General features: G+C 45.6%; 4 protein-coding genes across 7 annotated transcripts; 1 reads left to right on the forward strand and 3 right to left on the reverse strand.

Annotated features, from left to right (window-relative positions):
- Window positions 1-22,491: 22,491 nt before the first annotated feature.
- Ube4b (ubiquitination factor E4B) lies at window positions 22,492-148,494 on the reverse strand. Of its 2 annotated transcripts, XM_052718752.1 has the most exons (28): window positions 147,752-148,494; window positions 108,497-108,683; window positions 96,207-96,342; window positions 93,191-93,278; window positions 91,551-91,695; window positions 89,097-89,325; window positions 87,929-88,666; window positions 76,252-76,393; window positions 75,086-75,186; window positions 72,868-72,982; window positions 69,386-69,469; window positions 64,917-64,973; window positions 63,852-63,968; window positions 63,673-63,771; window positions 62,869-62,982; window positions 61,251-61,449; window positions 58,835-58,973; window positions 50,850-50,949; window positions 49,236-49,363; window positions 48,407-48,505; window positions 46,128-46,363; window positions 39,734-39,860; window positions 38,164-38,308; window positions 31,669-31,803; window positions 28,648-28,839; window positions 25,485-25,659; window positions 24,355-24,501; window positions 22,492-23,818 (listed from the first exon to the last, which is right to left on the reverse strand). In XM_052718752.1, exons 1-28 carry the CDS (start codon window positions 147,773-147,775, stop codon window positions 23,757-23,759), a joined length of 4,260 nt encoding a protein of 1,419 aa, XP_052574712.1. In that variant the 5' UTR covers window positions 147,776-148,494; the 3' UTR covers window positions 22,492-23,756. The 2 variants fall into 2 exon arrangements, with proteins under 2 accessions (XP_052574712.1, XP_052574713.1); XM_052718753.1 differs by lacking the exon at window positions 87,929-88,666 and having other exon boundaries at window positions 147,752-148,490.
- An 18,036-nt stretch (window positions 148,495-166,530) lies between these two features.
- Window positions 166,531-173,290, reverse strand: Rbp7 (retinol binding protein 7). Its single transcript, XM_052718382.1, has 4 exons — window positions 173,203-173,290; window positions 171,524-171,702; window positions 170,974-171,075; window positions 166,531-166,766 (listed from the first exon to the last, which is right to left on the reverse strand). The coding sequence occupies exons 1-4, from the start codon at window positions 173,273-173,275 to the stop codon at window positions 166,716-166,718; spliced, it is 405 nt and encodes a 134-aa protein (XP_052574342.1). The 5' UTR covers window positions 173,276-173,290; the 3' UTR covers window positions 166,531-166,715.
- An 11,608-nt stretch (window positions 173,291-184,898) lies between these two features.
- Window positions 184,899-211,068, reverse strand: Nmnat1 (nicotinamide nucleotide adenylyltransferase 1). 3 transcript variants are annotated; one of them, XM_052716131.1, is made up of 5 exons: window positions 210,947-211,068; window positions 191,491-191,655; window positions 190,126-190,309; window positions 187,018-187,160; window positions 184,899-186,641 (listed from the first exon to the last, which is right to left on the reverse strand). In XM_052716131.1, the coding sequence occupies exons 2-5, from the start codon at window positions 191,603-191,605 to the stop codon at window positions 186,229-186,231; spliced, it is 855 nt and encodes a 284-aa protein (XP_052572091.1). In that variant the 5' UTR covers window positions 191,606-191,655; window positions 210,947-211,068; the 3' UTR covers window positions 184,899-186,228. The 3 variants fall into 3 exon arrangements, with proteins under 3 accessions (XP_052572091.1, XP_052572092.1, XP_052572090.1); XM_052716132.1 differs by lacking the exon at window positions 210,947-211,068 and adding an exon at window positions 210,765-210,940; XM_052716130.1 differs by lacking the exon at window positions 210,947-211,068 and adding an exon at window positions 210,419-210,705.
- A 47-nt stretch (window positions 211,069-211,115) lies between these two features.
- Window positions 211,116-222,592, forward strand: Lzic (leucine zipper and CTNNBIP1 domain containing). The gene is made up of 7 exons (XM_052716133.1): window positions 211,116-211,404; window positions 212,586-212,694; window positions 213,826-213,961; window positions 214,329-214,427; window positions 217,741-217,836; window positions 218,238-218,319; window positions 220,605-222,592. The coding sequence occupies exons 2-7, from the start codon at window positions 212,594-212,596 to the stop codon at window positions 220,661-220,663; spliced, it is 573 nt and encodes a 190-aa protein (XP_052572093.1). The 5' UTR covers window positions 211,116-211,404; window positions 212,586-212,593; the 3' UTR covers window positions 220,664-222,592.
- The last annotated feature ends 4,265 nt before the right edge of the window (window positions 222,593-226,857 follow it).

Genomic DNA, 226,857 nt, shown 5'->3' on the forward strand with positions numbered 1-226,857 from the left:
GATGCCGCCGAGCCCGGCGCGGTGGGAAGGGAACCACGCGCAGGCATGAGTGTATCCAGCAGAAAGCTTCCTGGCCTATTCTTGTCGAGCCCCAGCACAACACCTCCCACACGCCACCTTGGGAGAAAAGGAGGAATGAGTAATGGGAGAGCATGACTTAGTGGGCATTCAGCGTCTCCTTGGGAGACGGCGTGCTGGTGTGAGCAGAGGAACAAAACGCTTTGTATCGCGCCCAGTGAATGGACTGAGCGGCCCGTGAGAGATGGCCCTGAAGGGGCTTACCAGAACTCATGAGAACACAAAAGCTCTGCGAGCCGTGTGTTTTTAAAAAATCAGATTTGGGTTCAGCTCAAAGGAAAAGGCCCACAGCTGTTCATGAGCAGCTCAATTCAGTACTTAGTAGAAAATATCACAACGACAACCTGCCAATCACACTGCCTTTGAAGGTTGAATAACGTCTTTCGGATTTACTAGCAGAAACTGAAAGTAAGATAAGATTTTTTCTTTCTCACCCCTGACTTTAATACAGTATTTTTGGGTAGAAAAAGGCCTACACACTAAAACATGAAAATTAACCTTCTACACTAATGATTCTGAAAAATCACCATGCCACTGAAGTAGACTCCCCAGTTATTCTACGTTTATTGGACATTTCTCATTGTATTTATTTGTTTTGTTTTGTCGTCTCGCTTTGTAGTTCTGACTCTCCTAGAACTCACTATGTAGACAAGGCTGGCCTCCAACCCACAGAGATCTGTCTGCCTCTACTTCCCAACTGCTGAGATTAAAGACATCCCCCACAACAAATTAGAATTTATACTTCACTTTTCCACAAAAAGATTTGATGGAATTTATACTGAAACAAACAAGCAATAAAATTGCTTAAAATATTAGGAGGAATGATTTTGTGAGTTGAAGACCAGCCTGGGCTACATAGAGAAACCCTGTCTCCAACAAACAGGGCCAGTCAAGATGGATTTGTGAGTAAAGGTGCTTCTGATGAAGCCTAATAATCCAAATTCCATCTCTAGAATCCATGTAAAAGAGGAAGGAGAGAACCTACTCAACACATGGATACACACTTCACACACCACACCATAATAATAAATTAAAATTTTGCCGGGTGGTGGTGGCACATGCCTTTAATCCCGGCACTTGGGAGGCAGAGGCAGGCGGATCTCTGTGAGTTCGAGGCCAGCCTGGTCTACATAGTGAGTTCCAGGACAGGCACCAAAACTACACAGAGAAACCCTGTCTCAAAACACCAAAAAAAAAAAAATTAAAATAAAATAAAATTTTAACAGACAAAAATATTAATAAAATAAATAAAACAAGAAGTTGACCTGAAAGTGTAGCTAACTTGTGGAGCACTTGTTTAGCTAAATATGGGAGGCCCTGAGTTCAGTGCCTAGAATGAGGAAGAGGAAGAGATGAATCATAGAGTATAGAGAAGCGTTAATGGGTTTGCACCGGAGCACGAGGTTCTGATGTGCTCTCGCACAGTAGAAGGTCCATAGGTAGCAATAACACGCTGTGCACTTCAGAAAACTAGGAGAAAAAGCTTCAGAAGCTTTCAGTATGAAGAAGCAATGTTTGAGGAGGGGCTGGAGAGATGGCTCAGCAGTGAAGAGAGCTTCCTGCTCTTGAAGAGGACCTGAGTTCAGTTCCCACTAGCTGCATTTGGGCAACTCACAGTCATCTGTAACTTTAGCTCCATGGGGATCTGACATCTCTGGCCTCCAAGGGCACCTGCACTCAGATGCACATTCCAACACATAGATATAATGTTTTAAATTAAAAAATAAATCTTTTCACAGTGTTTGAAATAAATATGCTAAACCTGAATTAAACATTATTCAATGTGTATGTGTCCAAATACAATGTGGCATCCTTATTAATACATACGATTTTAATATCTTCATACATCATAAGGCTTTTTTAAGCAAATAAAAAGCTATGAAGAAAAGCCTGCTTGAGCCAGGAATGGTGGGCATGTCTATAATTCCAGCACTCAACAGACAGAGGTAGGAGAATCTCTGCAAATTGGGAGCCAGCCTATACTATAAATGGAATAAGCTAGCCAGGGGTACATAGTGAGACCCTATCCCAAAAACAAAGCAACCAATAAAAAAAAAAAAGGCTGCTTTAGCTGGAATAAGCAGAATCAGAGAAAGAGAGGTAATTTCAAAATCCTAGAGTCAGGGAAATATACTACCTCTGAGCATAGACCCATGCCTTAGCTTCCTGAAGGCCAAGACAAGACAGAAAGTGCAATGGCGTAAAAAACAGCTCTATCGAGTCATCGGAGACACCCACTTAACCCAAGTGCAGAGCTCTGAGTATACACACCCCTAGATGGTAGTGACTATGGTTTGAACACTCAATTGAGCTCACACTAAGAAGAATCTCAGTGGAGGTATGGGGCAGCAAAAATGGAACCACCAACAGAGGCAGACAAGGCTGCTTTGTGCAAGCTTTGGACCCTCTGACGAATGAAGCATTCCGCAGTCACTCAATTGCTCAGTTAACAGATTTCTGGTAAAAGATCCTTTCCAAAGTCACAAACTACTGTGAGAGCAAATGCACCACGGTCTGATGGGGCTACCCCTGGAATGCAAGGAAATAAAAGTACAAAGAAAGTGAGAGAAAAAAGTCCTTGGCCCACAGTTAGAGAGACTCTAACATTACAGATCAGGGCTCTGTCGTGTTGACACAGGACATACACGAGAATCGGAACAGAGGAGTCAGATCCACACAAGTCGTGCAAGACAACATGACAGCACCAGGGGTCCAAGTCAGTCGCTGGGCCAACGTCACCCTTTCCATGATACTGAAGGATGCTGAAATCATCACAACAGACTGTGACATAGCAGGGCATGGTGCTGCAGACTCACTCTGGAGGCTGAGCAAGAAGGACCAGGCGTTCAAGGCAATCCTTGAGTTTTAGGGCAACATAAGCTGCATGAGATTCCATCTCAAAGAGCAATAGCAATAAATGTGGAAAACGTGATTTTTTTTCTTTATACCATATAAAATAGAAATTCACATGGGTTAAAAACGTAAATAAAAATGCATCATAGTGCCAGGTGGTGGTGGCGCACGCCTTTAATCCCAGCACTCGGGAGGCAGAGCCAGGTGGATCTCTGTGAGTTCAAGGCCAGCCTGGTCTACAGGAAAGGCGCAAAGCTACACAGAGAAACCCTGTCTCGAAAAACAAAAAACAAAAAACAAACAAACAAAAAAAATGCAGCATAGTGGCTCAGGCCTTTAACCCCAGCACTCTGGGAGGCAGAGGCAGACAGAGAGAGCTCTGTGAGTTCTCTACATAGTGAGTTCCAGGATAACCAGAGCTACATAGAGAGCTAACCTTGTCTTGAAACAAACAAACAAACAAACAAAACCTAAATAAAAAAGTAACAAAAAGATTAAAAACCTAAATTAGAAAAGGCAAAGCTTTAAGTGTTTTACAAAGTGTCTTTATGACTTTGAAATAAAATATCTTGAGACCGAAGGCACTGACTGCAGAGGACTGGTGAATTCTTCTTCAATAAAAACACATTCGCACAACAAAAGATAAGCAGAACTGCAAGCCAGCGTCAGCCTGTAATTCCAGACTGTAGAGTTCAAGGTTGCCCCTGGCTACATAATTAGTTCCAGGTCAACCTGGGAGACAGGAAAAGTAAAAAGGAAGGGAGGGAGGGAGACAGGAGAGGAGAGAAGAGGAGGGGAGGGGAGGGAAAAGGGGGGAAGGGGAGGGGGGGAGAGGAGGAATGTCATATTGTTTAGGACATCTGCATCAAGTAGAAAAATACACAGGAAAGCCTAAGTCACCAAATTCAAGATGGGGTTACCCCAGGAGAGAGAAGAAAACACCATAGAAAGCTACACGTTAGAGAGAGAGAGAGAGAGAGACAGAGACAGAGAGACAGAGACAGAGAGACAGAGACAGAGAGACAGAGACAGAGAGACGGAGAGACAGAGAGAGAGACAGAGAGACAGAGACAGAGAGACAGAGAGACAGAGACAGAGAGACAGAGAGACAGAGACAGAGAGACAGAGAGAGGGAGACAGAGAGACAGAAAGAGAGAGAGAGAGAGAGAGAGAGAGAGAGAGAGAGAGAAAGCAGGTAAAGTACTTACCATACAAGCATAAAAATCAGAGTTTGAATTATATATGGTAGCTCATATATAATTCCAGATCTTGGAAAGGAGAGACAGGACACTCACAAAGCAAGCTAGCTAGCTAGGTTCTTAGTGACTAAGGTAGAGAGCATAAAGGGAGATCCTTGACCTCAGTCTTTGTCCTCCAAAGGCACGTGCCCACACATGTGTGAACACATACACACATGCACATATGCCACACACACACACATTAAAAAAAAAGACACGCCGGGCAGTGGTGGCGCACACCTTTAATCCCAGCACTCAGGAGGCAGAGGCAGGTGGATCTCTGTGAGTTCGAGGCCAGCCTGGTCTACAGAGCGAGATCCAGGAAAGGCGCAAAGCTACACAGAGAAACCTTGTCTCGAAAAACAAAAAACAAATAAACAAACAAAAAAAGACACATGAGCTGGCTAGATGGCTAGGTAGGTAAAGGCTGGACGACATGAGTTTGATCCCCATCCCCAGGCCCACATGGTGGAAGGAGAGAACTGTCTCCCATAAATTGTCTTCTGACCGCCACAGAAACACAGCACCTGCTCCCTCAGTAAATACATAAATGTAATTTTAAAACATTACATGAAGGCCAAGCACAGAGTTCATGCCTTTAAAGCCAGCACTGAGAAGGCCGAGGAAGAGCTCTGTGAGTTCAAGGTCAGCCCAATCTACATAGTGAGTTCCAGGCCAGCCAGAGCTACACAGTAAGACTCTGTCTCATAAAAAAATAAAATAAAAAAAGTTTTGTTTTGTTTTGTTTTTTTAAGTGGGGCTGGAGAAATGGCTCAGTGGTTAAGAACACTTGCTGCTCTGGAAGAGGACTGGGGTTCAGTCTCAGTACCCACAAGGTGATTCATAACCATCTGTAATTCCAGTTCCAGGAGATCTGACACTTTCTTCTGCCCTCCATGAACCACCAGGCATATCTGTGGTACAATTACACACATGTAGGCACTCACACATGGAAATAATTACATACATGTAGGCACTCACACATAGAATATAAATAAGTAAAACTTTTTTTTTTTTTTTTTTGGTTTTTCGAGACAGGGTTTCTCTGTGTAGCTTTGTGCCTCTCCTGGAACTCACTTGGTAGCCCAGGCTGGCCTCGAACTCACAGAGATCCGCCTGGCTCTGCCTCCCGAGTGCTGGGATTAAAGGCGTGCGCCACCACCGCCCGGCATAAGTAAACCTTTTAATGAAACAATCCTCCCAAGAAAAAAATTGGTTTCTTGTTTTTGTTTTGTTTTGTTTTGTTTTAGGTACATGGGTGAATTCAGTATATAGTCCTTGAACTTTTCCTATTTTTTGTTGTTGTTGTTGTTTTTGTTTTTCGAGACAAGATTTCTCTGTGTAGCTTTGGAGCCTGTCTTGGATCTCGCTCTGTAGACCAGGCTGGCTTCAAACTCACAGAGATCTGCCTGGCTCTGACTCCCTGAGTGCTGAGATTAAAGGCGTGCGCCACCACCGCCTGGCAAACTTTTATTATTTAAAAAAAAAAAAATAGTTCTTGGGCCTGGAAAGATGGCTCAGCAGTTAAGAGCACTAGCTGTTCTTCCAGAGGACCTGAGTTCAATTCCCAGCACCTACATGGAAGCTCACAGCTGTCTGTAACTCCAGTTCCAGGGGATCTGACACCTTCACACCAATGCACATACAATAAAGTTAAATAAATTATTTTTAAAACATAGTTCTTGGGTTGGAGGACATAGCTCAGTGGTGGAGCATTTGCCTAGAGAGTGCGAGGCTCTGGGTTAATAAAAACACCACAATAACTTATGAACTATATTTGTCCAGGAGCATCTGAGCTGTGATACCACACTAATCCTCTGAAGATTAGGACAGCCACTGGATTAGAGTGCTTGGGGACCATGGCAGCTGGGCCAAGCCTGAGAGTCGACGTGGGCGGGACACAGATGCCATGGCCCTCCTCTGACCTAGCTTTAAAGCACACTAGGCCGCCAGCCTATATTGTAAAAGTCTCCACATCTTGATCAAACATTTGGTAAAATGTGCTGGACATCCCCATCCCTTCCTGATTCGTGGAAGGGACACAGAGGTCCTTGCTGGGGCCACAAGAAGATCTGAGAGTTGACTGAAACAGGGACCGTGGAATTTCAGCTGTGGCATGGCTGTGAGCTGCTTTTATTCCAAATTGCCACGAGCTGACACTGTTACTGACAAAAACCATTTGAAAAGCCTATTTTTATGTTGGGGAGGAAAGATTCTCAGACCTCTGCTAGCTATGCAGGCGCCCAAGAGAAAGTGTTCTCCAGTCACTTTAACAAAGGTCAGGTAACACATGTTCACTCTTGGATCGTGTTGCATACTTATAAATAGGAACTAATATTTTTGGACCTAGGGAACTAGAAATCTCTACCCTGTAAAGTCCTCAAACTTTATTTTCCTGTACAAAGTCTTTATAACTATTATCTAATAACTATATATGCACATTTACAGATTGCATTAAACTCTGTATTTATGAGAAGCTTCTGAGCATCAATTAATGCCCCATTTTTCCAGTGAGTATTTTAACAACAGAATGTAATTTGGTTTGACTCATTAATATTAACATATGGTGACACCACACATGCCAAGGTTATTTGGAACCAGAAAATCAAAACCTGAACTAACCAGAACCAGTTAGTCTGCTCTCAGAAAATGAATGATGCACACAGCAAGCTTCCAGTGTGGGACTGCTTCTGTTGTTTTTTGTAATAGTATTTATTATTGGTGGTGGTGGTGGTGGTGGTGGTGGTGGTGGTGGTGGTGGTGGTGTGTGTGTGTGTGTGTGTGTGTGTGTGTGTGTGTGTACGCGTGTGTGTTGCATGTGGACATCAGAGGACTACTTTTGAGAGCAGGTTCCCTCCTTCCACCATGCTGAGGCAGGATCTCTTGGTTCTGTTGTGCTGTGTATGTGAAGCTTGCTGGCCCACAAACTTTGGAGGGATTCTACTGTCTCATTTCTCTCTCGCTATAGACGTGCCGGGGTTACTGATGCAGGCCACTGAGTGAGATTTTGTTGTGGGTTCAGAACCCACTGAGCCGGTTCACCATCTGCCCTTTCCAGTTGTCTTTTTTCCCTCCTTCCCTCTGTTCCCCCCTCCTTGCCTCCCTCCCTCCCTCTCTTCCTCCCTTCCTGCCTCACTTCCTACACAGAGTCTTACTATGTATCCCTGACTTCCTAGAACTCAGTACCCACTAGGTAGACCAGGCTGGCTATTAAAGGTGGGATTTGCTTGCTGGGATTAAAGGTGGTGAGCTTGGTTTTTTCCTAAGACAGGGTCTTGCTATGGAGCCTAGGCTAGCCTGGATCTCGCTGTGGAGTTGAAACTGGCCTGGAACTCTCAACAGAAGGCAATTTGTTTGTTTGTTTGTTTGTTTGTTTTTGCTTTTTGAGACAGGGTTTCTCTGTGTAGCCCTGGCTGTCCTGCAACTCACTCCATAGACCAAGCTGGCTAGTCTATAGAGATCTGCCTGCCTCTGCTGGGATTAAAGGTGTGCACCACCACCGCCCAGCAAACATTTATTTACTTGTGTATTCTATGTATATGAGTGCTCTATTGCCAGAAGAGGGCGTCAGATCTCATTACAGATGGTTGTGAGCCATCATGTGGTTGCTGGAATTTGAACTCAGGACCTCTGGAAGAGCAGCCAGTGCTCTTAACCACTGAGCCATCTCTCCAGCCCAAAAATATTTTTAAAATATATTAATTTTAAAATGTTATTATTATAATTGTGAAGGGGAAGGTGAAAGGTAGACATGTGATGTGTGTATGAGGGTGGGAGATGGTTCTCTTCTTCCACTATGGGTACCAGGAATGGAACTCAGTTTATCAGACTCACACAACAAACATTTTTACCATCTGAACCATTTCATTTGGCCCTACATGTTTCTCTTGTTGTTTGTTTCTTTTCCATTTACGAGACAAAGTCTCTCCTGTAGACCAGGCTGGTGCCAAACATGCTGTGAAGCTGAGGATGACTGCAAATTCTGATCCTCCTGTCTCTGTCTCCCAAATGCTGTAACTGCAGGTGTGAGCCCCTATGCCCAGTTGTTTTAGGCGGTGCTGGAGTGGCACACAAGACTCAGTGCATGTGAGGAAGGCACTGTTCCATGTAGGAGGGTGACTTTGAACTGCTGAACTTCCTGCCTCCACTTCCCAAGTGCTCAGATTACAAGGAGGTGCCGCCACGACCAGTTTATGTGGTACTCAGAATGGAACACAGGGCCTCCTGTGAGCAAGGCACACACTTTACCAGCCCAGCTACACCCCCACTTGGTAGAATCCAGAAAGAAGGAAAAGAACATGTCAAAATAGTTGTTATAACGCCGGGCGGTGGTGGCACACACCTTTAATCCCAGCACTCGGGAGGCAGAGCCAGGCGGATCTCTGTGAGTTCGAGGCCAGCCTGGTCTACAAAGTGAGTTCCAGGAAAGGCGCAAAGCTACACAGAGAAACCCTGTCTCGAAAAACCAAAAAAAAAAAAAAAAAAAAAAAATAGTTGTTATAAACACCCCACACACCCCCGCCACTCACCAGAGATCCTCAAGCATGCACCCAATGTCTACGTCTTCTTTATATTTTTACTTAGGGGCTAGAGATGATGGCTCAACAGTCAAGAGTGCTAGGTTAGACCCGTCCTCGGGCCTGATGGTGCAGGGCATGTAATGCATATCTTTAGTCCCAGCACTCAGAGGCAGGCAGACTGCTGTGAGTGTGAGGCCAGCCTGGTCTACATAGTGATTCCAGGCTTGTCAGGGCTACATAGTAAGTTCCAGGACAGCTTGGAACATGAGATACCTGTCTTAAAAAATAAACAAAATAGCCGGGCGGTGGTGGCGCACACCTTTAATCCCAGCACTCGGGAGGCAGAGCCAGGCGGATCTCTGTGAGTTCGAGGCCAGCCTGGTCTCCAAAGCGAGTTCCAGGAAAGGCGCAAAGCTACACAGAGAAACCCTGTCTCGAAAAACGAAAAAAAAAAAAAAAATAAAAAATAAAAGCAAATGGGGCTGGAGAGATGACTCAGCAGTTAAGAGCACTGGCTGCTCTTCCAGAGGTCCTGAGTTCAATTCCCAACACCTATATGGCAGCTCACAACTGTCTGTAACTCCAGGTCCAGGGGACCTGACACCCATGGAACACACCAATGCACATTAAATGAATAAAATACAAGCAAATTATAATAACAACAAAAAACCACCAACACCCCAGCAGTGGTGGTGGATGTCTTTAATCCCAGCACTTGGGAGGCAGAGGCAAGTGGATCTCTGAGTTCGAGGCCAACCTGGTCTACAAAGTGAGTTCTAGGACAGCAAGGGTTAAACAGAGAAAGCCTGTCTTGAAAAACAAAAACAAAAACAAAAACCCACCAACAAAAGAAACCCATTTATTTGAAACAAGGTCACACAGTAGTATCTCAGGGTGATCTTAAGCACAGGGCTCAGTGTTGGTTTATCAGCATTTCAACACCTCTTCTCCCTCTCCCTCCCTCCCTCCCTCCCTCCCTCCCTCCCTCCCTCCCTCCCTCCCTCTATCTTTCTCTGTGTCTCTGTCTGTCTGTCTGTCTGTCTTTCTCTCTCTCTCTCTCTCTCTCTCTCTCTCTCTCTCTCTCTCTCTCTGTGTGTGTCTCTGTCTCCCCCCCCCCCCCCACCTCTCTCTCTACTCCACTACAAAGCCCGGTCCCAGCCAGCCTGAAATTTTAGTTAGAGAAGTTAGAAGAAAATTGAAGATGAGAGAGTTTAATATTAGGGAAGCTAGAATTATTGTAAAGATTGACTTTAATTTTTTAAAATTTTATGTGTATGTCAAATCGGAATGTATGTGTGTGTGTACCATGTTCATGGAGTGCCCACAGAGACCAGAGCGGGGAATCAGAACCCTTGGGCTATTGTTACAGACAGATATAATCCGTCATATGACTGCTTGGAATCAAACCCAGGTCCTCTGGAAGAGCAACCAGTGCTTTTAACCTTGCAGCCATCTCTCCAGCCCCAACAGAGATTGACATTTTAAAAAGCATATACAGGGAGCTGGGGTGTGGTGGCTTCAAAGAAAATGGCTCCCATAGGTAGTGGTACTATTAAGAGGTGTGACTTTGGTGGAGTAGTGTAGCTTGAGTTTTCCTGCCTGGTCCACGGTCAGGGCAAATCTCTCTCACCTGCCAGTCCCACAGCTGCTCAGACCCAACTAAGTAAACACAGAGACTTATATTGGTTACAAACTGTATGGCCGTGGCAGGCTTCTTGCTAACTGTTCTTACAGCTTAAATTAATCCATTGCCATTAATCTATACCTTGCCACATGGCTCGTGGCTTACCGGCATCTTCACATGCTGTTTCTCATCATGGCGGCTGGCAGTGTCTCCCTCACTCAGCCTTCCACTTCCCAGCTTTATTCTCCTCCTTGTCCTGCCTACACTTCCTGCCTAGCCAATGGCCAATCAGTGTTTTATTTTTTGACTAATCAGCAACACATTTGCCATACAGACCATCCCACAGCAGAGTAGGTAGGGCCTTGTTGGAGGAAGTGTCTCTGTGGGGGCGGGCTTTGAGGTCTCCTATGCTCAAGCTTTGACCAGTATATACAGGCTCCTACTGCTGCCTGCAGATCAAAATGTAGAGCTCTCAGCTCCTTCTCTAGCACCATGTCTACCTGCAGACCGCCATGTCCCATCATGATGATAATGGACTGAACCTCTGAACTGTAAATTAAATTAAATGTTTTCTTTATAAGAGCTGCCATGATCGTGGTGTCTCTTCACAGCAATAGAAACCCTAAGACATGGGGATGTAGCTCAGCAGGTGATGGAGAGCTTGCCTGGCATTCACAAAGCCTAGGTTAATCCCCAACATGGAACAAAAGGGACATGGGAAGGCAGAGGCAGGAGGATCAGAGTTGAAGGTGACCCTGAGTGACTTAAAGGGTAATGAAGAGTCAAAAGCACATAGAAGGCCTCAAAAACAGCGTCTGGTGGCATGCAGGTCCAGATGACTTTCCTTATCTCAAAATCGAAATTAATGCAGAACATGAATGTCTGGTGCTGGCTAAAATAGTTAATATCATGCTACAGATGGGAAAAATAGTTAATATCACGCTACAGATAGAAACACAGTTATAAAAAAGTTTATTTCAAAAACTTGTTGAGGAAAGGGCAGAGTGATACCTTCAAGAAAGTAAGAGTCTATGGCTGGTGAGATGGCTTTGTGGGTAAAAGCATCTGTCACCAAGCCTAGTGACCTATCCATGGGACCCCACCTGGTGGAGGAGGGAAATAACACACACACACACACACACACACACACACACACACACTAGTACACTAGAGTGTGTACTAAATCAATAGGTAAAAAGACAAAACATAATTAAAGAGGCTAGTCCTCTAGATGACCTTGAAGAGAGAAAATGTTTGGCTTCCTGGGTCGTATTTTCTGATGACCCTAAAGGCAATAGCAAAATCTAATGGTGACCGTTTCTCCCTTTTCTTTCAGTGTTATGCAGTGAGTTCAAGGTGAATCTAAGACATGTAACATGACCCTGTCTCAGAAAAGGGAGGGAGAGAGGGAGGAAGGAGAGAAAGAAAGAATCAAGACCCAAACTCTAGGGCTGGAGAAGAGATGGTTCAGTGGTTAAGAGGACCCACGTTCGGTGTCTAGCACCCATGTTGGGTGCTATACCTATATTGGGTATACCTATACCCATGCTGGGTGCTATTACCTGTAATTGCAGCTCCAGGGGATCCAATGGCCACCCTCTTCTGGCCTCCAGGGACACCAGCACATAAGTGGCACTCACTCACACAGACATATACACATACACAAATAAAAATAATTTTTAAAAAAGAAAAAATCTTTGATGCTTTGGTAAAGACTAAATGAATGTTTGTTTGTTTTTGTTTTTGAAACAGAATCTTACTCTGTAGCCTTGGCTGGCCTGGAATTTACTATGTAGACCAACTTGGCCTTGAACTCAGAGATCTGCTTGCATGTTCGTAATTTCCAGTGATTTATTCAGGATTTCTTCTAATCAGCTATTGGCTCTCACATGCACCGTCAGCCTCTATAATCAGCGAGTCTTTCGATTTCCGTTGGTCCTGACTGGGCATCTCTCATCTCAGCCAGATAAGAGTGCTCTGAATAGATTCCCCTCTTCTGAATTGTAGTGTGTGCATTATTTTTCCCTAACAGGCATTTTTACTAATTAGGAACAACCTTGTATCAATTAACTTCACTCTTAAAGCCATGATTTGGGAACGAAATTGTTGTTTACTGGGCTTGTTGTGCCAGTGACAGATGGCCCTGGAACACGTGGGCAAGAGGCTGGGACTGAAATGGGCTCCCTGCAGCACCAGAGGGAGTTCAGCCACCAGCAGGGAGCCCTGCGACACCAGAACAGGGGCATGGGCTGTGGATACAGCTCAACAGTAAAGCGCTTGCCTAACCTGTGCAAGACCCTGGGTTCAAATCCCAGCACAGGTATATATGGGTGACAGAGGAGAGAGAGACAGATAGACAGACAGACAGACACACACACATATACACATGGACAGAGAGAGACAGAGACAGACACACAGAGAAAGATAGAGGGAGACAGAGAGAGAGAAAGATAAACAGACAGAGACAGAGAGAGGGAGACACACAGACAGAGACACAGAGAGAGAGAGAGAGAGAGAGAGAGACAGACAGACAGACAGACAAAGGGAGGGAGGGAGCCAGGGGGAGGGAGGAAGAGGAGATTCCTGTGCTCAGAGCACAATGCTTCCTGCTAAATCGCTGCAATATCCTAAGTGACCGTCTTCTCCACCAGTCCCAGGTTCCCAGCCTGCGGAGACGACAGTCCCGACAACTCCAGTCACTCAGTCCTCCAGCTCCGACATGGCTCCTGGGAACGGAATTTTATTCCTTTTGTCAAATTTACATTTTTATTTTGTGTTTGCATGTGTGTGGGCACACATAGCCTGTGTGTGAGAAGCAAAGGACACCTTCCACCATGTAGGGCCCTGGGGATTTCACCAGCTTGTCATGTTCGGGGACAGGCACTTCTACCCACTGGGCCATCTCACTGGCCCTAAAATGTTGTTTCTCTCACCAGGCTCTTTAGATACGTATATGACGTGTCAAGAGAAAGCGTCTGCTGGCTGAGGGAGAGGCATCTGGCCTGGGCTCCACTAGTCATCTCCATCACCATGACAGAGGACCTGAGATGGTCGCATTACAAAGTTCACGGTCTCAGAGATTTCAGCTAAGCTTCTCACACTATGCATGCCAGGCCCGGCTCAGTCCCCAACACCACACATCCAAACACAAAGGTACCTGAGAAACTGCATTGACTCTCCTGGTTGCCAAGAAAGTTAACCAATGGAGAAGTTGGGATGTAGGGTTGAATTCAACCTGATCTACAAATACAACTAGATTTGTTTGTTTTGACACAGAGTCTCACTATGTAGCCCAGGTTGGTCTGGAACTCACAATGCTTTGCTTTTCAGCAGCTCACTCCATGGTGGGAGGGAGTGTCCGGGGACATTGTTTACTTCATGGCTGTTGAGGGAGGCAGGGATATATAGTATTGGAATTTGAAAATATCACTTTATGAGAAAATTTTTTATGTGGAAAAACCTTTGAGACATGAGAAAATTAGATCAGAGATCCTCGTAGACCCTAAGTGCAATCGAGGGATCCTCAGAAGAAATGGGTGAAGCAGGTTGGACCACACACACAGATGTGAAGACAGACCTTGCAAGCAAAGGCTACAGAGATGAGGCCACAAAGGGATACAAGCAGCCATGGGAGCTGGAAGAGTCGAGGAGCAGACTTCTCTGAAGCTTGGGGAGGCAGTGTAACCCCGAAATACGTTCGCTCCAACCCAGTCATGCTGATTTGGGCCCTCTGGTGTGAACTGTCACAGAAGAGCTCGTGAACACACCTGCCCTTGCGAGCCTAACACCCTGAGCTGGATCCTTGGAATTTACATGGCAGAAGCAGAGAAATGACTCCCAAAAGTTGTCCTCTGGCATCCACATTTGCACCATGACACATGCATGCGTGCGCGCGCACACACACAGGCACACACACACACACAGACACAAACGGAACTACAAAAGAATAAACTATTATGTTAAGTATGTCTGTGGCAATCTGTTACAGCAGTCGTAGGAAATCAACACAAAGATCATTTCCTGAAGGTCACAATCAACTGTGGTTGTGGATCCAGGATTCAAACTCAGGGCACCAACTCATGCTCTTAAGCACAGCACTGGATTCATTCTACATAAAACAAACATAATACGAGCAGAAATTAACTATTAGCTACCAAAGAAGAAAGAAGTAAAACAGTCTCCCAACTCCATCAAGAGCAAGGTACCGAATTGATTCTCTTTTGTGTAAATACGGGAGTTGCACTTTAGAAGCCCATTCTCCCACTCACTAGAGAGCAGAATTAGGTGACCATCGCATCACCGCCAAGAACATGCGCACTTAAACAGGAAGATGCACTTTGTACAAAGAAGGCGGAGGATATGTTTAGTTCACAGCTGAAGAGCACACTTGGCAGCAATCTCAGGCTCTTGGGGCCATCAAAGAAACCGGAACTGCTTATCTTTTCAAACTGTTTGTTCCCTTCCTCGGGGATTCTGTCCTTAACTTTCTCAAATGGAAAATAAGGTCTGGGGCTTGAGAAGCACAACCTTGCCTTCTCTCGCCTCCTCCTTCTATGCCAGGCTCAGTCCCCAGCACCACACATACAAACACAAAGGTACCCAAGAAACTGCATTATCAAGAGAGTCAACCAATGGGAAAGTTGGGGTGTAGGGTTGAATTCAACCCTGATCTATAAATATAACTAGATCTGTTTGTTTTGACACAGGGTCTCACTGTGTAGCCCAGGCTGGTCTGGAACTCACAATCCTCCTTCCTCAGCCTCTCAAGAGCTGGGATTTCAGATGTGCATTGACATGTTTGGCTACTTGTTGGGTGGGTGGGTGTCCAGGGCCTCACTCTGTAATGTTAGTTTGTTTCTGAGACACAGTATCATGTAATCCAGGCTGGCCGCAAACTCTTTATGTGTCTGAGGATGACTTCTAGCTCCACCCACAGCTGGCATTACAGGTTTGCAACACTACACTGGCCCATGCCTAGCTTTTGATTGAATATGTTTTTGTTTATTTGTTTTTGAGACAGGGTTTCTCTGTACAGCTCTGCCCTGGAACTAGCTCACTCTGTATACCAGGCTTTGAACTCACTCACGGAGATCTGACTACCTCTGCCTCCCAAGTGCTGGGATTGAAGGCGTGTGCCACCACTGACTAACACATTTTTTTCTTAATATCTACGCCCCCCCATCTCTGTCTCTGTTACTCTCTCATCTGTCTCCCCCACCTCCTTCTCTCTCCTTTGCTGGCACCAAGATGGTACCCAAAACCTCATACATGCCTAGGCAGGCACATTCCTGCAGAGAAACACCACCTGCCCCTCATCCCTCATACGCATCAGTGTCTGTCCATTGCCTTTATTCTTCTTATCTCCCTTTCAACATTTTTTATTTTGCCATTTCAATATATTCCAAGTTTTAAGATAAAGGGTCACTATAGGAGGATGGTTCTACATTAAATATTATTTGTGGGGGCTGAAGAGATGGCTCAGAGGTTAAGAGCACTGACTGTTCTTCCAGAGGATCTGAGTTCAATTCCCAGCAACCACATGGTGGCTCACAACCATCTGTAATTTGATCTGGTGCCCTCTTCTGGCATGTAGGCAGAAGACTGTATACATAATAAGTAAACATTTAAAAAATATTATTTGCACTTTAGGATTCTGGACACAACAGAGAATTTGGACAGCTCTTCAGATGTGGTTTCCATGGCTTTCGTCAGGGAGGTATGCAAGGGCTTTTAAGACATCGTGTGGTGACTTGAATGAGAAAACCCTCCACCCCCACCCCCACAGGCTCTTATGTTTGAATGCTTAGTTCCCAGTTGGTGGAACTGTTTGGGAAGGATTATGAGGTGTGGTCTTTTGGAGGAGGTGTGTCCAGGACATTCCTCTTTCTGCCTCAGTACTTGTGGATCAGATGTGAGCTCTCAGCTACTGCTCCAATGCAATGCCTGCCCGATGCCATGCTCCCAGTCATGGGATGGTCATGGACTAACCCTGTGAAACTGTATGCAAATCTACAATTAAATGATTTCTTTATAAGTTGCCTTGTTCATGGTGTCTCTTCACAGCTATTGAAAAGTAACTGAGACACAGGATATTTCCAAAGGAGGGTGAAGCAATTAGTTCTGTATCATTCACATAAGCAGCTGACTCTGGGGTAGTAGTTAGAAATTAACTCCATGTATTTATTAATAGTGTGCTTTCTTTGTAAGACCTCAAGGTTTAAGAAAATTAAAAAGCCATTTCATCAACAATTCCCTTCCATCTCTGAGATATAAGAGGCAGAAAGGGAGAGAAATAAAATGCAAGAGGTTATGTAAACGTGTAGACAAGGAGGGGTTTGGATATGAGCCAAGTGCAGTTACATGTTACATATATTTGAAAATGTCATAATGAAACTCAGTATTTTGTATGCTAAAAATGTAATAATAACAATTACAGGTACCCTGCTGTGGGATGTCTTTATGTATACTGTGAATATGTATGGCTCCCATTGGATAATAAATACAGCTGTTTTGGCCTATGGCAAGAAAGCTTACAGCCAGGCAGGAAATCCAAGCAGAGATAAAGAGAGAAGAGTTGAGAGAGACACCAGCCACCACTAAAGGAACAACAAGGTGCCAACCGACTGGTAATGCCATGGCCACCTGGCAACATATAGATTAATAGAAATTAATTTAAGATGAAAGAGCTAGCTAGCCAGAAGCTTAAGCCATAGGCCACACAGTTTGTAAGTAATATAAGCTTTTGAGTAATTATTTCATAAGCGCTATGGGACTGCAGGTGGGAAAGATTTGTCCAGATTGCTGGGCAAGACAGGACCTAAGAAAATTCCATTTACAGTACCTGCCTGTAATTCCTAGGCTCCTAAGACAGAAACAGGGGATCTTGAAGCAAGCTAGCTAGCCAGACCATATTGGCAAGTTTTGGGTCCCACTGAGAGACCTTGCTTCAATAAATAAGATGGAGAGCAAGCTAATAAGATTTGTGCTGTCGGGCTGGAGAGATGACTCAGTGGTTAAGAGTACTGCTTACTCTTCCAAAGGTCCTGAGTTCAATTCCCAGCACCCACATGGTGGCTCACAACCATCTGTAATGAGATCTGGCGCCCTCTTCTGGCCTGCAGGGACACGTGCAGACAGAACACTGTATACATAATAAATAAATCCTTAAAAAAAAAAAAAAGATTTGTGCTGTCAACCTCAGGCCTCCACATACATATGTGCTTACACATAGGCACATGCACTCACATACACATGGAAACATGTATACATACATATACATGAATGTACACGATACATACAGACACATAGAAAAAGAAAAAAGAAGCTAGACATGGTAGTGTGCACTTTTAATCCCAGCATTCAGGGTGTAGAAGCAGGCAGATCTCTGTGAATTCAAGACCTGGCAAGATCCAGGACAGCTATGGCTACATAGTGAGGCACTATTGAGAGAGAGAGAGAGAGAGAGAGAGAGAGAGAGAGAGAGAGAGAGAGAGAGAGAGAACCAGAGACCAGGTAACCAGAGAAGCACTGACAATCAATCATCTTTGTCTCTTGTATCTGATGAACACACACACACACACAGAGACATGCATGCACGCACTCCTTCACCAAGAGTCTTAAGTTATAACCATGTTGAAATGCCTCTGTCTACCACAATGCAGTGTGCTTGCCATTCCTGCCCTGCCCTTGGTGACAAGTTCTCTAACATGCTTAGCTTTCAACAAAACAGCATAAATAATTTAAACCGCTATAAAGTGATACACAATACAAAAGGGTGGAAAATTTGGAGACCGTCTGCTGGAAACCAGCAGCGTCTCAAGTCCTCCACCTGCCCTGGGATTCCAGGGGGTTTGGAAATGACTGAAGCAAGGCTCCTGCCCGTGTTTCTTTATTCTTTATGACAGAATCCTCCAAAGAGTAGCCTAGAGCAGGCTGCCTGTGACTGCAGATCAAGGTTTTGGAGGTCACTGTGGGTCTGTTAGCTGAGGGCCAGATGTAAGGAGGCCTTCAAGCAATCTCCAGCCCCAGCTCCAATTTGACCACAAACACATAAATTCCCTCAGCGAGAACTTCCTGAACTCAGTGAACTCAAACCATGATTTAGGATGATAAAATCACAGTTCCTGGTTTAACTGATAAATTTTTGGTGACCTGTTTAAGAACAAGACTTAGGTCCTTAGAACGGGGCGATGAAACCCAATGACACTGGCTTGGGACCGAGAGGCAGACAAAGAAAGAGGTACACTGAAGCTTGTTTTGTTGACGTTTGAGTATTTTGAGACAGGGTCTCAGGTAGCTCCAGATGGCTCTGAATTCCTTATGTAGCAGAGACTGTCCTTGAATGCCTGATCCTTTGACCTCTACCTCCTGAGAGCTGAGATTCTAGACATAAGCTGTCCAGTGCTTAGCTTCTAATGTTGATATTATTTATTTTTCTAATTTTCTGAAGTGCAGCCCAGGCTGGTCTCCTCTTGAACTTGCTATGTAGCCAGAGATGACCCTGAAGTCCTCCTCCTCTTAATCCACCCCTGACGGGTTGGGCCGATGGGGGTCTGCTACCGTGTTCATCTCACACATCAATCAGAGAGCTTCAGTCATCCCAGAACACTCGGCCCCAAATGTACGTCTCCAGTCCAGACTGCCCCTGCACTGCAGACTGACGGCCACTTCCTTTTTCACTTTTCTTTCTGTTTTTTTGAGACAGGGTTTCTCTGTAGCCCTGGCTGTCCTGGAACTCGATCTGTAGACCAGACTGGCCTCGAACTCACAGAGATCCACCTGCCTCTGCCTCCTGAGTGCTGGGATTAAAGGCGTGTGCCACCACTGCCCAGCGAGTTTCTACTTTCTATGTCCAGCCTGAAATCCTTGCACTTCACCCCAAGCCTGCTCCACTCAGTGTCCCCATCACTGTACTTGAGTCCTTTGAAGTCACGTGGACTTTCTTCCTGACTCCAGTGCAATCCTCCAATCCATTCACAAATCTCAACTATATCACCAAACCCATCCCAGAATCCAGCCTCTCCCCCGGGGCCACGCCAACTGCTTTGTTCTGAGGCCTTCCCAGTTGGCCATCTCCTGGATTATTCTAAGAGCATCACAAATGCACAGCTTATCCTCTTGTCTTTTCTAATAATAGTTGCTGGAAGGGGAGGCTTGAGGTGTAGCTCAGTTGGTAGAGCACTAGGTTAGCATATGAGAAGCCAGGGACTGGAACCATAACAGCCCAGAAATGATGGTGTCAGTTTTCGACTCTAACACTTGGGAGATGGAGGCAGGAGGATAAGAAGTCAAGGTAATTCCCAGCTGAGCAGTGAGTTTGAGGCCAACATGGACTACATGAGACCATTTCAAACAAATATTAAACATTAACAACAAACAATCCGCCACATTTGGGTAGGTTACATTACCTATGATTTCATTTTAGAATAGGAAAAGCTTTGGCATTAACACCATGTTGGCTAGAAAAAAATAAACCAGAGGAGTTGGAGAGATGGCTCAGTGGCGAAGAAAGCTTATTGTTCTTCCAGGGGACTCTAGTTCAATTCCCAGCATCCATGTCAGGCGGCTCACAACTGCCTGTAACTCCAGATCCAGGGGACCCTATGCCCTTCTCTAGCTTCCATGGGCACCCACATGCATATGGTGCACATAAACTCACACAGACGCACACGCATACACATAAATAATACGTAAATAAATATGTGAAAATAATAAGGGAGACTGTTTGACCTGAGTGCTAAGATCTGGAAGTTCCGGATGGCCAGGCAGTGGTGGCACACACCTTTAATCCCAGCACTCAAGAGACAGAGCCAGGCAGATCTCTGTGAGTTCAAGGTCAGCCTGGTCTACAGAGCAAGATCCAGGACAGGCAACAAAACTACACAGAGAAACTCTGAGAGAAAAAACAACAGCAAATAAACCCAATAAACAAACAAACAAAAACAAAACTTAGCCAGAAGGTGCTCAAGTCACTTTAGGGACGAATCAAACCAGCAGGAAATTCACTATTCAGTGTGCCAAGGCCTAAGCAAACAAGGGGGCCAGGAATGTCGCTCAGCTGGGTGTCAAGTGCCTGCCTAGCATATATGTGTCCTGAGTAGGACCTCCAGCATCACCAGGAAGACAGGACAGAGGTGTTCTATCTACCGAACCCACACAACAGTGACTCACAAGATAAGCATGATTACTCTTCCTCCTTTTACTCAAGGGCTTTCCGTCTGCTAATAGGAACCAGGTTCTCCTTTTTGGACGATCTTCCTTTCAATCCAGACCTACTTTTGAAATATTTTGGATCACATAACCTATAATTAGCAGACTGAAGGCAAGCAATGAGTTTCCCTAAAACAACTACCCTAAGACTCCAAGAATAAAGAAAAAAACCAAACAGCGCTCCCTAGAGGCAGGGAGATTGGCTGCACCCTTGCCCCACCTCCTTTCCTAAAGACTGCTCTTGTAACCCTTCAGTTCCGAAAATGCAGAACAGCATAGATGGGACTAAAACAGCACCTCCTAGGGGTGGAGAGGAGACAAGTAATCTACAACTGTGAAACCAACACAGGGTAGGCCTGGTGCTAATAAACACAATAGGCTTGTGGATAATATGCCTTGTAAAAAGTAAACAGAACAGAATCACCTGAATGATGGTGGGATCATAGATAATTTTCTTTTGTTTATTTGTATTGTTTAACTGATTAACTTTTTTTTCTTTTTCACAATATTGGAGATTGGAGATTGATCCAGACCTTCACGCACGCTCGACAGATGTTTTTACCTCTGAGCTATATCCTAGCCCAAATTGTGTATGTGGGGTGTGTGTGTGTGTGTGCGCGCACGCACATGGGGGATAGTGAGTCCAATGTGCTCAAGAGAAGTAGACATTAAGGTAATGAATGGCATGGGCCCTAGAGCCAGGGTACCTGCCAGGGGACAATGGGCAAGGTACCTAATCTCTCTGCAGCTGGTATCCTGACTATTGAAAACAGAGCCAAACAAACCAGAAAAAAACAGGCAGTTCTATCTATCTGAGGCTGGCACTATAAATAGAGTCACAGTGCCTGGCGTGTGGGAAGTGCCACCTAAGTGCTTCCTGTGGGTGGGGTTATTACTGCCTGTGCTGGTACTAATGATTTTCAAAACTGGAATGCTAAAGGAACAGGTGGGACCTGCATAAGAACGTGGGCCCTAGAGATCTCTGAAGTAACATTAAGAGGCGAGCAGAGGGCAGGGTATGATAGCGCTGAGGCCCTTCAGACCAGCCAAGGGGCAGGAGAACCAAGGGCCACATCGACTGAGGGTGAGAAAGGTTTCATTTAAACACACCTTTTACACTAATTTGTTGTATGTATGGTGGGCGTGTGCTATGCCATGTGTGGGGGACAGAGGACAACTTGTAGGAGTCAATGCTCTCCTCCCAGCACAGGGAATCCAGGGATCAAACTCAGGTCACCGGGGTTGGCAGCAAGCAAACACCTCTATTCCCTGAACCGTCGGTTTTGTGTTAAAAACAGCAACTCCTGGGCTGGAGAGATGGCTCAGAGGTTAAGAGCACTGACTCCTCTTCCAGAGGTCCTGAGTTCAATTCCCAGCAACCACATGGTGGCTCACAACCATCTGTAATGAGATCTGGTGCCCTCTTCTGGCCTGCAGTCACACATGCTGTATACATAAAATAAATAAATAAATAAATCTAAAAGAAAAAAAAAAAAAACACAAAAAACAGCAAATCCTAACTGGCTCCAGAAAGGGCAGTTCTCCACATGCACCCCACTCGGTTCTTGTTTGCCCTCGTTCTTTCGTGTGTGTGTAAATGCTTTGACTGCATGTATGTATGTGCACCCTGTGTATGCCCAGTGCCCATGGGAACCAGAAGATGTCTGGTCCCTGGAACTGGAGTTCCAGGCAGTAGTGAGCTATAGGTGCTGGGAACTAAACCAGGGTCCCTCTAAAAGCCACAAATGCTCCTATAACTGCTGAGCCATTTCTTCAAACCCATAATTTTATTTATTTATTTTTTTAAGACAGGATTTCATTATGTAGCCTAGGTTAGCCTGGTTAGGCTGGTCTCAAACTCAGAGATTCTCCCGCCTCCTCCCTGGGAGTCCTGGGACTAAAGGTGTGCACCACCACGCCCAGCCTATCCCCACCCATTTCTTTTCCACAAAAAGACGACGCACAGAGCTCCGTCCGAATGGGCATCACCGTTTATTGGAGTTTGTGTTGGGAACTGAACAGAGCACATTGTCTGTGGAGAAGAGGAGTAAGGGAAAGAAAAGAAAGTATGTTTCTCAAGATTTCATTTCCTTAAAACACTTTATGGTTTCAAATCCTTTTCCACCCAAAGGAAATTCAAGAATTCAAGTATGTTGCGTAGGGAGCGGTAATACAAAGGGCTTCTGCTCACGTGCGCCTGTGTGGTGGCATTTGGCCAGGCACGGAAACAAGCAAACAGATTTCCGATTTCCACATTTCTTGTACCCTCTTTTTTTTTTTTTTTTTTTTGCTTTGGTAAGGCCAAACCCCAAAAGGACACAGCATACAAATGAACCCAGGGTTGAGGAATCTATTTATCCTCAGAGGATAATGGTATACGTTTGGAATTGTCACATAGGATTAGAAAAACAAAAAACAAAACACAACCCTCACCTCCCCAAACCCCACAAGTCACATGAGTCCTGATCACTTCAGCCATACCGCTGCTGCATCTGTTCCTAGGAATCTTAATCAAGGGCTTGGTAGAAGGGCCAGGGCAACAGGGCTCTCTTCATTTTGTTTATAATAAAAAAAAATTCAAAAGGGCTATTTCAAAAGAAAAAAAAAACTGAAATTCAAATTCTGAAAATATCTTGCCTTTTTTATTAATCATGTCATCTAACACCAATTAAAAAAACAAGTATGTGAATATGATATAAAAATACGATCCCAAGATTAACACTTTGTCGCAGGCACAGTTATCTCACAGAATACATGTTTGGAGGGCTGGGAAAGGAGTCTGGTTTTGTGTCTCTTTAAAAAACCCACAGCAGTGCAAGTAGGGTCAGGAAGGGGGAGGTTCTTTAGCAGCAAAATGTCCGAGTTCTCTAGTCACATTGAAAAAACAAAACAAAACGAAAGCTCAGGGGGATGCTGCCCAGACCCACTCGCCATCACTAAAGACTTCCGTTGCCACAGCCCCAGGGTGTGACAGGCGAAGGACGTGCTTTACTACGCAAGCAATCGTAAAACTCATCCCTCACTTGTGACTGTCTGTCACTTAAATATATGTACAGGAATCGGCTCCTCTTCTCATCATGTCCCTCAGACCTCTACTGTTTGGTCACTCGGGGTGGGCTCTCAGGATCTGGCCACATCTGGCTGCAGGGTTGAGCAGCAGCTTCGAGGTGGATGCTGCTTCGGCCTGGCTGGCTGGCGTGGCTGTTTCCAGCAGAGAAGTGTGACGGGGACGGCTTAGTGGTCACTGCTCTGCTTCTCTCTCATCCAAGCTTGAATCTGCTCCTTCAGCTCTGGCACTGAGGGAAAAAAGATAGGGATTAATGGCCTAGATGGACAGGCTCTTCAGCTTACAGTTCTGCGTGGAACTGAGTGGAAAGAGAAGGCTATCATTTCCTTTGCATGCTGAGGACCTTGGAAGAAACAGCCAGAGAGGAAGAAGGCATTTAGAGCAAGAGGAAGGCATTTAGAGCAAAAGAGAGCCAAGTGCTTTGTGTCTTTTCCATAAAAAGAGTTTAAACTGGGTACTTTCTGGATTCAATGTCCCTGTTTCTGATGGTGGTGCTGGGGACTGAACCTGGGGACGTACACATGCTAAGTGAGTTCTGTGGGTATATACCTAGCCAACTTCCCTTGTTCCCTTGAGACACATGGTGTCTCAATTAAGTGATCTAGGCTGGTCTTGATCAGACTACCCTGCCTCTTCCTCCTCTCCTCCTCCCAAGCAGCACGACTACAGGTATTAGGGCCCCAGGAGCTTGCCCTCCAGCCCCTCAGGGTCTGCTGCATTCCCCTGCATGGGCATCAGCACTGCAAGGAAGGCTGTGCCTCCTACCTGGTTCCAGCATGCTCTCAGTCAGCATCTGGCGGTTGAAGGGGTCGGTGGGGGAGTTCAGCAGATGCCGCAGGATGATGGAGCGGTCCATTATGGTGCCAGAGGGCAACCTCACAGGGTCGGTCATCAGGGTGTCCATCAGAGGGTCTGTGGAAACAGAGCAGAGCAGACTACTCCAGTGGTGGAGGCTAACACTGAAGAAGCAAGCGCACTATTCCTGCCAGTGAGAGACAACAGCCCCTCAGGTCCCTGCACGTGGGGGAAGCAGCTCATAATGAAAGCATGCACCTTGCTTTCTGTCACTGCTGCTGGGAAGAGAAAACAGCAAAGATGGACAGCCAGGCAGCAGGCCCCTGGGACAGGACCCTTTGCCTGAGAACCCAGACTCCTCCCTTTACAAAGGTAGAGACCTTTAAAGTCTTCATGGTTATCTGGTAAAATCACTAAGGATGTTCATCCTTTTAATTTACAATATGAGCTAAAAATTTGTATACGTAATTTTAGCCAACTATCCAGAAACACTTACAGCACACCATCAAACAATCAAAAAACCCCTGCTGTGGCTTCGATGAGGATGGCCCCCGTAGGCTCATGTTTGAATGCTTCGTCCTCAGTTAGTAGAACTGTTTGGAAAGGATTAGGATGTGTGGCCTTGTTGGAGGAGGTGTGTCACTGGGAATGGGAGCTGAGGTTTCAAAATCCCGTGTCAGGCCTAATTGCATTCTCTGGCTGGCTGTGCATCACGATTTAAGCTCTCAGCCCCATGCATGTCTGCCTGCCTGCCACATTGATCATGGACTAATGATCTGAAACTATAAAGTGAGCCCACCCCCCCCACCCCAATTAAATGCTTTCTTGGGGCCAGGCAGTGGTGGCGCACGCCTTTAATCCCTGCACTCAGGAGGCAGAGGCAGGAAGATCTCTGAGGCCAGCCTAGTCTACAGAGTGAGTTCCCTAACAGCCAGGGCAACACAGAGAAACCCTGTCTCGAAAAACCATAAAGGAAAAAAGAGTTGTCTTGGTCACGGCGTCCCTTCACAACAGTAGCACAGTGACTAAGACAGTCTCCTTGATATCACACACTTCGAATCACACCAAGGACGTGAGCGTGAGTGAGCACAGGGACTTGCCTCTAAACTCATCCGGGGCATCGCTGTAGTCAATTTCTGCGCGCGCATTCTTGGCCACTATTTCCTCCACCTTCTCAGCAAGAAGCTTAAACTTCTCTATTGCAATGGTGGATTTGATTCCTGCCTTCCGCATCTTTGAAATGACTTCTTCAAACAGTTCCTTGCTGTAGGATCTCTGCAGATGAGAAAAGGTCATGAGATGAGAATATATATACTTGGGAAGAAAAAAACCTTTAGAAAATGTCCAAGCGCGATCCATTTGCTCTTTTGCTCCTCAAGATTATAATTATAAATTCTGTATCCCAGTCTTCCTCTACACACTGTACCATGTGCAAGGATGTCCTGAATATAGTTACAATGCACAGAGAGAATGACATGCGCCAACGGTCCAGGGTCATCTATGGAGAAGGCTGCAGGACTCAGAAAAATGGAGATTTTTAGATTCTGGGAGCTAGAAAGCATTTCTTTTAAAATTTAGTTACTAAAAAGAGAAAGAAGCCTAGTTTATTTTGATCTTTGTGGGGCACTGTGCCCTGGAAGCCCATGAAACAAGATGAATTCGTTTTCTCACAGAACGGTGAGCACAGGTAAAACCAAACACATGCCACTGTCCCATCACTGCTCATATTTGGGGGGTTGCTTTGTTCTGTTCACTGTCAATTCTCTGGGCTCACCTCAGCCTGGCCTGGTGGCCATCCCATGTGTACTCCTTCCTATCACTCAAGGGGCTGGAACAGGAGGATGGGAAGGAAGTTTAAGGCCGACCTAGGCTAAATGGTGAGGCCCTATCTCAACAGATCACAGTAACAAACAACAACAACAAAAAGAAAAAAAAAAGAAAAACCAAACAATCACCAAGCACTCCAGCATACACCGATCACTGAATCCAACACTATGTAACGTCAGATTTTCTAGAGCATCGGACCAATCCAACAAGCAGGTGAGGGCCTAGGAGCCAATACAATTTGTAACAGAAGTTGAAAAGGTGGGCAATGCGTCCAGATAAACCTGGACATGAATTCAGGTCCTGTGACCTTCCAGCTGTGCAGTCTTAGGTAAATCCCTAAGCTGTCCAAGCCAGATGCCCGAGAGACTCAGCGGTAACACAGAAGGAGCTGGGTGCCAGGCAACCTGATGCCAACTTCCCCAGATGCCTTCCCCACTCCCCAGTGCAAGAGCAATGGGCCAGCTAGGCTGACCTGTAGGAGCTTCTGCTTCACTGTGAGGGCCTGTCCTGACCCTACTGCTCATCCTGTGAACTTCCGAGCAGGATCCACACTGATACCTACATATGGACTCAACTCATACTTGCGTTCCTCTCCAGTAATGGACCGAAACTCCTTAATCTCTCTCTCTCTCTTTCTTGAACTGACAGAGATCTATCTACCCCTGCCTCCTGAGGACTACATTTTTAAAACTTCCACTTCTAAATAACTACACATGCTTGCTTTCTCTGCATATCCACCATTACCATCACTCACCATACCTGTAATCCCAGCAATGGGGAGACAGCCAGCTACACAGAGAGACCATGTCTCAAAACAATAAAAGAAACAACAAAAAGCATTGACATATGTGAATTATAGTGTAATAAGATTATTTTAAATAAATAAACATATAAATAAACAAATAAAAGGTTGGGCTGGAGAGATGGCTCAGCAGTTAAGAGCATTGGTTGCTCTTCCAGAGGTCCTGAGTTCAATTTCCAGCATCCACATGGCTTACAACCATCTCTGGTGGGATCTGATGCCCTCTTCTGGCATAAAGTTGTTCATGCAAGTAGACATAGCTCTCATAGACATTAAAAAAAAAAAAAAAAAAAAAAAAAAAAAAGGCAGTGTGTGGTAGCACACACATCTGATTCCAGCACTCAGAAGGCTGACACTGGAGGATCTTGGGTTCAAGGCCAACCTGTCTCAAAAAACTTAAGAGAAGTATATACAATGCTTGTATTCTAGCATTACTCCTTTGGATTACATATAGGTAGAGAACTTTCTGGAATGTGTAAGGATGGGTAACATGCTATGAATCCTACTGGAATAGTTTCTGTGTACAAAGGTAGAGATTTGGGACCAACATAGCAGGTTCTGGGCCTTTAGATAGAAAGGGAGAGAATCTGGGTCCAAGACTGCTGCTGGCCACATCCCTACCTCTACACCACTGTGTGCTCCTCTGTGCCCTGCTTTCCTTATTTTAAAACAAAGAATTTAGCAGAAACTGTGTCAGAATTCTATGATTATTAAATGAATGAAAACATGAGAAGTGGTCAGAAGTGGAACACAGTTAATAAACATGTTGAAGATGATGTCAGGCATGGTGGCACAAATCAAAGTATTTGAGAGGCAGAGTTTGAGATCAGGAGTACAAGGCCAGCCTAGTCTCTATGAGACCTTATCTCAAAGACCTGGGAAAAACTAGAAGCAGGACCAGAGCTATGGAGGGAAGGAGCCCTTTCTTTCCTTGTTAAGAACTCCTTGTCTGGACTAAGGATTGAGCCAAGAGCTTTGCACATCCAGGTGTTCTATCACTGAAGTCCATTCCCAACTCAGTTTTATTTTCAGAGATGGTCTCGGTAAGTTCAGGTTAGCCTTGAACTTGTGGCCATCCTGCTTCTAGCCGCCTGGGTATCTGGGATACAGGCTTGTGCCACCAGGGGACAAGAGTGGCATCACAGAGAGAAGGTGTGGAGAATAGTATGACCTGTACTGGTGGCTGACCTGACCGACAAGTCTCCTGGGATGAAGGAGAGGGAGTCATGTGAACATCAGTAGACTTTTGCTGGAAGGCATGTACTCAAGGCAGCTCTAAAGCTGAGGACTTGGGAAGACCTGCATTTCCTGAGAAACACAAACAGGACTTGGAAACAATCTATTTGGGGTCTGAGAGATTAGGGGACCAACTGTGCTCTTTTCTCCCAGGGAAGCAGCCAATTCATCTCCTCCTGGACTAGATGTGTTCCTTTGCTTCATTCATGGTCACTCTACCAAAAACTTCTGAAACCGAAACTTAAAGTACCACTTTTTCCTGCATTTGAAGTGGGGAAAACTCAAGAGAGAGAGGTTAAGTGCACAGGGTCTGCTTGAAGGTGCAGCCAGAAGATCCAAACCGCACAGCGCAGTGACGGATATCAGGCCTCCCGTGAAAGGCCTCACTTAGCACTCACCTGGTCATCAGCAATGGCTTTAGCAAAGCGAGCACAGTCCAGCTGCAAGTAAATGTCCGTCAGCTGGTCCAGCAGCTTCTTTGGCTCAAAGCCGTACTTCTCTGGGTTTTCAACTTTCAGGTCCCGGCACTTGGGTCCACACAACTGCTGTAGGTTAAAGTTCAGCATGGCTGCTAATCGGGGTCCAAGTTCCTAGGAAATGAAAGGATAACAGGACAGTTCAAGCTGCTGAGAATGCTGGCGACCATCTCAGTGGAGGAACAGGAATCGGCTAGTTTAATCTTCAAAAGGCCCTTAAATGTGCTGAGCCACATAAGCTAAAGAAAGCCGCATGGCACCAAACACTGGTTTTCACCACCCTTTCTTTTTTTTTTTTTTTTTTTGGTTTTTCGAGACAGGGTTTCTCTGTGTAGCTTTGCGCCTTTCCTGGAACTCGCTTTGGAGACCAGGCTGGCCTCGAACTCACAGAGATCCGCCTGGCTCTGCCTCCCGAGTGCTGGGATTAAAGGCGTGCGCCACCACCGCCCGGCTTCTTTCTTTTTTTTTAAAAAAGAAGATTTATTTATTTATTATGCATACAGTGTTCTGCCTGCATGTATCCCTGTAGGCCAAAAGAGGGCATCAGATCTCATTATGGATGATTGTGAGCTGCCATGTGGGTGCTGGGAATTGAACTCAGGTCCTCTGGAAGAGCAGCCAGTGCTCTAAACTGCTGAGCCGTCTCTCCAGCTCCTCACCACCATTTCTTATCTGAAAACCCTCATAATGGAATGGTACAGACTGTATATGAATGAATGTCCACCAAAGTCTTCTGTAAAGATATACTTTTTTTTTGTTGTTTGTTTTTGTTTTGTTTTTTGAGACAGGGTTTCTCTGTGTAGCTTTGGAGCCTGTCCTGGAACTCGCTCTGTAGGACAGGCTGGTCTCAAACTCACAGAGATCCACCTGCCTCTGCCTCCTGAGTGCTGGGATTAAAGGTGTGCGCTACTACAGCCCGGCTACACACTTTTTAAAAAATAATTTAACTTCATTTTATGTGCATTAGTGCGAAGGTGTCAGATCCCCTGGAACTGGAGTTACAGACAGTTGTGAGCTGCCATGTGGGTGCTGGGAATTGAACCCGGAAGAACACCTGTGCTTTTATCTGCTAAGCCATCTCTCCAGCCCAAGACACACACTCTTAATTATAAGCATCCCTACAAATTCACCCAAGAGGTGAAGGAAGGAAAATCACTGGCAACCCTGCCATTCTGCAGCACGGAGCAGCACGTCCCGCACTTTCCCAGAAATCTCAAGTTGGTGATGGTCAAGTATATACCATCTGATTTATTACTGACCAGAGACACAGAAGGAGGTGATGTTTGTCAAGAGTTTTAAATCTAGTCAGTGATGACTTCAACAGCCAGAAAATAAGGACAAAATAGCATGCAAGACCCACAGGACGACTGTGTCTATGACATCTGGGCAGACACAGCTTCTGAGCTCAGAGAGAAGCTGCTGTGGATCAGAGAGTAAATATTGACCACCGAGAAAGACTCTTTAAATAACAGCGTTCTCGTGGAATGACTGGACTTACACAACCTGACGCTGCACAGCACCACAGAGTCTCCTGTTCTACAAAGCACAGCGACAGTCCTGTGTGGAGAAGCTGGGAACTGAGGAGCGGTTAGTTGCTGGGTTTTCTCTGCTATAGCAAATGCTCAAGCCACCAGTAAAGAAGGTAGAAATGCAGACTGAAGAGATGGCTCTGCTGTTAAGAACACTTCTCCTTCCAGAGGACACAAGTTCGGTTCCCAGAACTCACATCAGGGAGCTCCTAACTGCCGGTGACTCCAGCTCCAGGGACCCTGACACCCTTTTTTGATCTTCAGAGGCACTGGCAAACATGTGGCCTACCCCAACACACCCACATGTAAGTAAAAATAAATCTTAAAAAAAGAGAGAGAGAGAATAGAGTTGGCCAAACACTATCTGTGGCCAATTCCAGTCAGATTCTTCTTTTTGTAAACAAAGTTATATTTGGATTTGGTCATTCTCTTGTAAATAAAGCTTTATTGGAAAACAGCCAGGCTTGTTTATGTCCAGACTGTTAGCATGAGCACAGCTGAAAAGCTGCCCAAGACACACAGTCTACAACATCTTTAAAGGACTTACTCTCTGGCCATTGTAGGAAATGCTAGTAAATCCCTTTGGCACAGGGAAAGCAGGTATGTGGACGGTGAGCTGTCTTCTCCCCTGCTTCCCTGCTATTGTGCTGAAATCTGCTTATCAAGAGACAGGAAAAGACCCAGGTTTCAGGCCACTGTGCGATAAAGCCTCTGCTGGAGGCAACGCAGTGAATCATGGAATGGAGTGAAGAGGGGACATGGAGAACAGGAGGAAACACCTAGTAACGTAAAGCTCCACTCGTGTAGACAGCTGCTGCGCCCTTTGGCTTGCCCTCTACCCTGCCACACCACAGCATCACAGCTTCTCACCGGGGTAGGTCAGCAAGCAGGTCCCTCAGGGTATACTGCTTAGTTTTAACCTCAGAAACAGGACCCGGTCTTAGCAATCAGGTGGAATACTGAGACTGTCTTTAACCTACCACAGGCCTCAACCAGTTCTCATTGGCTTTCAGCTTCCTCAATGTTACAAAGCTACTTTAAAAGCAGCAGAGACCTCTTATCAATCATTCCACTTAATGTCCTCCAAATCGGAATTTGTTACCTTATACTTTTCTGATATATAAAATACAGAAATCAATAACAATAAAATTGCGCCACAAATCCATAATCCAGATGTGCTGTGTCAACAGAAAAAAGAAAGCCATCTTGAAGTGAGCATTTTAGACTACATGTCAAGGGGCTTCACTTCAGTTAGGTAGAGTACCATGCAATGTGTATCAATTGACATACCTGGGAACAAAATCAGGAAGAATTTCACTACTGATCGCTGTGGTTAAAAGGAGCAACTGTCCTGAGTTCTACGGGCTGCATGTGTCACCCCACAGACAACGTGAGCACCCCAGTTTCTACTCACTGGCCTGAGGAACGGCTTCTGGACTTGCTTGGTGAGGAGATGGAACATGTCCACGGTTTCAGTCGCCAGGGCAAGATAAGAACGTGAAACACGCTCATCCTGAGCAAGCTGAGACTGCCGGGCCTGCTGCTGATCCTAGGAAACACCGAACAGTTACCAAGGAGATCTCAGTACCATCTGTCTGCTCATAAAAACGCCAAGAGCAAAGCAGAAACTGGCTGGCTTACACCTGCAGAGGGTGACAAAGCCACAGCACCCTGGGAAGGAAGAAGTGACCACAGCAGCACTGTCCAGACAGCTCTCTAGGGTGTGGAGTCTGGTGGCCTTGGATCACACCCAGAACCTGACTCACGCTAAGCACAGGCTCCACCGCTGACCTACGCCACCAGCCCTGGCCCATTCCTGACCTCTCATGAGAACAGCCACATTCCAGGGAAGATGAGTCAGATTATCATAGTACCTGATACACACACTTTGCTATAGAGAGGGGTTCATTCCCCTTAAAAACAACTTTCACTTAGTCATCAACATTAAAAAAAAATATATGAGCCTAGGGTTGGAGAGATGGCTCAGCGGTTAAGAACACTGGCTGCTCTTGCAGATGACCCTGGTTTATTTCCCAGCACTCACACAGTGGCTTACAACCACCTGTAACTCTAGTTCCAAGGGATGTGAGACCTTCTGGCCTCCACAGGTACCAAGTATGCATGTGGTGCAAGCCGGCAAATACTCACACACCTAAGTGTCTGCAGATGGTTACTTTTTGAATTGTGACTCTCTGCACCATCAGGCTGACATTCCATACAACCACCAGCATGCTTACCTATGGCACCATACTTTTTCCTTCAATCTGCCAGACTGGGAAATAATGAACAGAGTTTGACTCATGGGGAAAAATCAGTAGTGCACTGAAGTCTTTGCATCCCACCCACCAGCTAAGACTTATTCATTTTTTTTTTTTTTTTTTTTTTGGTTTTTCGAGACAGGGTTTCTCTGTGTAGCTTTGCGCCTTTCCTGGAACTCACTTGGTAGACCAGGCTGGCCTCGAACTCACAGAGATCCGCCTGGCTCTGCCTCCCAAGTGCTGGGATTAAAGGCGTGCGCCACCACCGCCTGGCCTGACTTATTCATTTTTTGAGACAGGATCTCACGCAACACAGGCTGGCCACCAAAAAGCTCCACAGCTAAGGAAGGCTTTGAAGTTCTCATCCTGCTGCCTCAACTACTCTAGTGCTAGGATTATAGGTGCACACCACTACACTCTAGCTTACAGACTTGTGTGTGTATGTTAACGTGTGTAGGTAATGCATGTCGAGGCCAGAGGATAGATAACCTTAGGTCTTGTTTCTGGATTACCCCCAAAACACACTTAAAAAAAAAATAGTTTCTTTCACTGGTTTGGAACTTGCCAAGTAGACAAGACTAACTGGCCAGCAAGCCCCAAAGATCTCCCTGTCTCTTACCACCTCAGCAGTAGAATTACAATTGTGTCCCATCACACCCGGCTTCCAGGCCTCTTTCCCCCCAGGGGAGGGGCGGGGCACACAGCTGGACTAGCTGCTATAGGCCAACAAGCACCCTTGGGTCTGGTGCTACAATCCGTGCCTGGTAGAGACACTGCACTGAGGCTGGGGAACAGCCCACTTCTCCATCGTCTAGAATGAGCCTATTGAGAAAAGGCAGAGCCAGGAAGGGCGCAGGGACAGCCAGGCCTCAATGTCCGTCCTCAATGTGAGTCGCAGTGCCACAGCCTTCATTTGTAAATACTTTGTGGGCTCTTACGTAGGCTGGGGCAAAAGAGACAGACAAGGAAAATTAAGGGAACACTTATTCTGGAACCAGCTAGAAGCCTGAAACTTTAAGACAACTGATCACACAAAATCGTCTATAGAGACCAGTGCTCTAGACAAAAGACATCTCAAAGACAATCTAACAATAAAGTATTCTCGCTCAGGCCCAGAGTGTGGGCGGCCTTGAGTACAACTGTGTTAGCTCTCCTTTCTCATCCCTAAATCCAAGCAACAGACCTCACAAAACCACCTCAGCTACACTTACCTCAGGAAATTCTGTTTTTTTTTTTTTTTTTGGTTTTTTGAGACAGGGTTTCTGTGTGTGGCTTTGAGCCTTTCCTGGGACTCACTCTGTAGCCCAGGTTGGCCTTGAACTCACAGAGATCTGCCTGGCTCTGCCTCCCAAGTGCTGGGATTAAAGGCGTGCGCCACCACCACCTGGCTAGGAAATTCTGTTTTTAAACAAATAATTTATTTAACTTTTTATTTTTATGTGCATTGGTGTGAAGGTATCAGATCCCCTGGAACTGGAGTTATAGACTGGTATGAGCTGCCATGTAGGTGCTGGGAATTAAACCTGGGTCCTCTGGAAGAGCAGCCAGTACTCTTAACTACTGAGTCATCTCTCCAGCCCTGGAAACTCTCTCAAGATGAGAGAAATAAGCAAATCAATCCACCCTCCCACCCACCCACCCACCGGTCCATCCATGTGTCTACATGTACATTTTATTTATTTGTATAACGTGTGTGCTTTGCCTGCACGTATGTCAGTGTACCGTGGGTGCCTGGTGCCCATGGAGGCCAGAAGAGGGCGTCAGATCCCCTGGAACTGGAGTTACAGACCGATGTGAGCTGCCACGTGGGTGCTGGGAATCAAACTTGAGTCATCTCTCCAGCCATCGGTTAACATATTTTTATTTAAATTTTAAACATTAAACTATGCTTTGCCAATTACAGCACTGTAACTTAAGCTATAGAAATACACACACACACACACACACACACACACACACACACACACACACACACACACGAGAGGAAATTTCCATTTTAAAAACATCTAAAGTTAAAGGCTAGGCTCATAACCAAAAATATAAAAACAAGCCAGGTGGTGGTGGGCACGCCTTTAGTCCCAGCACTCAGGAGGCAGAGCCAGGTTGATCTCCATGAGCTTGAGGCCAATCTAGCCTACCGACTGAGATCCAGGACAGCCAGAGCTACACAGAGAAACTCTTGTCTCAAAACAAAAACAAAAACCCCTAACACAGCCATCGACCAGACACTCAGAAAGGCTGACAGTGATGGTGAAGAATTAGGGGGACTTTCGGGAAAGAGTGATGTTGGGGTCACAACAGTCTGGGTGAAGAGCACTATTGGAAGCACTAGAGGGAAGAGCAATTGTGAAGAGGAACAGCAGAGAGGCCAGTGTAGGAGTGGAGTGAGTGGAGATGAGGGTGTTAGCAGACATGGGTAGAAAAGTGCGTGCCCTGTAGGTTACAGGAGCGGAGTGAGAAGCGAGTCCAGAGGGGACATCCCTTTGCTGTGAGCACTAGCAAGGGTGGAGGCTGGGAGCCCCAGACTGTACTGCAATAATGATGGCAATACAGAATGGTGACCTTCCTGCCTCCATACCCTGAATACTGCAATTACAGGGGTATACAACTACACTCAGTTTATAGGCTGCTAGGGGTTCAAACCCTAGCAGAGCTTCATGCACTCGGGGCAAGCACTCTATCGATGAAAGCTTTAGTCCATGGAGATAAAAGACAGCCTCTAGATGGGGAGGAGGCATAGAAGAATCAAGGACAACCTGGCAATTGGTGGAATGAACCTACTGTTAATTACAGTCGTTGATTGTGACTCACAGAGCAGATTTAAAGGACAACACGGACAAGTAGGATTAAGACAGTTGTGGGACAGCCTGAAGGCAAAGCAAGCCAACACTGCTCAGAGGTCTGTGGGCAGAAGTGCTCTAAGTTGCAGAGCTCTATTTTGCAGTCTTTAAAGACAGATATTTAAAGTCCTGGAGAAGATGAGATCACCTGGCAGTGATGTCAAGTAGAGGCATCAGCAAATGTGCAGGAGTCTATTTGGCTCTGTCAGGAGTGGAGGGTAGGTATGTGGGGGCAGGGTATGACGAAGACAGAGGAAATAATGGGGAGACGTCACAGGTGTTAAATGAACACTGTCAGGCACAGGTTCTTGTTACAGAGATTGCTCCAACACCAGACATCAGAGTTTCAATATGCTTCAGCATCCTGCTGGTACCCCACTGAGAAACGTTTTCCAGGGGCAGGAGTGGAGAACACTTAGAAGAAGCAGAGGACTGAGCTCTGAAGCTACCATTGCTCAGAGGCTGGGGGATGAGGAAGTAGAAGGCAGCCAGCAACCTCAAGGGTCAAGGAAAAGTTGTTTGTGAAAAGACACCTTAGAGATGATTTGTGCCTTTAAAAAAAAATCCATTAAGAGAAGAATCAATAGTACTTGTTGTCTCAAATAAATGTACTGACTGCGACAAAGAGAATGGGCTTTAGGCCCAGAGCCCAACTTCTAAGAGATTAGCTGGTCTCCACTAAACAACATGGGAGAGCTTATAAGCTCTGAAGAGGAAGCAGAGTGAGGTGGGGCTGTGCAGGACACTTGCTAGGGACAGCCAGCCCTTCGGCAGGGCTCAGACAGAATGGGGAGTATTCCACTGGTCTTCCCAAACGTTGTGTGTCCTATACTAAGGATATAAGGATAGGCCATACTAAGGATAGGACACATGACGTGTGGGAAGACCAATGGCACACTAGAACACTGTGCACTGATGGCTGGGTCTGTCCTGCAGGTCACAGACCCAGCCCACCTTGGGCGTAAGGGCTGAGGCTCTTTTGGCTTTGCCATGTCTGGTTCCTCAGGATGGCTTGAATAGTCTGGAGACTGCCTGGAGGCTAGGGCTACAAGAATCCCCTAGAGCCACACCAGGAAGGCATGGGGCAGCAGACCCGTGTAGAGTCTACCTCAAGAGGGATGGAAGCAAAACAGCTGAAGAGTGTTTGGAAACGGGCCCGGAGCCCTGGGCAGAAGACACAGGCGGGACAGACAGATCCAGTGGAAAACTGCTTATCTCAACAGCATCAGAGGCAAGGGCTGTGGGGACACGGGTCCAGGGGCACCAGGCACTCACGGAGCCCTAGGCAGAAGCCTTTGGAAGGTACAAGATGTGAAATTCTCATCAAAGCTGCAGGAATACTTGTGATGAAAACCTTCACAGGCCAACCAAGAACCAGGGTCACACACTAGTGAGATGAGATGAGATGAGATGAGAGAGGGGGGTTTCCTTAAATGTCCTTCAGTGTCCTACAGTGAAGACACTTTTGACTCCACAACAGGACATCAACACCGTCACTGTGAGCTCAGGTCCCCACAGGTCTCTCAAAAGGGGCAGAACCCTGTGGAAAATGGCTTTGACTCTGAGCCAACCCAGCTATGGCATTCCCAGGAGTTGTCAGGGCCTACTAGGTGTCAGAAGAGGGCAGTGTATTGTTACTGGTACAGCATGAATTTCTCAAGAAACCTGGCAACTAGACCTTTTTCTAATAGCAACCAAATGTGAAAATCAAGATCAACAGAAAAAAAGTTCCAACAGAATCCTAGGAGTTTCTCAGAAGGCCATATGAACAAACCCAATTCACCCAGCAGAGAGAAGCCTAGAGATTTATTTCCTGGCTACCACATAAATCATAAGACTTAATATATACAATTAAACATTTCTCTAAGTAGCCCTTTCAATTAAAAGGCAGGGCAAATGTCCACGATGCATTGGGAATGGCTTCTCATTTCTTGGATTTAAGATTTTATTTTAAAAATATTTTGGTGGTTTTCAAATCCAGATTCGCCGGGCGGTGGTGGCGCACGCCTTTAATCCCAGCACTCGGGAGGCAGAGCCAGGCGGATCTCTGTGAGTTCGAGGCCAGCCTGGGCTACCAAGTGAGTCCCAGGAAAGGCGCAAAGCTACACAGAGAAACCCTGTCTCAAAAAAAAAAAAAAAAAAAAAAAAAAAAAAAAAATTCAAATCCAGATTCACCCTTTGAAATTATATATTGACACATATATAAATGCTTTTATTTTATGAATATGCGTGTGCCTGAGTTTATGTGCATCACAAGTGTGCAGGAGTCTCAGGAGGCCAGAAGGCATCAGACCATCAGAACTGACTTAAAGGCAGTTATGAAGTGCCTGATGAGGATGTTGGGAACTGAACCTGGGCCTTCTGGAAGAGCAGTAATGCTCTTAAGTGATGAGCCATCTCTCCAGTTCTTCACACCAGACTGTTTTGACAATGAGAATCTGGCTTTGAGGAGAAGCCTGACAGTCAGTCTTAGTACTAAGCAACATTCTTGCCTGAAACTCAGCAGAGAGTGAACTTTTTTCTGGGGGGCTGGGAGGGAGAACTGGGGATCAAATCTAGGACCTTAAGCAAGCTATGCAAGCATGCAACCACTGAGCCACATCCTCCACCCCAATTTTTAACTTCGGCTAAAAACCTTTAAGAAGTCGTTTCCTATCTCAAACCTGAAATGTTACTTCAGGGAAGCCTACGGGTAGCAAAGTCCTAGCAGTAAGTCAGCTCCCGCCTCTCCAGGCAGCCCTGGAAGTGCAGCCTTTGGGTCAGTCCCCAGGCAGACAACGCAGAGCTGTGGAAACACCAGGCCACCCTCACCCGAGGCAACTGGTCCCACTGTTCCTTGTTCTTCATCTCTTCCTGCACTTCATGGATCCGCTTCAGTGACTCCAGACTTTCGTCCAGCAGAAAGGTCGTGTCGTTTATCAGCATATTGATATAGCGAACGAACTGCTTTCCGGAACTGAAAGGCAATGAGACAGTGTGTGGTCACACAGCTGGCTGGTCACTGAGTGAGGTCACCTGTGAGACTGCAGCTCTTGGCACATACACCACATCAACTCTCCTCAGATTTTGCTATTCTTTTTGGTTGATGTTTTGTTTTGTTTCGAGAAGGGTCTATGTAGCCCAGGCTGATGTCAAACTACTTTCCTGCCTCAGCATCACAGAGGTTGGACAACAGACATGAGCCACCAAGTTCCAGCCCTATCCTTTTTAGTTCCTTGTGATAAGCTCATTCTAGTGGCATGCTGGACCAGCCTTGTATGGCTGGTATGAAGCAACTGCTAAATATTCCAGAATGTTCTGAGCTGATTTCCTTGGCAGTTTATATTTGGCAATAATTTATATAGTTACACTGTGGAAAAGTAGCAAACGCTGAAATTCCTCCTTTTGGAGAGGCTCATAGCACAGTACAGCACTGGCTCACTGCTCTGTGTTTTTAAGGAGACGACACACTCTTCCAGGCTGAGCTTGACACAGTCAGCATCAAGAATTACCCAAACACAGAAGGCCAGAAACACTGATAAAGTTACTCCTATCACAAAGAAGATTCACTAAGAAAAGTAAGAAAGGTAACTCATTCCACAGAAGCCAAAGCTTGGGGTCTAAGGAGACCCTGTCGACTGCACTGTAATGAAGGGACTTACTGGGAACCGGGATAGCCTGGCCTACCTGTTAACAAGAGCAGGTGGCCTCAGTCTCAGGAATGAGGGGACACTAGGACCATGGAGCACAAGCTGGGGGCCCGTCTGGAACCTAACTGATCATAAACGCAACTTAACTTAGTCTCCCTTGAAGAAGTACCCCACAAGTGGTGAAGCTGCTGTGTTATCAACTACTAGTTCAGTTAACACAGGACGGACTTGATAAAGATCTTATGCGGATGGAACAAAGCTTCTTTGAAGAATAATGCAAGGCTTCATTCAACGTTTACACTCATCTTTCTTCTTGTAAGTACTTATAAATAACTTAGAGGCATTACTACTGGCCAGGCTTAAGCTGGCCCTACAATTTCAAGCTGGCATATGAAGAGTAATGAATATGGCTTGGCACCTAAGCACACCAAATGAACATTAAGTGGCCACCTTAACCTAAGTGCTTCTAAATCTTGTTTCCTCAACATTTCTGGGTCAGTCTGATAGCTTCATTTAATAGCATATAATACAAAGAAAACACAAAAATCACTTTACATGTGCATTTTTCTAGAACATTCCCTCATGTAAGCCACTCCTAGCGTTGACAACTTTAAGTAAGCAGGCAATTAGTTAAGTGGCCACATCAAGCAGCTCCTTGTGGCTACTTGCAGGAGGCCGAAACCAAGGGTACAGCAGCTCCTGCCTGTGATTTTCCAAAGAGCAGGCTGTGCCATCAGGGGCCCAATACTCACTTGAACTCCTCCATGAAGGTGCCATGATGAGCTATGTTTTGCCAAAGGCTTTTAAAAATAGTGCTAATGTGATAGCGAATTGTGAACTTGTCATAGAACTCGCTGGTGGCTCCAGTATGCTCGACATCTAAGGAGGAAAGACAAAGAGACTCAGACAGATGTGCTTTCTGACGTTCCAGATGCAGTTCCCACAATGACAGCGACAGGAAGGACCACGGAGCTGGTAAAATGTTGTCTGTATCGCCCATGGAAGGCAAAGGAGAAATTATGACTTCATTCTCTCTCCCCTCATTAAAGTTTTCAAGACAGGGTTTCTCTTTATAGCCTTGGCTGTCCTGGAGTATACTGTAGGCTGGCCTCGAACTCACAGAGATCCACCTGACTCTGCCTCCTAAGTGCTGGGATTAAAGGTGTGCACCACCACCAACCAGCAACTGGCTTCTTTTTAAAAGACTGGGTGTTACTATGTTGTCCTGGACATCCTGGAAGTCACAGAGAGTCACTTCCCTCTGACTCCCAGAGTGCTGGGATTGAAGTGTACCTCACCCCCTATAACCCGATTTTAAAGACCAAAGTTTCATGATAAAAGTCTGCAGTGGATACAACATCTACAAGAATATGAGACAAAGCCAACATCTTTGGGACAGTATTAACCTTAATGATGATAAAAGCTCATTTATCACATCTCCAGCCCATTTTAAGCTGTTAGTTTAAGGAAATTCCATAGCAGTTCATGTGTGTATCTCTGAGCAGAAAACAATAGGCTACATTGTATATGTACCTACTACTTGTCTATTATTTTAAACACTTTTGTATCAGACATTTTCCAAGTCCATACTAAAGTAGAGAAATGCACAGTGACTACCCACACTCATGGCTCAGGTCATCAGCACCCCTGTAATATAAGATGGGTGAAAACTAAACCTGGTGATGCCGATGGCCAATATCAGCATGACGTTCCATATTCACTGCAGGCTTCAAAGGAGAAAAACTGTCATTGAAGACAGTCACAGCTTAACAAAGACAAAGGGAAATTAAAACGAGCTACCTTTTTTTAGCATAGCATACTGGCAGACATTAAAAAATAAGACTGGTCAGGCAGTAGTGGCGCACGCCTTTAATCCTAGCACTTGGGGGGGCAGAGGCAGGAGGATCTCTATGGCAGGATATTTGATGGCACTTTGACACTGAGACTGTGTTAATAACATTAGCCCTGAATCAGGGGGCAAAGCCAGTGACTCGCTGACCAGAACAGAGAAGCCAGGAAGACAGACAGAGAAGGCAGGAGCAGGGAGGGACTCAGACTTCCCATCGCGGAAATCCGGAAGTGTGGAGAGGTCTGCCGGCTGTTCCTCTATGGACTCTTTGACCTATCAGGTTTAGACCTGGAATTTGACTCCCAACTCTTTATTGGTAACAAAACAACTTAAATAAGAACAACAGAGCTCTGTGAGTTTGAGTCCAGCCTGGTCTACAGAGCGAGTTCTAGGGAAATTACACAGAGAGACTGTCTTGAATAAACAAAAAATATAAGGGAAAACAGGCATACTACACATGCTGGGGGTGAATAAACAGTGACAATATCTCTCTGAAAACAACTGAGTAGCAGGTGTGGTGGCACATGCCTATATTCCCTGCACTGAGAGGCAGGAAAATCAGGAGCCCATGGCCAGCCTCTGCTACACAGCAATTTGGATGCCAATCTGGGTACATGAGACTGTCTTGAGTGTAACAACCCTATCCTCAAACATTTGCACCTTGTAGCACAAAAATCAGTGTGCTTCTACTAGACTGCTGACGCCACTCCAGAAAATGCTCACAGCTGTTTACAAAGACCAACGCCAAGCACACCAAATACTGCATCTTTTTTAATTTTTACAATACTAGAGATGGAACCCAGGGCCTTGAGATGCTAGACAACTGTTCTACCACTGCACAGAAATAACTGTTTTTGACTAGAAAAAAAGTTAGTAATCCTGATAAAATAAAAGTCTGATAAAAACCAGAGACTATGAAAACAAATGTACAGCTTGGGCACAATGAGAGCTTTTTAAAAGTGACTGAGGGCCAGCAAGACGGTTCAGTAAGAAGAAGCGCTTGCCATCGCTGAAAACCTGAGTTCAAGCCTCAGGACCCACCCGCAGGAAGGATAAAAAAGGACCTGCAATTTGTCTTCTGACCTCTATTCATACAACACACACACACACACACACACACACACACACACACACACACACACACACACTAAAAAATACAACAGATTTGTCTTCTGACCTCTATTCATACAAACACACACACACACACACACACACACACACACACACACAATAAAAAATACAACAGATTTGTAGTAAAATATCGCACAGACTCTGAGCACATAGATGATGCGGGACTTTTAAAATTCTGCTTAGTACTGTCTTTTGCAGTGATGTGGGTTGAACCCAGAGACTGGTACAAATCATACAATCACTCTAAACATCACCCCTGCCTTTCTTCATATTTTCCAAAGCCTACAGTTTGGGGGTGAAAACCAGTTGTTTAATAATAAAGGAAAAAGACTAAGATATTCCTCCCATGCTAAGACCCGAAAGTACTTCCGTATATTCATTAAGCCGACTCTTCTCTGGGTGAACTGAGTGCCATTTTATTACGTCAATGTGTGAACGAAGGTGTCCGCAGTGACTCAAGCAAAACTTGCCAAGACAGAAAACTGGAGGCTGGCACAGCTCCGTCGCCATCTGAAGCCGCCCCATTCTGGGCTGCATCCCAGACACACCCCAAGCTAAGCCACTAGCGTTAGCTCACTGCCCACCAGTGTGTTTTCTTATTTTCTCCTAATGGTTCCTCAAAATCATCCCTACCTGTAGTAGAATATTTTAAGATATGCTATTTTTGTTTATATTCTATTTGTTCAACATTGTGAAGTTGTATTACTATGTCTGTGTAAAAAAATCTAATGGTTTAATAAAAAACTGGCCAATAGCAAGGCAGGAGAAAGGATAGGTGGGGCTAGCAGGCAGAGAGAATAAATAGAAGGAGAAATCTGGGAAGAGAGATCTAAGAGGGAGCAGCCAGAGGAGGAGGACTCCAAGCTACATGACAAGCCATGGAATAAGAGTAAGATTTACACAAGTTAGAGAATGGGAAAAACCCAGAGGCAAAAGATAGACGGATTAATTTAAGGAAAGCTGGCTAGAAACTAAGCCAAGCTAAGGCCGGGCATTCATAATTAAAAATAAACCTCCATATATGATTTATTCAAAAGCTGGATGGCTCTGCCCCCACCCACTCAAAAGCCAAACAACAACCAACAACACCTACCCAGGTTCTAATTCCCAAGTCTTAGCTCTAGATATCCTTAAATGGACTTGTCCCTTGCTAACCTCACGAACCCTGTCCTCTCTCAGCAAGGGTTTTTTTTTCAAGACAAGGTCTCACTATGTAGCCCTGGCTGTCCTGGAACTTTCTCTGTAGACTAGGCTGGCCTTGAACTCACAGAGATCCATCTGCCTCTGCCTCCTGAGTCTGGGATTAAAGGCATGTGCTACCATGCCCAGCTTGAGAAAGGCTTCTTGCTGCCTTCTTTCTAGATTCATTTCACTGCTTTCTTTTTCTGCCACTCTGTGGCTGAGATCTACCAATGCTCAGGCTTCTATTCATTTGCAGCTGAGATCTACTGATGCTCATGTTTGTATCACTTCCTCAGAGACCTTCCTCGGTCATCTTTCTTGAAGTACCCCATCTTCTCCCACACCTACTGTCTCCAACCCCTGCCACTCTCCCACGTCTGCCTCCCAGTGAGGGATGCTGGAGTCCTCCCCAGTAGTCCCAGCACAAAGACCTGCTGATCTAGTGATGGACTCTACACTGACTGCTGGCTTTGAGCGGCCAGTCAGCTCTGAGGAAGGAAAATCCTGGGAATAAGTAAGTCTAGCCCTATCCATAGCCTCCCTGTCCTCAGAATTCTTTCTTAAGGAAGACGGTTAGGAGATGTACCAAAAACTCTTCTTTTGATGTCTAATTTTATTTTTGAAACAAGATTGTATTTAAGTACTTCTTAAGTGAAACACTGCTCTGTGGCCTGAGAGGTGCTGGCTCCAGCAATCTATCTACAACTCTAAGTCCCATCTTAGAGGCGGCCTGTTCAGGGCAGGATCTAATGGGCAGATCTTGATGGGGTGGTGGACAGACCCATGGGGGGAGTATCTGTGAGGCACCTGCAGGGTCAAAGCTCTTGTAACCATGGAAGAACAGCAGAGGAGTCAGGCACACTTGTGCTAGAATCCAGCTGCTGGGCACCTGCCACTCACTAGCCACTAACCTTCAGCAAGCTTCTTGACCTTTCCAAGCTCAAGTTTCTTCATTTGTAAAATGGAGGTATTTATAGTACCCATCTCTTTGACAGCTATGTGGATCAAGTGAACAGTGACCACGAGTGGCAACTATTTTTAGGAAAGGTATCATCTATCCGTGACTATGAGGGGGCTCAGGCCAGAGGGCATCCTGCTCCATGACAAAGGAAAAGAGCAAATAATACCTACCCACATGCTTCTCAAGTGTGCTAACACACACACACACACACACACACACCCACACACACACACACACACACACCATGAAGCTACAGTAATATGCCCAGAACACTAACTGAATACTAATTCTATTTAACAAAAATTTATTTTTTAATATTAATACATATCTCCTGTGGAATGTGGTTATTTCTTGGCATTTTCTATACTTTTTCTTTTTGAGACAGGGTCTCACTATGTATCCCTGACTGGACTAGAACTCATTATATAGACCAGGCTGGCCTCCAACATGCAGTGTCCTCAATACACACAAGGCATCATTTGTACCTAAATATCCTGAGCTACCTCTGACCATGGCTATGAGATCAAAGGACTCAGACCCCCCAAAGGGACTTTTATGCATCAGTGCACTGGACTGTCTCCAAAGAAAGGATGTGAACAAAACCTCCAAGACAGTATGTGCCTACTTCATACTTAAGAGTGCCTGAGTAGGCTAAGAAGCAGCTCTTAACAGATGTAACAAAGCCACAGTGATAAAGGGAATGGCAGGCGAACGAGTTCCAGACGGGCAGAGGGCAACTCCTGACCCTGAATACTGGGCATCCTCTAACAGGCCACCCCGTCAACAGCAAGGACATGTGTTGTAAGTCACCTATTTCTGCAGAACACAGTGGGGTCTACTAAATGCCAGGCACCTACAGAGTGGCTAGAATGTGCCAGGTTTAATAGGAGATGGGAAGACAGGATACATTTGACACCCTGGGAAACACACAAACTGGGAAACTGATTCAATAGCATAGTCTTGTGTCTTTGTTAAGAGACAGATCAAACCAACAGTTTAAAAGCCAAATTTTATTTAATTATTATATTATTATTATTTTGCCTTTTGTTTGTTTGTTTGTTTTTGTTTTTTGAGAAAGGGTTTTTCCATGTAGCTTTGGAGCCTGTCCTGGAACTCACTCTATAGCCCAGGCTGGCCTCGAACTCACAGAGATCCACCTGCCTCTGACTCCTGAGTGCTGAGATTAAAGGCATGCACCACCACCGCCCGGCTTAGTTTGCTGTTTTGAGACAGGGTTTCTCTCTGTAGCCCTGGCTGTCCTGAAACTCGCTCTGTAGACCAGACTGTCCTTGAACTCACAGAGATCCTCCTGCCTCTGCCACCACACCTGGCTCCCAAAGCCAAGTTTTAAAGACAGTCAAAAGATGGAATGCCATCTGACCAGAGGAGGGGACTCTCCTTGAAGCACATTTGCCATGTTCTGTCACTTCCAAGTGTAACTGGACACAGGGAACAGCACGCACAAGTATTAGGGCTCAGGAATTGTGATAAACTAATGACCGAGGGAAGGCTCCCAGAGGACCCCAGAATCCTCATTTCACTGGCTTGGATGAGATCCAATATACTTTTTCTTGTTGCTTTGAGTAGCTTTAAGCTAACCTCAAACTTGCTATCAAGGATGACCTTGGACATTTATAAAAAACTCTCTATTTTACCCACACTTTGAAAACTCAATTACAGGATGGTGTTACATATCAAATGCTGTAAATTCAAAGGCAAATGATGCAGGTAATTTCACTCAGATGAAAACACCAACTTGGACTACTAACAACTAGTGGAGTCTGCTAAAGCATCAGAAGCCAGCACACGCAATAGCCAGTGTCATCTCTCTCTCAGATGCCTGAGAAGACATGCTCAGAACGGGCTGGTAAGTGATCTGCATAAGCGGATGTTGGAGTCTAGAAGGCAGGATTATTTATTTATCTATTTATGGATTTTAGGTCACAGGTTTAGGTTTAAGTTCACTCTGAAACAACCTTGTCTGTCATATAGCCACATGCCAGAAGGCACATCCGGAACCTACCTGTATAGAACTTCATAAGGGAAGGTACCAGCAATTTTGTAGAGAGAGGATGGTTCTCAATCATCTCAAAAAACTTCTGAGTTCGAGGCTGGACAGAAGGGTTGGTCATGAACATGACCTCTACCAGTTTGGCCACTAGGTACGGGTTTCGGATGTAATTCTGGTTGCACAGCATCACCACGAGGAACATCACGATGTCCTGAGTACAGGGCTCATAAAGCACCTGAGGAGAATATCTGAACAGAGGAAAGAACACTCTGTGAGTTGCCAGGAACCATGGGAAGGAAAGGAGGCAGACGGGGCACAGCGGGGGAGGGCAGGTACCAGGACCCTTTGGATGGTTCAAGTGATATGCACACTGGAACAACACAGATGCAAAGCCAAAAGTGTGTGCTGGCTGCAGCATGCTGTGCAAACCACGCTTTAGAAAGGAAGCCACAGCTTGAGCGGACTTCACAGAAAGGTCTTCACTACCCAAAGGGGGGTGGGGGTTACTTATTTATTTTTTAAAAGACAGAGTCTCAAACAGCTCCAACTGGCCTCAGATTGACTATATGGCTTAGGCTGGCTTTGAACTTGTTACCTTTGGCCTCCACCTCCCAAGTACTGAGATTAAGGAATTCATGACCAAGCCAGCTTTAAAAGGGTTTTCATGGAGTTAATGTCTAACCTGAAACTTCTAGGGCCAGCAAGATGCTGACACTGGTGTGGCCACCAGAGTCCTGTCTCCAGGACCCACACAGCAGTAGGAGAGGACCAATTCCCACAGAGAGAAGCTCGAGAGCATGCAAGGTCCCCATGCATACACAGGAATAAATACATGTCGTTTTAAAAAATAAATAAAATTTGTTTTAAGAAATAAAAAATTTTAAGTGTTTATATTATTATGTTTGGAATAAACGACTCAAGCTACTTAAATTCTAATACTGGATTTACTCAGCAACTAAACTATAACCTTTAATCACCCTTTAAATTTCTCGCCATTCAAAATCCATGTATCGGCCGGGCGGTGGTGGCGCACGCCTTTAATCCCAGCACTCGGGAGGCAGAGCCAGGCGGATCTCTGTGAGTTCGAGGCCAGCCTGGGCTACCAAGTGAGTCCCAGGAAAGGCGCAAAGCTACACAGAGAAACCCTGTCTCGAAAAACCAAAAAAAAAAAAAAAAAAAAAAAAAAAAAAAAAAAATCCATGTATCACTACTGACTGGGCCTGTCTGGGAACAGTTTCTCTGTTCTTTTGTTGTCTGAGGGACAGTCTACCACCTATACCTGCCTGGCCTGGAACTCACAATCCTCCTGCCTGAGCTTCTAGGTACTGGGATGTGTGTGACACTGTGCTCAGCTGGGACAGCTTTTATGATAGTAATTCGACTTGCTTTAATTTTGGATTTTTTGTTGTTACTGGGAAATACTTGCTATTTGCACTCTGGGCAATGAGTCTATGCTGCTTTTGCCTTTTGTTTGTTTTTTGTTTTGTTTTTTTTTAAGATTTATTTATTTATTATGTATACAGTGTTCTGCCTGCATGCCAGAAGAGGGCACCAGATTTCATTATAGATGGTTGTGAGCCACCTTATGGTTGCTGGGAATTGAACTCAGGATCTCTGAAGAGCAGTCGGTGCTCCTAATCTCTGAGCCATCTCTCCAGCCCCTGCTTTTGCTTTGCAAACAGACTTCAGACACACCCCTCTGCCACCCAGTACTGTCCCCAGGTTATGGTGATGTGTCCAACGCAAAAAGTGAAAGGTTTTATTTATTTGTTTTTGATTTTCTTTTGGTGGTTCTGGGGATCAAATCCAGGCCTTTAACATGCTAGGCAGGTAACCTTCCACTGAGGTCCTGCCAGTGAAAGCTTGAGACCCTGAAATTAGTATTTTAGGAAAATAAAAACAAAAATCCAAACAAAAAAGAAAACTCTCCCATTTTTTTACACTATCTCTAATTTTACAAATGGACACTTTTTTTTCTTTTAGTTCAAAACACAGCTGTGGTGTTTCTGGTTTTGATGTTCACTGGGGCATTTCTCAGGCACACACTCAACTATCAAACACCCAGCTCAGGTTTCACAAAGAGCTTGTCCCCTACACTGCTCTTCTGCTTCTGTGCTGGAGATTGTGTACTGGAATCGACTGCTGCTGAACAGGGTTTAATTCTCCAATTTTTTGAGCAGTATTCAGGTAAAGAAAGTCACACAAGCCCAGGCTTAAACGAAGGTTTGGAACACAGCTCAGAGCACCATGTACAGTGTACAAACAGAACACACAGCATGTAAAGTACTTACTGTACAATAAAAAATAAAAATTCAGCAACGTCTTCTACATAAAACTCAGGCAAAGCTGCAAATGCCTTAGGGATATCCGAACTTAAAGGCAGTGTTACACTGTAGAAGAGAAGAACAGCACAACTCACAAAACGAAATCATGGCATGTTGATTACGCAGGCTGTTATACGACTAAATACCTCATTTTGGAAAGAGAAGCCCTCACTGTGTAACACAACTGTGTAAAATGTACACAGGCGAACAACTGTGACCTCTGAAAGTAAGAGCAGGTGAGGGAGACGGGCACACTCCGTGTGGCAAGTGTTTGCTTCATCGGGATTTCTTACTAGAGTTAAGGTAGTAGTAAAATGGGAAGGAAGTTCATATTTGGTCATTTTGAGCAACTCAAAGGAGCCACACGCCACGCATGTATTTATATAACCTCCCCACTCTTAGGGGAGCAGGCCAAACCTCACCAACACCTGTGACCCAGGAGCTTCCTAATGAACATAAAACAGCTGTAACTTAAATAGCAGTGACTGTCAATGTCTGGCTCTCCTGGACTTGGTGCTTAGGAGGACTCAGTAGGCTGTTATCTCTAGCACTGTGCTTCTAATTTATAGATTTGCTTTTCTAGCCATTCAATGCTATAGCAAAGTTTTTTAAATGCCACCCATTAAAAACCACATGGGGAAATATTAATGTAGCTTCACAGTCTGTGATATAAATATATCTGGCAAATGAAAGGCAAGTCCTCAGGAGGGTAGGGTTTGGCTGCAGTTATGACTGAAGAACAATTAGGACGACACAGCAGACGCAGTGAGACATGGCGGAGGGAAGACACACTCACTCGGGATATGCAGGGTCCAGGATGCGGAGCAGCAGCTGAATGAGAAGGCCATAAAAATTCAGACATCTTCTCAGGAAGCTCTCGTCAAGTAAGCCAGCGTCAGCACAGGCCTTGCACCGTACCAGTTTCTGTGGAAGTAGGTGTGCCCCACCCATAGGTTAGTCTGGAGTCAAGGCCCCTCGGCGTGACTAGGGGGAGAGGCCCAGGAGCTAAGACACCAGGTTCGAGAGTCTCTAGAAGTTCCTTTCTAACTAGCTACAGGACACTGATCACTGTGTGAAGATCTGGTTTTTTCATGAAAAAAAACAACAGGTAGGTATGCCATGCAAACCACTGAGCACAGAGGACAGCACACAGTTAGTGCTTGAGGTTAGTCACTGATACCATTTTCCAGTAACTTGGATGGGGGATGGGGTTGACAAGGAGGCCCTCTGGGTGTCAGGAAAATTAGTGGAAAAAAGCCAGACAAACTGTATCTGAATTTCAACACCACTACTTATGTGCTACCCTTAAGCAAAAGGTCTGCCCACTAGGCTGCTATCCCTCAGAGGATACACACAGACACACATCATGATAGGGGATTCAAACAGCTTATTACAGATTACAGTTGAAACACAACTGCCAAATAAATATTAAGGGGGCTACAGATATGAAAGGGAACCCTGGTTTATTCTGCATCCTGTTGTTAAGACAGGGTCTCCCTCTGTAGCCCAGGCTGGCCTCGAACTCACTGCCACCCCCTTGTCCTGGGCTCCAAAGTGCTGGGGTTACAAGTGGAGCCACTATGCCGATCTCTATTTTGTATCTTTTTTTTTTTTTTTTATAATTTAAATTTATTTTATGTGCACTGGTGTGAAAGTGTCAGATCCCCTGGAACTGGAGTTACAGACAGTTGTGAGCTGCCATGTGAGTGCTGGGAATTGAACCCGGGTCCTCTGGAAGAACAGCCAGTGCTCTTAACCACTGAGCCATCTCTCCAGCCCCTCTATTTTGTATCTTAAAGCAGTCCAGTCTATTAGCAAATGAAAATCTGAAATCTTAGCTTGTCACAGAAATCAAAGAGATACTTTTCTCTATAATCCCACTTAGCACGAGCAGCTAGCATTCAGCTTTATAATCCAAACATAAGCACAGAAAATGTACACACATGCTTCTCTGCCTTCCCATGCAAGGTCAGCCAGTGTTTGTGTTTAGCTGAGTTTTACTAGCAGGGATATTTCCGTCTATAGTTAGGTTCTAAGTAACAGATGATTTTCATTCAGAAATGGAGGACAAGGAGATAAGTGAAAGAGATCTATTACCATAATGTGCTTTGTCAAATACCGCGACCATGTGTGGCTGCGTGTACTGGAGCATGCGTGTAACGGGGTGAAGTTACACTGCAAATGACAACATTTACTAAGAATTAACCGTATAAGCATATGTACATTCTCTACTGGGATATAAATAATTATACCCAGAAATATGCAAGTTATAAACAAGTTTTAAATTATCCTATTTTACCTTGAGGGAAAAGAACAATGAAGAAAAAATAGAGACATCAAGGTGCTTATTCTGGTGGAAAGATTACTATTATGAAGCTGGTCCACAATTATGTCAATTAACTGTACAAACCTTTAGCTGAGTTTTACAGCGCTTCAGCATTTCTCGGTGTCTGGTGGCCAGTGGGGAATCTTTCCACTGGCTTTCATTATTTTTCAAATCTTCCACGGTTCTGAAATTAACAAACAAAACACATTAACAATCAAATGAAAGAAAATACCCAAGTCCATTTTATCTACTCACTTTGACCATTTCACAAACTCTTTGACAGAATTTTTTTCACACTTAAGTATTTTAAAAAGTAGAGCAAGCCAGGCAGTGGTGGCACACGCCTTTAATCCCAGCCCTCGGGAGGCAGAGCCAGGAAGATCTCTGAGTTTGAGGCCAGCCTGGTCTACAGAGTGAGTTCCAGGAAAGGTGCAAAGCTACACAGAGAAACCCTGTCTCAAAAAAACACAAAAAAAAAAAAAAAAAAAGGAAAAAGAAAAATCAAAATAAAAAATAAAATAAAGCAGAGCATATGAGCCAGGCCTGGCGGTGCACGACTCCAATCCCAGCACTTGGGAGGCTCAGGCAGGTGGAGTTCAAGGCCAGCATGGTCTACACAGAGAGTTCCAAGACAGCCAGCGTTCCCTGGTGAGATCCTATCTCAGAACAAAATAAAATGAAAACTGGAGCGTATCCCACTACAGTAAGTTTTGGTTTAATTGACGGCATTTTTTCTTTCTGGTTGCTCATAAAATAATAATGTGTCTTTTTGGGGGAAGGAGTTTTTCAAGACAGGGTTTCTCTGTGTAGCCCTAGCTGTCCTCAAATTCAGAGATCTGCTATGTGTCTTAAAGAATGTTCTTCACAACACTTGGGAGGCAGAAGCAGGCAGATCTTTGTGAGTTCATGGCCATCCCAGTCTACATAGTGAGTTCCAGGCCAGAGCTACATGGTGAGACACTATCCACCGTACACTGTCTACATCCACTACCCCCTGGGCAAAAATGCAATTTAGATATGATGAAATCTTTGTTACCCTACTGCTCTGAGAGGTTAAAAAGAACTTTCTTATACAAATTCTAAGCTCTTCCGTCTTATCAACTGCCAGAGCAAATGGCATTTTGCCAATGGCACTTCCTTCTCTCTGTCGCTGGCCTTCCCTCTGCCTGGAATGGTCCTCTCTGTGGCTGCCTTGGTCCCTTCTAGGTGACTGCTTGAACATTTTCTATCGTGGAGGGAACATCGTTATTACCTAACACGCTGCCTATTTTAAACACTTGCTTACTTTGCAGGATTCCACAATTTCCTCATGATGTTGTGTAGAAAACCAGAGACTGTTAAATGTCTAACATCATAGTTCCCTGACTGCTACTCCAACGATTCTCACAGAAGGCAGAATCGCTTCTATTAGCGGCACCTGCAGGAGTCTTCTGGAAGCAGGGGGCAGAGGGGTTGGGCTGAAGCTGTGGTGGAGGTTCCACTGCTAGACTGAAGCAGTTTCCCCGTTAAAGTGTACTCTAAGAACATCACCAGGAGCCCTTTGTTGCTGTGCTAAAGAGTTCAGAAACAAAACACTCCACACCCCCTTTCTACTTATCTCAGAAAAACTGGGTTCTTTGGTCTAAGACTGGAACTCGAGTATGGTAGACAAAATAACGGCATCTTTTAAAAACGCCACATCCAGGGACTGGAGACATGGCTCAACGGTCAAGAACAAATGACGCTTTGGCAAAGGACGTGGGTTCAGTTCCCAGCATCTACAGGTGGCTCACAACCATCTCATACTCCAGTTCCAGAGGATCTGATGCCCTCTTCTGACCTCCATGGGCACAGTGGCGCACACACACATACATGCAAAACACTCATACACATAAAATAAATAAATTACATAAAGTCACCGTACTCTGATCTTGGGACAAACCCTGCAGCACATGGCTATGCTAAGTAGTTGTTGTTTTGTTGCTGTTGGGTTTTTTTTTTTTAGTCACGATGACAGAAGCCAGGGTAATCTGGAGAAAAGGAACTGAGAAAATATCTTTTTTTCACAGATTGGCCTGTGAGGATTTTCTTTATTACGATTGATGTGTGAGGGTCTACCCTATTGTGGGTGGTACCATCCTGGGCTGGTGGTCCTGGGTTCTATAAGAAAGCAGGCAGAGCAAGCCATGGGGAGCAAGCCAGTGAGCAGCATCCCTTAATGGCTTCCCCTTTAGTTTTTGCCTCCATGCCCCTGCCTTGAGTCCCAGCCCCGATTTCCCTTTGGGACGGGCTGTACTGTGTAAGCTAAAAAACCACGCTTTTGGTCATGCTTATCAGTGGCCCCACATGGCAAAAGGGACTGCGCAGATATAAGGTTATCCTAGATTATCTGGCTGGCCCAGAGTTATCACAAAGATCTTCCTAAGAGAAAGAGCAGGGAGGAGTAAATGGAGATGTGACAATGAGGCCAGACAAAAGGGTACCTAGAGACACTTTGTTACTGACTTTGAAAATGAGGTATATCTAGAAGCAAGAAAGTAGGAAGCCTCCAGAAAAAGTGAGGTAACACTCTCCACACTGAGTCTCCAAAAGGGATGCTACCCTGACTCTAGGATCCTGCCTTATAGAACATAAAGACACACTGTGTTAATGTTAGTCACTATGGGGAAGCCAGAGGAAATGAATGCCATGATGTACATGGTTATGGACACCACATAAAGGAACAGGCACAGGCCCTGGCCTGGATGTGAAGATTCAGTCATTGTTTGGGGATGGAATGTTGGCAGCCCTAGGCCAAGTGGCCCTTTGGCAAAGGATAAAGCGATAGCCTCTCACAAGGCTGGATAAGGATAGGGAAAGAAACAAGATAGCCTTGAGGTCTTGAAGGAAGGCAGTGAACCGTGAGTTCCTACGAAGTGGAGTGGTCTACCATTACCAACAAACAACATAGGCTAAGTTCATAACCTTCCAGTGCCTCCTATCTGGAAGTCAGGGTGAGGACTCAGACCCAAATGGGTCTGGGAGACTGTGATTATGCCATGGACCCATATCTTTAAATCCAAGGAGCTCACTGGCAGAGGTAGGTCTTGTAATGACCTTCCTGAGAAGATCACCCTGCAGGGTAAGGTGCAATGCTCTGCAATGCGACCCCTCCCACTCCCCACTATCCTTTAGCACCTCCAGAGCCACAAAAGTCAGAGCAATGACTGCCTTGGAGAGATCACAAGATCATAGCAGGAGGAGAAGTCTGAAGGTGACAAGATCTGCTCCATTAGCTTTGTACTATGGGGTCAGGAACCCAGAAAAAGAGCCCATGTGTAGCCAGCATTTGGAAGAAGACTGGCCAGGCTGCAGAGGCAGGACCTTCTGCAGGCTGCAGGGGAGGGCTGGAGGTTTCCTGCTCATTCTTCCTGCCAGGCTATGAGCAAGCTTTAACTCCTGACTCCAGATTAAACCTGATCTCTGCTTCTGTCACTACAATTTTTCCTCTACTATGACCTCTTTCCCTCCCTACAAAGCCCTGTGATAACAATTGCCCCTCCCAGATGATCCAGGATAATCTTGATCACTTTACCATGAGGGTGACATTCACAGGTTCTAGGCCTAGGACGAGAATCTCTTTGGAACGTCATGTGGGAATATATGTGCAGCTGTGTGTGGAATGGATTCTGAGGGTGCCTGATGAGCAAGCACATGAGGAAAACGCTAACATTTCTATGGGAACAAAGTTCATTGTCACAACTGCACCCAGCAGAGACTCTGGATTCAATGTCTGAATGGTGAGGAGGGGTTCCAATAATGAGCCCAACTATCTCAGCAAAATCTGGACTTGACAATGACCTGGCTCAGCTGCAAGGTATTCAAAACTAAGGAGCCTGGAATAATAATGCCAATTTGCCATATGAGATATTCTCATTCTCTCTCTCTCTCTCTCTCTCTCTCTCTCTCTCTCTCTCTCTCTCTCTCTCTCTCTCTCAAAATGATAAAACTGCATCTCCAAGTGGCATAATACTGTTAGCACCAAAGATGGCCGGTGGGGTCAGTGGGAGTCATGGGATCTCAGATGACAATCTATCCCAGGAGAGGAAATACACTTATCGATAATCACACCTCAACATTTACAAAAACCTCTCTTTGTGACTGATTTTTATTGTTCTTATCTTATTTGCTTATTCTGTGTGTGGGCAGAGGACACCTTGCAGAGGTCCGCTCTTTTCTTCCACCACTGTGGGTCCAGGCACTAGATGCAGAGTGTCAGCCTTGGTGACCAGTTTCTTCACCCACTGTGCCATCTGGTCAGCCTTCAGTGGCTGGTATTAAAAGCAGATAAAATTAGCCAGAGTGAGGAAAGCTTGAGAAAGAGATAACAAGTATGACTGGCCTCAAGAGCCCATAACCACACAGAGTGTATCCAATGCAATTCAGCTAGAAAACATAACAAGAGACAACCCATCCCAAAGTGTAACCATAAAATATTGTGAATTAAATAAAATATGTTAAGTCGGGCATGGCTTTAATCCCAACAACGTGTGTGGGTACTCAGAGGCAATAAGTTAGATTCTTTACCCACCCCACCCCCCCAACAAAAAAAAAGAAAAGAAAAAAAGGAGAATGTAGGCAGAGGTACTGGTGGGAGCCACATTTACCGCCCCAGCTCTGGGAAGTTGTTGGGTCCATGCTGCACTGAGCAGCCCACTGCCTGTTGCTCATAACCCCATTTTAGTGTTCAGTAGCGCAGCCTCTTAAAAGAGCTGCGTGTTAGCCACGAGCACGAAGGAAGCTGCCTCTTCAACGGGCTGCACTTCTTTCTGTTTGCCATTGGTATCAGGCCTTGCCTAACCTCTACCTATCCAGCGACTGGCCAGGCAGCTTCTTTATTACACCAGTCACAGTGACACATATTCATACAGTGTAAAGGAATATTCCAGTTTTGTCTGTCAGATATACTTCGGCCGGTAGGCCAAAGTTGGATGCCCCAACATTATAGAAGAACTTTGGGTGACTGTCCAGGCAGCCAGCTGTTTCTGTCATCTCTTAATTTTGGAAGTCGCTTGCTATGCACTTCCTGTTTACTCAGGAAATATTACATCCTTCTCAGGTCTTTGCTGGGGTTAAAGACTAGATAGTTACAATTTTAGTTCTCCCTAAATCATGGTAGAAAGTCAATTAGGTATGAAACACTGGACTCTTCAGGGGAGGACAGCTGATGTAGTGCTTTCTCTATTTTGCCAAATACAAATCAACTGGACATTGTAACTGGAATTCTTACTTGGCAACAGTTATTGTTGTATATAATTTTATTATGTTGAAGTTAAAACCTTCCTTTTTAATTAGACAAAAAGGGGGAAATGTGGAATATTTATACAGTGTGAATATGTCTCACTATGACTGAATTAATAAAGGGGCTGACTCGCCAATATCTAGACAGGTAGAAGTTAGGCAGGATCTGCAGAAAAAAAAAAAAAAGAGCTTGACGAGGAGGAGGAGTCTTTCAGAATAGGAAGGAGACATGGAGAGGAGATGAACTTTACTGAGAAACAGTATCGATCCACATGCAGAGCATGGGTAAGAAATAGAGGTTAATTTAAAATGTAAGAGTTAGCCGGGCGGTGGTGGCGCACGCCTTTAATCCCAGCACTCGGGAGGCAGAGCCAGGCGGATCTCTGTGAGTTCGAGGCCAGCCTGGTCTCCAAAGCGAGTTCCAGGAAAGGCGCAAAGCTACACAGAGAAACCCTGTCTCGAAAAACCAAAAAAAAAGTAAGAGTTAGCTAGTAACCAGCCTGAGCTATTGGCTAAGCATTTATAATTAATAACAAGTCTCTGAATGGTTATTTAAGAGCAGCTGCTGAGACACAGAGAAACTCCACCTACAAGAGAAAGAAAGAGAGAAAGAAATAGAGGGAAGGCGAGACACTGACTCATATAGCCAAGGAGACCTTGAACTTTGTCTCCACCTCAGAAGTGCTAGGATGCCAGAGAAGTATGCCACAATGCCCAGTGTCCTAGGATATGATATAGCATAATATTATTATGTTATAAATTATATTATTATAATTGTTCTATTTTGTTATTAGTTGTTAATCCCTTAGTGTACTTACTTTATCAAATTTTATCATAAGTATGTGTTCAAGAGGAAACAGTATAAATAATGAGGTATAGTAGAATATTATTTTAAAGTGTGTTACTTTTGTTTATGCTGTGTTTAACTCTGTGAAGCTGTGTTACTGTGCCTGTGTAAAACACCTGATGGTCTAATAAAGAACTGGCCAATAGCAAGGCAGGAGAAAGGATAGGTAAGGATGACAGACAGAGAGAATACATAGAGGGAAAAATCTGGGGATGGAGAGGATTGAGCAGCCAGAGGAGGAGGAATACTCCAGGGGCCAGTCACCCAGCTACACAGGAAGCCACGGAGTAAGAGTAAGTTACAGAAGTAAGAGAACGGGAAAAGCCCAGAGGCAAAAGGTAGATGGAATAAGTTAAATTAAGGAAAGCTGGCGAGAAACTAAGCCAAGCATTCGCAATTAAGAATACGCCTCTGTGTATGATTTATGTGGGAGCTGGGTGGTGGGCCCCCAAGAGTAAAGCCAAAAACAACAATAAGGTTTTATGGATTTAGGCATCCATTAATGGTTTCAGACTTCTATTTAATGCTGAATTAGAAAGAACTACAGGTTGGGGCCGGAGAGATGGCTCAGCGGTTAAGAGCACCACTGTTGTTAGAAAGGATTAGCATTTCATTTCGAGCACCAACATGGTGGCTCACAAGTGTCTGTAACTCCAGTTTGAGAGGATCCAGCGCCCTCTTCTGGCCTCTGAGGGTACCAAGCACACATGTGGTGCACATGCATACATGTAGGCAATAAAATTATACACATAAAATTAAAATAAGTCTTAAAAAAAAACAAACAAAAAACCCTGGGGCCAGGTGGTACAGGAGTCAAAAACCCTGTTGATCTTGCAAAGGACTTCAGCAAATTTCCCAGCACCTACACGGTGCCACATTCACCTGTAACTCCTCCTCCAGACCTGATCTCCTCTTCTGACCTCCATGGGCACTGCACACATGTGGTGCACAGACATACATGAAGGAAAAGCATTCATACGTATCAAACAATATTAAATAAGTCTTTAAAAATTTATAGCCAATTAACTAAAACAAAGTGTAGAAAAGAAAAAGGACTGTGACCACCTACAAACAACACAATTATATGTGGAAATGAAACATTCAAGAATGCATAGTCACCGGGCGGTGGTGGCGCACGCCTTTAACCCCAGCACTCGGGAGGCAAAGGCAGGTGGATCTCTGTGAGTTTGAGGTCAGCCTGGTCTGCAGAGCAAGTTCCGGACAGCCACGACTACAAGAGAAACCTTGTCTCGAAAGAAACAAACAAACAGAACCTAGAGTCAATATTACAGTAAATGGCCTGGAATGTATAGTTACAGACTACACACACACACACACACACACACACACACACACACACACACACACACACACACACACGACAGCTCCTCCGACAGTTGTACTAGACCAGGACGGAAGTGGCTTAAATGGCCCGTCCAACCCATGTCTGTTCCTGGGGATGTCTGTCTGTTTGCAGAAGCAGGAGCGTCAGGACATGCTGGGATTTCAAGCCATATCGACCACTGATGATTTGATGACTGACAGCTGGAGCTGCTGGCCAGCAGCTGGGCTCCTCAGACACAGACAACAGGGCAAAGGGGAATTGCACATTTCCTTGATTTTCATGGGAAAACAGGGCTTGACAATTCAGGGCAAGAAGGTATGCCAGGAAGGCAGGGGCTCCCTAAAGTGGTTCCTGGTAATCTTCACACCCAGTGGAAAGGTTTTAGCAACCACATACAGAAACGAACACCGAGGGCTCAGAAATCCACCTCTGCATCATTTTATCATTCGAAGAACCCGGGAATGAGAGGCACCAACGCAGTAGTAGAGGCAGATAGTATACTGCAATGCACACATCCTCCCCCAGGTCTACGGACTGCAGCCGACTGCAGCCGAAGGCAGGCCTGTGCCTAAGAGGCAGCGGTGACAGTGATGCTCTGACAGGGGTCACAACACATACCTATTGAGCTCTCGGATGGCTCGGAGTCTTCGGATGTAGCGACGACAACTAGGCAGAATAGAGAGGTGGTGAGCGTGCAGGGTGAGAAAGAAACATTCCGTAGGGAATTTTGGCTCAGAAAACGGAGGCTGATCTCCATCTAGAAAAAACAAAACAAAACATGAATCCTTAACTAAAATCAATTACAAGTCGTAAGGAAAAAGTTGCCCTGTGAAGGAAAATCAGCTGAGAACACTTTCTGTGTGTATGTGTGGTGGTGGAAGGACATGGTTTTGCACTGGCATCTGTGAAGTTGTCATGTGACTTTCTACACCTTTTTTTTGAGACTGGGTATCTCGTGAACTTAGATATTACCAACTGACAAGCCTGACAGTCACGGACACACGGATCGTCTTGTCTCCTTCCACCCAATGTTGGGGTGACAGATGTGTACTGCCACACCCTGCTTTATGTGGGAGCTCGGAAGCTGAGCTCACACCTTCACGCTTGCATGACCAAGTGAGCCATTTCCCCAGCCTAGGAATTTATATTTAGTGTTGTTTTTTGAGACAGGGTCTCTTTATGTAGCTCTGGCTGTCCTGGAACTCTCTATGCAGACTAAGCTGTCCTTGAAATTACAGAGATCTGCCTGCCTCTGCCTCTCAGGTGCTGGGATTAAAAGCGTACACCACTATGGATGGCCTCCAAGAACATTTTTTAAATTACAAACCTATGTGACATTGTAAGAAAAACAAATTCCTATGTGCTTTAAAGGCCCTGTTCCTGTCTTAGCTGATTAAATGCTACATAGATCAACCTTTTATGATATGTCTTCCTGATATATCCTATGAAATCACCTTCATTTTCCAAGATGTGTTTATTATTTCAATCTGAAAATAGTATTAAGCTATATTAATAAATTACAGCCATTTTCTTCCATGTTTGTGTTTTTGATCTTGCTAGGAAGAGGTATATACTTTGAACATCAACTTTGAGAGTACAGGCTGAAAGTAGAATCATAGAGCGAATGTCATTATATAGTAGTTTTTTGTTATTGTTTTGGTTTTCAAGGTAAGGTTTCTCTGTTGTAACAGCCCTGGCTGTCCTGCAACTCGCTCTGTAGACCAGGCTGACCTCGAACTCACAGAGATCCGCCTGCCTCTGCCTCCTGAGAGCTGGGATTAAAGGTGTGTGCCACCACCGCACGGCTATATATACAGTAGTTTTTAATCAGCACATAGCTTGACTCGTTCATAAGGTAGAGAGAGTTCATACTTCATACATGTATATAGCATGTCACAGTCAGACCACGTCAAGCACTTATTTCTTAGTGTTGGGAACACATTCAAACCCCCTCAACAGCTTTTACGAACTATACACGGAGTCACTACTGACCACAGCTGTCCTGCTGTGCTAGAGAGCAATGGGGACTATCTCTCCTATGCAACTGTGCCCCGTAACAGTTACAGTGCTTCAGGGGAACAGTCCTGCTGCTTAGGAGACTGAGGCAGAAAGATTGCTTGAGTCTAAGAATTTGAAGCTAGCCTGGACAACACAGGGAATCCTCAAAACACTACCACCACCAGTCAACTGCTCTCTCTATAACTATCCTCCTCTGTGTGCCTCTCCTACCCCTTCAACAGTATTTAATTATATGTCAGATACTGCCAGGATTCACTTCAGACTGAGGAAATGAATTCATTAAACAACACCTCTTTTGTTTCTTGGTCTTGTAAGGCAGGATCTTGCTGTGTAGCCTAGGCTGGCCTTGAACTTGTGATTCTCCTACCTCAGCCTCTTGAGTGCTGGAGTTATAGGCATGTGCCAAGTAAGACTGAGCACCAAGGAAGGTGCTTTTCTAGCAAGTGTCCATTTGATCATGGATGACACTGTCACTTCCAGGTAAATAGGAATTCACCTAATTCCACACATAATTTTAAAATATTAAAAAACACCAAATTGGCCGGGTGGTGGTGGCGTACACCTTTAATCCCAGCACTCGGGAGGCAGAGGCAGGCAGATCTCTGTGAGTTCAAGGCCAGCCTGGTCTACAAAGCAAGTTCCAGGAAAGGCGCAAAGCTACACAGAGAAAACCTGTCTCGGGGGGAAAAAAAAAACAAACAAAAAACCAACCACCAAATTGGCATGGGGTTTTGATTTTTGTAATTACAAATATATTTTATGTTATCAAGTAGCAAGATTATTATCATCACACCTTAAAGAAGTCATATTTTCAACTGCCACAATACAACACAAATCTATATAATAAAGTTGCTGTTATTGGTTCTCTCTTCTGTCTCCCACCCATTTGTTCTATGTATCTGTGTTTAGTAATTCTCAGAAGAAATTTTACTATGTTAACTTTAACTATGCATCTCTATCTCCCAGAGCCCAGCAGATGAAAGAGAGATGACCTAGCAACAGACAAGTCACTCACAGAGCTCAGCCAGCCACTCATTCACATCCTCCATCGTTGCATTTATTCGTGTCTCATCATTCGGGAGAGTAATCCGACACTTCGGGTGGAATATGTAAGTGGGGTCGACTGTTTCTAACTTGATTTTTGTACTTAGCTGCTGCAGGACCCACAGGAGATTCAGCATAAAGCCATCTGTAGAGACCAATCGATCATCCGCCTGGGACAGAAGGCAAAAGCAATTCCAACAACTGTTATGTACAAAACTGGCACAAGTTTCTATGAAAGCAGAGGGGACATTCAAATGTGACCACTCCCTAAAGTCGCTGACAGGTCATGCGGTGACCACAGCCAATCAGCTAGCAGATGTCAGCCAAACGACGGCCCGCCCATCCACTACCATGTCCTCACTGACCTCTGCAGGATACAATTGGTATTGAGAGAGGAACTGAAGGTCAGAGAACATTAGTAAGCAAAGACAGAATACATGCAGCCTCCTTTCTTGTCCTTCTTTCTCAAGAACACTAGGACAGCGAGCTGCACTCCCACATGACAGCTCCCCATGTAAAGAGTGAGCACAGCCCCGTGAGAGGAACTAAGAAGCCGGGTAGAGCTGAGCGGCCACCACACACTAGAACTATTCTAATGCTTTACATATAGTAAGCCCACAGGTTAGCAGCCACTATTAACCCCATTTACCAAATGAAGAAACTGAGGCACAGAAAGAAACTGTCAGGTGTGGCAGTTTCTTTCTGTGCCTCAGTTTCTTCATACAGGCCAGCTGTGAATGGGGCCCAATATAAAACTGTAAATCCACACAGAACATGATGAAATTCTGGATGGTCTCTTTGGACTGCACGGCTCTTGGGTGCCAAGTCACAGATGACAACACCAAGTGCTGACGTCAACAGACTGGACACAGCAGACAGTGTGAGCAGCACCAGAAGCGCTGGGTTTCTGCTCTTCTCTAGACTTTCATTCTCTTGCTTCTGAGTACTCATTAATAATAATCTAAAATTGTTAATTTCCCCACTCTTACCATGCACAATAGAATCCTCATGACCTTGAAGTGCTTCTTCCGGACTGTTCCTGACCCTACTCCTTGTGATTTCATTACTGACACCTTCTGTAGAATCCCCTTCTGTAGTGGATTCTACTACAGTCCTCACCGATAGGCTCTGAGCAGACTCAAGCCCACTGGTTCTTTTTTACCTGCCCATTCTCTCCCAGTCACAAAGACCTATGTCCCGGGCTGGCAATAAAGCTGGCTCATTCCTGCTCTAGTACCGTCTAGTACCAAGAGGGTTCTTTTCTCAGCCTTGTCACGACTGGCTCCTCAGTCAAGGCTTGAATAAAATGTCAGCTCCTCAGAGAGGCCGCTGTGCCACCTGATCAAAATTCACTCCTGTCCCTTCCTTCTAGCACTCCACAAGTACTCCCAAACCCTTCACACTCCATCATGGACTCTTATTACCGTCTGGAATACTGTTTGTCCATCTACTTCCTGCCAGAGAACTCAGGCTTCACACAGCGGGAGGCTTGCCTCTCTAGTTCCATGCTGTCTTCCTGATCCCCAGAACTGAGCCTGGGAGGTGCTGCATTAAGTCTAAGCAACTGAAAGCATTTTGGGGACTCCTACCTGCATTTGGGCTTTCTTCATATTGGCATTGACAACAGCCGCCATGTAACTGAGAGCAGCTTCACGAGTTTCACCATTTAACAAAATACTATGCAGTATCTTGAAAAGCTCTTGCTGAATTATTTTGAAAAAGAAAAAAAACAATTGACTTCTTTTTTACTTTAAGAATAGCCCCCTACTCCCCACCCCTTTCTTCTCCCACGTCCACTCCTTGTAGGGAACCCAAGACAGTCAACATTATGAAGTGTGTGTGTGACCAGGAGGACTTGGGAGAATGCTGAGCAGCCCCAGTTTTAATAAACCAGCCATGGCTGCTCCCCTTCCGTGACTAATATGGCCTCGATTAGCAAGGCACTTCACTTTTACAGTTTAGGACAAAAGACGTATTAAGTACGTCAGCGGCTCAGCCAAGGGTGCCACACACTATCAGCTCCCGCTCATCCTCATGATTTCCATGGCTACAGGCAAGATGGAAGGAAAGCATGACCACTAGACATCACTCCAGTCCCCAGGGACATTCTCATGGAAATAGCATAGCTGGGCTTCAGTCATTACTCATGTCATATGTGGGGCTCTCTGGGAGACACCAGACTGGCACCCTTGAGGTGCTGGGCCTGGGCTTCCTCTCTGTCCAGAAGCAGCAACAAGTGCTAACAGCGACAAGGGGGAGCTCTATACGGAGCATCTTCTTTGTAAAATATGTGACTTCAAGGACACGAATGACCTGGGCAGCACTGGATCTATGAAACAGACCTTTCTTCTCTAGGGAGGCCCTCTCCTCTGGCTTCCCTTCTGAACACCTACCCGTCCCAGCTCCAGGTAATGCTGTAGGGACTGGCTGACGACACGTGTGTTCTCCAGGGTAATGGTGGGCCCTGAGAAGTATTTCTCAACCACCTTTGCCTGGAAGGAGAGGGGAAATATTCAATCAGCATACAGTGACCATCTGGGAAGGGCTGAATGGGAGTCAAATGTGTACTCACATCATCCTCTGCAAAGACTGAGAAGCTAAAGAAGGCCCCTAAGTAGGAGAGTCTCTGCAGCTCCCGCCCAGAACCAGGGCTTAAGGACTTCGGCAACCACAGAGGCAAAGAGGCGACCTAGACACAACAGATGGACCAGTCAAGCTGCTGAGGAGACTGGTGTGGGAGGAACAGAGAGAGCCCAGCAATCAGCTACACAGGGGGTTCTGGCCACCAAGCACTCCAAAAATACAAGGTACAAATAAGTCAGGTTCCCTTTGATATTTTTTTTTTTTTTTTACCCCTGATAGACAGTACTCTCCAGCTTCCACATTTTTATAAGAAACACTTTAAAAATTTTATTCTTTCACAGTTTTGTGTGTGTGTGTGTGTCTGTGTGTAGTTTGATGTCTTTCTCCCCATTGTCCTTTTTTATCATCTTCTCCCTCCCAAACCCCTTCTTCCCACGGTACTGCTACTGTTTTTGTGTTTCCTGTGTAGCATACTGCACCTAAGTAAGGATTTTCACATGAGCACAAGTGAGGCATCATTTACTTCATTTTTGGGGTTTTTTTTTTTTTTTTTTTTTTTGGTTTTTCGAGACAGGGTTTCTCTGTGTAGCTTTGCGCCTTTCCTGGATCTCGCTTTGTAGACCAGGCTGGCCTTGAACTTACAGAGATCCACCTGCCTCTGCCTCCCGAGTGTTGGGATTAAAGGCGTGCGCCACCACCGCCCGGCTAGTCATTTACTTCAGCAAGGTTTCCGGAGCAGTGGGTAGACTACTGAGGACTGTGACTCCTCCAAACCATTAACTGCCTGTAATAGGTCAAGACACTCACAAGTGAAATGTAAAAGACCCATTCTGATGCTCCTCAAAGGATCTACTCAATTCCTACAGCACCTGCTACTCCCCCAGAAATCAGACACAAGGCAACACTTCAGCATAGAAAACACTATACAGACCAGCAACTGAACAGATGAGGGACGCCCCCAATTTCCAAATGTCTTTCAAGAGAAGTCTGTAGCTGACACTACTTTTAGAGTGGCCTCCACATGGTGACAGAGTCGGCATATGGCTCAACTTACCAAACTGCACACAGGGTGTGTCTTCCCAAACTTGGTTTCACAGAGTTCACCTAGTGCCTAGAAATAAGACAGGACAGAATCACTAGAATGTGTTCCGTTTCACACTGCTGCCATGTGTGACAGCAAGGGACAGCTTTCGTTTCCATTATAAAGGCATGGCAATGCTCCTTCTGAGGTCACCAGCCTTACTACTTTTCCTGCTGAGTAAATGAATACGTGTGCCCTGCAAAACAAACAAAAAACCCAACCCTCTGCCTAGGTGGCCTGGTGCACATCTTTAGTCCCACCACCCAAGAAGCAGAGGCAAGTTGATTTCTGTGAGCTGGAGGCTAGTCTGGTCTATGGAGTTCCAGGACTGCCAGTGCTACATAATGAGACCCTGTCTCAAACAAAATAAAATAAATACCTTTGTGAGAAGTGGAAAAACATGACAAAAATACATTGTATGAAAGAATATTTATATTTAAAAAAGCACTTAGATAAAGGAGAAATACAAAGCACAGCTAGAAATCACTCACACTTCACTTGCAGATAAAACGCCCTCTGATGTCCTTTCCAGAAGGTGTGCGCTTAGTTTTAAAAACTGAGTTTTTGCTTCATATCATTTCGTAACACAGTATTTACTGCATAGATCGCATATGCTAATTCTGCCAGCATTATTCAGGGCTTTACTCTGGACCCAAGAAGCTACCGGATGCAGAACACTTAAAAAGTGTGAAGTGGCTTCCAGACACGAGGCAGGTGCAGTAGCTCTTCCTCATTGTCCTCATTCCAGACCAGACAGTTAGGATCATGAGTTTAGCCTCAGTCCATCAAGCCAGAATGAATAGGAAATGAGTTTCTCTGTGACCGAGACAGAAGCTGTCTAACAGCCACTGAGCCTTGAACAGACACACTGAAGTCACTGATACAGAGAACTGCTGAGAAGTTTAACTTCTCACCGCATAGTGTGGATAGCCCATTAATACCACAGGGAAAGCCTAAGACAACCCCAACAGCAGGCAACACACCATCCACAAAAAACCCCAGGGGTTAAGGGGGTGGGGTTGGCAGCCAGATGACATCATCACCATTATTTACTGTTGCTGCTAGTGTGTGTGTGTGTGTGTGTGTGTGTGTGTGTGTGTGTGTGTGTGTGTGTGTGTTTCTTTCAGACAAGACTTTGCTATGTTATGCCCAGATTGGCCCAGAACTCTCAATTCTCCTGCCTTAACCTCCTAAGCACTGGGACTGCAGGCACATGCCACATGCCCAGTAGCATCAGCATAGAACACAGTCCTCCAGTGATCACAGCACAGAACCAAACAGTGCCCACCAATAACCCAGCTATTTCTGCACCAACCCAGCAGGCTGCCTCTTCCTGCCTCATTTCCCATCTCCTCACTCTTCTCCTCTCTGACCCCTACATCATCAACAGCAGGTCCTAAATTAAATCACTTTCTACCACAAAGGATGCTTCTGTCGTTCACCAAGTTGTTGATATCTGTCACTAAATTCTCTTCATTGAATTACTAAACTTATCCAGGTCGGGACCAAGAAACCAACAGTTCACATGGCCGTGAGGATCTGGGCAGCACTGATAACCTCCAGTTGAAACAGCAGCAACCATCCATCCCTCGTCCTCTCTGCCCTCGGAAACACGCTCAAATTTTTTATTTACCTACTTTCTTGGTTTGGTTTTCTTTTTTGAGACAGGATCTTACTATGTAACCCAGGCTTGTCTGGAAGTCACCATGAATTCCAGGCTGGTCTAAACTTGAAATGATCTTCCCACCCCAGCCTCTTGAGTGGTTCAAGCTTATTTCTTTAGACAGGGTTTCCTGGACCCAGAGTAACCTCACACACTATGTAGAGGTAGCTGACCTGGAACTCCCGATCCTCCGGCTTTGAATTCACAGTCCTGGGATCACAGCTGAACTAACTCACTTACCTGGTAGCTGAGGCTGGCCTAGAATTCACTGAGTAGTTATGGCTGGCCTTTAATTCATGATTAATTTTCCTGCCTCAGATTGCCAACGGTTGGGGTTACATGATCTTAGGCCTCACGTTCTCCTTCCAGCATTATTATGAACTTTCACCTTGTTAATGATATGATAGTTCTGATTTTTCTAAAGTGACCTTTGGTCACTTCTTTGAGCATTTATCACAGTATAATTGTCAGGATATTTTGCTGTGATACAACTTTTACCATGGATTATGAACAGCCTAAGGTAGCAATAGTTCTTAACCTGTAAGCTGTGACCCCCTTTGCGGGGTGGGGGGGGGGGGTGACTGAACCTTTCACAGGAGCTGCCTAAGACCATCCGAAAACAGATAGTTACACTATGATTCATAACAGTAGCAAAATTATAGTTATGAAGTAGCAACGAAATAGTTTTACACCGGTGGGTCAGCACAACATGAAGAACTGTGTTAAGGGTCACAGGGTTAGAGAGGCTGAGAACCACTGTGTTAAGGGTCACAGGGTTAGAGAGGCTGAGAACCACTGTGTTAAGGGTCACAGCGTTAGAGAGGCTGAGAACCACCGTGTTAAGGGTCACAGGGTTAGAGAGGCTGAGAACCACTGTGTTAAGGGTCACAGGGTTAGAGAGGCTGAGAACCACTGTGTTAAGGGTCACAGCGTTAGAGAGGCTGAGAACCACCGTGTTAAGGGTCACAGGGTTAGAGAGGCTGAGAACCACTGTGTTAAGGGTCACAGGGTTAGAGAGGCTGAGAACCACTGTGTTAAGGGTCACAGGGTTAGAGAGGCTGAGAACCACTGTGTTAAGGGTCACAGGGTTAGGGAGGCTGAGAACCACTGTGTTAAGGGTCTCAGCGTTAGAGAGGCTGAGAACCACTGTGTTAAGGGTCACAGGGTTAGAGAGGCTGAGAACCACTGTGTTAAGGGTCACAGGGTTAGGAAGGCTGAGAACCACTGTGTTAAGGGTCACAGGGTTAGAGAGGCTGAGAACCACTGTGTTAAAGGTCACAGCGTTAGGAAGGCTGAGAACCACTGTGTTAAGGGTCACAGGGTTAGGAAGGCTGAGAACCACTGCTCTACGGGAAGAGAGCTTATTTCCTGAGCTCTGCAATCTGTTACTAAGTACAAGACGAATTCCCAGACACCAATAAGTCAATGGCATAATAGAATCAAATCTATAGAATGAGTACAAGGAACAAACATAAAGTATCGATTTCTCTATGGCCTCCATTTGTACACAGTTGTAAACACACAGAGTAAATGAGTTTCATAGCTTGGTATTTTTCCCATTACAACCCTGTAACAAAAGGGGGTACCTGGAGCCGGGCGGTGGCGGTGGTGCACCCCTTTAATCCCAGCACTCGGGAGGCAGAGCCAGGCGGATCTCTGTGAGTTCGAGGCCAGTCTGGTCTACAGAGGGAGATCCAGAACAGGCACCAAAGCTACACAGAGAAACCCTGTCTCGAAAAACCAAAAAAAAAAGCCACCACATCTGGGTTTTTATATGGATTCACAAGAAGCAAACTCGGGTCACAGGCTTGTGCAAGTGTTTTAAGCTGCCGAGCCATTTCTGGCTCAATAAAAAAGATTTTGTCCCAGCTGGGCATGAGAACACACTGCTGTAATCTAAGCACTCTAGAGGCTGAAGGAGGTTCATGAGTACAAGGTCAGCCTGGGCCACACAGGAAGGTATTAAAATGACTTCATTTTTAAATTTTCATTTATGTGTACATGTGTATATACCTCCTGAGTGCAGATGCTTGTGCAGGCCAGAAGAGGGCAAATCTCTTGGCGCTGGAGTTACAGGCAGTTCTGCAAACCAAGCTCAGGTTATGTACAAGAGTAGCAAACACTGGTAACTGCTGAGCCACCTCTCCAGTCCCAATGTGTTGCTATCATTTTCCATTTATCATTACTGTGTGTGTATGGGGGTGGGAGGGTGGGGGTGCGCAGCATGTATGTGCAAGTCAGAGGAGAACGTACGGAGTTGGTTCTCTCCCTCATCCTTACATGGGGTCCAGATGTAAGGCTTACCCGGCAAGCATTTTAACTGAGGAGCCAGCCTCTTAAATGTTTCTTTTTTAAATCCCAAGTATGGTTTGTCTGCTCCTCTGAAAATCTGCTGAGATTGCCCGCCAACGGTCATCCTTCGTACTAGCTACCAGTACGGCGAAGCACATTCACATTGGAACCTTCCTGGCTGCCGTCTAGGACTGGCAGGGTGGAGGACGGATAGCTACAATGCACTCAGGCAGCTCAGGACACAAGTGCACTCTGTCCAGCCTACACAAGGGTCTCAGGATTTACAGTTAAAGTTGGAATAATCTGTAGCTGTAAGCACAGCACTTGAAAGGTGGAGGCAGTGAGATCAGAATTAAGGGTCATCTTCAGCCTGGAAGACATGAGATCATCTCAAAACAACTAAAACACTTGAAAACAACATTGAACATAGATCTAAAAGAAAAGTATCTACTTAAATATCTCTTAAAGAAAAGGAAAAAGACTTTACCATGAGGGGATATTTAAAGTAGTCACTATCGAGGGAGCACTCTTTGGCAGCAAGAGCCAGGCCTTGTAAAATAGGGATAAAGATCTGTAATAAAAAAGAAAAGCACAAACATTAGGTTTAAGGAAAATGAAGCATGCAAGCATGTCAGACAAGGTACTGGGTCTGCAGGTCCAGACACTCCTACTCTTTCCCAAAGGAGAAATGCTTGCTTTTTATTTATTTATTTATTTATTTATTTATTTATTTATTTATTTATTTATTTATTTATTTATTTATTTATTTATTTTTTCTCCAGATCAAGGACTGTAGAATTCTTGAGTGTTGACCCGTCCATTAGTCAGACCAAGCATAAAGTAACGAAGCTCAACTTTCCAGCAAAGGATGCTGATGACCACTGACACAGTGAGTGTCGGAGTCACTCACATCCTGACACCCGACAGCAGCCAGCACAGGGAGGACTGCTGTGAGGGCTCCCTGCCTCACTTCCGACTCCCGAACACCCCACCACCTCCCCCGATCCTCCACACCGATGATCTGTCAGGAAAGTACCTAAGTGTTCCACCTTCTCCTCAAATCCACCAACACTTAAAAAATGGTTTTGCTCGGTTTGTTACATTCAGCTGAATTGAGAGCAAAGGGACAGTTGATGAATGTTCATCTGAAAACTAAATGACTAGTAAGAACCCCTTACCTCCATACACAGCGGAATGAATACAGTCACCTGACCTGGAAACCGAAGGGCACAATACATACAAGGCCTGCACTGATATGGTAACGGTGTGCAAGGCCTGCTCAGCACAGCACACTGCACATGTCACAGTGCCTGTCACGGAGCCACACAATTAGGAGTGGGCTAGAATCCAAGACTAACAACATCAAGGGAAAACGTACGTACACAGCAGCTGGCAATCTGAACCACAAGCTGGAAGGGGAGCATAATACGAAGCCACTAGAAAACCAGGACCAAGCCCTTCGGCCACTGAGTTCATCCCATCACACAGAACTCTGAGCAGAAGAGAAGACACGGGACCAAAAAAGGGCCCTAGACATGCCTGAGGAGCATTCTGTACTATCAAAACAGCTTTGGAGAGATCACCCTGGTTCCTGCAACTAGAGTTATCAGGGTAGAAGTAACGTGCTTCCGTAAGCTAGCGGAAAATGGGGAGGAACCGTCAGCAGGAGGCCAGGAGACGCCAAAACTGCAACCCAGAGGAAAAGGCAAGACAAGTTCTAGAACCCACGGATAAATGCCATTAACTGTTCATCTGAATGACCTTTAAATACATTTTAAGACTGCTTTAAGCTTTACTCTTTTTAGTAGAGTTGTCTCTTTCTGCAATAAGAGTTTAATTGAAAATAAACAGGCAAAATGTGAAGAAGCATAAAATGTTTCCCACCATCAAGGAGTGTATTTTTTAAAATTTACATTATTGTGTCTGTATAATGTGTAAGTGGGTGGGTGTGCACACTAAACGTGGAGGCCAGAGGGCAACTTTCAGGAGTCAGTACTATCCTTCTTTTGGGGGGTTCAGGGATCGACTGTGCAGCAAGCACTTTTACCCACTGAAACAGCTCACCAGCCTAGGAGTCATATTATTTTTGTGACCTGCACATTGCGAATAACTCTTCTATTTTTCGAGTAAGTACTTCCCAATGTAGATAAAAGCTTCAGCTCTTCATCTTCAGTCTTACATTTAAGCTGCTATTTGTCTCTTTATTCATTTGGAAGCATCACCCAACCATTAAAACGAAGTGGAAATCCCAGTCGAGGACTTAGAAGTCCTGTCTGCCAGCTTGTTAGTGAAAAGGTGAGACTCGGCCTGATGCAATCAGCAGCTGTTTCCTGCAGCACTTCTCTCCAGATAAAACTCATGGTAACCCAGGAAAGACAACAACGGCTTCATGCCAGCTAGTCCAGGAAGGCACCAGCTTCCTGTGGGCCAGGAAGACCTACCTGTGCTGTAAGTGACCACGGAGTTCACTCCACCTCCTTTACAAAACCACCAAAGGTCACTTTGTGGCCTCTGCATAACTTATTGTCAATAAAATAAGCATCACATGTCCCTCTGAGGTGATTTTGGGCCTGATTTTAAAACTACTCTGGGTTCTTCAAATGTTTGCTTTTATGAAAAAGGAGAAGCATTACTTAATGCTGACCACACCTAAAGCTGCTTCACTTAAACCTCCTGTGACAATTCTTTTATTTTTTATTTTATTTTTGGTTTTGGTTTTTTCGAGACAGAGTTTCTCTGTGTAGCTTTGGCGCCTTTCCTGGATCTCACTCTGTAGCCCAGGCTGGCCTCGAATTTACAGAGATCCGCCTGCCTCTGCCTCCCGAGTGCAGGGATTAAAGGTCTGTGCCACCATCACCCAGCACGACAATCCCCCCAACCCCCACGCCGGAGTTCATTATCTTCCTAAGGATAAAGAGCTCACGATGTTGCCTTTATTGTTCCTGCACGTCTGACTCCACAATACATCACTAAAGCCCACCGTTAACAAACAGCCGAGAGGGCATAACCTTAAACAGAATTGTTCTTTTTGAGTCCTGAATTGTTCTTTCCTTGTTTTTTTTTTTTTTCCCCCATTCAGATGAGGTCTCACTATGTAGCCCTGGCTGGCCTGGAACTTACTATATAGACCAGGCTGGTTTCTAACCCATTGAGATTTACCTGCCTGACTGGTGAGTGCTGGGATTAAAGGCATTCACCACCATACCTGATGTGGCCTGGATTGTGCTTTTACAAATATTTAAGAATCCAAAGGTCTTAACATTGAGAGTTACGACTATGCTAGCTATAAAACAAAGTAAAGGATATCGTGCCAAATGTAACATGCATAGTGAGATCTAGGAAGAGGCATTTCCCACATATGACGTTCTTATTTGTTTCCTTTTTAGCATATATAATTATGCATGGATTTCATTATGGCATTTTCATACATATACATATATAATAAAAAATGCATTTTTTTTTTTTTTTGTTTTTTTCGAGACAGGGTTTCTCTGTGTAGCTTTGTGCCTTTTCCTGGAACTCACTTGGTAGCCCAGGCTGGCCTCAAACTCACAGAGATCCGCCTGGCTCTGCCTCCCGAGTGCTGGGATTAAAGGCGTGCGCCACCACCGCCCAGCTAAAAAATGCATTTTTATTGTACTCACCCCATTACACTCCCATGTCTCCTTCTCATTATCACTTATCCTCTAGTCCCTTCACTATTTTCATGCCCTCCCTTCCTCCTCTCCCCACACTCTTTCTTTCTTATGATCCAGTAAGTTTACTTAGGGGCTACCTGCAGAGCATGGGGGGTACCTATACCAGTGGCTACATCACTCAAGAAAACATCTTTCCATTCTCCAGCCACCACTAACTGCATGAAAGGGGTAGAGCTTCATGGGTGCCTCCCCTACTCCACGACATGTTATATCTGGACATCAGCATAGATGCGCTTAGCTAAAAGCTGGAGTATTGCTTGGCCCACTGTACCTGCTTGAACACTTCTTCATCCTGGTGAGTGGTCCTCACCAGTTCTTGAATGAAGCCGTACGGGAGATTCCTGCACAGCATATACGGCACAAGGAAGGACGGCTGCTGCAAGGACCTGCAGACCCAGGAAAAGCAAGGGCTGTGATAGAAGCCAGTAGAGTGTCATGGCTACACAGTCTGCCCAGTCACATAAACACAACTTTTCTAACATGGTGACATCTGGAATTTTAAATGAGACACCAGAAGAAATTACCAAAACAACTTTCGAAATTACCAAAACAACTTTCTTTGCGGAGTCCTTTGAAAGGGAAACAGCAGGGCTGGGAGGTACTTTTGGGACTAAGCATTTGTCTGCCAAGAGCAAAGCCCCAGGCTGGGTCCTCAGCAATGAAAAAGAAATCATAAATGCATCTAAAAATGCACTATGGTGATTGGAGAGATGGCTCAGTAGTTAAGAGCTCTTGTAAAAGATCTGGTTTGGGTCCTAGCACCCATGTGGCAGCTCACAACTGTTTTTAACTAGTTCCAGGAGATCCAACACCTTCTTCTGACCTCCAAGAGCACTGGAAGCACATGATGCACATACACATAAGCAAATCTAAAACTCCTTTAAATAATAAAAAATTATTATTTATTTGTTTATGCTTCATCCACATTGAGGAAAAAAGATTATCAATAATCTCCTTCAAATTCTTTTTCTTTTTTGTTACTTGGATTATTTTGGGGTTTTGTTTGGTTGGTTTTTCGAGACAAGGTTTCTCTGTGTAGCCCTGCCTGTCCTGGAACTCACTCTGTAGACCAAGCTGGCCTTGAACTCACAGAGATATGCCTGCCTCTGCCTCCTGAGTGCTGGGATGAAAGGCGTGCGCCGCCACCACCTGGCATGTTACTTGTTTTTTAAAGACAAAGATTTGCTATGGAGCCCAAGAGGCTTCAAACTAGTAAGTAATCCTCAACCTCAACCTCCAAAATTCTAGGATCATAAGCATGTGGCACCACACAGCCTAATTTTCCTTCATTTTGAGAATATTAAAAAAACATACAGTTATAGTACAGGGAACAACCAGAATGAAAAAACTGCAATTTTTTCATTTTTCCATGAAACACAGGGTTGGAGGGATGTGATTTCAGTACTTAAGAGCACTGGCTGCTCTTCCAAAGGATCTGGGTTCAATTCCCAGGACCCACATGTCGGCTCACAACTGTCTCTAACGCCAGTTCCAGAGGGATCCAATGCCTTCATCTGGCTGCTGTGACCACCAGGCATGCACATGATATGCAGATATACAAGCAGATAAAACACCCATACACATAAAAATAAAATTGAAAAGAATAAAATATACAATCTTTTATTAACTTTGAAAACTATCCAGAATTTTCTGAAACAGACAAATCATAGCACTTTGGACAATTTTCAAATCATTTCTCTACTACTGTATTTTGTTTTATCTTATTTTTATGAGGGGTCTCACCATGAAACCCAGGCTGGCCTAGAACTTACTGCATAGGCCAGACTGGCCTTGTATTGGTGGTGACCCTCTTGCTTCTGCCTCTTGCTAGGATTATAGGTATGTGCCTCCTCACCTAGTTCCCCCCACTATTCTCTAACACTTAGTAACCGAAACCAATTCGGAGACACACAAAACATGATCATTTTGTCACAAACATCCACTAGCTTCAAATACTAGGTTTGAAATTAAATTATTATTATCTACTTTGGTTTTACATATTTTAAAAAGTACACAGAACTCTTAAAAACATAACTAACTTCTTTTTAAAAATATGCTCTGTACTATTTAGAAGATTATTTTATTTCCACAGTATTCAGGTGGAGGAAAGGCTCAGCCCTTGGTTGTATCTATTTTTATCTTATGTATGAGTGTTTTTCCTGTATGTATGTCTATGTACCACACCAGATGGATACAGTGTCCTCAGAGGCCAGAAGGAGTCATCCTATCTCCTGGAATTGGGGTTACAGATACTATGACCCACCATGTAGATGCTGGGAATCGAACCCCAGTCTTCAGCAAGAGTAGTCAGTGCTCTTGACCTCTGAACTCAGTGCTCTCCAGCCTGAGCTTTGATGCCTGAATCAGAACACATTCCCTGTACAGGTCCCAGAGTTATCCAACAGAGCATCAAACAACTGGAAGATAAAATCCACTGAGAGATGGCCCTCCTACCCACACCAGACACCACAATGGAGTGTGCGTCATACCTGGGCTGTGTGAGGGACCCTTGCAGCACTAGGGCGGTGTGGGAGATGCACTGCGAGCGGATGTTGCTCAGGAGCTGGCTGACTGCGGGCTGGCTGCACATCTGGAGGAGAAAGTTAACCGTCAGGAGAGAGATGGCTAGAAAATGCCCTGATTTCCTCTCCCTAGACTCATAAAGGACACACACAGCAAGTGTGTCACCACCAACCTGTGCCACCTGTACTGAGGTTAGTGAGGGAACACAGAACAGAACGTGGGGCACACCTACCCCATTTTGGGGGGCGTTATATCATACTTTGAGTCAGGGTCTTTTATACAATAGCCCAGGTTGGTTTCAAACTCACAGCCAATCTCCTGTTCCAGACTTCCAGAGTGCAGAACTGATAAGTGTGCACCACCACACCTACTTAGACTTTCTTTACTTTTGCTAAGATTAAGGACAAGAATCCCAGAAGAGGCCACACAAATTTGAAACTAACACGGGACAATCAGTGTCTGAAGTCAGACAAGAATTGGATAGTGAAATATGAATGAGAAGATAGGTAATGAGATGTTGCCAGGTGTGGTGGCACATGCCTTTGATTCCAGTTGCCAGAGGCAAGTGGATCTCTGTGAGTTCAAGGTCTGCCAGGGCTACATAGTGAGACTCCATCTCAAAAAAAAAAAAAGGGGTGAGGGGAAGGTAATGCTCCCTTGGTTTAGCACGGTCCGGCAGCTTGTTATTTATTTAATAATTCTCACAATTACAGCTTCATCTCCGAGGGGCATCACTTCCTCATACATAGCTACTCGGATTCACTGGGCAATTGCGAAAATCCAAGCTCATGGACTGATTACAGTATTACATACTGAGTGTGGATTTAAATTCTGTGAGCAAGATACACCTTTCCTCCTTTGAGTTTCCTGTATATTTTGTCCTAGCGATGGAAAACTGACACCATCAGGAGTTATCAGGACCACACATGACACAACAACACCTATCTACAGGGCAGACAAAGGAGAGGACGCTGGAGCCAAAGCACTCAGCCTCGGTCTGAGCTCTGGCTCTAACCACAGCTCTATCATTACTGACTACTTAATCGACAGCTTCTCTTGGGACAGAGATTAGCACATCCATAACATAACATAACCAGTCTGCTTTTGTTCTGGTAAATACTCTTCACAGTACCTTTGGCGCTTTTTTTTCCTCTATTCCAACTCGGTCAAAACACTCGATGAGGTAGTTCAGCATGTCTGTCTCCTTGCAGGTTTCAATGGTGAAATGATCACTGTACGAGTCCCAGTTACTTGCTCCACCAGAGGCTCCCAAACTTTGGGGAAGAGAAAAAACATTGACAATGCTTACCTCTTTGCGACCATCTCTATAGAGAAGCTTGTCACGCTGCAGCAGAAAGCCTGTTAGGAGCCCTGCATCCACGGTGAAGCACAAACACCCGTGCAGCCAGACTGGAGCTCACCCATGTTTATCTGCTCCCAGCCTAACCAGGGATCGATCTCTGGTAAACATGTCCTAGTCTGTCCATGGGACCTGGCCCTTCTGGGGATGGCAACTTATAAATGAGAGGAACTAGGAACTGCTGCCGACTACTGAGCAGCTAGAGTCAACCACAGGTTCACAAACCAAATTTCACCAATACCAAGTGACATCACTTGGGCAGACCCGAGGAGAGACACTCAAGCAGCTACAGATACTATCTCTCACCCTCAGGACATCTACAAAGACCTGAATAAACTTCACTCAGCATTGGACAACAGGCCAGAACTTAGAGAAAATGCCAAGGTGGAAGGAGTTATCAATGTTTTTGCTATTAAGTTTTCAAATGAATAAGGAAGAAGAGAAAAATGAAAACAAAATAAAAAAAATTCCTACACAAGGAATAAGCTTCCTTGGGCTGTCGTTCCAGCCTAGTTTGTTACCTGCACCCAGAACCTCCACCACACCTGCAGGGGGCGGTGTGGAACACTGTTTGTAGTAACTATTCCCAGACAAAGGCCAAACATCACAATGGTTAGGTTCAAGGATACTAAGTAAAGTTGAGGCTAACCTTGAACAGATCACAAACCAAACTGGGTGTTCAACTACCATACTCATCTGTTATATACAAAAATCACAAAGAGATCAAGACTGAGGAAGATGCAAAAAAATTCTAAAATAAAGGGAGAGAGTTAGGCAAAAATGTGACATACAGCATATGGAAGAGGATAAAGATGGGAAGAATACCAGGATCCTGACAGATACATCTCTCTTCCAACCTCACGCAGACAAAGCACAGAAACTAGAAGGCCCAAGAACTGAGACAGCAACAATATGCTATACACCCAGAGACATACGTAATTAATCAATTTTGGAAAATACATGAATAAATCACCTAGGCACTGGGGATCCACATGGTTGACGTGAGAATGAAAGCAGGATGTGGAAACAACTCAGTGCACAGGAGACAACATTATAAAGCCAAGGCTGTCAGCCCAGAGTCTAACAAACCTGAATTTCTGTAACTCATTATCCAGGCTGATACAAATTTTAAAAAGAAGGGAAGAATGATGCTAAGGGGCAGTCTGGAGGAAAGGGCAGGCCTCCAGTCTGCAGGGGACCTCACTAAATCCAGGACAACGGCAGCCTGGGGACCATTCTTGAGGCAGCAATGAGTGACTGGGTGTGCCGTACTCACTAATGGCATTCTCTCGTAGGTCCTAACTGGCTAGATGACAGAAACGTGCACTACATGATGAGGCACAGGAGAAACTCACCCAGCAACAGATAAAAACCTACCCCAAGTGTGCTGATTGCAGCGACTCCTGGGAAGTACCGAGGGAAAAGCTGCCTGACACAGAGCAATCCGAGTTTTTTTTTTTTTTTTTTTTTTTCGAGACAGGGTTTCTCTGTGTAGCTTTGCGCCTTTCCTGGAACTCACTTGGTAGTCCAGGCTGGCCTCGAACTCACAGAGATCCGCCTGGCTCTGCCTCCCGAGTGCTGGGATTAAAGGCGTGCGCCACCACCGCCCGGCGCAATCCGAGTTTTATCTGTGACTCCCTGATTATGTTCACTACACAATCCACAGACGGCCTTTGCTAATACAGCCACACATCTATGTGTGATTCAGGGTAATTTTCCTTGTAGCAGCTCTCACAGATGTCAATGAAAACACATACTTGGTGTTTAAAATGAAAATTTTAAACTGGTTTCCTGATAAGGCCACATTTCAAACATTTTCTGAAATTAAAAAAGAAAGTTACATTTGATGCAATAGCTCGTTACCAGCTGCAAGCAAGTCAGTGTGGTCAACACCCAGACTAGCACAGGAGCTTGTGTCTGAGAGAAGGCAGCATGCTTGGTGCTGGTTCATGCACCTGCAGCTGAGTCGCAAACCGCTCCCAACAACACACTCCACTTAACAATCACTGTCCCTTCAAACACTTTCACAAGTGCTCCACTAGAACATGAAGAGTGACAAGGGACAGGCACACTGGCACACACCTGTAATCCCAGCACTCAGGTGGCAGAGGAAGGTTAAGATCAGCCTGGGTTACATAGCAAGACCCTGGAACAGAGTATGGAGCAGTCTATCTAGACAACACAAAGAAAGGACCTAAGACTGTATCAAGGGATGTTTCATGAATCAGACAGCAAATAATCAGCTGATTTTCATCAGAAGAAAGAAGAAAGAGGTGAGATGAACCTTCACCCAACACAGAAATCTAGAGAAACCCTGTGTCTATCGGTATGATGTTCGAGGTGCCAAAGGCAATGGAAAAGCCATTGTTGTCAACGCCAAGAGTCAGTAGTCAAGATGACTGTAAAGATTCTCAGTATATTCACACTGCAAATACAGCACCGAAGGAGAAAGTGGTGCTTGTTTATATGCCTGCATTCATGATATCTCTAAATATTCGAAAATATTTAGATGAAGTCCAGTGGTCTAGACCTTTAGTCCTGGCTGTTCAGGGGGCTGAGGAGAGAGGACAGATGACATCCTGGACTTGAAACCCAGCACCAACAACACAGTAGATCACCCTCCACCACACTAAATAACTTGCTCATTTTTATTACTAAAAGGGGGTGATTCATGACACTTTCAGAACTCTGACATTCTAAAATCCTAGAAATGTTTCATATTTAAGTTACAAGAAAAGCTTAAAAACTTACACCACCATTTAAAAAAGTGTAAGCCATTTTCTGGTAACTACACCAGCTGTCTGAATTAATCAGGTAATCATCACACAAAACAGGAATGTAGCAGAATGCTCCAAAAACAATGAAAATATTCTTGAAAAAAAAATAATACATGCCTCATGTCCAGACAGACTGAATTACATTTCAAATGTACCAACACCTGCTTCTTAAAGGGCTCCCATGTATTTCCTTCTCTAATGGGAACTCACTTTCCCATTTACCAAGCTGTGTGTGTGTGAGTGCACATGTGGTCACCACTGAGTACTGCTCCTCAGGAGCGTTAAGTCCTTAGAGCAATTCGGACAGCAAGTGCGGAGAGCAGAGAGCAGTGGTGAGCGCCCAGGCTAGTGCCCACTCTTCCCATACTGCCCCCTCTAACAGAAACTGCAGTGCACACATCAACTATCTGTTCATCTCCCCTGCCCTACTCATGACCTTCACTGGGATATCTAGACAAACAAGAATAAAAATAAATAATAAAGAATAAAATAAAATAAGACACCATTCAATTTCTTCCTAGGCACCAAGTTCCCGAAAAACAGTGAGAAAGCTTTCCTCATGGTGACTGAGTCACAAGGGGTCTTCCCTCACTGTCTCTTCCCTGAGAGGAGCAGATCTTTCCATAGAAGGAATTTTCCTTCCCTCACTCCTTTTTGTCTTTGCTTCATTTTAAAATTACATTTATCTATTTAATGTATACACGTATGTGTATGAGTGTGTGTGTGTGCATGGGTGTGTGTGTACATGAAACACAGCACCAGGAGGAAAGTCAGAAGAAATCATCAGAAGTCAGTTTTCTCATTTCTTCCTTCCACTATGTGGGTGGGTCCTGGGATCAAACTCAAGTTGTTCAGCTGGTGGATTGCCTGAGTAAGATCTCCACGCCCACAAGTCTCTAAGTCGAGACTCTGCATATGAGCCTGGCTTACTCCACTTGATACAGTGATCTGCACATGTTAAAGCACTTCCACAGATGAACTCTGCTGACTCTCAACACCAGTGTCTTCTGCTACTTTTCTTTCTTTCTCTGAGCTTTCAGAGTTCAGTGAAGAAGTCCTTCCTTCCTGTAGAGGATGGTTTTCCCTGAAAGCACTTTGTTTCTTAACTGTGTAAGACTCACCAGGGATTGTTTCCAGGTTTCTTTCTTTTCATGTAATTTACTTAGATTTTTGAGACAAGGTTTCTCTGTGTAGCTCTGGCTGGCCTGGACCTCCCTCTGTAGACAAGGCTGGCCTCAAACTCAAGAGATCCACCTGCCTCTGCCTCCTGAGTGCTGGTGTTAAAAAAGGTGTGTGCCACCATGCTCAGCTTCCAGGTTTCATTTTCAACATGATCATTACTGTTATATAGAAAAATGACTCATTTTCCTTCATTCTGCCACCTCGCTGGCAGTGTTATTAGCCCTCATAGTTTTCCAGTGGGTGTTTTAACATAGGATCATGAAGATGGGGAAGTGGTTCAGGGGTTAAAGGCATTTGCTACTCTTGCAGAGGACCCAGATTTGGTTCCCAGCACCCAAAATGGCTGCTCACAACCATCTGGAGTTCCAGGACATCCAATACCCTCTTCTGGCCTCCAAGAGCACCTACATGTTTGTGGTGCACATACATCCACTCAGGCAAATGCACATAAAATAATAAATAAATACATATAGTTCTAAAAAGCTACAGAATCAGGCTGGAGAAATGGCTCAAGGATTAAGAACACTTGCTGCTATTCCAGAGGACCTGAATTTGACTCCCAGCACCCTTATGTCAGTTAACAACTGTTGGGAACACAACTCAAAGGTCCTTGCACCCACAGATCTCCAGAGAAATCAGGAATGTTAAGCACACAGGATTGTCTTTACAATAGGAAAGATGAAAACCTGTTCTTCCCTCCAGAAAGCTGAGAATCGGAAGTGATTAACAGGCTGGTGATCTGTGTCATCTGTTGAGTCAGGCCATGTCAAGCTCTTACATCCAGGACTGGAGGCAGCTAGTAATCTAAATGACCCTTATAGCCAGAACCTCTCACCCCCAAAGCTCCCACAACCAGGACCAGAAGTGACTAATAGCCCAAATCACCTCTCTTCTATCTGTATGACCGAGACCAGGCCAGATCCTTAGGCCCTTATGTTGTGGGATATGTGTACACTGTGTGAACATATATTGCTGTGATTGGTGTAATAAAGAGCTGAACGGCCAATAGCTAGGCAGGAGGTATAGGTGGGACAGGCAGAGAAAGGAAGTAGGAGTTAATTGAGATGTAGAGGAGACACCAATGAGACATGGAGGGAGTCAGACACACAGAATGAAAGAAAAAGCCATATGGTAAGATGTAGATTAATAAAAGCAGGTTAATTTAAGTTATAAGAGCTAGTGGGACAAGCCTAAGCTAAGGTCGAGGTTTCATAATTGATAATAACTTCCCTTGTCATTTCTTTGTGAGCTGGCAGCCCAAAGGAAAGTCTGACTACACACGCCATCAAAAGCGGAGGCTTGAATATCCACATAGGACCTGGGAAAAGTGGTCTCTCGAAGTAGGCTCAGCATATAGAGGCGCAGATCTTTTAAGAGGACCTGCTATGCGGCAGAGCACTTGAGCAGCCTGCATGACAGGTAAAAATGCCTGCCACATCATGGACACAGTATGTGTGTGTGTGTGTGTGTGAGGGACAGAGCCAGCCACCAGAGCCATGTTTAAGTGTTATCTCACAGTCAGAGAATGCTGAGGCATGAAGTAAAGCAATCCAGACCAAGAAAACCTTTAAGCAGATACAGAAAAAAAAAATGGGTATAGACAGTCATAGAAAGAAAATAGTTTAAAAATAATAAAAGTCGCCGGGCGATGGTGGCGCACGCCTTTAATCCCAGCACTCGGGAGGCAGAGCCAGGCGGATCTCTGTGAGTTCGAGGCCAGCCTGGACTACCAAGTGAGTTCCAGGAAAGGCGCAAAGCTACACAGAGAAACCCTGTCTCGAAAGACCAAAAAAAAAGTCTTTAAAGAGATTAAAGTAATATAAAAAGAAGTTATGCAAGGATGGGAAATACTCAGGGTGTCTGGATCCTGTGTGGTGCTTTGCTGACTTTAAATTTTTAAATGCTAATGTACAAAAGACAATAGCCACTAAGAGACACTGGATTATGGAAACTGCTAAATTAAACCAACCCATATATGTTAAAAATGTCTTAACTTCAAAGTAGAAATTAGAAAATATGTTGCGTTGATGGAGAGGTTAGGCCTTTGTTTCCACAGGTAATAAAAAGTTATGGTCCTCTCCAAAATTAATGAAGATCAGATCTGATTGGGGAAGAGTCCCTGAAAATCTTGGCTACAGACATTTAGAAAAAAAAAACAAAAACAAAAACAAGAAAGACTACAGGGCAGGTGACATGTATGCTGATCCCTCTACATGGGAACAGATCTGAGACTGGATGAGACACAATAAATCTTGTTGGCTACAGAGTCCTCATGACTCATTATTACATGCCTTCCTTTCAAAGGGTATGGACTGTTTCGTTATACAGTCCAAACAGATTTATAAAGTTGACAGATGCCTTTTACCCCATCAAACATAGAACCAAAAATCACCTTTAGCTAACGTGTGTATACTGCACATTCCATACTTGTGTTAATGCAGATATATATTCATATGTTACTTTGAAAAGTTTATGTGTTTTCGGAAAAAAAGGACCAGACACCAATGAAAACAAGTAGCCCAGGTGATCCAGTCTCAAAATGCCTCTGTTGCAATTTTCTCAAAATTGTGCATCCAGAATAACTTCAAAGCTGCTAGCTGAGATGATCCAGTCTCACAGACTACTCCAGCGAGGACTTCAGATAAGACCTGTACTTTCCTATTACAGAGACTGGACAACAAATGTTACAGCTAGTTTTCCTGGGACTTGACCATTACCTCAATTTTCTCAGGGTCCCCTAAAGATGCTATTGCCCCCAGATAGCAAGAAATAATTTTATGAATACAACGACCATTCCCAAGAGGTAGAGTAGGTAGTTTTTAGTTGTTCAGTGGATTATGAATGTTTGTCATCATTTAAGAGGGGGTTGGTTACAAATTGTTACTGGTCATGGTAAGGGAGGAAACTTAGCAAGGGAGGTTAGATTCAGGGATCTCTTTCTGAAAAGGCAAAAGGAGGACAGAAAAAAGATATGAAAAAGGGTAGATTATTGAATCTACTTTTAAACTAAAAGACAAGTACTAGTCATATATTTTACATTGGTATGGATTTTTGCATATTGATACAAACTTAAGGTTATTTTTGTTATACTATATATATATGTATCGACTCTTATTTAAGGTTATTATACCTATGCAGCTCAAAAGCTATTATAATAAACTATTTAGGATAATTAAGAAATGCAGGTTACCAGTCATCTATAATAATCAAACTTGTAGTCATGTTAGATATGTTTTCAAGGTTAAACAGATATATTTTAGATAGACAGGTGGTCTTCAAACACTTCAGAGATCTACAAAATATGCATTTAAAATGTTTTAATAACATAAGGCTTTTCATGACAGTGAGATACATCTACTCCTGGCAGCACCAATTTACTTCAAAAGAAGATAACGAGCATTGAAGAACCTCCATTGGAGTTTTCTTTCTTTGTGGCAACGTTAGCCACCAGGCAAAGAAACTGCCCTTTCATTGACTGCTGTGGTATGCTGTCCAAATTGGACAAGCAGGACACAAAAAAAGGCAACTGCCAAACTTTGCTGAGACAAGGTGGGGAAGTCCTTCAAAATTCCTGCTTCACAGAAAAGTCTGTTGAATATTCTAGGCCTGTAGGCCAAAGATGGATGCCCCAACATTACAGACGAACCTTGGGTGACTGTCCAGGCAGCCAGCTGTTTCTGTCATTTCTATAGTTTTGGAAGTTGTATGCTCGGCACTTCCTGTTTACTCAGGTAATATTATATCCTTCTTGGGTCTCTGATGAAGCTGAAGACAAGACAGTTATAGTTATAGTTCTCCTTGTTACCAAATTCAAAAAAGAAACCCACGAAAGATGTATAAAGTGCATAAGGTTAAGAGACATAAAAGCTTAAATTGTTTAAAGAAAAATGTTTTGAGGTGTAAAAAGATTATTTTAGGATGATAATACAAGTTTTGATAGAAAATGATTTAGGTATAAAACTTTAAATTCATCAAGATAAGATAGATAATATAGGATTTTCTCCAAATATATCAATTACAAATGGACTGGACATTGTGAATGTAATTCTTACCTAATAACTGTTCTTATTGTATATAGTTTTACTATGTTAGAGTTAAATCCTTTCCTTTTTATTTTGACAAAAAGGGGGAAATGTGGGATATCTGTACACTGTGTGAAGTTGTATTTCTGTGCTTGGTTTAATAAAGAGCTGAAGAGTAAATAGCTAGGCAGGAGGTATAGTAGGGACTTTCAGGCAGAGAGAGTAAGATTTAAGAGGAGATAATTGAGGCTGGCAGAGGAGATGCCAATGACACATGGAGAGAGTCGGACACACAGAATGAAAGGTAAAAAGCCACATGGCAAAACATAGGTTAATAGAAATGGGTTGATTTAAGTTATAAGAGATCATTAGCAATGAGCCTAAGCTATAGGCCGAGCTTTCATAATTAATATTAAGGCTCCATGTCATTTTTGTGAGCTGGCAGCCTTAAGAAACTCCTCAAACTACTGTCTATAACTCCAGACCCAGAGGATCCAAGGGTACCAGGCACCAATATGGTACATACAGACAGGTGCAGACAAACCAACCCTACACATTAAATAAATAAAACAAACATACCTTAAAAAAAAAAAAAAAAAAAGCTAGGTCAGGCGGCGGTGGTGCATGCCTTTAATCCCAGCACTTAGGAGGCAGAGCCAGGAGGATCTCTGTGAGTTCAAGGCCAGCCTGGTCTACAGAGCGAGATCCAGGACAGGCACCAAAACTATACAAAGAAACCCTGTCTACATAAAGTTATCCTACAGATAACTCAAAGCAGAACAGATGAAGTCCATTCACAATGAACAGTAAGTCATTCCTATGGATGTCTGCTGTGTAAACTGAAGTCACATGGGACTTTATTTATTTATTTATTTTTTTTTGGTTTTTCGAGACAGGGTTTCTCTGTGTAGCTTTGCGCCTTTTCCTGGAACTCACTTGGTAGCCCAGGCTGGCCTCGAACTCACAGAGATCCGCCTGGCTCTGCCTCCCGAGTGCTGGGATTAAAGGCGTGCGCCACCACCGCCCGGCTCACATGGGACTTTATAGGCACAAGAAAGACTCTCCACTTAACAAATTTAGCAAGTTCTTTTGCTATCTCTTGCTGCTCTGACTAACATGTATTCTCAAGTTCACTATCTGTTTAGTGTTATATGCTCTGGGACCATCTTCATTCACTTTATCTGGAATCTACTAGTAATCTACAATTAGATACCTAATAGACAATCCAGATCATCTCATACTGATAAGGATATAATCTAGTAACTGGTCCTAAAAACGTGTGTACCTTCTACACAAGAACAGAAGGCACACAAAGACTCCCAGCAGTGAGGTAACTAATAAAGAACCAGAGCAGCAGAAACTGGAACAGCAAAGGGACAGAAGAGTGCAGTCTGGAGGTGCACAACATGAGCTCTGCTTCTGGCTTCTGGATCTACGTCCCAGCTACGAGAGAGAGCAGGCACAATGCTGGGCAACTGACATCACACCACCAGCACCTCAGCTATTAAGCACAGAGGCTGGATCTCAGGTGAGGTCAGATGCCAGGAATCTAGGAAGAGGCATTAGCAAAGGCAGCGTGTGACTTGTTAAGGAATTACACAAAGCACTGCTCCCATAGAAAACTTAAACAGATGAGGCCCTTTTACCCTGTATGGATAGCCATTCCTATTGACGTCTGCTGGGTGAACTGTAGTCACACTGGACTTGATAGGCATGAGAAAGGCACTGCTCCCCTGTATTCACTTGGGAAATGATAATAGAATATTCAACCTAATACAAACATCAACCTTTTGGAATCAATACTCAACCGTGTGTTGACATTCGCCTCTCTCTTCATGAGCTGTCAAACTTAATCAAGTGTTCCTAGCTCCTACTGCAGTCTCTATTTATAGCCTGAGGTTATTTGTGAACAGTGCTGGGCATAAATATGACTGGGTATAGAGGGAACTTCAGTGGGAGAGCAAAACTGTTAAGGCAATGAGTCAGAGACATAGAAACAAAGGGTCATTATATTTTTGTGCTCAAATCATCTAGAAACACGCAGTTTGTAACTCGGTTTTCAGGGGGAATATTCAGTGGCATCCTGAAACAAATGGGACACTGCTTCACTGATACAAGGAGATGCTCAAGGAGCCTCAAGGGCAGATGTAAGAGAGAATCCCAGTTACACTGGACAGCATGACCACACACATTCACCCAGATTGCCCAGACAGAGTTTGATGTGGAAGGGATGGACACACACACCCAAACTGCAGTGCTGTTTCTAAACACCTGCAATCAATGCAACCAACTCATGGTGGCTAAAGCGAGGGCCCTCATTTCCTCCCTAAAGGTGGGTGAACTTAAGGCTGAGTGGCAGTTCATCTTTTCTCAGGTTTTGACAAATGGGTCAGATAAGTTTTCTTATCTGAATGGGCAACAACTGAGAACTGTCCTGTGTGTCATTTCATTCCAGTGTAAGGGCCTCACACTTCAGTGCACGCTGGCTGGCCTTCCTCACTTAACACTACCCTGTTTGGATTCAAAGCAGAGCCCTCAGCAGGGCTTACAAAAGTTAGTTCCTGAGCACCTATAGCACATGCAGTTACAGGTAAGACTCCATTTTTCTGATACCTGGACCCAAACTGGACACAAGAAAAATCATCACCACCACCACCACCACCTTCATCATCATCATCATCATCATCATCATCATCTTCTTCTTCATCTTCTTCATCACTACTGTCCCCAGAAAGTGCGAGGAAGAGGAAGGAGAAAGGATTGTCGTACATACTACCACAACAAAAGCAAAAAAGGTCATCAGGGAAGAGAGGAAATAAGACGGGAGAAAGACGCTGCTGCATTGCCGTCATTTCAAACAAGTCTTTCACTTAAGTTTCACTGACATGCAGGAACAATGCCCGGATTTACAGAAATATGCAAGTACATTTGAGAGAGGGGGCCACCGGACTCATGGGATGCTGCTGCTGCTGCTGCTGCTGCTGCTGCTGCTGCTGTTTCTGAGAGACTGGAGTTACATGCAATCAGACGTCAAGGCATCAAGGCATGACTCACAGAAAGAGCAAACAATGGCCCAGACCAAAAAGTCATCCTGTGAGCCCCAATTCTCAAATACAACACTGACCACAGTCTCTGAGGTTCATGTATAATGAGGGACCCATGAGCCAGGCCACAAAAAAAGGAAAAACAATGCAATTCTCTGGTTGCTGTGCAGATGACAGAGGGTGACGATAAGGAAGAAAGGAGCGCACACCACTGCAACCTTCCCTTTCTCGTGGATCACAGCCTGGCAGGACCATGGAGGCAGGGCACATGCCCACCAGAGAGCTAGCGAGCGACACAGGTTAATAACCCAATGACTCCCAGAATTCAACTGAGGTCAGTGTCACACAGCAGTTCTTTCCAAACCGTGTTAATTTTCTTTCCCTGCACTGCAAACACACACGCAGCTCTCCTGCAAATAAATACCTAGGAGAGATCCGCAGGGAGGAGGGACGTCGGCTGGCAGCACTGGGCGAGGCGGGTGGGAAGGCGGGGCCCCTGCTGCGGGGCCTCTGTCTGGAGGAGCTGGCAGGCACTGCTCGGGGACTACTCGGGCGGGCAAGGAAGCCTGGGGAGTTGGCCAGAATGGAGGATCGTGGGGTGGGGCAAGGTGAAGACCCCCATGGGTGCGTGACAGTGTAGGGGCGATACCTTGGGGATGAGGGCTGGCTTCCAGCCGCAGTTCCGGAAGCTGCGCTGTGAGGGCTCAGGGATCTGGAAGACACAGCCACCTGGGGGGCTGCGCTGTGTGGGCTGAGGGACGTGGAAGGCACAGGCCCCCGGGGGGCTGCGCTGTGTGGGCTGAGGGACGTGGAAGACACAGCCACCTGGGGGGCTGCGCTGTGTGAGCTGAGGGACGTGGAAGGCACAGGCCCCTGGGGGGCTGCGCTGTGAGGGCTGAGGGACGTGGAAAGCACAGGCCCCCGGGGGGCTGCGCTGTGTGAGCTGAGGGACGTGGAAGGCACAGGCCCCTGGGGGGCTGCGCTGTGTGGGCTGAGGGACGTGGAAGGCACAGGCCCCAGGGGGGCTGCGCTGTGTGGGCTGAGGGACGTGGAAGGCACAGGCCCCTGGGGGGCTGTGCGGGAAGGTGAGGCAAAGGAGGGACTCGGCACTGGCACAAAGCTCCAGAGACTGGCGGAAGGAGCAGGGCTAGTTTCATAGAGGCTAAATTAGTTGAAAAGGGAGGAAAGAAGAGAAAAATCAAAGAAAAACTTGAGATGACTAAAAATGGATAATGTCAGCTTTTAAAGGATAATACAATCATATTATAAACTTAAAAGTTTAAGTAGATAAGCATTTAAAAAATGACCAGACTCTAATTGCTACGTTCATGTGGAGGTGCCAATGACCCTTTTCAAAGAATAATGTAGCACACACAGTCATGTGTGTCTAAAATTTAACCTACCAACAACCTAACCACAGAAGGCTAAGAAATTTAATCAAGATGGCCACAGCCACCCTCTCCCCTACTCTCCCCTCATAGGAAAGACACCATAACATCAATGATACAGATCAACACTGTGGAGTGGAACTCCTCAGCATTCTTCACAGCTGTTTTACTACCAGTGAGATGTGCAAAGAGAATCACACTGACCTAGACAACGAGCTGGCACTGAAGGAGCCCAAGCTGCAGAACATGGGGCTTGTTCCTGAATTGGAGCCAGTGTTCAGCATGAGATTTCTGTCAGGTGACCGAGCTGCCGTGGCAATAGGCTGGGATGTGGCTGTCAGACTGGCAAATGGATTTTCATCTCGTGTCTGAGTGGACATCATCAGTACTTCCATTAAAATCTGGCCAATCAGATCCTTAAAATCAGAGAACACTGTTGGGAAGGCAGAGTAAAAAGCAGGTTATTCATGGGTCTTCATTTACACAGTCTTCTAATAAGTCAAACAGAACCAGAGTGAGTCTGTGTGGTATCCTGGACTGGATTCTCAACAGTGAAAGGATATTAGCTGAAAACCCAAAAAATGTTCAGTGTTCTTCCCATAATCTTTTTCTTGTAAAAATTAGTTTACATTTGTGTCTGTGTGTGTATATGTGCACATATGTGCCCATGGAGGGGTCAGAGGGACAACTTTCAGGAGACCTTTTCATTCACTATGTGAGTTCTGGTGATAGCACTCAGGCCATTAGGCCTATGGGCAAGCATCTCTACCCACTGAGCCATCTCACTGGTTCAGTCCATAGTCATTTCCAAGCCTGGGCAAACACACCACAACTGTGGAAGAGATGACATTAGAGGAGACTGGGTGAAACTCATGCAGAAGCTCCTTGTATTTTCCTCATTTTTTCTTGTAAATATAAAACTATCCCAAAATTAACTTTATTTAAACCAAGTGAGAGTGCAGTCAGGGAGATGGCGCTGACCATGATCTAGTGTAAGAAGGAACCAGTCCCTCCTAGAGCTAGCTGCCCGTGCCACACGATGACAAACACAGCAAGGCCAGCGTTGCTCGGCCAGCACACACTTCCCGGAACGTCCAAGCTCCAATCTGCGGAGGGTGCCACACTGAGGCCCCATCTGGTTTCTGAGGCAGATTCCAGTCTGGCTTCTTTCTTGTTCTTTGCAGCTCCTGGTTGATTTCTTATTGATCTTTAGATTCATTTTAGGTATCAATAACCAAAGCCCTGATGATCCATGTCAGTTTCACCTAGTTAGATTATTAAAGATTACCGTTGATGTGTACAAGGGAGTTATGAGAACCCTAGAGCTCAGAGCGAGAGCACTGCGTGCCAAGTCTTTAAAACCTACAGCTGCTCAGCTCTTCAGAGTTACTAAGACACTGCAATATCAGAAACCTACCCACCTTCCAGGAACACAGGACTTCCACTCCCCCGCAGAAGACGGGCTGGATGGGAAGGGAACGGTAACCACACTAACAGGGATCGCCTCATTGAAAATGTATCTATTTAGCACTCCTTTATACAACAGACCTTCCTAAAGACCGGGCATAGATATCAATGAGTGAAAAGGCAAACGATCCCACAGTCCAGACAGCTGGATTCCAGTGGTGTGTAAAAACAAAACCCTACAGCGCGTGCCTACCTCTCCTCTACTGCAAATGATTACATAGCGAGCCACAGTACCAATAACATGGTGTCCTGCAAAATATTTTAAGTATAGCTCAACACAGCTAACTTCTTAAAATAGAATCCTAGGAAGACAACACAATGTAATTATATTCCATTTTGCTGAGTAATTTAATAAAAAGATTTTGGTTGACTGTCCACACATTGTATGGTAAGCACTGAGAGCCTAAAATGACACTGACCTAGAATAAACACTCTTCTTAACTACAGCTGAGGTCAGCATGCTACAGAGGCAACTAGGTGGTTGTCTGGGGCCCACTGAGCATGCTTAACTTTACAGGGACTGATGCCCTCTAAACAGTCTCCACCATAAAGGAAAAGCGTCACCTCTGAGACAGTAAAACCATTCATTTCTTTTTTCTTTTTTTTTTTTTTTTTTTTGGTTTTTCGAGACAGGGTTTCTCTGTGTAGCTTTGCGCCTTTCCTGGAACTCGCTTTGGAGACCAGGCTGGCCTCGAACTCAGAGATCCGCCTGCCTCTGCCTCCCGAGTGCTGGGATTAAAGGCGTGCGCTACCACCGCCCGGCCATTCATTTCTTTATATAGTTTCCTTCTGTAGAAATCACATATTGAGGCTGGAGAGATGGCTCAGCAGTTAGTTAGCCGCTCAAGCAGAGGACCCAACTTCCATTCCCCGTGCCCACACTGGATGCCTCACAACTCCAGGGGATGGACATGATGCTCTCTTCTGGCCTTCAGAGGCACTTGAGCATACATACATGCACAACACACACAAGCACATGAACATATACATAAATAAAAACAAATTTTAAAACATTAAAAAGAGTCATTTAGCAGTAACACCTGTGGGAAAGGAAGACAGTAAGCACATAGCTGTGTCCCCACCAGAAGCAGCCCCCTAACAACAACTGAGTCCCCCAGCAGGGACAGAGGCCCAGAGCCTCACCTCCTATATGCAGCTGCTCTGAGAAAACAGCCCTGACCAAGAACCCACCTTCTTTCGGGTTCTGCTTAAACTGCGCACACAGAGAGGGAAGGAAGATGACGTCTCTGTCCCGGTCCTTCCAAGAGACGCGGAAGATCTTACAGACCAGCTGTAAGGCCTGCTCTTCAGACACCTCGGGACCTGAAGACGGCTCCTAGTGGGAAGAGCTGAGAGTTACTCGACAGTAGGAGACACCAGTGAAGACATTTTATTCCAGTTTAATTCACTGATTAACAGGGACACTCTGAAATGCATAAACCACTCAGGCGGGCAGCTGGCCTGAGCTGGGAAGCAGAGGCGGATGGAGCACCTTGAACACAAGCCAGCCTTGTCTACACAAAGCAGGTCTCAAGTCATCTAGAGTCAACCATGAGATTTGGTGGGTTGGGGGAGTAAGTTACAAAATCAAGGTCTCATTAAAACGATGTCATCATTCATGGGAGAGCATGCAAGAGCAAAGGCATTGTCAGGAGTCACCAGGCAAAATGAGGCGGAAGATTACATATATCATCTACTTGCTGTGCCAGCGCTAAAGAGCCAGGGTAATGTTCCCGGTATATAACCACTTTCCTTCAAGGATCTTTACAAACGTTAACATTTCTCACTAGATTTCATGACAGAAGTACTGTCACATACAAGAAACAAGAATTGGAGCTGGAGAAATGGCTCAGAGGTTAAGAGCTGTTCTTCCAGAGGTCCTGAGTTCAGTTCCCGGCAACCACATGGTGGCTCACAGCCATCTATAATGAGATCTGGTGCCCTCTTCTGGCGGGCAGGGGTGCATGCAGATAAAACACTGTATGCATAATAAATAAATCTTTAAAAATAATAATAATTTAAAAAAAAAAAGAAACAAGAATTACAGGCATAGAGACTGCACCACAAGAAGGCTATGGTCTAACCTCTAACAACAAACACAATGTCACCAAAGTAGTTCTATGAACTTCCTGAACAGAACATGGTGTACTAACCTATACTATGCATGCCACCCAAACCCACACGACACCTACACCCAAATTCAGGCACCAGAACCGCGTCCAAAGCTCAGCTGAGGACAGAAAGGTCTCACCACATTTGTACTTGCTGGAGAATTTACATGTCCTTGTTTTAATTACTTCAGAACATAGCCAAAGCTATAATGATCTACTGTCTTAGTAAAGACCCACAAAAATTAAATTTCACCATGAAAAACATGGAACTAGCCAGTCATGGTGGCACATGTCTTCAATCCCCACAATGAACAAACAGCCAGAAAGATCTGTGAACAGCCCAGGCCAGCCAGAGTTATACAGTAAGATCTGTCTCAAAAAAGCCCAAACCAAACTAACACATAAAACAAAAACGAATGGACCCAAGCCAAGTAGAATGTTGGGATTTTATTGTTTTTATAAAAGGGCTGAGTTTCACTGTCACTAAGAAGAAAGACCTAAGCTAGCTAGGAGGGAGGTACTTTAAGTCCAGCACTCAGAGGTAGACACAGGTATATTGACAGTTCCATGTTAGGTTGGACTATGTACTGAAAACTGAGGCTAATCATTCTTCAAAAGGAAAACCCTACCCATACAGACAGACAGACGCTCTGACCGGTGACACCTAGCAGACCTGCAGATACCAGAAGGGGAGCAAAGTGAGGCTTCCTCCTTACTAACCTTGTCACTCAGGCTCCTCTTCTCTCTCCGGTCGTTCTCATCCACCTCCATGTTTTCAATTCCCGAATCCACATCCACCTGGGACATGCTTTAAGTCAAAACACAAACAAGGCTGTCATCTTTTCTAAAACTCCCAGCGTCAAAGCTGTGACAAACTTTAAAATATCAATCAACATTTGTCAGGAAAGCAAAATAACATTGGTCCCCCTTCTCCTCCTGCAAATCTAAGAGCTCCTCGTGAATAGGCACGGAAGCATCCTGTCCGTCTTCTGTGTTGGAATCACTTTTCCCGAGGTATCATTCCCTTGGGCTCACTTTCAAAAACGAAGGTATCAGCAGAACAGATTTTCGGGACATGCTATTTTTACACAATGCATGCTGCAAGCCGAGCTTGTCTACAACATTAAGGCACTGTCCAGCACCAGGTACTGAAACACTCATCACTTTGACACTGACAAGAACTGTTGTGCCATCTGTCTCATTTTCACAAATGTGTGACATTTGGGGTACTCCTTTCTGTCCCACAGCCAGCCACTCTGTCTCACCAACTAACACATCTCAATAGGTCTTATTTTGGTGCCATCATGCCTTGCTCTAATTCTAGATACATATAACTTTCCACTATGATTTCTCCTTGACGGGTATTTAAATTTTCAAATGTTTAAGGGTATTTTAGTCATTTCTATGCTAAATTTGTGGCTTAATATACAAGTTAAAACACATGGCCCTTATGTGTCTGACTCTCATAACTTTCTGCCTGGTGAGTATGTAAAGTCCTATATTTTTCAATTAGATCAAGTTCACTGACTGCGTTGCTTAATGCATGTTTACTCATGTTCTTTCTCTCCTTGATCTATTTCTGGCTAAAAGAGACCTGTTTGGAGAGGGAGAACAAGGAATAGGAGACCATGGTAAATGAAGACCACATGAGAATAGGAAGAAGCAAAGTGCTAGAGAGGCCCACAGAAATCCACAAAGATACCCACACAACAGACTGCTGGCAATGGTCAAGATACAGCCCGAACTGACCTACTCTGGTGATGGGATGGCCAAACACCCTAACTGTCATGCTAGAAACACCATCCAACTACTGAGGGATCTGGATGCAGAGATCCACGGCTAGGCCCTGGGTGGATCTCTGGGAGTCCAATTAGCGAGAATGAGGAGGGTTTATATGAGCGAGAACTGTTGAGACCAAGGTTGGATAAAGCACAGGGACAAATAGCCAAATGAATGGAAACACATGAACTATGAACCAATGGCTGAGGGGTCACCAACTGGATCAGGCCCTCTGAATGGGTGAGACAGTTGATTGGCTTGATCTGTTTGGGAGGCATCCAGGCAGTGGGACCGGGTCCTGTGCTCATTGCATGAGTTGGCTGTTTGAAACCTGGGGCCTATGCAGGATCGCTTGGCTCAGCCTGGGAGGAGGGGACTGAACCTACCTGGACTGAGTCTACCAGGTTGATCTCAGTCCGCGGGGGAGGCTTTGCCCTGGAGGAGGTGGAAATGGGGGATGGGCTGGGGGAAGGTGAGGGGAGCGGGAGGGGGGAGAACAAGGGAATCTGTGGCTGATATGTAGAACTGAATTGTATTGCAAAATAAAAATTAAAAAAAAAAATAAAAAAAAAAAACCAAGAGACCTGTTTGAAGCCCTTTAGGATGGTTTTCTATATGGCAACTGCTTCTTAGCACTGTCAGCGTTAGCTTTACGGTGTGCTGATGTTATATCACTAAGTGTGTATCATACTTGGAACTGTCATAGCTACTGGTCAACTCATCATCACAGAATGCTTCTTCCTTGTAGTCACTGAATTGGGTTACAAGATATACAATAGTCCATGGTTTGCTTTACCTCGTTTCAGTCAATACTGAAACCAAAAGTTTCTGTTTAAACTGCATGCTGTTGAGTAGCATGGCGAAATCCTCTACCTCACTCCACTCTGCCCTGGCCGGAAGTCCTCCCTTTGTCTGGCTTATCCACACAGTATATGCTACCCGCTCATGGGTCATTTGGTAGCTTGGCTACCAAACTTATGGTCACGATGCAGCCATACCTGTCTTATTTTACTCAGCAGTGGCCCCAAGGTCCATTAAGGAAGCACCAGGGCATAAGATACAGAAAGAAAGCTCAACTCTGGTGCCACGTGGCAGGGTTACAGACACAGAATCTGAGGGTACTTGTTCTAATAACACCCTTCCTGGCTTACCTGCTGTGGCTGTTCTGTGTCTCACTACTGTTTCACACACTGGTATTATCATTTACACACTGAGATTTATTCACACATATCATACACTTATTATGAGGTAATTTTGTTTAACCACCCATACCTTACACCTCATAAAAGACATCTGGAAACTGAACGCGAGTTCTGTGGAAAGGTGGCACCTGCTTGTAACTGCTGAACCATCTCTCCAACTCATAAAAGACACTTGACACAGACAACTACATAAAGAACATTGCTGTGGGATGTTCTGTATGGCAAATGTGTTGCTGATTAGTCAATAAATAAAACACTGATTGGCCATTGGCTAGGCAGGAAGTGTAGGCAAGACAAGGAGGAGAATAAAGCTGGGAAGTGGAAGGCTGAGTCAGAGAGACACTGCCAGCCGCCACGATGAGAAACAGCATGTGAAGATGCCGGTAAGCCACGAGCCATGTGGCAAGGTATAGATTAATGGAAATGGATTAATTTAAGCTGTAAGAACAGTTAGCAAGAAGCCTGCCACGGCCATACAGTTTGTAACCAATATAAGTCTTTGTGTTTACTTGGTTGGGTCTGAGCTGCTGTGGGACTGGCAGGTGAGAGAGATTTGTCCTGACTGTGGGCCAGGCAGGAAAACTTTAGCTACAGAACATTTCATTCACCTTTCAATTTAAGAATAAAATGTGGATTCAGTTTGATAAGGACATGGGTCTGTGGGTTGTCATTTCAGACTCCTAGACTAAAGATTAAAGTGTGTAGACTTCCCTTCACGTAAGTACAGCAGTGATAACAGGTGGCACCAAGTTTACCTTTTCTCACAGGAGACACCATCGATGTCCATGCTCTGGGAACGGGAGAGGGACTGAGATTGCGTCTCCAGGCTGTTGGACGGTGAGCTGCTGAGAGAGCTGACTCCTTCACTGCTCTGGCTCCGGTGGGCAACTCCTGCACAGGAGAGGAAAGACAGAGTCAGGCATGTGTCACGATGCAAGCCCAGGAGCAAAGGCACCAGTAACACACATGCCTTCATGATGCTTGGCAATGCAGATTCCTGTCAGACGACCCCAAGAGGGTCACCAAGAGATCGTGATTTATCACCGCGCATCACGTAAGGTCAGTAATGGCACTACACTTGATGCTTGTAATGACTCTCAGCAGTTCTAACTGTGGCCCTGAACACAAACTGACAGTATAGTTCTTGTTTTTTACTTTGTTTTAGTACATTTTATGAATGAGTGAGTGAGGGGGCGGGGGAGAGGGAGAGAGAGACAGAGGACAATTGGCATGAGGCAGTTCTCTGCCTTCTACCACGTGAGTCCCAGGGACTGACGCAGCTGTCTCTACCCAGTTAGCCATCTCACCGATCCAGCAGTACAGAAAAGATCTTGAAATGCACTGGAAATAAGATACATTAACGGACCAACAGACATGCAAAAAAGCCAGTAACAAGTGTCAATGTACTTATTCCTCAACACAGCTAGAAACTCATACCAGTTGTTAAAACTAGTGAAGGATTCACAAAAGAAATGAGAAACCATTCACTATTCCTAACAAGACTCAAGTGAAATATGCAAGGCATCTAACATCATCAGAGTTCTGAAATAAGACAAACTCATTCAAGAGATATGGACCAAATTTTAAGAAAATATGGAGCAAAGTAAGCTCTCAATAAACACTTACTGAGGTTAAAGGAATAGTAGATCATGTAGGATTATTTTATTGATCACAACAAAAGGCAAATTTTAAATTAAAACTAATTAACATGAAAGTTAATTACACAATTTACATTATATATTTTTTTTAACTTTGTGGACTAGGAAGTTGTCCCTGCTGGTAACTTGCTTGCTGTATAAGCAGAAGACCTGAGTTCTGATCACTAGCCCTCATGTGACAACCAATGCAATGCCAGCCAAAGGCAGAAGGCAGGAGGATGCCTGTGGCCAGTCTAGCCAAAACGGCCAACTCTAGTCAGGAAAGATACACTGTCTCTAAAAATGAGACGGACAAGTACACCTTTAATCCCAGCACTCGGGAGGCAGAAGCAGAAGGATCTCTGTGAGTTCCAGGCCAGCCTGGTCTACAGAGTGAGTTCCAGAATAGCCATGGCTACACAGAGAAAACCTGTCTCAGGAAAGGAGGTAGACAGAGACTTAGAAGACACTCAGTGTTCACTCTGGCCTTGACAGGGGTGCATACATGCACACTATACATATACAAAAACTTTATTGAGGGCAGTGTACCTATAACAGACTATCCATCATAGGAATGAAGCAGCAGAACCTGCAGAAAGTACAGCATGTCTGTAACATCTGTGTTAATATCTCTGTAAGACGCCACTGAACTCGCTTCGTCCTATGCTTCAACCATCTTCCCACCCCAGTTCTCCCCACAATCCATCACATTCCCACCACTTCCCATCTCTAAACATCACAGTGACCTACTTGTTTTGTAAATTTACAAAGCTTGCTAGCAACTTCAGCTTTACTCAGAATATAAAATATCATGACTAAAACACATGAAAGCAACAGCCCACATGTCACTCACTCTCTCCTGAAACCATACTGTGTTGTTACCACCTTCTTCCACTTCCTGCTAGAGAAATCAGTCTCAGAGATGAAGATTTTTTTTTTTTACTCCACCTGCCATCTTCGAAGGCCAGATACTAAAAGGTTAAAGCATCTAGGCATAACTTCCATCACAGACATTACCCTTCACCTATCAACTTAAAAGACGAATCTTCTAAAGGAAAGGGTGCATGAAGCAAAGCCATGTTTGCTCTTACCGCACATGAATTACAAGCATGCAAGGCGGCTCTTTGCAGGCTCTGTGGTTGGTGGGGGCGTGTGGAGGGCACTTCCCCACTCTACGGGGAAGCCAACAGTGAAGGAACTAAGATAGGATTTACCGAGGCCTTCCTCCCGTGGCTCCACAGTTCCTCAGTGACGTTCCCTCAGACACAACCACACTTGTTCTACTCATTCCTTCAGTCTGTCTGTCTGTCGGCCTGCCTGTCTGCCTGTCTCTTGACCTCTGTCTCACACACACAGAGGCTTGCTAAGAAAATTCTAATATTCAGAAGCATCCCAGGACCAGTGAGATGGCTCAAAGGGAAAAGGTCCTTGCTGCCAAGCCTGACCTAACAACCTAAGTTCAGTTTTCAGAACCGACACGGCGGAAGGAGAGAATGACTCCCATCCCCAAAAATAAATAAATAAAAGCTGTTTTCTAACCTTCACACATGCCATGACACATACACATACACTCAGGCACACACATACACAAATAAATAAATCAATGAATAAATGCAAGGAACTGACAAAACCTTTAAAAACAAACAGCAAAAAAGTAATTTAGACTTGGGAGGCAGAGGTAGGCAAACCTCTGAGTTCCAGGCCAGCCTGGTCTACAGAGCGGGTTCTAGGACAGCCAGGGCTACACAGAGAAACCCTGTCTTGAAAAATCTTAAAAAGTGTGTGGGGGGGGGATTTAGAAGACAGGAGAGGGGCTGGAGTGGTTAACAGCACTTTCAGAAGTTTGATTCTTGCACCCACATGGCAGCTCACAACCATCTGCAACTCAGTTCCAAGGGATATGATGCCCTCTTCTGGTCTCCACAGGCATCAGACATCCATGAGGTACATGGACATGAACACAAATAAAACACCCACACACATAAAATGATGAGAGTATTTTTATAGAAGAAGACAGGGACGTGGGCTGATCTTAAAGATCTCATCCAAGTCAGGACTTATCCTCTTTGTTTGTTTGTTTGTTTTCGAGACAGGGTTTCTCTACATAAGTCTCTCCTGGAACTCACTCTGTAGACCAGGCTGGCCTCGAACTCACAGAGATCCACCTGCCTCTGCCTCCTGAGTGCTGGGATTAAAGGTGTGCACCACCACAGCCTGGCCGGACTCATCCTCTTTTATAGAAAAAATCAAGATCTCTGAAGCCATGACGGTGGTGCCTGCTGTAATTCTAGCACTTGGGGCAGAGGCAAGAGTGTCTGGAGTTTGAGACCAGCCTCTTCATAACAAGACCCTTAAAAATCTACAGAGAAAAGGTTGGGAATGATGCTCACGTGTGATCTCATGGATGGGAAGGTGAGGCTCAGAGACAGTCAGGAGGCTCTCTGGAAGCTGGCTAGCCGCTTGACAGAGTTTTACGTCAATGAAAGCCCCTCTCAAAACAAAAGGAAGAAGGTTCCTAAGGAATGACATCTGAGGCTATCCTTTTACCACCACACACATGCACCAGCACATGTGCATGCATGCACAGCCCCTCAACTAACGAACACACACATGGGCTTTGAGAGTTTTTCTAGCTTTATGGATGTGGCATCGAGCAGGTGACTTTCATGAACTCTGTAATTTGTCATTTAAGTTAGTGCCCCAGTTTATTATGTGTATAACTATGAGAATAAAGGAGAAAAACCTCTAGCCCCTCTAGTTTTATTCAAGTTACAAATGTCATCTTCTGGCACTTGTGAATGTGTATACTTGTACAAGTGCATGCACACATAAAGATTTTCCCGACTCTGGTGTTCAGTTTTGTTCCGCTGCCTTCACAATAGCTGCGAGCAGGGTAAAGGAGGAGGGACAGCAGTGTTGTGCACAGCTGGCGCCGGATCAGGCTGGGGGCTGTCACAGCAGAGATGGCAGGATTGTGGAGACAACTGGCACAGATACGCCTGTCACTAACAAGACACTGACACCTGCTCTGGCGTCACAAGGGGTTAATGTGGCCCCGGAACAAATGCACATGCTAACAAGAAAGGTTTCCACCAAGAGGAGGAGCTCCAGGGTTGGGGGTCCCCTGCAGCTCTTGGGGCTTCGGCCTGGGTCTTGGCCTCTAGCCAGATTTGCCTTTGTTTGTTATTTCATTTTCTCAGACAGATCTCACTATGTAGGCTCCACTGGCCACAAACTTGAGATCCTCCTGCCTCTGCCTCCCTAGCCCTGGGTTTACAGGCATAAAACCATGCCCAGCTGTTTGGTTTTATTTATTTGTTTGTTTGTTTTGACTGTTTCTATCTTATCTTAGCAGATGGAACCCAGGGCTCTTCTACTAGTTGCATGCCCAGCTTCTAGACCACACACAAGACTTCCCCTCTCCTAAGCCTAAACCAAGTAGAAGAGGAAAAAGGATTTTAATATAAGCAACTGGTAACAGAACAAGGATCACAACTCTGCTGCCGCTCCTGGGACCATTCTTAGGCAAAGGCAATGCACTGCAAAAGAACAGCTCCCACTTAGTTGAATTTCTCAAACTGCACAACTAACGTTGTTAGTGCCCTTCACAGAGGACTCAAAAAGAGAAGGCAACAGGACAGACTTCTCTGGCCCCTGCATCAAGCACCCTGTGCACTACAGCCCTAGGACTCCGACTCTCACCTCTCCTCTAAGATCAGGAGGGCCTGTCCACAGCCTTGCTCCCCGACTATCACCAGAACAGACACATTCTCTCCTGCTCTCCCCTCAGAACTTTACTCCCTATCTCTCAGTAAACTATAAGCACTGAGCTTAGAACTGACCCTGAGGTGTGACATGATTTAAATAAGTATTAAGTGGGGACTGATGACTTTACAGCAGCACTTGGCACATCACTACTAGCAACCTAGAGGCACTAAAACAGAAGATGAACGTGAGAGTCCAGGGGAGTGAGTAACAAATATACAAGGACTGTCCCATGGCCAAACGTTAATAATGCTCTTTTCTTTTATTTTTTTAAGGCAGTTTTGTGACTGGGCATGGGGTTGTATGCCTTTAATTCCAGCATTGGGAAGGCAGAGGCAAAAGGATATCTGTGATTTTGAGGCCATCCTGGTCTAAAGAGGTCCAGGCCAGTCAGGGCTACACACTGAGATCCTGTCTTTTTGGTTTGTTTGTTTTTCGAGACAGGGTTTCTCTGTGTAACTTTGTAGACCAGACCAGGCTAGCCTGGAACTCACAGAGATCCACCTGCCTCTGCCTCTCAAGTGCTGGGATTAAAGGTGTGCACCAAAACAAACAAACAAACAAACAAAAAACCAAGGCAGCTAGGCAGGCATGTGGTGTTTGTTTTTTTTTGTTTGTTTTGTGTGTATGTGTGTGCGTGTGTGTGTGTGTTTGTGTCGCTAGAAATTAAACCCAGGGCCTTGTACATGCTAGGCAAGTGTTCTTTCACTCAGCTATATCCCTACACCAGGGCAGACTTAAAAACATACACAGTGCTAATTAGACTTTGTCTCCAAACACAAGGTGGATAGACAGCATCCGACTGACCTACGGCCGCCACACGAGTGCACACACAGTAACTAACCACTGCAGTGAAAGTACAGTGAATACACATCACCTCTGAAGAGACTCAAAAGCAGTGTTGTGTCAAACCCAAATCAAGGTGAAGCCAGAAAGTCACGAGGGAGGCGCTCCAGCCAAGACTCTCTAAAACCCATGTCCTCACTGAAAGGCCCCTGAACCTTTCCATGAGGACAGCTGCCTAGTAACCACCCAGGCAACCGTGGACCAAGGCCTCCCTTGTCATTGATCCTTGTGGCCGATGATAACGCAAAACAACTTACATAACCTTCCTCACTTTACCTGTGAAACTGTCCTCCTTTGCCTCCCCAGACATGACTGTGATCCCATGCAGCACACACGCCCCCATACAACCCTCTGTTCATTTCCAAATGAATTCCTCACTTCCTTAGAGGGCTTTTCTCTCCATCGTTAGAGGTTAAAAGAGCCGTTCAGTGAAAAACTTAACAGGCCTCTGGGAATGGCGGACAAGGGCAGAACGTTAAGGCCCATGGTGGTGGGGGAGAGGTGGAATATCAAGGCCTCCACAGAGGAATTCCCAGGCACTGGTTATATTTCCACATCCATCTGAAGTATTTTGTCCATTTTCTTCCTAATTTTAGAAGGAAATGTATAGTACGGAGATAAATTCTCTGCAGGAGAAATAGTGAGCAGACTTGCTGGCTTCGGGGACAGAAGGACCTGCCTAAAACTCACTTCTTACTTAGCGTCTCGCACTCCAATGAAACCACTGCTCTCCTGTAACTGGTGGCTTTTACAGAGTACTCCCTAGGACTATGGTAGCATGGGGTTTGGGACAAGCGGATATACGACATGACAAAGGGCTGGAGAGACACTTGCTGCTCTTGTAGAGACCTTGGTCTAGTTCCCAGCACCCACATCAGGGAGCTCACCACCAAGTGTGACTCCAGCGCCAATGGACCCGACGCCCTCTTCTGGCCTCTGTGGGCAACCGCACATATGTGCACATATTCACACACATCCATCCATCCATCCATCCATACATACAGTATTCAAAATAAAATAAATCTAGACAGGTGTGGTAACACCACCATACTTTCAATCCCAGCACTCAGGAGACAGAGGCAGGAGGATCTCCAGACGAGCATGGTCTACACTTTAAGTTCTAGGCTAGCCAGGACTACATAGTGAAACCCATTCTCAGTCAACCAAATCTTATCAGTCAACCAAATCTTAAATAAATAAATAAACAGCAAAGAGAGAAAGGGAGGAAGCAAGGGCAAGAACACTTGCAGACCGTCACAGCAAGGAAACTAAACTTCTGGAGCTTTCCTGCTTCGATGTGCTGTGTCTGAGGTGCTGGAATTCGGAACGCAGGGTCTACAATGCCACGCAAGTGCTCTACACCACAGACCTACAGATTCAGATCTAATGGGAAAAAACATTTCTCCATTCTGAAATACACATCTCTCCTTCACAGTTGACGGGCATTAAAGCTACCCTCTGGCTCTATGCCAGCTTTCAGGTTGGCAGGAAATAAATACAAGCAGTCACTTCCACATGACAACTTCCCTTTATTTCTAAGATGGTCTCACTACATAGTCCAGGTTGGCTTTGAGCTCATAATCCTCCTGCCTCAGCCTCTTATAATTTTCATTTTTATTTATTTATTAATTTTTTTTTTTTTGGTTTTTCGAGACAGGGTTTCTCTGTGTAGCTTTGCGCCTTTCCTGGAACTCACTTGGTAGCCCAGGCTGGCCTCGAACTCACAGAGATCCGCCTGGCTCTGCCTCCCGAGTGCTGGGATTAAAGGCGTGCGCCACCACCGCCCGGCCATTTTTATTTTTAAAACTTCATTCACCTGTGTGTGTGTATGGGGTGAATGTGTGTGAGTATATGTATGAAATAGGGAGCAGAGGGAGGAGTGTGAGGGGGTGTGAGTGTGTGTGTCAGCATAGGTATATGTATGAGGGTGAGATGGTTTTCTCCTTCTATGGGGAGATCCCTCTGCCTCTGCCTCCCAAGTGCTGGGATTAAAGGCATGCGCCACCAGGCAGCTTTTCTTTTTTATTTTCAACTTATTTATTTGAGACAGGGATTCACTATGTAGCTTTGGTTGGCCTGGAACTCACTATGTAGATCAGGCTAGCCTTGAATTGTTAGAGATCTACCTGACCCTGCATTCCAAGTGCTGGGATTAAAGGCTTATGCCATCATACCTGACAATTCTTCATTTTAAAAATTTTTAATTTTATTTAAATATCTTTTTTTTTCACCGGGCGGTGGTGGCGCACGCCTTTAATCCCAGCACTCGGGAGGCAGAGCCAGGCGGATCTCTGTGAGTTCGAGGCCAGCCTGGGCTACCAAGTGAGTTCCAGGAAAGGCACAAAGCTACAGAAAAACCCTGTCTCGAAAAACCAAAAAAAAAAAAAAAAAAAAAATCTTTTTTTTTCATTTATTTTACATACCAACTGCAGTTTCTCCCTCCCTCCTCTTCTCCCAGCCCCTCCCCCCACCCAACTCTTCATTTTAAAAATGACAACTGTCATAATTTCTGGAAATTTCTTTAAGCTCCACAAGCCCATGTTGTTCTGACCATTTTCTCTGTGATTCATTCACTAACTCACCCCATCTTAAATCCTTTACCAGGCTCTGGGGATAGCACTGGGGACATAGGAATGAGTAAAATGGGCAAAAGGTCCTGACCCAGAGAGCGCCCACACCATCGGGGGAGGCAGACACCCAGGGCACACAGCCAGATGTGGTCCCGTGTGCGTGGAAAGCCAGCACTGAGGAGGTAAAAGTAGGTGGAGCCCAAGATTGAGGCCAGCCTGAGTTACACAGCAAGACTATGTCTCAAAACGAAAACAGGAAAACTCAAGATATGCAAGCAGCATGGAAGCAGTAAAGTAGACAGGAATCGTGCCTGCATTAGGCTGTGGCTGCAATTTCAGACCGCGGCCAAAGACAGTCTCCCTGAGAGAGGGACACTAAAAACAGTTTGTCTGCTTGGTCTGGGTTTTATTTCCTCTTTCTAAAAATCATCTTCATTTATTTATGAGTGGGAGAGGCCGCTAGTGTGTGTGTGTGCGTGTGTGTGTTAGGTCAAAAGACAACTTGCCAAGGTTGGCCCTCTCCTGACACCGTGTAGATCCAGAGAACCAAGTTCAGGCTTTCAGGCTTGGCAGCAAGCACCTTTACTTGCTGAACTGTCTTGCCAGCCCTGACTTTGGTTTTCTATGAGTTTGGGACTGATGTGCTGCAAGTATAGTCCTGGGGTAAGATACGAGGAAATATCAAACCTTGACTGTAGTTTATTGTGGGGAGAGGACTCCCACACACCGCAGCATGTGCAGGGAGGTCAAAGGATCACCGTGTGGCGTCAGTCCTTTCCTTCCAGTTTTACATGGGTTCTGGAGTTTGATCTCTGGTCATCAAGTCTGCTTAGCCAGCACATTTACCTGCTAAGCCATCTCACCACCCTCTAAACTCGGTGTTAAAGGGCTGGGAACGACTCACTAAGAAAAGTGCTTGCCATGCCCGCATGAGAACCTGGGTTCAGTCTCCAGCACCCACATAAGCTGGGTGTAGCAGTGCACAGCTGCAATCCCAGTGCTGAGGAGCCAGAGCCAGGGGGACCTCAGCGGCTTGCTCGGGCAGTTTGGCCAAACTGGCAAGCTCTGGGTTCAGTAAGAGACTGCCTCATAAAATAAGGTGGGACACCTGACATCCATTTCTGGCCTCCACACACAGGAACAGGCATGTGCTCATATACTGCACAGACATACAAACATACACACACACCACACACACAAATTACTTTTAATATTCTAAGTATGAGACGCTGACTAGACATGAAAGCAGAAGTCAAATGGGTCACAAGAGTCTAAAGCTCAAGATGCAGGTCTGAGCTGGAAATGTAAGCTAAGGAGGATCAAATGGGCAGGAATAATTAAAGCCAGGAAACTTATAGAAATCAATAAGAGAATAAACATAGATAAAGAGACCACGCCTTTAAACAGTGAACCCTGGAATCCTGCCCTGCGGACATTAGGGGAGTGAAAAGGAATCCTGCAAGGAACTGAAAAAGAACAGAGGGTGGGAACCAGGACAAGGACAAGACAGTGTTCTGGAAACTAGGTGTTTCAAAGGGGAGAGGGGGAAAGCCACCAAGTGAGGCTGACAGAGAGACAGTCTCAGCAGAGCTCCCACCCCACGCTCATCCAGGTCAGCACAGGGTGCAAAGGCACAAGACAGAAGACTAGGAACTTATTCCAGAAGGCTTGCTGCAAAGAGATGGGTGGAAGCCGCAGGGAAATGGGATGAAGGGAGTTCTATTTCGCCGGTGTCACCGAGGGAGAAGCACCAGCACTCTGCCACACATTTGCAATGTCTTGGCACAGCTAACAAAAGTTCTCCTGGGGTTTAAAAAATAAAAATAAAAAACTCCCAAGACTGGAGGGAAAGGGAGGTGCGGGAAGCGAGGTTTTGCATGGAGAGTGGACAAGGTACCAGCAGTGCAGGGAAAGGGAGGTGCGGGAAGAGGCTTTGCATGGAGAGCGGACACGGTGCCAGCAGTGCAGGGGAAGGGAGGTGCGGGAAGAGGCTTTGCATGGAGAGCGGACAAGGTGCCAGCAGTGCAGGGGAAGGGAGGTGCGGGAAGAGGCTTTGCATGGAGAGCGGACAAGGTGCCAGCAGTGCAGGGGAAGGGAGGTGCGGGAAGAGGCTTTGCATGGAGAGCGGACACAGTGCCAGCAGTGCAGGGGAAGGGAGGTGCGGGAAGCGAGGCTTTGCATGGAGAGCGGACACAGTGCCAGCAGTGCAGGCACGGATGGGGCAGAGCAGTGTGTCCTAATGAGAAATGGGCACGTCACAGGTAGCCAGATGGAAGCGATGACAAAGTGTATACAGGCTCCCTTCTGCACGTGTGTTTCTCCACACTCTGAGTGTGCATGGAGAACGAGGTAGTGCACACTTGGCAGCAGAGTGGGAAAGTGAACAGGGAAACACGGCAGAGCTGCCTGGGTGTACTGGGTCACTTGAATTTGTGACCAGACTTTAAATGATAGACAGACCACATGGCTGTGTGAGCTCCTCCCCAGCCTTGCTCTAGGGCAGGAGACAGACAGCAGGTGAGGAATGGCTGTAACCAGAACTGGGATGCAACCAAGCAAGAAAAACAAATTCCCCAACTGCAGGGATGGCCCGGTCATAGCAAGGAAACAGCACAGCTGTGAACACGTTTCCCAAGGGAAAGACAAACTTACTCCTGGAATCCTGAATGCTTATCAGAAACTGCCACAGCTGCTCAAATCAAGTGTTCACACAGGTGTTCTTTACCACCAACTGACGCTTTGGTCTGAATTTTTGTTATCACTAAAAGAATGATGGCTAGGCATTTCTCCACGCAGAGAGAAGTCTACACTGAGGTTTAATGACTTAAGGCAACAGAAACTGCAAACACCCTCAGCTGACAAGAGGAAGGATGCCTGCTTGGATGGCTGTGGCAGAGTATATCAGATCACTATAAAGGACACACATGGCTCTCCTATCACCTTTGCACCTTTTCTATACCTATAAAAATGATAATTATGAGATTACCATGTTTGATAGAAAAGTCATGTGGGAGAAATAACTTTCAGATACACAGTAAGTGGATACCATCATTTCCTAAGAAAGACAACCCTGAACATCACCCACCAGCTCATTGATTTTAAAGAAAGGAACTTTCAGTGGGGTGGTGGTGGCGCACGCCTTTAATCCCAGCACTCGGGAGGCAGAGCCAGGCAGATCTCTGTGAGTTTGAGGCCAGCCTGGGCTACCAAGTGAGTTCCAGGAAAGGCGCAAAGCTACACAGAGAAACCCTGTCTCGAAAAACCAAAAAAAAAAAGAAAGGAACTTTCACCAGAGTCAAGCAGTTCCCAAGGAGACAGCTACAAATATTACCCAGGGCCTCACACGTGCTGGCAAGTGCCATCCACAGCACTCCTGCTATCCAGTATAATTCAGAGAAAGAGTTCTGTGCCAACACAGCACAAAGACAAGAGGGTCACCAGTTGACCATTATTTCAATCTTGCATTTGCAGATTGTTTTGCTTGTGTGTGTGTGTGGGGGGGGGGGTGTGTGTGCATGCGTGAATGCCCATGAGTCTAAAGTGGATGGTGGAGCCAAGTGGCGGTGGTGGCACAAGCCTTTAATCCCAGTACTCGGGAAGCAGAGCCAGGCGGATCTCTGTGAATTCAAGGCCAGCCTGGTCTACAGAATGAGTCCCAGGACAGCCAGGGCTACACAGAGAAATCTTGTCTCAAAAAGAACCCAAAGTTGATGGTAAGTGTCTTCCTCTTATTTTTCTGAGACAGAGCCTCCCACTGGACCTGGAATTCACCTATTGGCTAGACTGGCTGGCTGTGAGTCCTAAAAGTCCCTGTGTCTACCTACTCAGTGTTAGGGTTATGGGTGCAGAGAACCAGAATATGGGTGCAGAGAACACTTGTGCGGGAACCATTTTACCCCCTAAACTCTCGCCTCAGCCCCTAGAGACGGGAGAGTACTCTGTGGTAGAGCACGTGCTTTTAGAGAAAGAACGGGGCTGGGAGAGAGAAGATCAACCAAATGCTCAAAATCAAATTCAGTCCTGGCCAGCTCCCAAAGATTAGACCTGAGCCTGTTGGAGGAGGGGGATGGGTTTGCAAAAGTCTGCCCTGGTCACTATCAAAAAGAACAGAAACAATGAACCATGCTGCAGTGACCTTTAGGCCACTGACTGCTTTAATTTGTGTGGTGACATCAAGATAATGACATCGGAAGTACAACTGCTCCCAGGTCGGAGGCCGAGGCTCACCTGCTGCACCTATGGGGGAGGTAGCTGGGGTCATGTTGTGGACATTGAGACCAAGACTCTGGGAGGGGCCTGGGGCTGATGCAGGTATCGGAGGTCCCGGAGGGTTCTCCCTCTGGGGAGACGTAAGCGGGGTGGTCGGTTGGGAGGTCTGTCCACCAGCAAGTCGTGCCAGGCGCCTCCGTCGAATCTGCAAAAGGGAGAAAAAGAAAGGACATTCTGTAACTGAAAGCAAAACATGACTACCTGCAAGAGCAATGACATCCAGGTACTCAACATCAACAACCACTCCCGAGCTGAGCAGCCCAACAGTTCCAGAAAAGAACATGCTGAGAAAAGTAACAAGACAGGGCTAGTATTCCAGGTTTTGTTTTTGTTTTATATGAGTGCACTCGCACATGAGCCTGACCTTGAGAAGTCAGAGTCCTCACCATCTCCTAGTATATATAACCTGGGTCTCTGCTGTTCCCCACTGCATAGGGGATGCCATCTGCCCTTCCATCCTCCAGGGTATCTGTTAGGTCTCAGCCACCCGACTCCTCTATCCCCTACCCCACACCCCTGTATGTCTAGAATGAGCTCAAGCCTGAACTACAGGATTTCTGGTGGTTAGATAAAAGCCAGCATTCCTCAGGAACTTGTGAAACGGGTTTTCTATCCCAAAAAGGAGTCCCTGCCCCCAGCTACTCAGCCTCTGTGTATTCTGTACGATCTGTCCACCCCATACCCTCGTGCTGCTCTGGCTATCTCCCATCCCCCATTCCCTGCTCTCCCACCTCCCTGCTGTGTCCAGTCTGCTTTCTTCTCCCTGCTTGGGACTCCTCCAGATGCCCCGGACATTTTCTCTCTCTTACCCACAATAAAAGCCTCCTCCTAACTGCGTGGTCATATAGGTAGTTTCCTTACTGCACCCCCTCACGACATTCTCTTCTCCCTGCCTTCCATCTCACCACAGAAGCACTGGGAATAAAAGCACACACTACTGAGCCTGCCTTTCTGTGGGTTCTGGGGACCCCAAATCTGGTCCTCAAGCTTGGGCAGCAAGGGCTTTTCTCACTGAGCCATGTCCACAGCCCTGAACTTGTATTCTTAGAAGCTACTTACTACCTTACTTTTAAAAAACTGTACTTTGATTGCCTTACCAAGGGTACTCTATCTCCTTGACTGATACTGAAATTTCAAATATGCCCACTACCCAATACATCAAACCCCGGTATTTTCACAAAATGGCATCATGTAATAACTGTACATAGGTAAGATTTAGATAGGGGCTAGAGACATGGCTCAGCAGTTAATGGCATTTTGTTCTTACAGAGGACAAAGGTTTGATTCCCAGCATCCACATGGCGGCTCACAAACATTTATTTATAGCTCCAGTTCCAGGGAACCTTATGCCCCCTTCTAGCCTCTGTGGGAACCAAGCACACATGTGGTATACATACATATATGCAGACTAAACACTCATACACAAAATAAAAGTAAATCTAAAAAATTAAAATATAAATTTTATCCAACTGGACAAAGAAACAAAAGGTACAATAAGACACAAATTTTATTATATGCTTTCAAGAGCAAAATGTTTAGGCTGGTTTTGTTTTTCATATAATCAAAAAATATATAGTTTGCCATCCTTCTCTGAGTACTCCAGTTACCAAGTGACTGAGAATACACAGAGTGGATCACAGTAATGTTTCCTGTTTCCGTCATTAACTCACAAGTAGCTGATAAGTTCACAATACACCCCACCACCACACTCCCACACCACCCCTCACCACCACCACCCGCCTGGCTGATGTTCAGTTCCACAGGCATGACAAGTGCTGGGTGTGAGCAGGCATCACAGAAACAAGCCAGCCCCTGGACACACTCCTACCAGGAACAAGGAGGGTAAAAGCTTCAACTACAGCAGATGGTAACAAGGACAGACCTAGAACATGTGTGTCACTCTCACACTTAAGGGCCTGCTCCTTTTATCATTCTTAGACCAAGGGAATGTCCTGGGTCCTCTCCCCAAAGTGAAGCAGCTCCTCCTGCTGCCTGTGCTGCAGACAAGCCAGCCAATCACTTCACCGCAGCGGACAAGCCAGCCAATCACTTCACCGCAGCAGACAAGCCAGCCAATCACTTCACCGCAGCAGACAAGCCAGCCAATCACTTCACCGCAGCAGACAAGCCAGCCAATCACTTCACCGCAGCAGACAAGCCAGCCAATCACTTCACCGCAGCAGACAAGCCAACCAATCACTTCACCGCAGCAGACAAGCCAGCCAATCACTTCACCGCAGCAGACAAGCCAGCCAATCACTTCACCGCAGCAGACAAGCCAGCCAATCACTTCACCGCAGCAGACAAGCCAGCCAATCACTTCACCGCAGCAGACAAGCCAGCCAATCACTTCACCGCAGCAGACAAGCCAGCCAATCACTTCACCGCAGCAGACAAGCCAGCCAATCACTTCACCGCAGCAGACAAGCCAGCCAATCACTTCACCGCAGCAGACAAGCCAGCCAATCACTTCACCGCAGCAGACAAGCCAGCCAATCACTTCACCGCAGCAGACAAGCCAGCCAATCACTTCACCGCAGCAGACAAGCCAGCCAATCACTTCACCGCAGCAGACAAGCCAGCCAATCACTTCACCGCTGCAGACAAGCCAGCCAATCACTTCACCACTGCAGATATGCCAACCAATCACTTCACCGCAGCAGACAAGCCAGCCAATCACTTCACCGCAGCAGACAAGCCAGCCAATCACTTCACCGCAGCAGACAAGCCAGCCAATCACTTCACCGCAGCAGACAAGCCAGCCAATCACTTCACCGCAGCAGACAAGCCAGCCAATCACTTCACCGCTGCAGACAAGCCAGCCAATCACTTCACCGCTGCAGATATGCCAACCAATCACTTCACCGCAGCAGACAAGCCAGCCAATCACTTCACCGCAGCAGACAAGCCAGCCAATCACTTCACCGCAGCAGACAAGCCAGCCAATCACTTCACCGCAGCAGACAAGCCAACCAATCACTTCACCGCAGCAGACAAGCCAGCCAATCACTTCACCGCAGCAGACAGCCAGCCAATCACTTCACCGCAGCAGACAAGCCAGCCAATCACTTCACCGCTGCAGACAAGCCAACCAATCACTTCACCGCAGCAGACAAGCCAGCCAATCACTTCACCGCTGCAGACAAGCCAACCAATCACTTCACCGCAGCAGACAAGCCAGCCAATCACTTCACCGCAGCAGACAAGCCAGCCAATCACTTCACCGCAGCAGACAAGCCAGCCAATCACTTCACCGCTGCAGACAAGCCAGCCAATCACTTCACCGCAGCAGACAAGCCAGCCAATCACTTCACCGCAGCAGACAAGCCAGCCAATCACTTCACCGCAGCAGACAAGCCAGCCAATCACTTCACCGCAGCAGACAAGCCAGCCAATCACTTCACCGCAGCAGACAAGCCAGCCAATCACTTCACCGCAGCAGACAAGCCAACCAATCACTTCACCGCAGCAGATATGCCAGCCAATCACTTCACCGCAGCAGACAAGCCAGCCAATCACTTCACCGCAGCAGACAAGCCAACCAATCACTTCACCGCAGCAGACAAGCCAGCCAATCACTTCACCGCAGCAGACAAGCCAGTCAATCACTTCACCGCAGCAGACAAGCCAGCCAATCACTTCACCGCTGCAGACAAGCCAACCAATCACTTCACCGCAGCAGACAAGCCAGCCAATCACTTCACCGCTGCAGACAAGCCAACCAATCACTTCACCGCAGCAGACAAGCCAGCCAATCACTTCACCGCAGCAGATATGCCAACCAATCACTTCACCACAGCAGACAAGCCAGCCAATCACTTCACCGCAGCAGACAAGCCAGCCAATCACTTCACCGCAGCAGACAAGCCAGCCAATCACTTCACCGCAGCAGACAAGCCAGCCAATCACTTCACCGCAGCAGACAAGCCAGCCAATCACTTCACCGCAGCAGACAAGCCAGCCAATCACTTCACCGCAGCAGACAAGCCAGCCAATCACTTCACCGCAGCAGACAAGCCAGCCAATCACTTCACCGCAGCAGACAAGCCAGCCAATCACTTCACCGCAGCAGATATGCCAATCAATCACTTCACCGCAGCAGATATGCCAACCAATCACTTCACCGCAGCAGATATGCCAACCAATCACTTCACCACAGCAGACAAGCCAACCAATCACTTCACCGCAGCAGACAAGCCAACCAATCACTTCACCGCAGCAGATATGCCAACCAATCACTTCACCGCAGCAGATATGCCAACCAATCACTTCACCGCAGCAGACAAGCCAACCAATCACTTCACTGCAGCAGATATGCCAACCAATCACTTCACCACAGCAGATATGCCAACCAATCACTTCACCGCAGCGGACAAGCCAACCAATCACTTCACTGCAGCAGATATGCCAACCAATCACTTCACCACAGCAGATATGCCAACCAATCACTTCACCGCAGCAGACAAGCCAACCAATCACTTCACCACAGCAGACAAGCCAACCAATCACTTCACCCTAAACCCTGAGCATGTCACATGGTAATTATCTTATGTTTACTTAACCGTATTAAATCATTTGAAGAAGAAATTGGGAGAGGCTAGAGCAGCGGTTCTCAAACTTCCTAATGCCGCGATCCTTTAATATAGTTCCTCATGTTGTGGTGAAACCATTTTCGTTGCTACTTCATAACTGTAATTTTTCTGTTGTATGAATCGTAATATAAGTATCTGGTGTGTAGAATATCTGACATGTAACCCCTGTGAAAGGGTCATTCAGCTCTCAAAGGGTTGCAACTCACAGGCTGAAAACCACTGGGCTGGGGAGATGGCAGGATTGACAAAGTTCTTGCTTCACCAAATATGAGGACCCGCATTTCAGCTCCAATACTGCGCCTCCTCCTCCCAAGCTGCAGGTGAGCCAGCACGACCACCCAGGCTTTATCAGAAGCTGGAGATCTGAACACTGGTCCTCCAGCTTACACAGTAAGTGCTCTATCCACTGAGCAACCTCCCCAGTACCAATTTCTCTTCGCTTTGTTTTCCTTGCAGGGACAGGGCTTGAACACAGGCCTTCCACGTTCTAGGCAAGCACTCTGCTCCTAGGCCAGTCCCAGCTCCAGGTATAATTTTCTGTGAAAGTTGAGATAAAAACTGCATCTTGAAATGAAAGAATGCCAAGTTCTGATGTACTCATCTTTGATATTAGTGAAGGGGTTACATAAATTGCTTACTGTTAAGAGTGTGTACTGCTCTTAGAAAGGGCTTGAATTCTGTTCCCTGCACCCACGATGGATGACTCCAGTCCCAGGAGTCATCTGGCCTCCTCCACCAATGCACACTTGTCCAAAAGCATACAAACATACATACTTAAAAATAAAAGTAAATTTTATTGTATTTTGCTGTTTTGTGTGTATGGGTGTTTGGCCCACATGTATATTGGTGCACCACTTGGCCAGTGAGAGCCCTTGGGGGCCTGAAGAGGCAGATCTGCTAAAACTGTAGTTACAGATGGTTTCCTTTTTCTTAATATTTTAATTTTTTATTTTTTATGTGCATTGGTGCTTTGCCAAGGAACTGGAGATACAGAAAGTTGTGAGCTGCCATGTGGGTGCTGGGAATCAAACCTGGGTTCTCTGGAAGAGCATTCGGTGCTCTTGACTGCTGAGCCATTGCTCCAGCCCGTTACAGTTTTAAGCCACTATGTGGGTGCTGGAAGAGAGCCAGTGATCTTAACCACTGAGCTATCACTGCAGCCTGAAATAAAAATCAATCTTTTTTTTTTTTTTATTTAAAGACATTACTGAAAACACTTATATAAACGCTGATATGAACAATCCCCACTCACAAAGATGCTCTATGTTTTATTTGGCTCATCTCTTAGTGACTTGCGTATGCTAATTTCAAACACAGTTATCTTTCTGTGCTGCTGTGATCAGTGACTTTTGCACTTGGCTTTACAGAAACCAGGACTCTCAACTACATTTCCTCACTGCATGCTAACAGTGCACCTCATCACCATTATCTGGCCACTGCTTTATAGTTTTGGATGCTGGCACTACATGTGCTGTACTTGTTCCGGCTTCACTAAAGAGGTGAACATACTCAGTTATAGTAGTTTGTCTGGGTGTTTTGAGTCAGAGCTCGTGGAGTCTAGGCTTACCACAAACTCATTATTTTAACTAAAGCTGGCCTTGAACTTCCGATCAACTGTCTCCACCTCCCATGTTCTGAGATTACAACAAGCACATGTCACCAAATGTCCATAGTTGCTCAAAACTAAGTTTTAAGGCTGGAGATTTGTCTCTGGTTAAGAGTACTTGCTGCTCTTTCAGAGGACAAGAATTCACTTCCCAGAACCAACAGTGGTGACTCACAACTGCCTGGATGGAACTCCCGCTCTAGGGGATCCGTTGCCCTCTTTGGCTCCACAGGCACCTGCACTCAAGTGCACAAATACACACACACACAAAAAAAAATGAAAGTAAATCTTTTTTTAAAAAGAGTTTTACAACACCATCCATTGCCAAAGCCAGCCTCCTTAGCAGGTACTAATTAAACTTGAGAAGTACGGGGGAGGAGCTCCAGAAAATGGCAATCGACAGTAAATAAAACCACTCAGAAGAAACCTAAGAGAAAGAAGTGGAAGGTAAAACTTCAGAGTAACATCTCTGCTATCTGAAAACTGATAAGCAAGTATCTGCTTCTGTGAAAAAGGAAACTTGCAACTTTCTGTTTTGGATTTAGTAACTAAAAATGTCAAGGAAGTACAAAGTGGTCAGTACTTCCCTTGGAAACACTGCAGACACAAAGGCATCCTTTTCTTCTAGGGACCATCTTAGACCTGGCTGAACTTCTTCACGGGAAGTTGCAGCTCTTCTCTGAAGCCTGGTATAAAAGCCCATTCCTGTGATCCAAGAACTCAGGGGACTGAGGCAGGAGGACTGCCTCAAGTTAATCTGGTACATACAGAGAGTTTCAGACCAGCCAGGACTACTGAGCAAGGCTCTGTCCACAATCACAACAAAACACACACACAAAAAAAACAGTATTTGAGATACCTCAGCACATACATGAGAGTTACAACTGACGTCTCTGTGGGTGTGAACACACAAGTCTGTGTCTGTGCTGTCACAATGGAGTCAGCGGCGTGTGTAAAAGCACTGGAGACTAAAGCAGGACGAACCGTTATCCTACAAACTGGGGGAGGAGTTGTCAATCACATGTGATCACAACACTTCCAAAATCAACCATCACAGTTTATTACTTTATGGACATCCTGGGTTTATTCTGAGCCAGTCTAAGGTAGCCAAGGCTGACCCTAAACCCACTGTGAGGGCAAGGAAGACCATGCATTTGTGATCTCTCTGCCTCTCCTTTCAGGCTGCTGGGACTACACGCCCACAACAACACACTGCTTTGTGCCACGTTAGGGACTGAGCGTGCAGTTTTGGGTAGGGTAGGCAAACACTCTACCAACTGAGTTGTATGCACCCAGTCCCAATGAGAGCTATTCTGATGGAAGGTAGGGAATAACAGAGGTTGATCAGAGTGGGTTTAAGAAGGTGGGTGGGGTGTGAAAACAGGAAGTACGAATTCCTGCTATAAAAAAGAGCAGATAAACGGCACATGGAAGCAGGCACGGGGAGCAGAACACAGGCAAGGCTCTCGCTGGTTTGTTTATAGAGACAAGGAAGAGGGGAGTGGAGCTGCACCCTGGCGGGGAAGAGGTGAAAGCAGAGGGGCAGCACCTGCACCAGGTCCTCAGCTCAGGAGAGTAAAGGGGTCACTGCTCCCTGAGGAGTGGCTCTCCTGAGCAGGGGGGCCCTGCACAGCGGATAGGGCTCTCCACAGCGATGGACGGACGGGTAGGAGGGAAGGAGATGCAGCTGCAGAAGTAAGGAGGTGGGGAAACGCCCTTCCAATCCCTTTATCTTCCTGGTGAAGCAGGGCTAATGAACCCATCTCTGCAGTTCCCCAGGCCAAGGTGGGACTGTGCAAGGTGGTACAGTTGTCCCTCAGTGTGCATTACAACAGTTCTGGGATTCCCCATGTCCCACATAAAATCTTCATGGAAGTGCTGTGATACTGGCACAAAACTGACACACACCACTTCATAGTATCTGTCTCCAGGCTGACAATGCAAAGCATAATGTAAATGTTAGTAAAATAGCTGCTATACCATATTATTAAAAAAAAAAAGTACAAAAATGATATTAATGCTAAGTACAGACAAAATCTACAGGCAGCGAAAAGTATACTTAGAACTACATACTCAGGTGGCATTAGCAGGACTGTGAGCTCAAGACTAGCCTAGACTACACAGCGAGAATCTATCTCAACCAGCACTTGGTAGGCAGAGGCAAGCAGATCTCTGAGTTCAAGGCCAGTCTGCTCTACATAGTGAGCTGCAGGCCAGCCAAGGCTACACAGTGAAATTTTTGTCTCAAAAAATTAATTGAATTAAAATAACATAAATGAATTAAAACCAACAATAACAGAAAGAAATTCAGGAGAAGATAAATTAACCATAGTTCATTGTTGCACTCAAATCCAGAGTAATCGAATGTTGGGAGATATTCAATCACATTGTGAATCCCGAATTTACATTTCTGTTAATTAAATAAAATTAACCTTGGGTCAAGAGGCTAAGTTAGCAACTAGTTGACAGAAAGTAATCATAGAACATCAGAGAGCATCTAGAAGAGATAGAGAGACACACTGGAAGTACAGGGGAGGGATTTGGAGTGATAAGGGTTTTGTTTGTTTGTTTGCCAGAGCAGAAGGATGCTCTCTTGTGGAGATGCCAGCAAGGAGAGGTTAGTTAGTTGCTACTCAACCTCTAAGAGCTAACAGGTTTTCACCCCAGCCTTTGAATTTCGAGGCTTATTTAAATAGAGTAACAGAAATTTCGTTAAAAGCCACTTTTAGCGGCTGCGGCAGGCCTGCAGGAACAGAATTCCCACCAGGCTGCAGCCTGAGGGGCCAGGCCACTGCCAAAGAAGCAGGCTGATAACTGCAAAATCACAATTGCTGGCTACAGCAGTAGATTGAGGAGCAGCCACTGTGCCAAAGATAAAACATTTGGTGCCCAATATGGGGCACAACCACATGGACAGAGAAGTCATGACAGCTGGCTCTGCTGCAGGTGCTGCATGGGCCTCCCCAAGAGAACACTGAGAGCAGTCGGATGCCACTTGCCAGGCTCTCCAGAAAGCAGGTTCATGCTTGGAAATTGCGGGAGGAGCTTAAGTTCACTGCTAACACCACAGACAAACGAGAAGTCAGCAGATTTGGTGAAATACCTAGGAAGTCCTTTAAGAGTGAGTTAAATAATATTAAAAAGAAAAACCTTTCCCACATTAAGAATGGGAGCATCACAATGCAGGGTGCTAGGCCTCTGTTCAGTGTCATTATAGATGGTTTGAAAATGGAAAATTTAAATGAGAGGAAATGACTTACGTGGGATTGACATAATGCCAATTGTAATTACTGTCAGTTTGGTAATTAGTATTTTATCCTTAAATAAGTGGTTTGATAACTGTCCCAAATATGATAATTTGACTTATAAGATACAAGACTTAGAAAGACTTACTATTGATAATACACAAGCATTAGAAAGACTCACCAGTGAAAATAAGAAAAATTTGATAAGATACAAGCCTTAGAAATACTTACTAATGAAAATAAGAAAAATATGACTGATAAGATATGAGCCTTAGAAGGATTTATTATTGATAAGATACAAGCTTTCGAAAGACCTACTAATGAAAATAAGAAAAATACTCAGACAAAGACAAAGGAATTTAGAGCAGAACCTACAGCACCACTGCATTATGAAACTGAAGAGAAGCGGGCCAAAATTATTAGAAACCAACCTTAATTTATTCAGTTACAAGAACAACCACCAGATGATAGGCACCCCAAAGGCTATGCTGAAGCTAATTGGAATCCTGTTGAAAAAGTTAGTTTGAAGAGATTTAAGGAAGCAATAGTTCATATGGTATGCATTCACCTTTTGTGAAAATGTTAAATTACAGGCAATTCAAAACAGGATTATTCCACAAAACTGGAAAATTTTAGTTACAGCAACACTGGAAGCTGGTGCTCAGTTACAAGGGAAAACATGGTGGAGAGAGGAAGTTAAGAGTCAAAAAACAATGAAGGAGGGCTAGAGGTAATGAAATTTCCCAAGACCAGCTTCTTTGTGAGGACCAATATGCTGATTTGCAAAGACAATCTATATTTGATGATCACATCTTGATTCTATGCCATACAGCAGCTTTGAATGCTTGGGGCAGAGTTGAAAATCAGGAAAGAGGTCTGAGTCATTTACTAAAATTATACAAGATCCAAAAGAAGACCTCATTGATTTTTTTCCAAAGACTGACTTTAGCTGTAAATAGAATGATATCAGATCCAGAAGTCAGACAAGTATTAATTGAATCTTTGGCTTCTGAAAATGCTAATTCAGAATATAAAAGGGGGATTAGGTCTTTAAAGGCAAGATCAGCACCCATAGATGAATGATTCCAAAATACAGCTGATACTGGATATCACACTTATGATGATTCTTTGATAGAAGTGATTCCTAAAAATTTTAAGAAAAATCAAAAGGTCAGATATTTTAATTGTGGTAAACAAGGTCATCTGAAAAGGGATTGTAAGCAAGGCATTCCTAGAAACAATGTTTTTTCTAGAGGTAAGCCAAACAGAAGGCCTAGGCCTTCTGGAATATGCAGAAGGTGTGGCAAAGGCCAGCATTGGACTACTGAATGCAGATCAACATGAGACAGCCAAGGTAACGCTTTGCCATCAGGAAACACCTTAGGGGGCCTCTCCCAGGCCCCAGTGTCTAATTTGGTTCAATCACTCCCTGTCAGCATTGGGGAAACCCCTCCACAGAGCAATTAAAAGACTTAACAATGCCTGTTGTTAAAAACCACACTGCTCTGGATGACAGAACAACATCAGAAGACAAAAATTTCAGGAGAGACCATAAAGCAAGTATTTTGGCAAACTTCTATGAATGATCAAAGACCAAAACTAAAAATACAAATGAATGGTATTGAAATTGAGGATCTGGTAGATACAGGTGCAGATGTAACAATTATTTCACCAAAATCTTGGCATCTAGATTGTCCTCCTAGGGAAGTAAATGTTCAGCTTCTAGGGATTGGAACCTTATCTCAGGTAAACCAAAGTGCAAGATTGGATGAGTGTATAGGGCCAGATGGACAGATTAAAAAAATTGAAACTATATGTGGCTAACATAGCAAAGAATTTATGGGGATGTGATTTTTTTTTTGCAGCAATGGAAAACACAGATTATCATTCCTCCAATCTCAGAAACAAACTGTAAACTAATGTATGCTTGTTTCTGAGAAAAATATTAAGAACAGTCACCTAATGTTCAGGTTGTACATGAGCAGGGCATAACAGCTGCTGATCTTTCAAAGGTCCTAAGAGCCATACCTTTAAAATGGTTAACTGACAAACCTCTCTGGGTGGAACAATAGCCTTTGATATCAAAAAAATTACAGGCATTAGAACAGCTGGTACAGGAGTAGCTAAATGCTCAACACAATGAAGAATCGATCAGTCCTTGGAATATTCCTATATTTGTCATTAAAAAAGAAATCTAGAAAATGGAGACTCTTAACAGATTTAAGAGCCATAAAGAAAGTGATTCTGCCAATGGGCTCTTTACAGCCTGGAATTCCCTTGCCTTCTTTATTACCAAAGGGATGGTCTACTATTGTGATTCATTTAAAAGACTGCTTTTTTACTATACCTTTACAAGAACAGGATACAGAAAAATTTGCCTTCACAGTGCCTACTTATAATAATTCCCAGCCTGTTAAAATGTACGACTGGAATGTTCTTCCACAAGAAATGTTAAACAGACCTACTTTATGTCACTATTTTGTACAACAGCCATTAAAACTAATTCTTAAACAGTTTCCTCAATCTATAATTTACAATTATATGGATGATTCTTACTGGCTGATTCACACATAGATCTTTTAGATGTCTGATGAAGTGAAAAGAATTTTGCCTTCTTAAGGATTACAAATTGCTCCTTAAACACACACACACACACACACACACACACACACACACACACACACACAAAGTGGAGATTCTATTCCAAGAAAACTATCAGCTGAAGCTGAGGGAGAATTGGCTCTGTTAGAAAAGAAATTACAGGATGCACATGTGGATCACTTAGATCCAGAGCTTGATTGGTTATTTTACCAAGGGTATTCTGGTTATTTTTACCTTTTATACATTCTCCTACAGGAATTCTAATGCAGAGAGAAGATAATATCTTAGAGTGGATATTTTTACCACACAGAGTAAAAAAATAAAGACCTATTTCGTTTCTGAATTGATTCTGAAAAGAAAATTGAGAAATTGAGACTTTGTCAATTAGCAGGAATAGGTCCAGCAGAAATTGTGGTACCTTTTAGCAATGCTGAAATTGCCTCATTATGGGCAGAAAATGAACATTGGCAAAGAGCTTGCAGTAATTTCTTGGGAGAGATTAGCAATATATATCCCAAAAGCAAGAGACCTCAGTTTATAAAAAGAACTAACTGTATTCTCCTTCATATAATAAAGGGAACCCCAATTTCTGGAGTACCTACATTCCATCCTGATGCAAATAATTCAGGAAAAGCAGGTTATAAGTCAGGAAAATTAAGTTAAGTGGCTCAAAGCCCTTATGATCAGTTCAGAAATCAGAATTACATGCTATTCTCATGGTATTATTATATTTTCCACAACTTCTTAATATAGTTGCTGATTCTCAATATGCAGAAAGAGCTTTTTTACGTACTAAAATCGCTGAACTTATTCCAGATGATTCAGAATTAACTTTGTTATTTATTCAACTACAAGTAATCAGAAACAGAAATCATCCTTTTTATATAACACATATCAGATCCCATATAGGTCTACCAGGCCCTTTAGCACAAAATAATGAAATCGATCAGCTATTGGTAGGAAATGTGTTAGAAGCCTCAGAATTTCATAAAAAAATACCATGTTAACAGCAAAGGTTTGAAGAAAGGTTTTTCCAACACCTCACAACAAGCCAAAGAAATTATAAGGAAATGTCCTACTTGTTCTTCGTATAATCAAACTCCGTTACCTGCAGGAAGTAACCCAGAAGGTACCCAAAGAAAGGAGAAATGAGAGAAGGCTAGCTAGTTGTGTTCAACCTCTCTCAGCTAGCAGGTTTTCACCCCAGTCTTTGAATATTGAGTCTTATTTATAAACAGAATGACATAGATTTAGTTAAAGCTCCTTTTAGTGGCTGCGGCAGAGCTGGTGCCTGCAGGAACAGAATTCCCACCAGGTTGCAGCCTGTGTGGCCAGGCTGCTGCCAAAGAAGCAGGCCAGTCCACTGCAAAATCGAAATTGCTGGCTGAAATAGCAGTAGACTAAGGTGGAGCCACTGTGTCGAAGATAAAACAACAATCGAATGAGCCAGTACTCTACGCACCAGCACGGGTGATGCTTACATATGAAATCAAACAAAAGAAGCCAGCCATCAAAACAAAGGCAGAGCCTGCAGAGTTCCAGATATATGATGTTTACAGACTAGAAAAACTAAGCTATAATATTTGTTAAGGTAATGATTATTCCTGGTAAGATGGGCTGAGGACAGGGAGAGGTAGAAGTGAGCTTCAGGACAGGATGAAGGGGCTTAAAACAAAACAAAACATCCAAACCAAAAACCTGGCTGGCTGGCCTCACACCTATAATCTCAACACTCAACTAGGGGAGGCAGAGGCAGGAAGTTGCTCAGCCAATCAGGGCACTTGCCACCAAGTCTGACAACTCAAGTCCCACCCTGGGACACACATTGTATAACAAAAGATGCAATTCCTACAAGTTGTCCCGACTGCCATGTGGATATTGTGGCATGCATGTGCCACCCCTTAAACCCAAAAATAGAAAAAGAAAAACCCAAGAAAAAGAAAAGAAAGAAAGGAAGAAAGAAAAAGAAAAGAAAGAAAAAGAAAGAACACGGGCAATCTCTAGAAAAGAAAGAAAAGAAAAGAAAGAAAGAAAAAGAAAAGAAAGAAAGAAAAAGAAAAGAAAAAAACAAGTGTTTTTGTTTTTTTAAAAAAAGCCGAAGCAAGAACACTGAGATTTCAAGGCTAGCCTGGGCTATATAGTGAGACCTGAACACCATCTCAAAAACAGACAACACAGGCTGACTGATAACTAAAAGGTATTTCCACTTCATAAAGATGCCCTGTGGTGTACACTTAAAATTAGGAGTACTGAGATCATGAACATTCGTGTTATTACGTTTATAACTTCCATGTTAAAATACAGTCTTTTGTATGTTTTAAATAGGATATAATTTTTAAAAATCTTTCAAAGTGTCACTAGAGAAATAGCTCAGCAGTTACGAGCACTAGCAGCTCTTCCAGAGGACCCAGGTTTGGTTCCCAGCAGCCACACGGCAGCTCACAACCATCTGTAACTCCAGTTCCAAGAGACCTGATGTCTTCTTTTGGCTTCTTTTGGTGTGCATGTGGTGCATAGACATACATGCACCCATATACATAATACACACACACTAAATAAACAAACAAACAAACACAGTAAAATTGAAAACTTTCAAGACCCACTAGAAAGGCTACTGGTTGAGAGTTTATGGTTTTCAATTGAATATAAACTAAAATATGTTCTATAAACTGCATCTACTGTCTGATACTGAAATCTGGATCATTTAAATTTAAAATGTGTTCATAAGGGCTGGAGAGATGGCTCAGTGGTTAAGAGCATTGGCTGCTCTTCCAGAGGTCCTGAGTTCAATTCCTAGCAACCACATGGTGGTTCACAACCATCTGTAATGAGATCTGATGCCCTCTTCTGGCATAAAGGTGTACATGCGGATAGAGCACTCATACATAAAATAAATAAATCTTAAAAAATTAGTTTTAAAAATGTGTTCATAAACTGGGCACAGTGACACAGGCCTGTAATCTGAGCTACTAGAGAAGCAAAGGCAGGATTGTAAGTTCAATGCCAGCCTAGGCTACATAGCATGAACAAAACCAGCCTGAGTAACTTAGACCCATCTCAAAATAAAATATAAGAGGGCAGAGATATAGCTCAGTGTCCTGACCCTGTACTGACCCCTCCACCCTCTGGTTAAAAGGCATGCTTAATTCAAATTCAAGCTTTACTACTGACTCTCAGAAGGCCCGCGGGAAGTCACTCAACCTCTGGGCTTCAGTCCAGTACCTGCATGATGAAGGTAAAGAGAGCTGTAAGAAAACCAGCTCTCCCTGCCCCTGGCTCTCTGCCCTTCTATGTCCCTCAGTCACTGTCTCTTCTACTCCCATGGCTTTCCTGAAGTCTTGTGGTACTGGAGCTGAAACCTGGGCCATCGCATGGACTCACCAGGGCTACTCCAGGGCTACTCCCTCAGCCCCCCAAAAATGTTAAGTCCAGGGACTTTCCTCAGCTTTCTCCCTTTGATGAATCACTACACTCATACATGGTACTTGAACCATACATAGTAGGTATACTCTAAATATTTGTTGAATGCATGAAATAAATCAAAAGTACTAGAAAATAAATACACTATACATAAAACTATTTCTTAGTTAATATTGTCATTACATTTTGAGTGAGGAGGGTTTCATTATGTTGTCCAGGCTAGTCTTGAATTTATGAACTCAAGCAATCCTCCTGTCTCAGCCTCCTTAGAATCTGGGTCTAGAAGCAAGCCATACTGTACCTAACAATATTTTTCAAAGAGCATACTTGTTTGTTTTTTAAGTCACCTTCAAATTTCAAGCTGAAGACCAAGCTTAGCCTGAGAGGTAAAATCAAGGTGCTCTCTCTCAGTGACCTAAGAAAGAAATGCCCTGACTCACCGGAGGGAGCTTGCCAAGACAGATGTGGGCTGTGCTAACCCCCTGCCTGAGTCCCTCCACTGGGATAACCTGCAGTGAAGGGTGGGAAAGGGGAAGAAGTCAAGACCCTTGACACGTATTGTGAGCTGTTCAGAAACAGAAGCCCGTCCACAGAGGACATGAGAGGACAGACGCTGTGACAACTGTCCTGCCCACTCTCAGCCTTTTGAAATTTATACAAAATAATATTTTCTTTGTGACGTTTTTATGCATATCATTGCATTTGGCTCATAACACCCCCCCCCAATTTTCCACCATTATTTTTTAAAAACCTTTTTTAAGGTTTATTAATTTTTTTCTCTGTGGATGAGTGAGTGCTTTGCCCGAATGTATGTATGTCTATGCAGGATGAGTGTGCCAGGTGCTCATGGATGTTAGAAGAAGGAATTGGATCCTTTGGGACTGAAGTCACAGGTTGTTGTTAGCCATCACATGGGTGCTGGGATTTGAACCCAGGTCCTCTGGAAAAGCAGCCTGTTTTCCTAACTGCGGAGCAATCTCTTCAGTGCCCCTTCCCAATTTATTTTTTGATAGTGTGTGTGTGTGTGTGTGTGTGTGTGTGTGTGTGTGTGTGTGTGTCTGTGTCTGTGTCTGTGTCTGTCTGTGTCTGTGTCTGTGTTTGGGTACATACATCTGAGTGCAGACATCTGAGAAGGCCGAAGGTATCAGCCCCTGGAGCTGGAGTTATGGTCAATTGTGAGTCACAGAGTAGGGTCAGCAGTGAACCCAGGTTCTCTAGAAGAGCAACAGTACTCAAGCACTAATTCATGTCCCCAGCCCCATTAACTCGCTTCGTGACAGCTCCCCTTCTTATTGCATTCACGTCACACACATACGCACAGGGAGAGACAGAGAGAGGCAGGGGATTAAATCTAGACTTTGGAAGAGAAAAGATGCCATACTCACACCCATTCTTATACATTACTGGCAAGGAAGAGGCATGGGGCTGGGACACTGCTTTGAACTGCCTGCCATAGCACTTTGAAGTTAACGCCCTCCATGGACTTCTATAATGCTGGTAGTTTGGAAATGGCTTAGCAGCTTGGGACACTAAGAATAGCTGGCTAAGAGAGTCTTGAGAGGATGGCGTTGTACAAGAGATGGCAGAAGGGCTTGTCTGACTAGTGGAGGCATGGGCAGGAGATGTAGGTCAGGGTGGAGCATCTGCCTAGGTAGTCCAGGGTTGATTCCCAGCACCATGGTGGGGAGGAGGCAATGTCACCTCACTTTTATCTCACAGGGTCTGGATGGAGATGGCTCAGCAGTTAGAGCACCTGCTGCTCTCAGAGGACCTGAGTTCAGCTCAGAGCACCGACATCTGGGGGATCACAACCATCTCTAACTCCAACTCCAGGGATTCAACAACCTCTTCTGGCCTGGGAGGGCATCTGCACACACCTCCATCCTCCAAACACACCTCACATAAACCCCAAGATACCAAGATACACACGATAAATAGCCCCAGCATTCCAAAGTATTACTGAACTCCTTGTCTGTACTCAGCCTACCTGTTTACATTAAGCACCAAGGACTGACAATCTCCTTTTTAAAGATTTCTTTCTCTGTAGGTCAGAGAGTGAAAAGCCAAGAGCATGAAAAGAGGACAGTGTGGTAGGTCCGCAGCTGCGCCTGAGCCCCAAACACTAAGCAGGAGCCGCATTCCTCGAGCTCTTGTGTCTGCTGTTTCACTCGGCATTTCTAAGGGGCACTACACCAGTGCCTCCCCATGGCTCCTCCTGATGCTGTACTCCCCTCCTCCAGATTTACCAACACTAGACTCAGAGTGGGGAAGGCTATGACGGCAGGTAGACAGGCTGGGACAGGACGGATCAAACAGCTCCTCTTACTTTCAGTCGTTTATAGGGAGTGGGAGTGTCCACAAAATATTGCTTTAAATTTAATAAAATAGACATCCTACAAAAATGCCTTGCTTTTCAACTAAAAATTTAAAAAGTAAATTCCAATGCACAGAGAGACGCCACTTTCAATTCTTACTGTTGGGGATGGTCTTCTTCTAAAAATGTCCTTCACATTTTCCGGTCACACACAGGACCTCCCAGGTCTTGATGCAGCCTACCCCTGCTCTTGTCAAGAGAAAGGGGATTGTGCGACAGTAATCTTTCTAGTTACAATGTCACTGACAACCACTTCTGGAGGCGACTGGAGATCCAAACACAAGACAGTAACAGAATAATGACCTAAACAAACCTCACTTCCTGTGAGCCAGATGTGGCTGGGAAGCCATTACCACTTCACAGTGGAGGAACACACTCCCAAAAGTGACTTGCTCAGGGACACAGCTCGAGGGTGACTGAGTGGGTTTGAAGCCAGACTGTGACCTCTCACCTCTCACTCTTCCCACACACGACCTGTCCCCAACAGCAGGACACCCCTGCAGTGACTATGGAGGCATTGCTGGGACAGCAATGTTTCACTTCCCCCAGCTGTCTCACTGACTGGGCTTCTAAAACAGGATGTATATTTATGCTTTTCAGGTTTACTACAGATTTTTAGAAGCTGAACTGAAAAGCAGGTTGCTACAGACACGCACTGATTTCCTCTTTATTTAAAAGGATGCAGATTTACCTTGCAGCAAATCTCACATAATACAAGTAGCAAGTTTTTAGGTTTTTCATTTCTGCTTTCACTATTTCTAATGACAAGAACGAAAACCATTATTTCCCACTGCATTTCTAAAACCTGAAAACATTCAGACACTGCTACGCTCTATCCTGTTTTCCCTCCGAGACCAAGGTGCCAAGGCAGCTCCCACTTGGAGACACTACTAACTATCAGGCAAAGGAAACAAGTCATAGCGAACTCCACCCAACCCAGAAGTGATTCCTGCCACAAACTACCCTCAGTGCATGCGGAATGCAAGCTCCCCCAGAAGGCAGTGTGCACATGCAGAGAACTAGTCTTGTTCCTCTGACACATCTATTGCCAGGGCCATTTCCTGCAAGCTGCCTCTTCTCCCCTAACACACTCCTGTCCACATAACTGCTCTGCGACCCGCCCACTCCTTCTGGCTCTGTCTCTCCAGTTACCTTCTCAATGAGGTCCTCAACCATCACTGCCCATTTCCCACATGTCTATGACTCACCAAACCAGCAAACAGTTCGGCACAAGTCAAGTGTGTCTGTGTGTGTCTGTGCACACAGATTTATAAACTGAGAGGAAACGTGAAAAAAATTAACAGCTGATAAATCCAGACAATTTATTCAACCTGTCTGCAGACATGAGCATTTTAGGAATAAAAAGTTGAGAGCTGATAGGACTAGAGAGATGACTCAGTGGTTAAAAGTACTTATTGCTCTTGCAGAGGACCCGAGTTCAAATCCCAACACCCATATGGTGGCTCACAACCATCCAAAACTCCAGTTCTGGGGGGAACCGATTCCTTCTGATTCTGCAGGTATGCACTTGGTGCGAATACATGCATTCTGGCAAAACACTCATATAAATAAAATAAATAAATCTTTTATTTTTTTAAGTTGAAAATTGAGTATGGCAGTAAACACTATAATCCAGCACTTGGGAAGTATGGGCATAAAAGTAAGTTCAAGGCTAGCCTGGGCTACATGAGACCCTTAAGGGGGAAACAGAGCCAATATACGTTCTCTAGCCGTGCTCAGCTGCACATAATGGACATGGAGTACAATCAGCCAGGCTGTCTGAACGCAGGCTGGAGTGGTGAAGAGGGAGGCAATGAGTGCGACACTGGCTGTGATGACGAGATCGTGACTCAGAGCATGACTCAGCTTTCTTTGTTTCTGTGACTCAGCCATCTTTCTGTTCCAAGTTTCGGAAGAGGACTCCTGCATCCCCGAAAGAAATCCCACTGCTTGTCAAGCTCAGTGGTCTGCTCATGAACACCTCCCTTCCCCGAGACGCTCAGCAGTGTGTTGACAGCAGCATCTCACTTTCCTCACGGCTTTTCCGGATTCAAACTCTCTTACACTGAGTATCAGTGTCACATTCAAACCACTCCCAGGGACAACTGTGAAGACCTCACTCATTCAGATGCCTGAGCTGTGCTCATGTCTGACTTGGGTTTCTTTATCCAAGAGGTAGAAAGCAGCCAGGGTGAGGGCCAGAGGTGCACTGTCAGAGGCAGGTGGATCTGCAGGAACCCATACTGCTTCCCTGGCAAAGGTCAGTGTGTCCAGATTAGGGGAGCCACAGGTCAGGGCAGGCAGGCTGAGACAAGATCACTCACATCGTCCTGAGGACGACAAGAAAAGACTGAAGTGTCCAAGCGGGGAAGGAGCTGTGACAGACAGCCACTGCAGCTACTACGAGAACATGGCGCTCAGGTGGGGCAAATGCCAGAGAGAGGGACACGTCCAGAGACAGTCTTAACGAGGACAACAACAGAATTTGGTCATTCTTTGGAAGTGAGGTATAAAGAAATACTGGAAGGTGTAGATTTCAGGCCTGGCTATCTACATGGAGATAAAATTCTGTAAATTGAGAATACAATAGATTTCAAGCAAGCAAGACAGCCAGGCAGGAGGCATGTATCTGCAGTACCAACCCCTTGGGAAGCTGGGGGATAACTGTTTGAGCCCAAAAGTTCACGGCGGCTTGCATCTGTATCCCAGCAGTGGGAGGCTGGAAAAAGATGGCTTCCAGAGGTTCTCTCAGCCAACCAAAATGGTGAGCTCCAGGTCCAATGAGAAATCGTCTCAGAGAAAAGGATACAGAGACATAATGGATTTCAGCCTTTGGTGTTCAGTCTTCAATACACACACACACACACACACACACACACACACACACACACACACACGAAGGAAAGGTGCTGGAGGAGAGCGAGTTTTAGTTAAACTAGGAGTGTGAAGTATTTGCAAGGAGCTCAGATAAACTGGAGGCAGTGGAGCATGCCCGCAATTCCATCTCTTGGGAGGCTGAGGCAGAGCATTTCTGGGGTCAGCCTCAGATACAGTGAGACTGTCTTAAAAACACTCACTGAAAAGAGGAGAAGGGCTACTTAACATGGCAAAGGAGCTTCCGGCCAGCCCAGCACCCAAGCTGTAGCAGGACGATTGCTGGCGGCTTCTCCACAAGTTTAGTGAGAACTAGGGACTTCAAAAGCCAAAGGAGAAAGATTTGAAAATCTTGTTTCCCCAGAAGGGAGCATGCTTAAAATGGGAATTAAGGAAAGCATGACATCTTAAAAAAGATTACAGCCCTTAAAAGAAGCCAAGTGGAGCTGGAGAGATGGCTCAGCAGTTAAGAGCACGTGTTGCTCTAGCAGAGGAGACGACTTCGACTACCAGCACCCACATAATCGACTACCAGCACCCACATAATCGACTACCAGCACCCACATAATCGACTACCAGCACCCACACACCACCTTTACCCACTGAGTCACCAAAGCGCCCCAAACGCCACAATTTCAAACTTTGCTATCTTCTTATTTTTAATGCTATTCCTTATAGGGTTTTTGGATTTTGGTTTGGTTTGGTTTTTGGGGTTTTTTTTTTGTTTTGTTTTGTTTTTTGTTTTTTTTCGAGACAGGGTTTTTCTGTGCAGCTTTGCGCCTTTCCTGGGACTCACTTGGTAGCTCAAGCTGGCCTCGATCTCACAGAGATCCACCTGACTCTGCCTCCCAAGTGCTGGGATTAAAGGCGTGCGCCACCACCGCCCGGCTGGTTTTTGGTTTTTCAAGACAGGGTTTCTCTGTGTAGCTTTGGAGCCTGTCCTGGAACTCACTCTGTAGCCCAGGCTGACCCCATACTCAGAGATCCACCTGCCTCTGTCTCTGGAGTGCTGGGATTAAAGGTGTGTGGCACCACTGCCTAACTTCCTTACAGTTTTAAATACTTTCTTCCATGTGCTATTTGAATCATTTTCTCAAATAAAGAGACATAAAGTCAGTTGAACCAGGACAGACTGCAGAAAACCTGACTGACTGACTGACTGACTGACAGGAGTTTAGAGCCTACAAGTCAGTCCCACAGGATCTGACACCCTCCTCTGGCCTCAGCAGGCACCAGGCATGCCAAGTGGTACACAGACATACATGCAGGCAAAATACTCATGCACATGAAATAAAATTTAAATTAAAAAATCCTTATGCACATAAAACAGAACAGACCTATGAAGGCTGGACAGTGGTGGCACACGTCTTTAATTCAAGCACTCAGGAGGCAGAAGCAGGCAGATCTATCTCTCTTGAGTTTGAGGCCAGCCTGGTCTACAGAATGAGTTCCAGGATAATCAGGACTACACAGAGAAACCCTGTCTCAAAAAAAAAAAAAAAAAAGAAAAGAAAGAAAAAAGTTCATTCTTAGCACAGCATAAAGAAATATATAATAAGGGCTTGATACTTAGTACAGTGTATTCTTGTAATCCCAAATCTCAACAACTGCAAGGTGGCAGCAGGAAGCTCAGTAGTTCAATGTCATCACTGGCTACACAGGGAGTTCAAGACCAGCCTGAGTTACACAGGACCTTGTCCCCCAAAAAACCCAAAGACAGGGGGATTTTCCAAGCTATTCATCAACATTTGATTTGGGGGGAGGGCTGCACACACCATGGCACATGGGTCTCATTTTCCACCATGTGAGGTTCAAGGATCAAACTCCCATCATGAGACCTAGTGGGAAGCTCCTTCACCCACTGATCCATCTCACAGGCTCTAGACAAGCAGTTCTCAACCTGGGGGTCAAGCCACCCTTTCACAAAGGTCACATATCACATAGCGTGCATATCAGATATTTACATTACAATTCATAACAGGAGCAAAACTACACTTACAAAGCAGCAAAGAAAGTAATTTATGGTGGGGTCAGCACACCATGAGGGACTGTATTAAAGGGTCACAGCACTGGGAAGGTTGAGAACCACTGCTCTATACAGACTTCTCAAAAAGCACTTCAGGTTGGTGTGGTGGCACACTCCTATAATCAGAGCACTCTGCAGGCTGAGGCAGGAGGATTCTAAGTTCCAGGACAGACTGACCTCGATAATGAGATGCTCTAGGTTGAGCAGGTGGAGGAGGAGGAAAAAAAGGGAAGAGGAGAGGAGGAGGAGAGAAGGAAGAAGCAGTTCACCTCTCGACCTGAAAATAAAGCAGAAACAACAGGCAGCACCTGGACAAATACTGCCCCGTCTTCTCTCTGCCCACAACCTCGGCTGCAGCCCGTCTCCTGGGATCAGCTTGTAGTCTGAGACTGACTCAGAAGGTGTAAGGAACCACCTGCCTTGCACCGTGAGCACCAGAACAAGGTAATGTAAAGCTCCATCTCAGTTAGCACAACTTACTCTTGAGTTTATCCCCAGGTTTATTTTGTTCACTGCTACATCCTCAACAACCCTAACAGTGTCTCACCCAGAGAGTATGTGGTAAACATTTGCTGAACAAATGAAGAGTGTCCCCTAGAGACTGGCGGCAACAGTCTTCTCGGAGACACGCACAACGCATACTGATACAGATCAACCCAGAGCCTTCTCCATCTTTTGCCCTTTACTCTCCTCGAGGCTCAGCTACTGTTGTCCTCTGGCTTAGGTTCTGCTTCTGCGTAACGTGCATGTGTAACAAAGATGAAGCAGTGCACATCACCTTCGTTGGCTGACAGAGAAAGAGCACAGGACAGACCAGGAGGATTACCACCTGGAAGCATTATATGGCAGGAAACCGCCCAAAAAGAAACTATTTAACTGCACTGCACCCTGTATGTTCATTTGGTTGGTTCAGGATTTTTCATCTGGTTGGTTGGTTGGATGGTTTTTGTCTTCTGAGACAGGCCTTCACTCTGTAGTCCTGGCTGACCTGCAATTCTAGTAGCCCAGGCAGCCTGATAATTCAAGAGACTCCCGTTTGCCTCTGCCTCACTAGTGCTGGGTCACGGCTTGGCTACCATCCTTGGCTGCCCTGGGGGTTGTTTGGTGCTGGGACTGAACCTGGGTTTTATGCACTCAGGCAAGAGGTCTCCCACTGAAGTTACATCCTCAGCTCTGTTTGTTTGTTTTGCTTTTTTGAAACAAGGTCTCACTGTGTAGCCCAGGCTGGCCTTGAACTTTCAGTGATGTTCCTGCCTCAGCTTCTCCAATAGAGGAATTACAAAAATGTGTCTCAATACTCAGCTTAAAAAAATGACTTTTTTGCCAGGCGATGGTGGCGAAAAATGACTTTTTTGCCAGGCGATGGTGGCGCACATTTTTAATCCCAGCACTCGGGAGGCAGAGGCAGGCGGATCTCTATGAGTTTGAGGCCAGCCTGGTCTACAAAGAGTTCCAGGACAGAAAAGAATTTAGCTGGATAGAGGAGCATACACCTGAGTTGCAGGTGTATCTCTTGAGTCTAGAAGTTGGAGGCCAGCCTACACCACAAAGCAAGACCTTGCCTTGAGAAATTAAATCAGAAAGAATCTTTGAAAACCCAGCTACAGGCTTGGCAAGACTGCTCAGTGCATAAAGGCGGCTGCTGTAGGAGACTGATAAGCTAAGTTCAACCCATGAGACCCAAATGGAGGAAGGAGAGAATTGATTCCAGAGAGTGGTCCTCTGTCCCCCGCACCCCGTACACACTGTGGCACATGTGTACCAACACATAAACACACAAATAATAAATGTAAAATTAAAACCAAACCAGTTATTTAGAAATAGTTGGTTTTTTTTAATTGACTATCAAAATTATTTATAATGGTGCACACCTATAATCAATCCTAAAACTCAAGAGGCTAAGGCAGGAAAATGAAGAACTCTATCTAGGCTTCTAAGACAGCCTGGGTTACATAGTAAAAGCATGTCTCAGACAAACAAAAGGTGGCACTTCTTTTGATGAAACGCTACAGAGATGATGGTTAGTCTATATCACAAGTAAAAAACTAATACGAAGTACATAAGGCTAACTAAGGCTAGATAAACACTAACAGACAAGGTCAATATTACTATCCTAATATAAAAAGGCCAAGTTTCTATCTTAAAAACAAACAAAAAAAACCAACTAATACCATAAGAAGTATGTATGTATGTATGTATGTATGTATGTATGTATGTACGTATGCATGTATGGGTTGTAAGGGTATTTTGTCGGCCTGTATGTCTGTGCACCATCTGTGTGCCTGGTTCCATCAGAGGCCAGAAGAGGGCGTCAGATCCCTGAAGTGCAGACAGTTGTGAGCCATCATGTGGGTGCTAGGAATCAAATCTCAAACAGTCAGCGGCTCTTTACTGCCGAGCTATCAACACACACACACACACACACACACACACACAGACACACACACACACACACACACACACTTTTTTTTTTCCTCTTTGGTTTTTGTTTTTTGAGACAGGGTTTGTCTGTGTAGTCCTGGCTGTCCTTGGAACTCACTTTGTAGACCAGGCTGGCCTCGAACTCACAGAGATCCACCTGCCTCTGTCTCCAAGTGCTGGGATTAAGGCATCTGCCACAACTGCTCAGGTGAATTATATTTTTTTAAAAACATTTTAAGTTATGACCTCATGTATAATTCATATTTTATGAAAACCAGACTTTATACCATAAAAACAAGAATAAGGGCTAGAGAGACAGCTCAGCAGTTCAGATCACTTGCTGCTTTTTCAGAAAATCAGGATTGAATTCCCAGCACCCACACAGCAGCTCACAACTGTCTGTAACTACTGCTCTAGGGGACCCAACACCCTTACACAGGCAAAACACCCATGCACATTGGATGGATGGATGGATAGATACAGACAGACAGACAGAGAGAAATGCACAACACTGGACTTTAGTGGCTAGAGCTATAGCTCAGTAGTAAAAAACTCAGCTGACTCGGGCAAAGCCCTGTGTTTAACCCTCAGAGTCGTAACAACAATAACCTCAGACAAACAGGGTCAGTTTGCTAAAAAAAAAAAAAACAAAAAAACAAAACTACTACCTCATGGACAGTACTGCCAAAGGCTTTACTTCATACTCACCCAAATCTAGCAACCTTTAGTACATACAATTCAACCCCTAGAAAAGGCAGCAATGCCCTGTACAAATCCCAGTGAGGGGAAAAACAATGGCAGGAGCCAGCGCTTTCCAGTCATCCCACACAAGGGGAGAGGCTCACCCAAACAGCTGGTCCAAAGGAAACACAGGTGTACGTGATTCTGTAAACTCTGATAAAGGGGTTTCTTCCAAGTATTCCCTTTGTAGCAACAACTACACTGAAACCCACTAACACAGGCGAGAACTGGGGTCACAAAGAGACACAGTGTCTTGTTCTGTCCACCCATGCACTCAAACAAACATTTGTCCTGGGCCATTCTGTGCCCAGCCCTGTGCTAAAAATTGGACAAAGGGGCTGAAAATGAGCATGAGCTGGGAGCCTATGCTCCAGTGGAAGCTACATCAGTGAATAGGCCATTCAAGGCAGAGTGGCTGACATGAGGACAGGAAACCAAACGAACGAAATGCCTTTTCCTCCTCCTCCCAGGCCTCCCCTCAGCTGAAGCTGTGGCTGTTGCTTGGTGGTATGGGGCAGTGAGTTGGGGTTACATGCTCGATGTGCCTCATAATCACACTGTAAAACCTTTCAGAGTCTGGCATGATGGTACACACATGCAATCTCAACACTTGAACACTGAGGCACCCACTCGAGGGCAGCCTGGACTATGAGTGAGAACTGAGGCATACATAACATAAGCTATATGACAACACCCTGCCTCAAAGCCAACATCTCAGATCTGCTCCTAGAAGCAATTTCAGAACAACGAACAGTTTGCCCAGAGGAGGACATAAGCGAAGTATTTTATCCTCCTGAGCCTGTTCTGCAGGCCCACATCCTCCCTGTCCCCACCTCAGAATTCCTGTTAGAATAAACTGCTCCATACATCCACAGCATGCTCTTCACATCTACTTAACATATGAACTCCAGCTGTTTGCTCCTGTGCCCTGACAGGAGTCCTAGCTCACTGGACGACCACGACTCCCTCATCGCCACCTCAGCATGACCCTGACTGAGAAATTAAACTGACTAATAATAATCAGATCTTTCACCATTTGCAGGTTTGTGATCAGTTGTCTTTTTTTTTTTTTTTAAATCTGTTCATTGTTGTTCTGAGACAAGGTCACAGACAGCCCAGGAGGGGCAGGAACTCACTATGCAGCCCAGGAGGGGATGGAACTCACTATACAGCCCAGGAGGGGCAGGAACTCACTATACAGCCCAGGAGGGGCAGGAACTCACTATACAGCCCAGGAGGGGCAGGAACTCACTATACAGCCCAGGAGGGGCAGGAACTCACTATACAGCCCAGGAGGGGCAGGAACTCACTATACAGCCCAGGAGGGGCAGGAACTCACTATACAGCCCAGGAGGGGCAGGAACTCACTATGCAGCCCAGGAGGGGCAGGAACTCACTATGCAGCCCAGGAGGGGCAGGAACTCACTATACAGCCCAGGAGGGGCTGGAACTCACTATACAGCCCAGGAGGGGCTGGAACTCACTATACAGCCCAGGAGGGGCTGGAACTCACTATACAGCCCAGGAGGGGCAGGAACTCACTATACAGCCCAGGAGGGGCTGGAACTCACTATACAGCCCAGGAGGGGCTGGAACTCACTATGCAGCCCAGGATGGATATTACTGAAGTCTCGCCTGCTTTCACCTCCTAAGAGCTGGAACTACAAGCATGAACCACCAGAGCTGACTCTTCTAAGTTCATACATATACTTGCAATGACAACCACAAGTTCAAAGCCAGCCTGGTTTTTATAAAGAGTTCTGGCTACATAGTAAAGCACTGCCTCAAAAAGTCAAAAAATAAAAAGTACAATATGATCCAGTGTTCTCCAGACTGATTCACAATTTACATGTGGGACTCGGGCTCAAAGCAGCAGACCAGAATAACATATAAATGTATTTCAAACTTAACTTCCCACCTTGAGGGAAAGGAGAAAAATAGTTAACAATTAATAAATACCTGCTGAATAATAAATTAATCCAAGCTTAATTTTCTTTTTAATTTAAAGTGTTTTTACCTCCATGTATGTTTGTGCACCATGTGTCTGTAGTGCCTGCAGATGCCAGAAGAGGGTGTCAAATCCCCTGGAACTGGAATTACAGATGGCTCTAAGCTGCTATGTGGGTGCCGGGAATTAAACTTTTGTCCCCTGGAGGCAGTACTCTTAACCCATGAGCCATCTCTCTAGCCCCCACCACCCCATCCCCATTTTAACTTTCTAAAAAAGGATAAAAGCAGTGATTAGAATAGGGAAAAATAAAACTTAGAAGAACCTGCCCTCCAACCTTTTCTTCTCATTTAACCTATGGCTTCCACCACTCTCTGCAGGCGGCTTCCTAGGCCTACACCTCCCTTCCAAGCTCACTCTCCCACTCTCTGCTGACTTAGGCAGCAGTGCAATGGGTCCTATCAACGTCACATGGCCACCACACTGCCAAGTCCCACAGTCAATTCTACATCTTTCCCTAAGCACTTGCCATATAGGTCTGACAACCTGAGTTCAAGGCCTGGAACCCACATAAAGAGAAAGAAGGTTCCTGCCCTGTTTGAGTTCCTGCCGTGACTTCCCTCAGTGATGAACCTGGAAGTGTAAACTGGAATAAACCCTTTCCTCCCCAAGTTGCTTTGGTCATCGTGTTTCATCACAGCACTAGTAACCCTAACTAGGACAAGCGGGGACAAGGAAGTGCCACCAAGGGACCAAAAGCATGGATGCTGGTCGGGAGGTCAGAAACCCACCCCAATGCAAAAGTGGACAGTCCTCACACGAGGCCCTAGCAGACAGTGACAATGGCCACAGGCTAAGCAGGGGTGGGTATACCCCCCACGCTACATTTTCCTCTTCCAGTGAGTCTTCATTTCCAACATCCTATCCCAACTACAGCATATTCCGGAAGAGGCAGGAGGGAACTGGTGTTTTCATCCAAGGTTCCTGGACTCGAAAGTTAATGTGGGCTGTCTCCCGCGGGAGGGTGCAATTTTAGATCTGGGAAGAAGGTCTAGATAGAAAGTTTCTAACATGAAAACTTTTGGCTGGACATGGGGTTGTCCAGTAAAAACTATTTCTTAGCCTTCCCAACAGGTAGCCGTGGCTGGTGGCTCAGGCTCTGCCCAGTGAGAGGTAAACAAAACGATGTGTGCCACTTCCAGGCTGTGCCACGAAAGAGCCTGGCCTTTTCCTCTCCTCTCTCTGACTAACTGCAGGTGGACACACATAGCCAAGAGATGAAGCCTTAGTTAAGGAAAGGAGTACAAGACAGTGGCTGGGCCCTAATAAGCAGTTGCCACACCAACCCTAGCCTCCTGGCCGGACTTCTATCAGAGAAAAATCAACAGCCATCTGGCTTCAGCATCTCTCTCTTACAACCATCAACCCAGTAACAACCTGACTCCTCCAGCATCCTCAACTTCTCTCTCAATCCCACAGCCAGCCCTACCTGTTCTCCAAACCACTGACTATCTGACTCACCTTCTCCAGCACCAACCCTGGCTAGCCCCACATCATCTCTCTGCAATGGCCTCCTAACCTTTCTCTCTGAATTCATTATTTCCCCGTTGATCTAGTCTCTTCACAGAAGACAGAATGGATTCTTTCATAACATAAATCAAATGTGTGCTAGCTAGCTTTTATTGTCAATTTAACATAGCCTAGAGTCAACTGAAAAGTCTCAATTGAGGGGTTGCCCAGACCAGATTGGCCTGTGCTAATGTCTGTAAAAATCTGTCTTGACTGATGATTGATGTGAAAGGGCTCAGACCACAGTGAGCAGCATCACCCTCTAGACAGGTGGGCCTGGGCTATGAAAGAAGGCTAGTGAGCAAGCCAGAGATCAAGACAAAACCGCTGTTCCTCCATATGGCTTCTGCTTCAGTTCCTGCCTCCAGGTTCCTACCTCGAGTTCCTGCCCTGACTTCTCTTAGTGATAGTGTGACCTGAGAGCTGGGGGGGGGGGGGGGGGGGGGGGGGGGGGGGGGGGGAGACACCACGGACACGCCTTTAATCTCAGCACTCGGGAGGCAGAGCCAAGCGGATCTCTGTGAGTTAGAGGCCAGCCTGGTCTACAGAGCGAGATCCAGGATAGACACCAAAACTACACAGAGAAACCCTGTCTTGAAAAACCAAAAAGAAGAAGAAGGAAAAGGAGAAGGAGAAATAAACCATTCCTTCTCCTCCTCAAGTTGCTTTGGTCATGGTGCTTCAACACAATAGAAACCCTAAGACACAATGAGAGCCTTACATGAGTAGAAGATTCTCTTTGTTCACTGGCATATCCCCATCATCTAAAACCATGCCCAGTATTTCATAAAATACGAACTGTCAGCTAAACATGTTGGTGCACACGTTAATCCCAGCACTGGGAAGGCTGAAACAGATGGATTCCTGAATTCAGGGGGCCAGCCTGGTCTACAAAGCAAATTCCAGGACAACCAGGGCTACATAGTGAGACCATCTCAAAAAAGAAAACGACAAGAACTAAAGTATGAGCTAGCACAGACTGTAAGCTGCGCCAATATTTTCTGTATCGGCAAGAGGAAAAAAATAAAACTGCCCATGAAACCACAACAAAATGCCCTATCAATAGACAGGGGCAAGCAGGGCATGGTGGTTTATGCCTATAAACCCAAGTGCTTAGGAGGCTGAGGCAGGAAGACTGCCGAGTTCAAGGCCAGATTGGGACATAGTAAGACCACAGTGAGACAAAAACAAAGTAGTGGTCCCTTTGCTTTGAGATATCTTTCTGAACAGTGTGGGATGCCCCTGACCTTCTGATGCATGGTCTGGGTGTGAATGTAATCCCTAGAAGCTGGTGTGGTAGCACACGTCTTAATCCCAACACTATGGGAACCAAGGCAGGCAGATGTCTGTGAGTTCAAGACCAGCTGATCTATATATACAATGAGCTCCAGACCAACCAAGGCTACAAAAAAAAAGACAAAACAAAAAGCAATTCTAACTATATGTTCAGTGACCAAGTATCTCATAGCTTCATAAAGCTGATTTCTGCCCTTCTAAACTTGGATAACACACTTGGTTGTTGCCTTACAATGAAGAGTTGCTGGGTTGGGGATTTAGCTCAGTGGTAGAGCGCTTGCCTAGCAAGCGCAAGGCCCTGAGTTCAATCCTCAGCTCAAAAAAAAAAAAAAAAAAAAAAAAAGAGTTGCTGATAGGAATCCAGCAGCAAACCTACTCCAGAGCTACTTCCATGCCTCTCTTCACACAGAGTAGCGTCCTCTTCCGGTGCCAAGCTAAAGTACAGTGTGTGTGCTGTAAACTTGAGTGCAGCGTACACTCTATGTGGAGGCCAGAGGTCTACTGCTGGTGTCTTCTACCACCTTAGTTCTGGGGACAGGGTCTCTCACTGAACCTGGTGTTCCTCAATTCAGCTGACTTGCTGCCCATCAAGTCTGGGGCCGGGATCAAGGCCCATGCATCACACCGGCCTTGTCTGGGTTCTGGGGACTCCAGACTCACATCATGCTTGTGAGGCAGGCACTGGAGCCTGTGGGCCATCCCCAACCCAAAGCATGTTTGTTTTTTAAAAGGCACTTAAAAGGCAAGTGAACTTAGCAGGTATAGTGCTCAAAGGGACATCATCGACAGGTATAACCAGATTTGCACAGGGACAGGTAATGGCCGTGTCACACACCAACAGGTCAAGAATAATTAACACCAGCCACAATGAGAAGCATCCCAGCTCCAGATACTAACATGGGGAAAGAACAGGGAGGCATTTCAGCTGACAAGCACAGGAAGAACTCTAGAACACTCCAGCTCTCACCCCAAATACCCACCTTTCTGTTCCTCAACAGGTCAGGAATGCACCTACCTCAAGGCCCCTGGCACTAGCTCTTCCCTTTACCTGGAAGCAATCCGCCCCCAAGCAGCTCCCCACTGTCCCCTGAATTCTTCTCAAAAGTCATTCTGGGTTGGGGAGATGGATTTATGGTTAAAGTGTTTGCTGTAAAGGCTAAAGGACCTAAGTTCAGATCCCCAGCACATAAAAGCCACATGTAATGCTATTCTTGGTTGTCAACTTGACTACATCTAGAATTAACTAAAACCCAAATGGTTGGGCACACCTGTGAGAGATTTTTTTCTTTTTTTTCTCTTTGGTTTTTCAAGACAGGGTTTCTCTGTGTAGCTTTGCACCTTTCCTGGAACTCGCTTTGGAGACCAGGCTGGCCTTGAATTCACAGAGATCCGCCTGCCTCTGCCTCCCAAGTGCTGGGATTAAAGACGTGCGCCATCACCGTCCGGCTTTTTTTTTTTTTAAGTTCTTATTTATTATGTATACAGAAGAGGGTGTCAGATCTCATTACAGATGGTTGTGAGCCACCATGTGGGTGCTGGGAATTAAACTCAGGACCTCTGGAAGAGCAGTCAGTGCTCTTAACCTCTGAGCCATCTCTCCAGCCCCAAGATTTTTTTCTTAATTAAATCATTTGAAGTGGGAAGACCCTCCCACTTCAAATCTGCATCTTTGAGGTGGGAAGATCCACCCTTAATCTGGGTCACACTTTCTGCTGGCAGCCTACACAAAGGATACAGAAGAAGGAAGCTGGCTCTTGCTCTGGAGAGCAAGTCCATTCCTTCACTGGCATTAGAGCCTACTTCTCCAGGATTCCAGGGTTTACTGAAGACCAGAGGAGTGGACTGAACAACTACTAGATTCTTGGTCTTCTTTTGGTAGACTACCATTGTTGCACTAGCTGGACTACAGCTTATAAGCCATTCTAATAAATCAATCAATCTCTCTCTCTCTCTCTCTCTCTCTCTCTCTCTCTCTCTCTCTCTCTCTCTCCCACACAAATTCTGTTCCTCTAGAGAATCCCAACTAAAACACCATGTGTGGCAACATACCTTTAACCCTAGTGCAGGAAAGCTATAGACAGATCCAAGGGACTCACTAGCTAGCCATTTTAGCTGAAATAGTAAGTTCCAAGTTTAATGATGTGATGGTTTGAATAAAAATGTCCCCCCCTGAGCCAGGCAGTAGTGGTGTGTGCCTTTAATCCCAGCACTTGGGAGCAGAGGCAGGCAGATCTCTGAGTTCGAGGCCAGCCTGGTCTACAGAGTGAGTTCCAGGACTGCCAGGGCTACACAGAGAAACCCTGTCTTGGGGGGAAAAATGCTCCCTCTATAGGTTCATATATTTAAATGTTTGGTTATCAAGGGTGGCACTATTTGAGAAGGATTAAGAGGTGCGGCCTTGTTGGCAAAAGTGCATCACAGGGCTTTTCGGTTTCAAAAGGCCTACACCAGGCCCATCATCTTCTTTCTCTCTGCCTGCACATCTGGATACAGCACTCAATTACTTCTCCATGCCTGCCACCATGCTCCCCACCAAAATAGTGGACTAAACCTCTGAAACTCCAAGTCTTCAATTAAATGCTTTCTCTGTAAGTGTTGCCATGATCATGGCATCTCTCCACAGCAATAGAACAATGACTAAGACAAATGGGAAGTCCTATCTCAAAAACTAAGGAAGCAAGCAAGCAAAAGACACCTCTGGGGGCTGGAGAGATGGCTCAGAGGTTAAGAGCACTGACTGCTCTTCCAGAGGTCCTGAGTTCAATTCCCAGCAACCACATGGTGGCTCACAACCATCTGTAATGAGATCTGGTGCCCTCTTCTGGCCTGCAGAGATACATGCAGGCAGAACATTGTATACACAATAAATAAATCTTTTAAAAAGGAAAAAAAAAAAAGACACCTCTGATCTTCATATATGCATGCACAAGCGCACGCGCACGCACAACACACACACACACACACACACACACACACACACACACACACACACACTTAAAAATAAAATAAATAGCCTGCCAAAGGGCCAGGCAGTGGAGCCTTTAATCCCAGCACTCGTGAGGCAGAGGCAGGAAGATGTCTGAGTTCAAGGCCAGCCTGGACTACAAAGTGAGTTCCAAGACAGCCAGGAAAAGACAGCCAGGACTGTTACACAGAGAAACCCTGTCTCAAAAAAACAAAACAAAACAAACAAAAAGAGACAAAAGGCTGATGGTTCAACGGGATGGTTCAACAATTAGAAGCAAACAATACTCTTGCAGAAGACCTGGGTTTGGCTCCTAGAACCCACAGAGGTCTCCACAATCATCTGTAACTCCAGGTCCAGGAAGCTCTGTCTCTTGTCTCTGAAGGCAACTGCATGTACAAATTAGTGCTTGCCCCCCCCCACACACACACACTTAAAAATAAAATAAATAGCCAGGCAGTGGTGGTGCACGCCTTTAATCCCAGCACTTGAGAGGCAGAGGCAGGTGGATCTCTGAATTCAAGGCCAGCCTGGTCTACAGAGTGAATTCCAAGACAGCCAGAGCTGCATAAGTAAACCCTGTCAAAAAAAAATTAATAAATAAATAAAAATATAGAGATCTTTGAGGAGAAGAGAGAGAAAAAACGCAAGTGATGAGTTAAGAGTACAAAGGCCAGGTGGGAGTCACCAAGTGGACTCATCTATTTATTGGGTACCTTCGATACAAGTTTCATGTATTCCAGGCTGGTTTGGAACTCTTATGTAGTTGAAGATAACCTCAGACTTCTCATCCTCCTCCCCCAAACTCTCAGATACAGGAATGCACCACATATCTGATTACAAACAGTGCTGGCGATGGAGTCCAGGGGCTCCGGAATGCTAGGCAGGCACTCTACCAACGGAGCTGCATCTCCAACTAACTTCCATTTTCAATCATCTGAAACAACTCATCCTGCTTTCTCTGGTCTGTTCCGTGTCCAATTCCAACCAACCCTGCCCCGAGCTAGAACCAAGAGTCTGTGTCTCCTTCCCACTCCTGCTTCACAGCTGATGTTAGAACTGGATTAAATTAGGGAAGCATTCTAGCGCGGGGCATGATAGCACCCTGAGGCCCCAGCACTTGGGAGGCAGAAGCAGGAGAAATCTGCAAGTCTGAGGCCAGCCTGGACTACCACAGAGTTCTAGGGCAGCCAGTCAGACAGGGCTACGATAGTGAGATCTTATTTCAAACAAGAAGGACAGAAGGAAAGAAGGAAAGAACCAGACTAATTTTTTGTTTGTTTTTGTTTTTTTGTTTGTTTGTTTTGTTTTTCGAGACAGGGTTTTTCTGTGTAGCTTTGGAGCCTCTCCTGGAACTTGATTTGTAGACCAGGCTGGCCTCGAATTCAGAGATCCGCTTGCCTCTGCCTCCCAAGTGCTGGGATTAAAGGCAAGCACCACCACCACCACGGCCAGAACCAGACTAATTTAAAGCCTCAGTATTGATTCCTGGTGTGCCTGTTTGCCACCTCCTCACTGTCAATACCTCAAGTCCATGGAACTCTATTGCCTGGCACACAGTTACCTACAGCAGCAGTCTTCCAGTGTGCACCACCTTCCAGCAGCTAATGCTCACACCCTTGCCAGTCATCTATACACCCAGCAGGGGAGATCACAGTCTTACAGAGAGCTGAAACTCCTAAACTTTCAGACAGCTCTCCAAGATCTCATGATAACCAGTACCACGGGCAAACAAGCTCCCATGATCCTGCACCATGATTTGATGCTATTTTCTAAGCCCCTATCCCTCACACCCAGCTCCCAGTACCCTTTTGGGGCAACAACATAGCATAACTGTTTTTCTAATGTCTTAAGACCTCATTCCACAGGGTATCCCTTCTTATTCTGAGTGTCTTATGTATACCTCCACAACAGTACATCACACAATAACTGTACTGTACATTAAGGTAACTTTTATGTTTTATTCTATAGGGTTTTTTGTGTATTTTAATGTGTTATGTGCATGTGTACCACATATGTGCCTGGTGCCTAGAGAAGTCAGAAGAGGGCACCAGATCCCCTGGAACTGGAGATACTGATGGTTGTGAGCCACCATGTGGTTGCTGGGAACTGAACCCATGTCCTCTCCGAGAACAAGTGCTTTTAACTGCTGAGCCATCTCTCCAGCCCCCATATTGTACATTTTAGGTTCCTATCTCTATCCCCAACTCAACCCCCAAATTTATGGAGTGAACCATGTGAGGCAGGGGTTAGGAGGAATTGGTGAGGGAACATTAGTGCACACCAGTCAATCAGTCCCAAAAAGACCAGAACACATCATGAAGGCACTCATACAAAACACCATACAGGAAACAAGGTGCATCAGAGAGGTCAATGGTAGCAGGATATTTATACAGATGTTGTGATCAATCTATGGCCAATTGTTTTTTGGTTTGTTTTTTTTTTTTTTTAGATTTATTTATTCATTTAGGTATGCAGTGATCTGCCTGCATGTATGTCTGCAGGCCAGAAGGCGGCATTAGATCTCATTATAGATGTTGTGAGCCACTATGTGGGTGCTGGGAATTGAACTCAGGATCTCTGGAAGAACAGTCAGTGCTCTTAACCTCTGAGCCATCTCTCCAGCCCCAACCAATTGTTTTTAATCCCAGCACTCGGGAGGCAGAGGCAGGTGGATCTTTGTGAGTTCAAGACCAGCCTGGTCTACAGTTTGAGGCCAGCCTGGTCTACAGAGGAGATCCAGGATAGGCACCAAAACTACACAGAAACCCTGTCTTGAAAAAATATAAAAAGAATAAAAAAATAAAAAATCCAAGGTCGCCTAGCGACCAGCACTCGAGAGGGAGAGGCAGGCGGATCTCTGTGAGTTCAAGACTAGCCTGGTCTACAGAGTGAGTTCCAGGACAGTCAAGGCTACACAGAGAAACTGTCTTGAAAAAAAATTTTTAAATTTTAAAAAAATCCAAGGTCATATATGCTGCACTTGGGAAGAAGACTCAACTCTTCTAAAACCTTGACCACACTCTGAGTCCCAGGCAGTCATCTCTTAGAAGTAGGTCAGAAAAGTTTAGAAGACAGAAAAGGGGGAGAAAAGGTACAAATCATTTCAAAGCAATTTCATCACCACTACTGAAAAGCAGTTTAAAATGCCTGCCCTACTTACAGCATTGCCTTGGTACATAAAAACAACACGTGAGTAGCTATAGCATGAACATAATGTAAACAATGATGTTGTGGAATGCAAGTTCAAGAGGCTGAACTTAGTCACAGCTCTGCTCTGTGGAGCAAAGAACTCACTGTAAAACACTACATAAATAACACACAGCAATGCAGTTAAACAACCCTTTCAAATATGCAGAAAAAATAAAAGAATTCAAGGTGACCTATGAGAGAGGAACCTAGTCTGGTTAAACCAGTTTTATTCTTCTAGACTGTATTCACAAATATTTTCATTTTGTTAAAATATGAAACTCTGATTTAACCCAATTTCTAAACTTACAGTGAAGACATGACTGTTTTAATTCTGAAATGTATCCTTTGACAGTCAATAATACACGTCTTATTTTTTTTAACCAAATCAACATCACCTGCAATATCTGTGATTATAAGTTTCTACTAATGGTAACAGTACAAAGGCAAAAAAAAAAAAAAAAAAAAAAACCTTGGAAATATGTCTGTTGAGAAATGCACACTTAACCCAGTATTAAAGAAACTGGATTACAGCTAGGCAAGTTGGTACACAACTTAATTCCCAGAACTCACAGCAGAGGCAGGTAGATCTCTGTGAGTTGGAGGTCAGCCAGGGCTACACAGTGAGACTCAAAAAAGAAAGAAAAAGATAAAGAAAAAAAATTTTTAAGGAGATTTTGTTCTAGCTTCTAATGAGAAAAAAATAACCAGTTATTGTACTGCCATTGTGATCAGGCCAACTAATTTGTTGACAATAACTTCATACAAATCCTACACTGGTGATTTTAATTTTTCATGTTTTAGTGTTCTATTGACCTTGAAAATTTTTTCTTCTGTTCCTTCCACAAAGGTTATATGTGATCCTTTTATGATCACTAAAAGAGTTACACCATCTCAAGAACTGAACAAAATAAAAAGACACCTTCTAGATTATACAGTATCTTTGGCCAGTCTGTATAGTTTATTGGTTTGAAAAAAAATTAGTAAAAACTCAAATCTGTAAAGGCCCCTAAACCACAAACTATTTAGGGATCGTAAGAAGAAAAAAAAGAAAACATTTTCTGGAAGTAAAGGACTACTGAAAAAACACTGATTGTGTCTCTTTAGAATAAAAGAAAAATGGGGGCATACTTTCAAAAACGACAAAAAAACCAATGTTTCCAAGGCGATCTCCTGATATTTCCTGAAACTGCTCAGGACTTTTCTGATTCAAGATTACACTCCTGGTGTAGTTGAGGAAAACCTAGTTAGCTGACACGAAATGAACAATTCTGACTTAACAAGTAAAGTATCAAAATCCACAAAATTCTTTCTTTCCTACCTGACCCTTTACCCACCCATGTGCATGCTCCATCCCTGGAGAATTTTAGTGACTAAATAAACATGAGGAGACCATGACCAAAAGTGGAGCAAGGACCTCTTCCCACCAACCTGGTGACAGATGACTACTTTCATAATACTGCAGGGGAAGTTTACATGAAGTAGTGGAAGAAATTAAACCAGCAGGGGTCTTGAAAAAAAGGCCTTCAGTTTGTAAAAAGACAGGGAAAAGTCAACCAACCGAGTCACAGGAAATTCCTTGTGCCCTAACTGCCACAATCCTATACAGCACAACCCAAGTTTAAGGGGGAGGGGAGTTAAAATAAAATAGAAAACCAGTCGTCATTAGTAGTCTGTTAAAATTACTACAATTTAACTGGAATCTGTTAAACTATTAAGGATATACACTTTGTCAAATATCAAGAAATCTGCAACTCTCTCTCAAAAACAAAGGTATCTTTGATCAACTTACACAATGAAATGGCCACATGTGCATGGGATTTCCAATACTTCCTTTTAAAACAGCCATTAAACATTATAACTTTATCCAAAATTGTTTTTAAATCCCTGAAGACACAGGCACACAAAATATACCATCATCTAAATCTTGCCCCTCTTTCTTGAATACCCGTTTAAAAAGACTGAACACCTTCAAGATGCTCTCCTTGTCTTCAGACCCTAAAAGAAAAGCAAGTGGAGTTCCGAATGAAGAAACAAGAAAAGAGAATAAAGGAGAATAAAAGAAGAGACCCTCTCCGGGGTCTTGCATTTCTCTAACCCTGGAGAATCTTAGTGATTGAGTAAACATACTGAGGAGTGGAGCAAGGGCTTCTTACAATACAACCAACCTGATGATGAATGACTACTTCCACAATATTTCATTATTCTCGAAAATGCCATCTCCATTGCCTTCCCAATCCCAAAAGCCCGACACCACTAGCGCAAATCGTCCCCGGCCAAAGCGCCAAAGAGTTGCCAAGTAATCCTTTCAAGGTGCCCCCCCACCCCACGCCCCAGCCTCCTCACCTCGTCAGCGCTCAGCTCCTCCATCGCTTTCCTCTTAATGGTGAAAGGCGTTAGGGACGAGATCCTCAGTTCTTGAGACCCGGGCGGGAGCAAAGGAGAGTGGAAGGTATCTATCGGACTGTCTGGTCCCCGGTGGGGGAGGTTTCAGAATTGCATAGTCAGAGGTTAAAAACTAAGAACACGAGGCACTGAATCGCCTTGGCTTCGGTCCCTCGGATCGCCCCAGCCTCCTCCAGCTGCAAGAGCCCCGAGCCGCCTCCTCCGGCCACGGCCTCTGCTACGGGGTCCTCTCCAGGCGCCACTGACTCCCCTCAGCTTCCCAGGATACCCAGAGCGGGCGGCGCGGTCTTCAGCTCGGCTCGTGCCCGCTGCGCGCCGTGTCTTCGTGGCGGTGACGCGGCAGCTGCGTTTTTCTCCCGCAGACCCTGCTCCGGGTCCCACCCCTGGCCCCTGGCGGGAACGGCTCCTCTGCACACTGGATGCCCCCGAGGCGCGGCGACCCTACAGCAGCCCAGGCAGAGCCCAGCACCGTACCGGGAAGCCCCTCCCCTCTAAAAGCAGGCCAGGCTCGCCCCGCCTCCACGCAAGAACCCTGGTAGGGGGGAGGGGAGGGATGGGACTGGCTAGGCTCTCGCTGTAAGCGTAAATCCTCCTACCCCTCCAACCCTACGCTTACCCCCTCGCCCCACCAAGTATTATTCATCAAAACAACAGGGCGGCCATCTTTGAAAGGGATCACGTGACCCTCGCTGGGGAGGCGGGGCTTCTGGCTCCCGAACGCGGCAGCCAATAAGCAACGGGAGTCGCGCCGCCGATTTCCTCTTCGCCTGCATCCTGTCCCCGCCCCCTGCCCCACCCCCTCTCCCCAAGCGGCGCCAGGCGGGGGGAGGGGTGAGAGGGGCTGCCGGGCTAAGAAGAGAGGGAGGCGGGGCGGGGCGTTACCATGGAGACCGCGCGGAGGCGAGGGGCGCGGTGGGCGGAGCTCAGGTAGGCTAGATGATGAGGGCAGGATGCGCCAATCCAAAAATGGGCCTGCCAGGGGCGCTTGGCGGCCCCTAGGGTTCCTGCGGTGCTGGTTTGTTCCCAGGTGGCTCTTGCTGTCTGGTGACGTGGGAATCCTGCCACCCGCACCTCCAGGATGCTGCAAGCTGGCCATAGAAACTAGGAGAAGAGAAGAATCGGAAAAAGGTTTGCTCTCTGCGGGAAGCATTTAGCACCATGCTCCAAATGCCTTGTTGCACTCTTCCCCTCCTCCAGGAAAGCCCATGGAAGAAAACTAACAGGAACTTCCATTAATTTTATTTTACCTTGTTCTTTTAGAGAGGCGCTCTTCTTTGTGCTCCAGAGTATTGATAAATACTGAGAGTATTGATAATTTTTGATAAAAATCTGAACGTGTCAGTGAATGAGAGACTCAAATAATTGAGAAATGTGTTGAACGACTAGTTAAGGAAGCCCAAGGGTACAGGCAGCTCAGCTGGACAAAAATTTCTTTACAATATATAAGTCTAAATTGAGCAAAGTAACAGTACCATGAAAGTCCAGAATTTGCCACAAAGTATGTGTTGTCCGGTGTACAAAAGCCATAATCTTGTTAACTGTTCTTTAGACAGGATCTTGCTATGTATCTCACACTGCCTCCGATTTGAAATCCCCCTGCCTGAACCAACGTTGGGGTGTGCACCACCATCACAGACTATCAAACTGTAGCATTGGTTTATTTATGTTTATTTATTTGAAACAGGGTCTCACTGGCCTGGAACTGGATATGTAAATCTGGCTGGCCTGGAACTCAGAGATCTGCCTGCCTCAGTCTCCTGAATTTTAGGATTAGAGTGTATAGCTACTTTTAGCTGAACTATAATCTTAAACATTCCACTCTACTTTAGAAGAGTTACATTTGATCTTAGCCAAAAGGCCGAGAAGTGACTAAAATAGTTACAATTTGTTTGCTACATGCTAAAAATGGGAACATGACTACTAGATATGCAAAGAATCTGTGAGTAAAATTAAACTGCTGCAGGCTTTTCAGGAAGGCATTCTACTTTTCAGGAAAGGAATTTTATGTAAGTTATTTTGGACCCCCAGTTACACTGATGTTAATTACATTGTCTTTTTGAAAATATCATAATTGCCATGTAACTTCAGATTAAATCACACATTTAAAGTATACAATGGCTTTAGGAGAGTTATAGTTGCTTAACATGATTGCTGTCTAATTCCAGAACATTTTAATCACCCAAGAAAGGAACCCTGCAACACACTAAATGTCCCTCCTCATCCTACCATTACCTCCTAGAACTAAATCTGCCTTCTGTCTCCATGGATTTACCTATTCTGCACATATTACAACAAATAAATATTCTTCTTGTGTCTTTTCGCCTTTTTTCACTTTCTCTTGCCTTTTTCTCTCTCTTCCATCCTCCCTTCCTTCTTCCTTTTTCTTAATAAATCTTTATTTTTTTAGATTTCCTTTATGTGTATAAGTGTTTTGCCTGCATGTATGTATGTGCACCTGTATACAGTGCTTGAGGAAGCCAGCAGGAACTGGAGTTACAGATGCCACACACAGGTCCTGGGAACTGAACCCAGGTCTTCTGTAAGCAACAAATGCTCTTAAACCACTGAGCCTTCTGTCTTTCTTTCCTTTGTTCTTTCTGTGTAGCCCAGATTGAGACTCCTAGTCCTGAACTCTCTTCAGCACCTGCCTACCAGTGTGCACCACTGCAACCAGCTGACTTATCTGGTCCCCATGATTCTTGTGTCTTGCAGTACACAACAATGTTTCATTTCTTTAATGTCAAACAATATTCCTAGCCAGGTGTGGTGGCACACACCTTTAGTTCCAGCACTTGGGAGGCAGAGGCAGGTGAATCTCTGAGTTCAAGGCCAGTCTGGTCTACATAGTGAGTTCCAGGACAGCTAGGGCTATATAGAGATAATCTGTATCAAACAACAACCAAAAAAAAAAAAACAAAACAAAACAAAAAAAAAAAAAAAAAACGAGTTTTCAGTTCATGGGCACTTGGACCTATTGCTTTTAGGCTTATGACAAAGAAGTGTAGTACAGAAGGGCCAGGATTCCAATAAACCATTTAATTTTTTATTATAGTCTTGTTTATATATTTTGAGTGTGGGTGGGTGGGCAGGAGGATGCACAAATGCCACCAAAAGCTCACAGGTTAAAGGCTTGGTTGTAGCATGGATCTTAAAGGTACTTACTAAAAAAATCAAACCTGAGGCCAGTTATTGGGGTGAATGCTGGAAAATCAGAGAAGCAGAACAAGCCACAGCTACCTCACCTCACCAGTTCCTCAGCTGGTCCTATTTCCTCAGACTGGAAGCCTCTGAGTCCTCATCCAGAAAGAATCTCACCTGAACTGCTGCTAGAAGCCTGAAAGCTTAACCAGCCAAATGCTTCTAGTTTCTGGTCCTCACACCTTATATATCTTTCTGCTTTCTGCCATCACTCCCTGGGATTAAAGGCTCACTTCTTGGGATTATAGGCGTGTGTCACCATGCCTGGCTGTATCCTTGAACACATGGATTTCTGCCTCTGGAATGCTAGGATTAAAGGCATATGCTACCACTGCCTATCCTCTATGTTTAATATTGTGGCTGTCCTGTTCTCTGACCCCAGATAAGTTTATTAGTGTGAACAATATTTTGGGGAACACAATACCACCTCACCTGGTCCGCAGGTAGGCACTTTGTGGGAGGTCTTTAGATCATTATAGGTGTGCCCTTGAATGAATTCCTAGTCCCTTCCTTCCCCTGTGTCCTGGGAATGAAGTGCACAGTTTAGCTCACCACCCCTTCATCATGATGTCCTGCCTTGCCATGGGCCCAAAAACAGCAGGACCAATCAATCACAGATAGAACCTCCAAAACTGTAAGCCAAATGGATCTTTTCTCCTGCAGGATGATTATCCCAGGTAGAATTGCTATAGTGACAGGCAGCTGTCTAATACCAGCTGCCTAATTCCAGCCTCCACTTAACTAAATCTAAGCTCACGCTCAGGACCTATAAGGTCCTCTGAGTTTTAGCTACCTGTCTCTCTTGCCTTCTCTTCAATCCTACACTGTCTCCTGCAGTACTTAACTCCACTGCCTTTCATGGTTCAGAAAGATAAACATTTTCCCTCCTTGAGGCCTGACACTGGTGTCTCCTTTGTCTGCAAGACTCTTCTCCTGGCCCTTGCCTGGTTTATTCTTTATTAGTTTTTAGGTTTTAGATTAAAGTAGTTCCCTCATTCATGCATTCATTCATTTACCAAAAGTATATGTGTGTGTTCCTGTATGTGTAGGTGCACATCTATGTACGTGTGTGCGTGTGTGTGGAGGCCAGAGGGTAATCTTGGACGTCATCTCAGGAAAACATCCACCTCCTTTGAAACGGTCTCTTGCTGGCCCAGAACTCACCAGTTAGGTTAGACTGCTAGCCAGTGAGCCCTGGGATCCTCCTGTCTCCACCTTCCCAGATGTGTGCTTACAAGCACATGCCTCCATGCCTGGCATTTTTATGGGATCTGGTGGTTGAACTCAAGCTACATTCATTCTTTCAAAGTCACACAACAACTTATAGAAATCAGTTCTTTCCTTCCACTCTGTGGGGTTCGGGGACTGCACTCAGGTCGACAGGCTTGCTGGCAGGGACCTTTACCTGCTGAGCTGTCCGCCAGAGGAGCCCATCTTTTCCTTTGCACGGGGTTGGGGATAGGCCGCTGAGCCACTTCCCTAGGAAAGAAAAAGAAAGAAAAAAAAAAAAAAACTTCCTCTGGATACTGCTCATGCTTCTCTGAAACCTTTTTGGACATGTAACTAGCATGTATTCTAGCTCTGTTTTTTCCCCTTGTCTGTCTGTATGTCACAGGCAAGTTCATGACTAGTATGCCTTAATTGACCAGCTCACCTCTGTGTCCTGTACAGGGCTTTGCCCATAATGCTGTATGATGAGCATGATGAATGGTTCCCAAGTAGAAGAATGGATCAGGGCTTGAGTCAGCAGCACTGGCTTATTTCCTGGGTTTAGCAACCACACGTGCCTATCATTAAGGATAGCCAGCCACACAGTCCTGTGGAGATCAAGCTGCAGCCAAGTGTGGTAGTTTGAATGTAATTGGCCCCCATAATCTCATAGGGAGTGGCACTCTTAGGAGGTTGGTGCTTTTTTGTTTGTTTGATTTTTGTTATTTTGAGACAGGTTTCTCCGTGTTGTTTTGGTACCTGTTCTGAATCTCGCTTTGTAGACCAGGCTGGCCTCGAACTCACAGAGATCTGCCTGGCTCTGCCTCTGGAGTGCTGGGATTAAAGGCGTGTGCCACCACAGCCCAATGAGAGGGGCTTCTTTTAGAGTGGGTATGACCTTGTTGGAGGAAGTGTGTCACTGTGGGGGTGGGCTTTGAGATTTCCCATTCTCAGGACACCCCGTGTGTCAGTCAACCTCCTGTTGCCTGCAAGATGTAGCACTGTCAGCTCCCAGCACCACATCGCCTGCACACCACCATGTCCCCATTATGATGATAATGGACTGAACCTCTGAAACTGTAAGCGAGCCCCCGCCCCCAGTTAAATGCTTTCCTTTATAAGAATTGCCCTGGTCATGGTGTCTCTTCACAGCAATAAAAACCTAAGTAAGACATCTATGTTACGTGGTATTTTGTTTGTGTTCTGACAAATAAAGCTTGTCTGGAGATCTGAGGGCAGTGCTAGCCACTAGTTAACCATAGAGGCCTGGCCGTGGTGGCTCACGCCTTTAATCCTAACACTCCAGAGGCAGAGAGAAGAAGTGATAAGGCAGGGTAGAGACAGGATCTCAGCCTTTTCAGTGGGAAGATCCAGAAAGGTAAGAAGTCACTGATGGCTGCTTCTCTGATTTTTCAGGTTATTACCCCAATATTTGACTCCTGGTTTTTATTGATGAGACTAATTAGGTTCACACTTCACTCTGAGCCTTGAACTCCATCGCAGGTGTTGCCTATAAAGATGGCCAGACATGATGTAGTATTGCCCAAAGGCTTGAACTCCATCGCAGGTGTTGCCTATAAAGATGGTCAGGCCGGGCGGTGGTGGCGCACGCCTTTAATCCCAGCACTCGGGAGGCAGAGCCAGGCGGATCTCTGTGAGTTCGAGGCCAGCCTGGTCTACCAAGTGAGTTCCAGGAAAAGGTGCAAAGCTACACAGAGAAACCCTGTCTCGAAAAACCAAAAAAAAAAAAAAAAAAAAAAAAAAGATGGTCAGGCCGGGCGGTGGTGGCGCACGCCTTTAATCCCAGCACTCGGGAGGCAGAGCCAGGCGGATCTCTGTGAGTTCGAGGCCAGCCTGGACTACCAAGTGAGTTCCAGGAAAGGCGCAAAGCTACACAGAGAAACCCTGTCTCGAAAAAAAAAAAAGATGGTCAGACATGATGTGGTATTGCCCAGTCTTCCTCATTCTTCAGGCCCGCTGCTTAATTTTTCCACAAGAAAGTTAAAAATCTAGAAAGAGGAGCTGAAGAGATGGCTCAGTGGTTTGGAACCATTTGTTACCCTTGAAGAGGACCAGGGTTCAATTCCCAATAACCACACATGGTGACTCGCAACTAATCAAGGCTCCAGTTCCAAGGGATCTGGTAGTGCCTTCTTCTGACCTCCACCGGCAGCCAACACGCATGTGGTTCACATACATACATATAGGTATTCTCATTAGTGTACAAGATATGATTCTTCCCAATCTCACTTTGGGGACAGGGAGATGGGCTCAGTGGGTAAAAACGCTAGCCTTACAAGCCAAACAACCTGAGTCCAATCCTTAGAACCCATGTAAAAAGTCCAGTGTGGTGGCACTCATCTGTCACCCTGCACTCCGGCGATGAGATGGGGTGCAGAGACAGGAGAATGGGTCAGGGCTCAAGGGCCAGCTAGTCTGGAGTATGATGTGTGGCATCCAGAGAAACAAGAAAGACCCTGCCTCAATAAGGTGGAAGATGAGAACTGACTCCTGAAAGTTATCCTCTGAGCTACACATGCAAGACACACATGTGTCCACACACATAAATAAATACATTTGTAAAGAAATACTTTTATTTTATTTCTCCCTCAAACCTTGATCTTGTTTCCCTGTGTTCTCTTGCTCTTCTCCTCCCCAGCCCCTTTCTTTTTTGAGACAGGGTCTCATGTAACCCAACCTGGCCTCGAACTCTCTGCCTGAGACCAGTCTTGAACTCATGATCCTGGTGCTTCCATCTCTCGGGTGCTGAGAGTATAGGCTTGCAGCATTATGCCTGGCTTGCTTTGCTCTCTTTTGTCACAGCCTTCCTAGGAGACTTCTCTATACTTGACAGTTAAGTCCGGACGGTGCATAAAACTCCACTCCTTACTTCTCTTCCGAGTCTGTTCCTCAACCACGGGGGCAGACATTTTTTCCCCCTGTCAGCTAATTTCAGCAAAGACAGGCCAACCAGAACCTCCATTCCTACAGACAAGGGGGCCTGTATGACAGAGTACCAGAGCATCAGTGTCAGAGAGAAAAGGCAAGTGGCATCTAGTCTGTCATTCTCCATTCCTATTTCCAAAGTCAATATATATAGGAGGCTGACACACACATACAACACACAGACAGACAGACAGACAGACACACACACACACACACACACACACACACACACACACATTAAATGTATAAAAAGGGGTTGGAAGGCATAGCTTCTAACAGACAAACACAGGCAAATACTCTAAGGAAAATCTACCCAGCAATTTTCCTTACAGCCATATTCTCCCATTTCAAAACACAGGAATTTATTTTGTTTGTTATGTTTTTGTTTTTTGAGACAGGGTTTCTTTGTGTAGCCCTGGCTGTCCTGGAACTTGTTCTATAGACCAGGCTAGCCTCAAACTGCCTCTGCCTCCTGAGTGCTGGGATTAAAGGCGTGCACCACCACCACCTGGATGGGAATTAATTTTTATAATCCCTTGAAAATGGGAACATTTTTACCTTGCTTTTATTTTATAGCCAAAAGAGCTAATTCTATCTCTTGCGCCAAAATTCTTCCATTAACATATTATGCTAAAAATTTCACATCAGAGTGTTCTGTCAGTGGGGTCAACCCGGCTTCAGTTATGTGGCTAGAACAGAGTAAGGAAAAGCTAAATCATGCCGGGGGACACGCAGTGGCCCCTCTGACAGAGTGCAGGTCTCCATCCTGACTGACAACACCCAGTCCACTGGCTCCACTGACTCCAGTGTCACCATCACCAGCTCTCTATCTCCTTACAAATAAGGACTTCACAGAGCCATGAGAGAAATCTCTATCTCCTTCCACAAAAAAAGTTTTCCTGTAACTTAAGATGTTTTTACAGGACTGGAGAGATGGCTCAGCGGTTAAGAGCACTAGTTGCTCTTCCAGAGGACTTGGGTTCAATTCCCAGCACCCACATGGCACCTCACAACTGTCTATAACTCCAAGATCTGACACCCTCACACAGACATACATGCAGGCAAAACACCAATGCACATAAAAATAAAATAAATATTAAAAAGTATTTTAAAAAATAAAATGTTTTCCATTTATTTTGTGTGGGTGTGGGTGTGTGCATGCCATAGCATGTGTGTGGAGGTCAGGGAACTACTTTCTGGCATCAGTGCTTTCCTTACATACTGTAGGTTCTGAGCATCAAACTCAGGTTGTGAGATGGGATGACAAGCACATTTACCCACTGAGCCATGCCCCTGGCCCCTTTCCTATGACTTTGTAACCTATGATTCTTAGTTTGTTGTTCTTATTTTGCAGTGATGAGACTCAAGCCCAAGGCCTCCCAAATGCTTGGCAAACACTTTACCGTTGAGTTACAGCCTAGCAGCGCAAGGGATTTTTATCAATATTTATTTAGTTACAGTCTCACATTGCCCAGACCGTTCTCAGACTCCCAATTTAGTCAAGGATGAACTTGAACTCCTGATCCTCCTGCCTCTACCTCTGGGATCACAGGTGTGTACCACTATGTTTATTAGTGGGGATGTCTTTTCTTTTTAACAGTCTCACTTTGTAGCCTTGGCTGGTCTGGAACTCACTAAATAGCTGAAGATGACCTTGAATTTCTGACCTTCCCCCCGCCAAGTGCTGGATTATATTCTGATTAATGGTAATATTCGAATCAATATATGCATCAACCAATTTGACCTTGGTGTCACCATGGTGTGTTGTGATTATATCAGCTCATCAATGACAATATTGTATATAAATTAACCACACACTCTTTTATTACTTAAATTATGAGATAGTTTTAAGAATTTATTCATTGTGCCTATTCATAATAAATTATTACTTTGGTGTGACCTAAAAAATTTCCTTTTCAGTATCAGAATAATATATATTGAATTCATCATTCTTTTTATGGCTCTTCTTTCATATTCTAGGGACTTAATAATGATTCATGGTGAACCTCTACAAATAAATGCAGAATTGAATTCAACCTAAGCAATTCTGATAAACTAGGTTCACGAGGCTGGGGAATGTAGCTGAGTTGGCAGAGTCCTTGTCTTTCACACAATTCCAGGCCACACAAAGGAGGCTAGGTAGTGCAGGTCTGTAGTTCCAGTACTCAAGAGGCAGAGGAAGGAGGATCAAGGAACTCTGACTACATTGCAAGTTCAAGGGCAGCCTATGCTATTCTGAAACCTTGTCTCAGAAACAAAAAAATAAAAACAAAACAAACAAGGCTGGAAAGATTGCTCAGTAGTTAAGAACATGCTCACATCTTTAATTCCAGCACTCTGGAGGCAGAGGTAGGTGGATCTCTGTGAGTTTGAGGTCAGCCTGGTCTACAGAGTGAGTTCCAGGACAGGCTCCAAAACTACACAGAGAAACCCTGTCTCAGAAAAAAAATAAATAAATAAAACAAACAAAAACAAAAACAACAACATGTACTGCTCTTGCAGAGGACCCAAATTCTCTTCCATCATCCATGTCTGATGGTTCCTAACTCCCCTTCAGGGGATCTGACACTCTCTTCTGACCTCCATGGGTACTCACATGTGGCTCTCTCACATGCACTTGCACACACGTGCATGAGAGTTTGTGGACACATACACAAAAACGAAAATGAAAATTTGTAGTTATTATGGGTATGAGTGCTTTGTCTGCATGTATGTCTGTGCACAACATTCATGCCTGGTGTTTGAGGAGGCCAGAAGAACTCGTAAGACCTGAAACTGGAATTACAGGTGGTTGTGAGTCACCATACGGGTATTGAAAATTGAACCCAGGTCCTCTGGAACAGCAGACAGTGTTCTTAACTACTGAGCCATCTCTCCAGTCCATGAAAATACCTAGTTTTAAAAAAAAATAAAAGTAAGCCAGGCATGATGGTGCAAACTTTTAATCCAGCCTGGTCTACTGAACAAGTTCCAGGACAGCCAGGGCTACACAGAGAAACCCTGTCTCAAAATACACAAAAAACGAAATCTATACACCTCCCTGTTTCTATCCGCACCCTGCCTTTTTCCTTTCTCCCTTTGCAGACTGAAGTGTAGCTAAGTGGTGCGCATGTGTCTGTTATACATGAGGTCTTGGGTTTGATTTACATCCATGCAGACTTAATAGACACACACACACACACACACACACACACACACACACACACACACACACACACACAAAGAGGAAATACCTCTAATGTAGAAAATAGGAACCACGGGGCTGCCAGGATGGCTCAGTGGGTAAAGGCACTTGCCATGTAAGCTTAGCCACCTGAGTTCAATGGCCAGAACCCACATAAAGGTAGAAGTAAAGACATGCCTTCACTGAGTTATGTTTTGACCTCCACACACATGATGATGATGATGATAAATGAAATTTTTAAAAAGAAAGTATAAAGCGTATAAACCACTTTTGGGAATGTAAATGGTGTGAGTATTGTAGGAAACAGGCTAACAACCCCTCAACAAGTTACACAGAGAGTTATTATGTTGCCCAGAGATTTAACTCCTTGGCAGATATCCCAAATAACTGAAATCAGATATGCAAGCAGAATTTAATACATGAATGCTCATCGCAGCACTGTTCCCAACAGCTGAAATGTGGAAATCATTAAACAGCCATGGACAGATGGTGGACCAGTCATTCGTGGCCTAGCTGGAAAATGGAATATCACTCGGATGTAAAGGGGAAGAAAGGGTTGATGCATGCTATATCACAGATGGACCTTGAAGATGTTATCCTTGGTGGAAGAAAGCACATATTTATTATAGGATGTCATTTATATGAGAAGCCAGAATAGGCAAATCCATAGAGACACACAGCAGGTTGGGGTTGGCAGGAGCTCTGTGGAATCCCATTGGGCAAGAAGCTCCCATTTGGAGGAATGAAAAATTCTTGAAGCCTGTGCCAGCACTCCAGAGACAGATGCAGAAAGCTCTTGAGGGGTTTGTTGGTTTGGTTGGTTGGGTTTTGATTTTTTGAGACAAGATTTCATTGTGTATCCCTGGCTGTCCTGGAACTCCCTCTGTAGACCAAGCTGGCCTTGAACTCAGGGATCTGCCTGTCTCTGCCTCTGTCTTTGGAGTACTGGCATTAAAGGAGTACACCATCATGCCTGCGTGATCTTGAGTTTGAAGGCATAGTTTAAGGATGTGAGTTTGGTTATATAGTAAAAACATATATTAAAAAAAAAATAACTAGGGCAGGGATGCTGGTACCTGATTTTTTTGTTTGTTTTTTGGTTCTCTGTGTAGTTGTGGAGACTGTCCTGGAACTCACTCTGTAGACCAGGCTGGCCAGGGCTTCACACACACTAGGCAAGGGACCTACCATCAAGCTGCTTCTCTAGCCCTTAAATGGTCAATTTTATGCTATGTAGATTTTACCTTTTTTTAAAAGAACACTCACAGGGATGAGTACTGTCAAAAGACAGAGAGTGACAGTTGTTGGCCAACATGGGAAGAAGAACTAACCCTTGCCCCGTTTCTGAGAAGGTCAACTAGTGACATCAGCGTGGAGCACTTTGGCCGTTCTTCCACAGAATTACCACATAAACCGGGAATTCCACTTCCCAGACAAAAGGATTGGGGCAGGAATTCAGAAAAGATTCTTTTACTCTGTTTTGTTTGTTTTTGAGTCTCATAATGTCCCACTGGGCGGGCCTGAAACTCACTATGTAGCCCAGGCTAGCCTTGAACTGTGGCATCTTTCTGCTTCAGCCAACCAAGGGCTGGGATTACAGGTGGGGTATTTTAACACCTGTGCCTCATAGCAGCACTGTTTACACAATGAGCCAGAAAGCAGTGGAAGAAAGGGCAAGCAAAATGTGGTCTAGCCTTAGGAGCTGGAGAGATGGCTCAGCAGTTAGAGCACACACTAGCTCATGCACAGGACCCATGTCAGTCAGCTCACAACTGCTTGTATCTCCAACTCCAGTGGAATCCCATGCCTCTTGCCTCTACCAGCAACTGTACTTGATGCATATACCATCCCCAAGTACATAATTTAAAGTAATAAAAATACATCTTTAAAAATTATAAAAGAGCATACACTGCTATGGCAGAGAATCAGAATTCAGTTTTCTCTCTCTCTCTCTTTCTTCTTTCCTTTTTTGAGGGAGTGATTTGTGAGATGTGTAGCCTTCCTGTCCTGGAACTCACTCTGTAGACCAGGCTGGCCTTGAACTCACAGAGATCCACCTGGCTCTGCCTCCCAAGTGCTGGGATTAAAGGCCTGTGCCACCACCACCTGGCTCCAAGAGATCTTCTTATACACATACACTGACACACACAGATACACATTAATAAAAACAAAATCTTTAAATAATTCAGCCTTAAAAAGGAAGACAATTCTGACACACTCTCCATCATGGATGGACTTTAAAGATTACTAGTATGTGAAATAACTGAGACACCAGGGCTGGGGAGTTGCCTCTGTGCAAGCATGAGGACCAGGGTTCAGATCCCAAGCATCTACATAAAAGCCAGGTGTTGTGGTTCATACCTGCGTATGCCTGTAACCCTAGCAATAGGTGTTCAGGAGTGTGTTGGGACTGGCTGCTCCCTCCCCCTGGAGCTCACTGGCCAGTCAGCCAAGATAAATGAGCAAGCTCCAGGCTCAGTGAGAGACTCTGTCTCAAAAAACAAAAGTGGAAAGTGACTGAAGAAGACACCCTGCTGGGGATGTCTTTCTGTATGCTGTGAATGTGTTGCTCTGATTGATTGATAAAGAAAATTCTGATTGGCCAGTAGCCAGGTGGGACAAGAGAGAGGAGAATGCTGGGAGTGGAAGGCTGAGTCAGTAGATGCTGCCAGCCGCTGCCGCCATAAGAAGTAAGATGTAAAGTACTGTTAAGCTACAAGCCACGTGGCAACTTACAGATTAATAGAAATTGGGTTAATTTAAGATATAAGAGCTAGCTAGCAAGAAGCCTGCCATGGCCATAACAGTTTATAAGTAATATAAGTCTCTGTGTGTTTACTTGGGTCTGAGTGGCTGCGGGCCCCGACAGGACTGGAGAAATCTCCAGCTACAACACCCAGCTTTGGCCTTTGATCTATACAACACACACACACACACACACACACACACACACACACACACACACACACCATGCCACACCTGGAAATACAAATATATCTCCCTTATCCAAGGTCTCTAGAGTGGTGACATTCTTAAAGACAGATAGTAAATGGTGGAGGTCTAGGGAGTAAGTATTTATTGGGGACAGAGCATCCATGTGGGATAAGGAAAGGGTTCTTCAGCTGGTGGTAGTTGCACAGCAGTGGGAAATCCTTTGTTGTTTTTTTTTTTTTTTTTTTTTTTTTTTGGTTTTTCGAGACAGGGTTTCTCTGTGTAGCTTTGCGCCTTTCCTGGTACTCGCTTTGTAGACCAGGCTGGCCTGTTTTGTTTTTTATTTGCATGCTTGAGACAGGGTCTTATATAGCCTAGACTGGCCTTGAATTCTCTACTAGACCTAGAACTCCTGTACTCCCTTCCTCTGATTGTTGGAGATTACATGTAGCTCTGGCTGTCTGTGGAACTCACTATGTAGACTAGGCTGGTCTCAAACTCAGAGATCCACCTGCCTCTGCCTCCTGAGTGCTGGGACTAAAGGAATGCACACTATACTCAGCAATATGAATGTTTTTGTTTGTTTGTTTGTTTTGTTTAATTTGGTTTGGTTTTTCGAGACAGCGTTTCTCTTTGTAGCCCTGGCTGTCCTGGAACTCACTCTGTACACCATGCTGGCCTCGAACTCAGAGATCCACCTGCCTCTGCCTCCCTGAGTGCTGGGATTAAAAGTATGCACCACCTGGCCAGTATGAATGTTCTTAATGCTGCCCATTTGTATTGTTTAAAGTGGCCAACATGGTCAGTTTTATGTGCTTTTTGTTGTCTGCAATACTCGCTTGAACCCAGGGCCTCTGCATGCTAGCCCAGTGTGCTACCATGGAGATAGCACATTTCCATGTTGGCATTATATGTCTAAGCCTTTACTTGACCCTATGTTTATTTTTACACTTATTTATTTATTATTTGTGTGCATGTCCTAACACAGATGTGGAGGTCAGAGGACAACCTTCAGGACTCATTTCTCTCCTTCTAACATGTGGATTCCAGATGTGACACTCAAGTTATTAGTGGCAAGTGCCTTTGTGTGCTGAGCCATCTTCCTGACCCTGATATATGTATTTTTACCGCAATTAAAAAACAAACAAACAAACACAAAAAACAACTGAGTATGGTGCCACCTTTGTTTTGTTTTTTTGAGACAGGGTTTCTGTGTGTGGCTTTGGAGCCTGTCCTGGAACTCACTCTGTAGATCAGGCTGGCCTCTGCCTCCCAAGTGCTGGGATTAAAGGCATGTGCTACTACACCCGGCTATGGGTATCTTTAATACCAGAAGTAGGGAGGCAAAGGCAAGTGAATCTCTGTGTTTGAAGCCAGCGTGGTCTACAGTGAGTTCCAAGCCAGCCAGAGCTACAAAATGAGACCTTGTCTCCAAGCCCTCCCTGCAAAAAGGACATGTGTGTGAATGTGCGCAAGTGCGTGTGTGTAAACTAAAGCTTTTTTTTTTTTAATTGTTTTTTGTTTGCTTCCTTTTATTTATCGTTTTTAGACAGGTTCTATATATCCCTACTGGGACTGGAATAAATAAATTTTAACTAAAACCAAGGACCAAGTGCCCTCTCTGCTTCCCCTCGAGTGTCCCCGTGGAGAATTGCAGGTCGCCTCCCTAACCACAGACTTCCCATTGTTCTCCAATCCCTTTGGAGTCCAGGCTGCGAGCTGGAATTCTTGATCCTCCCAGGAGAGCTGGGTGGGTTCAGATACCTTGCAGAAGCGGCGTAGCGAGAAGCTGCTTCTTTTATTCCGTAAAAGCTGCCTTTTCTCGGTGTCATTGCAGCTTCGCACGTGGCCAACAGACAGCGCACCCCCTCTTTGGGGAATGACCGAGTCTCGGCGGTGCCCCGCGGCTTCCCGCAGTCCTCACCCGGACACGTGGCAGCCCTTCTCAGCCCTTCTCAGCCCTGCACACCGAAGTCCCCCTGGTGGACGCTTCCGGTTGAAACTCGCTGTGGCCGCTGGCTCCAGTCTGAGCCCTACAGCTGGCGCCAGCTTGCAGGGAAGGAGGAAAAGCCATGGGAGGGAAGTTGCATCCACAGCCTGGTAGAGCTATCACATCACTGCCTCCACGGAAGTCCTTCCTTTGGCCCCTGAAAGAATTCGGATATTTCCAAGCATAAGCCGCGGGGGCTGAGGCCTCAGACACTTGAGTCCCATGGTCCTAATCTGTCTGCTGTTTCCCTAAATTTTTACTGAGTCCCACTGAGGCAGGATAGAAAGACGGGAAAATCATCCTCATGTGGGACATAAAAAGAGTCCCTGGTTGAAACCTCAGTTTCTCGAGTTTCAGCACAATTACCATTTTCTGTGAAGTGGCCAACATAATGTTTCTTTCATATATTTTTCTTTCTTTCCTTTTTTTTTTCTTTTCAAGACAAAGTTTCTCTGTAGCTTTGGAGCCTATCCTGGAACTCGATCTGTAGACCAGGCTGGCCTCGGACTCGCAGAGATCCACCTGTCTCTGCCTCCCGATCTTTTATATACTTTCAAATAAAATGTTAAAATATTGCCGGGAGTGGTGGTGCATGCCTTTAATCCCAGTACTTGAGTGACAGAGACAGGTGGATCTCTGTGAATTTGAAGCCAGCCTGGTCTCCAAAGTGAGTTTCAGGACAGCCAGGGCTGTTACACAGAGAAACCCTGTCAGGGGAAAAAAAAAAAAAAGTTAAAATGTCCATGAACTATCTATCCCTTAACTACTGTGTGTACACTGTCTTTATGTTGGCCACCATGACAGGGAACTTAATTGTGTTGAGACTCTGACGCTAGGACTTCAACCAGGCTCCAGAATGGTGTTCCCATCTGCCTGGGAGTCCCATGGGCTTGAAAACTCATGCACATCTCCCTGCAGCCCCTCTGTCTACTGGGCAGCTGTGCAGCCTCCCCACCCCCTCACTAAGCTGCAGCCTGGCTTTCATCTCTCATCACTTTCCCTTCAATCCTTTGGAATTCCCCCCTCCTCCTTCAGCGTCTGGAAAGTTCCCACAGTCCTCACCTTCCATCCAGCATTACTCACCAGTTTCCCTGGGCTGCGGATTCTGCATCTAAAATGGCAGCTTTTCTCAGACTTCAGTCCTTCCTTGCTGATCTGGGACTTTCCCAAACAGGGTTTTCTGCCGGAACTTTGTTATCTGCATCTCCGAGTGCCTGCCCCACCACTAACCCTATCTCCACTCCGATCATGCAGGTCCCCTACTGCCTCAGTTACCCATCTATTGCTGTGACAAAATACCCTGAGGATAGCAAGATAAAGAAGGGTTTGTGCTGACTCACAATTCCAGGTTACAGCCCACCAAGGAGGGGGTGGGGTGGGATGTGAGGTGGTGGTAGTGGTGGTGTTGTGTGCGTGCGTGAGTGCGTGCGTGCGTGTGTGTGTGTGTGTGTGTGTGTGTGTGTGTGTGTGTGTAAAGCAGGAACTTAAGGACCTTTAGTTCAGTCCAGGAAATGGTCCTCCCAGTTAGGGTAGGTCTTCTTACCTCAATTAACTAAATCCAAATAAGATAATCCCTCAAAGACATGCCCCGAGCTTGTCTCTGGCTATTATAGATCCTGTCAAATTGATACTCAATCACCATACCTTATTGTGACCTTCCTCTTACATTGGGGACAAGATCTGTGTGTGTGTGTGTGTGTGTGTGTGTGTGTACATGCATGCTATGATACACATGTGGAGGTCACAGAACAACTTGTAGGGGGTCAGTTCTCTCCTTCCACCCTGAATTTATATTGTCAGGCTTGAGAACAAGAGCCTTTACCCACTGAGCAATCCTGCTGACCCCAGATTTTTATGTATATGTATGGGAATTTTGCCTGCATGTACATCTATGTACCACGAGCATGCTGGTGCCCACAGAGGACGGAAAAAGCTATAGGATACCCTGGAACAGGCGTTACAGACAGTTGTTATCTGCCATGTGGGTGGTGGGAATTAAATCCGGGTCCTCTGGAAGAGCAGTCACGCTCTTAGCCATCTCTCCAGCCACCCAAACTGTGACTTTTAGAATTTGTCATTCAGGGTTTAGCTTTGATGACCTCCCTTGTTGTTTTGGTTTCTTCTCACCCTATCCATATACACCCTATGCTAGGTTAACTTCGCAGTCCTTCAAGTATCCTCCCAGGCTGCATGTGCAGGTGTGCCAGATGTGAAGTAGCCTGCCTGTACTCCCAGCACCCGGGAGACTGAGGCTGAAGGATTACTATTCAAGGCTGCATGAGACATAAAAAAACAGTTCCTTGAACTCTCCTGCTGTGGGATAATCTTTCTGACCTTTTGGTACTATGTGAAGATGTGCCTCTGTTTCACCTCGCCTGACTAAGGCACCCTCTGATTGAATTAATAAAGAGCTGAATGGCTAATAGTTAGGAAGGAGAGGATGGGTGAGACTTCTGTACAGAGAGGAACTCTTGGAAGAATCTGAAGGGCACAGGATTCAGCAGAGAGACTCGGAGGAAGTAGAACACGCTGTACTGAGGAGAGGTAACAGCCATTAGGTAGGGCATAGATTAATATAAATGGGCTAGGCTCATTTAAGTGGGTTTTTTGTTTGTTTTTTGGTTTTTCAAGACAGGGTTTCTCTGTGTAACAGCTCTGGCTGTTCTGGAACTTGCTTTGTAGAGCAGGCTGGCCCCAAAATCACAGAGATCTGCCTTCCAAGTACTAGGATTACAGGCATGTACCACTACTGCCCAGCTTAATTTAAGTTTTTAGAGCTAGTTGGGAACAAGCCTGAGCTAAGGCCAAGCTTTTATACTTAATAAAAGTTTCCGTATTTCATTATTTGGGAGCTGGCAGTAAAAAAAAAACAAAAAACAAAAACAAAAAAACTTGTTACACTCCCCTCTGGCATTTCACCTAAAATGCCTCCTGTTGGCACCTGCATAAAGGCCACGTCTGCTACGCCACACCTTGCCAGTGCCGCCACCTGTCCATCTTCCGAAGCCATTTCATCAATCTTTCTCACTAGCCTGGGGCAGGAATTATATCCCGTTCCTTAGTGTGTACTCTGCACACAGAGCAGGCTTTTAAACATTCCTTTAAAAAAATGGGTCCTGTTGGGCTTGGCCTGGTAGCATATGCCTTCAAACCAAGCACTCAGGAGGCAGAGGCAGGCTATGTGAGTTCAAGGCTAACCTGGTTAATAGTGAGTTCCAGAACAGAGAGAGATTGTTCAATTTGGAAGGGAAAACACCAGCATCCCTTGGACAGGTTTATTGCAGCTGAAGTTGTCCTGTAGCCACATAGCTTCTAGTACAGGCTGGGTGACATCTTTCCAGTCACAAGGCCCTTTGTCTCAGCAAGACAGATAAACACCGGTTCCTTCTGCAAGGCAATTCAGCACTGAACAGTAGCCTCTAGAGGGCTCTGCTGCTGGATCCGGATCAGGCTCTCTGGAATGTTTGTTTGCACACCTGGCCTTCACAGAACATTTCCTGTGATAGGGAGGGAGAAAAGAAGAAAAGAAAACTTGGTGTACATTCTCAGCATGTCTGATACCAAATGTTTGGGGGTTCTGCCTTCTGACACCAAATGCAGGGTCTTCTCCGCCCTTACTTCTCCCACTCGGACACAAAATGGGTGTCAACAATTTAATCCTGACGGTCCCTCCTGGAGTTAGTGTAAACCCACAAACAAAGGCACAGTTTTATACTTTTTTTTGAGACAGGGTCTCTCTACACAGCCCTGGCTATCCTGGAACTCACTATGTAGACCAGGCTGGTTTCAAACTCACAAAAATCTGCTAGCCTCTGCCTCCCGAGCACTGGGATTAAAGGCGTTTGGCACCATACCTGGCCCCAGTTTTATACTTTCTTTTTTTTTTTTTTTTTTTTTTTTTTTTTGGTTTTTCGAGACAGGGTTTCTCTGTGTAGCTTTGCGCCTGTCCTGGAACTCACTTGGTAGCCCAGGCTGGCCTCGAACTCACAGAGATCCGCCTGGCTCTGCCTCCCGAGTGCTGGGATTAAAGGCGTGCGCCACCACCGCCCGGCCAGTTTTATACTTTCTAAAAGTAGAATTTTATACCTTCTAGACTGTGTTTTAGAACTATTGATTAGTTTGAGCTGTAACCTGCAGTCATGAAATTCTGGTTGTAAAACAAATCAACGCCCCCTCTGTGAGGAGTAAGGTCGCAAAGCAGCAAGAGGCAGTGACCGAGCCATGCCTCTCGAGGGGACAGGACGCACTATGGACTTGAGGTTTGGTTGTTTTTTTTTTGGCTTTTCAAGATAGGGTTTCTCTGTGTAACAGTCCTGGCTATCCTGGAACTCGCTTTGTAGACCAGGCTGGCCTTGAACTCACAGAGATCCGGTTGCTTCTGCCTCCCGAGTGCTGGGATTAAAGGCATGTGCCACCACTGCCCGGCTTGAGTTTTATCAACAGCAGACTCAGCCCTGAATCTCTATTATTCCTGGGATTTCATATAGTCCAACTTAATCTCCAACTTGTGTAGCTGAAGTTGACCTTGAACTTCTGATGCACCTGCTGCCATCTCCCAAGTGCTAAGCTTACAGATGTGGGCTCAAATTTAGGGTTGTGCACGTACTGAGCAAGCACTCTACCAGCCAAGCTACACCGCCAGCCCCTAAAATAGATACTTAGATACTTAAATCAAGGATGTGTTGTTGTTGTTTTTGTTGTTGTTTTTCAAGACAGGGTTTCTCTGTGTAGCTTTGCGCCTTTCCTGGATCTCGCTCTGTAGACCAGGCTGGCCTCGAACTCACAAAGATCCGCCTGGCTCTGCCTCCAAGTGCTGGGATTAAAGGCATGCGCCACCACCGCCTGGCAGAAGGATGTGTTTTATTAAAATGTTGGTCCATCAGCCAGATGGAACATGAAACAGCCAGCTCACTACCTTAATATATATATATTTTTAAAATACATGGTAAATTTAGCCTAGAGTGGTGTCACACGCCTTTAATCCCAGTGCTCAGGAGGCAAAGGCAGACAGATCTCTCTGAGTTTGAGGCCAGTCTGGTGTACATAGAGAATTCCAGGATAGCCAGGGCTGTATAGAGAGACCCTGTCTCAAAACAAAACAACAACAACAAAACAAAAACAAAAACCCCAAAGAAATAAAGTCAAAAATAAAACTACATGGTGAATTCAACATAAAAACTATCTAGAAGCCGGGCGGTGGTGGCACACGCCTTTAATCCCAGCACTCGGAGGCAGAGCCAGGTGGATCTTCATGAGTTCAAGTCCAGCCTGGGCTACAGAGCGAGATCCAGGAAAGGGGCAAAGCTACACAGAGAAACCCTGTCTAGAAAAACCAAAAAAAACAAACAAACAAAAAAACCCAAAAAAACACAACTATCTAGAAAGCTATACAATATTCTTTTTTTAAGATTTATTTTTATTTTTTAGATCTGTGTATATGTGTGTCTGTGTGGGAGTATGTGCACATGAGTACTGTTACCCTCAGAGGCCAGAAAAGGGTGTTGAATCCCCGAGAGCTGGAGTTAGAGGAAACTGTGAGCCACCATGTGAGTGCTGGAGGTCAGTACCTTCTCATCTGCTCTTCACTGAGCCATCTCCAGCCCCTGTAAAAGGTTCTTTAAAAAAATTATATATATTCTTTTTTTTTTTTTTTTTTTTTGGTTTTTCAAGATAGGATCTCCCTGTGTAGCTCTGGCTGTGCTGGAACTTGCTCTGTAGACCCACCTGCTTCTGCCTCCCAAATGCTGGGATGAACGGCATCTGCCCCCCAGCACCTGGCATATGTTCCTATTTTTATGTGCGTGGGTGTCTTGTCTGCAGTGATGTCTGTGCACACATACCTGAAGAGCCCGAGGAGGGCAGAGGAGGGATTAGATCCCCTAGGACTCAAGTTTCAGACAGTTGTGACCCACCATGTGGCTGCTGGGAATTGGGGTCCTCTGGAAGAGCAACCAGTGCTCTTAACCACAGAGCCATGGCTCCAGTCCCAGAAAATGTTCTTTTTTAAAAAAGGTTTATTTATTTAAGCATATGAGTGCTCTATTTGCATCTATGCCTGCATGACAGAAGAGGGCATCAGACAGGATAGATGGCTGTGAACCACCATGTGGTGGCTGGGAATTAAACTCAGGACCTCTGGAAGAGCAGCCAGTGCTCTTAACTGCTAAGCCATCTCTCCAGCACCACCACCCCCCCGAAAATATTCTTTTTTTTTTTTTTAATTTATTTATCTATTGTGTATACAGTGTTCTGCCTACATGCCAGAAGAGGGCACCAGATCTCATTACAGATGGTTGTATGCCACCATGTGGTGCCTGGGAATTGAACTCAGGTCCTCTGGAAGAGCAGTCAGTGCTCTTAACCGCTGAGCCATCTCTCCAGCCCTCCGAAAATATTTTTATATTGAATAAAAAAGCAGACTATTCTAAGCAGGAAGTTATGAAGGTAACTTGCAAAAGTTAAAAAATGTTCATGGTTTCCTTTTTTTTTTTAACATTTCTTTTAATATTGCTATCATTGCTTGAAGTATCAGAACAAAGGCCACTCATCTGGGACTCATGTCAGTGTTGTTCTCAACCCTCATCAGAGCAACTTCCTCTTGCAGTAAACGGTAATTAACACAGAGACCCACAGTTGGACAATGGGCAGACAGTGAGAGGCCTTGGAGCCCTCATACTGACTGGGATGCCTTAAGACACCCCTCGAGGCTCAGGATCTATGCAGAAGGACAGAAAGATGGTGGGAGCCGGAGGTGGTGGACAACGCCAGGGAAGCAGCATCTCCAAAACACAACGGGCTGATGCACGTATGAACTCAGAGACCGGGACAGCATGCACGAGACCTACATAAACTCAAGCCAGACAAAATCCCACCAGGGAGAAAAAATGGCCAAAGTCCAGGCCCTAGCCAAGAACCTATTTGCAATTGATAACTTCTGGGGAAGGGGGAAATTAGTTTTCTCCAATGGCACTGGGTATTCTCATCTACGCTCAGGGCAGACCTCATGCTCAGACGAAGTGGATCAATGCAAAACTGACTCCATGTTTTTGCTGTTATGGTTTGGTGTTCCTTCCTTCCTTCCTTCCTTCTTCTTTCCTTCCTTCCTTCCTTCCTTCCTTCCTTCCTTCCTTCCTTCTTCCTTCCTTCCTTCCTTCTTCCTTCCTTCTTTCTTTCTCTTTTGGGTTTTATTTTGGTTTCAGAGAAAGAACATGAAATCAGGTGGTTAGGGAGATGGGGATAGTTTGGGAGGACTTTGGCAAGGAGAAAAAAAATATGATCAAAATATAGTGTCATGACAATTTTTTAAAATAGTAAAAAAATGTAATAAAAACAAGAACAAGGGCATGGAAAGATGGCTCAGTGGTTGAGAGTACTTGGTGTTCTTGCAAAGGACCAGGGTGCAGTTCCCTGCACCAACATTGGGCAGGTCACAACCACTGTAGCTCCAGTTCCAAGGGGATCCAGTGCTCTCTTTTGGTCTCTGCAGATACTGCATACATGTGGTATACATACACACATGTACGTATACACACACACACACACACACACACACACACACACACACACACACACACACACGCACACACACACACACACGCACACACACATACACACACAGAGGAATAAAAATAAAGAAACAGAGATTTAAGCTTCTTTCCCCCCCCCCTCAAAAATGTTTTTAAAAGAACAAAATGTGGTAGGTACCAGGTGGAGCTGGCCCCCTTCAATCCAGTGGCTCCAACCTCTGTTCTTCTTCTCCCCTTTCTGTACACAAGTGAGTCTGTCATTCTCCCAGGTAACCAAGCTCTGCACGAAGGAAGAGAGAAAACAATGCTTTGCTCTGGCAGCATCCCTAAAAATCACCAAGCAGAATGCATGCCAAGTTAACTGTGTGAAGTTAACAGCCTATGTTACATTTTAAATTTTTTAATTTTATGTGTGTGTGTGTATGCGTGTGTGTGTGTGTTGCCTACATGTATGCATGTGTACTATTGCATGCCTGGTGCTCACAGAGGTCAGACGAGGGTGTCCCTGGACTTGAAGTTACACATGGTTCTGAGCATCCATGTAGGTGTTGAGAATTGAACCCCAGGTTCTCTACAAGAGCAGCCAGTGCTCTTCACTGCCGAGCCTTCTCTCCAGCCCCAAGCCTACGTTCTTTTCTTTTCTTTTTCTAGGGTGATAGATATCTCAGCCGGGCCTCGTGCATGCTAAGCAAGAGCCCTTACCACCTAGCCACACCCCAACCCCTTACCATGCATCTTCTGTTATCCAGGCCTTTGTTATCTTCCTCAAATTCTTCTCCAACTTTGAACTTAACGACATAGTTCCTTAGGCCGCTGTGCGTGTGGATGGTGAAGGAATCCCCATTTTGTTCAATCACCTTCTGTGGCTTCAGCAGCTTGGCGATCTTACGAGTTGCAAAGTCAGTACCTGGAAAGATATTGTTCTTATTATATTTTTAAATATTTCACATTTATTTCATTTATGTGTGGGTATGTATGTGTAAGTCGGGGGACAATTTGTTTTAAAACAGGGTCTCACACAACCTACGCTGTCTTTGAACTTGTAGAGTTGAAGGTGACACTCAACTCCCGATTCTCTTGCGTCCATCTCCAAGGATTGGATTACAGGTGTGTACCATCATGCTTGGCTCAAGATTTTGTTGTTATCGTTGTTTTGGTGGGTTTTTGAGACAGAGTTTCTCTGTGTAACAGACTTGGCTGTCCTGGAACTCACTCTGTAGACCAGGCTGGCCTTGAACTCACAGAGATCCACCTGCCTCTGCCTTCTAAGTGCTGGGATTAAAGGTGTGTGCCTCTACACTGTGTGACTCAAGAGTATTTTTATAAATTTTATCTATTTAATGTGTATGTGTGAATACCTGCCTCCGTTTCTGTGCACCAGGTGTGATGTGTGCAGTGCCCGCCCACAGTGGCCAGACGAGGGCGTCAGATTCCCTGTAATAGGGCATCTGGGAACAAACCCGGGTCCTCTGAAAAGCATCTAGTGAGTACTCTTAACTGAGCCCTGTCAAGAGGACTTTTTAAAAATTGCTTTTACTAGGGGCTGGAGTCTGTTCTATTACTTGAAGGCAAAAGGAAGAGTTTGTTAAGTAGCAAATGTACCAAGGTATGGCAACTTAGGCCTGTAATCCTTATACTTGGGAAGCTGAGACAGGAGGATTTCCTGGAGTCTGAGACCAGCCTTGTCTACATAGGGAGGTCCAGGCCAGCTTGACCTACAAAATGAGACAGACAAATAAAAACCCAATCAAAAAAAATCCTAGAACAAGCCCTGCCAAACGGACAAGAATACCGCACATGTAATAATAGATGCTGATACCCGCCAAATCTGTAAAATCAGAACAAGCGGAACAGACTCAGCCTGCCGGGGCAGCAACACTTCCTGAGACCTTGGGAAGCAGGGACAGCGATCAGACCCCCTCTCGTGGACCCATGCACCGGACTGGTGGCCACAGAGTTTAGGGTCCGGGCTCAGCTCTCCTACTGCAGGCATGGGCAGCTCAGGCTGACTCTGCCCGCTCATTTGCAGGAGTCCGCAGTGGTCTTCATTACCCATGGAGCAGGCTCTGCTCTGGAGGGGGAACTGAACTCCCGAGATTGTAGCTGATGTCAGCCTGGGTCAGAGCCCCGGCCCCCGCCTTGCTCAGGATACCCAAGCTGGTCCCGACCGTCCCCACGCAGACAAGACAGGAGGGACAGAGGAAAGAGGATGGACAGAGGGGCTAAGACGGGTGCGGGGACTCTAGGACAAGGGCAGGACTGACCAGTCAAGAGCATAACCCACGGGAGACAGAGGACCTGGAACAGACAAGACAGGACAGGCTGCCTTCGCTCAACCCCCAGACCCGAAACTAGAGCCTTGCTCCCCTCCATGGTCCCCTAAAGCTGTACAACCCTTGAGTCCTACCCAGGGCCAGCATGTAGCCCTCGAAGTTGTCGCTGCTGAGAAGGTTCCAGGTGCCGCTGAGGTCTGCTGGCATCGTCGGGGGTCGGCAGCCAAAGCCCGAAAGTCACAGCCAGTTCTGCCCTATATTGTCAGTGGGGCGGGGCCGGGGCCAGGGTGGGGCCGAGGGGGACAGCAGGCCGGGACAGCCAAGCTGGGGGGAAGGGAGCCCTGGAGGCACCCTGCTGGCTCTCCCTCCTCCCTTCCTTCCCCACCCGCTTCTGGTTCCAACCTTGCTCCTGTCACATCCTACCTTGGCAACCCCTATTTCCCTTGGGACTCCCTCCTGTCGTTTAACTCTAAACACTTCCGAACCCAGACTGTGTCCCAGGTCACCCTTTATTCCTCTCCCTCGATGTTAATGACTAAAGAAAGGGTTTCAGACTCATGGTATTAAATACCAAGGCAACACACTGGCATCCCAATAAATAGAAATTTTTACCTTGCTCGAGTTTAACAAATATTTTTTATTTTTGTTTATGTGCATATGTCTATGTGGGTGTATACCATGCGTGTGCTGATGCCAGAAGAGGGCAGATCCCTAAGAGATGGAATTACAGGCAGTCTGCAGCCTCACCCACCCCACCCCATGGATGCTGAGTACCAAATTCAGGTCCTCTGAAAGAGCAGCTAGTGTTCTTAAGGCCATGCTGCCTGTCTAGTACGTGCCTTGTTTTTGAGACAGGGATTCAGTCAGGCTGCTAACTCACTATGAAGGCCAAAGATGGCCTTGTGAGCTTATGATTCTGCTGCCTCTGCAGGATTACAGATGTGTATCACACCTGTTCACCACACCTGCGCACCACACCTGGTTTATATGGTACTTAGGCTTTAATCCAGAACTTCATGGATAAAAGCCAACTGAGCCACATTCCAGCTTCTCACCCAGCATTTCTGTGACCACTAGACGCCTTAGGTGACACAGTATGGGTGTCTCTGTGATCCTAGTGACCTTTTACCTCTGGTTTTGACTTCACTGTCATGACTTGCCCTTCAGATGTCAGCCAGGTGGAAAAGACCAGGAAATGGCACACACCATTATCCCCTCAGCAGAAACTTCCTTAGCACAGTTCCACTTACTTCTCACCTACCCAATATGTCAATTATCACTGCTAAGGACAAAGGAATCTGGGAGATGTAGTCCCCAGGATTTAGCCTCTACTGCTAAAGGCAAAGGAGGCCAGAGGAGGAGTAGTGAACTAGCCTACATATCAGCCACAGACAGCATCCATATCTGCTGTCTCCAAGACGTACAACCATGCTCATTCCCATAATCCCAGCACTCTGGAGGTAGGGCAGGAAAAACAAGAGTTTAAAGCCATCCTCAGCTACATAATAAGTTTCAACCCAACCTGGGCTGTATGAGACCCTGTCTTACAAGACGAAAAATAAAATGGGGTGGGGGGCAGTAGAGAGATGACTCCGCAGTTAAGAGCACTTACTGCTCTTCAGAGGACTCAAGTTCAGTCCCCAGCACCCACAGGGAGGTTCACAACCATCTGCAGCTCCAGACCATCCATAACACCAGTTCCAGGGGATCAGATGCTGTGCCTTCTAGCCTCTGAAGGCACCAGGCACCTCTGTGGTACACATACATATAAGCAAGCAAAACACTCATACATATAAAATAAACCTTTTTTTTTTTTTAAGAAGTGAATTTAGGACCAAGAAGGGGCTCCATAGGTAAAGAGCTTGGTTTGTGAGCAATAGCCTGTTCCATGAGGGGAGGTTCCAGGCCAATGACAGATTACATCCAAACAAAAGGTGGAAAGTGCCTGAGGACTGACATTCAGTGTTGTTTTCTGACCTCCACATGCATGCTGTACACACACAACCCTACCACCTGTCTTAGTTAGGGTTACTATTGCTGCGATGAAACACCATGACAAAAAAGCAAGTCAGGAAGGAAAGGGTTTATTTGGCTTACACTTCCAGATCATAGTCCATCACTGGAGGAAGTCAGGACAGGGACTCATGCGGGCTGAAACCTGGAGGCAGGAGCTGATAAAGAGGCTATGGAGGGGTGCTGCTCACCGGCTTACTTCCCCTGGCTTGCTCAGTCTGCTTTCTTATACAACCCAGGAGCAGAAACCCAGGGATGATACCACCCACCATGGACGGGGCCCTCCCCTGTTGATCACTAATTGAGAAAATGCCTTACAGCGGGATCTCATTGAGGCATTTCCTCAGCTGAGGCTCCTTCCTCTCTGATAACTCCAGCTTGTGTCAAGTTGACATACAACACCAGTCAGCACAACATCTGTACCCCAAACCCTGAAATTCACATCTTCTCTTTCCTGCACATGATCCCCCAATATTCTCATCCTCTCTCTCTCTCAACCCTCCTTCCTTCCTTCATTGCACACTTCTTTCTTCGTTCATGCTTTGTGTGTGCGTGTGTAAGGGGAGTGGGCATTACTGGAGATAGGCTTGCCAAAGCTAAGCTTGAAATCTACCAATAAACTACCCTCACCCCCAGGCTCTCACCCAATTCTTCTTTACTTGGTTTCTTCCTACCTCCCTGACAGAATTACATTCTGTCTCTTCCAACTTATTAACCTCAACTACCCTATTTTTTAAAAAAGATTTATTTATTTTGTTTTATGTGTATGAGTGTTTTGCCTGGATGGATGTGTGCTCACTAAACGTGTGCGGTGCCCATGGAGGTCAGAAGTGGGCATTAGAATCCCTGGAGTTATCGGTGGTTGTCAGTCATTAATAAGAGCAGCAAGTGCTCTTCACCACCAAGCCATCCTTCTTGCCCCTACAACGTCATTTTTGTGTTGTTATGGTAAAGATTAGCTCTCTCCTTCCAGATCTTTGCAGTGGGGCACCCCCTCTCCCTGTGGTCGTTTCCCCTGGTCTTTGCAGGGTTAGCGCTTTTGCCTTCTAGTTCAAAGAAGGAACTGTTTCTTCCATTACTGTTCTCTACTGACAGGACTTACCAAGTAGACACACCTGGCCTCCTTTCACACCCCACTTCTTCCTCATGGAGCTGAGATGAGTTTCCCTGGACTAAAGCAGGCCCCAAGACATAGGACTTTACTCTGAAACTGCAATCTGGAAGTTGTCCTTGAGACCACTGAACCATTTTAATCAACTAGATAAAATTAATGTGAAATTAACTTGTAATAGAAAACCTTCTAGGCCTGGAGTTCTACTCAGTTGGTAGAGCCTAGCATGCCCAAACCCTGGGTTCATTCCCTAGCATTGCGCAAACAAGGCATGGTGATACATGCTTACAATTCCAAAGGTCATCCTTAGCGATTAGCAAGTTTGAGGCCAGACTGGGCTACATGAGACACTGTCACAAAAACAAAAACAAACCCAAAGCAAACAAATAAATTAAAAACAAAACACCCCCCCCCCACCAATTTTGAAAGCATCTGTCTTTCTGATTCACAGGTTTTTATTAGGCAGGCTGCTCCAAAGTTGATTAGTAGAATTAGTGATTAAATCTCCTCCAGCAAAAAAAAACTTAGTTCAGGAAATAAAGTGGGCTTGGGGTTTAGGATAGGGCACATAAGGCCCTAGGTTCAATATCCAATACAGATATCTATATCTATATCTATATCTATCTATCTATCTATCTATCTATCTATCTATCTATATATATATATATATATATATATATATATGGAGAGAGAGAGAGAAATATTGAAGATGAGAGAATACTTTGCAGATTGGGCAGGACTCACTGGGGACAGTTCCCCTTAGTTCCATGTTGCATTAGCCCTAGTAAATTGACTTGAGGTGGGAGGGGCTAGAGAAGTCACGTCTAAAAGGGTCCAGGCTCATGATTAGTTGGCTGTGTGTTAGCTGGAAACCCGTGCAGGCTTGGAAGCTGAGGGTTGAGTCCCACAGACTGTAGGCTTTTTATGGGCTGTTAGAACTCCCAGACAGCATGGGAGGCCAAGTTCTCAGAGAATCCCAAGAGAACCACAAAGCTGCTGTCATGTCTCCTATAAAATGGTCTCAGAAGCTGTGTGACATTGCTTCTGCCAGAATTCAAAACAAGGAAACTGGACACAGGGCTGGGGTGCAGTCAGTGGTAGAGCGCTTGCACCATGGCCCCGGGTTCTGTGTCTGCACCATAGAAGCAAAGGGCATGTTTTGGTTTTGTGACCTATTGCTCTGATGAGATACCCCAACAGAAGCAACGTAGAGGAGGAAGAGTTTGTATCAACTCTCAATTCAAAGCTATAGCCCAACCGTGAGGGAACGTGACATTCACAGTCAAAAGCCGGGCGAATGCCTGCCTGTGCTCAGTTCACTGTCTCCTTTCACACAGTCCAAGACTAAACTCAGCCAGTGGTACTGGGTCTTTCCATGTCAATTAACAGCCATCATGGACACCCACAGGGACACAGTTAGCACTAATTCACGACTGACTTTGTTAAAAACATCTTTTAAAATAATTTGAGCATGTTATGTGGCATGCATGCACATGCACACACACACACACACACACACACACACACACACACACACACACACACACACACACATTCCATGACATGCACTTGAAAATCAGAGGACACTTGTGGGGCTTAGGTCCCTGCTTCTGCTGTACGGGTCCTAGGGATCAAAGTCAGGTCAACAGACTTGGTCACAAACACTCTCTGAGCCATCTTGGGATCCCAAGGTTCTATTTTTTTTTAATTAATTAATTTTTTATTTGCATTGGTATTTTGTCTACATGTGTGTCTGTGTTGTAGAATATTATTTTAAGGGGTAATACCTTTTTGTTTTGTTTTGTTTTTGAGACAGGGTTTCTCTGTGTAGCTTTGGTGCCTGTCCTGGATCTCACTCTGTAGACCAGGCTGGCCTAGAACTCACAGAGATCCACCTGGCTCTGCCTCCCAAGTGCTGGGATTAAAGGTGTGTGCCACCACTGCCAGGCGGTATTACTTTTGTTTATGTTGCATTTGCTTAACTCTGTGAAACTGTTTCTTTGCCTGTCTAAAACACCTGATGATCTAATAAAGATGGCCAGTAGCAATGCAGGAGAAAGGATAGGGGAGGGTGGCAGGCAGAGAGAATAAATACAAGAAATCTGGGAGGAGGAAGAAGAAAAGAAGAGGAGGACTGCTGTGGGATGTTCTGTATGGCAAATGTGTTGCTCTGATTGGTCAATAAATAAATCACTGATTGGCCAGTGGCTAGGCAGGAAATATAGGCGGGACAAGGAGGAGAATAAAGCTGGGAAGTGGAAGGCTGAGTCAGAGAGCCACTGCCAGCCGCCATGATGACAAACAGCATGTGAAGATGCCGGTAAGCCACGAGCCACGAGCCAAGGTATAGATTTATAGAAATGGATTAATTTAAGCTGTAAGAACAGTTTGCAAGAAGCCTGCCACAGCCATACAGTTTGCAACCAATATAAGTCTCTGTGTTTACTTGGTCGGGTCTGAGCGGCTGTGGGACTTGTGGGTGTTAGAGATTTGTCCTGACTGTGGGCCAGGCAGGAAAACTCTAGCTACAGAGGACATTAGGGGCTAGCCACCCAGCTACCCAGCAAGCTACAGAGTAAGAGTAAGAGTTACAGAAGTTAGAGAATGGGAAAAGCCCTGAGGCAAAAGGTGGATGGGGATCATTTAAGGACAGCTGGCAAAAAATAAGCTGCTGGGCGGTGGTGGTGCACGCCTTTAATCCCGGCACTCGGAAGGCAGAGCCAGGCAGATCTCTGTGAGTTTGAGGCCAGCCTGGTCTACAGAGTGAGATCCAGGACAGGCACCAAAGCTATACAGAGAAACCCTGTCTTGAAAAACAAACAAAAAAAGCCAAGCTAAGGCCATGCATTCACAATTAGGAATAAGCCTCCATATTTATTTGGAAGCTAAGCGGTGGCTGGCCCCATAAAGAGTAAAAAAAAAAAAAAAAAAAAAAAAAAAAAAAAAAAAAAAACAGCAACATGTCTGTGTGAGGGTATCAGATCTTGGAGTTAGAGACAGTTGTTGGCTGCCATGTGGGTGCTGGAAGTTGAACCTGGGTCGTCTAGAAGAGCAGCCATTGTTCTTACCCATTGAGCCATCTCTCCAGCCCCAAGGTTCTGTCTTTGAATGGAGTCTTTACATTACTAATGGTGCCATTTTTGTTTCTCCATTTATGGCATTTACGTTTTAAAGAACTTGAAAAGAAAAGTACTTGGCTTTCTTTAAAACCTCTGACAACCACTTTCTCAGAAGAGCATTCAGATACATTTTTAAGTCTTTAAAAAAATTATTTAGGCTGGACAGTGGTGGCACACGCCTTTAATCCCAGCACTCAGGAGGCAGAGCCAGGCGGATCTTTGTGAGTTCGAGGCCAGCCTGGTCTACAGAGCGAGATCCAGGAAAGGTGCAAAGCTACACAGAGAAACCCTGTCTTGAAAAACAAAAACAGAAAAAAAAATTTAGCTGGGCGTGGTAGCACACACTTTTATTCACAGGACTCGGGAGGCAGAGGCAGGAGGATCTCTGTAAGTTTGAGGTCAGCCTGGTATACAGAGCAAGATCCAGGACAGCCAGGGTGTCACACAGAGAAACTCTATCTTGAAAAACAGACACACACACACACACACACACACACACACACACACACACACACACATATATATAAAATTTAATGTGTATATTTGTATGCTGACTGTATGTCTGTGCACCATGTATGTGTAATACCTTCAGAGGCTAGAAGAGAGTGTCAGATCCCTGGAACTGGAATTACAAGTGGTTGTGAGCCACCACATGGATTCAAGGAACCAAACTCAGGTCCTCTAGAAAAACAGCCAGTGCTCTTAATCTCTGAGCTATCTCCAGCCCCTCAGATGGATGCTTTATCGCTATCCGTCTGTCTGTCTATCTATCTATCTATCTATCTATCTATCTATCTACCTATTTATCTATAGGGTCTCACTATAGAGTCTATGCTGTCCTGGCACTCACTATGCAGACCAGCTTGGCCTTTAATTCACAGAGGTCTGCCTGCTTCTGCCTCTCAAGTACTGGAATTAAAGGCATGTGCCGCCATACCCAGGCACAGATATAATTACTTCTTAATATCCATTTACTCTGCATCACAGCCCTGCTTGAAGCACTCATGTCTCCCCCTCCAGAATTATTTGGTGATGGGTAATCTGAAGTGTCAACTTGGTTGGACTGAGCAGCACACCGAGGAGATTGGTGAGGCACCCTGCATCCCTGAGAGTGTTCCCGGAGAGCTGCCCTGGATGTGGGTGGCATGACCCCACAGGTTAGGAGCTTAGGGAATAGAAAAAGTCAGAGTGGGGCTACAGGAACAGGCAGTCTCTCTCTCTGCTTCCTGGCAATCAAGATTTGGGCAGCTAATCTACCAGGCCCTCCCCACTTTGATTGGACAGAAACCCCTAATACTGTGAGCCAAAAAGAAACCCTCACTCCTTTACATTGTTTCTCACATTGGCCACAGAAATGAAGAGATAACTAGTACTTTCTTCTGTTTCCTTGTTTGCTGAATGCCTTTTTCCTTGCAAGACAGAGACTGTGTTCACATACTCATGACTAGTGTCCCCAGGCCTTGCCTTACGCCTGGCATTTGCTCAAAAAATGTGTGACTAACTGAATAAATGTGACCTTTTCCAAGGGAGAAATGCCCTTTTTATTGAGAAACCAGGTGGGAACAACTTGCCAGAAAGGGCTGTTGACAATCTTAGGCATATCTTGAAATTTGAGGGATACACAACTATGAACTCTGCCCAGACTTCTGGAGTATGGAACAGGACATGAACAGAACAGAGCCTACTTCCTAGCCTTAACCATCTTATTGTTCCCAAGCCTGACCTAAAGATGGAAGCCACAGCAGGAACTAATAATACTCTTAGCCTCTGTGCCGGTCGCTATGGCTTTGGGCCAGCTTGAGCAAAGGCCACTATTCCGGAGAGAACTGAACTGCAGCTGAAGGGGACAGAGATTTGAATGGCTCATAGGCTCCAGAATCACTTTTCTCCTATTCGGTTCCAAGAGTTTCACTCTAGGAAGGACCAGAAATTGTCACTGGAAAGGGAAGAAAATCAAAGCAGCAAGGAATCTGTCTCCACACTCTGCTTAAACTAGTGACTCAGCCACAGACTTAGGGACAAGACGAGGCTCTGGCCTGCACGAAGAACTCCTCCTCAATAGGAACTGGACAGGAGCTGATGAGACACTTGGAGTGGGAACTCTGCCATTTGATGGAATTTGATGCTGATCTAAGAAAGACCCACGGGCGTGATGGTGAACTTCCCACCATCCGTACCTCTCCTCCCTAGTGTCAGGAAACAATGCCATCAAGGGTGTGCCTTCACTTCTGGGGATAGACCCAAATTAGTTTAAGGCTAACCCAACCACCCTAAGCTTATCTCCTTTGCCAAGGATTGGTTTTTAAGGATATGAAGCTTTCAACAAATTTGAACCAAGCAGTGAATGGGCTGCTGGGAAAGATGTCTAATTTGAACAAAGTTGTTGGGGACTCAGCCTTTCTCCACGTCTGAACCCAAGCAAGCAGATGGCTTGTTTTCTGTGCCGGGAGCACTGGTGACTACCTTGCAGCTCAAGGGGAATAGAATTAGGACACTGTGACTGACAGGGACCTTGATAACTCTGGTGATTCACTCACACAAGCCCTGAATCCTGCCCTATATCTGAATACAAAGGTCTTTATTGTTTAGGGCACTTGGGGCTAAGCTTCCTCCAGTGGAAACATCTGTCACAGAGATGGCATAGAACATCAAGGAGTTTTCTCCTCCAGCAACTGTCTAGCCTTTGGTCACCTGCCTGAGGGTGAAATTCTGACTCAACCCCGATTTTACTGACTGTGGATCCATCGAGACATTTGAGTTGAACATAATGCTACTTCGCAAATACTGTTCTCTCAATAGCAATACTATGGCTGGAAGCACGTGAATTCTGTTTTGGGGACTCTGCCACTTGGAGCGGCACCCCTGTAAAGCTTGTTGGTTGTGGCAAAGTTTGGACACTAAAGAACCTACATGGACAAGTGGGGACTGACACAAAGAGCCTTGAGCCCTTTTGTCTTGCTCGGCCACACTACTTAGGAAAGACATCAGGTGGATCATTTCTACCAGGGGAACCCGCTGCGTTCCCATGAGGTTGATTCTTCTTCACAGCAAAGGCTGCCTGAACAGAGACAAATGGTTTCTTTTGTGCTCTTTTTATTTTGTGCTATTTTATGGAGGCAAGAACAAATTGAATTGAAATCTCTCCTCTAATGAATTATTTTATATTTGAGACAAGGTGCCCAACGGCCCTGGCTGGTCTTGAACTTCTAATCCTCCTAAGAAAGGGGACTTCTAGGCATGTGCCACCACATCTGGCTGCCCTCCAGTAAATCTTAAGTACTCACTATGCTACTGCTGACCACAGGTACAACACTGTACAGGGACTCTCTAGACTTTTAAAAAATTACACATATAAAATGTTAGAAGGGCACGGTGCACATGTGAGCACATGTACTCTCAGAGTCCAAAGACTTTGTCAGATCCCCTGGAACTGCAGTTACAGGCACTGTGAGCCACCATGTGGCGGCTAGAAACAGAACTCCGGTCCTCAGCAAGTGCTCTTAACCACCGAGTCACCTCTCCATTTTCTTAAGGTTCTTTATAAAACAGCATCTTTCTTCCTGTCTCCGCTTCTCAAATCCTCCTACTGGTCTTCAGGATAACTGTTTCAATGTACAAACGAGACTCCAGCACTCCTCACTCAGAGGTATGGATTGGTGAAATTCTACCTATGAGATTTTATTCAAAAGACACCAATAGATGGCTGGGGATATAGCTCAGTTGGTAGAGTGCTTGCATGGTATACATGAAATCCTAAGTTCTAGCCTTAGCATTGGCTAAACCAGACATGGTTGTAATCCCATGCTGCAGTCCTAGCACTCAGGAGGTGGAAAGAGGAGGATCACAAGTTCAAGGTCATCCTCAGCTACATAAGGAGTTTAAGGCCTGCCTGGGCTAGAGGACCTGTCTCAAAGCAAAACAGGTTGAAGGGAAAGCCAGGCATGGTCTGAGAGCACATCTGTGATCCCAGCACTCCAGGGTCTGGGGCAGGAGGACCTTGAGTTTCAAGCAAACCTGGGCTACACAAGACCTTGTCTTACACGACTACCAGTGCAGCCAGTAGAAACAGCGGGGGTAGGACACAGGTAAACACTTGTGTCAGAATGGCCACCAAGGCTGGGTGCTGGCCCATTAGGCTTTTTGCGAGTTTGAAATTTTCCATTTCACAGCATAGCTGTTAAATTTACCGTTTGTTTTGAAGACTCACTGGGGAGGGTTCTGCGGGTGGGACTCCCTGTCTACACTGATCCAGCACCACCCCCTCCTCTGCAGGCTGCTAGAAACAGGACCATCATTTGTGTCTCAGACACCATGAGGTTCCCAAAGACAAGGAGTCAGAGACACCACGGGTGAATGTTGGAGCCCATCTGGGTTTCCTGGTGGCTTTGCCCAGCAGGTCTGCATAAAGAGGATGACTGGACCATGGGCCAGAGAATGAGGTGTTTGGAAGGGTCTACACTTGACTGTATTGAGCCAGGGGGAGGTCCTTTGCTCCTCCCCTTGGCATTGTGATAAAAAGTCCTTTGGAATAAAGTTCAGGGCCCATGGGTTAGGATCCTGGCCCTCCCGAGCTATCCTGTGTTTTCTGTCTCTCTTTCTCTCTCTACTTCTATCTACAGATTTCTCACTTCTCCCTACTCAAGAGTACCATGGGTCATGAAAGTGGAGGCTGGTCTGCCACTGGTGAAGTCAGTGGGGGCCAGTCGAAGCCTTGAGCCTTTTCCACCATGGGATGTTTGCCATACTGGTTGTTTCTCCATTAAATCCTCACTCTGATTTGACTGCACGGAAAGATCTCCAGGGCTCATTCCAGAACCCCCTAAAGATGGCAGAAACCCTGTGGGGCTGATTTCTGGGGGGTTCCATGCATACTACACACAGGCTGCTGGTAGGAGCCATTTATGTCCTGGTCCTGCCCCTGTCAACTGCAGGGCAGGGTATGGAGAGCTGGTTCCTGGGGAATGGGGACTCCAGCAGACACTGCGGCCCACAGTCCTTGGTCCCACCATCCCCACCTGGCTGTACCCATGATGCAGGGCTGACCTAATCCTGAAGACCGCACCAGGAAAAGATCCTAACTGACTAAAGTGTGGGAGCAAATTCCTGTACGGTTTCAATCAGTACCAAATCACGCAACAACTTTGTGTTTTAACAAAAACTATGGTGTCAGTTTTTGGGTCAGAGAAGGAGATGCAGGTTCATATGGCACTGAGACAAGAAACTGCAGCGCTCTTCAGAGATTTGACAGTTTCAGATAGAGCATGGGTTTCTCTGTGTAACAATCCTGGCTGTCCTAGAAATCGATTTGTAGACCAGGCTGGACTTGAACTCATAGAGATCCGCCTGCCTCTGCCTCCCAAGTGCTGAGATTAAAGGCGTGTGCCACCATCGCCTGGCTCCTTCATCTTTTAATTATAAGATTATAAATAAAGGTGAAGACGGCAGAGGTAGGCAGATTTCCTAGAGTTCAAGGCCAGTCTGGTCTACTGAGTTCCAGGACAGCTAGGGCAATACAGAGAAACACGGTTTCAAAACCAAACCAAAACAACAACAACAAAAAAAAAAAAAGAAAGAAAACCACAAGGAATGAATGGTTAAAAGTATGAACATTCTTCACCTTTATTTATTTGTTTGTTTTTTGAGACAGGATTTCTCTATAGCCTCCCTAGTGCTGGGACTAAAGGTGTGTGCCACTACTGCCCTGCTCTCTGTGGTTTTCTCAGAGGCACTGTGACATTATCTTTGAAGTTGTCCCCAAAGTTACAAAGATGATGATGGGTCAGCAACAAAGCTTTGTTGAGAAACCACTCAAGAGCCTGGCCCACCCCTGCCTCCAAAGGTGGGCATCGAGCAGCTACACCTGGGCAAAGCTTTACCAGCTATTCTCTTTATTTATCTCAGGTGGAGGTCAGCGACCTTCTGGGAATGGGTTCCCCTAGCTACTACGTGAGTCCTGGGGCTTGAACTCAGGGTGCAAGACCTGGCAGCAGGTACCTGTGTCCGCTGAGTCATTCCACCATGCTGATGTGGAGCAGTGAGGACTGTTGTACGCTCTGACTTCCTCCAGGTGTACTCACTACTTTCATTTTGCAAAGCTGGAGGACCACTGGTCACTGGTGCATTTTACAGGATCACTTATTTCATTTAGTTAGGGACAGGTTTCCAGCATCCCTTGATGGTCTTACACTTGCTGGTTGTCAAGAGTGATGATGAACTTTTGATCCTTCGGCTTCCGTCCTCCAAGCACCTGGAGTACAGGTGTGTACTGCCGTGCCCAGTTACGTGGTAATTTAACCCAGGGCCTCAGACTTGTTGGGCAAGTGCTCTACCAACTGAGCTACATCCCCAGCCAAGGTCCTGGTTTAAAGAATTCCTTCGTCTATCCTGGATAAAGATGGTTGGCAGCAAGCCCAAACAGCACTTTAGTTCTCCTGGGGACAAAGCGATTCTCCTGCCTCAGCTCCTGGAGCAGCGGGGGTTACAGGTGTGCATCACTGACCTGACTAAAGTGAGACTGTTCTTCCTTCTTTCTGTGTGTGGGTGTTTTCCTGCGTGTGTGTCTATGTAGCGTGCGTGTGCCTGGAGCGCTCAGAGGCCAGAGAGGGCATCAGATCCCCTGAAGTTACAGACAGTTGTGAACTGCCATGTGGGTGCTGGAAACTGAATCTGGGTCCCCTGGAAGAGCACTGAGTGTCTTAACCTCTCCAGCCTCTAAAGGGGAGATTTTGAATGGATTTACTCTTTTTTTAATGGCCTTATTTAAAACATTCATCTTAGCAACTGATCTTAATTTCCTGTTGGTTTTTAATCAAACCTTTAAACTTCAGTTTATGAAACAGGATGGCGATTCCTTCCCTGAGCTACTAACACTGGGTCATTTTGAATTTCCACAAAGGAATCTGATGTCATGCATAGCATCATGCTGTGGAATTGTGCTTAGCCTCAGCGATGTTCCTCTGCAGAGGAGCCAGAATGACCCCAACATTCCTGTCTTCACTCTCAGAGCTGTACAAATCATGCTTTTCAATGTACTCTTGGACAAGGTCCGGTACCAAGTATCGGATGCTCTGGCCCCTTCTGAGAGCTCTCCGGATCTTGGTGGATGAGATGTCGTTGGTGATCCACTCATCCACCAGGTGGATGTTGCTCTGATGTCTCCACAGCACATCGGACTCGTAGATGAATTTCTGAGCATCACTGCCAGTCCGAGTGATACATATGAGCCCGTAGTTGGCCACAATTTGCGTGATGTCCTCTATCTTCCACAAGTTGGGGACACTGAAGGACTCCAGTAAATCTGCCCCACACAGCAGTTTCACCCTGGGCACACCTTGAAGGAAGAACCAAACAGAGCTTCAGAGTTTGTTTTCTTTTTTCTTTTCCCAAGACAGGGTTTCTCTCTGTAACAGTCCTAACTGTCCTGGAACTCGCTCTGTAGACCAGGTTTGCCTCAAACTCAGAGATCTGCTTCCCAAGTGCTAGGGTTAAAGGTGTGCACCACCACCGCCCGGCGGGCTCGTTTTCTTAATAATCACCCATATTAAAGTGGCTGTGCATGTGCATGAATGCAAGATAAGTAGATCTGCTCTTTTACCCCAGAACCAATCTCTCCATCCTACAATCAGGAACCCAGCAGGTATGGAATAAGAAATAAACCTGCTGTGGAGTCTGAGCAACCTTTGGGGTCCTGGTCAAACACCACGAACCTGTTGGTTTGGGCTCTTGGGGCTTCTTTGGACTAGAATCCTGCTTTTGTTCAGCCCACTTCCTCTTCCGCCCAGGCCTGTCCAGCACAGGAGAGCTTTGTGGGTGATCACAGCTGCCAGCTGCCAGCTTGTCCTGATGGTGTCTACAAAATGACAACACAAAACAATGTTCCGTGGGGGCTGGAGAGATGGCTCAGTGGTTAAGAGCATTGGCTGTTCTTCCAGAGGACCCAGGTTCAATTCTCAGCACCCATGTGACAGCTCACAACTGTCCAGTTCCAGGAGATCCGACACTCTCACACAGTCATACATGTACACAAAACACAAATGTACATTAAATAAAAAGATAAAATTTAAAAAAAAAGAATGTGATGTCAGAGTGCTCTCTGAAGTATTCTTGTGAATGTTGTGTGTGCTGCAACAGTGAGAGTTAATAATTATTTATTCCTTTCCACAACTCTGACCCAATCTTCTCAAGTTCTCACGTTAGGAGAAGTATTGGCCTAGCAACGGAGAGGAAAACGGAGAGGAAAACGGAGAGGCCAGAGTTGCAGGTCCACCTGGAGCAGGGTTCCTGACATTCATCAACTGAGAGAAGACGCACCACTGTCGGCTCTATCAGGCGTTGCCAGCCCCCCTGAGAGAGGAGCTGATTAAACTGACCAGTCTTTTAGCTTATGTTCAACAGAACCAGGATATGAACCCAGCAGTCTGGTCCAGACCTGGCCTACACCCTTGACCGCGACAGACCAGGGCCTGATCTTGCAATGAAGAAGCACATGGCAAGGACAGGGACTGGGAGGGCAAGTGGCTGAGGCCTTCAAAGAAGCAGCACTGCAGGATCTGGGCCGGCAGCAGAGGTTCAGTACTTACGTCACTGCGAAGCTACCCCAGCAATAGGGACCGCACCCCAAACCCAGCAGTGGGCCCTTCACGCCCTAATCCCTTCTCCTGCTCAAGAGCCAAACTGAATGTGCAGGAGGTGTAGTAAGTTGCCATGGAGCCAGAGCGGGATGAGTGAAACAAGAGCATGGCCTCCAGGGGAGAGTTTTGACCATCAGCGGGGAGACTGTTTTCCTGTTAACCCTAAAAAGGGAGTCCAGACAGCTGCCACCTTCTGCTCAATGCCCCGTCCAACCCTAACATTAGCCAGAGACCTCAAGGAAACTTCCAGTGTGGCTGAGATTCTGTAGGTAAGATCATGGGGGGAGTCCTGGGAGAAAGATGGCACTGTCACCCTGCAGCACCCTCTATGACCCACAGCTCAGGTCCTCCTCTGACTGTTCAAGGGCCACTCTGCCGCCACCGTGTCCAGTCTCTTTAACGTGTGGATCTCAGCATCCCAGCATACTGCACTCAAAGTGCCCAGAGTGGCTTCCGTGTCCTACTCTGACCCCTTCCTTGTCCAGCCAGTCTGGAGGACTGAGAATCCTAAGAACAGGCATTAGACAGGGTCTTCAGAAAGCCCCTTAATCCACTCTCAATATTATGAAGAGACGGTTAGACACTGCCTCCTTCCCTGGACTACCTTCCCTGGTCTGAGCACAGAGGTCTGAACACAGAGGTCTGGAGAGCCTCCTGTGCGCCCCTGGAAGCAGTACACACCGTTGGGCTGGACCCTGGGCAAGCACTGCCTGACACTTCTCCTTATTAAATATGACAAAGCCAGGCAGTGGTGCTGTACACCTTCAATCCCAGAGCTCAGGAGGTAGAGGCAGGCAGATCTTAGTGAGTTTGAGGCCAGCATGGTCTACAGAGCAAGTTCCAGGACAGCCAGAGCTGTTAATACAGAGAAACCCTGTGTTAAAAAACCAAAAATAAAGGAGAGAGAGAGAGAGAGAGAGAGAGAGAGAGAGAGAGAGAGCGAGCACACTGTTGGGAGAGGGATGTGGGGGCAGAGGAGCCTCTTCAGAACAGTTAGCACACTTCCCTGAGCAAATCCTAAGAACAAAGAAAGGTTCAGACATTTATAAGTTTGGGGGTGGGCTGGCAAGAATTTTCACATCTTCTGGTTTAATTTAACACAGTGTAAGTGACAAAGAGCATGGAAGAGCCAGATCCTAAGTTGAGAACTGTCAGGTCACATCTCAGCCTGCTTATGAACCCTGACCAAGAGATGCTGCAGGAGTCTTGACTTCATGTCCGCAGGCTGTGGCCCCGGCCTTTGTAAGTAATCATTATCTTCTATGGGTAGGCCTATGCTCTAACCTCCTCTTTAAGCCATTTCCTTCCCTCTTCCACACCTAAGAAGACTGATCACCACAGTCTCCTTAAGGAACTCTGTCTTTCTCCCTTCAGGCAGGAAGGCCAGGCCGGTTTCCTTTATTCTCTGACAGAGATATCTCTGAAGAACAAATGTGTCAATATCTCACCCCATGCTTAAAGAGGCAAAGGCTTGCTGGGCGGTGGTGGCGCACACCTTTAGTCCCAGCACTCGGGAGGCAGAGGCAGGCGGATCTCTATGAGTTCGAGGCCAGGCTGGGCTACAGAGTGAGTTCCAGGAAAGGCACAAAGCTACACAGAGAAACCCTGTCTGGAAAAACCAAAAAGAATAACCAAAAAAAAAAACAAAGCAGAGTCTTAGTTAGGCTCTGCATCCTGTGGTGGCCCTTTTGTAGGAAAGTGCAGCCTTGCTGTGTGGTCTGAGTAAGAATGGTCCCCACAGGCTCATGTACCTAAGTGCTTCGTCACTAGGGACTGGCACTTTGAAAGGATCAGAATGGTTAGAAGGTGTGGCCTTGTTGGTGGAAGTATGTCATGGGAGTGGGTTTTAGGTTTCAAAAGCCCATGCCAAGGCCTGAGTCTCTCTCAGCCTGCTGATGAGAATGTAGCTCTCAGCTACTGCTCCAGCACACTGCCTGCCGCCATGCTCCCTGCCAGGATGACAATGGACTAAACCTCTGAAACCGTAAGCCAGCCCCCAGTAAAGTGCTTCCTCTTATAAGCATTGCCTTGTCGTGGTGTCTCTTCACACAACAGAGCAGTGACTGAGACCCTTGGTGACAACCTCAGACCTGTCAATCAGAGGCAGGAGAACAGAAAACATGGCAACTGGAACAACCCCGCCCCCTTCCCTTGAACCAATGATGTGGACTGTACCACAGTTACCTGAGCACCTTCACAGTTTCCACCCACTCCTTCTGAAGACTTTCCCACGTGTCCACTTCCACCCAGTGGGAATTCTTGGTGGCAAGTTCTGCCATGATAATCCGGTGGTGGGCAGGGATGAGGCCTTTCTTCTTGTACGCATCGCCAACAGGTGAAATTATGCCTTTGATAACTCTGTATTTTCCTGGATTAAAGAGTTGGCTTGATATTAGGAATAACAAACCAGACTTTATGGACAGGAAGTATGACCGATACTATTTTATAGTTACAATTTCCACCTCTCTCTCTCTTTTTTTTTTAAACAAAGAGTCAAATTTAGTAGCTAACTGAAACTGTGGTAAGACTGATAATCTGAGTTCAATTCCCAGGACACCCATGGTGAAAGGAAAGGAAAGAACAGACTTTTTCCTCCGCTGACCTCCACACGACACCCGCACATGTAAATAATACAGTTTTTTAAGTTAGAAAAGAAACTGTAATAACAGATTTTAAAAGTTATCATTTAAAGTATGTTAAGTGTACAATTCTATACTGTTGAGCACATGCACGCTATTACACAATCTTCACAACTTTCACTTTCTCCAACTAAAGCCCTACACACCCCTTACACACTCACTCTGGGTGAGTGTGCCAACATGGCTTACACTTAAAGTTCTTGTTGGTCAGAATTCCAATCAGAATTGCTGAGTTCCCTTGTGAAAAGCCTGAATCAATCTGCACTGTTACCTAAAGCAGATGCAGGGATCCGTCTCTCCTCACCTCGGCGCTTGACAGCACCAAGCAAGCATGTTCCTGGCAGTGTCTGCCCAGCCCTGCCCTTTCTTATGTTATTCACACCTCCTCCTCCTCCTCCTCCTCCTCCTCCTCCTCTTTTCCCCCCTGACACAAGGTCTCACTGTGTAGTCATGGCTGTCCAGGAACTAGACCAGGCTGGTCTGGAACTCACAAAGATCCATCTGCCTCAGACTTCCAAGTGCTGACAGTTGGGATTAAAGACATGCACCATCACACCCGGCCATATTCACATCTCCTTGCTGCATTCTTTGCAACAAGCACTTCAACCTGCTGAGCTACCTCGCTGGCCCCGTTAACTTTTTTTTGGCTAAATCTCTATGCCAGGAAACAGAGCAACATGTTGTGTCCAGGGTCAGGCATTCACACTGAAATAGTCAAGTGTCTCCAGTTGTTTTTAAGACAGGGTTTCTTTGTGTAGCCTTGGCTGTCCTAGAACTTGCTCTGAGGATCAGACTGGCCTCAGACTCACATAGATCTGCCTGCCTCTGCCTCCTGAGTGCTGGGGTTAAAGGCGTGCACCACCACCAAGCTTTGCCTCTAGTCTTAAGCTGCCTAGGTTATTGCTCCTACCTGTTGCATTCATGTAGTCCTTGGCCAGCTCAAAGAGTCTGAGGTGCATGTTGGTAATTGGATTAAAAGAACCGCAGGCCAGGAGAACCACTTCTGTCTTCTCGGATGTGTCCATGGTGAGAAGTTGGAGTTGTTGATCTAAGTGGAAACCTCTGACACCATTGTCTACAAAGGAAAAAGGAAGCAAGCTCATTTATAGATCTCTTGACATCCGCCCGGGTTCTCCCTGCAAACAGGTGGGCACAATCTTGGCTTCACTGATTGAGATGAACTGCAAACCGGCTTCACTTTCTGCCCTTTGTTTGGATAAGTGTGCAGTTCCTACCAAGTAGAGTGGGATAGAACTCTCTATTCCTTATGATTCGATTTGCCCAAAAGAATATGGCAGAAAAGATAGCATGTTAGTCCTGAGCCTAGCACTTAGAGGCTATTATATCATAGAGTTTCTGCTGTTATAGTAACAGATAATAACATGCTAGAGGATACATGTCTCTAACTCCAGAGAGGGACACAGGAGGAGACAGCAACAAAGTCTCACAGGCCAAGTTGGCCTAAAACTGGCTATGAAGCCAAAGATACCTTTGAACTCCTGATCCTCTTGCCTTCACATCCCAAGTGCTGGGATTACAGGTATGCCACCATGACTGGCTAAAGTTGGGTACATTTTAAAGAAAAGAGATTCCACAGGCCTAAGAACATAGACCAGCATCCTGGCTGTGTCACAACATGGTGGAGAAAGAGAAAGCAAACCAGTCCTGTTCAGAAAGGGCCAAGCCTATGGTGTGGCCTAACGTTGAAACAAGGTGCACACCTTTAATCTCAGCACTCAGGATGCAGAGTCAGGTGGATCTCTGAGTTTGAGGCCAGCTTGGTCTACAGAGCAAGTTCTAGGACAGTCACAGCTACACAGAGAAACCCTGTCTCAAAAAAGACCAACCAACCAACAAAACAAAACAAAAAACCTGTTCTTCTGAGAACCAATTTACCCCCCCCCCTCTTTTTTTTCTTCCGAGACAGGTTTCTCTGTGTAGTTTTGGTGCCTGTCCTGGATCTCGCTCTGTAGACACAATTTCCCCTCTTGACCTCCTTGCTTTCCACTAGGCACTCCTCCTGAAGGAGCCACCTCAGCCGGGCCACACTGGACACCAAGCTTTCAGCACATGACTTCTGAGGAAACACTCAGACAACACCTCAACTTACAGCAGAGACGTCCCTGTCTTCTGCTGCGGCCTCTACCATGAAAACAAGCCCCTGCCAGACTGCTGGGCCATGACAGCTGCACCCACCACCCTGGTGCTGCTAAGACAGCTGACCTCTCAATAGGTGGCTGCAGCCATAGAGGCTAGCCAAGCCACAGCCAGGCCACAGCCAGGCCACAGCCAAGCCACAGCCAGGCCACAGCCAAGCCACAGCCAGGCCACAGCCAGGCCACAGCCAAGCCACAACCAGGCCACAGCCAAGATGCCGATTCCCACAGCAAGCCCAGGCGACACCAGAAGCTCATGATCAGCAAACCCACAGGTGGTCCTGAGTCACAAGCAGAAGTGAAGATGGATGTCACTCAGGTTTTGTGATAGAGAGAATTTTATTAAAGTAATTTACAGGGCTGGGGATCTAGTCAAGTGACAGAACACTTGCCTAACATATATATGAGATGTTCAATTCCCCGCATAGCAAACAATCAAACAAACAAACAAAGGTAATTTATATAGTTCTTGAAAAAAAACAAGAGAAGCAGCAATGTTGTCGTCAGTGGGAATGGGGGTAAGCATGCCTGAGGCCCTCAAACCAAACAGTCCCCTGGAGTTCCAGCTGCTTGGGGTGGGGTGGGAGAGTTGGGGGTGTGGGGAGGTGGGAGGAGGGTGAGGCAAGGATCTGAGAGGACCTGGACTAAAGACCAAGATTTCATCTCAAAAAATCTTCCCAATCTCCCCTCCTCAAAAAACAAAAACAAAATAACACAAAACAAACAAAAAAACACCAGGGCCTGGGAGACGGTTTCATTAGTAAAGTCTTAAGTGCTTTTCCGTTCTGCAAACATGAGGACCTGAATTTGTTCCCCAGAACCATATAAAAAAAGCCAGGCACAGACTGGAGGGTGTCAAGGCATCTCTGGCTAGCCAGTCTCTCCAAATCCAAAAGTTCCAGGTTCAAAGCAGAGCCAGTCTAGTTCAATCAATAGGCTCTAAGTTCTGTGTGAGACCCTATTTCAAAAGCTAAGGTGGACAGCTATTGAGGATGACCCTGAAAGGAAAAAATCAGTAGCCATCTTGAGAGACACCCCCCCCCCACCACCACCACAAAGGTATTTGCTGGCCAGCAGTTTTAGAAGTGATCATAAGTTGAACTTATGGGAAGATAAGGCTGAAACAATAAATCTATGTATCCTGGGCTTGTCAAAACAAGATATGGGGAGTAATGGGCTCAGCTGACCAGAAGTTGACCTCAGAGGAGAGGAGGACTGGAACAATAACTCTGAATGTACATATCCTGGGTTCAGCAAAAGCAGGACATAGGGAGTAAAAATTATGTCTCTGTAGATACCCTGCATCCTGTTAGCCATCAGTAACCTCATGCTTATAGTTCAGCCAGTAACTTCAAAGATCTACCTCATCCCTAGCCCCCTTGTCCAATCCCAAGCTGCATGTAAACCTTTCCTATATAAACCCCTTCAAGTGAGTGCTCGGGGACATCCTCCTCCACCCGCTGTGTTGGAGGTTGGACGCAGACCAAGCCCGAGCTTGCTTGTTATCAATAAACCCCTTTGTGTTTTGCATCGGATATTGGCTCTGTGGTGGTCTTGCGACTCGGGCACAACACCACCACATACTGACCCTGGCTTCCACATGCACATACATACATACATACATGTGCACCTACACACACACACACACACACACACACACACACACACACACACACACACACACATTCTGACCAACCAATAAAACCAAACAACAGGGAAACTCCTAAATATGGACAGAAAATTAGGAACAGTCATTGATATTTAGTATACTGTTAAATGAGTTGAGGGCTGGGGCTATAGCTCAGTGTTGAGTGCTTGCCTTAAATGCAGGTACAGGATGCCCTAGGTTCATTCCCCATTAGTATTCTTCCCCTCCACCCTCAAAGAGAGAGAGAGAGAGAGAGAGAGAGAGAGAGAGAGAGAGAGAGAGAGAGAGAAGAATGAGCTGAACAGGAAGGATTTCAATGCCTCACTTCTCACTCTTCATCACAAAACCAGGGTTCCCTAACTCTGTCCCTTCTAGTGTTACCTCTATCCACTTCCCATACGATGAACCTGCTGGAGAGCTGGGAGAAACAGAAGGGCCAGAAGTTCAAGGCCAGCCTGAGCTATAGGAGACCCGGTCTCAAAAACAGGCAACATCTCCATAGATCTGTGGCCTAGGGAACTGGGATATCTGCCAGCCCTGGGCATGCCCAAGTCAGGTTCTAGACACTATGCCCCAAGGGAGAGCGGAGCGGAGGGAAGGTAAGGCTAAGAGCATGCTGTGGAGAGTCAGGGAGCTGCCTGGGGTCTGGAGACAGAGCTGGAACAAAATGCTCCCAGCCCCACCCTGTGCTGCGGGATGAGCTCAGGTTTCCTTCCCCTTGGTGACTGAGGAGGCTGGTGGAAGCTGATCTCTCAGCGCACAGGAGGCTCTCTTCGGCCTTTGTCACACTGAGGACCTGTCTCAGATATCCATCCTGGCTTTACCAATTCAGCCATCTCAGCTAGACTCTTGACTCCCCAAGGCACAGAAGGGTTAAGTTACAGTGAGCGCCTACCTCATGGCCTGTCCCAACATGACGGTGACCGATGGGTGTGGAATCTCAGACAGAACTGTTCGGATCGCCACCGGACCAGTGTCGCCATGATTCACTTTTGTGTGGTCCACACAGCCTATCACCTGCACTGCTGGCTGCCGAGGTCACATCGGCTCAGGCTGTAAGTGTTCCTCCCCAGCACACTGAGTCAGAAGGTTCACTGCTTCCTGGGGCAGTTCTTCAAGTTTAACTAAAAATTTACTTCTAAATCGCCCATCTTTTGAGTTTTAAAGACACCGTGATGGGAACATTAATGTAACATCTTGGAAGCATTAACTACAACTACAGCTGTCTCAAAGAGCACTGTGACTCTACTGGGCTCTCCTTGTCCCATTTCCGGATGCTCAGTCTAAAGCCATGTTGGCCCACTGTTAAATGACCTGCCCATCAGACTACCTCTCACAACCGCCCTCTAAATGGATGCTATTTCTTTCAAACTAGTAACTTTAAGCATGAGCCTATATCTTGTTCTGATGCTGCTACAGGTGTTTTAAATAGTGTAGATTTTGAAGGTATCTATTCTTTAGAGCACCTTCATTTGAAGGTGCAATAATTGTTTTCTATGAATATCCTAAAGACATCTGGCCCTAAACCCTACTAATAAAAGAAACAATTAAAGTGAGAACAGCTAGTTGGGGAGGAGATGGGCTATTATTTAACGATTAATGTTTGCAGCAGCTAGCAGTGATTCCTATCTGATCTGCAGGCTGTGGTAAGCAGGCTACCTCCATTGATCGGTCACACTCAGTGTGGCTCCACCAACTGTAGGCAACGCTAACAGAGGTGTAGGCGAGGATCCTAATTGTTTCGCTTACTGCGGGCTGCTGTTTGTCCTTGTCAAATTTTCTGAACCCTGGTTTCTGCACTTTTAAAATGGGGACCCAAGTCTTGGTAACATGTACCTCTAGTCCCAGTGCTTGGCAAGCTGAAGCAGGAGGATTGCTTTAGCACAGGAGTTCAAGAAGAACCTGGGGAACGTAGTAAGACTTAGTCTTTAAAAAAAAGTGTGTGCATTCATGTGCTTGTGTGGTGGTGCTTTCTTTAACCCCAGCACTCAGAAGGCAGAAGCAGGAATGAGTTCAAGGCCAGCCTGGTCTATGTAGTGAGTTTCTGGCCATAAAGATATGTAGTGAGGCCTTATTGTAAAAAAAAAAAAAAAAAAGAAAGAGAAAATGGCAAGGGGGAGTACATAGTCCTTACCTTATAGAATTTTGTGAATATTAAATAAGATAATGCATATAAGATATTCAATATATTTACCCAATTTCAAATATTAATTTTTTTTGTTTTTCTATTTATGCTTACTTTGAGATAATACCTCTTACTATTTATGTGTTGTTTCATAACATTAACTTAATTACAGTAAAGGGATCAAGGTCCTACAGATTTCCTAACGAGCTGAATAATGGCAGCTAGTAACTTTTTGCTTAGGTATTAACAGGTACATTTCACTGGAGAGTGGAGTGCATGGCAGTTCACTTTTGCCTGGTTTAATTAGCATGAAACAGAACTTGAATTTGGTTCCTTGAAGTCCTAAAGGTGTACCTCCCTGTCCCTGTGCCGTGCAGCCAGGTGGCGGTGTTCCTGTTTGGGGTCGGCACCCTGACACTCCAGTTCTATGTGCTGCTAAGGTGAGTCTCGACCCAGGCAGGCCTCATCTGTGGGGTGGTGCGGGTGCCCCCTGGGGTTCCTGCTACACGCTTAGGTGCTGCTGCCCCTTGCCTCTGCTCCTATTACTGGTGGCAGTCGAGTCCACCTCTTTGCATCCTTGAAAACCTCACTGGAGTGAAGGTTGCAGAGATTTGGACAGATTAAGTTTAACTTTTTTTTTTTTTTTTTTTGGTTTTTCGAGACAGGGTTTCTCTGTGTAGCTTTGCACCTTTCCTGGAACTCACTCGGTAGCCCAGGCTGGCCTTGAACTCACAGAGATCCGCCTGGCTCTGCCTCCCAAGTGCTGGGATTAAAGGCGTGCGCCACCACCGCCCGGCTAAGTTTTAACTTTTAACAAATATTTACTTACAGTATAAGAAGTCATTAAATGGGGAGATGGTGAGGGCACCAGTGTCACCACTCATGGATTTCCTAGAGGTCAGTCCCAAGGGTCTAAGTGTTAGCTAATGTCTGCAAGGCTGAGGGCAAGGCAGACACAATCAATCAATCAATCAACTGGATTCCAAACTGATGTGCCATTCATATTCAATGCTAACAGCTAAAGCTGTTAGAGACCGTCCACTGACTGTGGAGGCTAGAGACCGTCTACTGACTGTGGAGGAGGCTAGAGACCGTCCACTGACTATGGAGGAGGCTAGAGACCGTCCACTGACTGTGGAGGAGGCTAGAGACCGTCCACTGACAACTGTGGAGGAGGCTAGAGACCGTCCACTGACAACTGTGGAGGAGACTAGAGACCGTCCACTGACTGTGGAGGAGACTAGAGACCGTCCACTGACTGTGGAGGAGGCTAGAGACCGTCCACTGACAACTGTGGAGGAGGCTAGAGACCGTCCACTGACTGTGGAGGAGGCTAGAGACCGTCCACTGACTGTGGAGGAGGCTAGAGACCGTCCACTGACTGTGGAGGAGGCTAGAGACCGTCCACTGACAACTGTGGAGGAGGCTAGAGACCGTCCACTGACAACTGTGGAGGAGGCTAGAGACCGTCCACTGACAACTGTGGAGGAGGCTAGAGACCATCCACTGACTGTGGAGGAGGCTAGAGACCGTCCACTGACAACTGTGGAGGAGGCTAGAGACCGTCCACTGACAACTGTGGAGGAGGCTAGAGACCGTCCACTGACTGTGGAGGAGGCTAGAGACCGTCCACTGACAACTGTGGAGGAGGCTAGAGACCGTCCACTGACAACTGTGGAGGAGGCTAGAGACCGTCCACTGACAACTGTGGAGGAGGCTAGAGACCGTGCACTGACAACTGTGGAGGAGGCTAGAGACCGTCCACTGACAACTGTGGAGGAGGCTAGAGACCGTCCACTGACAACTGTGGAGGAGGCTAGAGACCGTGCACTGACAACTGTGGAGGAGGCTAGAGACCGTCCACTGACAACTGTGGAGGAGGCTAGAGACCGTGCACTGACAACTGTGGAGGAGGCTAGAGACCGTCCACTGACAACTGTGGAGGAGGCTAGAGACCGTCCACTGACAACTGTGGAGGAGGCTAGAGACCGTGCACTGACAACTGTGGAGGAGGCTAGAGACCGTCCACTGACAACTGTGGAGGAGGCTAGAGACCGTGCACTGACAACTGTGGAGGAGGCTAGAGACCGTCCACTGACTGTGGAGGAGGCTAGAGACCGTCCACTGACAACTGTGGAGGCTAGAGACCGTCCACTGACAACTGGGGAGGAGGCTAGAGACCGTCCACTGACAACTGTGGAGGAGGCTAGAGACCGTCCACTGACAACTGTGGAGGAGGCTAGAGACCGTCCACTGACTGTGGAGGAGGCTAGAGACCGTCCACTGACTGTGGAGGAGGCTAGAGACCGTGCACTGACAGCTATCACGGAGGAAGCAAAGCAAACACAATCTAGTTGCTTAAAATAAAGAGTCACAATCTTAAAAATGTGGAAATTCTACAAAAATCTGAAACCTGAGAATCCATTGACTTGATGGGGATACAAAGGGAAGGCATGAGCTGGTGGTAATTCTACAATGCAAGTCTACCAGAGGAGGTTTGTATACAATACAGCGCAATTCTTTACTCCCAAAGGTCAGAATGTCTACATAGTATTTTTGCCAAACCATCAAATGAGGAATAGAAAGCTAAGCATTATTTCCTAGTTTCGATTAATGGTATTCATAATCAAGCTGCCAGGAGCCAAGATGAAGCCATTGTCAGAGTAGAGTTAGACATGAAGGGAGCTAGCTCCTGATGCTCCGCAGCCACAGAGGTTCTGTAGTGATGAAGGGTACCAGCCTGTGAATTGCTTTTCAGGCCCAGATCCTCCCGGTACTGCAGTCAGCCTCTCCTGGCCAACCTGGTTGGTAGTATCATCTTCACCTTCTTCACCCTGGGTAGGTGTGCAGCTGCCTGTAAGTACTCAGCAGGTGTCTATTATTTGATAAAGCGGCTAAGACAAGATTTCTGCTCTATAGACACTCACAGACTGGCACACAAGAAAAAAAATCACATTGAAAACTCCGATGGTTGGCTGGGTTGCGGATCAATGGTAGAATGTTTGCTTAGCATATAGGATGACCTGGGTTTGATTGGCACTATCATTAAAAATAAAACAAAACTTTAAATGACGAGAATCTTTTAAACTTCTTGGGTAGCAACCCTCATAGTTATCCTACAATTAGAATGTGAAACTGAGGCTAAATCTAGTAAAACAAATCACTTTTTTCTCCTTTCTTCCCCCTCCTTATTTGGGGGGGTGTGGTGTTACCTTCTTGAGATGGATGGTTTTGCATTCACTGTGTATGGCTAGGCTCAAACTCATGGTAATCTTCCTGCCCCTCGACCTTCAATGCTGGGATTACATGCATGGGCCACCATGCCTGAAGTGTAACAGTCTATATAGTTATAAGAAAGTTCTGGGCCGGGTGGTGGTGGCCCAAGCCTTTAATCCCAGCACTCGGGAGGCAGAGGCAGGCGGATCTCCGTGAATTCCAGCCTGGTCTACAGAGCATGATCCAGGACAGTCACCAAAGCTACACAGAGAAACTCTGTTGAAAGAAAGAAAGAAAGAAAGAAAGGAAGGAAGGAAGGAAGGAAGGAAGGAAGGAAGGAAGGAAGGAAGGAAGGAAGGAAGAAAGAAAGAAAGAAAGAAAGAAAGAAAGAACGAAAGAAAGAAGGAAAGAAGGAAAGAAAGACAGAAACTTCTGGATTTAGTTATTCATTCAATTAACAGTGCTGGGCCACCTGGCTCAGCAGGTAAAGGTGTTTGCTGGGTAGGCCTGGCAACCTGAGTTCTATTCCAGGAATCCATGGGAAAGGTAGAAGGAGAGAACACACTGTGGTGATAGATTGTGTGCCCTAATAAACTTTGCCTGAAGATCAGAGAACAGAACAAGCCACTAGATTAAATATGGAGGCCAGGCAGTGGTGGCACACACCTTTAATCCTAGCACTTGGGGAGGCAGAGATCGGTCTGGATCTCTGTGAGTTCAAAGCCACCCTGAACTACATGAGATTGACTCAGTCTAGGAGAGAAACAGCCAGGCAGTGGTGACACATATCTTTAATCCCAGCACTTGAGATCTCATGCCTCTGCTACCAGTATTTGGGAAGCACACACACCTTTAATCCCAGCACCAGGAAGGAAGTAATATGGCTGGGCAGAGAAAGGTATATAAGGTGTGAGGAGACAGGATTAAGCTCTTTTCGGCTGAACCCCTTTAGGCTGAGGAGAGGGAGGAAAGAAGACTGTGAGCTTGAGGTTAGCCTGGGCTACAATAAGAGTCTGTTCCAAGACACAAAAACAAAACAACGAAAAGGAGCATGTCTCTGAGCCAACGACACTTAACGAGCACTGAGTCCTGTCTTTCCAGGTCTCGTGGTACTGCTCACTCAGATGGAGCCGGCCCCGCAGGCTCTGAGGGCAACCTTCTCTGTGTTTGGTGCCGGGTCCTTTGGTGAAGGAGTGTGCACAGTGCTGTTGACCGTCTTGGCATCAGATTGTGTATGTTTTTTTTCCTTCCTTCTTTCTTTTTAACATTAATTTATCTATGTGTATGATTACATGCATGCCACAATATTTGAAGGGGGCCAGAGGACAACTTGTGGGTTCCAGATCTCTTCTTCTATCTTTTGTTTTTTTTTTAATTTTTTTATGTGCATCAGTGTTTTGCCATGAACTGGAGTTACAGACAGTTGTGAGCTGCCATGTGGGTGCTGGGAATTGAACCCAGGTCCTTGGAAGAGCATTCACTGCTCTTAACCACTGAGCCATCTCTCCAGCACCACTTCCTCTATCTTTTATGTGGGCTCTAGGGATCAAATTCAGGCTACCAGGCTCAGCAGCAAACATTTACCCAGTGAACCATCTCTTTTTTCTTTTGGTTTTTCAAGTTAGGGTTTCTCTGTGTAGCCCTGGCTGTTCTGAAACTCATTTCGTAGACCAGGCTGGCCTGGAACTCAGAGATCTTCCTACCTCTGCCTCCTGAGTGCTGGGATTTAAGGTGTGCACTACCACCACCTGGCTTTGTTTTTAAGAATTTTAAAACATGCCAGGAGGTGGTGGCGCTCGCCTTTAATCCCAGCACTCAAGAGGCAGAGCCAGGCAGATCTCTGTGAGTTCGAGACCAGCCTGGTCTACAGAGCAAGCTCCAGGACAGGAACCAAAACTACACAGAGAAACCCTGTCTCAAAAAACCAAAAGAATTTTAAAACGCCCATCTTACTCTGAAAGCTTGGTTACAAATAGACAACCATCACTTTTCAATATTTACTATGTACTTGTGCAGAAGACAGAAATATACAGACATGGGATTCCTAGTGAGATGCACAGTGCAGTTACTTTAGGAAAGCCAAAACCACTCTAGGAGCCAGAGGGAGAGCTCAGTTGGTAAAGTGTTTGCCTCATATTCGAGGACCTGAATTTGATCCTCAGAACACACATGAAAATGCTGGGTGTGGTGGTACACACTTAGAATTCCAGTGTTGGGGAGGTGAAGACAAGCAGACCCCCAGGCTTAAGGGCTGCCAGCCTAGTCTAACAGCATGAGGCCCTGTCTCAAAGGAGGCAGACAGCATTCCTGAGGATACCTGAGGTATCCCCCTGCCTCTACATGCAGTACACACTTGCACAAACATGTACAACTTCATGCACACATGAATATGTGCACATGTGCACAAAAAAGAAGAAACTATTTTTTAAAGGAGTATGGGTTGTAGTTCATTGGTGGAAAACATGCTTAGTATGTATGAGACCTGGGTTCCATGCCAGCATGTTCCTAAAAACATCCCACATGACATTTTGGTTGTTGGTGATGGTAGTCTTGTTGTTTTGTTTGTTGTTGCTTGTTTTTTTGATTCAGTCTCTCTTTGTAGCCTTGGCTGGACTAGAACTCAGAAACCTACCTCTGTCTCCAGTGTGCTGAGATGAAAGGTTTGCGTCACACACTCAGCCTGAGATTTTTCTTATTGTGGGTGAATTCTACTTTCGAATTTTATCTTTAAAAAATTTCAGAAAGTGTATCACTATTGTGTGTGTGTTCGTGATGTCTATTTGGAAACATATGCCATGGGAAGCATGTGGAGGTCCAAAGATAACCCTGAGGAGTAGATGTTCCCTTCCACCATGCAGTATTGAACTCGGGTCATCAGGCTTGGTGGTGAGTGCCTTTACCCATTGTTTAGTTAGGTTTTCTATTGCTGTGAAGAGACACCATGACCATGGCAACTCTTCTACAGGAAGTTGACTGGACACTGGGGAGTCTCCTGAGCATAGGAGATCTCAAAGCCCACTCCCACAGTGACACACTTCCTCCAACAAGGCCATACCCACCCCAACAAAGCCAAATTCCTAACAATGCCATTCCCTAGGAGATTATGGGGCAAATTATATTCAAACTACCTACTATACCACTAAGCCAGCTCGCTGACCCTAAAAACATTTTTTGATAAATATTAAAGACAATAAATGTTACAAGACTACTGTAGCACATGTGCCCATGACTGTAGAACTTGAGAGGCAGAGGAAGCAGATTGCAAGTTCTGGGTCAGCCTGGGCTACATAGAAACACTATATCAAAACCCGAACAAAGCAGGACAGTGGTGGTGCATGCCTTTAATTCCAACACTCAGAAGGTAGAGGTAGGCAGATCACTCGGGTTTTTGTCCAGCCTAGTCTACAGAGTGAGTTTCAGGGCAGTAAGAGCTACATAGTGAGACCCTGTCTTGAAAAACAACAACAAAAAGCCAAACAAAACCCAAACCCAACACCACTGGCGCAATAACAAAGGTGTTCCTGATGGTGCTTTTGTTTCTCACACAGGAGAGAACCACCCCTGAACTTTACTATTTATCTGTGCTGTTGTCAGTGGGCAACCTGGTATCCACGGGTAAGTAAAAACACTTGCCAAGTTCCCACCCGGGTCAGATACTTGCAGACCCCTCAAGGGAAGACACTGCGTAACTAAGAAAGCTCAGTGTGTTGTGAGGAGCCCTGGTTCCTGCTGCAGGAATGGGAGGCTTGGCATGAGATATGAAGCTTCCTGGGGATGTAGCTCAGTGGGGAGAGTGCTGGCCCAGCGCAGCAGCGGTCCTGGGCTCAGTCACTACCTATGCCCAGGTGGTGGCACACAGCTGGTAATTCCAGACACTCCTGAGGTGACAGCAAGAGGAGCAGTAATTCAACCAGTTCCTGGCCCACCTGAGACACAAGATACTCTGCACTCAGGAAGCAGACGCAGGTGGATCTCTGTGAGTTTGAGGCTAGCCTGGTCTACATAGTAAGTTGCAGGAACTATACAAAGAGAAAGCCTGTCTCAAAGACAGATCTTTTCCCAGCAGCAGTGGTTAGCTGCACAGGACTAGTTCTCTCAACATTCCATCATCATGGACAGAGGAGGGGCCTGGAAGGCCCCATCCTCCCTGAGCAGCTATAGGCAGTTGCTGGTTGCTGGTGGAGGGAGTCAGATTTCTCATTGGTGTACCCCCTGGTAAGTTGCTCTTACTCCCCCACCACACACACACAGGAACCTTAATTAAAGCCTCTGGGCCACAGAGAACAAAAGGAGACCTGGGGGTGGGAGGGACTTGCTGGGAAGGAGGGTTTTGATGGAGGGGAGGGGACAAGGGGCTACTGTTGGAATATGACCAACAAGTGTTTTATATATGTGGCCCCTATGTATATGAACTTTTGAAGGAATAATTTTTCCAGTGTAGCACTTTTATTGATTATTTGTGAATTTCACATCATGCACCCCATCACACTGACTTCCCAGTCCTCCCAGGTCCACCCTTCCCACCCTTGTGACCTCCCCCCAAAAGAGAAGAGAAGAAAAAAATATACCAAGTCCAATCTGTGTTGCCCTTATACTCACTGGAGCATGGTCACACTCGCAGTGGCCTGCCCCTTAAAGAAAACGGAGTCCTTCCCCACCCCTGCCAGAAGCCACCAACTGTGGGGAGCCATGCTTCAGCGTCCCTCTCACAAGTTTTAAGAGTTCTCTTCAATGGCTTCCTGTTCAGGCTTCTTTTGGGGGGGTGGGGAAGAGAGGTCCTCACAGAAGCCTTCTGTGTCTCTTATTCCCAACCGTGAGTCTGCAATCATCGACACCAGTGCAAAAGAAGCTTCCGAGAAAAGGAATCGGTTTTTTTAAAGCCCCGCCCCCAGTTCCGCCCCGCCCCCCAGTTCCGCTCCACCTTAATTAGACCCTGCACTTTGTCCTGCAGTGCTTTTCTCTGGCATGGGGCTCATCTGGCTGTCCAAAGTGACCTGTCCAAGGCCAGATGCAAAGCCAACAGTCTGAGGCTAGCCCATGGGTCCTGCTGGTCTCCTGCCTCAGTTACAGCCTGGGTCAATTGAGCCTGCCCCAGCAGCTCGGCCACTACCATCAGGCATCTCAAAGACTATCTCCTAGCTGCCACTTCTGCATGAAATGTCAGCTGCGCACCATGGCCACAACAGGAAGCATGCCAAGACCAGCCATTGTGGAAGGAAGTTGCTTTTAAACATGAATGAGCACTGAAGAAGCAAGAAATGAATTAATTGGTCAAGTGACATCACAGGATTGCCATCACCAACAAATTCATGCAAAGGAGGAGTGAGGGTCTTCACAACTCTCGAGATTGTTGCTCTGGCTTCTATAAACCTCAGTTTCCTGTCCTTAGAAGCTAGGATCTGAGCTGATGTCGGCCGCAGAATGTAAGCACGGATGAAAGAAGGGAAATCGCCTATTTCAGAACCAGCCTCGTAAGGACACAGCGACTCGGACCATTCATCTCCCAAGATCAATTTACTGATTCTTCACATTGTGGGAAATTTTGGATAAAGAGCCTCTCTTTATGGATTACAACAATCTTTCATATCATTACAGCCAATTACTTTGTAGCCAAGTGTCTGAGTTTCATTCTGTTGCTCTGACAAAACACTGACCAAAAGCAACTTGGGAGGAAAAGCTTGTTTGCCCTCTATTCCCAGGTCAGTCCATCAGTGAAGGATGCTGGGGCAGGAACTCAAGTCTGAACCTGAAGTAGAGACTTCTGATGCTGCTTGCTGGCTTCCTTACATAGCCAAGACCACCCGGCGGGGAATGGTGTTGCCCAATGTGGGGCCCCTTCTCCATCAAAGCACAGGACAGTCTCCCACAGACATGCCCACAGGCCAATCCAATCCAGACAATTCTCCCATCAAGTCGTTCCTTTCCGAGGACTTTAGGCTATGGCAGTTAACAGTTAAAGCTGACAATGAACTTTAACCCCTTTTCAACTTGGCACACTAACACATCACTTTAAAGCATAACCTTTCAATTTCTTGTCCCCAAAGTCTCATGTTAATATTATAATACAAAGCATAGGCCAACTGCTAAAATTCTCAGTCTTTAAAAATTTCAATACTTTTAAAATTCTAAGTCTCTTTGAAAGTTTTCGTTCTTTCTTTTTTTTTGTTTTTTGTTTTTTGTTTTTTGAGATGGATTTTACTGGGTGGCCCTGGCTGTCCTGGAACTCACTCTGTAGACCAGGCTGGTCTTGAACTCACAGAGATCCGTCTGCCTCTGCCTCCCCAGTGCTGGTATTAAAGTCATGCACCACTGCTGCTTGGCTCAATACAATAGCTTTTATGCCATTAAAAACAAACAAACAAACAAACAAAAAACCCAAAAAAACCTCATAGAAGACCTTAGACATTGCCAAGTTCAGCTACTAGCTTGAGTATAGTCTTGGCCCCCTCTGGACTACAACTCCATGTAATGACCCTGAGGAAATACTTTCTTATTTGTCCCAATGAAGCCCAGAAAATGTCACATCAATGTCATTGATCTCTTACTAATTGTGGCTGTTTGGCCCCAGCTGACCAGCACCACAGATTCTTAAAGAAAACATAAAGGTGGCACATGCCTTTAATCCCAGTACTTGGGAGGCAGAGGAAAGCAGAGCTCTGTGAGTTTGAGGATAGCCTGGTCTATAGAGTGAAAGCAAGAGTGAGGGCTGGGCTTGTCTAATAAAAAATAAAAAAAGAAGCCGGGCGGTGGTGGCGCACGCCTTTAATCCCAGCACTCGGGAGGCAGAGCCAGGCGGATCTCTGTGAGTTCAAGGCCAGCCTGGGCTACCGAGTGAGTTCCAGGAAAGGCGCAAAGCTACACAGAGAAACCCTGTCTCGAAAAACCAAAAAATAAATAAATAAATAAATAAAAATAAAAAAAGAAACCGGGCGGTGGTGGTGCACGCCTTTAATCCTAGCACTCGGGAGGCAAAGGCAGGCGAATCTCTGTGAGTTCCAGGCCAGCCTGGGCTACAGAGTGAGTTCCAGGAAAGGCACAAAGCTACACAGAGAAACCCTGTCTCGAAAAAACAAAAGAAGAGAAAGAAAACATCACACAAATGGCCTGACTCTTTTCTTCCCTCTGAAACTTCACAAGCCAGACCACCACTGTCTGCATTTTGCTCAGTAATAATGTCTAAGTTCTCCTAAAAACAGCCCATTAAGTTCCCATGATCAAATCTCGCACACCGAGTGAAAGGATCCAGACATGAGTATACGCTGTTGGAGTCCACTTGTAAGAAGTCCTATCTGGGTCATGATACACATTTATATAATGACAGAAGGTGACTTGGTGGTTGCCTAGGGTGAGTTGGGAGTGTTGAGCACTGGAGAAGACATCTTCAGGATTCTTACTTGTGGCATCCCCATTCTCTTTCCTGTACCTCTCTTAGAATGACAATACAGCAACTCATTCTCTTTGAATGTGTCTATTTCAATTAGGCTTACATTACTATAATAATGATGCTGAACATGATAATAACAATAGCAACATTCACTGACTTATTCCTACATGTTGAGCATCTCCTAGAACTCATGGAATCCTGACAACACAAGGAGGTGGGACTCTCACCAAACACACCATCTTTACATTTGAAGACACTGGGGCTTAGAGGGGTTGATTAACTTGCCCAGGATCTGACAAGTGGAGCAACACTGTTAATTCTAAAAGTCGAAGCTCTTACCCATCATGCAAGATTTACAAGATATCTGTTAGTGGACATAGAAAAGAGGCCCAGGACTAGGGATATACAGGATTTCCCTGGCATTCAGGAGGCTCTGAGTTCAACCCCTGGCACTGTATAAATAGGATGGGTAGTAAACCTTGGGAGGTGGAAGCAGAAGAATCAGGAGTTCAATGTCATTACATATCGAGTTCAAGGCCAAGAGGGGCTACATGAAGACTCTGCCTCAAAAATGAGTGAAATAGGGCTGGAGAGATGGCTCAGCGGTTAAGAGCACTGCCTGCTCTTCCTGAGGTCCTGAGTTCAATTCCCAGCAACACATGTTGGCTCACAACTCTCTGTAATGAGATCTGGTGCCCTCTTCTGGCCTGCAGACAGAACAATGTATACATAATAAACAAATCTTTAAAAAAAAATGAGTGAAATATATAATTAAATCCAACATGAGCATCAGGTATATAGTACATTAGGCTTGGGTGTGAGGCTCTTGGTTCAATCCCCGACACCACATAAATTAATAAAGGCAGCCGAAGAGTACAGAAAGCCTTTGGCTTGTGGACCTTCCCACTACGCACATTCCATCTGCCCCAGCATAGCTCCCGTATACTAAGTCCAAACTGAAGTCCCCTAAGCTCCTCCTATCAAGCCCTGCATTTATTTAGCTTCCCAATTAGGATTCCCACTTCTGAGTGACTATCTTAACACATCATTCCTCCTTCCTGCCTCAAGGTCATTAACTCTACACAAGAACCCAAAGGCATGCCAGAAGATTCATCATGGAATTGCAGAATCCTGACACAGAGGAAGCAACTGAAGTGCATAGAAGGCAGGACCTTTCCTCCACAGCTAAGACGGCACATACTAACACCAGCAACCATGCCTGAAAGGAACACTGTATCATATCAAAACTAAGGAAGGAGCCTTAGTCACTTAGAGTGGTCACACACTCTTTAATCCTGCCTAGGAGACAAAGGCAGGCGGATTCCAGTGAGTTCGAGGCTAGCCTGGTCTACATAGAGAGTTCCAGGCAGTGAGACCCTGTCTCAAAATCAATCAATCAAACAAACAAAACTACAAAAGTACACTGTGAACAAGAGTCCATTCAGCAAATCCTTCAAACAGTTGAGTAGTCCAGGCTTGCTCCTTCGCTTGCTTTGTTTGTGAGACAGAGCCTTGCTGTGAAGTCCTGGCTGGCCTGGAACTCCTTTTTTGCTTGTTTAACATTAACTTTATTTGTCTCTGATAGGGAGGACAAGCAAACCCACATGGGACATGATTCCAAGCCCTAATTCATTACCAGAACTAAGTAAAACTCTCTCTTCCATCTCCTGTTAGCACTATATGGAATGTACTTTTTTCCTTATCCTGTTTTCTTACAAGGACAAAACTCCCAGATGTATAGTGGTGACATCCTGTCCCTCAAGAGCAATTGGCCACTTTCCTGTGTTTACATTAGAAAAAAATTTCGGAGAATTGTCATCCATATGACTACTAGAAAAAAAAATCCAAACCACTTGAGTAACATTCAAAAGGACCTTGTTTCTCTACACCTTACCCCATAGTTCTGGGGACAAAACCCAGGATCAAGCACATGGCAATACACCCTCCATCACTGAACTATGACCCTAGCCCAAGGCTATTCTTTTTTCTGTCAAATGGCAACCTGAATCTCTCTCTTTCTTTCTTTCTCTCTCTCTCTCTTTCTCTCTGAGACAAGGTCTCACTATGTAGCTCTGGCTATCCTAGAGCTCACTCTATAGACCAGGCTGGCCTTGAACTCACAGAGATCTGCCTGTCTCTGACTCCTGAGTGCTGGGATTAAAGACATGCATCACAATGCCTGACTCTGAATCTGTCACTTTTCTTCTTCTTCTTCTTTTCTTCTTCTTCTCCTCCTCCTCCTTTTTTTTTTTTTTTTTTTAAATAAGGACTCATGTAGCTTAGGCTGTCCTGGAACTCCTGGTCGTCTGGCCTTAGCATCCCAGGCACTGGAATTACAGTTGTGGACTACTGAACTCATTTGTTTGTTTTTTGAGAGAGGGTTTCTTTGTGTAGCTTTGGAGCCTGTCCTGGAACTCTCTCTGTAGACTAGGCTGGCCTTAAACTCACAGAGATCCACCTGCCTCTGCTGGGATCAAAGGCTTGCGCCAACCACTGCCTAGCTATTGTACTAATTTTTAATTTATGTTGTTTGGTTGGATTTTGTTTGTTTGAAGACTGGGTTTCAGTCAGCAGTGGTGTCCCATGCCTTTAATCCCAGTATTTGGGAGGTAGAGGCAGGCAGATCTCTGTGATTTTGAGGCCAGCCTGGTCTACAAAGTGAGTTCCAGGACAGCCAGGACTGATACATAGAGAACCGCCCTACCCCCACCCCTACTTCCAAAGACAGGGTTTCATGTTCCTAGGCTGTTCTAGAACTCATTTTGGAGCCTCTACCTCAGAGTGTACCACCATTCCCAGCTTCTGCGCTGCTGGCGATTAAACCCAGGGCTTTATGCAACGGAGCTACAACTGAGCTTTATCTCCAGCCCCATGAATCTCACTTACTGGTGGCCGCCGCCTCCTCATCTGTCTCCCCTTCCAATTTCAGCTTTTGGCTGAAAAGTTCCCACAACTTAGGCTTCCGTTCTAGTAGAATGAAGTCCCCTCACACTCATTGTTGCATTCCAACTAAAAAGTTAACACACATTCACACATAAAAAATTAGAGATAACTGCATCAACACAACAGGCACACAGTCTTGACTTGGAAGCATTTTTGCAAAGTAGGCTGACAGTTGGATAGAAAAGCCGTTTCAAAATTGCAACTGCAAACAACAGCAACAACAACAAAGAAAAAATAAGCAACAAAAAAACCGAGGCAAAGCGGCTGCAGCAATACACCCCTTAGAGCGCTATGATAATTCAAGCTTGAAGTTTGTACTGATGGAATGAAATGCAAATTTTAATACTGTCTTTGAACGAAGTTTACCACAAAACCCGATGGCCTGTGGATCTCTGTACTGCCTCTTCAGGAAGAAGAAATCACCCCAAAGTTTTTCCATTCAGTTCCCGGGTAACGTTTCAAGTACATTCAGCAGATATTTTCCTAGTTCTCAAAGGGTTTGACAAACCGCTTTCAGGAAAGTGGATCTGATCTTTCCCAGATTTGGAAAGAACTTAGGAGAAAAGGAAAAGTCCTTCACAAAAGCCGGTTTCTTCCCCATTGCCTCTTACCCACGCCCCTCAAAGCGCATGGGCGCCGGCTCTCAAGACACCTCTACTGAGGGTCTCTACGTGAATTGACGGGCACCAAGGCTACAGGAAATATTACTAACTTTTTTGGTTCCGAGATAGAAGTAAAGGGCAGGAGTTGACTATGAAGACCCGGCTTCAGGGGCCGTTACAAAGGACTCTAAAGGCCCAGTCACTGTGCATTCCCCCTTGCTTAGCACAAGAAGGGGCACTGGGCTAACGCTCCCAAAGGCGGGTATCCTAGGGCCGAGTGCGGGGTGCTTACCAGGCCCTGAAGGCCAAACGGACCCAGTCCTCCAGCAGACAACCTCGGCCCGGAAGCCAGCGTCGGGAACACCGCGGCCGCGCTTTCATTGGTTCCATGCAGCCGGAAGTGCGTGCGTCTAGCGGAAGTGCTCCTCCGGCGTGGTCCGCCCGGCCGAGGCTGTCAGGGGCGGGGCCCCTGGTTCCAAACACTAGGATCCGGTGACCAGCGGCGGGCGGGGAACACGAGGGCAGGACGAGGTTGTCCTGTTCCTGATCAAACGCGAGAGGCGTTTCGCAGGACTCCGCGACACAACAGGTGACCACCGCCTGCGGGAACCCGGCCTCGGCGAGACCTGCAGACCGCAGCTTCGAGTTCTTCCGCGGGGAGGAGATTGGCGCCCGAGGGTGCCGCTTCTCTTTTAATCCTGTCCCCGCTTGGTCCTGGGTCGAGCGCTGCTCGCATCCTGCCCCGAGAAGGTGTGCTTTCTGCCTTTGCCTTTCGTACTTTTGAGTTTGACAGGCTTTCCTCAAGGCGTTCCCTGGGTGCTGTGGCCTCACCAGAGGAAACCTCAGAAAAAGCTACAGGAGGCACAGTTCAGGAATTACCCTCTCTTGCGTCTTCCTAGGAGTGGAGAGTGTATTTCAATTACAGGCTATTTAAGGGGAAATTATCTGGTCGGCTGTAGGCCAAATTCATATCTAGCAAATAAAACTACTTCATAGTTTCCCTTGGTCTAGCCAACTCCACCCCTAGGAGGTTTGCAGTTTGAGCCTCCTGTAAACCCTATGAACAATTACGCTTTCCTCAAATTGACGACACTCAGGACTTCCAAAGTTGGCGGTTTGTGCAGTTTGAGAAGCCGGGTGAGCATGAATGAATAACTTCACTCCAGATGACAGTATTTGAGAGCCATTTCTGCAGTTTTGAGGAAAATGCACCTCTTTTCTTCAGTACTAGGTGGTGCCAGTGAGTTAAATCTTTCTGGCCTAAATCTGTAGCGTGTGGTGAAAGCTTTTTAAAAAGCCTCTATAGTCCCTGAAATTTATTCAGAATAACTTTGCTTCTTGAGACTGTATTGATGCTTGGGGATGTGGCCTGTTGATAGGGTGCATGCTTAGCATGCTGGTTCTTCCCATTTTCCCCCAAAAGGAGATAGATAAATTTTTCTATTAAGCAGTAATAACTTACTGGGCAGGGGATATATCTTAATGGTAGAGTGCTTGTCTAGACATGAATGAGGCCCTGGATTCAATCACCTGTTCTGGGGGGGAAAAAAAAAGGCTGGGCAGGTTGGCACATACTTCTAATTCTAGAAATAATATAGTCTTTTCAGTTTGGGGGGTTTTGGTTTGTTTTGGCTTGCGGTTTTTTGGGGGGTGTTATTTATTTATTTATTGATTGATTGGTTTTTACTTTTTGGAGGCAGGGTTTCTCTGTGTAGCTCTGGCTGTCCTGGAACTCACTCTGTAGACCAGGCTGGCCTCGATCTCAGAGATCAGCCTGCCTCTGCCTCCCAAGTGCTTGGGATTAAAAGCGTGTGCCACCTCTGCCACCAGCACCCAGCATTTTATATTTTCTTAATTTTGAATTGCACTGATATTTTGAATCTTAAGTAACCAAATGCAATGTACTACATGTGGGTTTATTGTTCTTACAGTGATTAAAATGGCTTCCAGAGGAAAGACAGAGACAAGCAAATTAAAGCAAAATTTAGAAGAACAGTTAGATAGACTGATGCAGCAATTACAAGATCTGGAAGAATGCAGGTAACAGTATAATTATATGTTGTTACTCTGTTTCTGGTAGAGAGAGTTCAAGCTCCATGGACTCAGGCTCATGTGTGATTTGGGTCTCCTCTGTAGGATTTTACAGCACTTTGCCTATTGGAGAAGGAAACTTCTCAGACTTTGGAGTCATAAAGCCTGAGATATGGAAGACTTAAAATACTTAACCTCCTGGAAATAACAAAGCTGACTTTGTTTTTAGTATTTAAAACAGCTCTGCCTAGAATGAATTCCCGGCTAATTGCTCAAAATACTATGATTGGGCTGAGGGTGTGGCTCTGTGGGTGAGTGGGTGCCTAAAATGCTAGAGGCTCTGGACTCAGTCCCTAGCATCGAGGAAGAAGAGGGAGGGAAGAGAGGGAGAGGGAGGTTATATGCCCCTATAATCCCAGCACATGGGAGGTGGATGCAGGAGAATCCGAAGCTCAGAGTCCTTCTTGGCTCCCTGGTGAGTTCTATGCCAGCCCCAAAATATGAGACCTGTTTCAATAAAGCAGAAGAAAACAACAATTAATTGTAGCTTTTAGTAGCCTCACAAGGATGTTGTAAATATGTAAATGAAAGGTACGATACAGTGCTTGGCCAAGAGTAAGTGCCCGGTAAATAGTAGTTCACTGTGTGGAGTTGTTGTTACTTGTAGCAAATATTTAATAAGCAGCTTGTTGGGTAAATAAAATAGCCTTCTACTCAGAAGACAGGTGTGCTGCTGCCATTGATGAGCTGATGCTAATAGCAACTATTTAACATTACTGTAGACACCAGGCATTTACTTCTTAAAGAGCCCTTAGGAAAAGGCACTATAATTATCTCAAGTTGTGCAGACAAACTGAGGTTTGGCTCTGTTCATGCCATGCCTAGGGTTATACAACTGATCACTTAAATAGAAGTTACTGTGTGCCTGGAGTGTGCCTCATAGCTGGGGGCAGATAACACGCCTGAGCCCTGGGTTTGGCCACACTGGAAGACAGTGAGGATGCCAGGAGCTTACCTCTGCGGCCATGTGTGCCACTACGGCTGGTGTCCGCTCTAGCCCTGCTCTCGGTCAGGTGGGGAGATGTTCAGACTGAGACGTGTGTGATTTTCTTTCTGCACTCTGATGGAACACTGCTGCAGGGAGGAGCTTGACACCGACGAGTATGAGGAAACGAAAAAGGAAACCTTGGAGCAGCTGAGTGAGTTCCACGATTCCCTGAAGAAAATTATGTCGGGGAATATGACTTTGGTCGATGAACTCAGTGGGATGCAGCTGGTAAGAAGGATTTACTGATTGATCGCTTGTTTTTTTGTGTGAGTATATTTCAGATAGAAAATGTACGCTTTGAAGGCTGAGGATGTAGCTCTGTGGTAGTGTACTTGCCTAGCATGTACAAGACCCTAGATATATCCCAACACCACAAAATAAAAAAGAAATAAGTAAATGAAAAAAAGAAAGAAAAAGTGCTATGTTTACGAGATAGCTTTTTGATTTTGTGTCTACTTGGCTCTGGTAACGTGCTCAGAAATGGCAAATGAATACCAATTTGAAGCACCAAAACCTGTGACGACTCCCCAGTCGAATGTTGCAGATGTAACTGTGTGGAACGTTTTCACCAGTCTTTGCATTGCTGTGTTTCTAGGCTATCCAGGCAGCCATCAGCCAGGCCTTTAAGACACCTGAAGTCATCAGGTTGTTTGCAAAGAAACAACCAGGTCAGCTTCGGACAAGGTTAGCAGAGGTAAAGTTTCTTCACGCTGATCCAGTTGCTGTGTGTGTGTTCTTCTTCCTAGCCCGTGACTGTACTTATTGTACTAGTCTACCATTTAGAATTTGCCCACTTGGTGTTAGAGCCACGGCCCTTGGTTTTCTGACAGTTTGTACCTTGGGCAATTATAATTCATAATAAATGAATGCTTGAACAGTATGTGGCCATTTAAATCACCCCGACCACTTCTCCTTGGCCTCCACCTTTAATATTTTGTCCTTACTTCTGGGGCCCTAGCTTGAGATCCTATTTGGAATGATGTGTATGTATGTACTTAAGTACATGTGTGCACATGTATGCAGGTGCCCTCAGAGGCATCAAATGCCCTGGAGCTGGAGTCACAGGTGGTTGTTAGCTGCCGATGTGAGAACTGGGAATTTGACCTGAGTCCTCAGAGAGCAGTACACAGTCCTAACCACTGAGCCGTTTCCCCTGCTTGTCAAGTGTCTTTTTTGTTCTGTTTTTTGTTCTTCATGACAGGGTTTCTTTGTGTAGCCTGGCTGTCCTTGGAACTAGCTCTGTAGGCCAGGTTGGCCTAGAACTCACTGAAATCCACCTGCCTCTACCTCCTGAGTGCTGGGATCAAAGGCGTGCACCAACTGCCTGGTTTTTTTTTCCTTTCTTCCTCCCCCTCTTCCCCCCGGTTTGCTGCCAAGCATCTTTATAAACTTATTACTTCCAGAAATCTGTCTATGACTTGAATATGATTATGGACTAACCGGTAATTTCCATCTACAAGTAATTCAGTAGAATAGTGAGAACATAGCTTTAGGGAATGGAGAGATGGCTCCATTGGTAAAGTGCCAGGTGAGCAGCACACACCTGTGGTCCTACCACTGGGGAGACAGAGACCAGAGGGTCCCTGGGGCTCTTGCAGTGAGAGACCCTGACATTGACCTTTAGCCTCACCCAAACACTTTGTATACACATGAAGGAAAATCAGATTGAGATGAAATCGGTTGGGGGGCTGGAGCAATGGCTTGGCGGTTAAGAGCACTGATTGTTCTTCCAGAGGACCAGTGTTCAATTCCCAGCACCCACATGGCAGCTCACAATCCTCAGTAACTCTAGTCCAGGGTATCCAACACCCTCACATAGACATTCATGCAGGCAAAACACCAATGCACATAAAATAAGAATAAATAAATTATGAAAAAAGAAGAGCTCAGTTGGGTTTGAGTTCCTGCTGTCGGTACTGGGTGGGGCACACGACCTTTGGCAAGTTGTTGAATTCACCCTTGTACCTTGTGCCTTGATTTTCTTATCTGTAAGGTGATTATGACAGTTTCTACTTGTGGTTGTCATGTGGGTTTGGTGACACTTAGAAGCTGGCTGTAGTCCCAGCTCCTTGGGAGCCAGAGGAAGGAGGATCATTTGAGGCCAGCCTGGACAACATAAAAGACCCTGTCTCAAAAATAGGAAGGGCCAATGAGGTGGTGCTTTGGGTCAAGGCACTTACCACCAGGCCTGATGACTTGAATTCCATGCTTCGGCCCACATGCTGAAGGGGGAGAACTGACTCTTGAAAATTGTCCTCTGAGCTCCATACATGCACCGCAAACACAAAATAAATAAATAGATAAAAATGAAAAAAAAAATGTAGGCTAGGCATGTAACTCAGTAGTAGAGTTCTTACCCAGCCTGATCAAGGCACTGGATTAAATCTCCAGCAGAATAAAAATGAAATACACTTTAAGATTTTTTTGCTGGACAAGGTGGTTCACACCTGCAGTCCCAACACTTGAGAGACTGAGACAGGAAGATTGCTTTGAGTTCAAGGTCAGCCTCTCAAAAAACCAAAATAATAGATAACTTAAAAAATCCTCATGTTGGTGAAATGGCTCAGTGGGTAAAGGCACTTGCCATGCAGACCTGAAGACCTGAGTTCAATCCCTGGGACCCATGTCAATGCAGAATGAGAAAACCAGTTCCACGTCCTCTGACCTCTGCATGCATGCTGTGGTATGCATGCTCACATGCATATAGTACACACACACAATAACCCATACAATTTAAAAAGATAAAGAAAAAAAATCCTGTCTCCACAAAAATAAAAGTTTTTAGAAAGCAGTTTCTTTCCAGTGGAAGCTGTTGATCTCAGTAGAGTTTACGTCTAAACAGTGTCTATGCTATGAATTCAAATTTAGGAGCCAGCAAGATGGCTTAGTGTGTGGTGGACCCATGTCAAGGAGGAAGGAGGGAACAGACTCCACAAGTTGTCCTCTGAGCTCCACGTGTGCACTCTGGAAAGCGCACACTCTGTACACATGCATTCAAAACAATGATGATAATTTTAAACTGTATGAAAACTGATCTGATGTGGTGGCTCGTACCTGTAGCCTTAGCGGTCAGGAGTGTTGTAGAACGGGTGTGGGTTCACACAGGTCCGTGGGAAGAAGACACAGGGTACTTTGAGGATGTCTTTAACCTTTCCAGCTGCAGGAGGATTCAGCCTCTAGAGGGACAAGACACCTTCCCTCAGCCAAAGACATTTTTATTGCTCTTCAAATTTACAATTCTAGCAAGTTGATCTCCATATCCCCAAAACATCCTGATAAAGCTTCCAAGGGGGACAATGCCAAATGCAAATTCTTGATTATGGAATATCACAGTGTGCCAGATTTTTCCCAGCCACGTTTCTCATACACTTTGTACTCTTGGGATACTCAGGCAAGATTCACATAGAGGACATGAGGGAAACAAAGGTATCCAAGAAACAAAAGGTGGATTAAGGTGAGGTGCTGGCACCCTGGAGCCAGGCCGGGTGTGACCCAGGCCAGGTGTGACCCAGGGCAGGTGAGACCCAGGGGCAATTCTCCCATCACAGGAGTCTGAGGCAGGACCACAGAGTGAGACTTTGTTTTGAAAAACAAAAATGGAGTGTTAAAACTGTTTTAGGCCAGCAAGATGGCTCATTGGTTAAGGGTTCTTGCCACCAAGCCTGACAGCCAGACCTGAGTTTGATTTCCCTCTCCAGACCCACACGGTAGAAGGAGAGAAGTTGTATTAACAAAACAGTTTTTTGTCTTAAGCAGTAGGACTGAGCTCGGCAGTGGTGGCACACGCCTTTAATCCCAGCACTGGGGAGGCAGAGCCAAGTGGATCTCCATGAGTTCAAGGCCAGCCTGGTCTACAGAGTGAGTTCCAGGATATGCTCCAAAGCTACACAGAGAAACCCTGTCTCAAAACAAACAAAAGGAAAGGAAAGAAGTAGGACTGGAAAGCTGGGTTTCCTGTACAGAGTGGCCTTTGCTCCTGTGCATATGCCTTGCGTTTGTCTTTCTAGATGGATAGAGATCTGATGGTGGGGAAGCTGGAACGGGACCTGTACACCCAGCAGAAGGTGGAGATTCTAACCGCTCTCAGGAAGCTTGGAGAGAAGGTCCTGCCACTTGATGTGATACACTGGTAGAACATTTGTGTTGTGCCTGCTACGGAGTGAACTGCCCTGTGATGTGGTCTGGAGAGCTAAGAATTTTTTTAAAAAAATGTTTTTAGGTTTATTTTATGTGTGTGAGTGTTTTGTCTGCTTGAATGTATACTATGTATGTGTGTGCCTGGTGCCCAAGGATGTCAGAGACAGCATTGGATCCCCTGGACCTGGAGTTACAGGTGGTTGTGAGCCAACATGTGGGTGCTGGGAGTGAACCAGGCTCCTCTGCAAGAGCAGTAAGTGCTTTTAACTGCTGAGCCTTATCCAACCCCTAAGACTTCTTCACTGTGGCTCCTAGAACTTGCTCTGACATTTGGAGTCACTCACTGTACTTTGTCTCATCTGTGTAGCTGACAGAAGATGATGAGGCCTTCCTGTCGGCCAATGCCGGTGCTGCACTCAGCCAGTTTGAGAAAGTCTCCACAGACCTTGGTAAGTGAGTTCCCTCTTCGTCCTCCCTGCCCTCCTCCCTCTGCTCGATTTCACTCCTTCTCTTCTGTCCAGCTGTCTGTCTTTTTTCTGAATAAACATAGATTTATCAAGGAAAAGTAAAAGAACTCCCAAGAGTAGAAGGGTCTCTAAGGGAGAAATAACTTTTTTTTTAATGACGTGGGTGATTAAACCCAGGACTTGGGCATTCTCGTTCTTGAAGGCTGGGCTTATACCACAGCTCTATACTGACAGAACACACTTAAGACAACATAATGACCTTTCCTTGAGTTTAAAGTCACAGAATTATTTTATTTTTAATTTTCTTTATGTGTCTGTGCGTGCATGTGTTTGTGCATATGAGTGCAAGTGCCCAAAGGGGCCAGAAGAAAGCACTGGATCCCCTGGAACTTGAGTTAAAAGGTGGTTATGAGCTACCCATTGGGCACTGGGAACTGAACCCAGGTCCTCTGGAAGAGCAGCCAGCCCTCTTAACCATTGAGCCATCTCCCCAGCCCAGAACTGTTTTCTTCCTAAATCCTTTAGTTGGTTTTATTTTAAGCTCTAAAGAGATTTATTTCTTATTTACGTGTGTGTAGTACATATACACATATTGTGTGCAGATACCCACAGAATGGAGCGTTAGATCTCTGGGACCTAGAGTTAAAAGACGTTTGTGAGCCTTCTGATGTGGGTGCTAGGCTCCAGTTAAACTCCTCAGATAGCACACTAATCATTCTTAGCTACTGGACGGACTTTCTAGCCTCCCACACTTCCTCTTTTCCATGCAGGGTCTTACCAGGGACCCTCATCTAGCCTTGAACTTAGGATCTCTCTGCCTTGACCTCCCAAGTGCCAGAACCATGAGCATGGACCACCCACTTTGCTCTAATACTCTAAAAGAAAAATAAAGTAAGACAGATGAACTTTCAACAAATTACATGCCATGGGGCTGGAAAGATAGTTCAGAGCACTGGCTTCCAGAGGGCCTGGGTTCAATGTCCAGCACCCACGTAATAACCCACTACCATTTGTGACTCTAGGTCCAGGGGATCTGATGGCCTCTTCTGACCTGTAGGCACCAGGCATGCACATGGTGCATATCCATATGTGCACACAAAACACCTATACACAGAAATAAATTTTTAAAAATTACATACCTTTACTTTAAATTTTTTTCTTTTAAGCTGGAGGGTGGCGGGGGGCGGGGGCGGTGGTGGTGGCAAATGCCTTTAATCCCAGCACTTGGGAGGCAGAGGCAGGCAGATCTCTGTGTGTTCAAGGGCAGCCTGGTCTACAGAGAGAGCCAGGGCTACACAGAGAAACCCTGTCTCCTAAACAAAATTCTTTTAATTATTTGTGTGTGCGTGTGCATGTGTGTGGGTGTGTGTGATGCACATGTCACAATGCAGGTGTGGAGGTTGGAGGACAGCTTGCAGGAATTGGTTCTCTTCTACCATGTGGGTCCCAGGATTAAATTTAGGTTGTCAGGCATGAGGACAGGTGCCTTTACCACTGAGCCATCTAAACGTCCCCCACCCCACCCCCAGCCGGGTTTCTCTGTGTAGCCTTGGCTGTCCGGGAACTAGCTCCGTAGACCACGCTGGCCTTGGCCTTGAACTCACAGAGATCCTCCTGCCTCGGCCTCCCAAGTGCTCAGGTTGAAGGCGTGCTCCACCACTGTGTGCTCCCTTTCCTTTTGGAATGACCCTTCACTGTCTTGTCCAGGCTGGCCTTCAACCCTCAGCTCTCCAGTAGCCAAGACTGTGCACACACCAACACTCGCAGCTTTTTCTTTCCTTTTTTAAAGAATTACTTATTTTAAAAGTTTACATGTATGAGTGTTTTGCTTACATGTATATAGTGGCTTAGGAGTCCATAAGAGGGCATTGGGGCCCCTGCAACTGGAGTTCCAGTTGTGAACTGATGCGTATGCTAGGAACCAGACCTGGGTCCTCTAGCAAATGCTCTTAACCACTGAGCTAGCTCCTCAGCCCCAATATGCCCAGCTTTGCAGCGACTGTGTTACAGTACCTGTCAGCAGCATGTAACTGTAAAAGTGAGTTAGGAGTTTATATACTTGCCTTCACACCTGGAGCTGAGTTAGGGTTCATCCCAGTAAGCCATTCTTGTGGCAGGATTGTTCGTCAGAGGGAAGGAGTTCCAGATGGCAGCCGCCATTGTCAGGATGAACGTGTCTGATTTCTGTTCTTTATGTGTTATGTCCCCTTGTTACCTGGGATTGTGAATGCTTTGAAATAACCTTTGTATTTTGTGTCTTTTCCTAGGCTCTGGAGATAAGGTCCTTGCTCTGGCAGGTTTTGAGGTTGAAAAAGCCAAGAAATGACAGTGTGGCGATTGGCACCCCCAGACCCCTCCTAACCGCACACAGTGCTTTCATCCCGAGGACTTGGAGGCATTGCAAAGACATAGAGGTTCTCAGAATGCCCAAGAACAGGTGACATGAAAACAGTGGCTTCTGCTTAGGCCTTTCCTCCCAGGAGGCCCTTGTCCTTCTTTGTGGGGCTCCCTTAACTGACCCTGGGCTTGTTGGGACGGGAACCTGCTGGACTCATTCTGTGGTTTGTTTTGTTAAGACGCCTTGTGTTTTAGTGCTGATCAGAGTGAAAGCTGTGAGCTGGTGATTGTCCTGATTCTTGTCTGCACGCCTTGGGGTGACCAGGGCGGTGATGTCACTAGCCCTCCTGTGTCTGAATCAGAAACCTTTTCATTTTCACACAAGGAGACCAAGACACAGAAAGAGCATGTGATCTGTCTGAAGTCACATTAGGGACAGAGCTGTGACTGTGGCTCAGGTGTCCTGACTCCTGGTTTTATTTCTTTATTCTGTACTGTTGTTGTATTTTTTAAAAATAATTAACTTGTATTTGTGCAAGTTGGCATCTATGAAAATTCAGTGTCCTAGCCAAGAGTTGAATGGACACTGTGGGGCTGTTCCCAGCCTGTGAGTGGGCAGCATGAATGGGGCCCATTGTATCTCTGGATTTCTAACAAGCAACAATGGGAGGCCCTGTTGAGAGCCTCCTGAAGTAACTTAACCTCCTGCCTTGTCTCAATGAGGAAGCAATAGGAAAAGGCAGCCCCAGGCCCTCTGGGGAGGTAACAGTGAATTACTATAAACTGTGCCGTTTGGGGAGAAATATAAATTCAGTTATGAAGAAAGCAAGTTTCTCCCTGAGAGCAGTGACTGCATGGGCAGACGCACAGCCACGTCCTTCCACGTACTTTCCCCAGGCATCCTTCCTGTGTTTCTCAATGTTCTCTATTTTTTTTTTTTTTGCACTTTATACAAATTAAAAACATTTTTACTGCTTCTTATAAACTTAAATTCTACTAGGTGCTTTGCCAACTGAACAAATTAGGGGACCTCAGCTATGTAAATGCCTTATTTGGAACTTCTAATGTCTTTTGGGTTTTTTGAGGGGGGTGGGTCTCTGGGTCAACAAGTTGACCCAGTAGAAAAAGGTGCTTGCTGCCAAGCCTGATGACCCGAGTTTAATCCCCCAGATTGACATGGTGAAGGGAAAGAATTGACTTTTACCAATTGTCTTCTGACCTCCACGTATGTGCCATGGCTCATGTGTGTGCACACATATACATGCATACCCATGTACACACTCAATAAATAAAAGAAAAATTAAAAAGGGATCTCCCTGTGTTGGAGTCCTGGGTTCAAACTCTTGTCTGGCCTCGGCCTCCCAGGAGGCCGGTCCTGCAGAGGAGTGCTGTGGTGCCTTAGCAGTGGGTTGTCTCCGTTTGCTGTCTCATGACCATCACTCACTGAAGTGTCACACACCAAGAAAGGCCGACCACCGCTGTCACCTAGGGGACTGTGTGTATGCCACCACCGTTTCATAGAGATGAAGTTCTTATTCACAGAAGTCCCTGTTTAACTTAGATTCAGTAGTGATTGTACATTCACAGTGCTGTGCAGCTCCCAACCTAGTGCCAGGTTATTCCCATCACCCCCTGCAGGAAAACCTGCATCTAGTAAGCAATCACTCCGACATGCCTTCCTCCCAGCCCTCCAGCCTCCACTGATCGGCTCTCCTGTCTCTATGGACTTACCTCTCTGGATAGTTCACATGAATGGATGTGTGATTATGCACTATATGGCCTTATTATGTGTCTGGCTTCTTCACTTCATGCAATGTTTGTAGGGCTAACCTACATTGTAACACACTTCAACACTTCATTCCTTTTTGATGGCTGAATAATACTTCACAGTATAAATACGATGTTTTGTTTAGCCATGTGTTTGATGAACGTCTGAGTTATTTTCATACTTTTCAGCTCTTGTGAATAGTGCCACTATGAAAATTTCTACACAAGTACTTGTTGAATGCCTATTTTTCAGTTTCCTTTGGGTCAGTACCTAGTAATAGAATTGTTATGTTACTTTTAAGCCATAGCAAGATTATCCTTTGCCTCATGATCCCCCAGTAAACCAAGGATCTAAGAGTATTTTTCATGTGAAAGAGCCTCATGTCAATCTGGAGCCCTTAATCTTGGTGTCCCTTAATCATTTTTAAAGAGTAGCACCAGGTGGCTAGGTATAGTGGCATCACCTGTAACTCCAGTACTGGGAAGCAGAGACTGGGACATGAAGAATTGGAGGCCAACCAGGGCTTCTTGGTGAAACCGCATCTCATGCCAAAAATCGAACCAAACAACCAGATGAGCATAGACAGGTACTTACTGTTCATCACACCCACCTATCCTACTTAAAGTTATCCTCCATTAAAAGATGCTGACATTTGTGGTTACATCAGTTACTTCATCTTTTTCCTTTTTGGTTTTTCAAGACAGGGTTTCTCTGTGTAACAGTCCTGGCTGTCTTGGAACTCGCTTTGTAAACCAGACTGGCCTCAAACTCACAGTGTGCCATCACAGCCGGCAAAGTTACTTCATCTTATGGAGCCTCACCCTTTTCAGTGGAGCTAGTAACGCCTACCTTACACCTTAGTTTGCATTTCCCTCCTCAGGATTAGCATTGGTGCTGCTCTGCCATTCGGCTGCTCATTTTAGCACTGTGTGACATCTGCTTCCCCATGTCGTGTTCATCAGTGAGTTCTGTGCAGTGCAGTTATTAAATGCTTGTAAGCCGTCCGCGTCTCCTGTTCCCATTGCATACCTTTTCAATCTCTGGAAGTTGGAAGGTCCTGATACACAGCAGCTAGCCTTTATACATATATGTGTGTGTGTGTGTGTGTGTGTGTGTGTGTGTGTGTGTATTGTGGGTTTTTGTTTTTTGTTTTTTCAAGACAGGGTTTCTCTGTAGTTTTTGGTGCCTGTCCTGGATCTCGCTCTGTAGACCAGGCTGGCCTCGAACTCACAGAGATCTGCCTGGCTCTACCTCCCGAGTGCTGGGATTAAAGGTGTGCGCTACCACTGCCCAGCTGACTTATAATATTCTTATGTCTGGATGTTTTGGGGAAATCACTGCACTTTAAGCCAGATGTGGTGGCACACACCTTTGATCCTAGCATTGGGGAGCAGAGGCAGGCACGTCTCTGAGTTCCAGGCCAGCCTGGTCTACAGAGTGAGTACCAGGCCAGCCAGGGCTACATACCAAGACCGTGTCTCAAAATAAATAAATAAATTTCCTCATTTTTCAAAGAATTAGGGCTGAAGCAAAAAATAAGTTCCAATAAGAGAATGTCTAAATGGACTGTTAGTGAAATCAATAAAACAAGACTTTGTGTTTCAGCATTTTGTTTGATCTTATGAATGGTACAACAGGTATTTTAGATAGATGGGTTTTCAAGGAGAAAACTAAGGCTTTGGGGCAAACAGCTTGTTAACTTTGATTGTTGGACCTTTCGCTGAAGGCAGAACACCAAGTCTTTTAGTGACTAAAAGACTGGGCAAGTCCTCCATTGACTCGGTGTCTTCTGCAGTAAATGATGGACAGTTGGAATTATTATGGACTAAGTGAACCCGGCCATCACCGCAGCGGTCAGTCACCTTCCTGTCTGCTGTTTGTTGTATTTTGTTTTTCTCCGTATTCTTTCTATTACAAAGACCTTTCTGTTACTTTGCCTCTCAAAATGTTTTTCCAACATTAGTATGTAAATTAAAACTGTCAACATCCCACACACAGTCTCCCAGGAACAAATAGCGCCATATAATTGCTTCCATTCTGTCTGGCCCTGGAAGTCAAAAAAGACATTAGAAACTGGAGAAATGTGTTCAATATTTCATCAAGTTTCTAAAATCCAGCTAAAAGTATGGCTTTTAGTAGATAATCCTCAAGTCTATGCCCCTTTGACACCCTAACTCACCTCCATTTTGAAATTTTTCTCACTATTTCAATTGACCTCCCAGTATAGAGACCATGTTGCTGGCAGGGCCTTGAACACAAGAGGACATGCTGTTCCCCACAGACCTAGCAATTACAAGTCTGAGGCTGTCAATTGGAAGCATCCTAATGTTTTGTCATTTGTCTGTAGGAATTTTGTTGCTTACAACCTCTGTCAACTGACTGGCTCAAATAACTGGAACCGGGGATGTATCTTAGGGAAGAGCACTCGCTACGCATGTGCAAGACCTTTCATAGTTTTGATTTTTAATCATTGTAAAATTGCTGTATCAAAAGTGTACATCCGACATACAGTGCTGTCCTCAGGAAAGCCATCATCTGCTTTGAGTCAGGGTCTCTCATTGGCCTCAGGATCAATGTTCAGGTTAGACTAGCCAGGGAACCCTAGGCATTCGCCTGTCTCTGCCTTCCTAGTACTAGGATTAACCAGCATGTGCCACCAAACTGGGTTCTGGGTTCTGAGGGTGGAATTTAGGTCCCTATGTGCAAGGCAACCATTGTACTTACTGATGCATCCCTCTAGGTTCTGGCCCTCCCACCCCAGTTTTTGAATGACAGCAGTCCTGAAAAGTTATTTCCAAGATCAGATATCAGCCATGGAGCCTCTGCTCCAATTTCTAGCAATTGTAACCATGAACTTCTGGTACATTCTCCAATGCCTCTGATGAAACCATGTTCCAGACATAATTTCAACACTTGAATTAAGAATGTAAGTTATCAGCCGGGCGGTGGTGGCGCACGCCTTTAATCCCAGCACTCGGGAGGCAGAGCCAGGCGGATCTCTGTGAGTTCGAGGCCAGCCTGGGCTACCAAGTGAGTTCCAGGAAAGGCGCAAAGCTACACAGAGAAACCCTGTCTCGAAAAACCAAAAAAAAAAAAAAAAAAAAAGAATGTAAGTTATCAGATGGGCAGTGGTGGTGCATACCTTTAATCTTAGCACTTGGGAGGCAGAGGCAGGTGGATCTCTGAGGTTAAGGCCAGCCTGTTCTATAGAGAGCATTACAGGACAGCTAGGGCTACACAGAAACCCTGTCTTGAAAAACAAGCAAACAAAAGAATGTCAGTTATCTTTTAAATTTTGTTCACTTGTCTTTTTTAGACAGCCTCACTCAGTGGCCCAGGCTGTCCTAGAATATACTGGGTAGTACTCTGGCATTGCAGACATGCAGCTCCACACTGGCCCCTAAGAGTGTGCTATCAAGTTGTCTGCTTGCTCTGAAATAAGTTAGCAGTCAGCTCTTTTTATTTATTTTTATCGCTGTCAAATTGCCATATTATTTGAGACTATACTATAAGAGGAGTTTATTGAGGGCTGGCAAGATGGCTCAGTGGGTAAAGGTACCTGCTGCCAAGTTTGACACCCTGAGTTCAGTCCTGGGGACCCACTTGATGGAAAGAGTGCCAAGTGCCCCAAGTTGTCCTCTGACTGTACTACCTACACACAAAGAAAATGATTTTTTTAAGCTGGGTGGTGATCGCACACACCTTTAATTCTAGCACGTGAGAAGCACAGGCAGGCTGATCTCTGGGTTCGAGGCCAGCCTGGTCTACATAGAGAGTTCCAAGACAGCCAGGGCTACACAGAGGAACCCTGTCTCAATAAAACAAAACAAAAATTTCCTTTAGTTCTGACCTTCTTTCCCCAGGATTCATTAGCCATGTCCCACTGGAAACTGAGGTAGTTTGCTTCAATGATAATCAAAGAGACCGGTAGTTTAGGTCAATGTAAATGTTTTTCCAGGATTAGATTGTAACTCATGGCCATGTCTAGGGTTTGGCCATGGTTTTAGGAAATATGAAGCTTTGCTATTTCATATTTGAAAACGGTGGTCATTTTTATTGGAATCTCAAGTTTAGAGCATGTTTATCCTGAGTCTTGACAAATTGTACCTTAGGTCCACTTTGTAAAGTTTAGACCTAATGAAATATTATTTCATACTTACTCAGAGCACTTGTTCTCATGGAGCACACCCAGCAAACCCTGTCCATGGCCTCAGCCTCCTGATTCCTCCCTCGGGTCGTCTTCTGGAAGTATGAATGGCTTGTTGCTATGCTAGGAAATAGCAAGAGCAAGATTCCATACGAAGGTATTAGAAAACTGATGCCTTTCTTCAGGAAGTCAGACCTCCAGCAGCACCTTTGCCAGCTTGGCATTTCTGACCACCTATGTTACTTGTGCCAGAGTGGGAGGTACATTG

Source organism: Peromyscus californicus, unplaced genomic scaffold (genome assembly GCF_007827085.1).
Source record: "Peromyscus californicus insignis strain IS unplaced genomic scaffold, ASM782708v3 Scaffold_5__1_contigs__length_169319896, whole genome shotgun sequence".
NCBI lineage: Eukaryota > Metazoa > Chordata > Mammalia > Rodentia > Cricetidae > Peromyscus > Peromyscus californicus.

Coding starts and splice junctions, on each gene's coding strand:
- Lzic (XM_052716133.1), top strand. CDS start 212,594: ATGGCTTCCAGAGGAAAGACAGAGACAAGCAAATTAAAGCAAAATTTA. Junction 212,695..213,825: donor CAAGATCTGGAAGAATGCAG/GTAACAGTATAA, acceptor ACACTGCTGCAG/GGAGGAGCTTGACACCGACG. Junction 217,837..218,237: donor TCAGGAAGCTTGGAGAGAAG/GTCCTGCCACTT, acceptor TCATCTGTGTAG/CTGACAGAAGATGATGAGGC.
- Nmnat1 (XM_052716130.1), bottom strand. CDS start 210,491: ATGGAAAAACTTTGGGGTGATTTCTTCTTCCTGAAGAGGCAGTACAGA. Junction 191,656..210,418: donor ACAGGCCATCGGGTTTTGTG/GTAAACTTCGTT, acceptor TTTCCTTTGTAG/ACAATGGTGTCAGAGGTTTC. Junction 186,642..187,017: donor CCAAGAGCCCAAACCAACAG/GTTCGTGGTGTT, acceptor TCTTCCTTCAAG/GTGTGCCCAGGGTGAAACTG.
- Ube4b (XM_052718752.1), bottom strand. CDS start 147,775: ATGGAGGAGCTGAGCGCTGACGAG. Junction 69,470..72,867: donor ATGAAGAAGTGTTCAAGCAG/GTACAGTGGGCC, acceptor TTTTTATTACAG/ATCTTTATCCCTATTTTACA. Junction 58,974..61,250: donor TGAGTGGCTGGCTGAGCTCT/GTGAGTGACTTG, acceptor TGTTTTTTCTAG/ATGGAGATCAGCCTCCGTTT.
- Rbp7 (XM_052718382.1), bottom strand. CDS start 173,275: ATGCCAGCAGACCTCAGCGGCACCTGGAACCTTCTCAGCAGCGACAAC. Junction 171,703..173,202: donor GGGCTACATGCTGGCCCTGG/GTAGGACTCAAG, acceptor ATATCTTTCCAG/GTACTGACTTTGCAACTCGT. Junction 171,076..171,523: donor TGGATAACAGAAGATGCATG/GTAAGGGGTTGG, acceptor TCCTTCGTGCAG/AGCTTGGTTACCTGGGAGAA.